General features: G+C 47.0%; 3 protein-coding genes and 1 pseudogene across 7 annotated transcripts; 3 read left to right on the top strand and 1 right to left on the bottom strand.

Moving 5' to 3' along the window:
• The first annotated feature begins 9,632 nt into the window (after positions 1-9,632).
• LOC129514248 (olfactory receptor 1D2-like) lies at positions 9,633-10,622 on the top strand. Its single transcript, XM_055332875.1, has one exon. It carries the CDS (start codon positions 9,660-9,662, stop codon positions 10,620-10,622), a length of 963 nt encoding a protein of 320 aa, XP_055188850.1. The 5' UTR covers positions 9,633-9,659.
• Positions 10,623-20,515: 9,893 nt separating this feature from the next.
• On the top strand, positions 20,516-21,461 carry LOC129507960 (olfactory receptor 1D5-like; annotated as a pseudogene).
• Positions 21,462-48,664: 27,203 nt separating this feature from the next.
• Positions 48,665-49,297, top strand: LOC129507966 (glutathione S-transferase P-like). Its single transcript, XM_055322822.1, has one exon. The coding sequence runs from the start codon at positions 48,665-48,667 to the stop codon at positions 49,295-49,297; it is 633 nt and encodes a 210-aa protein (XP_055178797.1).
• A 9,816-nt stretch (positions 49,298-59,113) lies between these two features.
• On the bottom strand, positions 59,114-278,711 carry RAP1GAP2 (RAP1 GTPase activating protein 2). Of its 5 annotated transcripts, XM_055322769.1 has the most exons (26): positions 278,662-278,711; positions 267,292-267,408; positions 240,109-240,144; positions 164,287-164,371; positions 119,632-119,667; positions 115,027-115,071; positions 114,268-114,300; positions 113,669-113,881; positions 112,387-112,490; positions 102,977-103,055; positions 102,145-102,198; positions 99,365-99,448; positions 91,109-91,209; positions 88,980-89,109; positions 86,743-86,898; positions 81,679-81,750; positions 81,100-81,186; positions 79,698-79,832; positions 72,316-72,453; positions 70,571-70,692; positions 68,252-68,365; positions 67,921-68,038; positions 67,342-67,468; positions 64,534-64,610; positions 64,092-64,130; positions 59,114-63,200 (listed from the first exon to the last, which is right to left on the bottom strand). In XM_055322769.1, exons 1-25 carry the CDS (start codon positions 278,709-278,711, stop codon positions 64,122-64,124), a joined length of 2,322 nt encoding a protein of 773 aa, XP_055178744.1. In that variant the 3' UTR covers positions 59,114-63,200; positions 64,092-64,121. The 5 variants fall into 5 exon arrangements, 4 of the variants coding, with proteins under 4 accessions (XP_055178744.1, XP_055178773.1, XP_055178761.1 ...); XM_055322798.1 differs by lacking the exons at positions 267,292-267,408; positions 278,662-278,711 and adding an exon at positions 262,182-262,286; XM_055322786.1 differs by lacking the exons at positions 267,292-267,408; positions 278,662-278,711 and adding an exon at positions 244,260-244,315.
• Positions 278,712-288,358: the final 9,647 nt, after the last annotated feature.

Here is a 288,358-nt window from a genome sequence, read left to right as displayed (position 1 = left end):
ATTCAGGTTCATCTCAACAAGCTGTCTTGGGATTGCCTCCCTAGTGTCTCTCCAAAACTGATAAATAAGCTCTGATATGGCTCCAGTTCAGTTCCTTTTTTCATAAACCTTATATCCAGGGTTCAGTTCTCAGATTCCCCAAGCTCATTGGAGTGTCCACAGACTTAAATTCTTCTCTTTTTGTGCAAGCACGGGCATCCAGGCATCAATTCCCATTCTATTCAGAAATAATGCCCTAAGGTACTTTGTGTCCTGATGGAATTTTCATCCTGAAAAGGAATCTGGAGGCAGTGTACTACCCAACTCTGAGAGCAGCACAGAGCGGTGGGTAAGGTCTTGACATCTCAGACATTCTCTGTTTCTCTGTGTGCATGTCTCTCTCAGTCTCTCTCTCTCTCTCACTCACACATACACACACACAACCAGTTTTCTCCATTTGCTCTCTCATGAACATACCCACATACTTTAAAATTTTTCATATAATCTAACTCCTTAGTATTTAAAAGGAATACCACAATCCCTCCCACCTCTTAGAACTCCATGGTTTTCAAAGCGCTGTCACATGCCATCACATGTGATTCTCAAGCCTGCAAAAAGGGCTTCATGGGTGAGATGCGGAGGCTCACAGCTCATGCAGATAGGGATAAAAAGACAGTTTTCTATGCTGACTTTGGAGCCCTTGCCCATACAGTCCCCCACTCCCTATTCTCTCCCCTCTCCATCCAGCCACACCACAGAAAGCCTTGTGTCCTAAGGCCAACTGACCACATTAGTGTTCAGAAACCACTGACTCTTACAGACTCAAACAGGATTTCCTAAAGTGCACCATCAGAAAAATCAGTGATTGCTAAAAAGGACTTGGTCCTCAAAACAGAAATAATATTTCAAGGAAGGGAGCCAGAAAATCGGCTTTTTGTTTTAAAGTATTACAAGTTACTCAGCCATTAGAAACGACAAATACCCACCATTTGCTTCAACGTGGATGGAACTGGAGGGTATTATGCTGAGTGAAGTAAGTCAATCGGAGAAGGACAAACAGTGTATGTTCTCATTCATTTGGGGAATATGAATAATAGTGAAGGGGAATATAAGGGAAGGGAGAAGAAATGTGTGGGAGATATCAGAAAGGGACACAGAACATAAAGACTTCTAACTCTGGGAAATGAACTAGGGATGGTGGAAGGGGAGGAGGGCGGGGGGTGGGGGTGAATGGGTGACGGGCACGGAGGGGGACACTTGACGGGATGAGCACTGGGTGTTATTCTGTATGTTGGTAAATTGAACACCAATAAAAATTAATTTATAAAAAAATAAATAAATAAAGTATTACAAGTGATTCTGATGCACACAAAAGACATTTGCCCTGAGGGCTAGAGAGGAAGCTATCATTCCCTCCAGGTGTCTTTTGACTTTCTCCAGCCTTCTTCCCTCCTTTCTTCCTCCCTCCTGTAAGAGGGACGTCCCAGAGAACGCTGAATTCAGGCAATAGGCTGCAGAAAGAAATAATCTGTTGAGATCTAAGGAGGTGGAAGATCTTTGTGTTCATGGCAGAAGCAGAAATGGTGGCCAGTGCTCAGAGCTGGGACCCTCAGGCCATTGCCATGGTGCTCTTTTTCATCCTCAGGTCACTCTGGAGGTCTTGGAGTGGCCTCTGGGATGAGCCCATCTGGTCCTATTTTCACTGAAACTCTTTGCTTTCCTGAGAGGCAAACAGTCTCTTCAACTTGAAGCTTAAAACACTCTGAGAAACAAAAGCGCTCAGTCTTAGTATAGAAACTTAGCAGAGCTATATGAGTAACAAATAGATGTGAGCCCACAAAAAAGCATGTCCTAAGGATCACCCCCATTTTAACTCAAATACCAAAGGACCAGCACATGATTATTCTGTAATTTGGAATCTTGGGGTAAAAGAGAAATTAACCATCATTTACCTCCACTAAATGCTTGAATCAACTCTGAAACGATCACTCAGCCTATATCACTATATCATGAGCCTGTCTGAAAGTCTCCCATGATGGGGAATCACTTCCCCCAGCCAGTTCCCTTGGCAGGCATGACACTTAAGTCATCTGGAAGATAGCCTAACTTGTCTTTCTGTGTCTCTTTTATTTGCTATCTCCTGACTTGACTAATCTACCTCATAATACATTCTCTCACGCTTCTTTCTTCCAGTAGAGAACACCAAGGGGCCAGCCACAAATAAGTGTCTCCTCAACATCCTGGGTCACTGCCTGTACACACAGGAAGGCTGAAGCTGCTCCTGTGTGAGTTGGGAAGAAGAACCATGTCCAGGATAGAGACAAAAATGGGGCTATCTATCCCTCTTGGTTCTAAGAGCAGGATTTCCTACTGTGGCAGGGATGTCAGGCAGTCAGAAACAGGGAAACGAATAAGAAGAGGACTCCATAGATGATAGATAGATAGATGATAGGAATGGTACTCAGCTATCAAAGAGAAGGAAATCTTGCCATTTGCAATGACGTGGATAGAACTAGAGGGATCGTGTTAAGTGAAATAAGTCAGTCGGGAAAGAGAATGACCGTGTGGTGTCATTCATAGGTGGAATTAAAGAAGCAAAGCAGATGGACATCTGTGAAGGGAAGGAAAAACAAATAAGATGAAAACAGAGGCAGGAAATACAGACTCTTAATCATAGGAAACAAACTGAGGGTCGCTGGAGGGGAGGGGAAGGGGGGGGAATAACAGGGGACTGGCATGAAGGAGGGCACGGGAAGTCATGAGCACTAGTGTTATCTCCAGCTGGTGAATCCCTGAATGCTTCCTCTGAAAGTATATACACTATACGTTAATTAATTGGGTTTAAATTAAATTAAGTTAAAAAAAAAGAAGAGGACTCCTTTTGAGATCCTCATACCAACACCTCCAATTTACACACAGCTTTAAGTTGAAGAAGTGCTTCCACATTCAGCATTTGAATGCTTCTCTAAACCCCCAGTGATTAGGCATCTTTACTCTTGTTTAATGTGGGTATAGCAGTTAAGGTGTGGACTAAGAGACAAAAGGAAAGTCAAATCCCAACTCCATCAGTTACTAGTTTTGAGGGAATTGGGAAATTCGTCAGCCTCCCAACTCTCAATCACCTCATCTATAAAACGGGATAATAGAAACAAGTAGTGCTATTGTGCACTACAGGAGGGGCAGCAGGAGAGATGTCAGTTAATATGTTGTCTCGCCAAATACTCAGTAAAGGGTAGTGGTTTGTTCAGAAAACACTTGTATGTGTTAAATTCAGGTTTGGACCTAAATATATGACTCAAACTTTCCTCCCACTATACTATGGACACCAAACATCTGGGAGTTAAATGCTTTCAGTGAGATAACAAATCTACACACAGGCTAAACTCCAGGCCTCCAGCGCCCTCCTCAACCACATACTGGAGCTCCAAAGTACTATAATCTCCTAGGGTACTCACAGTTCCCACATCTACATCTGCTCCTAAACTGAGATTGCTCAGAGGGACCTTAAGAGCTTATAACATGAAATGTCAAGTTTCCCTCTAGAAAAGTATAACTATTTATTTCATCAATATAAAATTGCCTGTTCATCCCATCTCTTTATGAGTAGTAAAGTAACATATATTTATTGACTTTGACCTCCGTCTTTTGTGAATTACACGTTCAAGTCTATTGCTATTTTCCAATGACAGTTTTATTATCAGCTTAAAGTAGTTCTCTATTAAGCATACAAAGCCTTCATCTATCACATACATGGCAAGTATTTTTCCTTCTTGCCATTTTTAATTTATCTGTATTTTTTGCTTTTTATTTATGATGTTTTGATGTGAGAGGTATTTTACTTTTATGAAAATGAAATATGGCATATTTTTTCATAAGTTTAATTTCATAATTTTCATAATTTTTCATTGTTTTCCCTTATCAATGACATTCTTGTGAATGTGGCATTTCTCTTGTATGTCTTTTTGGTGTCATATCTTAGAACCCTTCACTAAATCCAAGATCTCAAAATTTCCCTAGATTTTCTTCTAAGAGTTTTATAACTTTAGCTCTTACATTCAATTTCAAATTAGTCCATTTCAACTTAATTTTTTATTTAAATTTAATTAATTAACATACAATAATTATTGGTTTCACAAGTAGAGTTTAGTGATTCATCAGTTGCATGTAATACCCAGTGCTCATTACATCAAGTGCCCTCCCTAATGCCCATCACCCAGTTATCTCATCCTTCTACACACCTCCCCTCCAGCGACCCTCAGTTTTTTCCTATAGTTAAGAGTCTCTTATGCTTTGTGAAATTAATTTTTATATATGGTGTGTGATAAGAATCCAACTTTGCCATGTGGCTATCAATGCCAGCACTATTTGTTGAAAATATCTTTTCCCTGCTGTGTAATCTGCATACCCTTGTCAAAAATCAGTTGACCATAGATACATGGGCTTATTTCTGGACTCTCAATTCTATTCCATTGATCTGTATGTCTATCCTTGTGCCAATACCACATTATCTTCATTACTGTTGCTTTGTAGTACATTATGAAATTGGGGAAGTGAATTCTTCAAATTTGCTATTGTTTTTCAGGATTATTTTGGCTATTCTGAGTCCCTTTAAATTCCATATGAATTTTACAATTTCTGAAAAGAAGTCAGCTAGGATTCTAATATGATCACACTGAATCTGTAGATCTATTTGGGGACTATTACTATGTTAACCACATAAGGCTAGGTTATTGATTTGAGATCTTCTTTCTTTCCTAATATAGGTATTTATAATAAAACTATTCCTTCTAAATGCTGCTTTAGCTACATTCCATAAATTTGGTACGTTTTATCTTCATTTTCATTCATTTCAAAGTATTTTTTATTTTGTTTTTTATATTTTCTTTGACCCATTGGCTATTTTGGAGTGTGTCTTTAATTTAATTTCCACAAATATGTGAATGTTCTCAAGATTTTCCAGCTATTAATTTCTAATTTCATTCCATTGCACTTAAAGAACATATTTGGTGCTATTTTTACCCTTTTAAATTTATTGAGGTTTGTTTTATGGCCTAGCATATGGTCTATCCTGGAGAATGTTCTTTTCTAAAAGAACTTATTTATTTATTTATTTGACACAAAAAGAGAGAGCACAAGCAGTCAGAGGGAGAGGCAGACTCCCCACTGAGCAGAGCTCAATGCAGGGCTCAATTCCAGGACCCTGGGATCATGTCCTGAACTGAAGGCAGACACTTAACTGACTGAGCTATCCAGGTACTACTATCCTGGAGAATGGTCTAATGTCCCTTGAAAATAATCTTGTTCTGTTGTTGTTGGACAGAGTGTTCTATAGATATCTGTCAGGTATAGCTGATTTATAGTATTGCTCAAGGGATGCCTGGGTGGCTCAGTCAGTTGAGTGTCCTACTCTTGGTTTCAGCTCAGGTCATGATCTCAGGGTCATGAGATTGAGCCCTATGTCAGACTCTGTTTCAGATTCTCTCCCTCTCCCTCTGCTCTCGTCCCTGTTCTCTCTCTCTCTCAAATAAATAATAAATAAATCTTTAAAAATATATATATAATATATATATAGTATTTTCAAGTCCTCTTCTTCCTTGTTGATCTTCTGCTTAGTTGTTCAATCCACTACTGAAAGTATGATGTTGAAATCTCCACCTACTCATTTTAAATTATGTATTTCTCTTTTTATGTGTTTGTGTTTGCATTATATATTTTAGTGTATATGTATTTACAATCGTTATATCTTACTGATCAATTTACCCTTTTAAATGTCTCCCTTTGTTTCTAATAATCTTTTTAAATTAAAGCCTATTTTTATTTTTTATTTTTTTAAAGCCTATTTTTAATCTCTAAAATCTACTTTTATATTTAAAGGCTAATGTATAGCCACTCTAGTTATTCAGGGATTGCTGTTTTCTCATATTTTTATTTTCCATATTTCTTACTGAATTTTCAAAGATGTTCTTGAACACTTCTTCATTTGCTATTTGCCCTTAGGACCATTTCCATCAGTTTTAAAACCTTCTATTTTGATATTTTCACAAGTGTCATTGGGGAGTGGGTCAGTGGAGCTTCTCATATTGCCATGCTGAAAGTCAATTGCCTACCATTATATTTTTAAATTTCATGATCTTATTTTTCACCCAAAAGGAAATTTTCTTAATAGAGGGGCATTCTCTTTTGACAGATGCAATATCTACCTGCTATTGGTATCATTAATTAATTTTTTAAAGTTTTATTTTTTATATAAAGTCTTCTGTATAAAAGGATCATTCATCTGAATACTTGGAATGATACTCTTCTATTAGACTATTGAGTCTATTCAAAACACTACTTTAATTGGTCTATTCATCTTCAGAAATGCAGGTTGGCGTTTACTACAGGTTTTTTAGATGAGATGGAGTAGTGTTACCAAAATAAAATGTTAATTTATAGTTACTGTATATTTATAGTATAAATTCCCACAAATGTAACAGAAAAAAATAAGGAAAAAATGAAAGAAGATTTTCATAAAATGAAAGGAGACATAATTTTAAGGTTGATAAGGATATTGTAGGTCAGATAAATCAGTGGAGAAACACCCTTCATATCTCAAATAATAAAAACATCAAAATGTGAATAGCTATCTATCTCCACACAGTGGAATTCAGTGTAATTACTGAACAGAACTTAGTAAATTTTAATTTTAAGATTAAACAAAAAATCATGCAGGCAGCAATATAAAGTTACTCAGGAAGAAAATTATATGATAAGTCACAATATTGACTTGGAGAATTTACCCATCACATTGTCGAGTGCATAAGGTAACTGAAACAAAAAAGCTGAGAAAGTATGTTCACCAAAATGTTACAGTTGATTGCAAGGCAGAATTTGGGATGGTGTTTGCTTTCTTTCTATTTAAATTTAATTAAATTTAAATGCAAGTATGGTTCAATTATTACCAAAGCTATCAGTGTAATAGCACTGAAAAAGCATTTGATTAATAATGAAAATCCATAATTATCAAAACACTATTAGTAAAATACAAATAGAAGAACAGTTAATAAATATACCTTCTTCTGCTTAAGCTTTTTAAGGCTTTTTACTGTACTTAAAATAAAATTTTTAAATCCTAGCAAGGCTCTGCATGACCTGACCCCTGCTTACCTGCACCATCTCACATCTCACCACTTTTCCCTTCACCCCAACCATACTGACCCATATTTAACTCCTTATATACAATGAAGGCTCAGCTCACATGCCTTGCACATGTAATTCTCTGTAATGCTCTTTGATCCAGACTTCATAGCCTGGTCTTTTTCACCCTTCGCATCTCAAATAATACAAATGTTAAATAATACATTGTTATTTATCTCCACACAGTGAAATTCAATATAACTTATTTATATGTCCTCCTTTTTATTCTTTTTGCTGTTTTTAATATTTTTATTTCTTATATTTTAGATTTTTGAAAGGAAAAAAGACATGTTATTTTAATCTTTGGTATGCTTGAAATGTGTTTGGTAAAAAAACAAAATATGGATCTCATATTCCTCTAAAACAATGAGACAATTGTCTCAATGCCATTTATTGAATAATACAACAGTTTTTTTCCCAAAGTGCTACAGTAATAATACACTGAATCCTACATGTTCTTTGGTCTGTACTTGAACCTGTTTGGTTGATCTGTTCATTCCAGCACCAGTGCCACATAGTTTTATAACCCTTTATATTTGGCAGGGAAGTGTCCCCTGTTCTCTCTTTTTCAACATTTTTCTAGCTCATTTTCACAATTATTCTGAAGTTAAACATAGATGTTTTCTTAAAAACCCTATTCAAAGTTTTACTTCAGATAGTTCAAATTTTAGATTCATGCAGTAGAATAAAAACCTTGGGAATCTTGGTATGCTTTTCCACTTACTAAGCTTCCACTATATGCTTCTCTGAAGGATTAGGAGACCCCGACTGAATATCAACATTTTAATGCATAGATTTGTTTGTTGATGATGTAGATGGCATTGTTTCACATTATAATATCATAATATATAATTATAATATAAATATAACATATATAATTATAACATATAGCATAATCTATAATATATAATATGTATATGTAATTTTTTTAAGTAATCTCTACAACCAGTGAAGTTTTTCAACTCATGAACCCGAAATCAAGAGTCACATGTGCATCCTACAGAGCCAGCCAGGTATCCTTTCACATTATTTTTTAAACTTATTATTCTTGACTATTGCTTACATATAATAAAAATAAAAATAATAACAAAATAATAATAATAATAAATATTTCTTGAGTACTTACTGCAGACCAGTTTTTTATTACTTCATTCATTTCTTAAATACTTAAAGTAGGCCAGCTTTTTATTACTTCATTTTATTCTCACCATGATCCACTTTTCACAGAAAGAAATAGTCTTAAAAAAGCTCAGGCGGGGGGTGGGGGTGACTGGGTGACAGGCACTGAAGTGGGCACTTGACGGGATGAGCACTGGGTGTTATTCTATATGTTTGCAAATTGAACACCAATAAAAAATAAATTTATATATAAAAAAAGACGTGCACCCCGATGTTTATAGCAGCAATGTCCACAATAGCCAAACTGTGGAGGGAGCCTTGGTGTCCATCGAAGGATGAATGGATGAAGAAGATGTGATTTATGTATACAAGGAATATTACTCAGCCATTAGAAACAACAAATACCCACCATTTGCTTCGATGTGGTTGGAACTGGAGGGTATTATGCTGAGTGAAATAAGTCAATCGGGGAAGGACAAACATTATATGGTCTTATGCATTTGGGGAATATAAAAAATAGTGAAAGGGAATAAAGGGGAAAGGAGAAAAAATGAGTGGGAAATATCAGAAAGGGAGACAGAACATGAAAGACTCCTAACTCTGGGAAACGAACTAGGGGTGGTGGAAGGGGAGTTGGGCAGGGGGTGGGGGTGGCTGGGTGAGGGGCACTGAGGTGGGCACTTGACGTGATGAGCACTGGGTGTTATTCTATATGTTGCCAAATTGAACACCAATAAAAAATAAGTTTATAAATAAATAAAAAAAGAAGAAGATGTGCTATACAAAAAAAATTTTATATATATATATATATATATATATATATATATATATATATATATATATATAAAGCTCAGGTAACTAGCTGGGGGTTTAACAGAAAGTGTCAGAACTCAGATTTGAAGTGTTTTCAAATCCATTTTTATTTCTAATGACATTTCAGTGAATTGTTTTAGGTTTCCCAAATAGGTCATCCTCTCAGCAAATCATCATTTTTCCATTTCCTTTACAGTATCTTTCATCCAATTGTATAACACCAATTTCTTATACCACATACACCTGTTTTAAATATCACTTATATCTACACAATATCATAATATACCATCTAATCTTTAAGCACTTCAAGAAATTTGTAAGATGATATGATTTAAAATAAGATATGTGTATTATTCATACAGTATTGAGTATTGGCCAGATTAGAAGTTGCTGGAATAACTGAGTTGTATAAAAATTTCCCATGTTTTGCTTTTATATGCTATTGCATTGTCTAATATCAAAAAATTATAAAATTTAGCCTAAGATATTTTTAATGCTAAAAAAATAGTTGATTTTGCTTATTTGAAGTCCTTATTCAATTGAGAGCATTTAATAAACATTTGTTAGTGTTAATGTTGCAGACAGTAGGAAAAATGGATGAAAGCAACCAGACTATAGTCTCTGAGTTCCTGCTCCTGGGGCTCTCTGAGAGTCCTGAGCAGCAGCGGGTCCAGTTCTGGATGTTCCTGTCCATGTACCTGGTCACAGTGATAGGAAATGTGCTCATCATCCTGGCCATCAGCTTTGATCCCCGCCTGCACACTCCCATGTACTTCTTCCTGGCCAACCTCTCCTTCACTGATCTCTTCTTTGTCACCAATACAATACCCAAGATGCTGGTGAGCCTCCAGTCTCAGAACAAAGCCATCTCCTATGCAGGGTGTCTGACACAGCTTTACTTCCTGGTCTCCTTGGTGGCCCTGGACAACCTTATCCTGGCCACAATGGCATATGACCGCTATGTGGCCATCTGCCGCCCCCTCCACTACACCACAGCCATGAGCCCTGGACTCTGTATTTTGCTCCTCGCCTTGTGTTGGGCACTTTCTGCCCTCTATGGCCTCACCCACACCCTCCTCATGACCAGAGTGACATTCTGTGGATCCCGGAAGATCCACTACATCTTCTGTGAGATGTATGTCCTGCTGAGGCTTGCATGTTCCAACACTCAAGTAAATCACACAGTGCTGATTGCCACAGGATCTTTCATCTTCCTCGCCCCACTAGGGTTCATGATAATGTCCTATGTCTGGATTGTCAGAGCCATCCTCCAAATACCCTCAGCCTCTAGCAAGTACAAAGCCTTCTCCACCTGTGCCTCCCATTTGGCTGTAGTCTCTCTCTTTTATGGGACACTTTGTATGGTATATCTGCAGCCTCTCCACACCTACTCCATGAAGGACTCAGTAGCCACAGTGATGTATGCTGTGGTGACCCCCATGATGAACCCTTTCATCTACAGCCTGAGGAACAAGGACATGCATGGGGCTCTGGGAAGACTGTTCCTAGGGAAAGCCTTCCAGAGGTTGACATGAGGTAATTTTGGAAAGGCCATTTAAGTGGAGACTGGAAATTTCCTTCACCGTGTGCAAGGCATTATCCTATGGGGAATAGAGTACATAGTACATAGCACCAACTCAGAATGAGCTCATACAGCTGTGATGAAAAAAAGAAATGTGAATGTGGGCAGCCCGGGTGGCTCAGCGGTTTAGCACCGCCTTCGGCCCAGGGCATGATCCTGGAGACCCGGGATCGGGTCCCACATCAGACTCCCTTCATGGAGCCTGCTTCTCCCTCTGCCTGTGTCTCTGCCTCTCTCTCCCCCTCTCTGTGTGTCTGTCATGAATAAATAAATAACATCTTAAAAAATAAAAAGAAATGTGAATGTAACCCAATGTCCACCAAGCAACAGCAGCCTTGGCAATAAATAAGGCCACCAACACTAATACTGAAAGTCTGCAAAATCAAATCCTTCAACTTGTCTGACACAGGACCACAGCCCCAATATTACCCAGATATTCCCAGTTATGGCCTATTGGGATCTGTTATGTTCTCTAGCACACATCCACTCATAGTCTCTGACCTCTGAAATTCTCTAAAGATCTGGTTGCCTGCCAGAAGACAACTTGTACCAATCCACTGCTGATGTCCTGGATGAGGCCACCCCTACCTGATGCTCTGCTGGGCACAGTCCCCACTGCTTAGTTCTGACCCATTGTCCTTCTGGACACAACCACTGATGTTCAGGTATGGCAAGAAATGGCAAGAAATCCCTCTCTTTTGGTCTGGAGCAATTTTTGTCCTTTGGGCCTCAAAACAATACTACTTCTGTTGCCTTTTTCCTGCATTCCTTCTCTCTGAGAAAAGTCAGATTGTCATTGGAAAAGTCCATCTGGTCCTTTATTTCTGTAGTTCCTTATCTCTCGTCTCTTCTTCATTCCCTCAAAACAAAACTCTCAAGCATATCAACACATGTTCATGATAGGGGTGGTAGCAGAAGCAGCAAAAGGAAGAAGGTAATTGTGAGACCCAAAATCTACTTAGGTTATACAATTCTGACAGCAATTTTGATGTGTGTGTGTTTTCAACACCACCAGGCAGTGCTCTGATACCAGCTGGGTGTCCTTCAATTCAACTCATTTTCAACACTATCTACTTAGAGATAATACCAAATCTCACAGCTTAAGGGCTCAGTCCTATAAGACTTCCTTCCTCCCCATTTAGACACTAATTACAAGTCCAAGGCATTACCTGTGCTTCTGACCGACCAGCTATAGTTTGGAGTTCCAACAATCCCCTTCTTGGGATGGATTAATTTTCTCAGAATAGCTTATGGAACTCAGAGAAACATTTTACTTACTAGATCACTACTTATTCATGAAGAACCAGATGAAAGAGATGTATAGGGCAAGACATGTGGGAAGGGGCAGGGAGCTTATATGCCCTCTCTGCATACACCTCTCCCCAAATCTCCATGTGCCACCAACACAGAAGCTCTTCGAACTCTGTCCTATTGGGTTTCTATTGAAGCCTCATTACATAGGCATGATTGATTAAATCACTAGCCACTGATGATTTGATCTCCAACCCATTGCCCCTCTCCAGAGGTGGAGGGGTGTGTGTAAATATCCTGGATATTTACACTGAATGCAGCAGGGACTGGATAAGCATTTCAATAAATGGAACTGGACAAATCAGAAATCCACTTCAGGGTAAAAAAAAAATCTTTTTCAAAAATGATTTATTTATTTTTTTTAGAGAGAGAGCGTAAGCAAGGGTAGGGTCAAGAGAGAAGGAAAGAGAGATCTCAAGCAGACTCCTCACTAAGCCCATAGTCTGATGGGGGCTTGATCTCATGACCCTAAGACCATGATCTGAGCCAAAACCAAGAGTCAGGCATTCAAGTGACTGAGCCACCCAGGCACCCCTAGAAGAAAAAAAAATATCTTGATCTCTCCCTCATCTGATATAAAAATCAAGTCTAGGTTGACAGCAGATCTAAATAAATGTGAAAGATAAAAACATATATCCTTTAGAGGCAAACATAGGAGAATATTAGCAAAGATTTTGCAAAGATTCTTAAACAAGACACAACACTAACTATAAAATACAAAGTGACAAGTTGGAGTATTTTAAAATTAAAACCTCCTGTTTCTCAGACCCACCATAGCTAAATGAAAGACAACCACTAAATGGAAGATATTACTACATACATCTGACAAAGGACTCCTAAGCTAAACACATAAAGAACTCCCCCAAATCAACATAAAAGGGATAGGCAGCCCAATAGAAAAGTGGGCACAGGACTCGAACAAGAACAAGAACAAGAAAATTTACCTGTGGAGAATAACCACATGAAAAAGTGCTTAACTTTCTTAGTCAGCAGGGACATGCAACTTAAAGCTACAATAAGATACCACCATACACCCACCAAAAAGCTCCAATGTAAAGGATGGAAAACATCAACTTACGTTAAGAATGTGGAGCAACTGGAACTCTCACTGGCTGCTAAAGGAGCATACAATTACTCTATTACCAATAGTAGGGGGAGCTGTGGAGCACTGTCTTCTAAACTAAATTAACACCTGCCCTATCATCCAGACATTGCCCCTGTATTACAGATAGATGCCCAAGAGGAATGTGCAGCTGCATTATTCCTAACAGCCAAAAACTGGAAGCCACAAGTGCCCATCAATGGTAGAATGGATTTTAACGGCACAGTCACACAATAGAACTCTACACAGCAATGAAAATTAACAACCCACAACCATACATAACAATGTGGGTGAACCTCACATATAGACTGTTGAGTGAAAGAAGCAGACACACAGGAGTACCAGAGGGGTACTTCCACTTCAGTAAAGCACAAAGATGGGTGAACTAATTCGTGCTATTAGGAGTCAGGGTCTGTTGCCCTCACAGGAACAGTGAGTGACTAATAGAAAACAAGACAGCATTTCTGCAGGGCTAGTGATGTGGTTTTTTTTTTTTTTTTAAAATCTGACTGCCGATTATTCATGTTTGTTCAGTTTCTAAAAAGTCCTGCCAACATTTCAGATCACTTCTATATCCAAAACGTCACAAACATCATTATTTTTCATTCTGTGTCTGACTGTTCTATTACATGCCTTTCAGCTGTTGGCTCTTGCTTTCAGTCTCTTATTTCCTTGTGTGTCTGCCTGTCTTTGTGTCTGTGCTCAAAACTGTGCTTGAAAATATGATTAAGAAAAATAATTTGAAGTTGATATTATTTTCCTACAGATAAGATTTTTTAATTTTTCTTTTCCTGGGACGCCTGAGTGGCTCAGCGTTTGAACATCTGACTTCTGTTCAGGGTGTGATCCCAGTGTCCAGGAACAAGTCCCACATCGAGCTCCTTGAGGGGAGCCTGCTTATCCCTCTGCTTGTATCTCTGCCTCTCTCTCTATCTCTCATGAATAAATAAATAAAATCTTAAAAATTTTTTTTCTTTTACTTAGTACTTGGAGTCACTAGCAATCTGGGATTATCCAAATTCAGTGCTTTGAGATTCTCTGGACCTCTGATGACTCAAACCCAGGCTGTAGCATGTGTGTAGTTCTTTCTTTCTGGCCGAATCTAAGGCCATGTTTTAGGATTGCTGCCCAAGGTGGTATTTGTTTATTCTTTGTAAACAAGACTTATTTCCCAAGACCTTTGCATATAGATATTAATATTGGAGCAATTATCCAGGTTCATCTCAACAAGCTGTCTTGGGATTGCCTCCCCAGTGTCTCTCCAAAACTGATAAGTAGCTCTGATGTGGCTCCAGTTCAGTCCCTTCTTTTTTGAGCTTAGGACGAATTCTCAGTTCTCAGATCCTCCATCCTCATCAGGGCATCCATAGCTGTCATTCTGTCCCCTCTTTTGCATGGACTGCTTATCCAGAAGCCAATTCCTGTGCCTCTCACCTTTAGCCAAAAATACAAATCATCAAGTTCTATTCAGAAAGCAATGTCCTAGGATCTTTTATATTCTGGTTGGATCTTCATCTTATCTAGGAAGAAACTGAGAGCAGCACAGTAGTACAATGGGTAAGGTCTGCACATCACAGGCTCACATCTCTCTCCTTTTCCTCATTTCTTATCTTTTCTTTACCTTTTCTCTCTCAAACATACAAATTTTGATAGTCTTCATATAATCTAGTTCCTTAACAGCTGAAGGTAATTAGAAATATCTGTGATTTTTTAGCACTCTACAGTTTTCAAAGTGCTTTCAGATGTTCTGTCATACATGATTCTCAACCCTGCATGAAAGGTTTCATGAATGGGATGAGGAAGCTCAGGGAGGTTGCACGTCCTCCTCCAGGTCCTGCAGCTAGGGAGCAACACAGGAGGTACCAAAGGACAGCTTTCCAGCATCAGGGATGGAATACTTTTCCATACCACCCCTCCACTCCTCTCCTCACTGCAGAGGGGTTTGTGTCTCTAAGGCCGTCTGACTACACAAGTGTTCAGAACCCACTGAGTCTTACAGCTCGGAGCAGCATTTTCTGCACAATGGGAATCACCAGGTGACTGCTAAGAAGGACATGGTTCTCAAAACAGAATCAGTATTTCCGAGAAGGGAGCGAGAAAATCAGCTTTTGTTTTAAAGTATCACAGGTGATTCTGATAGACTTGCCTTGAGGGCTACAAAACAAAGATGTCATTCCCTCTTCATGTCCTCTGACTTTCTGCAGCCCTCTTCCATGCCTCCTTCGTTCCCCTTATCAGTTCCCTCAGGGGCCCTGAATCCAGGCAACAAGTTGTGGAAGGAAATAGTTTCTGATGAGGTCCAAGGAGGTGGAAGACCTCTGTCTCCATGGTAGAAACTGAGGTGGTAGCTGGTGTGCTCAGGGTTGGGGCCACTCAGTCACAGTGGTGTTCTTTTCCATTCTTAGGCCATTTAGAGTTGGGGAGGTCTTGGCGTGGTCTCTGGAACAAGTCCATCAGTTCTCATTCTCTGAAACTCTGCTTTCCTAAGAAGCAAGCAGCATCACCCGCCCCCCTTGCTAACTTCTTGTTTCCAGGTTTTCTACCTCCTCCCAGATCTAGGCTACCAAAGCAAACACCTGGCTTGGAACTCCTGGTCAAAGCCTCATCCTTGCCACAAAATCACTCCATGACCTTGGACGGATCTCTTCAGTTAAAACCTTTCCTTAAGTACCAGGAGAATAAATGATCTCATTCATGGTGTTGAACCATAGGTGAATTATACAGTAACAAAAGAGCAAATGTGGGAAGCTGTATATACAAAAAGTCTCTAGAGCTTCTACTAAGAATTACTGCCATTTTCACTCAAGTGCCAAAGAACTACCACTTAATTACTCTATTTTTTGGAATCTTAGAGTTCAAAGAGATCATAACTTCACCTACTCCACTAATTGCTTGCATCAGCTCTGAAATGACCACTTAGTCCACTACATCATGCAGCCGATTCAAATGCCTTCTGTGTTGGGGAATCACCTCCCCTGCCACCTCTCTTCATTGACACAACACTCAAGTCTTTTGGGAGACAGCCTGGATATCCATGTCTCTCTTTTATTTTCTAGCTCCTGACCTGACCAATCCATATCCCTTGTATGGGAAGTCCATAATCCTCCTTCTCTCTTCTCTCTCTCTCCTTTCTCCTCTCTCTCTCTGTCAACCATATAGATAGCACCAAAGGGCCAGCCACAGATGAATCTTCCCTAGAGCATCCTGGATCATTCCCTGCAGACACAGGTGGCCTGAGACTTCTCCTGTCTGTGTGGTAGGCAGAATGGAGGAGCAACTAGGCCCCTGATGTCTCTTTCTCCTGATAGTAGGGTTTCCTACTTTAGGGGGATTAAGAGATAATCATAAGCTTGGGAAAATGTTAAAGAATAAGACTCCCTTTGTAATGCCCATAACAGGTCATCCATTGACATATGGATTTAAGTTTGGAAAAGTGCTTCCTCCTCCAGCATTTGAGCTCTTCTCTAAACCCATAGTGAAGTAGACATCATTTACTCTTATATAATGTCTGGGGGAGCAGTTAAGGCATGGAGTAGAAAGGGGTAATCAAATCCCACCTCCACAAGTTACTGGTTGAGCAACATTGGGAAACTCATTAACCATTTACATCTTGGCCATCTCATCTATAAAAAGGAGAAATAGAAACTAATAGTGCTATTTGTGAAATAAATATAAGATCTATATATAAAGTACTCAAAATGTTGTCTTACAAAAGCTAATCTAAATTTCACTAGGCGGGATGAGCACTGGGTGTTATGCTGTTGGCAAATTGAACTCTAATAAAAAAATAAATAAAATTCCTGGGTAATATAAAAAAATAAAAATAAATAAATTTCATCTAAAAATAAGCATGATTTTCATTTAGCTTTTGCTTCTTAAAAACTTTGAATAGGTTGATAATAGAATTTTTACCTTTGTAATATTTCAGTTTTCCATTTGGAATCTGGTTTATCTATTGATTTATCAAATTTTTAAATATGCCTCTCTGGAGAATTCGAAGATCATGCCTGATTTTTTTTATTGGAGTTCAATTTGCCAATATGTAGCATAATACCCATTGCTCATCCCACCAAGTGCCCCCCTCAGTGCCTGTCACCCAGTCATCCCCCACCCACCCACCTCCCTTCCACTATCCCTTGTTCACTTCCCAAAGTTAGGAGTCTCTCATGTTCTGTCATCCTCGCTGATATTTTCACTCATTTTCTCTCCTTGCCCTTTCACTATTTTTTATATTCCCCAAATGAATGAGACCATATAATGTTTGTCCTTCTCTGATTGACTTATTTCACTCAGCATAATACCCTCCAATTCCATCCACCAACGTGGAAAGCAAATGGTGGGTATTTGTTGTTTCTAATGGCTGAGTAATATTCCATTGTATACATAAACCACATCTTCTTTATCCATTCATCTTTCAATGGACACCGAGGCTCCTTCCACAGTTTGGCTATTGTGGACATGGCTGCTAGAAACATCAGGGTGCAGGTGTATCAACGATTCATTGCATCTGAATCTTTGGGGTAAATCCCCAACAGTGCAATTGCTGGGTCGTAGGGCAGGTCTATTTTTAACTCTTTGAGGAATCTCCACACAGTTTTCCAGAGTGGCTGCACCAGTTCACATTCCCACCAACAGTGTAAGAGGGTTCCCCTTTCTCCACATCCTCTCCAACATTTGTTGTTTCCTGCCTTGTTAATGTTCCCCATTCTCACTGGTGTGAGGTGGTATCTCATTGTGGTTTTATTTTGTATTTCCCTGATGGCAAGTGATGCAGAGCATTTTCTCATGTGCATGTTGGCCATGTCTATGTCTTCCTCTGTGAGATTCCTGTTCATGCCTTTTGCCCCTTTCATGATTGGATTGTTTGTTTCTTTGGTGTTGAGTTTAAGAAGTTCTTTATAGGGATCCCTGGGTGGCGCAGCGGTTTGGCGCCTGCCTTTGGCCCAGGGCGCGATCCTGGAGACCCAGGATTGAATCCCACATCAGGCTCCTGGTGCACGGAGCCTGCTTCTCCCTCTGCCTATGTCTCTGCCTCTCTCTCTCTCTCTCTATCATAAAAAAAATTTTTTTAAAAATTTAAAAAAAAGAAGTTCTTTATAGATCTTGGAAACTAGCCCTTTATCTGATGCATCATTTGCAAATATCTTCTCCCATTCTGTAGGTTGTCTTTTAGTTTTGTTGACTGTATCCTTTGCTGTGCAAAAGCTTCTTATCTTGATGAAGTCCCAATAGTTCATTTTTGCTTTTGTTTCTTTTGCCTTCGTGGATGTATCTTGCAAGAAGTTACTGTGGCCAAGTTCAAAAGGGTGTTGCCTGTGTTCTCCTCTAGGATTTTGATGGAATCTTGTCTCACATTTAGATCTTTCATCCATTTTGAGTTTATCTTTGTGTATGGTGCAAGAGAGTGGTCTAGTTTCATTCTTCTGCATGTGGGTGTCCAATTTTCCCAGCACCATTTATTGAAGAGACTGTCTTTCTTCCAGTGGATAGTCTTTCCTCCTTTGTCGAATATTAGTTGACCATAAAGTTAACAGTCCGCTTCTGGGTTCTCTATTCTGTTCCATTGATCTATGTGTCTATTTTTGTGCCAGTACCACACTGTCTTGATGACCACAGCTTTGTAGTACAACCTGAAATCTGGCATTGTGATGCCCCCAGATATGGTTTTCTTTTTTAAAATTCCCCTGGATATTCGAGGTCTTTTCATTCCACACAAATCTTAAAATACTTTGTTCTAACTCTCTGAAGAAAGTCCATGGTATTTTGATAGGGATTGCATTAAACGTGTAAATTGCCCTGGGTAACATTGACATTTTCACAATATTAATTCTGCCAATCCATGAGCATGGAATATTTTTCCATCTCTTTGTGTCTTCCTCAATTTCTTTCAGAAGTGTTCTATAGTTTTTAGGGTATAGATCCTTTACCTTTTTGGTTAGGTTTATTCCTAGGTATCTTATGCTTTTGGGTGCAATTGTAAATGGGATTAACTCCTTAATTTCTCTTTCTTCAGTCTCATTGTTAGTGTATAGAAATGCCACTGATTTCTGGGCATTGATTTTTTATCCTGCCACAGTGCCGAATTGCTGTATGAGTTCTAGCAATCTTGGGGTGGTGTCTTTTGGGTTTTCTATGTAGAGTATCATGTCATCTGCAAAGAGGGAGACTTTGACTTCTTCTTTGCCAATTTGGATGCCTTTTATTTCTTTTTTGTTGCCTGATTGCTGAGGCTAGGACTTCTAGTACATTGTTCAATAGCAGTGGTGAGAGTGGACATCCTTGTCGTGTTCCTGATCTTAGGGGAAAAGCTCCCAGTGTTTCCCCATTGAAAATGACATTTTCATGCCTGATTTTTATTAACATATTAATACATAGATCAATTTATTGATAATGTAGATGGGATTGTTTCACATTAGATTTTAGCCTTATTATTTCTGATTACTGTATACATTAATAATAAGCAATATTTGTTGAGTGCTCACTGCATGCAAACTCTGTGTTAAGTGGTTTACTATTTAATTTTCTCCACTCCTGAACCATTTTTCAAATAAAGAAATGCAATCTTAAAGAGCTCAGCTAAATGTCCTGAGGTTTCACAGCTAGTAAGAGGCAGCACCCACGCTGAATTCTAGTGTCTGACTATATAGTCTTAATCACAGCAGTGTATACTTATGAGAGTACCACTAGCTTTGTGTCTATTCATATTGTGATTAGCCACTTTACTTAAATCTCTTTTTACTTCTAATGGCATTTTAATTGATTGTCTTAGGTTTCCCAGATAGATCATTCTATTAACAAATAATGATAATTTTTTCTTTTCACTTACAATGTTTGTCCTTCTCTCCCTCCTCTGTCCAGTTGTATAATATCTATTTCCTATAATGCTTATGCCTATTTTAAATATAATTTAAATCTATGCAATATCAAAACCATGACAAGCTAATCTTTAAGTATTTCAAGAATATTGTAAACCGATAGGATTTAAAGCAAGACATAGACATTACTTCTATAATACTGAGTATGTCAGATTAAAAGTTCCTGGGAAGACTACGTTGCATAAAGATTTTTCATGTTATGCTTTTCTTTGTTATTACTTCATTGTTCACATTTTAATTTTTTATAGATTTTTAAAATTTATTCATGAAAGACACACAGAGAGAGGCAGAGACACAGGCAGAGGGAGAAACAGGCTCCATGCAAGGAGCCCAACGTGGGACTTGATCTCAGGACCCCAGGATCATGCCCTGGGCCAAAGGCAGAGGCTCAGCCACTGAGCCACCCAGGCATCCCAATTTGTTCACATTTTTAAAATTATAAAATTTAGTCTAAGATATTTTTAATGTTAAGAAAATAGTTGATTTTACTTATCTGAATGTCCTTACTCAATACTCAATTAGTAAATGTTGGTACTAATCTTGCAGGCAATTGGGGAAATGCATGGAAGCAACCAGAGTGAGGCCACGGAGTTCCCACTCCTGGGGATCTCAGAGAGTCCTAAAGAGCAGCAGATCTTGTTCTGGATGCTCTTGTCCATGTACCTGGTCACAGTGGTGGGAAATGTGCTCATCATTCTGGCCATTGGCTCTGACTCTCCCACCTACACACTCCCATGTATTTATTCTTAGGCAGCCTCTCCTTCACAGACCTCTTCTTTGTCACCAATACAATACCCAAGACATTAGTGAGCCTCCAGTATCAGAACAAAGCCATCTCCTATGCAGGAGATGTCTGACATAGCTTTACTTCCTGGTCTCCTTGGTGACCCTGGACAACATCATCTTGGCCACAATGGCATATGACCGCTATGTAGCCATCTGCCGCCCCCTCCACTACACCACAGCCATGAGCCCTGGACTCTGTATTTTGCTCCTCGCCTTCTGCTGGACACTTTCTGCCCTCTGTGGCCTTTTCCTCACTCTCTTCATGACCAAGGTGACATTCTGTGGATCCCGGAAGATCCACTACATCTTCTGTGAGATGTATATCCTGCTGAGGCTTGCATGTTCCAACACCCAGATCATTCACACAGTGCAGATTACCACAGGCTGCTTCATCTTCTTCACCCCCCTAGGAATCAAGATCACGTCCTATGTCTGGATTGTCAGAGCCATCCTCCGAATACCCTCAGCCTCTAGCAAGTACAAAGCTTTCTCCACCTGTACCTCCCATTTGGCTGTAGTCTCCCTCTTCTATGGGACACTTTGTATGGTATATCTGCAGCCTCTCCACACCTACTCCATGAAGGACTCAGTAGCCACAGTGATGTATGCTGTGGTGACCCTCATGATGAACCCTTTCATCTACAGCCTGAGGAACAAGGACATGCATGGGGCTCTGGGAAGACTGTTCCTAGGGAAAGCTTTCCAGAGGTTGACATGAGGTAATTTGGGGAACTGAAGTGGAGACTGTATAACTTCATACCCCATAATCTTGCATTTGCCTCATCTCCACTTAAGTCAGTAAGGTAAAGCAATTTTAAGTGTGTTCCTCAAAAAAATCTCTAAATATATTATTTAAATATGATATAAATACAGGGAAAAAATTATAGGCTCATCATCATGAAAGGAAATCTTGGCAGGTCTTTCTTGACAATTGGTGGCTCAAGTGGACAGAAGAATGGTGAAAATATGGAAGACCTGAACAGCATGGTTGATGTGCTTGATCTGGACTTATATGGCATTTACATGCAGGGATTAGAAATAGAATATTTTTCTTAGGCATATATGGAACATTTGTGGCAATTATTAGGTACTAGGACATACACACACACACACACACACAAAGCCTCAACAAATACCAAGGAATAGAATCTGATCGTAATTTAGTTAATTTGGATGTTAATGACAAAAAGGCAAATAGAGAATCCCAAATTGTGGACATTGGGAGGCAAAATGCTAGCTAATTTAAGATTAGAAATGAAATCAAAATGAAAATTTGAAAATATTTAGCACTGTATAGAGACATGCATGTCAAAACTTTTAGGACATGGCAAACATGAAGTTTTGAGGGGAAAAATACTGTTTTAAGTGATTATATTGGGAAAAGAGAGTTTCATGTTTATGAGCTAAGTGTCCTTTTAGGATTCTGAAATAAATGAACAGAATGAATACAGGGAACATAAAAAGGATACAAACGGAGAGTAGAAATCAATAAAACAAAATACAATAGATGATCAAAAAAGTTTGGTTCTTGGGATGGCTGGGTAGCTTAGTGGCTGAGCTTCTGCCTTTGGCTCAGAGTATGATCCCGGAGTTCCAGGATCAAGTCTCACATTGGGCTTCCTGCATGGAGCCTGCTTCTCCCTCTGCTGTGTCGCTGCCCCTTTGACTCTGTGTCTCTCATGAACAAATAAATATTTTTTTTAAAGTTTGGTTCTTTTAAAAGAATAAAATGGACAAACTTGTAGGAGATTAGTTGAGGGAAAAAGATAAAACACAAATAAACACTACATTGAAAAAAGAGGGATAAAACTAAAGATAAAACTGAGATTAGAATGGTTAAGAGTATTATTGATATCTCTATGCCAACAATTTGGAACATTTGGACAAAATGAATCCCTGAAAATATATGACTTGCAGAGCTGACTCAGAGTAAATAGAAAAACAGAAAGTCCTATAACAGAATTGAAGCTGTGTTTAAAGATATCCCCACAAAGAAAATATCAAATCCCAGTGGTTTCATTAGGCAAGTTTTAGCAATTCCTGACTCAGCCAGTGTTTTTACATATTCCTCCAGAAAATAGAAAAAATAATAATAAAACTTCCCAACTCATTCTATCAAATCAGTATCACCTGATACCAAAGCCAGAAAAAAATGCCAGAAAAACTGCAGGGGTTAATTGCATTTGTGAATATAGATACAGGAATTCTAAACAAAATACTATTAAGTTGAATCCAACAGCATTTTTAAAATAATAATAATGATAATGACTGGTTTGGATTTATCACAGGTATGTAAAGATCATCTGATATTTTTTAAACCCATAAATGTTACTATGTTAACAGAGTGAAAAAATATGGCCACCAAAACAGATGCAGAAAAAGCATCAGATAAAATTCTAGACAGGAATGCCTGGGTGGCTCAGCGGTGAGCATCTGCCTTTGGCTCAGGGTGTGATCCTGGAGTCCCAGGATAGTCTTGTATCAGGCTTCCTGCATGGAGCCTGCTTCTTCCTCTATGTCTCTGCCTCTCTCTGTGTGTCTCTCATAAATAAATGAATAAAATCTTAAAAAAAAGATAAAACTCTAGACAAAAGAATATCTCTCCTGATAGGTATTAAAATTATTTTATTAAACCTCAAGCCTTGAGTATGTATCTTCTTAATATTCTGTTTAATGAAATGAGAAGTACACAATGAAGTACTTCTGTGTCCCAAAGTACAATGGTTGTCTTGAGAGGAAGTAACTGTGTGATTGTTTGAGTTTGATCTGAACAAGCCATCTCTGGGAACACCATTTTTATTTGACAGAATAAACTGAAAGAATAAATGGTTATTCAGACTTGGGTATTTGGCATATATTGCCTCAAAAACAAGTGAAATGAGCCTCTCCCTGTAAGAAAAATAATTGGTGGTGTACAGTATCAATAATAATATTTGAGATTTCAAGCAAATATATGAATTTTGGAAAATTTTATCTGTCATAGTAAGCTCCGCAGCTTCCCAATATGTTAAGACTTTTATGATGAGGCCAATGATGAGATAGATAGATGACTGATAGATAGATGATAGATAGATAGATAGATAGATACAGATAGACAAATACACAGACAGACAGAATAAGAATGTGTCAACAACATATAATGAAGTACCTGAATGTTTGTTAGATATACATAACTCAGATACCTTAGGGAGTTAATATTTTTCAAATAACCAACGCATTATGTGACAAAGTCACACTGGGGTAAAAGATCAATTCAAAATGCAAGATAAAATCAATGGGTTATGGGGGGTCATGGATTGGGGTAACTAACTGGGTGATGAACAATAAGAGGCACATGATGTGATGAGCACTGGGTGTTATATAAGACTGATGACAAATACCCACCATTTGCTTCGACGTGGATGGAACTGGAGGGTATAATGCTGAGTGAAATAAGTCAATCGGAGAAGGACAAACATTATATGGTCTCATTCATTTGGGGAATATAAAAAATAGTGAAAGGAAATAAATGGGAAAGGAGAAAAAATGAGTGGGAAATATCAGGGAGGGAGACAGAACATGAGAGACTCCTAATTCTGGGAAATGAACTAGGGGAGGTGAGTGGGGGGTGGGGGTGACTGGGTGATGGGCACTGAGGGGGGCACTTGATGGGATGAGCACTGGGTGTTATTCTATATATTGGCAAATTGAACACCAATAAAAAATAAATTTATAAAAATAAATAAATAAAAAATAAAAATTGTGGAAAGAAAAACCCAGTAAATAAATAAATATGAAAAAAGACTGATGAATCACTGACTTCTATCTCTGAAACCAATAATGCATATATAATTTTTTAAAACTCAATGGGTTTTAACGTCATAGAAGACAAAAAGTTCACTAATATGGTATCAGATTCCACATTGCCACTGATTTTTAAGAAACTGTCATTTATCAAGTTTTATATAGTACCAAAGAATAATATCCACAATTAACTGAAAAGACTATTAAAATACTCCTCTCTTTCCAGTTACATGTTTGTATAAGGCTGCTGGGTATTCTTCATATACTTCAAACAAGATAACATAAATGCAGAAGCAAATATGAGCTATCTTCTACTAAGCCAGATATGAAAAAACTGAAAACAAATGTAAAACAATGCCATTCTTCTCACTGATTTTTTGTTTTGAAAAATATATTACTTTCCTGGGCAACCCAGGTGGCTCAGCAATTTAGTGCCACCTTCAGCCCAGGGCCTGATCCTAGAGACCTGGGATCGAATCCCACATCGGGCTCCCTGCATGGAGCCTGTTTCTCCCTCTGCCTGTGTCTCTGCATCTCTCTCTGTGTGTGTCTCTCATGAATAAATAAAATCTTTTTTAAAAAGAAAAGAAAAATAAAAAAAAACATATATTACTTTTCATTTAAAATCCTACTTATGATACTGTGTCATGGGCATACTGCTTTTTTAAATGAATTAATATTTTCAAGTTCAGGAAAATAGTTCTTTGAAAAAGAGGACAGAATGGGGAAAAGGAATTGGGATAATGCTTCAGTGCCATTTATAACATTTTAAACATTCTTTGAGAAAGAAGTGATACAATAAGATAAATTAATATCATTTAACCTTTTTAAGGACTGCATCTCTAAAATTATTTCCTATATTTATTGTATTTTGAGATTTTCATAATTTTAATTTGTAAATAATCCAAAAGTTTGAATTTTCCATTGTGTTTGATCAGATGTGGGAAACACACTTCTTTCCCTCTGACTATGTGGAAAATCTCGATAATACACTTTGAATTTTAAAAATAGCCAAACTTGAAAGCCTAGAAGGAAAAATCACCAAATGGCAGAAGTGAAAAGCAGTAAAGAGTTGAATTAGTGGCCTCTGAGACTACCAAGAACTATAGGGGACAGGATTTTAACTCTTATGTGCCAGCAGTTGAAGTCAGAGGATTCATGTTGGTGGAATTTCAATGTGGACTTCCTGTATATGAAAAATAAAAGAGCTGAGAAAGCTCTGTCCCATTCACGAATAGAGCCTATAAAGTTTCCACTCTGACCCAGGGTCATAGCTGAAAGCGAGTCACCCACACTCAAACATTTCATATTGCTATTATCTCTCTATCCCTGTGTCATGTCTTAGGAAAAATCATCACTTAGATCTTTTCACCTCACTACTTTAATCTTCAGTTACATCTGCTCTCTACCTGGACAATTATTATTTTTTTTTATTTTAACAATAACATTTTTCATTTGCAAGATCGCTAATCAGTTTTTACATGACTGCTGTCCTTGTTTCATGGATATGCTGGTTCTAGGTAGTATTGCCATGAGGATCTTTGTTCCAAGCATTTTCATCACAAACATTTTCACTGCATGATTAATTGGCCATAAGACAATTTTGCCATAAGAGATAAAATCACAAGAAGTGAGGAATATCCATTTTAAAAGACATAAAACATGAAAAATTAATTACAGAATTAAAGAGATTTTAAAATAAAATACAAAATATTTGAATACATTTAAAATGTACAGCATAGATTCATGGCAATATTGAACATATAATTGATTTTATTTGGGGGATTGTATCTTGTCTCCAAAGTCTCTTGCTCATAATGTCATACATTCTTGTTGTTCATTCATCTCATTTGGCATTGCACACTTTCTTTTTTCACTAAAGTTTCTTCCTTCATTAAGAGAGAGATCAGTTTCCAAATACTAAGATACATATTTGTATTGCATTTTGAAAGCTTACTACACTGTTGTTTGTTCTTGGTATATTGTCACACATTCATTGATAGACATTGCAAAGTTCTATGGAAAATGTGAGTTCAAAACCCTTCACCACTGTATAGACCATTATGAGAACTAAAACTTATACAATATAAAAATGGAAGAACTAACTCAATGGAAAAATGAAGCCCAACTGTCAACCAGTTATTTATCTTTTATAGCAAAATTGCCCTATAGCCAATTAGTTATATGTCAAAAATGTTTGCAACAAAAGTGCTTGTGGCAGTTGTCTACAGCAAAAATACTACACAAGGGATGTCCTACCCAGCTGTATTTCTCTGAAGATATTATACTTATTTAAAAGTCCTGTACTTGTGCTCAATTAGGTCTATTTCCTTGGGTTTAAGTTCTTCCTTTCGTTTTTGTCTATTGTTTATCATTATATTTTCATGATGTGTGTGCTTTTGAAATGGCTGGTGATTCTTATGTATATACTTGTGTTTTTAGCTGAGACTCCCTATTTAACTGTCCTTTGCCCCTTTGTGTATCACCTGCTTGGGTAGGGGTGGAAGTTACAATGGAAGCTTGCATTCTGCAATGTTTTCACTAAGAGCTGGATCTAAATAAGAATTTAGCTGAGATAAGCGAACTCAGCAGCTGGTCTTCTGGGCATTGGTGTTCCATTTTCCCCAGATTTCACCAGCTACTCAGAGCACTTCTCTATCTCCAACCCAACCTCTATACTTTCTCTCTCCCACCTGTAGTCAAATAACCCATCACTGTTACCTGACTCAAGGGGGTTATACTGTTGCTGCCCCCAGTACAGTACCACAACTGATCATTGTGTCAGGTAGTCCTGGGTAGCCTTCATGCTCTAGAGTCCATCACTTCTTTAAAAAATAATAATAATAATTTTTTTAAAAAGGCAAAAAACACATTTAATTTTTTAATTTATTTTTTAAAGATTTTATTTATTTATTTGAGAGAGATAGTGAGAGAAAGAGAGCACAAGCTAGGGGAGGGGCAGAGGAAGAGGAAAAAGCAGACTCCCCACCAAGCAGGGAGCCAGACACAGGACTCCATCCCAGAATACTGGGATCATGACCTGAGCTTCATGTCTGAAGGAGAGCAGACACTTAACCGACTGAGCCACACAGGTATCATAGAGTCCATCACTTCTAAGTGAAAAATATACTTTGCAATGTACCCACAAAATACAGCAGTAGTCTGAAACACAGAGAAGTGAGAGAGCAGAAAAGCAAACCAAGCCAAGGAGGCAGGAGCCAGGGAGGAGACATCCCCTGAGGTGGGTCTGGGAGGACAGGAAGAAAGGAGTTATGGCCATAAAAATAAAGTAAAAAGAAAAATGAGGAAAAGGGTATGGCATAAACAAAAATACAGGACCTTTAAATAGCAGGGTACATGTAGAGTCATAAGCAGTTTGGAATAATTAGAGCATTGGGTGATAAAGCTATTAAGGCAATGTCACAAGTTGGGTTCTCCAAGTACCAAGATGGAGTTTGGCATGGAAGGTGCTTATTAGGGATCAACACCTGAGAAAGGACAAGGGAGGAAGCTTGACTGAGTAGATGAAGTCAAATCTGCAAGCAAGCCCAGCAAAGCATTAGTCAACCAACAGAGAAACCTGAAGTGAATACCCACCATCAGGGTTGTCCCATATCCCCAAAATAGACACTCTTTATATTCCCACCTGTCCTGGTCACCAGGTGTGGATTACCCTAGGAAAGATGTGTTCTCAGGCCAGGAGACTCTGTGTAACTGAGGCAAAGCCTCTAGGAGCCGATAGCTGGAGGCTCTCTGCTAACTGCTGCACTCCCCACAGCTGAACAGCAAGTCTATTCTTGAATGGGATCTGGGCAGTGCATCCCCATTTTTTCATAGACTTGTAGAGGCAATGTCATCCAGGGTACCCTAGAGCCACTTAGAGAGCTCAGATCTTATTCCATGGGCAATGAAGAGCCCATGCAGTGTCAGCATGGGAACGACTATGCTCAGCTTTGTGCTAAGTGACATTCTAAATAACAGAGGTGAAGAGTTAAAAGAGACCAGTTAGGAAGCTATCAAATTGTCCCAGGTGAAGGAAAGGATCTGCACAGGGCACTAAAAGAAGTATAAGGAGTAGATGGACTAGAGAATGTAAAAGTTAAAACTTGCCAAGACGGCGTACTTTCGGGAGGTAAATCAGAGTATCAAATATTCAAAAGCAGAACCTCTTGACCTTACCAGTTGGCCTTCAGCTGATTAAGGGCATCCATCTACTTTTTTTTACCAGCTTCCCCAGTAGGTAAAGCACTGCCTCCTACAGAGTAGATGCTTCATAAATATTTACTGAATGAATGCATAGATGTGTGAGGACCAAGACCCTATGTCAACTGACACAAGACATGGCTGCTACTTCCTGATCACGTGAGTCTTCAGAAATCTTATCAAATTGGAGTCTATGCATTCACACAACCATCCAAGGTGGAATTCAGGACGAGAGGGCTGACACAGTAGCACAACCTAGCTTTGGATTAACAGCAACTGAAAATTGAACAGACATGAACCCTCTCACGAAGCAGATCCGGTAGAATCAATAATCTTCACCATCAGTCATGCTACACACTTACCTCTGAGCCAAAATTATCTTTTCAACCTAAGAATCTCTCTCTCGCTCTTTCACACATTTCAGATTTCAGCTCTGAGAATGACTAGAATTGCATATTCTGAGCACCCTGAGCCAAATATCTAAGATGCCATTTTATTAGAAATTAGAAAGTATAACCCCATTCTGATTAATCCATGTTATGAATGAAGTCCCCATCGACTTAATTGGCTTGCTTGCAAAAACAAACAATGCAAATGTACAAAAGTTAAAAGGAATTTGTATTCATAAATACCTATTTACATAAACTTGTGAAGGATACTCAAGAAACCTAAGAGGGTCCCTCTGTGTATATGAACAGGGACACCAGAGTAGGAGAGACAGACTTTTCACTGATTACTTCCTTATGCAGCTTATATTTTTTTCCAGTATATATTACTTTTTAAAAATTGTCAAAATAAAAAAAAAATGTCTTCACCCTTCCGCCCCCTGTATCTGCTCTGAGTCTCAAAGTAACCCACTGTCAACAGTTTTGATGTGTATCCTTGCAGATACTCCTCCTTTCTTCCACAGATTCTCTGGCCCAACGGTGTGTCTATCTTCATATTATGGAATAAGACTCTACTTAAAATTACCTGGTCACTGTCCTAAGGCTGTATGTTCTTTGTCATCCAGAAATGGGTGACAGGGACGCCTGGGCGGCTCAGTGGTTGAGCGTCTGCCTTCAGCCCAGGACATGATCCTGGGATCCAGGGATCGAGTCCCACCATCGGGCTCCCTGCATGGAGCCTGCTTCTCCCTCTGCCAGGGCCTCTGCCTCTTTCTCTGTGACTCTCATGAATGAATGAATGAATGAATGAATGAATGAATGAATGAATATCTTTAAAAGAAAAGAAAAGAAAAGAAAGAAAAGAAAAAAGAAAAGAAAAGAAAAGAAATGGGTGACGGAACAGTGACCCAACCAGATAGCCAGTGATCCAGCCAGAGCAGTTTTTGCCAGGTTGCCAATGTGGCAGTGCCCGCTGCAACTAACCTCTTACCTCTCCGCACAAGCCATGTGTCTAGCCCGCCGCCTCTGTGCCCAGCCCCAGGCTGATTTATAGAGCATTTTCTACACAGTTTTGTTTTCTGGTTTTTTAAAGATTTTATTTATTTGTTCATGAGAAACACAGAGAGCGAGGCAGAGGCACAGGCAGAGGGAGAAGCAGGCTCCACACAGGGAGCCCGACGCGGGACTCGAACCCGGGTCCCGAGGATCACGCCCCGGGCTGCAGGCGGCGCTAAGCCGCTGGGCCACCTAGGGATCCCAGGTACCCTCCGTTTCACTGTTCAGCAAGGATCACCAGTTTCCGTTCCAGGGTGGGCTCCCTCACCCTTTCGTCTCTGCAGTACAGCACCCAGCTCTGGGGTCAGCAGACAGGCTGGGCCGGCTGCTCCTGGCACGCAGGTGAGCCCCGCCGGGCTCTCCGTGAATCAGGACCCAGCAAAACCTGCAGTGTGTTTAAGGGGGGCCGGGGAGCGCTACTGCCTACGCCCTTTCCGAGGACTGATAAAATACCGAGTGCTGGGGAAAAACCTATCACTTGCATCAAAGAACAAAACCTGCAAAATGACTGAGTATTTATCTCAATGTCTACAAAACCTAACACGTGCGCCTGTGGACAGCAACTCAAGCCTTGCACAGCCACCCACCAGCTAGGTTCCCCGTGGAGCGTGGTGCATTTTAACGTGTTTGGTTTACGAGCGGTGAGGCGTCCGGGACCCGGCGACCCCGGCTCCGCGGAAGAGGGCGGCCGCGGCCCGCAGCGTCTCCCCGGCAGCGTCTCCCCACCCCCCGCCCCGCCGCCGCCGCCCCCGCCCCGATCAGGACTGCACCCCAGACTCCCCTCGCCCAGGCAGATCACCCGGATCTCAGGTCCAACACGACCCCGCTCCCCACCCCCATTTTCTACTGGGTGCCCCCAACTCCACTCCAGGACCAGCCGCCTCCTGACGCTCTTCCGGCCCCGCCTGCCGCGGATCCAACCCGGACACCGGTACGGGAGGCTAAGAGCATCCCTCAGCGAGCCGGCTCCGCCACAGACGCCAGCGCGAGAGCTAAGGAGCACGAGCAGGGCCAGCAGCCAATGGGAAGTCCTGGGGGCGGACCTCCTGTTGGACTAACCAATGGGAGTGGAAGGCCTGGCCCAAACCGCGCACCCAAGCTGGCGCAGCCAATGGAGAGTCGGGAAAGGCGGGACTTCGGCTACTGAAAGGCACCGGGAAGCTGGTGCTCGATTAACCCTTCCCGGACCGCCGCAGAGCGTCGTCCTCCGGCTCCGCGGCCTGCGCGCGCCCTTCCCTGGCGGCCTGGCGGAGGTGGCGGGCGTCTCTAGGAGAAACAAGCCTTCCCGGCGTTCCCCAAGTTTTAAGAAAGATAATCCCGCCGACCCCTCCTCCCACCTGGAAGCAGAAGACCTTCCTGAAAACTAAGTAATTCTTAGCCACGACCACCGGGCGCTGGCTCCCACTGGGCAGGCACCCTTAAAGGAAAGCACTTGATGCTAGATTCTAATACAAGAGAATTAAGTCCAGGATTGCATTAAAAGAAATGCCCAATTACAGTGATTAATCAGATCTTCAGAAGAGCAATGGCATTGGATAAAATTTAACATCAATTACTAAGTTTAAAAACAAAAATGAGGGGATCCCTGGGTGGCGCAGCGGTTTGGCGCCTGCCTTTGGCCCAGGGCGCGATCCTGGAGACTCGGGATCAAATCCCATATCGGGCTCCCGGTGCGTGGAGCCTGCTTCTCCCTCTGCCTGTGTCTCTGCCTCTCTCTCTCTCTCTGTGACTATCATAAATAAATAAATTTTAAAAAAATTTAAAAAAAAAAAAAATAAATAAATAAAAACAAAAATGAGGGACTCCTGGGTGACTCAGTGGTTGAGTGTCTGCCTTTGGCTTAGGGCGTGATCCCGGGGTCCTGAGATCGAGTCCTGCATCGGGCCCCCTGCATGGGGCCTGCTTCTCCCTCTGCCTGTCTCTGCCTCTCTCTCTCTCTCTCATGAATAAATAAATAAATCTTTTTTTTTTTAATGAAATCCTCAGTAAACTGGGATTCAAGGGACCCTTAATGGACTCAAAACCACGGAGAATCTCAAACTGCGTGCAATTCCAGAAGCATTCCTATGAAAGTCAAGCTGAATACAAATACAGTCCTCCCCTTTTATCTAGAAGATACCTTTCAAGAAGCTCAGTGGATGTCTAAAACCAAGGATAATATGGAACCCTGTATATACTACCTTTCTTCCTATACCTACCTATGATAAAGTTTAATTTAGGAATTAGGCACAGTAAGAGATGAACAGTAACTAATAAATAATTATAAGAATATAGTGTAGTAAAAGTTATGTGAATGTGATCTCTGTCTCCCAAAATACCTTACTGTACTCACCCTTCTTCTTGTGGTGATAGATGATAAAACGCATAGGTGATGAAATGAAGGGAGGTGAATGATGCAAGGGTTATGGCACAGCATTAAATTTCCACTGATCTGCTGACCATAAATCAGAAGGAGAAACATCTGCTTCCAGATCAAGGCTCACCTCCAGAAACTGAAACTACAGAAAAGCGGAAACCCCAGGTAAGGGGACTATTGCAGTCCAATTCTCAACAACTTCATTAGATGTTTTGGAGAGGCTGACTGAGGGAGTGGAGAAGTTAAAATTAGAAAGGAGGAAAAGAAAAAATATCATTTCAAGTGAAATTATTTATACCTGAAAATCCAGAAAATCCACTAAAAACTGAGGAATTCAGAAAGGTGTCTGGAAGAAAGATATATTTGTGTGTACAATGTGTTGTGTGTGGGTATACAGAAAGAAAGAAGGAAAGCCGTAAAAGAAAAGAAGACTAAAAAAAAAAAAAAAAAAGAAAAGAAGACTACAGCTTTTCTGTGTGCTAATATCAAAGACTTATGCTCTGTGGAAGAAAAGAAGATCCCATTCATTGGAAGACAGGGGGCAAAAATTTGGTGTACAGAGATTATAGGATTGTATACTTGGAAATATAAAGAGACCCAATTAAAAACTATTAGTAACAATAAGAGAATGGCATAATTTGCCTGGGTACAAAATCAGTATATAAAAACTAAGTGTTTCCATATACAAAGAAAATATAAAAAGAGGTAGAAAATATAAAAGGTAGAAAATATAAAAGAAATAAAAATATCCCATACATAATAGCAGCAAAAAGGAAAAATAACTAAGAATAAACTTAACAAGAAATGTTTACTTTCTTCTACAGGCCACTGGGGTACATAAAAGAAAACTTAAAGTAAATCCCTGTTTGTGGATAGGAAGGCTCAATATAATAAAAATGACAAATCTCCTTAATTTAAATTATAAATTTAATGTAATTCTAATAGAAATTCCAAAGGTATTTGAGAACTAGAGAAGTTTATTTTTCTTCTTTTAAATTTTTATTTAAATTCTAGTTAGTTAACATATAGAGCAATATTGGTTTCATGAGTAGAATGCAGGAGCACCTGGATGGCTCACTCAGTTAAACATCCAATTCTTGGTTTTAGCTCAGGTCATGATCTTAGGGTCCTGGGATCGAGCCCAGCATTGGGCCCCGTACTCATCGGGAAGTCTGCTTGAGGATTCTCTTCCTCTCCCTCTGCCCCTCCTCCCACACACGTGCTCTCTCAAATATTTTCAAATCTTTTTTTTTTTTTTAAAAAAAGGAGTACAATTCAGTGATTTAGCGCTTACATACAATACCCAGTGCTCATCATAATGAGTGCAGTCCTTAATGCCCATCACCCATCTAGCCCATCTCCCACCCACCTCCTTCCATTAACCCTCAGTTTCTTCTCTATTTTTAAGAGTCTGTTATGGTTTGTTTCCCTCTCTTTTTTCTCTTTTGTTTCTTAAGTTCCCCATATGGCTGAAATCATATGGTATTTGTTTTCCTCTGACTTATTTCACTTAGCATAATGCATTCACATCCATCCACATTGTTGCAAATGGCAAGATTTTGTTCTTTGTATGACTGAGTAATATTCCATTGTGTGTGTGTGTGTATCACATCTTCTTCATCTATTCATCAGTCAATGGACATTTGGGCTCTCTCCATATTCCGTCTCTTGTTGATAATGCTCCTATAAACATTGGGGTGCATGTTCCCTTTCAAAACGTATTTTTGTATCCTTTGGGTAAATACCTAGTAGAGAAGTTACTGGATTGTAGATAGTTCCATTTTTAACTTCTTGAGGAAACTTCATACTGGTTTTCAGAGTGGCTGTGCCAGTTTGCATTCTCATCAGCAGTGCAAGAGGCTTCACCTTCCTCTACATCCTCACCAACCTCTGTTGTTTCTTGCATTGTTCATCTTAGCCATTCTGATTGCTGTGAGGTGGTATCTCACTGTAGCTTCTATTTGCATTTCCTTGATGATGAGTGATGTTGAGCATCTTATCATGTGTCTGTTAACCATCTGGAGGCCTTCTTTGGAAAAATGCCTATTCATGTCTTCTACCCATTCCTTAACTGGATAGTTTTTTGGGTATTCAGTTTGATAAGATCTTTATAGATCTTGGGTACTAACCTTTATCAGATATGTCATTTGCAGATATCTTCTCCCATTCTGTAGGTCACCTTTAGTTTTGTCGGCTGTTTCCTTTGCTGTGCAAAAGCTTTTTATCCTGATGAAGTCCCAATAATTCACTTTTGCTTTTGTTTCCCTTGCCTCCAGCCACATGTTGAGTAAGAAGTTGCTACGGACAATGTCAAAAAAGTTGCTGCCTGTGTTCACCTCTAGGATTTTGATGGATTCCTGTCTCACATTTAGGTTTTTCATCCATTTGAATTTATTTTGTGTATTTTGTAAGAAAGTGGTCCAGTTTCATTCTTCTGCATGTCACTGTCCAATTTTCCCAACACTATTTGTTGAAGAGACTGTCCTTTTTCCATTGGATATTATTTCCTGCTCTGTTGAAGACTAGTTGACCATAAAGTTGAAGGTCCTTTTCTGGGTTCTGTATTCTGTCCCATTGATCTTTGTCTGTTTTAGTGCCAGTACCATACTGTCTGTATGATTACAGCTTTGTAATACAGCTTGAAGTCTGGTATTATGGTGCCTCCCATTTTGCTTCCCTTTTTCAACATCACTTCGGCTATTTGGGGTCTTTTATGGTTCCATACAGATTTTAGGATTGTTTTTTCTAGCTCTGTAAAAAAATGCTGGTGTTATTTCTATACTGATTGCTTTGAATGTGCAGATTGCTTTGGATAGTACATTTTTTGTTTGTTTGTTCTTCTAATCCATGAGCATGGAATGTTTTTGCATTTCTTTGTGTTGTCTTCAATTTCTTTTTTAAATTTAAATTCAATTAATTAATATATAATGTATTATTAGTTTCAGAGGTAGAGGTGAGTGATTTATCAGTCTTATATAATACCCAGTGCTCATTACATCATGTGCCCTCCTTAATGTCTATCACCCAGTTTCCCCATCCCCCAACTCCCTCAGTTTTTTTCATAAGTGTCCTATAATTTTCAGGGTACAGATCTTTTACCTCTTTGGCCAGTCTTATTCCTAGGTACCTTATGAGTTTTGGTGCAATTGTAAATGGGATCAATTCCTTAATTTCTCTTTCTGCTTCTTCATTATGGGTGCATAGAAATGCAATAGATTTCTGTATGTTGATTTTATATCCTGTGACTTTGCTGAATTCATGAATCAGTTCTAGCAATTTTTTGATGGAGTCTTTCGTGTTTCCTACATAGAGTACCATGTTGGCTGCAAATAGTGAAAGTTAGACTTCTTCCCTGTCAGTGGAGATGCCTTTTATTTCTTTTTGTTATCTGATGCTGAGGCTAAGACTTCTAGTAATACATTAAATAGTAATGGTCAGAGTGGATATCCCTGTCTTGTTCTTGACCATAGAAGAAAAGCTCTCAGTTTTTTGCCATTGAGGATGATATTAGCTGTGGGTCTTTCATATATGGCCTTATGATGTTGAAATATGTTCCATCTACCCCTACTTTGTTGGGTTTTTTTTTTTTTATCAAGAATAGATGCTGTAGAGGCACCTGGGTGGCTCAGTTGATTAAACATCTGCCTTTGGCTCAGGTCATGATCTCATGGTCCTGGGATTGAGTCCTGTTTCAGGATCTGTCTGAGCTCAGAAAGGAGTCTGCTAAAGTTTCTCTCTTCTTCTGCCTCTGCCCCTCCCCATGCTTGCTCGTGCTCTCTCAAATAAATAAATAAATAAATAAATAAATAAATAAATAAATATTTTTAAAAATTAAAGTAACATGGAATTATAAACTTGCAATAAAATAAAAAGAAATAAAATATTTCCCTAACCTAATGGTCACAGATATCAAGTTGTAAAGTTCACTGAAAGTCCAAAACAATGAAAGCCATCTATTTAAAAACTCCTACCAAGACATATAGTCAAAAAATTTCAGATCAACTGTATATGCAAATCATAAATGCTTCCAGAAAAGAAATATAATCAACTATAAAAGGCTATTCTGGTTGCTAAAAGACAATGCCTTAAAAGAGCAATGCCTTAAAAATTCTCTGAAAATAAGTATTTTCAGCCCCAGAATTTCCAGCCAAACTAGTAATCTAATATACAGACAGAATAGAGACATTTTCAGATATGAAAGGACTCAAAAAGTTTGTTTCCCATTCCTTCTTAAGAAGCTACTGGGGACCAGACTCAGCAAAATCAGGGAGAAAATCAAAAGCAAAGAGTTCATGGGATTCAGAAAATCACAGATTTAACCCAGAAGAGCAGTGAAACAGAAGTCCCAGGATAATGGCCATGCAGTAGGCTTGGAAAGCAGTCAGGTCAGATGGAGCAAAAGACAAAGGACTCAGTGCCTGGAAAAAAAGAAACTCAGTAGGACTTCAGGAAAGAAATGAGACTATGCCTATGGGAAAATAGGCAAGGTGAAGTTGAGGTAACTATTGTTTCCGGGAGAAACAGAAAGCTTTATAAAAAAGAAAATATAATTCTATGTAACTTTATAGTGAGCAAGGGGTGCTTGGGTGGCATGGTCAGTGGGGCATCCATCTCTTGGTTTTGGCTAGAGTCATGCGATTGATCCCCGCATTGGGCTCCAGGCTCAGTGTGGAATATGCTTGAGTTTCTCTTTCCCTCTCCTTCTGCCCCCTCTTAAATAAATAAATAAATCTTTTTAAAAAACATTAACTTTATAGTGAGCAAAACCTGTATCATTATAATGACTAGTATACTTTGCTCACATAACTAAAAATACTGTTTTAGGGGTGCCTGGGTGGCTCAGCTGGTTAAGCATCTGCCTTCAGCTCAGGTCATAATCCCAGGGTCCTGGGATCAAGCCCTGCATCGAGCCACCTGCTCAGTGGGGATCCTGCTTCTCCATCTCCCTTTGCTGCCCCTCCTGTCCTCCTGTGCGCACTCTCTCTCTCTCTGTCAAATAAATAAAATCTTTTTTTTAAAAAAAAGGATAAATTCTTTACAAAAAATACAAATAAATAAAAATACTGTCTTATTTGGGGAAGATGAAAGAGGGTCAAAAGAACTAATTCTATATCTGTTCCAAGAGGAAGATAATAAATATGACTAAAATTGATTAGCCAATAAGTAGCAGTATAAGCATATACCAAACAAATATGGCAGTTAACAATGGGAGTGGAAGAGGAAAAGTTTATGGGGTTAAAAGTGACTCTATCTGGTTAACAAGACTGGGAGTGGGGAAGGGTGAAATCAGGTGAGGTGACTATTTTTTCATTATAAACCTACTTGTAGGCAGGAAACAACAAATGTTGGAGAGGATGTGGAGAAAGGGGAACCCTCTTGCACTGTTAGTGGGAATGTGAACTGGTGCAGCCGCTCTGGAAAACTGTGTGGAGGTTCCTCAAAGAGTTAAAAATAGATCTGCCCTTCGACCCAGCAATTGCACTGTTAGGGATTTACCCCAAAGATACAGATGCAGTGAAACGCCGGAACACCTGCACCCCGATGTTTATAGCAGCAATGTCCACAATAGCCAAACTGCAGAAGGAGCCTCGGTGTCCTTCGAAAGATGAATGGATAAAGAAGATGTGGTATATGCATACAATGGAATATTACTCAGCTGTTAGAAATGACAAATACCCACCATTTGCTTCAACGTGGATGGAACTGGAGGGTATTATGCTGAGTGAAATAAGTCAATCAGAGAAGGACAAACATTATATGGTCTCATTCATTCGGGGAACATAAAAAATAGTGAAAGGGATTAAAGAGGAAAGGAGAGAAAATGAATGGGAAATATCAGGGAGGGAGACAGAACATGAGAGACACCTAACTCTGGGAAACGAACAAGGGGTGGTGGAAGGGGAGGTGGGTGGGGAGTGGGGGTGACTGGGTGACGGGCACTGAGGGGGGACTTGATGGGATGAGCACTGGATGTTATGCTATATGTTGGCAAATTGAACTCCAATAAAAAAAAAAAGAAAGAAAACAAACTGAGGGTTGCTGGAGGGGAGGAGGGGTGGGGGATGGGTTAATAGGGTGATGGACATTAAGGAAGGCGTTAAATGGCATGAGCAATGGGTGTTGTATGCAGCTGATGAATCACTACATTCTACCTCTGAAACTAATAATACACTATATATTAACTAACTTGAATTTAAATTTTAAAAAGGCTTGAAAAAAAAAATAAAACCTACTTGTAGAACACCCGGGTGGTTCAACGGGTGGGCATCTGCCTTCACCTTGGGGTGTGACCCCAGGTCCTGGGATTGAGTCCACATCAGGCTCCCCACCAGTAGCCTGCTTCTCCCTCTGCCGATGTCTCTGCCTCTCTCTGTCTGTCATGAATAAATAAATAAAATCTTTTTAAAAATAAAATAAAACCTACTTGTATCTAAATTCTTTATGATTAATTTATTTTAATTTAAATAATTATATAACAATGAAAAAATCTGGAAAATCAGAGAAATGGAGAATCTAGATCTACCAGATATTTTTAAATAGCAGCAAGTTACAGTAAGTTAAATATTAAGAATAGCATAGCATAATGCAAGAGAGTACAGAGATGGACCTATCTCTGGAAATTAAATAAACAACAAAGATAACATTTCTAATCAATGAGGAAACATTGGGATATTCAATAAATCGTGCTGAGGAAGCTGGTTAGCCATCTAGAGAAAAACACATTACTCTTTATATCAAATCCCAAATGAAACTAAAGTTTAGGGAACTTGTGTGGCTCAGTGGTTGAGCTTCTGCCTTTGGGTCATGTCATGTTCCCGGGGTCCTGGGCTGAGTCCTGCATCAGGCTCCCCGCAGAGAACTTGCTTCTCCCTCTGCCTATGTCTCTGCCTCTCTGTGTCTCTCATGAATAAATAAATAAAATCTTAAAGAAAAAAAAGAAACAAAGGTTTCATTTCTTTAAAAAAAACAAAATCATAGAAGTTTAAAAACACATGAAAAAAAAGAACATTTTATAATCTTAGATTGAGGAAAGCCTCTGTAGGTTAGCTATTAAATCATGAAACTATTGAAAAAAGGAGTGATTTGGCAGATGTTACTTATCTCTCTCATATCCACAGTCCTCTTTTTCTTCACTAACAAGCCTTGATTTTGTTGGTGGGAAGGAATGAATAGGTGCCCAGAAATCATATTCTTCTTTCCAGATTCCCTTGTCCTCAGGGGTAGCCATGTGACACACTTCTCACCAATGAGATATAAGCAGAAACAGCAGTTTCTGGGAAAGTTTTCTTCCCTGGTACAAGCCCAGTGTTTCCCAATATCCTTCCCCCCCCCCTTTCACTCTGGAATGGAGTTGGGAGTACTGGAGGTACACCATCCAGCAACCATGTGGTGACCAACAGGGTGATAAAGACTGTGTGTGGGGATCCCTGGGTGGCTCAGTGGTTTAGTGCCTGCCTTCAGGCCAGGGTGTGATTCTGGAGTCCAGGGATCGAGTCCCATGTCAGGCTCCCTGCAAGGAGCCTGCTTCTCCCTCTGCCTGTGTCTCTGCCTCTTTGTGTCTCTCATGAATAAATAAATAAAATAAAAAAAGAAAGAAAGAAAGAAAGAAAGAAAGAAAGAAAGAAAGAAAGAAAGAAAGAAAGAAAGAAACCATGTAGCTGAAGTGATAAACCGTAGAGGAAGTATGGAAAAAGTTATAAACATTGGCTACGGACTTAATGAATAAATAAACAAAATCTTAAAAAAAAAGACTTGTGAAGGATAATGAAGCAGAAAAATGGAGAAAGCTTCATTGAGCCTCTTAACTGCGACCTCCACGCTTCATATTTCTTAAAAGATAATTTTTAAAATATAGTTAAATCGTGGCTCTCATATAGTATAAAAATGAACATGTGTTAAAGATTTTACTTAATGCATTAAAGAGGAGCAAAGAGGAATCCAAAGAACATATTTTTAGATCAGGAATACTGAAATAAGTGTACAAACAGAGGCAAACCAGTTTTTCCATAGTGTTAGGACAGGAGAGAGTTGTTCTTCTAGTGCACATCATTCATTTGCATGTCTATAGACTATAATTATTTTTCTTTGCTATCAATTATCTAAAACTTAGAATCAGATAATGCTGAAAGATGTGCTGTACAATGCAATTTTCCCTGCATGTTGCATGAAACAAATATTCCCCCATCTGCTCAAGCCATTGTTAGTTAGCTTTTTATTTCCTATAGCTGAATACAGTCCTGGTTGATACAACAGATAAATTTGACTACACATAAAAATTTAAAGGGTGCCTGCGTGGCTCAGCTCAGGTCATAGTCTAAGGATGGTGAGATGGAGCCCCAAATCAGGCTCAGTGCTCAGCAGGGAGACTGCTTGAGATTCTCTCCCTTTCCCTCCCCCTATGCCCTTCCCCCTGCTTGCTCTCTCTCTCTTTAAAACAAATAAATAAATCTTTTCTTAAAAAAAGAAAATTTTAAAACTTTACACAGCATAAAATAGTATAAAGAGAACCAAAAGACAACAAACTGAAGAAATGTTTCCAATATGAATGACAAAGGACTAATTTCCTTAATATCTAAAAACCAAACCAGTAAGAAAAAGACTAACAACCCAATAGAAAATGGCAGAAGGCATTAACAACTCACAGAAAATAAAATGCAAATTTAAACATAGGGAAGATTTCAGTTACCCTCATACATTTATTTAATAAATTAATTTTTATTGGTGTTCGATTTACCAAACATTTTTTTGAAAGGTAAAATAAGGGACGCTTGGGTGGCTCAGTGGTTGAGCAGACGCTCAACTTGCCTTGGGCTCAGGACATGATCCTGGAGTCCCGGGATCAAGTCCCGCATCGGGCTCCCTGCGTGGAGCCTGTCTCTACCTCTCTCTGTGTGTCTCTCATGAATAAATAAATAAATAAAATATTTTTAAAAATGTAAAATAAAACTACAATGAATAATCTATTTCACCTATCAAATAGGCAAGAATGTCAAGTTTACTGAGGGTGAGGGAAATAAGCTATTGTCATATATTCTTGTAGAGGGGTAAATTCATATAGCCTGTGTGAAGAACAGCTTGGCATTGTATCTGTACTTCCAGGTTCACTGAAGCCAAGATGTGGAAACAACCTAAATGTTCACCAACAGATGATTGGTTAAAGAGAATATGGCGTATATACAATGGAATATTATTAAGCCTTAAAAAGAAGGAAATCCTGTCATTTGCAACAACATGGATGAACCTAGAAGATATTCTAAGGGTAATAAGCCAGACACAGAAAACAAATACTACATGATCTCACTTATATGTGGAATCTAAAGTAGTCAAACTCATAGAAGCAGAGATAGAATGGTGGCTGCCAGACAGTAGCAGAGAGGGTTAATGGGGTAATATTGGTCAAAGGGTACAAAGTTTCATTTATGCAGGATGAATAAATTCTGGAGATCTTATGTATAGTATAGTCATATAGTAAACAATAGTGTATTGTATATTTGAAATTTGCCAAGAGAGTGGATCTTAAGTTTTCTCACCTGAGGGGGAGCAGAGTACAAGACTCCAAATATACCACTTGTCCTGTGGATTATTTTGAACTAGAGGTAATTTAAACCAAGCAGCCTCAAGAAAAACTTTTACCTCTCCCTTAACTACCTAAAAGAATTTAGATTGGGGGCCTGGCTCAGACAGCGAGCTGTTACCAGAGATAATGTTTTATCTGAAAGGCCTATCATTATGGCAGTACAAACATCAAACTATCACACATTTGCTCTTCTTATCAACCTGTGAATTATCCTCCTTCCCTTTGAAGCTCCAGGCCCATCATACTCTTTAGCTCAGGATGGCATATAAAGCCTCAACTGCCTGACTTGTCCTTGAGTCTTACAATTTGGGGCCCCATACATGTGAAATGATATTTGTTTTTCTCCTGTTAATCCATCTTATGTGAATTTAGTTATTAGACCACCCAAAGAACCTAGAAGGGAAGAAGGGGAAAATATTTGGCCCCTACACACCGAAAGGAAGAAGACAGAGAAGTAGGGGAGGAAGAGGAAATGCTAACAATGTGATGGGTATATTAATTAGCTTGATTGTGGTGATCATTTCACAACATATATTAAAATATCAAGTTGTACATCTTAAACATATACAATTTTTATTTGTCCAATATACTGTAATAAACCTTTTTTTTGGAGGGGGGGGAAGCACCTAGTAAGAAAAAGGCCAGTAAGAACATTTGCAATATTAATATCACTCCAGCATCATTGTTAATCTTTCCATGTTCATTCAGTGGTCAGGTATTTTAAGGTTATCAGCATATCCAGTGTTTCCACACAGCCCTTCTGTCTAATGAGAGGGTTCTATGGTAGACACCTACTGGTAACCTGCCCACAGGGTTATCTGTGGCAGCCACATACTCCCTGGCTGTAGCTGATCAGACTAAGAGACCTCATTAGGCCAATCAGACTCTCCCTTGTGAGACTCTGGCTAGAAGTAAACACTGGCCCTAGACTAACTCTTAAATCAGAGAGATTGGACTTGCATATTATGGAAAGGGTTTTTATCAAAGAAGTAGAGAAAGGTGGCCTGCATCTGGGTCCAATTAAGAAGAGACAAACTGCACTGTAACTTGAATAGGGAAGATTTAATAAAAAGAATCCTTAACTCTAACAGAAGATTGGCATAATGAAGGGTTGGCTACTAAGAAGCTACTAAGAACCTCTAAAGAACACAGGAATAGCAGGAATCGGGAGCAGCCTCTGCCACTAGGGCTGAGACATGCTGCCCAAGGAAGAGGCTAACCATAGGCCTGAGATCCAGCCTTGTTGGCCTGCGATCAATGGATGGAAAAGAAAAGAAGTGACTGTGTTTCCACGTCAGTGGAACTTGCTGGAAATCCATCTGTGTTCTTGTGGAGGTGTCTCACTGGAGGCACGTTGTAAGACCAGCTGGAGCCTGGGTGGGGGAGGGGGTGTCAGAGAAGGTCATCAAGAGGACATGACTGCCCTCTGATCCTCCAGCTGGGCCTGCGCAGAGGCTCCTCTCACACTCCATGTCCCTGAAATGTGCATTCCACCCGCCTTCTCCACAGGGAGCTTCGGGAGCTCTTGAGAGCAGGGTGTTGTTGAGGCCACCTGGACAGAGTATGGGCCTGAACCCAGGGAAGACATCCATATAACCTTTTAAGAGTCTGGCTAGTGGAGGTCTCCCAGCTGCCTTGCTTATCAAACCTGCTTGCTACCAGGCTAGACTGGTCTACCTCCTTCCTGGGTCTGTCCTCACCCCCCACCCCCACCCCGTGGGGGCCAGCTTCAGACCACACCCACGGGGTCCCTGAGCTCGCAAATTAACATCGGCAAGCCGACCAGGAGACCAAAGAGATGGGCCTTAGCAGAGACGCCGCTTTGGGAAAACCTGAGCTGGCCATCAGGCTGTGCGTGGGGAGGGTGACACGGTGGGCTCGGCCGCGGTGTGGGACCTGGGAACGTGCGCTGTTGGAGGAATCCACCAAGAGTGCACCACGGCTGCACAGGGCCAGCCACCTAGCCTGACTCTGACAGAGAGGAGGCTGGAGCTGGAAGGTTGGGAGAAGAGCTGCAAGGGTCCACTCTGCTACCTTCAGGGCTGATACAACAAGACAGTATGTTGGAGATCTGAGCTTTCCTGTTTGCAAAGCTGCCTCAGATTAAGGTTCCGGTGCGTGTGACAAAGCCTGATTAGGACACTAAGGCCTGGAATTCCTTGGGAGAGTGAGGAGAGCAAAGACGAGGATGTTGTGGTGACTGACAATGAAATGAATGACATCCCTTGCTACCGATCCCTAAAATAGAACAAACAAAAGCCCCGAGACAGCAACCCCAGCCAGTAGCGTGGCCCCAGTCTAGGAAGTTCTAGGGATGAAAGAATATACCCCGCTGAGCTTATTGATATAGCTACCCACCAAGTTCCACCAGAGGCGGGAGAAAATATCCAGGCATGGTTAATGTGGCTATGGGATACGGAGACCGTGCATTTCTCTGGACAGGAGGTAAAGAAAATGAGCAACATCACCATACGCACTGCCCTCCTGCAGCATCTGCATGGCACTCAGGGTGTTCAAGGCACTCACTCCCTTATAGACTGGATGAGGGGATCTCCCTGGTACAGGGGACCCTGCACATGTATATGGAGGTACAAATTATTAGGCAGCTGGAAAGAAGACAGGAAATCTATGCCCTTGTCTTTGAAAGGCCTGATTGGGGCACATTCACTACAGAAATGAAAACCAAGATACTCCATCTGTCCCCAACACCTGCTAATATCCGTGCTGAACCCAGTCAAGGGTCAAGACCTTTATAATGTCCGGGCAACCCTTTGCTGATCTGGGGAAAACTGGCAAATCTCAGAAACTGGTCTGGGCTTTGGGAAAGAGCTGAGAGAGAGGGAGCTCAGAATGCCAACAGGATATCTCAGTCAGCCGTGAAAAGTGTGGGAAAAAAAACCCAGAAAAAATGTGGTTTGACCTCCTTGCTGCCAGGACCCTGCCTAAAGAGATAGACTAGCAGCCCAGTGCTGTGTTGGTTGATCTATAGAAAACTTTAAAACCTGAACAATAGTCCAGGCCTGCCCTTCCTGCCCCTCTCATCCCTGATCCCCCTACCTGCTCCAGCAGAGACCTCAGAGATACAATCCTATTCGGAGCGGGTGCCTCCCATGTTCCACTGCCCCATGTATAAGCCAAGACTACCTCCAGGTGAGAGTCATTAGAGGCAATCAGAGGTCTCATGCTGGGCTCACTATTACTAGTCCCCCAGAAATAAACAAAAGATGATGGCTCTGGATGACATTGGAGCTGAGTATACTCTTACTCATGGCAACCCTCAGAAGTTTTCAGCCCCCCTCAGAGCCATCAATGTTAGGTCAAATAATTATGCTCAAGAAAGTCCTTTTGACACTGTAAATGAGGAGTTCTCCACCATGAGAATTAGTATCTCTTTGGTACCATAGAATATATTGGGCATATTCTACAAGGTCAAGCTCTGCAAACCTCCACTAGTGAATTCCACCTCTGGGTTAGAGTAATCAAACCCATACTGAAGGAAAATGCCAACTGGGAATAGTAAGTCTACCACCTGTGAGAAAAATGGTAATTGTCAAATAGTAGAAATTGCCTGGGAGCATAAGGAAATAGGAAAACTCCAAGAACTGCACCAAATGGGTATTACTTGCTTTCCATCATACTTCCAACAGCTCGGTGTGACCAATAAAAAAGCCAGATGGTTCATGGCCGATGACGATGGATGAACAAGATAATGCCACCCATCCGTGTGGCTGTGCCCAACACTGCTACCACCTTAGATACTTTGGCCATGGTCCTAGAGTCCACTGGATTTAGCAAATGCTTTTTTCAATATATCGCTCGCTACTGAGTCACAAGATCAATTTGCCTTCACATGGGAAGGGCAGCAATGGACCTTCCAAGTGCTTCTCCAGGGCTATCTCACAGCCCTCCAGTATGTCCTCTGGTGGTAACATGAGACCCAACCCTGTCCTCCTTCCCCACAACACTAACGTGGGCCCATTAATCAATCATGTAATGTTAATATGTGGAGACTCATCTCTGCTGTGGGACACCCTGAAGATTTTGCTGGAACATCTGCAAGGGAAAAGATGAATTCACAAAAAATTCAAGGCCCAGATACCACCATAAAGTTTTCGGGACTTGTTTGGTTAGGGAAGATGCATATTGTCCCAGAAGCTGTGATCAATAAGATACAAGGCAATCCAACCCCTGAGAACATAGAAGAAATGCAAATCTTTGTAGGGAATTGGGGGTTTTGGAGGACTTTTATTCCCCACCTGGCACAGTGCCTCCATCCTTTTGACAGAAAAAAAACAAACAAACAAACAGGTGATCAGAGCAGCAAGCCACCTTTGAGAAGGCAAAAATTCCAGTGAAATAGATTAAAGCTCTGGACATCTCCGAAGCAGGACTACCATTTGAATTAGATGTATCTGTGACTCTAGAATGTATGGGTTGGGCACTATTCAGGAGAAAACAGAAGGAGAAAATACCTCTAGGATTTTGGTCTTAGCTCTGAAAAGGGGAAAAAACTTGACATACCTCCACAGAGCAACAGCTCCTAGCAATATGCACAGTGCTCCTTCAGGTAGACTGTCTCAAGGAGAAAAAGTGTATCATGGGAAGAGTTTCCCTTTCCATCAAGGGGTGGGTTGAGAACATGTTCCATGGACCGACTTCTGCCATGGCTCAAACTCCTGCTCTTTTTTTTTAATTTTTTTTTATTGGAGTTCAATTTGCCAACATATAGCATAACACCCAGTGCTCATCCCACCAAGTGCCCCCCTCAGTGCCCATCACCCAGTCACCCAACCCCCCACGCACCTCCCTTTCCACTACCCCTTGTTCGTTTCCCAGAGTTAGGTGTCTCTCATGTTCTGTCTCCCTCCCTGATATTTTCACTCATTTTCTCTCCTTTCCCTTTATTCCCTTTCACTATTATTTATATTCCCCAAATGAATGAGAACATACACTGTTTGTCCTTCTCCGATTGACTTACTTCACTCAGCATAATACCCTCCAGTTCCATCCACATCGAAGCAAATGATGGGTATTTGTCGCTTCTAATGGCTGAGGAATATTCCATTGTATACATAGACCACATCTTCTTTATCCGTTCATCTTTCCATGGACACCAAGGCTCCTTCCACTGTCAAACTCCTGCTTTAAGTGACATGCCTATGTACAACAAAGGAGTACCCCACCCACCAACCCACTGTCTCCAGAAATGTGGTTGTTACTAGACCCTATGGAATACAGAGATCTTCCAAATGCCTTCACCCCAATTCCTGTGGCAGCCTCTGCAGTCTATAAAGAGGGAATGAGGAAAACTGTTGATGCCTGATGTACACATGGATCTAGTTGGGCAGCTCTCCCACAGAGAGTGTGGAGGCTCTTCAGCCCAACACTGACACCATCTGGAGGAAACAGAAATGAACCCCAGCAGCCACTGGGCTGAACTTCCCCTGGCCATCAGGAAACTGATGTTCTAGCTTGAGTAAAATGCCCTAGCAACGAATTCTGCAGTAGATACAAAAGATTGGAACATAGAGAGGCCACCATAATATCCAGATTAAATGGCATATTACCAAGGATGCCAGATTGCCCTTAAAATATGGTGGTTTGGTTAATGCAGTAATGCAGTAATAAAGCCTGTGCTTTATGAGGATTTTAAACAATCCTCAAGGCAACTGCCAAAGGAGCCTGTGACCATCCACTGGAGTTCCCAAATGGTGAAGGATTGGCAAATTGATTACATTTGCCTCCTCCCTCCAAGTGAGGATTCCAAATATGCCTTGGTTCACATGGATACTATATCTGGCTTCATCTGAGTTTTTCTCTATGCTATGAAAACCAGGCTTCCACCAACAGGGGCTTATAGAAGCTGAGCACCATGTACAGCTACTTTCATCAAATTGATGGTGATCAGGGATCACACTTCAAAGGCCATGATATATGAGGTGGACAAAAGACTATGATATTAAATAGAAGTCCCAGCTTCCCTATAACCTACAAGTGGCAGGATAGGAAGAAAAAAATATTAAAGCAGCAGATTAATTTACTAACAAGTAAAACCACCTGACCAAGTCGATTAAAGGACTATCCCAGGCATTTCCATCATCAGCCAGTAAGGCCTATTACCCAGTATGCCAAACTAGGAACCCTTCTGCCAAGGCACCAATACCTTGTGTAACGTATAAAAGTCAAGGGATGTTGGCAAATTGAACACCAATATGTTGGCAAATTGAACACCAATAAAAAATAAATTTATTATTTAAAAAAAAAAGTCAAGGGAGGGGTGCCTGGGTGGCTCAGTCGGTTAAGTGTCTACCTTTGGCTCAGGTAGATCTTTGGGTCCTGGGATCAAGCCCTGAGTTGGCTCCCTGTTCAGCGAGGAGCCTGCTTCTCCTGCTCCCTCTGCACGCCCCACGCCCCCACTCATGTTCTCTCTCACACACTTTCTCTCAAATAAATAAGTACAACTTTTTTTAATTAAAAAATAAAAGTTGAGGAGCTCTGCTGCCGCCGCCACTGCCACTACTACCGCCGCCGCCACCGCCACCGCCACCCGCGCTGCAATCATGCCACCCTACACCATCATCTACTTCCCTGTTCAAGGGCACTGTGAGGCCATGCACATGCTGCTGGCTGACCAGGGCCAGAGCTGGAAGGAGGAGGTGGTGACCATGGAGACCTGGATGAAGGGCTCACTCAAGGCCTCCTGTCTGTACGGGCAGCTCCCCAAGTTCCAGGACGGAGACATCACCCTGTACCAGTCCAATGCCATCCTGCGACACCTGGGCCGCTCCCTTGGGCTCTGCGGGAAGGACCAGCAGGAGGCGGCCTTGCTGGATGTAGTGAACAATGGTGTGGAGGATCTCCGCTGCAAATACGCCCTCCTCATCTACACTAACTATGAGGCAGGAAAGGAGGAGTATGTGAAGGCACTACCAGGTTACCTGAAGCCTTTTGAAACGCCGTTGTCCCAGAATAAGGGGGTCCAGGCCTTCATCGTGGGCAACCAGATCTCCTTCGCGGACTACAACCTGCTGGACTTGCTGCTGATTCACCGGGTCCTGGCCCCCAGCTGCCTGGACTCCTTCCCCCTGCTCTCAGCCTATGTGGCACGCCTCAGCACCAGACCCAAGCTCAAGGCATTCCTGTCATCCCCCGAGCATGTGAACCGCCCCATCAATGGCAACGGGAAGCAGTGAGAGCTTGTGGAACCCTGGGCGGGAAGCTGGGGGGCTGCCTGACTTCCTTTCTCCCTGACCAATAAAATTTTCAAGTGAGAAAAAAATAAATAAATAAATAAAAGTTGAGGAAGACAGCCATTTCCCGGAGTCTCACCATGCCATGCCACTGAGAACATCAAGCCCCATCATGACTGGGAAAGGCATTATGTACTGGAATTCTCAATAAGACATTCCACCAGCATAGATGAATTACTTCCCACCACTGAGTGAAAGGGAATGACCCAATCTCCAATGGAATCCTGTTGTCCTACTGCAAGCCAGACCTGCTGAAGTGCACTGTACCTATATAGAACATGCACCACTGTCTGTATAAACAATGGAATATTCCTCAGCCATTAGAAATGACAAATACCCACCATTTGCTTCAACGTGGATGGAACTGGAGGGTATTATGCTGAGTGAAGTAAGTCAATCGGAGAAGGACAAACATATGGGTTCATTCATTCAGGGAATATAAGAAATAGTGAAAGGGATTCAAGGGGAAAGGAGAGAAAATGAGTGGGAAAATCGGAGAGGTGATGGAACATGAGAGACTCCTAACTCTGGGAAGCAAACGGGGAGTAGTGGAGGGGAGGTGGGCGGGGGGATGGGGTGACGGGCACTGAGGGGGGCACTTGAGATGAGCACTGGTTGTTATACTATATGTTGGCAAATCGAACTCCAATAAAAAAATACAAAAAATAAAACAAAACACAAAACAAAACCATGCACTACTGAAAGAGGGGAGAGGGTGAGGGTCCTGGTCTGGTATCTCCCACCCCCAGTCCATCTCCTTATTCCTGCCTGCTGCACAGCCAAGTCAAATTTATTTTTATTTATTTATTTATTTTTAAAGATTGTATTTATTTATTCATGAGAGACAGAGAGAGAGGCAGAGACACAGAGGGAGAAGCAGGCTCCATGCAGGGAGCCGGATGCGGGACTAGATCCCGGGACCCCAGGATCACACCCCCGGCTGAAGGCAGGCACCAAACCGCTAAGCCTCCCAGGCATCCCTAGCCAGGTCAGATATCTAAAGCTACAGCCACACTGACATCTACGGATAATGCCACAAGTGTAATTCAGAAGACTTTCCCCACACAACTTCGTATTAATTGTCTTTTCAGCCTTAGACTTCTGCTACACCTATGGTGTCCAGTCATGAGACAGACTCCTAATATAAATATCTTTCTACAGTGGACCCACTTATATGCCCAACAAAAGAATTGCTCCAACTATTAGGTATATGAGCAAGCTGCCCCTTTCTAGCTCATCAGGATTATCACCATTCCAGGGAGTGAATTAAAAAGTCTGAAAGCAGTACATGAAAAAAGAACAAGCCAGGATTGGAGCTCTTAATTCATCAATATTCCCAGTATGACTCCAGAAGCCTAGCCTGTGGCTCACACTATCAGTAACGCCGGACATGGGTCTTCTTTTTCTGTGAATCAAACTACATAGGCAGCCCACCAAACTGCTGACCAAAAGGGCCCTAAAAAATGCTATTTGAGCCACAGTTGACTGTGATCAGAGTTGGAATATATTCATACCCAGATTTCACCCAGGAAACTCCCAAGGTTATGAACCAACAGGGTGCAAGAAGAGGTTGTTGCCAGAAGGCACCGGCCACCGGGTGCTGCTTGCTGTCCTGCACTGCGGGAGCTGGGCTCTGGAGAAGCCGTGTGCACGCCAGGGACCTGGTGCTGGGAGAGCTGCTCAGGCTGCAGGGCCCCCATTGGAAACCAAACAGGCGCCTGTGCTGCAATGATCTGCCAAGGGAGCCTCTAGAGCTGGCCAAACACAGGCTGCAGAACCAGAAGCAAAACCCTTCCTGCGGCTGTGCCTCTTGCGCCCTCTACTGATAAAGCTTCACAGCACGCCAGCGGGCAGAGGAAACCTTAAAAGGACCTAAATCCACTCCACAGTCTAAGCGGTGAATGGAAACCTTGGTGCTGAGACCAGCTCAGCTGGTCTTCAAGGAAAGAATAAAGCTAAACAAAAAACCATCACAAATACGTCAGGAAAAGACCTACAACCCTAGAACGATCAAAACAACAACAACAACAACAACACAGGCCTGCACAGAGGAAAGAAGGCGGCGAGAGACAGGTGAGAGGTCTGATGACCTTTGCTGTCCTTCCCGTGGCCCGGCTGCATCCCTGTCATTTGATTCTAGGGGACTCCTCTGTCTCTTTTTAATAAATGCCTCCTTTCTTGGTCAAGCTGCAAGTAGCTTGAGCTGGCTCCAGGCCCTGCAACAAAGTCATCCTAGTCAATACAGGCCAGCAATGAGAAGTCCCCGAATTAAAATCTTGAGTTAATAATAATTTTTATCATTGCCGGGTCGTTGAAATCAGTTACAGTTGTTTGTACCTGTGGCGATTTTACCCTGCCCGGTTTCCGGAAACACTCTTCCTTGGGGCGAATAAATAAACAAGTTAAAATCCTTTTCCTTTGGAGTCACTCCTGCACTCAGGCGGTGCAGCTGGATGTCATCTGGGCCCCGTTGTTCACTTTCCTTGGACATTTCCTCAGATTTCCTAGGGGTGTTGAGTTCTTGTAAAACCAAAGAATTGATGTTTTAGAGCAAGGCTATAAAGACTTCCTTGCCAGTCTTATACTTAATATTTTTTATGTGCTGTCGTGCAGGGGATTAGTACAAGCCATCGGATCTAATAATTTGGGCAGGTTTTCTACCATCTTTTGCATAAAGCACCACTCACTTGCATGACACAGTCTCACTCCTGTCTAATCATCATTCGTACAACACTTTGATGGGGGGCTGCTTATGCCACGGCGTGTTTTATTGGTCCTTATATGCGGGCTGCTTGGTGTAACTATTCCACCTGTTGGAGTCAGATCAGCAGCCACATTCTTCACCTACCGTAGTGTGGAGGCCGAGAAAAATTAAGGCCATCCCACCTCAAGTTTAGCATTAGCACAAGTACAGCCATCTTAGGCCCCTGTGAATAAGAGCTGAACTTTACGGGAAAAACTGCAGAATGTCCTCAATGTCCTTGGCAGGGAATCCCATATCAGAAAGACAACAGAGCCCACGCCCTGTGGTAGAAAGTCCCATATTAGAATGAGAACAGAGCTCAATGCCCTTGAAAGCCCCATATCAGAATGTAAACAGAACTTGAGAAATTCCTCCACCCCTTCTGAAAATCCCCTAGACCAGCCTATAAAAAACCCAGCTGTAACCCACTTCGAGGTCCAAGTCTCTGCTCCGCTGTGCCGGGTATACTTGGACCCAAGCTCGAGCTTGTAATAAACTCTCGTGCGCTTGCATCGGTGTTGGCTCCTCGGTGGTTTCTCGGATTCGCAATCTTGGTCACAACAGTAGTTACTAGATTACTTTGCCTTTAACATCATCTGCGGTAGGGAATATCCCACCCATGGGGCATACCTCCAGCAGCTTCCAGAAGCTCCACTTTGTTCCCGGGTTGCCATAAGGTTTCTAGGCTCTCAAGTCACATCTTTCATTTGTTTGGGTTTGAAGGAAGATGCTCTAGCTGTATTTTAATTTTTTATTTTAATTTAATTTTCAATTTTCTCAGCATCTGATTTTTCTTTCACCAAATTCCTCCTGCCTCCTGCATAAAGCTCATCTGATCTGGTGTTTCTCATTGTAGGACACCCTTGTTTATACGGTCACAATCCACGTTCATCGGAAAGTACTCCTTACAAGCTTCATGGTGTATGTGCACCCTCTGTTCTGTTCTGGCTGGTGATCCCCTTTCGTTGTCCTGCAAGATCCCATGTCTTGTGACAGACGTTTCTTCCACATTTGTGAAAATGACAATCTCCTTAGTTGTGGAACGGGCATCAGTCAACTCCCCCACCCTCGCTGTTCCTACCTCTTTCTCACTGGGCCTGAGGCCACCATAGTAGGGGAGAGACATCCACAGACTCTGCAGACTGGGTCAGTGGTTCCTGAAGCAAAACACTGCATCAGACTCATGGTACTCATTAAAAATGCAAGGTTGCTGGGCTCCACTCAGCCCACTTAGATTCTTTTTTTTTTCTTTTCCACTTGGATTCTTATCTTGGGAGTGGTGCCTACAATCTGCATTTTTTTAAAAAAATTTTTTATTGGAGTCAATTTGCCAACAAACAATCTGCATTTTAACAATCTCTCCAGGTGATTTTTATGCATCCTAAAGTTGAACTGCTAGAGAAGAAGGCTTCCCCAGATGGGAGCAGTATCCTGTTCCCAGAGCGGAAGGGGCTGGTCTGAAGTTAGGGGCAACCTTCCACAGAGTTCCTCGAGACCCTGATGTTTCCAGCAGGTATTACCTCTGCCTGCAGAAATAAAGACCAAAAGTTCCCTTCCAAGGATCTCTGCCCTTAGGTGTCATAGCCATTATTTCAGAGTTCAGCTCTGGAACTTAACCGTGGTTTCCAGAAACAGTGCCTACTGCTCGGGAGCAAGGATTCATGTCCCCTTCAAAGGTCCTTCTAGCCAGACTAAGAATCGAATTGACATGAGACACATTAATGGGAGAAAATCAAATTTAATAGTGTATGTAAGGGGGATCCACACAGGCATGGAAATTCCAAAGACAGTTAGGCAAAATGAGGTCTACATGTCATCCTGAGCTAAGGAGAAGGCCTGGGACTTCTGAGGAAAGGAATGCACTTCATGGGACAATGAGAAAACAAACAGATTTTTGGCCCGCTACACCAATAGGTCATTCAGATAAATTTATCTCAGCCAATAACCCTTATTCTGGGAGTTAACCCTTATTCTATGTAGTTAAGGGAGGGGCAAAAGTTTCTCTTAAGCCATAGGGTCTTGATTGCCTTGAGCTTACAATAATCTTTGTGCCAAAATGGTCTGTCTTGGGGCAGCCTACCCTTGGCCCCTACTCCACCATGGGAACACAAGGTGGAACATTAAAAGTTTGAAGGCACATGTTTGAATGGGCCATAGCAGTGGCCCACCAAATTCACATTTCAAATTCAGAGAACCACTGGAGTCACTGGAGCCAGCCAGGAAGCCTCACCAGCCTTGCAGAAAGCACCATTTCATGAGAACCAGCTATGAAACCCACACCCCACCTCATTCCTTCTAATCTAAGAGGAGGACTGGCTCCATGAAGGAGGGAGAGCATTTGACTTATCCATCTCTATTCCTCCAACACTGAGGGGCCTCCAACCTCATGCTCCAGCGGGTCATGGTGAGGTGATTGTCTTAACATTGCTAAGACCACAGGGGTCTGGAGAAGGGAAAAGGTAGATGCAGAGTGAAGATAAACAGTGCTAGGATGTGGCATAGAGCAGCAGACGTTGGTAGCTGCTGGCATTAGGAGGATAAGAAAACAGCCTGAGAATTGAGTGGAAACCAACTAGGTAGTAGGGCTTGAAGCTCTTGGATCATTAACTGAAGGCTGTAGGTAGATGTCTTCAAGCAGGGACTGAGGAAGGGGAGGAATGGGCCCAGCCTGAACCCCATCTCACATGACAGGGGACTTGTGACAAAACACCAGCATTTGGGGGCACATGGGTGGCTCAGTCAGTTGGGCATCAGACTCTTGATTTCAGCTCAGGTCATGATCTTGGAGTCATGAGATGGAGCTCCACGTCAGTCTCCACACTCAGCGTGGAGGCTGCTTGAGATTCTCTCTCCCTCTGCCCCTCCCCCGGCTTGGGCTCTCTCCCTTAAAATACATAAATATTTAAGAACAAAACAAAAAACCCAGCAGCGTTTGAATGCCTGAAAAGCAAAATAGCCAATGGAAGGTTGGTATTAAAGAATACCAAGAGGAGGTTCACGCTCCCCCTCCACTAATGTGGACCTACCCACAAATGATGATAAACTGTAACCAACCCAAACTAGGGCAAGTTCATGTGGCAGGTCTCCAATGGCCAGGGCATACTTGCCTGGTGGTCCTGGGTGCAACACTCTGAAATCCATCACTGTTCCATGGCTCACATCAAAGCCAGACTTCCCACAGGCCACTCCTGCCCCATGGCTGGGTGCAGCAAGGGTAGTAATTTGGGGCTCCTTCTTGTGATATGTGGGACTCCCCTGGTGGATGACCTTGGCTAGTGGACTCCCCAGTGGCCCTGCTGAACTTTTCTTAGAACTGGACTGATGCCAAAGATGCTGCCAACCGACCTCCCTCCCTCCCATCTCCTCCACTCGGGTCAGACCCGTGTTTGCAGTGGGGTCAGCTCTCCCGGCTGTCTGCACAGAGCTCCCCATTTTCTCTCATGGGCCTTTCCTGACTCTATTTTTCCTTCCTGTCTCAGGTCCGCTCTGCCGAGCACCCATGCTAACCACCATGAGTTACTCTTTCAGGGGCAGTCTCAAAGTAGGTCTCTCCCTCACCGCAGTGCTGGTGTGGAAGAGCAGAGGCGAATGGGTGGGGGACAGATGAGCCTCTTGTCAAAGAAAACTTGCACCAGAGTTCAACAGGTGAGGATGACTTTATGCAAGACTATTGCAACGGGGCAGAGATTGAACTCCACTTCAAACACGAAAGAGACAGCTGGGGACTTGCAGCCAATGAGCAGGGTGAGGAATTGGATGGAAAATTGCTAGGAAAAACCTGGTGGGGTAGCAAGGTGGGGTGGGGGTGGGGGGACAGCATAACTGGATACCAAGAGTGCAGAACTTCTCAAGAAGCCAGTTTAGCAGGATTCTTTGCTAAAACTGGGCTGGGCCTGCCAAACACAGGCTGAGGTTACCATCTCGGTGACCAGAGGGCTCAGAGGAGCCTGACTGAAGTTTGGTCAAGTGGGGCACCCTTGCCACACCCTGAGCCAAACTCCAGGCCCACTGGCCAGCCTCTTCTGGAGGGTCTGCGGGGCAGGGGGCTTTGAATTGAATGTGATTTGAAGTTTAAAACAGACATGACTGGGACGTGCGGATGGCTCAGTGGTTGAGCATCCGCCTTCGGCTCAGGGAGTGATCCCAGAGTGCCAGGATTGAGTCCCACACCGGGCTCCTCTCAAAGAGCCCGCTTCTCCCTCTGCTTCCCTCTCTCTCATGAATAAATAAATAAAAATAAATAAAATTGAGTGCAGGGGCACCTGGGTGGCTCAGTAGTTGAGCGTTTGCCTTTGGCTCAAGGCATGATCCCGGGTCCCGGGATGGAGTCCCACATCGGGCTCTCCACAGGGAGTCTGCTTCTCCCTCTGCCTACGTCTCTGCCTCTGTCTCTCATGAATAAATAAAATCTTAAAAAAAAAATTTTATTTCAATCAATCAGACAGGACTGAGTCTGAACTGAAATGGAATGGTTTTCATAGCTGATAGCTACAGCAAAGTTCTGGAATTGGACTGTGTGGGTTGTTACTAGAACCCATCCTTCAGCCCCAAGGGCAAAGACTGCCTGGTCAAAGCACAGCTGGTAGCACCACTGGACACAGCAGGCACTGGAAAGACGAGATTGAAAGAAAACCCGAGCATGTTCTGAGCAGGCTCCTTAGGAAAATGTTTCCTGTGCCCCGCATACATTCAATGACTGCCCCGGGCTGCTGGACGCCGAGGTGGGGGAAACAGGTTTCAGGCGTCCTGGGAACAAGCCTCCACCTGGACTGGGCCCCATCCGGGGCGGGGGGTGGGGGTGGTGGGACACATAAACCCAGGACCCCAAGGGCGAGCTTGCGGAGCCTGGGCAGGTCTGGAGGTTTGGAGGGACAGTAACTGGCCCACCTGAACACCGCTCGGGCCTCTGGCACTTCGCCCCACAGGTAGAAAGCGTCCCACCTCTGCGAGGGCCCTGGGGAGCTGGCGATCCCCCAGCTTCAAGGAAGAAGGCTGGAACCCCGGAAACAGCCAAATCCGGCGGGGCAGACGGTGTGGGGGGGTCCGTGTGAAAGATGCACCTTCACTGGCTGTCCTGGAGATTCAAGAGCCGGAACCAGAAATTCTGAGAAACGGGGCTCCCGTGAGGCAGCGCACAGCCAGGGTGCGGCGACCGCGGCCCAGGAGGCTGCAGACGTGGGCTGCACAAGAGCACCTCCAAGCCGGCAGGGCAACGGGAGACAGCTGGAGCACAGTGTCCTGGGCGCATCCTGCGGCATCTAGACCCCACAGTCCGAAGCTTACCTTCCTCTCGAAGGCAGCACGTCCAGGCAAATCTGCATCACATTTAGGTTCCAAATTGCAATCTCTGACTCTTTACGTGAAATAAAGACAGTAATAGCACCTGCCTCAATGGGGCACTTGGGTGCCTAGATGAGATAGTACAGTCCTCCTGCTCTAACACTTGTTTTGAAAATGGAAATCTGACCCAACGCAATCAATAGAGTAGGGGGGCATTGGAGGATTTTACAAACTGCACGTCTGATCATGTGATTCATCCACCAGAGGTACTAGGTGACCTCGGGAGACCACACCCAGCTGCACGGAGCTGCGTGGGAGCACACAGATCACCACCACACCCCCAGCACACCTTGCACTGTCTCACACAGCCACATCTGGGGATCCCACTGTCTGTCCGACTGCAGAGAACTCTCATTCCACCTCTTCCCAAGAACCTGCAAGCTGCAGTCCACAAACCTCAGGTCTGTTACAAAGTAAAAAGCTGTATTGATTGTAGTATTTATTTCTTAATCATTTAACATATGTAAAACCGTGCTATCATTTTCCATAATTTTTTTATTTTATTTATTTATTCATGAGAGACAGAGAGAGAGAGAGGCAGAGGGAGAAGCAGGCTCCATGCAGGAAGCCTGACATGGGACTCGATCCCGGGTCTCCAGGATCACGCCCTGGACTGAAGGCAGCGCTAAACCGCTGAGTCACCCGGGCTGCCCTTTCCATAACTTTTTCATTTGTATCACTGACAACACTTTTGAGTGTTGTATCCTCAGCCCTACTTCCCAAGAGGCCTGCACTTGCAATTTTGCTTGGTGTTGTGGTTTTTAGGCACTAGTACATCATGTTATGGAACTGAGTGCATGGTAAGCAAAACCCTCAGCTGCTGTTATTATAATAACAATTATTATTGAACCCCTGGTGCTTGACTAACACCTGATTCTTTTCAAAGTTCTTTCCCAACTATGAACCGACTTTATCCTCATGCTTTGCTTGTAGATTATTTTTCTGATTATACATAAAAGAAAATGCAAACCCAGAGAAGTACCTTGCTCAAGATCACACAACCAAGCCCCACAATTCAATCCCAAATTTGAATTTGTGTTCAAATTTCTTAAGGGGGAAAAATACAGAGATTATTTGCAAACCTACATCCAAACATTGTAAAGCAAAATGTACATAAGAACACAGCCATTTGGGAGTCAAAGGTGGGTAGGAGAGAGGGCATTTAATCATAGAAGAGTCCTTGAGAGGACTTGGGAATGCGGACAGAGAGTGGCCGGAAGACAGAAAGTTGACAGGATGGAGACAGATCAGTGGAGAACAGGGGCCTCAAACTCAGATGCCTACAGGGGCCAGCAAACAACAGGAATGAAGTGCTCCAGGTGTAAAGGACAGAGAAGGGTGGGGCCTGCAGTGGCTCAGAGGGGTAGCCTCTAGGCACCGTGGCCCAATCTGTGCCCCTCCCACAGAGTGGATCCACCATCTGATTTTTTAAGAGAAGCAGAAAATTCAGATTTTATAGGACATTTCTAGGTCGGGTTTTTGTTTTTTCATTTTAATTGTGCTCTAAATATCAACTGTTTTCTAAATACTGGCAACTAATTCAAGTATTTTAAAACACTCTTCAGGCCACAGTAACACATCTACGGGCAGCAGATACGGGGGCTGCCAGGATTCAACCTCTGATGAAAGATGCTGCTCAGGGCTTGGGGCCCTGAGCAAAGAAGTCTGAACAAGGATGGACACAAAATATGTTATTTATTGTCAATTTTTGCAAAGACACATTTAAGCAACAAAATATACATTTGTCGACCTTTTAGAATTTGTTTTATACATTAACAAATACAATGTGCTACCATAGCAATAAATTAAATGTACAGTATTTACATTACCTAGGCAGTCGGGGTTCTACAAATCACCTCCTCAAGAAGAGGAAAAAAAGAAAAGTCACCACACGGATCACCATTTCCAAGCTACACTCGCAGGTTCTATCACACAGAGGAACGTCTTCACACTGGAGCGTCAGGCCCCAGGGGGTGTGGAAGGGTGACGCCCATGACAGGGAAGAGCTGGCACACATGCTAAGGAGCGAGGAGGAACTGACGGTTCCAAGTAGAAATAGTACAAAATCAAAGATGATGGCATTTCAATTCCAGTCTTCCAGCTGAACACCCTTTCCCCAGGGCAGAGCGGTTGCCCCACAGCCTCTCACCAACCAGGGCTCTGCCGGCCTTGGCCCTAGTGTGGGGTCTCCGTCCCCCCAAAGGGCCAGGCGGCCCGGCTGAAAGGAGGGAGATGTGGGTTGGGGTGGGCAAGGGGCTCGTGGTAAAACACACAGTGGGCTTACAGAATGTTCCTTGGCAGCCTTGGCAAACCCCACTGACCCACTCTCACCTTGGAGAAAGCGAGCGAGAGGCTTGAGAAGCTGTGCATCCCAAGCAGGACCCAGCCACCCACCTGGCCCCTGGCTGTTCCCCAAAAACAGCCTGTCTCTGTTGACTCAGAATCAAATGAAGAAGGTAGTGTTTGCATTGGCACCCTGACCAATCAGGGTAAGAAAGTGACACTGGCTCTCGTCGCACTTCGGCACAGCAGCCTATACTTTTTGCTAACCACATTTGTTTAAGGACCGGGGAGAACAGGACAGTTTTCTGTTACCACTTTTCTTCTGAACTTAAGGAGAAACTGTGGGTTGGCTAACTCCTCTGCCCTGGCCTCCACCCCCATCGCAGATCAGAGCTGAGGAACTGCGGTTCTGAAATCTCCTTCCCTCCTCATTTGTTTTGCTCAAGCAGCACCCAAAACCCCAGGGACCTCATTGGGAATCTGAACCCATACCCCTCCTGATGAAGAGAGACTGAGGCCCTACCTTGCTGCGCACAGCTCCCAGCCGGTGCCCGGGCACCAGCTAACTTGGCTCCTCCAGAACCCAGGGACCCAGCAAATGCAGCCACCCGTTCAACCAACCGTGTAGTGGTGTAAAAGGAAGGGCCCTGGGCTGTGGGTTCCAATCCCAGCTTTACCACTTGTTGGCTGTGAGACCTCCCGCGAATTTTTTTCTCTCACAGAGGCTGAGGTTTCTCAGCTGGATGAGAATATGAATGGATTAGATGTCCGAAGGGTCCCAGAAAGCTTGGACATTGACATGATGTCGACAAGGCTGAACCACATATTTTTCACTCACTTTTCATTCATTCATCATTTTCCATTCACTAAAAACTCTAGCTCAGATCTTCTATCTCATCTGCTCTTAAGCACCAATGAGCAGAGGCACACAGTGCCCTACAGAGCCTGACATGTATAGTTTCTCCTCCCAGAGTGTCACAAGCAGAGTGTCTCAAATACCAGCATGAGCACCATCAGGATGAGTCTGGTCACAGGGACCAAGGAGACTCGAGCAAATCTTTGAGCCCCAAGATTGGGCGCAGCAATAAAAGGAAACTTTGGAACAGAGCAGATGCAAGAGAAAGTGGGGGAAGCAGCCTCCAGGGCTCCAAGCTGCCTGCCCCATGGTCCAGAGGGCTGAGAGGAGACTGCCCACTCCCTGTTCTCCTCCTCCCCCTCAGCCCTAGGAGTTGGTCATGTATACTCTAGAAGCCATAAGTGGGCTGGGCTTTCTAGAGACAGAAAGACAGGGCCCAGGGGGAGGGACATTTCAGACCGTGCCCAGTGTACCCCAGGTAGCACACAGAAGGCAGAGACCAGTTCTCAGGTCTGTTTTGTAGAGAACATGCCCTTACCTGAGCACACCCAGCATCCCTGGCCACTGGCTCAGAGGCAGAGGCAGAGCCCTCCCAGGAGGTGAGTGCTGCAGTAGGAGTAGCTGGGGCACTGGAGTTCCCAAGACGAACAGGGTGGGACAACCTGGAAACTCCAGACCCCAGACCCTAACCCAACATAGCACAATCACCAAGCAGCTGTAAATACTAGCTACCCAAGCAGCAAGCCAGAACCTGGAATAGTTGTGTTTTTTTTTGTTTGTTTGTTTGGGTTTTTTTTTTACTGCAGTTTGACCTTTCAAGGTCCTTCAGAAACCCGGCCAACAGAACGCTGCCAAAATCTGCAGACCTCATTCCAGCAGTGAGTGCTGCTACGGTGTTTAATAAAAGCTAAACAGACATTTGTTGACCTCACTGGAAGAAATTTTGCCAGACTAGTATTCTAGTAAACATATTTCTCAAATAGTGTGAGGGGAGAGGTCCCCCCAGCCTGCCAGTAGGGTCCCACGAGGTCCACGTGAGTGAGAGATGAAGGATCAAGGTTTTGTGCTGATGGCAAAAGCGGTGGGGAAATGATCACAATAATCAAAAACAAGTATAACATGGACATGAGACCACTCTGACTTCAGGATGGGCCCAGGTGCCAGTGCAAATAAAACATTTGGTAGAAATCCTTACCATCTTCTCACTGAGGCAGGAGCCCGGCCCGAGGCCCCCTGGCTATCCTGGGTCACAGAGGCCCCATGTGCACCCTAAGCTGCAACACTCCCAACACTCTGCTCTGCAGACTCTCGGTTTTACGTGGGGGGGACACCCGCCATAACCTCCACCAGGGCTAGTCCATACAAACAACTTTCTGCACTGCAGGCAAGGATGGATGACAAGCAGGCAAAGGGGGGTTGCTCTGGAGAGTGAGCTGGCTCTGGCCAAGGGGGCAGGTAGCAGGCAGCATCCAGCTAGGGCCCAGGTTGTAAAAATCCCACCAACTGACCATTGCCTACAGACTCACAGTCAAAGGGGACTAGGGGACCAAGTGCCAACAAGGCCAAAGGGCATAGCAGCTGGAAAGAGCCCCCAAGGAAGCACTGGGCCCTCTACAGATGCCAGGAGCAGAAGCCACAGAGGGATGTTGCTCCTTCCTCATGCCTACATTTGGCATCCACACATCGACCCAGGCAGACAGGTCATCCCCCCTCACCCCCCCAGCTCTGACTTCAGTGGTAGGCTGAAGTAACTCTTCCACGAGCCTTCATATGAGTGGGGACTTGCATCCCACCCCAGCCCGCCACCCAAAGGTCTTCCTCAGTCAAGGCCCCAGAGCACAGCTCACCAGCTTGCTCTTTCTGGATTCCTTCTTGCTGGAGGCTGCCTACCCCTTCTTGGGGCAAACATCCCTCCGAGGGGAGAGTCGGGCCCAGGGATCCTCCCACAGCAACACCACCAGGCTGCCGTGGAGGAAGAGTGCGGGGCCACGTCCACACACCGCAGCTGTCTTGGTCAGCTGCGGCACACACAACACACGGGCAGCAGGGCCTGAGGTGGGTGGATGGGCAAGAGGGAAGCTCCTAGAATGGAAGCACAATGTGGAGGCGACACCCTGATCTCTACCATGACATCTTGGAGGACAGCTACAAATCTTGGTTCCTGGAAAAGTGGTCCCTCAGCCCCCACCTACTATATTTGCTGGACCTGCCTCATCCAGGACAGACGGCTGCCCCTCCCCGGGTGTGGCATCCTGCCGACGGCCTCCACTCCCCACCTCACCAAACTCTCTGCCTCTCTAGGCCCAGACCAAATCCCCAAGACCTGGATCCTCCCCTTGCCCAACTCTCCTTTGCACACAAAATGAGATGACAAATGACCCAGACACACATCACATAGGGCGGTCAGAGCAGGGGCAGGCCGGTGTAACGAGGCCTTGGCCAGAGAAGAAGTGCTCGCAGAGTGTCTTGGCAAGGGGACAGGCGGGAGTGTGGCCAAACTGGGACACTGGGACAGTGGTGGGCAGGTGGCCAGTGGGGCAGCAGGCCTGTGATGGTCAGAGTAGTGGATGGCACCCCCAAACTGCTGGAATAGGAGCCTTCTCCCAGACAGAACCGGAACTTCCCTGGGGAGAGAAGGAGGGAGATAATGAGCACACGCTGGGTGAGGAGGGAAGGAGAACAGGTGGCCGCAGCTATACCTCCTGAAGGTGCTTGGGACAGGAGACACCAAGTACAAGCGTGCCAGACATGAGGCAGCATAAGAAGCTGGCCATAAATACTGACTTGGTGAGCAGAGGCATCTGAAGTGCGCAATGGGGGTGAAGGTGAGCGTCAGAATTCCCACAGTCTCTTCTGCTTTTTCACACATCAGGTTTATATGAAGTAGACAGAACTCTGGCCCTGTGTGGTTCCAGCTGTGACTCGTACCCCAGTGCCACAGGGCTCCACAGCAGGAGGTCCAGCCCCAGGGGTGGCTAACTGGACCCATGCCCCACTCTGATGAAAACTGGACACTCCCTCACCTGAGGCCAGGACCAGAAGTCCTCCCTCGGGTCATCCCACACAGTGTCCAGGGGGCTGGGGCATCTCTGAATGTGCAGGGAGGACATATTTCAGCCCAGAGCCCTGGCCAAAGACACAAGGAGGGAAAGGCTACCAAGGACAGGTTGGCAAGGGGACAGACTGAGGAACCCTCTGTGTGGGATGGGGGGGTGTGTGGCTCTGGGCTCCTGCCCCTCTGCCTGCTGAACCAGGCTCCTTCTAGGGCATGGAGACCAACTCAGTAAGCCTGGCCCAATCCTATTGGGCAACCTTTCCCATCCACGCCCCAGGCTGTCAGCAGTCTTCTTGTCCAGACCTGAGCCCCATCACAGAGGCTTCAGGGAAGAGGTGAGTGGCCCTCCCCAACTGTCAGGATCTCTCTGGCCATTCCCAGGTTATCAGGCCACTAGCACCCTGATCTTAAGCAGACACACCTTCCCTCATGGTCACAACAGGACAAACCCTTGACCCACCTTTGACAAGCGAAGGACTCCTCTTTCACATTAGTGACCCTGTTTCAAGAAAAACCCATAGAAGAGTGTTAACTAACTAGACAACATAATCTCCACTGGCTGCAGCCTCTGTGTGCTCAGCTCTCAACTCCTTGGTGAGCTAAGGAAGGGACCTGAGGCCCCAGGAGCCAGGAGTTCCCAGCTCACACCTGCACATGTCCAAAGCTGTGACTCCAACACAGCAGGTGTGGCACAGGTGGCTGGCATCCCCTAGGCTGATGCCTGTACCATATGGGGATTATAGCATCACCCCCAAATCTGACCAGAGTGGTCCTTCCCCCAGCAGGATGTGGGAAGTGCCCCCTTCCTTTGGCCCCCAAGAAGGACACCTGGCTCTTGGAGAAGGCTGGAATGTGGGATGCAAGAGGCTCCCCCCACCACCCTCTTGCCCCTAGATCCTTACCGCACTAGAGCTGGCATGGCTGAGCTTATCAAAGCGGAATTTCAGATTTGACCTCGGGGAGTTTCTGCTTTTGGCATCTAGGAAAAAGAGAAGTGTCCATGCAGAGGTCACCAGGGCTATGAGTTTGGGGTATGGGTGCTACAGGAGGGCAGAGGAAGGGGCCCCTCCTCCACTAGGCATTTCCAGCTGACCTGCAGCAATTTGTCAGAGCTAACTCCTAAACTTAGAAAATTTTAGAAATGTAAGCTGGTTGGTGAACCCAGGAACTTTTTAAAAAATTAAATTATAGAAGCTTACAATTCAATAAATCATATTCATCAAAGATCATAAATACTCAAAAGTCGTTGCTCCCCAATTATTTCACTGCATTTTGCTATGATCTATTCTCTTTGGGTTACTTATGTCTGTGGAGCCTGATGCCTCTTCCAGACTCCACAGCACGCTGCTGGCCTGAGCTCAGCTATGGTAGAGCATGTACACTTCAGAAATCAGCGGATGCTACAAACTCAGGACCTGACCTATAGTTTTGTTGTCTAGGCTTAAACTAATGAAGGAAACATTAAAAATACAGATGAAATTTGGGGTACCTGTGTGGCTCAATTGGTTAGGCATCTGCCTTCCGCTCAGGTCATGATCTCAGGGTCCTGGGATCAAGCCCTACATTAGGCTCCCTGCTCAGTGGAGAGTCTGCTTCTGCCCCTCCTCCCTGCTCCTGCCCTCTGCTCACTCTATCTACCAAATAAATAAAATCTTTAAAAAGAAAAGGAGAAATATATATGTCGATGAAATTTGAAAATGCATTCTAGTTGGAACTGGGAAGTTCCCATGAGACAGGAGGCTAGGAAGAGGAGGCTGGGAAGAGGAGGTGGCCCCAGGGCCAAGCCCTGTGTGCAGGGAAAGCAGGTAGAGAGAAGCACACGGTGTGGTGCCAGAAGCACCAAAGGGAGTCACCAGGCACGTTAAAGGTTCCCTTATGTCCTGGGTGATCTTCAGCAAGTGGCAGATGCTCTCTAGACCTCCTGCTACTCAAAATCTTATTTACTGGGACGCCTGGGTGGCTCAGTGGTTGAGCATCTGCCTTTGGCTCAGGGCATGATCCCGGAGTCCCGGATCAAGTCCTGCATCAGGCTCCCTGCATGGAGCCTGCTTCTCCCTCTGCCTATGTTTCTGCAGCCCCCCACCCCCCACCGTGTCTCTCATGAATAAATAAAATCTTTTCAAAATCTATATTTTTTAAACCTTATTTACTTTGGTATTTAATACCAAGTAGAGGCCAGGCTTGGTTACAGATTCTTTCATTCATTCCTTCAATACTGAATTAAACCTTATTTTTTAAATATTAGGGAATTTCCATTCCTACCCCACTTCACAGCTGAGGAGACTGAGGCTCTGGGAGGAGGCCCTGTCCATGCCACAGCCAGGATTAGAGCCCTCGCTGCAGCAGCCCAGAATGGGGCGCTGATGAAAGGAAGCATGGGAACTGCTCCCTCTGAGTTTCTATCACGTGACTAGAGTTTCTCAGCCTCAGCCTATTGGATGCCCCCTGATGGAGCACCATTAACTGCACTATTGTTCTATTCCTGTTATTTAACATTTAGGTTAACAGTTCTAAGTCTCTTACAACTCTAAGTTCATCTAACCTTCACACAACCAACCACGTGAGGTAGGAACTATTCCCCTCCCTCCAGTCTTTGCTCAGGGAAATAGAGGTACAGAAAGGCTCTGCCCAATGTAACCTGCCCAATGTCGCATCACCAGTCAGCGGCAGATCAAGGATATGAACCCAAGCCCCACAATCCTGCACTTGGTTCCACACTGGGCTGCACTCCTTGGGGGCCGGACTGCAAGGCTCTGATTTCTGGGTGCCAGTGTGCCCTGCCAGCGCCTGCTGTGTGCAGCCACTCAGATGGTGCTCCCCTCATGCCCCAAGCCTTCACCTCTCCCCAGAGCTGCCGCCACCTGCTCCACCTGACTGCAGTGGGCACAGAACCCCCGAAGGCCCAGACTCTGCCCTCCTGAGCCTTCATTATTGAGCCATGAATATTTTACTTCCGTGACATCTCTTGAATCTACATCCTTCTCTATTGCTCCAGGCACCCTCCCTGATCCACAGCCCAGCCACCCCTCACTGCCTACTGTGACCTCTCACTGATCTCCCTCCCTGTGTCTACTCCCCACCAATCCCGTGCACCCGGTCAGCCACGGCAACCAGAACAGTCTTTCTCTAGTACAGATAGCACTTCTCTCCCTAAGACCTTTCAGTGGCTCCTTTCACCAGCAGGGTAGCACCCAGCTTGCAGGGGTCTCCACGGCAGCCCCAGCCCAGTGCCCTCTCACACCTGTCCCCTCCACAAACTGTAGCCCAAGAAACCAGTGTGGTTCCCTCCCCCTGCAACATGCGTCCACTTTGTACCCTTGCACTGTCACAGCCATCCCTGCAGCAGAGGACCCAGCATCAAGGACGGTGTGCAGCAAATGAGCCTCTGCTTTCAAATCCCAACTCCTCCACCAGACCACTGAACTTCCAGAGCCTGGGTGTCCCCAGGAGTAAGGAGACCATAAGAACACAGGCATCTTAATGCCGGTGAATAGATGAAGAGAGCTAGTAGGGCCCAAGGGCTGGAGTGCAAGCTATGTGATTTCTGTGGGGGGGGGGGGCTCATGGGCCATGAGCAGAGATCAGGATACAGCCCCCATGCCCCCGCCCAGCCACAGGACGCACACGGGGCTCACAGGCCATGAGCAGTGGTCAGGATACAGCCCCCGCACCCCTCTCCACCAACAGGGCACACACTACACCCCACTGACCTGTAGGACTCCGGCTCATGATGATGGGGGTGGCAGCTGCCCCCAGGCCAGGGCTCTCGCTGCTCGGGGACGGGCTGTACACAAACACCTCCTGCTTGAAGGGCGAGGTCGTGGACGGCTGGCTGCTCTAGGGAGAGAGGCCGGGTGAGTGAGGCTGGCTCCATCCTCAGCAGCCCCACAGGGTCGCCTGTGCCATGGAAGGCCTGACCCAGGCCTCCTGCAAGCTCAGGGTAGTCATCGGCCCCCACTTCCCACCTGGACCTGCTCTTTCTGCTGCCTCCAATCCTGCCCCCAGAAGTGCCCCTGACCCTCTCCTCTCTGGCCAGGAAGGCTACGCCAGAGACCCCACTCAGTCTGGTCTCCAGCCCCCTGCTGCCATTCCCATGTCCCTCCCAGGGAGAGGAGACAAATGGCTGGCCCACCTTTTGTTCCCATACGTCCCCTTTCCCCCCTAGGGCCAAAGGGCCAGGATGGGGCTCTTCCCACAGCAGCTAGTTACTGCATCCAGCAGTTGTCTGGCTGGGCCCAGGTTGCCCTCCCCACTCCCAGGTCCCCAGGGTCGGATGGAGCCACACCTACCCCACTGTCACATTCTTCCATGGCCTCACCCTCCCCCGCTGTGCTGCTGAAGCTGCTGGTGCTAGAGGAGGAGCGGGAGATGTTGGCTCGGCCATTCTCCTTCAACTTGATGAAGGGCCTATGGGAACAGGAGAGGGGCAGGCCTGGTCACACCCTGGACCTCCTCCCCATGTAGGGCACACCTGGCAGAGGCTGAGCTTGCCCACCAACGACTCCCCATGCCCCTGCCTCCACAGAATTCTCAAAGCACAAATGCTGGCTCTCGGCAGAGAGTGTACCCCAGGGCTCCAAGTGGCTAAGGCCAGCCCTTCATCCACCCTCATTCTCTTACTTCTCCTTGTTGGGACAGATTTCTGGAGAGCTGGGATTGGAGGAGGCCTCAGACTTTATCTCTTGAGAAGGGTGTACACCATCCGGGGTCTTGGGGTTGCTGGATGCGCTATCACTAAGGGAACAGGAATAAAGAGGTGTGAGGCCATGAAGTCAGCCCCTCAGCCCCCATCCCACCCCCAGGCCTGAGATAAGCCTAATCAGCTCTCAGTACCACAGGGCCTGTGGGGTCACAGCACTCCTGCCAGGGAACAGCCACCAGGACCTCCATTCCCCTGAGCCCCACTCATGCCACAGTGCACAACAGGGTTTTCTGCTCCATCAGGGGCTCCTCTAGATTCCTGGGTGAGTCAAGAGTGAACAAGCAAGAGCCCTGGCTTTATGCCCGCAAGCCCAAGTCCACTTCCCCCCTTCGCTGGCCATCCCGCCTGGCAGAGCTCTAAGTCAAGAGCAGGCCACAGAGGGAATGGAGTGGGGTCTCTGACATCCACTCCCACAGCAGGGAAATAACCCAATGCTCATGGTCTCCTGGGTGGTGCTGGCAGGGTAACATGCATAACTCCAGGGACACCCTTCACACAGACCACAGTATGAGCTCCCTGGATCCATGTGATGAGGCAGTTGGGAAGGGCATCTTGGTAAATAGGCTATTCCTGGCCAAGGGCCCAAGGGCTTTCTACTGTGGTTTAACAAAGGCATGTACTGATGCCCACAATTTGTCCTATGTCCCCTCTTGGGGACAAGATAGCCTTGTCCTCAATGCAACTTTTATAGCAGCTTTACTGAGATACAATCCACATACAAGTCTCCCACTTAAAGTATATGATTCAATGGTTTTTAGTATATTCACAGTCTATTTTAGTATATTTAGTATATTCAAACCATGAACACTATCTAATTTTAGAACATCTTAGACCCTCTTAAAGAAACTCCAGACCCACTCATAACCATTCCCAGAGCTCCCCTCCCCCAGGACCTGGCAATCACGAGTCAACTTTCTGTCTGGATTTGTCCAGTCTAGACAGTTCACATAGATGAAGTCACACAACGTGCCATGGTCTTTTGTGACCGGCTTCTTTCACTTAGCACGGTCTTTTCAAAGTTCATCTAAGTTGTAGCATATATCAGTACTTTCCTCCTTTCCATTGCAAAAAAAAAATACCCCACTTTCCAGATATACCACATTTTATTTATCCCTTCACGGAGTGATGGACATTTGGATCATTTCCACTTTGGGCTATTATGAGTAATGCTGCTAGGAACATCTGTGTGCTAGTTTTTATGTCGACATATGTATTCCTTCTCTTGGGCATATACCAGGAGTGGAACTGCTGGGTCATATGGTAACTCCATGTTTAACTTTCTCAAGAACTGCCAGGCTGTTTTCCAAAGCAGGTGCATTCATTTACACTCCCACCAGCAATGCCTGAGGATTCGAATTTTTCTTGCCAACACTTGTTTTTTTGTGTCTTTTGATGACAACCATCCCAGAAGTGTGAGTCCATCAAGTGCACTTTTAAAGAGGCTGCTAATCCCCTCCTAATTGTCCACCCATGCAGGGGTATGGGCCATACTGCAAGGCTTCTCTGCACGTCTGACACTGTAGACCTTCCCTCCTGGAATCCCTCCCCACTCGGCTTTCTTCTCTCTCATCTTCCTTCTGTTTCTCCCCTTGCCCTGAAATACTGGTGTTCTCCAGGCACTTTCCACACTGCCTTGGGTGGTGGTATTTATTTGCTGATCTGCCTTAAACACCACCTGGGGACACCTGGGTGGCTCAGTGGTTGAGCACCTGCCTTTGATTCAGGACGTGATCCCCGGGGTCCTAGGATTTGAGTCTCGTATCAGGCTCCCCTCAGGAAACCTGCTTCTCCCTCTGCCTATGTCTCTGTCTCTCTCTCCCTGAGTCTCTCATGAATAAATAAAATCTTAAAGAGAGAGAGAGAGAGAGAAAGAGAGAGAAAACATTCTAGAAGCCCTAAGGAAAGTTCAATGAACTGTCTGGCAGAATCAGGGAAGGCTTCCATAAGAGCAAATATTTGAGTGAGCATTGGAAAAGGAGATAAAAAAAAAAAAAAAAAGAATCCAACCAACATTTCCAAATGTGACATGGACAATTCTAGAAAGTCCCGAACAGAGACTGATCAAATCTGCCTCAGTGGACAGAGCAGAGTGAGGGGCTGGGATGTGCGGGTGCCTAAAGTGCGGATCAAGGTTAGAAGGAAGCTATCTCCTGAGGCTGTGCAAAGCACTCCCCAAGGTTGGGCATCTGGCGGCTGCAGTGGTGGAAGGACCCACAAACCCCGCCCTGCATAGTTACCATCGAGTCCGGCTGTCGCCTTGGCCTTCAGAACCTGTGTGCAGACGGGGGAAGAGCCCCGACCGCCGCTTGATGGGGCTCCGTGACTGGTTCTTTGCCACTGCCGCTGCCACCACTGGAGGCTGCCAATGACAAAATGAGTGCTCACAGCCCATTCCAGACCCCAGTCTCCTTCTCTTCACCGCCCCCCACTTTCTGGTCTACAAATAGCTCCCGCACCCCTCAACTAGTCTGGAAGAGATCCCAGAAAATAGCAAGGCAGCTGGGAAAGCTAGATCCATGTAACAGGAGCTGAGACCCCCAGATTCCAGCCATTTGCAGCCTGTTTTCCTGTGTTCTTAAGTCAAACTTTGTGGCCCCATGTAATGGTCACCAAACACCAGAATTCTTAGAAGAACAAGGGGTCAGGGCCACCCTAAAGAGAGCTCAGCATATTGAAAAAGTCAGGATGGTTCAGGGGATCACAGCCTGAGAACCACAAAGCTAAGGGAGCCCTGAGGGTGACCTGGTCCAACCTCTCACCTTCCTGATGAGGAAGCTGAGGAGCCAAAGGGCGAGGGGATTGGGCTACAGTCATACAGCGAATCACTGGCAGGACAAGAACCCAGGGTTCGGACTCTCCATCCATTCCTCACAAATAATTGAGGTCCACACTGGGTGTCTCAATAACAAAACAGAATGAGCAGCAGAGCCAAGACCACATGCATCCACAGGCCAAGGCAACCCGCCAAGAATGTGGCTCTGTTTCTGCCACATACAGGGGCGATGAACATGAGATTGAGGGAGACTGCAGTCACTCTTTAGAGACTGCCTCTAAAGCAGGCTCCAACTTGTGCCATTTGTGTGCTGTGAAACCTGAGTAAGGAGCCCAAACTCTCTGGGCCCCCGTCTCACCTACAGAATGGGGATAACTGTCCTGTCTTGCTCATTTCACAGACCTTCTGTGTAGAACAAGACAGTAGTTATGAAAATAATTGGTAAGTTCAATGAAGTATGTAAGACCACTTATAATACTAATCCTTAGTATCAATATGGGTATATTCTATTTGAAAAAGAAAAAAAAATCCTAGATTATAGGAATCCAAAGTCATTTTGTTTTTTAAATGGACCAATTATGTGGTTCCCTTACCTGGCCATCCCTGGTGCAAGCAGGCCAGGCCCAAACCCACAGACATGCCAGGCTCTTTCCTTGGGAACTGCATACACAGTGATTCATGGCAAAGACTCCCAGTCAGGGAGACACGCACCCAGATCCCAGCTCTTCAGCTGAGCTAAGTGACCTGTGGCAGGTTACTAAACCTCTCTGCACCTCCTTTCCTCAAATTTGAAATGGAGAACACATCTGCTACAGGAATCAGATGAGATAATGTCTGTGAAATTACTTCGCTCCATCCCAGGTGCAGAGCAAGCCGGGGGTGGCTACTGTGATCATTAATAACAAAGCAAGGATACCCCTCACCTCACGGGTCCCAAGCCCCTGGGCACAGAAATCATTTTGCAGGGTGAACCGCAGGGAGGAAGCCCAGCCATCAAAGGAACTCAGAAAACAGGAAGGAGACAGGGAGGACTTCTCTTCTGGGCCAGCCCCAGCCGTACCGGTGATGGATGGAGGCTCCATTTCACAGGCAGGGCCCTGGGTCCTGCTCTGGTCCCCTGGCCCACACCTGGGTGTATGTACCCTCCTTGGCAAGCCTAGAGGGGGCCCCCTGGGAACCTGGGCACCCCCCGGGGCCTGCGGCGCTCACCGAGAAGGTGGTCTTGGTGACCTCCATGCTGTTGTGCGAGATGCCTCCACTGAGGCTGCCAGGGATGCCTCCACTGTGCTGCTTCTTCTGGCTGCTCACCATGGTCTCCATGGAGTGGCTGCGCACACGGATGGCCCTCTGAGGGGAGAAGTGACAGGGACGTGAGAGCTGCAGCCCAGTCCACTGGATGTCCCCACCCTCCTGGCAGGGTCTGTGGACATTGCCCTCGGCTCGTGCACACTCGTGCACACTCAGGCCACACAGGGCCCTGTGCCCATGTGGGGCCATCAGAGAGCAAAGGGCACACCAGCAAACAGTGAAGTGTCCAGGAGAGGGCACCCAAGGCAATCGGGGGCTTGTCACAGTGTGCATGGATAGGAACAGCTAAAATCAAGACTGCTGAGCCTCCAAGCAGAGAGGGGCCTGGGAGGTGACGACTGCTCCCTCCGACCACTGTGCAGGTCTCTGTTGTTCTGGAACCAGACCCAAGGACAGTGGCCATAGTGAGGACAGCTAGTTAACACAGAGGGAGTACTCCCACAGGCCTGGGTCTTTTAGCATTGTCCTAATTTTAGGAACGCATCTGGTTTCCCCAGCTGACGTGGATACTTCTTAGAGATACGGGTCAGGTCTGACACATCCCTGACTCCTCTCCTGCCATTGTCTCAGTTCCAGCACAGGGAGGGACACACAGGAAGCATGCCAAAAGAAGAGTAGCCACATTTATTGAGGACTTGTGATGTGCCAGGCTCTCTGTCAAGAGCTTGAGATGTATTCTCACAATAAGCCCACAGTGTGAATACCTCCATCCCATTTCACAGCTAAGGCTCAGAGAAGATAAGTGACCTGACCAGGGGCACACAGCTAATAGGGGGTAGAACAGAGGATCCAGATATAAATCCTAATGCATGCAAAGATACACAAATGGAGATATCATGAGTTGCTCACATAAAATGCCACCCCCACCATATTCCTTGGTGGCAGCACCACCGTCTTGTCCAATTTCCCCTCTTCCCCCACAGGACAATGATCAGTTTAAGGAGGTCACCTAACCTATTCCCCTGCCAGGGGGGCAGGGGCAGGAGAGGATGTCTTCTGGGAGCTGGGAGGAAAGGTGGTCTCAAGGATTGCCAAAAAAGATGTGACATTCTGTACCTGAACTGTAAGGAGCCACATTGGGACTGTGAGGGATCAAGCCGGTGGGACAGAGGTGACCAGCCAGGACTGCTGAGGGGACAAGGGAGAGAATCTGGATGCTGAGAGCCACCCTGAGCCATGAGTCACCCTGAGCCTCCTTGTTAGCTAGGCTCGCGGCTTTTCCTTACTGTGGGAGCCGGCTAAGGTTCTCAGAAACCAAGCTTCAGAAAACTGACTCAGAAGGACAAGTGTATGGATGCAGGAAGCCAGTTCAGGAAGGGGGGTCATTTGCAAAGATGACTGCCTTGGAGACTTGCTACTTTTCCAAGGAGGCACAGAGCCACCAACCTCCTGTCCCTGAAGTCATTGAGCCTCTCCTGTGTGAGTCAAAGACACCACTTGAAGGACATCATCTCTCCCCATCTCTAACCACAGAATGGCATCGCCTAGCAACAGTTTCCAGCCAGCACATTCTATTCATTCCATCACCCAGAGACAACATTAAGTCATACACCCTTTCAAAAACTGAGAGCAGGAACTGAACTGAGAGTGTGGCACCGCACTGAGGTGTCCCTGGATGAACAGCAAGGTTCCCTAGTGAGTCAAGTGCTCCATAAATCTCAGCATCATGACATTGTGCTGGTGCCCTTGTGGGGCCACCGCCACTACTGCTGTCATTAACAATGACGTGTCAGCTAATTGTGCATGTTCTGATGCATTCCTCATAGTCTCTTTCCAAGAAAGATGAGGTGTGGTATGATAGGCTCTGCTCTATCTATTATGAGCTTCATATATATGAACTTACTCCCAACAACCCTGAGATGCAGACAGGACAGGCACTAAGAGAAAAGGTCCCAAATGGCAAATGATTGCCCAACGTCACACCGTGGGTAGGAGGTGGACCCCAACTCAGGCCCTTGGGCTCTAGATGAAAGGGTCCCCAGTATCCCAAAAAGTGGTCCCAACTGAACATATAATTGAACTGGTTGGTAGATTAAAGGATGATTAGAAAGCAGAGGCCCCCAGCCTCTTCTCAAAAGGCTCCAAGGTTGGTGTGAGGGAGGATCTTGTGTCCTCAAATGCCCTTGCCGCTGTCTGAATCAGCAAGAAAAGTCTGAGGAGACAATGGGCTGGTTGGGGATTCCAGGGATATGCAGGGTGGTCATCTGCTGCCTGACACTTACAGGAAGAGGTCTGATTCCTGGTCTTCCCAACGCAACGTATGAACCTCTCTGACACTGAGCCTCCTCATGTGCACAATGTGGTGATGGTCCTGCATGAGGACAACAGGAGGCCGCGTGCACTGAATGCCTGGTGGAAAACCTGCTCACTCCAGGCCAGCTTTCTCCCCTGCTCTCAGGTGAGAGACGCGATGGTTGCCTCAAAACCTTAAAAGCTTGACTTGGACAAAATAACCCAGCAATATGGTCTAAAGGATTTTATATTTTAATCTGATGAAGAACTGAAAACACTAACCTCAAAGTGGGCAGAAGAGTCCAAGGAAGGGGGGAAGGGCAGAGAAAGGACAGTGTCCCCTCTGCTTGCATCTTCCCAGGGACAGGCTGCTCACTGCTTGCAAAACTGCCTGTTCAGGGGTGAACTGCCCAACCTTTGGAGAGGTCTCCCATGCACTGAGCTGAAGTCTTACCAGCTCTAGGCCTTGCAGTCTTAGGCCAGTCTATTCCTGTATTTCACCCAGCTGTCCTTGTACTGTCTGAGGACACAACTGTCCTGAGTCTGTGCTCCTCCCAGCTAACCACCTCTGCTTCCAGTGTCCTTCCTTGGCCCTGATGGTCGCCCAGCCCTCAGCTCAGCTCATGGCTAACCTCTGATCAGGCTCCCCTTTGGAGGGAGAGGGGTAAGAAAAAAGAGGGGGTATCACTTCATTCCAGCAGGGATTTGAGCTATCAGTTAGCATTATGTAGGGGACATGTCTCTCCTGGGCCAACCACAATCCTTGCTTCCTTATGAGTTTGTGCTCCCTTATGCTTCCAAATGGGTTCTGTGAATTATTTTGTGTGTGTGTGTGTGTTTTTTTTTAAGATTTTATTCATTCATTCAAGCAGAGACACAGGCAGAGGGAGAAGCAGGCTCCCTATGGGGAACCTGAACAGGACTTGATTCCAGGACTCTGGGATCACACCCTGAGCCAAAGGCAGGTACTCAACCACTGAGCCACCCAGGTGCCCCAAATTAAAAAAATGTATTTTTTAAAATTTATTTTTATTTATTTATTTGGGAGAGAAGGAGAGTACATGCTCACCCATGAACTGGGGGGAGGGACCGAGGGAGAGGAAGAATAGACTCCCAGCTGAGCAGGAAGCCCCGGATCACAACCTGAGCCCAAGGCAGACACTTAACTGACTGAGACCCCCCCCAGGTGCCCCTGTGAGTTGTTTCAGTTCAACAGACTTAAGGAGACAGAGCAAGGCACGAGTACTAAGGGGGGCATGCCTATCTGCACAGGCAGGCAGTAGAGAGAGGGCTGCCTGGGGAGAGGGATGCTAACTGCCTGCCTCCTGAGATCATTCCTCATCAGGAGGTGTCCTGAGGTACCCTGAGGACTGGAACTAGGCCTCTGTCCCCTTAGCAGGGCAAACAAAGGATGGAGGTTGATAGGAGAGGGAAATACCCTCCACATCTCCATAGACCAGGCTCCAACCATGAGCCACCCAGGCGGCCCTACTGGCAGGTACTTTGCCTGGTGCTCCTCTCCTGCCACTAGGGGTCACAGTACACCGGTGCATTAGCTGTCACCTCGCCTCAAAGTTCCGGGAGAAATTCACCTGCAGTTGTCCCTGCTGGCTGTGGTCCCCACTCTGCCACTGGGCTTTTTCCCCCTGGTCCTCCAATCCCCGTTCTGCATGAAGAGCTTCACGGAGGGCTGGGCTAGCTCCCTGTTTCTCAAAATGTGGCTCCCGTGTGCTTTGCATACATATCACAGAGCTATATCAAATGGTGTTACTTTTTCTTTTCATTTGATTACAGACCAATACAAATTTCATCAACAGCTGGTAGCAGCTGAGAACAGCATTTGAGAACAATCGTCTGGGGATCAATATTTTTCAAAGGTGAAAAATGCATAGCTCTTTTATAAAGGAAGATATTCTTGCAAGACCAAGAATACCTCCACAGACCCCCACAGCAGCAGGCGTAGCGACTGCATTTTCAAGATACCTACTTATTCCACAGAAATGCTTTTCATTGTGAGTTTCACTGCAAAAGTTTAGTCTCTATAATTGGAAATATGTATATTTTTAGATTATCATCTAAGTGAAAATGCAAAATTTTTAAGTGTTGGTAGAACTGGCAGATTTCTGAGACTATCTCTGAGCACTTGGTTTGAGAAGCAGGTCTGGACATCCATAAACCAACTGTTCTGTTTCTCACGGAAGGAAAGCTTAAATTACAGCCCGTGGAATCGAGGTAAGAAGGGAGAACTATCCTGTGCGGTGGGAGGTTCTGAGCAGCTCGCTCTAGGGCAGTGATGGGTCTGCTTCCTGGGAGAGGGAAGGACGGTTCCAAGGGGCAAGGGGATGGGCGGTGGAGACTGTGGTTAGCCCTGGGAATTCTCAACTGTTTCCATGTGAGATGAGACCTTTGACCAGAAGGGGATCAAACATGCAACATTTCTTTCTGGAATCATTTCATGCACCTCTTCTTTCAAGAGGAGTCCCACAGAGGTCTGGGTAAGGAGCTCCCTGAGGAATACTAGTAATTCTGACACCACAGCACCACCCTAGGGGGTGCATGAAGAAACATCAAAATGAGAGGTGGTTTCCTGAGCTGGATCAGACCATAGCCCTGGCCACAGGCACAGCCCAGACATCAGAAACCCCCGGGGCCACCGGGCTCCATGCTGCTGCACCTGGCCTTCCCCCAGCTTTGGCCTCCACAGCCTGGGACCCGAGAGGGTAATGGCGGGAGGGACAGGGCAAAAGTGCTGATGCTCCCGACTCAGTGAAGCTCACCATGACGAGGAGAGCTCTCAAGGTTACTGCTTACTGTGTGACCACCCTGACAGCCGCTCCCGCACTCCCAGAAGTGCTACCTCAGGGACAGGAGTGGAAGCAGAATGCACAAGCAGATCTGTCTTCAGCCCACAAAGACAGAAGGATTAAGGGCTGAAAAGAAAAAGGCTCTGGACTATTGGATCAAAGATGAGTCGCGATGAAGTCTTGAAGCCTCTCCTCTCTAGAAACCCCTTCAGTCAGAGCCACCGGAGTCAAAGGCAGATTGAGCGCTTTTCCTCCAGAGGCAGAGGGCCAGACAAAAGGCCTCAGGCCACCCTCCCTGCAAGCCCCACGGCCCGCATGAAGCTGCTGGGCTGTTTTCTCCCTGGGCACTATAGGCAGTGGCCACAGCCTACCGGCTTTCCCAGGTTCCAAAAAACAATTGAAATTTGGAAAAAAACAATGGTGAACTTCAAAATACAGAAACTTGCAAAAGTGGAAGCAACACACACTCCATTAAACTCTGCAAACTTTCACGTTATGTGAGCTGGTCCCCCACAGCTGACACTGTGGCTAGATAACATTTCCCGTGGCATACTGGAGCACTGGGATAGGCTTCATATGGCACAGGGGGGAGCCGCACAGCTTGTCCCCTTCCCGGGGCTAGCTGACCTGGTGCCCTCTATCCCCCCAGACCTTCTTCTCCCTCCGGCCCCTTCCCTCCCCACCTTCTCCCATTTCATCCTGGCGGTCGCTGTCCTGTGGACCTGAAACAGATGCCTGGAGTCTCCCAGCACCTGGGCCAGTGCCTCAGCTCCTCCCGCCTCCCCTGCCTCCTTGAGGAATCCCAGTGGCTGCCCTGCCTGGGGCCAGCAGAGCCAGGCCCTGACCGCTGTGGTCTACCCCGGTGGCCAGGGACAGACCCCAGGCTTGCCCAGGCCAGGCTAGCATGGGTGGAATCTTCACTGAGGCAGGAACCAGAGGCAGGATTGGATAGAACACAGGCTCTGCAGCCCAGCGGATTCGGAGCCAATTTTTGTCTCTTTGAGCCTCAATTTCCTCACATGTAAAATGATACCCATAATTCATAAAGTCAGGAATGAATTATTATCCCCATCATAACAGCCTCCTTCACAGGGCACAGAGGGTGCGGTGTGGCCTGAGATGGGACAGTGCGTGTGGGGCACCCTACCCACCCTACCCACCACCAACAGCTGCCGCTCTCACTGAGCATTTACTGTATTCCAGGCAGTGTGCACATTACTAAGCATCAGGTATTATTTTGGTGAACTCCTTCAGCAACTCCAGAGGTCCAATTTATCATCCCTGTGTTGTTGAGGAAAACACTGTAGCTCAGAAACGTTACTGTGCCCAGGATCGCACCAAGCTGCGAGCGCAGCACGGACAGGGCTAACCCTGACCCCACACACACTGTCTGCTTACCGATCATTCTGCAGCAGGCAGTCCGGCAGAATGTTAACCTAAGAACCAGAAAACCTAAGTTTGTTTCTCTAAGTAGGTGTAAGGTTCTGAACAGTGCTGAGGCCTCCCTGGGCCTGTCCCTTTGTGTGTGAGTGGGAATAACAAGAGCCGCCCGGCTGACTGCACAGAACAGCTGCACAGAACAGCACCTGCACAAATCAAGCTAGATGCTGGACATCAGCACTGTGGGGACCACAGAACACTCAGCAAGTGCGTGAGAATAAACCTCTTGCAACTCAAGCCGGCTCAGTGGCTGTCCAAGCTCTACTTGAATACTTCTAAGAACACAGAGCTCACTACTTCTTTTAGCAGTTGTTATGGTTAGAAAGTTTTTCCTTTTGCAAGGTCTACAGGGAGTTACTTGCCTGTTACTAGCCCACTGGCCCTGGCCAGGTCCTCCAATGCCCTGCCAGTTGGAAAAACTCACTGCAGTATCACACGCTGGCTGCTAAAGACCCCAAAAGCTGTGTCCCCACTCTTGTTTTCCGGCCCTGAGTTCCTCATCCTGACACAGAAGGAAGCATTTGGTCTGTACTGGCTCCCCTCCTGCTCCCAGCCCTCTCCCCATCCCTGCTTCTCAGACTCCTGGGCCAGGAGGAGATGATCTGAATCAAGGAAGGATGTGGAGGATGCCAGAGATGCTGCTGGCTGCTCCGACCACTCATGCTTCCTGAGGTCCCCATCCTCTGCCAACCCTGCCATACTGGCACCTAGGCTCTGAGGGCAGGACCACATGCACCTTGTAGCTCTTACCTTGCATCCTGCCTCCCCCCCATCATGCGCCATGCCAGCCCACTCCTGGGCCTATACCTTAAACGACTCCAGGAATCCTCCATGGCCTCCATTCTCAAACTTGTCCTCTTCAGGGCCCAGTCCCAGCATAGCCTGCGTGTGGGTGTGAAGCTCATCATGGAGGTTGTCCAGCAGGGCGGCCCGCGTCCGGTCCTGAAAGAAAAGAGGGTAGGGATTACGGAGCTGGCACAGAGGACAGAGATGTGCCCTCTCCCGGGGGGCTCCCAACACCTAACCAATAGCATCCCTGTGACAGTGTGGACCTGAGGCCTCACTGGGTTCCGTGCTCACAAATACTGCGGTTAGCAATAAAGCTCTGTGGCCTCTGCTCTCTTCCCCTACCCCTTCTCCTTGGGCCATCCCACGGCTCTACCCTGACTCCCAGCTCAGATCTCCACCTCAAGCTCCACAACCCTACACCCAGCTCTTCTCCATCCAGACGGTGGGCCAGGGCCATGCATACAATGTCCAGGGGGCACCATTCACACACTCCAGCACTAGCCCTGCAGCAGCCCTTGCAGGCCCCTCCAGGTCAGCAGATCCTAACAGACTTCCTTTCCCAATGGCCCCCATGCCAGTGAAGAGTCATCCCTTACAAGCAAGCTGTTATCATCTGCCCTAGACTCTTGTAAAAGCTTCCAGCCTGCCACCTTTCCTGCCCTCCTCCATAGGGATCTGTCCTTCTCATCAACACCAGAGTAATCTAACATACAAAGCAAACCACCACTCTCCTAAGTACTTTATTAGCACCTTATCACCTCTTGAGTTCAAAGCCCTTCCTGACCTGCCCCCAACCACACCTCCAGCGAGTCTCCACCCACCCCCCACGTGAGTCCTTCTCTCAGGCCATGTCAAAACCCTCTGGGGCTCCCTCAAAAGTCATGCTCTGATCTGCCTGGCTATGCCTATGCTGTTTTCCATGCCTGGAATAACCCTCCCCAATCTTTCCTCCTGGCAAAAGGCTCATCAAATATCTAATCTAGATTCAGCAGCCCAAGGGCCACCTCCTCAGAGAAGCCCTTTCTGAGCACACTCCTGTTCTACATGGGCAGAAGTGGTCATAGCCCCCATGCTGGCCTCCATTGTGGCCAAGTGCCCACACTGTGCCATGTTTGTCTCTTAAGTAATGGCTCCTCCCCAGCAGTCCAAAACCTCTGGAAGACAGAAACTGTGTCTCCACACACAGCAGGTGCTCAATAAATGACCGGCAAATGGTCAGCCAGGCCTAAAGTTTGGCTGGAGTTTCCACAAGAAGAAAGAGTTCCTCTATCAACACAGGGCTGAAGAAAGCTCAGAGGGGTGGGCAAAGATAGTGCTCCTCCCCCAAAGAAGCCCCCAGGAACAGACTGGATAACAGGAGAGGCTGGATAACAAGCAGCCGGGAAGGTAGCAGGAAGACTTCCAAAAACAGAACTCTCACCTCCAGCTTCGCAAACTTGTCTGACTTGCAGCAGGCATTCTCTGCGTTGGTGAGCTTGGTGAGCAGGAACTCCCTGAACTCTGGGCCCTAGAACAGACGAGAAGCTCTGGGATGCTCCCAGCCCAGCTGTCGCCAAATGGGCTTTCAGCCACAGTAACAGGAAAGCAGAACGGGGCGCCTGGGGAGGGCCCCTACAAGGTCCCCTTCTGACTTTTGGTCACTTTCTAGCCCAGACCAGGACCACCTGGTAGGATGCTTCTGGTGGAAACCGGCTGTCCCGTTGCTGGGAAGTCAACCCCCCCACACACCGTTTCTGTGACAGGAGGCAATTCTTATCTGAGGCTCCTCAGATGGAGGCATAAGTACAAAACTCTCTTCTAGCAGAAAGACAACCCCAGAGGCAAATGCTCTGACAGAGGGTGCTGTACTGGGCCGGACGGGCAGCACGAAGAGGTGGAGAAGACCCCGGGTAAGGAGATTCTCCCAAGCTGACCAAGGTGCTTCTCGCCCACTCCAGCCACTTCACTCAGACACTGAAACCTGGAGTCTTCTGTAAGAATGGAAAGGAGAATTTCTTACCTTCTGGAAAACAGGAGGGCTGGGCAGAGGTGGGCCAAAGGCGGGTACATCTTCCCGTGCAGTGACTGAGACCTGAAACAGGGTCTTGGTGTGGGCCAAGGTAGGGGGAGGGGTCCAAGCTGGGGATAACGCACCCCAAGCCCAGGCCCAAGCAATGCCCACCGCTCACAGCAGATCTCTACCCCTCCCCAGAATGTAAATACGACGCTCCCGTGAGCCATTACCACCAGCAGGGCCACCTTGCTGGAAGTGGGGCTACACCGCACAAAGCTATCTACTGCTCTCTGCTGCATTCCTGGAAGCCAGAAATCAGTGTGGCAAGATGACTGGACCTAGGGCCCGACTTCTTACTGCTATGCAAGTGCCCAGGGGGCCTCATGTGACTGGATATTCAGACCATGGAGAAGGCCAAGTGAGCATTGTAAGCCCTGTTTTACTGATGAGGAAACACGTGCCCAGAGACTGAGAGCCATCTCCCCACAAGCACACAGGTGATTAGCCACAGAGATGGTCAGAGAATCCAGACCTCCTGACCCTGCCCTGGGGTTTGTTTCCTACAACACTGACTCCCAAATGTGGCCACACATCAGAATCACTTCAAGGGTTTCAAAAATAAATCCCGACTGCATGGGCTCTACCCCAAACCTACTGAATCATAAGCTCTGAGGTGGAGCCCAGGAATCTGCAACTGTTAAATGCTCCTCAGAGCTTTTGTGTGGTTGGTGGACTCGTGTTCAGGAGCCCTGGCCCCAAGCATAGGCTCAGACCGTCCAGGTGAAGCTTGAACTAACAGAGCACCAGAGCCCAGGCTGAGAACTGTGGGTGAGAGGACATGAAGCTGCTTTGCACAGGGCGACCCAGGCTCCAGGTGGCTGTACACGGCTGGCCAGCCTGGGAAAGCACAAGCTAACAGAGTGAGAGCACCCAGGTGCTCTGTGTGGGAGCCTCCCAGGCTCAGGACAGACCCCACAAGTCCGGCTGCTATCCCCGTGTGGAGGTGCCCTGGTTTCACCTGTTCTCAACCCACGAGACCACAGACCTCTCTGGAGACTGTGCCCTCTCCCTTCCCTAGACGGCCACTGACGTGAGCCTGGCCCTGGCCTGCTGCCAGCCTCCCTGGCCTGTGAAGTAGGGCAGATGCAGACAGTCTGCCAGACCGGGCAAGCAGGCAGCTTGGAGCCAGGCCAAGGGAAGGTCCTGCCAGGGTCTGGGAGGAAACAGTGGGAGAGAGCTGGTCAGTGCGGCTTTCTCTCCCCAAGCTCAAGGCTGTCTACATGCCCAGAATTAGGAAATGGTATGTGTTCAGCTGACAAGATTTCTGGCTGGTTCTAGCTGCCAAACAGCCCCACCACCACCACCCACTGCACACAGGAATCTGGGGAGGGCTGGTAGGAAGGAACCTGGGAGGAGGCCAGAGCTCAGGCCTCTGCCCTCTTGCCAGCCCAGTGGCCCTCCTTCTCCGGCTTGCACTACAGCGGTCCGTGCTAACCAGGTAAGGAGCTTCAGACATGCCCTCCCACCCACTGAGTCTCCCAACCAGATAAGCCCACCACAGAGGCCATGTCAGGAAAGCAGAGGACAGGATCCTTCCGGTGACAGTCATGTATCATCTATTCCCACAGTGTTCCCTCTCCTGACCCCTTTCCAACGCAGTGCCAGTTCTTCGCAGCTCCCTCCTCTCGAGGACAAGTGGGTTGCCGGGCCAGCAGCAGAAGATGCCAGAACACAACCCCACCTCCCAGTTTTCTAAGTTCACTGCAGGCCTCCCAGCAGGGGGCAGGGCAGGGCTGAGGAAGAGGCCTGAACACAGGAGCAGGCTTGAGGCTTGGGGCAAGAGAGTAAAAGGATATGCCAGGGAGGTGGGGAGCCTCCAAACACTCCAAACCTGAGATGCCACAGCCAAGTATGGCCTAGAAGCCTTAGAGAACTGAGCCAGGTGCTCAAGCACCAGATCAGCAGTGAGGGGAAGGGGCCTCCCCAGTGCTGTGTGCTTCACACTGGGTTCCCAACACCTCTGCAGAATTTCAGAAATCAGGGGCAGGGTGGCCTCAGACAGGAAGAGGAGGGGCTCTGGGTGATGGTTCAGCTGGAGTTCCCTTCCAATCTGGCAGGGGACAAAATTCATGTCTGAAAAATAACCCGATGTAACATTTTATGTACACCTGAATTTTAGAGCCAAGTTCCCACCTGCTGGGACGGCTCAGTGATGCTGACCACAGGTGGACCTGGACAGAGATTCTGGCTCCACCCCTTCTGGGCTCTGTGGCCTGGGGCCTTAAGTAACTTAAGCTCTGAGCCTCAATTTCCTTCCTATAAAATACGGCTAACAAGAGACCCTGCCTGACCAGGGTCTAGGGAAGACTCAAGAAGACTATATGCTTCTAAGGGCCCAGCACAGTGCCTGGTAGGGAGCCAATACCTGAAGAGGGGTAACCTACTACCTGGCGCTTTGGGTTTTTTACTTTCCCTGCTGACCTGCCTGATAAAGGACACCTAAACTATTACAGAGTTCCTCTAAATCACTTCCTAATCTCTCCCTCACACACATACACACACATCGCTCCCCTCTTCCTCAATACCCCTGCCCCAGCTCCGCTTTCCCACCTGCAGTACGTCAGGGCTGGAAGAACCCAGAGACTGTCAAGTCCAACTTCCTCATTTCACACAAATGGAAGCTGAGGTCCAGAGAAGGAAGAAACTGGCCCAAGGCCACACAGCAGTCAGAGGCAGGGCCAGGACCAGAACCCCCAGCTCCTGAGCCTCTTGGTCTGGGGGCCTTTCCTGCACATTCCTGCCCTGTCCTCCCGCCCTTTCTTCTTCTTTCCTGTTTCTCCTCCCCGGTGGGGGCTCCTGGGCATATCTCAGTCTCTTCTGCCACAGCCTCTGAGTCTGTAGAGGTCAGTGAAGGTCTCATTTCACCCTGAATCCTCTGAGGAACTGGATCAGGTCCTCCTCTGTCTTCTCAGCACCTGTGGTGCTGCTGGGAACGTGAAAGGACAGAGCTTAAGGGAGTGCCTTGAAAGGCCAGCCTCCCTGCACTCTGCACCCCTGGCCCCCACTCGCAGATCTTGCCTTTTTGGCCTGGCGGTTTGCCCGGCAGGTGGACCACACAGTCCCACAGCCTTGGGACAGTCTGGCTCTTCCTGTGGGCCCTGCTTCTCTGCTATTGCCATCCTCTCTGAGAACAGTGCTTTGCCCCGGACCATGGGCTAGGGCTGGAAAGACTTGGTAAAGACTACTAGCATCAAAGCTTGAGGTGAGGTGCTGCTTTTTTGGGACTTCTGTATTTCTCACTCTACAAAGCTCTTGGGAGAGTAGAGAAGCCAGTTAGCTGAGGTCCATTTCCTATTGGGATAGAAAAACCAATACTACACGTCAGGAGGCCCCAATCTGCCTCAGAGGCCCAGCAGACAAGCCGCACGTTCGCACATGACTGCCTGCCAGGGTCCTCCCACCACACAGCTTTACCTCAAAGTTCCCACTCAGTGGCTCTCAGCCTCGACCAGCTGTGAAAACAGCCAGTGGGCTGTCTGAGTGGTCCAACAGCTAAACCACTCAATGGTCCTCTCTCCCTCCTCGGAGGCTGGTTCTCTATGTCACCTCCACAGGCCCCACCCCTCACACATTGCCTGGCATACAGGAGGCACTGAAAAAATAAACTTGCTTCCATCGACAACTCAAGCAGCTGTTTTAAGTGAGTGCCCATTTTGGTCTAGGAAGGTGGGTCATCAAGGAAATGCCCAAGCCATGGCTCTTCCAACTTTTTGGCTGAAATTGCTCAGTGACAGAGGAGCATGAATGTGACTGTCCGAATATGAAAGAATCAGCTTGCCTCACAGCAGAGAGTGTGGGGTTTTGTTTGTAGTCTCATATTTAATTTTAAAGTTGACGTGAATTAGGCATTTAAAATGTGTGGATTTCTACTGATATGACGATTACATGCATCATTTTCTCTTCCTAAATCTTCAAGCAAAGTTGATACTTCAGGAAGCATTAGGGCTTCAGGAGTCCTTAGAACCAGCACTGGCCCAAGTTATGACATTTTCAGGTCTCCCAATTTCTCATTAGCAATGACAGGCTCATTTCCCTGTTAGACTGGTGGTTCCTAACACTGTGAGGAGCAGAGGGGCCCTCTGAGAATTTGAGCTTCGGTTTCTCTCCCCCTAAAACACAAAGTATCACATAAACTCACCATTTTACGCATAAACAAGTTTGCATATCAACATTTTGCATATATCCACAAGGGATTTAAAGACTAACCCACCTAAAAGACCCTGCCTCAGTCTATCTCCCTTGGATCACACACCCCCCAAAACCACTGAGAGAGGGAGAAGCTGTTGTGCAAGAGGTCAGAACTGTTTCCTACAGAGAAGAGAAAGAAAAGGCTGATGGTACCACCATCAGGAACGGGCCAGGTGAGAGCTGCTGGGGTTTTTCTGCATTAGGGAGGACACTGAGCCATTCTGGAAGACCACTTACTGATCTGGAGGCTTGGACTCAGCTGCTTGCAACCCCACCTCTGTGGGAGTCTTCAAATAAAGATCTATCATTTCTTCCAGAACAGCTAAACCAGCAGGACGCACTCCAGGCCAAGGCCTACCGGGCCCCCTGCCCTCCACAGTTCTCACCACCAACATTTCTTTTACATTTTTTTCCCTTTGTTACCACCCTTCTTCCTCTCGCTGTCCTAGCAGTCCCCACCGCCACCCACCCCCTTCTCTTCTTTTATTGCTCTCCCCTGGCTCTGCCTTAGTCCAGCCAATGGCATCACCAGATTCCAAACAGAGGCACCAGGAGTTTCTCAATCCTTGAGTCAGATGCTGCTGAACCTGGAGGCAGCCAGAAAGATGAGATGACTTCAGAAGGTACCTTCCAACAAGAGTCCAGCTCCCAAATCCCAGAACGTGGGCCTTCAGAACATTGGTCACACCAACACTAGGAGCACCATCTTGGAGAATGACCTGAGGAGCCACCGAGCACTAGTGGTCCCTGACATTACTAAATCCAGAATGTATGGAGAAATGCCTGGGCCTACCACCTCCCCCACTGAATCGTTTTCCTCACCTTGTAGGACGGGGTCTCTGTGCCTGAGTTCTCGACCTGCACAACGATGTAGGCATGTAAGAAGTTGGAAGCAATCATATCAGGGACGAATGGTGTGTTTTCTTCTTGGAAGATGATGGCCACAATGTCATTCCCAATGTGTCTCTTTCTCTGGAGCTAAACAGAAAGCGGGCCATTGTTATAAGCCAGCTAGGAACATCCTCAAAACAGAATAGATCTGTGCAGGAAATTTCTCATAATTCTATCTTTATTCTATCCTGAAACTCTGAGACCTAGCCCTTCAAGGGAGTTTTCCTCAGGCTTTAGAAACCATCAAAAAGAAAAACATGGGGAAGACACTTAATATGTTAGGTAGAGGCTAGCAAGCACGTTACCAAGCTCTATAGCATGCAGAGCCCTGACTCAGGACTCAGGGAGAATAGTTAAAAGGTGAGGGACAGGTTTTGCCCTGGTAAAGCCAGTAATGGATCCAGAAGAGACACAAACACAGGTGAAGCTACCTAAGAACAGAAAGAAAGGCACCAGCCAGCATGTGCTAAATCAGCTGCCCCACACGAAGTGTCTGGCCCTCTGGGGCAGAGAGGAGAGTAAAATCAGAGGCCTGGTGCTAATCTGAGAAGGCTTCCTGGAAAAGGAGATGGGAGTAGGGGGTGGGCAGAGCTTGATGGAAATGTGGATAAGCCAGATGACCTGGCAGATGATTCTACACCAGAGCAAAGGAGAGCCACACTCAGAGAAGGAGGGCAACTTGGCTTGGCAGAGGTCACAGGAGAGAAACCCAAGCCTGATTCTGTGCCCCAAACTGGGCCAGGTGCTTTCACAGGTGATCTGGATCACCAAGCACCTACCATGGTGCGTCAGGACCCATGCTGTGCTGTATTCACACACAGGACTTCCAATCCTGGGGCCCTCTTGTACATGGAGCTCTGGCTGGGTGCTCAGCTTCAGATTTGTTCCTTTATTAGGCACCTAAGGCATGCAGGCCCTATGTTTCACATCAGTCCTATTTCCAGAGCACTGCTATACAGATTGAGCCCCATGCTGGGTGCTTTTACACAAACTGTAAAAGTTATCCCCCACTTCCTCCCCTTTCTTGGGAGGAGAAAATTAATATTTATTCAGTCTTTTGCAGAGAGCCAAGCCCTGTGTACTTCCCACTGAATACAAGGGAGACTGAAAGAAAGCCCCAGGCTGGGGCATAGGGCAAGGAGGCTATGAGGGATAGAGACGAAAGTGAGATGTGGAGAGAAAACCTACTTTAGATTCAAAAGGAATCCTGCTCCCATTTGTTTCTGGAACATTCAGTGGTTATTTTAGAGCCAAATCACAGTCTCATTTGCCAATTTCCTTTTTCCCTAAGAAGCCAGGCACTATGTTTACAGTATTACATCTGTGCTCCCTCCTCAGATCTCTGCTCAGAGAGGAATGGGTCAGAGTCTGGTGGAGAGTCTACCTTCCTTTCTGAGTTTCCTAGAGACTGAAACAGCACAAAGAGTGGGAGGGGGCAGATGGTGCAACAGCCAGGCCTCTGCTGCTGGTCTCAGGGCTCACGGAGAGAAGAGCCAGGTCGCCCTGGGGACACGCCACTCTCAGAAGCAGCAAATGAGGGAGGGCAGAAAATGCTGGATGCAGAGGTCTCACCCTGCTTGTGATAAAGGCCAAATTCCTGCCCATGAGCAGGTGTGATGAGAGATGAGGCCAAGCAAACTAGAAAGGCTAGGAGGCGGGGCTATGTCTGGGGCAATGATCACTGTCGGGGGGCCTGCCACCTATTGCTGAGGCAGGAGAGAAGCCTGCCACCAACCAGCCACTGTCCTGAGCCCTACAGTCAGAACCTTCTGTGATGCCTACAACAATCCTCTGACTCATGAGGAACATGAGGCCACAGGGTTAACCAGCTTGTCGGGGGTCACATATCCTTGAGAGCAGAGCTGGCATCAAGCTGCTCTCTGCAAATTCCATCATGTCCCCCTCACCACCACCCTACATGAGCACTGCTGGAGCTTGAGTGTGCTCCAGCAGGGCACTTGGACTCTGCTCCCAGCTCTGCCCCTAATCAACCGGGACACAGTCTTCTAACCACACTGAGCCACCTGGGTGAGATAACTTAATGGAACAGACTGGCCTCCGGATCATGAAAAGATGGAGGGGGCTGCAGCCCCTCAACTACCTAAGACCAGAAGCAGGCTTTCACCTCACATGCCCCACACACCCAAAGCCCTCCTGAGCCAGGTTACCTGCTGGGCGTCTCCCTCGGTGAACGGCAGCTTTGTGGAGACATGAAACATGATCTCCCTGTCCCGGAATACCGTGTACACGGATTCCACCCCCGTCTGTCCGTGGGTCACGTCCAGGCCTCCTCGGAAACTGTCAGTAAAACAGGGCAAGAGCAGGAGGGAGAGACTGTGAGAAGAAATGGGCTACATGGCGCAACCTTCCGAGGATACAAGGGCAGGAGAAGGAATGAGAAGACACGGAAGAGCCAGACACAGAGATAATGATGTATGTGACGCAGGCAGGTCTGTGCTTCAGCACACACAAGCTCCAGAGTCCTGCCCATTAGTCTATTATTTAAGAGACAGAAGCAGGACATCCAAAGGGTCAGTGGGAAGGGAAGTCACCCACCTACAATCCCAGACAAATGCTGTCCCAGGTGCCCGTGGTCTCCATGGCTGGGCATAAACCTTTTCTCCCTGCAAGGCCATGTCTAAGTCCTCAGCCCAGAACCAGGGCAACCAGCCATCCTGTCGGGAGCATCCAAAGTCAGCCTGAACAGGTGACAAATGCTCGATTTCCACCCAGCCAGTCCCGGATATGGAGACCCTACCAGAGCAGCACCCAATCTAGAGGTATCCAAGGAGCCCCTCTCCAGTTATATCCTCGAAGGCAGGAAAGAAAAGTACTAAGAAACTGGGTGGGCTTCCAGGAGCCACCCCTTCTTCCTTAATAAACATGTGGCTCCTGGCCATGGATCACATTCTTCAGCAGGGGGAGGAAGTTGCAGGTTCCTTTAAGAAAATGAAATAAAGCAGACCATGGATGTCAGTCCCCACATATGCTGTAATACAAACCAGAATATGTGCTCAGGCAGGCATGGCGGGAAGTTCACTGGGCCAGGGGTCAGGCAATCCAGGAGACCTTGGGCATGTGACTTAATCTGCCTAGGCCCCAGTATCCCTTCAATAAAGGGCTAGAAGCCCATGATCTCTGGGGTCTTCCTGGTTTGAAGAGGCTTTATTTCATCTATTCTAAGGCACACCTTTTCTCACATCTTAACATCTCTGAAATCAGGATGCACCTCTGAGTCGATAGAAGGTGGCATAGGAAAAACAGTAATGCAAGGATCACTGTGCTCACTCCGCATGGGGCACCAGCACGGCTGCTTTGCACGTGTGATCTACATCATTCTCTTAACAACTTGGCAGCATCAGAAGTATTTTTCCCTCCCTTTTACAGCTGAGGAAACTGGGGCTTTCAGAGGTGAAGTCACCGTTCAAAATCATGGAGCCAGTAAGTGGTGGAGGTGGGATTTGTAGCCATGTGTGATTGACTCCAGATGGCAGTGGTGACCTTGTTGGGGGAGGAAGACAGAGGAAGAGGTGGGTAAAGAAAAGAAAGGAAAGGGAAGAGAGTGGAGGAAGAAAGTAATCACTGAGCACCTACTACCCCACCCCAGGCCCAGAGCTGGGTGCTTTCGCACATGATAGGAGATCCTGCTAATCTGGATGCTGTAGAGGGGGATTCTCGGAGCTCAGCTGTGAGCCAGACATGAAGACCAGAGCAGGCTGGCCAGGTCTGAAGGCCCTGCTTAAATGCTGCCTTTGTCAAGGAAAAGCACAGGCCATAGTTTTCCAAGCTATGACCCCAATATTCTTTCTTTCCACTTAGAGAACCAGAGACTACTACATAGATTCCTGCCAGAAGGAGGGAAAAAAGATTCCTGCCAGGGAGATTACTATATTTCCGTCAACTCTTAATTACCCATTCTTTTTGGGTATTACCCAAAATGGGCCACTTCCCCCCCAAACTGCACAGGGTCCTCCTTCCTGAAGGCTTGGCAGGTGAGTGACAGAGGAAGGAGGATTCATTTCACTCTTGGTCTGAGTCAAACCTGGGATGGAGCAGTTTTATCATGCATCAGATGGCCAAATCAGTGCTGTTCGCATAACCTGCCATTCTGGATCATCCCCCATCTCACCTGCTTCCTTAAGAATGCATTTAGATGTGGATCCCTTGCTGAAAAATCCCATGTGTCTTTTGTGTTTTTTTACCTCTCACATATGCCTGACACTCAGCTGCTCCCCAGATCCCTTACTCCGGGCTTTCATCAATGAGGCTGGAGTCATCTCTCTTTGCTGATACCCACCCTTTGAAGTCCTGCAGGGTGATCGTGTCTCCCAACAGGTCTAAGAACTCCTTGAAAGCTGGGCTCTCCTCATTGTTCCCAAACAGCTCTTCCTCCAGGGTCTGAAAGAGAAACAGAACCAGGGGTAAGAATTAGAAAAGCCTTCTTGATGCCAATGGAAGGAATATGGTTGACCAGCTACCTGATCATTTCCTTCCTTTCTCCCTACCCCTCAGCACATTTGTGAGCCAGTGTCTCTGGTTGACTGAAGAAGAACAAAAAGAAGCTCACTCAGCAGAGCTGGAATTTCAGGGCTTGTTAATGAGGACTTTCTATCTCAACAAAGCCTGCTGGTCAGTACAAAAGACAAAGCTGAAGCAAGAGTTCTTAGACTTGATACCAAAAACCAATCCATAAGTGAAAAATTAGTTGGACTTCTGGCAAAGGACTAGTATCTAGAATATATAAAGAACTCCCAAACTCAGTAGTAATCAAAATCATAATGAGATACCACTTCACCCCCCTGGGGCGGCTATAATCAAAAAGAAAGACAAGAACTGATAGTAAGGAGCACCTGGGTGGCTCAGTCAGTTGAGCATTTGACTCTTCATTTCAGCTCAGGTCATGATCTCAGGGTCCTGAGATAGAACACTGCTCAGTGGAGAGTCTACTTGAGGATTTCTCTCCCTCTGCCCCTCCCCCCACTTGCTCACGCTCTCTCTCACTCTCTTAAAAAAAAAATACATCTTTAAAAAAAAAGAACTGATGGTGAGGATACAGAAAAGTCAGAAGCCTCATACACTACTGGTGAGAATGTAAAATGGTGCTGTCTCTTTGGAAAACAGTCTGGCAGTTCTTCAAAAGGCTAAGCATAGAGTTACCATATGGCTCAGCAATTCCACTCCTAAGAATATATACAAGAAAAATGAAAACATAAGTCCACAAAAAAACTTGCACATGAATGTTAATAGCAGCATTATTCATAAGCCCAAAAGTGGAAACACCAGAATGTCCATCAACTGAAAAGTGGATAAACGAGATGTGGTATGTCCATACAATATATAATTCTGCCATCAGAAGAATGTAGGCCTGACTCATGCTACAACATGGACGAACCTTGAAAACCTGCTAAGCAAAAGAAACTAGACATAGAAGACCACATATTATGATTGCATTTATATGAAGTATCCAGAACAGCCAAATCTGTACAGACAGAAAGTAGATTTATGATGACAGGAGCTGGAGATAATGGTGAAAGAGTGACTGCTAATGGGTATGGAGTTTCTTTTGAGATTGATGAAAATTTTAAGTTAAGATCGTGGTGATGGTTTCATAGCTCTGTGAATATACTTCAAACCACTGAACTGTACACTTTATTGAGATATAATTCTCAAACTGTTATGAGTAGTATTATATGTGAGTTTCACCTCAATAAAGCTGTTATAAAAGTGTTTGAACAATTAAAAAAAAACAATTAGAAATGGTCAAGAGAGTCAGTGGAACATGTGACTCTTGATCTCAGGGTTGTAAGTTTGAGTCCTATATTGGGTATAGAAATTACTTAAAAATAAAATCTTAAAAAGAAGAAAGAGAAAATGGTTAAAGGCTATAAGCAGTCATTCCACCCAAAGAGATATATACAGATGGCAAATAAGCACGTGAAAAGATGTTCAACATCATGAGCCACCATTAGAAAAATGCAAATTAGAGGGAGGGGCAAAATGGCGGAAGAGCAGGGTCCCCAAATCACCTGTCCCCACCAAGTTACCTAGATAACCTTCAAACCATCCTGAAAATCTACGAATTCAGCCTGAGATGTAAAGAGAGACCAGCTGGAATGCTACAGTGAGAAGAGTTTGCGCTTCTATCAAGGTAGGAAGACGGGGGAAAAAGAGATAAAGGAACAAAAGGCCTCCGAGGGGGAGGGGCCCCGCGAGGAGCCGGGCTGAGGCCGGGGCGAGTGTCCCCAGGACGGGAGAGCCCCGTCCCGGAGGAGCAGGAGCTGCACCAACCTTCCCGGGCGGGCGGAAAGGGGCTCGCAGGGAGTTGGAGCAGGACCCAGGAGGGCGGGGATGCCCTCGGGCTCCCGGGGACACTAACAGACACCTGCGAGCGCAGGAGAGTGCTCCGAGCTCCCTAAGGGCTGCAGCGCGCACGGAGGGACCGACCGGAGCAGCTCGGAGGGGCTCGGGAGCGGCTCCAGGGAGGGAGCTGCAGGGCGGGAGCGCGAATCCACCAGCGCAGGCCCCGGAGCACAGGGCGCCAGGACACAGCCCAGGATCCGGCCTCCCCCGGGACAGGCAGAGGCCGGGAGGGCCCAGGACAGCAAGGACGCTCCTGCCCCGAGCTGAGCAGATCAGCGGCCCCGCCCCGGAGCCTCCAGGCCCTGCGGACAGAGAACCGAGAGCCCCGAGCCCCGTAGTTCCTGCGGAGGCTGAATCCAGGCTTCCAGAGTTGCCATAGCAACTGCGGCTGTTCCTCCTGGGGCCTGACCGGGTAAACAACCCCCGCTGAGCCCTGCAGCAGGCAGGGGCAGAGCAGCTCCCCCAAGTGCTGACACCTGAAAATCAGCACAGCAGGCCCCTCCCCCAGAAGACCAGCTAGACGGACCAGTGATACTCCCCCGTGTTCCAATACAACTTGTTTTTGGCCACTCTGCACTGAGCAAAATGACTAGAAGGAAAACCTCACCTCAAAAGAAAGAATCAGAAACAGCCCTCTCTCCCACAGAGTTACAAAATCTGGATTACACTTCAATGTCAGAAAGCCAATTCAGAAGCACTATTCTACAGCTACTGGTGGCTCTAGAAAAAAGCATTAAGGCCTCACGAGACTTCATGACTGCAGAATTTAGATCCAATCAGGCAGAAATTAAAAATCAATTGAATGAGATGCAATCCAAACTAGAAGTCCTAACGACGAGGGTTAACGTGGTGGAAGAACGAGTGAGTGACATAGAAGACAAGTTGATGGCAAAGAGGGAAACTGAGGAAAAAAGAGACAGACAATTAAGGGACCATGAAGACAGATTAAGGCAAATAAATGACAGTCTGAGGAAGAAAAACCTACGTTTAATTGGGGTTCCCGAGGGCGCCGAAAGGGACAGAGGGCCAGAATATGTATTTGAACAAATCCTAGCTGAAAACTTTCCCAATCTGGGAAGGGAAACAGGCATTCAGATCCAGGAAATAGAGAGATCCCCCCCTAAAATCAATAAAAACCGTTCAACACCTCGACATCTAATAGTGAAGCTTGCAAATTCCAAAGATAAAGAGAAGATCCTTAAAGCAGCAAGAGACAAGAAGTCCCTGACTTTCATGGGGAGGAATATTAGGGTAACAGCAGACCTCTCCACAGAGACATGGCAGGCCAGAAAGGGCTGGCAGGATATATTCAGGGTCCTAAATGAGAAGAACATGCAACCAAGAATACTTTATCCAGCAAGGCTCTCATTCAAAATGGAAGGAGAGATAAAGAGCTTCCAAGACAGGCAGGAACTGAAAGAATATGTGACCTCCAAACCAGCTCTGCAAGAAATTTTAAGGGGGACTCTTAAAACTCCCCTTTAAGAAGAAGTTCAAGTAACTCTGAACGTGAATGGGCTTAATGACCCCATCAAAAGGCGCAGAGTTTCAGACTGGATAAAAAAACAGGACCCATCTATTTGCTGTCTACAAGAGACTCATTTTAGACAGAAGGACACCTACAACCTGAAAATAAAAGGTTGGAGAACCATTTACCATTCAAATGGTTCTCAAAATATACCCTAAAAACTACAGAACACTTCTGAAAGAAATTGAGGAAGACACAAAGAGATGGAAAAATATTCCATGCTCATGGATTGGCAGAATTAATATTGTGAAAATGTCAATGTTACCCAGGGCAATTTACACGTATAATGCAATCCCTATCAAAATACCATGGACTTTCTTCAGAGACTTAGAACAAATTATTTTAAGATTTGTGTGGAATCAGAAAAGACCCCAAACAGCCAGGGGAATTTTAAAAAAAGAAAACCATATCTGGGGGCATCACAATGCCAGATTTCAGGTTGTACTACAAAGCTGTGTTCATCAAGACAGTGTGGTACTGGCACAAAAACAGACATATAGATCAATGGAACAGAACAGAGAACCCAGAAGTGGACCCTGAACTTTATGCTCAACTAATATACAATAAAGGTGGAAAGACGATCCACTAGAAGAAAGACAGTCTCTTCAATAAATGGTGCTGGGAAAATTGGACATCCACATGCAGAAGAATGAAACTGGACCACTCTCATGCACCATACACAAAGATAAACTCAAAATGGATGAAAGATCTAAATGTGAGACAAGATTCCATCAAAATCCCAGAGAAGAACTCAGGCAACACCCTTTTTGAACTTGGCCACAGTAACCGGAGAAGGACAAACAGTGTATGTTCTCATTCATTTGGGGAATATGAATAATAGCGAAAGGGAATATAAGGGAAGGGAGAAGAAATGTGTGAGAAATATCAGAAAGGGAGACAGAACATAAAGACTTCTAACTCTGGGAAATGAACTAGGGGTGGTGGAGGGGGAGGAGGGTGGGGGGTGGGGGTGAATGGGTGACGGGCACTGAGGGGTACACTTGACGGGATGAGCACTGGGTGTTATTCTGTATGTTGTTAAATTGAACACCAATAAAAATTAATTTATAAAAAAAAAAAAAAGAAAAATGCAAATTAAAACCATACTGAAAAAAAATAAAAATTAAAAATAAAACCATACTGAGACATTACCATACATCTATCACAATGGTTAAAATTAAAAAATAGTAACACCACCAAATGCTGGTAAGGATGTAGAAGAAATGGATTACATATACATTGTTGGTAGGAATGCAAAATGGAACAACCACTCTAAAAAACAGTTCAGCAGCTTTTTACAAAACTGAACATGTAATCACCATATAACCCAGCATATGCTCCTCGGCATTTACCCCAGAGAAATGAAAACTTATGTTCACACAAAAACCTATATACAAATGTTCATAACAGCTTTATTCATAATAGCCCCAAACTAGAAACCATCCAGATATCCCTCAAAGGGTAACTACTAAAACAGATATTTATACCATGGACTACTACACAGCCATGAAAATAAACGAATCCTACTGATATACTTAAGAAGTTGGATGAACCTCCCTGAATGGGGAAAAGAGCCAATACCCGAAGGTTATAAAGTATATGATTCCATTTATTAAATGACAGAATTTTAAAAAGTGGAGAATACATTAGTGATTGCCAGGACTCAGGGACTGGAGGTGGAAGGGATGATAGAGGCAAGAGGAAAGGCTGGCACAGTTATGGAAGGGCCACACAAGGGATTCTTGTCTTGCTGGACATCTTCTGTATTTTGACTGTGAAGTTTACACATGTAATAAAATTATATACAATAAAGCACACACACACACACGCACACACAGTCACATGTGAAACTGGGAAAGTCTGAATAAGATCTGAGGACTGTATCAGTGTCAATCAATATCCTGGCTGTAATACTGCACTATAGTTTTATAAGACATTACCTTTGGGGAAAATTGGGTAAAGAGTACACAAGACCTCTCTGTATTACTTCTTATAACTGCAATGCCAATCTACAAATATCTAGAAATTAAAAGTTTAATAATTAAAAAAAAAGTAGAAAGCAAAGCTGGAAACAGTAGTAAACTCTACACTTATGACAAGCTTGAAACACTGTGGGGCCTTGTCCAATCTGCAGGCTCTGCCCACTGTGGCAGGACCAGCAAACAGTGATGACTCTGCAGACATCCACAGATGGCACTCAGCAGCTGCATATGACACAGGACATACCCCAGTATACACAATCACTTCAAGGAGAAAGTCTTTAATAGGTGACTCTCTAGTATCTTCCCAATACCTGCCTTATAACAAAAAGAGCAGATCCCAGGTTCTATGCCTTCAACAGGGAACAGAATCTAGCTAGGCTTCAATAACTTTACCCTTTTTTATAGTATTACTGTTTAGAATTACCTGCATTTCATGTAAGGGATACTAATTTTCTAATTAGAGTAGTGATACAAAATTTCCTTTAAACAATGAAGACTTTTTAAAGAAAATGTTAGGTGGTTAATAATAGTATAGATGTGATAAAAAGTAACAGAGGCATATGGTAGAAAATATGATCTTGGATGTCATTTGTGACTGACTGAAGTTTAGGAGACACAGCTCCCTAGCAGGGGTCAGCAAATTATGGCCCATGGGCCACATCCAGCCTGCTGCTTTATAAATAAAGTTTTACTGGAACACAGCCAAGACAATTCATTTAGTTTTGTCTTTGGCTGCTTTTGCACTCCAAAGACAGGCTTGGGTAGTTACAACAGAGACAGTATGGCTCATGACATCTAAAATAGTAACTATCCAGCCCTTTACAGAAAGTGTGCTGATCCCTAATGTATAGCGTGCCACAAAGGCATGACAACTCTGGCCCACCAGGCTGTTTACCCCAGGTCATGAGGCTAGAGTGTGGAAGAACAGCTGCTTCTGGGTAATGTGCATCTTCCACTGGGAAACCAATTCAGCTTACTCACTGGGGTGTGCCTCTCTCTAGGATTTACACCCAGCCAGGTATTAGCCTGGCTTGCCTTAATTTTTACACTGGCCACGAGTTTGACCACACACTCAGGAAGGGAGTCTTAATCATCACTGTAACTCCTGCAGTGTTTAGCACAGTGCCTGAGAAACAGGAGAATTAGATGGGACTTACTTATATCCTAAAAACAGCACAGAGCTTTCATGTAACAAATGTTCATATTAATTGCCCCATGGATATAAGTTTGCAAAACAACAACTTTTTAAGAAGTTTTAAAAAAAAAATACTTATCTCCCTGTGTACCTCCACCCTGGCTCAGTAGCATTAGGTAAATAAACAATACACAGACCTCTTCTCAGAGATGGATGGTTAACGTTCAGTAATTATAATTTTGCTGGAACACTGGATTGTAATCACCTTATGAGATCTGCTATGGTAAATTTCACAAGCAAAAACTTTAATTAGGAGGCTTATATTAGCAGAGCTGTACAAAATAAATATGCAATATATAAAAATAATTAGAGCAGCTACCTGAATAATCTCCCTTCAATTACAAGATTCATCTGTGTTAGCCTCTCAGCTCCTAAACTCTTCACTTAATTAGAATGTTTTTAAGCAAACACATGTCTCCTGTGGTCTAATAATTTCAGACAAGGAAGTCAGCTATCATCTAGCCAAGAAACACACCATCATGCAAAAAAAAAAAACCCACAGATAATATTGAAAGATATTATCAACCTACCATAAAAGCATCAAACTTTATCCATTAATTCACACAGCAAAAAGTTGTGAGTATATTTCTATAAAACCACCATGCTCTTGGTTGATACCAAGATGAAATTGGTGTGAACCATTCTACTTGAAGAAACATGGGTGTGTTTAGCAAACCACTTTTCAGGATGTTAATAAATGTCCATAGTAGGCAAGATAGGAAGTTTGTGGTCAAATAAGTAGGGGAAACATTGAGTTCAACATAATTATATGAGCTCTTTACCTTAGGTTCTTAGAGCTTTTAAAATGTTCTCACACAACCGCCCCCACCCAGAGTCCTTTGTTCACAGAGTACCTACCAGACTAGTGTCTCATGGAACACACTTTGAGAAACATTATTCTGACCAACTAACCCCAAAGCAAAGTATAAGTGCTACAAGAGACAGAGAAGAGTGAGCAGTAGCATACTGATAAATTTTTTAACAGCCAGCTTTCCAAAGAGGAAAAACAGAAGCCCTGGGTTGCAAATTTCCATGGTGTAAATACTTCCACCATGGCTGATTTCAAGCAACCAGCATGACACTGCTGAACTCAGAGCTGGGAAGAGATGCATGCAATGCTCCAGCAATCTAAGGAAGTTCTGGGAAAAAAGCTAATTCCCAGCTGGGAGGAGGGCAGGCTAGGAGAAAGCAGTTTGTGCTAACCCATTCCCTCTACTCAGTCTGATTTTTCTTGCAACAACAGCCCATAGTTAAATATAAGCTGAGGTGGCCAGGAAGAATTAGAATTAACTCTATGAAAAACTACATTGCTGTTTAAAGGATCTGCAGGCCTTCTTGTGAGGAGTACTCCACTTTGAAGACTGTCACCTCCAGCCTAATTCATGTGTGAAATGTGACGGTTGTGTTCACATATTGGGGGAGGCGAAGAGGGAGTCCCCAGTGAGAGACCACAGGGCTCGGTGACCAGTATGGATTCGTGGCACTTACCTGCCTTGCTTTTTGATAAATAACCCCAAATTTGAATGTGTTGTTGACATCGTGCTCATCATAGGACACAATCATTTGTGAGGCCTGGAAAAATGTGGAGAGAAAAAAAAATCAGATTATTAACTTCAGAGACAAATGAGGAAGGAAATGGAAGGGAAAACAGCCACTCTGGTGGAGAATATGTCCCCCCGGTCTAAGACGTCCACACATGTGCAGGGAGGCAAAAAGATAAGCCAGAGATCTCAGCTAGTTCCCGACCTGGGCTCCCCCATGGTGGCTACATCTCTGGATCACCATTCCATTCCCATCCAGATATGCCAGCCATGGCCTGGGCACACAGGGAGTCCAGCAGGACTAAAGGAATGGACTTAGCCCAGTGCTTTATCTGTGATGTAAAAAGTGAAGGACTGGGGCACCTGGGTGGCTCAGTGGTTGAGCATCTGCCTTTGGCTCAGGTTGTGATTTGGGGTCCAGGGATCGAGTCCTGCATCAGGCTCCTTGAGGGAGGCCTGCTTCTCCTTCTGCCTATGTCTCTGCCTCTCTTTGTGTCTCTTGTGAATAAATAAAATATTTTTCAAAATAAATAAATTAAAACAAAATAAAAAGTGAAGGACCCCAAAACTGGGCAGAGAGGATGACATTGGCTCTAATTACACCTCTGATCAGCCGTATGATTTTGAGCAAGGCACTGCTCATACCGACTTCAATCCCCCTTTATCCGCAAAGTAAGATGTCTCTAAGGAGGAACATACTGCCCTAAAACAATATATAAGGAGGGGGTTAAAAAGAATCCTGACCATTGATTCTGTTTAGTTTTCTATTGTGCCTCAGTGTTGGTGTCCAGTGCTCAGAAACACTAGACTCTGTATCTTGAATCTGCTGCTTTTACCTAGATAGCTTTGAGTGTACCACTTTACTTCTCTGGGCCTCAGTTTTTCTCATCCATTAAATGGAAATGTGTGGGTGTGAACATTCAGTAAGACCAGGCACATAAAGTGCTGAACACAGAGCAGCTACTGCCATCATCATCACCATCTATATAACTCTCCAAAAATATCAGAGCCAAGCCAGCTTGTTAGGAAAGAGGAGACTTGGTTGTTATTGGGATAGTCTCTGCAGTAAAAAGGAGGGATCTGACCATGTGTTACACAATAGGAAGAACAAACAAGGCATGACTGATTGGTCAGGATATGTGACCCAGGAGAGGCTCTCAGCTGCCCAAGGAAATGGATGCTTCTCAGCTCCCCGCCCCCCAATGAATAGCACTGCTGCCCAGCCCCAAAGGGAGACCCCACACCCACATGGAACCGTGAGAGGTGCAGAGCAGCTGCTATGCCAGCGAAGAGGCATCCAGCCATGGAGACCTTCCAAAGAACATTCCAAACTCTGTGAATTTTAAAAACACAAACACATACACACACATACACGCACACCTCAGCCAGATTAACACCCAGCCGGACTAAGCAGTCCTCCAAATATAGAAAACATGAAAATACAGCTGCTCTTCCACTATTACCAGAGCCGGAGACTTTCCAAGTTACACAGAGAACTGTGCAAATGAGCGTCACCGGGTTCTCTCAGTGCATAGGATCTGATGACAAAAACTGCCAAATTTGTAGTCAAGTTAGGCCTTTATGATGGGGTTTTCATGTTTGGTTAAACCTCACTAATTCAGCTTTAATTACAAAGGGAAGGGCAGCCTTCCTGAATGAAAGCCTATTACCAGTAAGTGCCTACAGATGCTCAGAGGGCGTCTCAGAGAAGGGCTCTGGCACATTCTCTGTACAGGAGAGAACCCTGCCATCAGCTTAGCCACCGAACATGAATAAACAGTGTCAAGCACAATCATCAACATCCAAGGCATTTGTTCCAGGAGCTTCTGGATGTCTCAGCCAGGGCAGGGCCTCCCTTCTCCACCAACCATTTCACCTCACTGTCCCTAAGCTGCCAGAAGTAGGATGCAGGGAACAGACTGAACCAGCCCCAGCAGGCCTCCGCTGCCACAGTGCTGGAACTCAGTGCAAGCTCAGAAGCGCAGCTCTGCTTCCACTCTGGTCTCTCCAGGCCCTGCAGGCTCATAAAGAGACAGTCTGTGTGCACTGGCTCTCTTCCTGTGGCAAATTTAAAGCAATTCACTGTGCGTGAGTGATTTAAGTCCTGTCACACTATAATTGTTCTTGAGTGGGTTTGTTGGTTTGTTTTGTTATTATTGCTCCTCTGCCCACCCACACTCCCACACCACGACTGGGGTCAGGTTTAGGCCAATCCTAAGGAAACCAGTAACAGAGAACCAACCCGTTTATTAACTAGGTCTGTGCACGGGCTCGTCAGGGCTCAGAGCTGCAGTAACCCCGGCCATGGGGAGCCACGATCTGGCCTTTTATTTCTCAGTGGGGTTCCGCCATCTGCCCCCCTTGCACCTCCATGATGACAGACCAGATCTGCGCTAACTCTCCAGCTACTGGTAGAATAACTCTCCACCCCAGGCTGACATACTCAGGGAAGTATGACCCTGAGTCAAAGGGGAGAAGGCACAACACTGCAACCCCTGTCACCCCCACAAGAGACGGGAACCAGTTCAGGTGGGCCTCTACCCAGGCATTGCCAAGGATAGGCTCCCAGTGGACCAATTTGCAAAGGGAGGGTGGGAGACACAGAGGTTTATTGGGGGCCCCACAAAACCCCATAAGATGCAGAGAACATCACACAGAGCCCCCAAGTATACAAATCCATGCCAAGCTAGAGAGCCCTGGGTAAGGGGACGAGGTGAAGGTCCTCACCTTGGGGTACAGGACAGGGTTGAATTTCAGCCCCACAGCATCATCACAGAAAGCCTAAGCAGGAAGAGAGAGACAAATAGTTCAGGGGCTATTTCCACTGGAAACATCGGGCTCCCCTGCCCACCAGAAGAAAGAGCCCAAGAGGGCAGGACTTGTAGGGTCAGAGGCCTAGGGCTGAATCATGGCTCTGCTGCTCACTAACAAGTGACCAGGAAAGTTAACTAATCTTCCTAGGGCTTACTGATAAAATGAGGCCACAGAAGGCATTAGGCACAGTTCTGCTTGGCATTCCCACTCCCAACATGTGGGGCCAACCCAACCAACCATCCTTCTCCCCGCCAACTTGGGTAACTCAGGTCTCAAGTTCCCAGTACCCCAGAGCAGTGACACGGGCTGATGGACACCAGCTGATGGACAGTTCCTCATTCAAGGGGGGGTCCTCTGTCTAGGCCAACAGCCTGGCCATCCTCCAGCCCATCTCTCCTCTGCTGTGCAGGCTCCCTAGCCACCCCACCTCTGCCTCCTCTCAAGTCCTATAGCACTCTCCACAGCCAGCCCTGTCTTTCCATTTCTCTGGTCCCCTGAACCAGCTGTGAACTTGAGGGTAGAGACCAGGAGCAGCCTCAGCTGTGAGGATGAGATGGGGAGGTCATAGGAAAGATGAGGGCATCTGCCAGTAGTCCTCCTCCACCCCATCCACACAGTCAAGGGCCAAAGAGTACAGTGGCCTTCCCCCTCCAAGGGCAGAGCCCTCTCAGAACAAGCCTGTTATCCCCACCCTAGCCCCAGGCTAAAAAGAGGAAGGCACCTTATCACAGGGGGTGGTTCTTACCTTTGCAATCTGAGGGACGCTGGGCAATTTGCTCAGTCCAGCCAAGGGGATCCGCTCATGCACTGTCTTCACTTTGGACCTGTGCACATGAATGAGGGTGAGTAAAGGGCATCCATGAGAAAGGGAGTCCATTAGGAAAGGGGCTGAGATCATGCCAGACCATGAGGCACACTCGCTTCGTGTCTTCCGGGGTCAGATCTGCCATCTTTCACCCAACCCGTGAGTTGGGCATGACACTCAAAAGGTAGGAAAGTGGAATCTTGCAATGATCCCGGAGGAGGAAGATAGGTAAGAACCTGCCTGGTAGAGCCGTCTGCAACTGAAATGTGGGACAGGCGGAGAGTCACCCTCAAATTCACCATGACTTTCTGGGTTGTTGTGGGGTGGTTTTTGTGTGTTCTCCCAAAGAACTGGGCACAGCTTCTGGAGAGATGTGTGTTCTTACATGCAATTATGCCTTTATGAAAAGAAATTCTAATGCTTGAAAATCTGGATTTAGTCACAATATAAATGGGATGAAAGTTGCTTTATAAGAGGATTCACCGTAAGAAAGACTCTAAATTTAGCCCCCCCCCCCATTCATTTAGCACATTATGAAAGTGTTGAATTTTACTGAATGCTTTTCTGCATCTGCTGAGATAGTCATATGGTTTTTAATCTGTTAACCTGGTAGATTACATTTCTGTTGAGCTATCTTTTCCTTCCAATGGGTGAAACTCACTTGCTTATAATGTATTATTCTTTCATATCCTGCTGATTTTGTAAATATTTTATTGAGAATTTCACATCAATTACAACACTGACTTTTTGTTTTCTCGTTCTTCCCTTGTCAGGTTTTGATATCAAGTTGTTATCCCAGCCTCACAAAATTGCTAAGGAGCTTCTGATCCTCTGAATTAGTTTGTATACACCACAGGGATTTACTGGTCCTTAAAGGTTTGCTAAAATTCATCTGTGAAATCTCTGTTTGCTGGTTTTTTGTTTTTCATTTTTTGTTTTTTGTTTTTTTGAGGGGGGATATCTTTGGCTACCAATTCAGTTTATTTAATGGTGAATATTTAGGTTTTCTATTCCTTATTGAGTCAATTTTGGTAATTTATGTTTTTCTATATAATTATCCACCAGTGCACTGACATAGAGTGGGTTTTGGTATTCTCTTGGGACTTAATCTGTACTCATATCCCCACCCCTCCCTTCACTGTCGAAACATGATCTGTTGTATGTTTTCTCTGTTTTCCATAATCAGCCCTTGATGGAGGTGCACCTACTTTGTTAATCTTTCCAAAGATATAACTTTTGGTTTTGTCATCTCCATTCCTTTATTGTTGCTTTCTAGTTCACTAGCCTTGTTCTCTCTTTTTTTTTTTAAGATTTTATTTATTTATTCATGAGAGACACACACACACAGAGAGAGAGAGAGAGAGAGAGCGAGAGAGAGAGAGGCAGAGACACAGAGAGAGGAGAAGCAGGCTCCATGCAGGAAGCCCGATGTGGGACTCGATCCCGGGACTCCAGGATCACACCCTGGGCTGAAGGCAGGCGTCAAACCGCTGAGCCACCCAGGGATCCCCACTAGCCTTGTTCTTTGTCTTTTTTATTTCCTTCGTATTACTTTTGGGGCTTTTTTCCTACTGTTCTTTTTATAACTTCCTGACCTGCATGCTTACATAGTTAATCCTTCTTCTTTTTCACAAATGCATTTAAAACTATACATCTTTCTTTAAGTACCACTTGAATTGCATCCCACATATTGATAGGTAGTATTTTCACTGTCATTCAGTTCAAAATATTTTGTCAGTTCTTTTGTCCTCCTTAGTCCACGAGTTATTTAAAGGGTCGTCTTCTTTTTTTAACTAAGTCTATGATCTCTTCCTTTAGCAACTGATTTTTTTTCTTTTAAGATTTTATTTACCTGTTTCAGAAAGAGAGAGAGAATGAGCAATGGGGAGGGGCAGAGGAGAAAGAGAAAAGCAGACTCCCTGCTGAACAGACAGCCTGATGCAGGGCTCGAATCCAGGACCTGGAGATCATGACCTGAGCTGAAGGCAGATGCCTAACCAACTGAGCCACCCAGGTGCCCTAGTAATTGTTGACTTCAAACTTAATTTTCCTATATTCAGAAAACATAATCTGTTATTTTAAATTTGTTAACTTAATGCACAGACTTTTTAATGTTCCATGAGGGCTTTAAAAAATGTATTTTTTTTTCTCTTGTTGAGTTCAGGAATGTATATTACAAGATCAGATTTGTTAACTGTATTGTTCATACCTTGTTCATATCTAAATTGTCTGCTTGGTCTACTAGTGTCGGAAAGATGTTACTAAAATCTCCTGTTATAACGGAAGATTTGTCTATTTCTTATATTCCTATCTGTTTTGGCCTTTCTAAATTCAAGATTATACTATTAATTATAACTCCATGACTGTTAGATCTTGTTTATCATCATGGGGACTGAGCCCTCTATGGGTCCAGTAAAGGGTATTTTTCTCTGCCCAGGTATTGAACAGATTCAGAAACAAAATTAAGAGTAAGACGGCTGGAATTCAAAGTAAGTCCTTTGTTACTCATAAAAAACCCAGTTTAGTGTAAAGATGAAATAGGTCTTCTAATTCAACCCCAGGATTGTCCAAAGGTGGTGCTGGGCAAGAGGCCAGCCTCCTCTGGAGGAGTCTGCTCAGGTGGGACTTACAGTACAGGGGAGCAAATGGCACACCCTGAAGGCAGCCAGCTCCAAGAGGGAAGAAGGAAAGATGAGGGCTTCCCATGTCAAGTTCTTGCTCCCTAACTCATCAGAGTAGACAGAGAGCCAAAGGGGTTACACAGAAGTGTTCCTTCCATACAGCAGGAAACATCAGGACCCAGGAGACTAATTTCCAACTTACAAAGGAGTACACTCTCTTTATCCCTACTAATGCTTTTTTCCCTGAAATTCTGTTTTGTCTGATATTAATGTTGCTATACCTCCTGTTAGCATTGGTTAGTTTTTTCCCAGAATACCTTTTTTCAATTTCTTTATTTGAAATCTTTCAACACTGTTTTTCTTTGGGTATGTCTTTAAAAGAAGAATGTCTTTGAGTATGTCTTTTCTTTGGGTATGTCTTTAAAACCAGAATCACATTACTGGTGTATTTACCCAAAAAATACAAAAACACTAATTCAAAGGGATGCACCCCTGGGATCCCTGGGTGGCACAGCAGTTTAGCGCCTGCCTTTGGCCGGGGGCAAGATCCTGGAGACCCAGGATCGAATCCCACATCGGGCTCCCGGTGCATGGAGCCTGCTTCTCCCTCTGCCTCTCTCTCTGTGTGACTATCATAAATAAATTAATTAATTAATTAAAAAACAAAACAAAACAAAAAAAAAAAAAACAAAGGGATGCACCCCTATGTGTATTGCAGCATTATTTACAAAAGACAAATTACGGAATCAGCTTAAGTGTCCAGCCCAAGTGTAAATGAATGGATAAAAAAATCTGTGCTGTGGTATGTGTATACACACACACACACACACACACACACACACACACACCAGGATACTATTCAGACATAAAAAAGAGTGAAATTTTTTGTCATTTACAATGACAAGGATGGAATGAGAATATACTGCTAAGTGCAATAAGTCAGAGAAAGACAAATACCATATGATTTCACTCATATGTGGAATTTAAGAACAAAACAAACGAGCAAAGGGGAAAAAAAGAGTGAGAGAGATAAACCAAGAAACATACACTCAACTCTAGAGAACAAACTCATGGTGACCAGAGAGGAGTTGAGTGGGTGGGTGGGGGGAAATAGGTGATGGGTATTAAGTAGGGCACTTGTAATGAGCACTGAGTAATGTACAGAATTGCTGACTCACTATATTATACACTTGAAACTAACATAACACTATATGTTAATAATACTGGAATTAAAACAAACTTAATTTTAAAAAAGAATGGCAAAGAGGGAAAAAAAAGAATATAGCTATATTTTTAGCCCAATCTGATTGTCTGGTTTATTCATATGACAACTTATATTTATATTTATTGTGGTTACTAATGTATTTGAAATTATTTCTATTATTCTGTGTTTTAATATACCCCGTGCTTTCTTTCCTTTTTAAAATTCCTTTCCTACCTTTAACTTAATAAAAATAAAAATTTTAATTCTCTTTATCTCTCTGCTAGTTTGAGCTATAGATTGCAGGTCTAATAACTTCCAATACACATACGTATACATTTTTCCAACAAACTCTAAACTTACTTGCTATGTCTCTGCTGAGGAGGGAAAAGGAAACAGTAACTTAGTAATCTCTTCTGTCCTTTCTACTTCTGTTTAGGTCAAGCCTCTTTTTAAACACACAAAAATTATTTCTTTATTCCCCCATCAGTAATTTGTCAAAATAATTTACCTATTTCTTGCCACTTTATTATTATTTTTTTTAAGATTCATTTATTTTGAGAGAGAGAGCACAAGCATGAGCAGGAGGAACAGAGAGAGAGGGAAAGAGAATTCCCAAACAGATTCTACACTGAGTGCAGAGTCCAACGCAGGACTTGATCCCACAACCCTGGCTGACATCATGACCTGAGCCAAAACCAAGAGTTGGAGGCTCAATTGACTGCACCACTCAAGCACCCCTTGCCGCTTTTTAATTGCATCTTTTCTTTTAATTTCTCTTTTCTTCTGGCTGAAGTACATCCTTTAGTAATTCTTTCAGGGAGAGTCCATGAGTAGTACACTCATCATTTTTTTTGTCTGAAAAGAGTTTTATTATTGTCTTTGTAGATAGCTTCTCTGGATATAGAATTTTAGGTTAACGGATTCTTTCCTTCTTTATTTCCTCCAACATTTTAAAGATACTGTCCTTTTGTCTTGTGGCTGATAAGAAATCTGTTCTCAGCCTGGTTGACATCACTGAATAGATGAGTGACTTTATCCTTAGGCAGCTTTAAAATGCTCTCTTTCTCTTTGGTGTTCTAATGCTTCACTTCAATGTGTCCAGTAGTATTGTTTTGTTTTAAAATCATGCCTCAGCACCACAGTGTGTGCTTTCTTCAGTTCTGAAATATTCTCAGCCATTGTTTCTTTGGCTAGCTCTTCTCCACTGGCCTCTCTCCTCTAAAACTCTAAGACAAACACTGGGACCTATTAGTCTGTTATCCACACATTTTCCTTTTTTTTCATGTATTTCGTCACTACATCTGTGCCATGCTCTGGATGAATTCTTTGAGACTATCTTCTATGCACAGATTCATGCTTTGATTCTGAACAGATTATATTAGACTAGATTTTATCCTGTTGTTGAGGTTTCCTTACTTCCACTGTTTTATTTCCAGTAATTCCAATTTCTTTCATTTTGTACCCATGTATATCCACTCTTGATTCATTTCCATTCATTCACTGTATCATAATTTGTTATCCCTTTTATAGATGATATTCATTCTTTGTCTTCTTCAGATGTTAAATATACTTGAGTCATTTTGAAAGAGTACCATTATTTGCATTTCATCAACAGTAAAACCAGCTCTCATTTCTTAATGTTTTCAGCTGTCCTTCTTAATGTTTTGGAACTTTCCATCCATTTTTCTCTATCCTCAGTGTAAGGCACCTTGGTGCAGCTCCCATCAAGGTTGTTGGTTTGCACAGTTCTGGGGGCAGAATTCACCTTATGCAGCCTGGTGGCCTAATCACATGATAACAGCTGACCCATCACAGTAGCCTATCACTCATCTTCCTGCTTCTGGCCTTGCCTTCCCTCCAAGACATTCTCCTTTCTCTAGCCAGTCATCATTCTACAGTGCAAATCATATCATGATATTCCCCTTTCAGGAGCTCTCCTCTGGCTCACAGAAGAAAATCCAAATTCCTGGACACAGTCCCTACATGATTTTGCTTTTCCTTACCTCTCAGCATGACCTCTCAACCCTACCCTCACACATATACACATGCAGACACACACTCCAGATTCAAGCTCTTAGAAACTTCTTCCAGTTCTCCCATACCATCTATCTTTGGATCTCCGTCACTGCCTAAAATAACCCATGTCCATAAGAAGATGAGTGAGAATGAGAACAGGAATAAGAATACCTAATATATACTGAATATTTTCTGTAGCCAAGTAACAAGAGATGACCTTATTCCTTACATTAGCCCCACCTCTGGACAAAGTCTGGCACATATTAAGCCCTGTCTGAACAAAGCTTTATCTTTTATGCATAGACAATAGTCCTGTCACATTGATTGCTTTTTTTTGCCTCAAATTCTGCTTTTCCATATTAACACTGCCAACTGAGCTACCTTTCTGTATTTGATTGCTATAACTATTTCTCAACACTTTTCTTTTTAAATATACTGAGTTACTTTCTTCAATAAAATACAGATACATTAATTGAGTGGTGGAGAGTTAGAGGGATGACTCAAACTGAGAATCTTTGTTATTTAATAGTGGAATTTAACTCATTTATAGTTTTAACATCACATGTACTTACACATCTATTTATTTATATTTCTTTACTTCCTATCTTTTCCTATACTTTAATGTTTTCTTTATCTTCCTTTATTTTGGAATATTTTCATGCTACCAGTGATTTTATGTCTATAGAGTACTACATTTTCATCAAACTATGTCCAGCAATTAGTTTCCTTTCACTGATTTTATCGCTATTGGGTGAGTCATTTTGATCCGCAGAGTTGTATCTTCAATCAGCTTAAAAACATTAATTATCCTCATGTTTAATTCCTCCTCACTATCCTCCATATTCATTATAATTTTGCTCATCATTTTAGAGTTGTTTTGTTTTCCTTTGAATTATGTGAAAACCTCTTAAGCTTGCTCTCAATATTACAAACTGGGTTTTCCATAAAGTAGACTCTGCTCTTTACTGCTTTTTTTTTTTTTTTTAATATTTTTTCTTTATTTATTTATGATAGAGAGAGAGAGAGAGAGAGAGAGAGAGAGAGAGAGGCAGAGGGAGAAGCAGGCTCCACCCACCGGGTCTCCAGGATCGCGCCCTGGGCCAAAGGCAGGCGCCAAACCGCTGCGCCACCCAGGGATCCCTCTTTACTGCTTTTAATACCATTTAAAATTCTTCTTGGTCATTTTTAGTTTTTTTTTTTTATATTCCTTCCTTAATTAGCAACTTTTTCATCTCATTCTGTTGTCCTATTTTATCTTTTGTTTTTTCTTTCAATTTTTTTTTCTGCAAGTTTGCTGAAAATACACAGTTAATAGATAATCTAAATTCTACTTGGCTTTCTGTAGTAAATCCTTTCTAAAATGTAGTCATTTCCCTACCTTCTAAATGCTAAGGGTAATATTTTTTTAGATGCAGAATCTTTTCTTTCACTGACCTGTGAGGGTTTTTTTTCCCCTACTTCTTTATATTCAAACTTGAAAAGAAGAAATCTACTTGGGCCTGTTATTCATTATGCAGTAGTGGACAGACTCTCCTCTTGGCTACTCTCATAGCACACACACGAGGCTGTCAGAATATTCTTCTCAGATTTTAAGCTGGAGAGTTGGCTGTTTTAAGACATCAGTTAAATAATCCAGAAGCCTACAGGGAACAAGGAAGATGCTGTGATAGGATTCACTGTCAGCAGGGGAGTTTCACCTCTGCATAATTTCTTCTTTGTGTCTGGTAAAGCTTCTAAAGCTGTGGAGCCAATTTTCTTACGTCCGGTTTTCAATTTGGCCTGGTCATCACCCTAAGTACATGATGTGATTGCCCAACTTCCTAGCTGGTATAGAGCTTCTCCCTGCCACCCCACTCACTGGGTTTCGATTTAGGAGAGCCACATTTGAGCTTGCCCTTGGACTCCCCAGAAGATTGATTTCAAATGCTGTCAACCCAAAACAAAAAAAGTGGTTCCATATGGAAAGACTCCTGACTATTCCAGGGCTCCCACTCACTTCTAAAGAGTACAGGACTCCCCCAGAATCTCCAATTTCATATATTCCCTTGCTACACTGCTGTCTAAAGAAGGTGAGCTAGATTTCAACTCTCAGTATCATCTACATTATAGTCCTAACTGCCCTGCAGATGATTTTTAAAAATGTTCAAAGTGTGTGTTGTGTTCCTGACACCTTTCTCCAGTCTGCAGTTCTAAAGCAGCATTTCAGATAGGATATACTATTAGAAAAAGGGAGTTAGATCCTCGTGTTCAACTGTCATCTTACACAGAAATCCTACCCAATCTAAGTCTGATTTTTACTAAGAAAGGAAATAATTTTCTTTACAGAGATACACCTCGCTCAAAATCCTATTTGGAGTTGGGAATCCACAGATCACTCTCTCAAAAAATTTGCTCTAGCAATTTAGTTAACTTCTCCTTGCCTTGCAAATGTGATTTCTAGCCAAGTGAACCTCAGTAAAAAAAAAAAAAAAAAAAAAAAAAAAAAAAAGTGCTTCCTTTCTTAAAAAAAAAACAAGATTGGATGGGTGCTGACAACTTCCTTCTACCACCCATACACACACCCACCTTCTCCCATAGCACGGCTATGTGCCCCTGCTCCCTCCTGTATTTATCTCAAAATTTGGGCAGAGAAAATTATGTTATTACTTTTTTCTAAATACAATCAAGGACTTCCAGTTCCAACAACTATAAACTGGGAGCCTGACAGGTTCATAGCACTCCGCTAAGCACTAACTCTTAGCCTTCCGGGCTTCTCCACCAACCCATCAGGGACACAGATAAATAAGGCACAGACTCTCTGTGCTCCCACAGCATCCTGTACATATCACTAAAACAATACCTGTGACATATACTAAAATCCTCTGGTTTTTTCTTCCTACTAGACCATAAGCCTTTAGAAAACAGATCACCACTCAGTCATCATTGCATCCCCGGCACCTATTACACTTCCTGGTAAAAGGGAGGTTTTACAAAACATGTTAGTCGAACAAAACAGAAACCAGTTCCAGCTCCTGCCCTTGAGGAGAAAGAGGTTCCCTGGCTTAGCTGTATATTAGTGCTCTTGTTGTGACCACCTTTCCATCTCAGGGAATCCAGCATGCACACAGATGCTTTGGGATCTATCTTCCCAGCTGAATGCACAACACAGACAATGTTCTGGCAAACCTTCTCCCAGGACAATATGGAGTTGTAGCTCAGCAGAATAAGCCATCTCTAGTTGTTCTTCCCAAATTCTTCAGAGCACAGTCCTCACAGGACAGAAAGGTAGGTGGGAGTATGGCCTTGGTGACCTTGAGACTAGGATACCACTCTGACTCCCACAATCCACCAGCTGACATAAATACCTGGTCTCTTGGCCTGGCAACTAGAACTTAGCCTCAGGATTCCAGCCAGTCTGACCGTGCCTGGGCCCGCCCCCGCCCCCACCCCCCCAGCACACACAGACCAGACTGGTCAGACTGGTATTTCTGGGGCCACTAGAGGTGTGGCCTCCAACTGTGCAGCCCTACCTGAGAATGATCCGAAGGTACTCCATGCCCTCTGCCTCCTCACACTTGATGGACAGGAGCAAGTTCCCCAAACTGCTGCCAGTACAGTAAAAGTTTAGGTGATCCTAGAAAGAGAAATCAGGTATTAACAGGGAGGAGGGGACCTTCCAAATCATTTGCTCGCCCGCAAATCACTTCCTTCCCCAGGAGCAAGAAGCCCCACATAAAGGAGGAGGAAAGATAAGGATGCTACTACTGCTGTAGCTACTGTTGACGATGAGAAGGAGGATGTAGGAGGAGGAGGGGAAAGAGCAAGATCACAGGAATAGACTCCAATGGCCCAGTCATTGGGATGTGCCAGGCAATGGACTAAGACTTAACACACAGACTCCTTCACTCTTTACACAATTTTATGGAGGAGATGACATCACCCCCATTTCACAGGTAAGAGAACTGATGTCCAGGGAGATTAAGTAAACTGCCCAGGGTTACACAACTAGTGACAGATCCAACATTCAAGCCTACCTTGAATGCTGATGTTCAAGTTCTCCCCCAAAGAGCCCCCACATCTAGCTCCTTGCTCCCTGGGGACAGCCCTTGCTGATTCACACTATGTGAGGAAATAAAGCTAGAAGGCCCCTGATTCCCCCACCCAGGGGGAGGTCTCTCTCAGGCTCAGGAGCTCCCACCCAGACCTCCCATATCAGCAGGGGGGGGGCCTGGAATCTGCATTTGAACAAGTTAGGATGGGAGGGGGGAGGTTCTGATGCAGTTCCTCCCTATGAGACTCTGCAAACTGCCTTAGGCTAGAGACTTCTGGAACCTACCCTTGTGACTTCCAAACCAGGCAAGTCTGAAGAACAGAATATATTTAAAGAAATGTAACTTTGTCACTTTTAAGCAATCAAAGGCTCATAGCACATCTGGTACAAGTGCCCTGGGGACCTGCTGGTGTGAGGACAGGAGAGATTTGACTACTTAGATGGAGACAAAGACTTCCAAGGTGTTAGAACATATTTTTCTCCTTTACCCACCTTCACCCTCAACAATACCCATCCCATTACCTCCGAGAACATCTGCTAGGGGTGGTGCCCCCAAGGACCCATCACACCAAGCCTTCCTGACTTCCGCAACTCCCCCAAAAGCAGAGCTAGTAGACTTCCCCACCCAGGACAGCAAGCCCTAGGGAGGGGGCAGGCCCGGGAAGGAGAAGAAATGGAGACAGGGGTGCTGGAGGAAGCCGGGGCAGGTGCACGTCTCTGTCCGGCCCACAGCTGCTTTTATGCTGGACCCTCAGCCTCACCTTCCCTAGGAAGTGCCTGCGGTAGGCCCTGGCTTCACTCTTGCACTCGAGCTTATAGCCAAATGTGCTGGGGCTGAGGCTGTCTTCTTCTTCTTCCTCACAGATGCTGCTACCAAGGGAGGTCGGCGTCCCCACGTTCTCTGGGTCCTCAATCCAATAGCCCCCAAACTGAGGCAGGACAATCAGGGGATACGGGCCTCCTTTCTCCACAACCTAGAGGCAGAGAGAAGGTCTTGCAGTGCGGCCAGCCCTGGCTCTACAGGGAAAGGGGAAGGCAGGGGTGCCAGTGGTGGTATCCCCCACCTCTGAACTGCTCCAAGGTAGAGACTGCTGTATTTGAGGCCAAATACCATAACACAAACTTAAGCCCAACAACATCTTCCAGCTTCACCAACCCTGGAGCAACCAGAATTGCAAGGCTTTGATCAGCACCCCAGTCTAAACATGGCAAAACTGAGGCCACAATGGTAAAAAAAAATCCCAGGCCTGCGGTTCTCCCCACTTGGTGTAGAGCAGGGGCCATCAACACATCAGCTCCTCCAGCCCCACCCCAGACACGAGACCCAGAGCAGACTGTGGTATGGTCAGGGGGCTCCTACCTCATCAATGCTGGGATACGGGATATAGTCGTCCTGCAAGACAAACCAGACAAGACTACCATTAGGCCCGGCAGCACCCATGAGGTGTGATGGTTGCTTCCATTCCCCTCTCCCAGGTCGGGGAGGCTGGGGTCCTGGCAGGCTGCACCCGAGCTTTGAGGGCATCAAAGAGAAGGACATCAGATGAAGAAGAGCAGAGAGGCAGCTCTGGAATCTGGCTTCCCTTCAGTGCTTCCTCAAACTGACAGAACAAGAACACAAACCTGGCTCGTGGTACAAAGGCTCTGAACTTCAGGCCTTTAACGGCATTAGCTTCACCCCTTGGGAAGCTGTAACAGGAAGACGACCCCTGATCCCACCCAGTCGGGCCTTCAGGCAAGGGAGCTGACTGACCTCCAAGTAATGAGCTATACCCCTGGGCCTTGGGAAAGGAAACTGAAGCGGAGAGCTGAGGATCACTGGAGCCCGGAGCCTAATTCCTCTAAATGCTGTGTGCGGTTCATTTGCAGAAGCAGATACAGAAGAGCTAGACCAAGCCAGGAGCCTTAGGTCTCACCCGAGGCTTCCACCCCAGCCCACACTCAGGCTGCCCTAAGGCATCAAGCCAGGGCCCTCTTACTGCCCACCAGGTACCAGTCAACACAGGCACATCCACTTAAGTAGCTCCTGGTGAAGGGTAGATCGAAGACAGCAGACCCCAGCACACCGGCCGTCCCCCCCGTCGGGCCCACTGGGCTGCACCTCACCCACACACCCCACCTTGTTCTTCTGGGGTCCTGGCTTTTGCTCTTCAAGCTTGATTCCCTGCGGAAACAAGGAAAAGAGGATTTGTGGAAAAGAAAAGGTCATAAAATAGAGGCCAAATGGAGGGTTCCCTTGGGATTCTCAAGCACCTGCCTTCATAGGGTTGGTAAGAACAGCAACAGCTAATGGGTGCCGGGTCCTTACACATCACACACCTTGTCACACTCAGTCCTCAGCTCCAAGTAAGGCAAGAGGATAGGCAGACAAGAGCACAGACTTGAGCCAGATCCCCAGGGCTCAAATCTCCACACTACCACTTAGGAGCTTGGGCAAGTCACAAAACGTCTGTGGCTCACTGTTCCCATCTGCAAAAGGGGAACAGTAATAGCAGCTACTATCCTGGTAAAGGTTAAATGCTGATGATATGTTAAGCCTTTGAAGGGGGGGCTAGTTTTGCCATAGGTCATTATTACCAAGAAGTATTACCAACCTAACACCGAAATCTCTCTGCCAGGCCCCAAGAACCAGTAGGTAAGGGGCAAGGATGGGAACACCTGAATGGTGTCAAACCCAGTACTGTGGACCTGGTGCCCCAGAGCTCCCCTCCCTCCTTGGGGCACAGACCCACAGGTGACAGGCAGGGGGTTTGGGGTTCATTCACTTCTGGGAAGCAGTTCCTTGTCCCATGGTTCTATGGTCAAGATCTGACTGGACAGGTTTTTTCAAGAAGGGAGCACATGATTGAATAAATAACTAAATAGTCGTAGGAGATGGTAGGACAACTGGGAGATAAGACCATGCTATCATAACATAACACAACACATGAGGATTTAAGCTTCCTCAGCACCCTCCCACTGTGGTCTCCTAGGAAACCCTCAGCACCTTTATACCAAATGAAACTGAGGCACAAGGAGCACAGCTAGAGTAGCAGGGCCAGATCTGAAGCCAGGCTGTCCATCCAAGTGCACGATCATATCCCACAGCCCTGAGTCCACAGCTCCTGCTCACTGGCTGGATTTAGACTCCAGCTTCTCCAGACTTCTTGGGGCTGAGTCACCCCACAGCACTGCTCAGGAGGGCGTGGGAGGACCCCTCCCACTGGACAGGTGTCCTCTCCCCACACAGGAAGAAAACCACCTGGGTGGCCCTGTAGACCCTTGTCCAGGGAAGCAAACTGGGCGGGTGGGGAGGGGGGTGATGTCAGGAGTTTGTTTTGTTTGTCCTGCATTAGTCACCCCTGCCTGGGAACAGCCTCTGGGCAGGAAAGTAACCTCCTCCCTTTCTCTCCCCTCCTCTCCCTGAGGACAGAGCCTCCACCTAGCTCTGGGCCCTCTCCCCTCTGTGTGCCTGCCTTTGCAAAAGGCATGATCGTTATCCCCCCTCTTCCCTACCATGAAGAAATGGAGACTCAAAGAGGCAGAGCGACTGGACCAAGGACACTCATCTAGGCAGTATCAGGGGTAAAATTTTGAACCCAGGACCAAATGGGCCCAGTGCTTGTGTACTTAGTCCACATTGCTTCACAGGGATTGTGCCCTTCTTCCAGTTCCTCCATACTCAGGTGCGAGGTCAGGAACCCTGGATCCTGTTCAGGTCTCCACAGCTCAAAGAGTACACTGGGCACTGGACGGCTCTGAGACTCAGTGTCCACAGCCAAAGCCTGAGAAGGGGCGGCACCCACACCCCGGGACAGGATCTGGCCATACCATGCCACCTGCTTCGCTCCCACTATTGACCCATATGTGAGTTTTGTATAATCAGAGGAGCTGGAAACTGCAGGCCTCTTGGAGGCTGGGGCCTGGCATGGCACACAACAGGGACCTAAAGCCTGAGAAGTTTGATTCCAGCCCCTGACCATCTCAACTGAGATGGAATAGGTAGACCCTTGGACAGCTGCTGCCCCAAACACACAGAGGGAGTGTAAAAACCAGACCCCTGCCCTCAAGAGGGTCCCAATCTAGTTGAGAAGTCCAGCAGTCTGGAAACAGAAATGACAGACAGGAGGCCAGTTAAGTGAGGCTGAATTCTGCACTCAGAGAGCCCTTTGTGGGGGAAGCAGGGGTCTCTAGCTGGGGGTGAGGGACTGGTGGATTGTGGGAGCAAATGAAGAGAAGGCAGGGTGAGCCACATATCCCCTATCAGCTTCCCTAAGAGGTGGGATTTCATGAGCTTGGGGTGAGAATTGGAGCTCTACCCCAGGCAGTTGAGCACATAATTACACACTATCTCTCACTGCTCACCGTCAAAGTGCAAGCCAATCCTGTTTCCACAACTTAACTAAGTTCCCTAAATAACATACTCTGCAGTCCCCATACTGCTGGGCACAGAGGAGAATCTTAGTAACTTGTTCCTTGAGAGTTCAGGAGACCTGGCTTCCCTGCAAGCACCTCAGCAGCCCCACCTGTATCTCAGGACTGCAGGGGCACCCTATCTGCTTTTCCCCTAGAGTTTCCAGACCATGACCACAGAATCTTCCTTCCTTGACAAGTCAGCAGCATCTACTTAGGGTATAAAGGACATGACATAAGTGCTTTAAGTAAGATCTCTGTACCTCAGTTTTCTCACCTATAAAGAGGGGACAATGATAATAATATAGCTGCTTCCGGTGGGCGTTACCAGAAAGAAATGAGCTAATACTCCTTAATGTCTGAGCTGAGAAAAGTGCTGAAAATACATGTGCTGTTGGGACACATATCAGTTAGGCATCCAACTCATGATCTCAGGGTGGTGGGATCGAGCCCTGCATTGGGCTCCACATTGGGCTCCACACTTAGTGCAGAGTCTGCTTGGGATTCGCTCTCTCCCTCTCCCTTTCCCTCTGCACCTCCCACCTCCTCCACTAGCACTCTCTAAATAAATAAATAAAATCTTTAAAAAAAAGTACATGTGCTATTGTCAGCATCTTCCTTCCATCCTTTCCACCTGTATCAGTTAAGCCTTCTGGACTCCTCATATTCCCCAGGGCAGCAGTTCTTACCTGTAAGCCCTAGCCCTTGGTGAAGAGCAATGAGAAAGGCCCCCCCAAATCCATTCTGAACACTGATTTTCGGCAGTGCCTAGTATTTACATATAAGTATTTACATATATTATCTCATTTCATCCAAATAACTATGTAAGTAGCTATTTTCATTATTATTTATGGGGGCTGTGGCATAACTCGTAATAATAAATATTGGGGGGCAGCCCTGGTGGCTCAGCAGTTTAGCACCGCCTTCGGCCCAGGGTGTGATCCTGGGGGCCCGGGATTGAGTCCCACATCAGGCTCCCTGCATGGCCTGCTTCTCCCTCTGCCTGTGTCTCTGCCTCTCTCTCTGTATCTCTCATGAATAAACAAATATAATTAATAAATAAATAAATAAATAAATAAATAAATAAATAAATAAATATTGGGGGTTTTACCCCATTCTTGGCACAGAACTTCTAAAACGTGTTGAACTTCCTAAGTAATGAGAGCAACAGGAGCATTTTGGAGCATCTTTTGTTATAATACTTCATCTTTTGTCCTTGGTTCCTGAAGAAAGCTCTAGAGCCATAAAAGTGAAAGCCATAAAATTATTCATAAGTTTGTTAATGAGATGACTCTGGGGACACTCCTAAGGATGGAGCTGGATGCCAGGGGAACCAACCACTATTTGAGGGTTCTGGGAGGGAGAGGGCTGGAGGGTAAATCTCCTAAGGACAATCGTTTAATCAATCTCGGCTCAGTTAAAACAAAACAAAACAAATGATGGCTTCAGAGAGCTTCCAGGTTGGTGAGTACATGGCAGTGCTGGGGGAGTGATGCATCCAGAGGACGTGGAAGCTCTTCCCCACCTTCCCACATACCTTGCCCCCTGCAATTCTCCCATTTGTCTGTTTCTGAATTATATCCCTCATAATAAACTGATAATCTAGTAAGTAAACTGTTCTGAATTCTGTGAGCCCCTCTAGCAAATTAATGGAACCTGAGCAGGGGGTCCTGGGAACTTCCAATCTATAGCTTGGTTAGAAGCACAGGTGACAGCACACTTGTGCCTAGCATCCTAAGTGGGTCGCAGGCAGTCTCATGGGGCAGAGCCCTTACAATGCAGGATGTGACACTGTCTCTGGGTAGAGAGTGTCAGAATGGAGCTGAACTGTAGGACACCCAGCTGGTGTCACAGAATTGCTCAGTAGGGGAAAAACAACCACACATTTGGTGTTGGAGGGAGGTGAAAATAGTGCTGTGAAAGGATAGAAAACAGGAGCCAGAGGCTCAGAAAAGGGAAGGGACTCATGCAAGTGAGTGTCAGGTGCAGGGTTTGACCCCTCCCTCAGCTCTGTCTCCCAGACACAAGATGACCTCCTCTAGGAAAGGGCTTCCTTTTCCAGACTTTCTTTCCAGCCCACTGTAGGAACAATGGACCCTTTCAAGCCCTCCACACATCTGCTCTGCTGGAGGGGTTCTGCTTTCTGTCTTCTCCCCTTCTTCAGGCCAGGACCTCCCCAAAGTCCTCAGTGCCACGCAATATGGAATGGCCTAGGAGTCAGGCTGAGTCTTCTCTTCTCTGCCCCTCCCCCCAGGGCTCCCAAGCTCTGCCCAAGTTCCCTGCAGCAGGCCCCCCACCCTCGGCTCAGCTTCCCCACCACAGGGATGCTCACCTGCATTTTCTCCAGCATCTCGAAGAACTCTGCCGACTGAAAGACACAAAGAAGATGCATCAGCCAGGAGGTCTGTGAGAAAGTCTCCTCACCTATGGCCTGCAAGCCTAGCCCAGGACTTCCTCTGACACAAGAGTCATTTGGATCAAGACAGATGGGAATGAGGGGGGCACTTGACAGGATGAGCACTGGGTGTTACACTGTATGTTGGCAAATCGAACTCCAATAAAAATATATATATATACACACACACACACACACACACACCAAAAAAAAAGGGGGGGGGATTTGATTTTGCCCTCGCAGGGCTGGAAGGCCAGAACACCCCACACAACAAAAGGAAAAACCAAGCACACCCAGGCTGGCAAACGGCTCTGGGGGGAGCGGCTGCCGGTCTCTGTCAAGAGAGAGGAGCCAAGTTCCCTAAAACACCTGTAGGCCCCAGGATTCAGCCTCCAGAAGGAGTCCTGTTCGGGATGTTTCTGGCCCAACAGCAAGGCCGAACTGTCCAATACAAGTACTTTCCCAACTTTTGTGGCAACACAGTCCTCCTGTCTCCCATTTCTAGATGAAACTCCAACACATAAAATTTATGCAGTAAGAGCAGAGCCACTCTGGCCAAGGCAGCCGTGGCGGCTTGAGCTCATGATGTGCCTGCCCCTGCCCCCCGCCCCCTGTCCCCAAAGCAGCTCCTTGGGACCCTAGAGCTTGTAAGCAAAGCCTGAAAACCACTGAATTGGAGTCTCCAGGGACCTGGAGAGATTATTCAAAAAATCTCGAACTATGTAAGTCCAAACATTGAACCAGCTTTAGTGGCCCCCTTGGAAATTTCAGGTAAAGGCGACAAGGAGAAGGAGGAAGTGGAATGGAGGGGTGATGGGCTAGAAGCTCTACCCCTCCTCACAGAACACTCGTGGAGATCTCTCAGCAGTTTCCCCAATTCCCCTTCCATAAAAATAGCTACGCTTTCTTATCAAAACATCACTGCCCACATCTGGGCCCTGACAAGGCATGACTTAATGAGCACCCAGAACACAGTCCTCAGAAGAACAGGAAAGGAAAGACAGCAGTGATAATGGAAAACAAGGATGTCCTTGTCAATTTTTCGTGCAGAGGTAGTAGAGTGTGCCTCCCTTCCCCTGCAGGCACCAGTGAGCCAGAATTACCGAGCCCCACCCCAGCCCTCAGGATTCCCAGAGAGAACCACCATGGAAGGTGGACTTTGTGGAGTCACCTGGCTTACAAGGAGCTCCCCCAGGCCACAGCTGGCCTGTCAGAGGCAACAGTCCCTGACCCACGAGCCATTCAGGTTCCAGGGTCTGGAAACCCCACATGTGAACATACAGTGTGGAAGACATGCTTCAGGCACCCACATCGAGCACCCCTGAGCAGAAGCAGCCATGAAACACATGACTCCCAAACCTATCCTTCCCACTGGCTCTGTGCATCCGTACCAACTCCAATCTCCAGGAAACCGAGATTCCTAAACAGCAAGAATTTACGCAAATCAATAAGGCTAGAAAGATGAGCAGGAAGAGGATAAGCGGGAAGAAACAACCAACATTTACACGCACAGACGTCTGACCCAGGGATTCCTCTTCTAGGGATCTGTGCTATAAACACACTTCCATGTGAGCACAAGGATGGATGTTCCCTGCAGCACTGTTTGGCTGCAATGAGCTATGTTCCAATAGTATGAGCAACTGTGTGCCAATAAATTAATTTGGATGACAAGGACAACTCCTAGCAACACACAAACTACCAAAACTGGCCCTAAGAAAATGGAAAATCTAAAAAGATCTATAATAAAGAAACCGAAATAGTAATCAAAAAGCTACACAAAAAGCCCAGGTCCAGATGGCTTCAGCTGTGCATTCTGCCATTAAAAAGAATTAATACTAATTCCTCAGAAACTCTTAAAATAGGAGACGGGACACTTCCCAACTTATTCTAAGAGACTAGGATTACCCCGACAACAAACCCAAAGACATTGCAAGAAAACTACAGACCAATACAGCCTATAAATATAGACACAAAAATTCTCAAAACTACTAGCAAACTGGGAACCCTGGGTGGCGCAGCGGTTTAGCACCTGCCTTTGGCCCGGGGCGCGATCCTGGAGACCCGGGATCAAATCCCACGTCAGGCTCCCGGTGCATGGAGCCTGCTTCTCCCTTTGCCTATGTCTCTGCCTCTCTCTCTCTCTCTATCATAAATAAATAAAAATTTAAAAATTTAAAAAAAAATACTAGCAAACCAAATCCAGCAACTTATAAGAAGAATTATGTATCATGACCCAGTGGGATTTATTACAGTAGTATAAAGTTGGTTTAACATCCAAAAATCAATGCCTATAATATACCAGAGGAATAGTATAAAAACAAAAACCATGTTACCAACTCAATAAAGAAGGCATTTGACAAAATTCCAAAGCCTTTCTTGATTAAAAATTAGAAAAAAAAAAACAATGAACTAGATAGAAGGGAAGTTCCTCAACATGAAAAAAGAGCAGCTACAAAAAAACTCACAGGTAAAAATATTCTTAGTAATGAAAAATAGAGCCACTTGGGTGGCTCAGTCAGTTAAGCATCTATCTTCGGCTCAGGTCATGACCTCAGCTCCTGGGAGCCCACATTGGGCTCTCTGCTCAGTGGGGAGCCTGCTTCTCCCTCTCCCTCTGCCTGCCAGTCCCCCTGTTGTACTGTTGTATTTTCTCTCTCTCTCTCTCCCCCCCATAAATAAATAAATAATAAATAATGGAAAACTAGATACTTTGCCCATAAAACATGGAAAAAGACTAACCACTATCGTCATTTCTATTTATCGTTGTGCTGGATGTTCTAGCCAGAACAGTTAGGGAAAAGAAAAATAAAAAGAAACTATAAATGGCATCCAAACTGGGAAGAAAGAAGTGAAACTATCTCTATTCACAGATTATAGGATCTTGTATATAGAAAATACTAAGGGGGTGCCTGGGTAGCTCAGTGGGTTAAGTGTCTCACTCTTGATTTCAGCTTAGGTCATGATCTCAGGGTTGGGGGATCAAGTCCTGCATAGGGCTCCACACTCAGCACAGACTCTCCTTGGGATTCTTTCCCCTACCCACTGCCCCTCCCCTCATTTGCACTCTCTAGATAAATAAAATCTTTTTTAAAAATACTAAGGAATTCACTAAAAATAACTATTAAAACTAATAAATGAGTTCAGTAAGGACCCAAGACACATGATCAAAATACAAAAATAAATTGTATTGCTATGCACTATTTATGGACAATCAAAATAAAGAAAATAATTCCAATTACAATAGCATGGAAGAGACCAAAATAGTTAGATATAAATTTAACAAAAGAAATGAAAAACTTATACTCTGAAAAGCACAAAACATTGATGAAAGAAACTTTTAAAGCTCTAAATAAATGGAAAGAAATCCCATGATCACAACTGGAAGGTATGATTCAGATATCTATACCCTCCAAGCTGATCTACAGATTCAATGCAATCTCTTAACAAAATGTTAGCTGAATCCTTTGCAGAAGTTAAAAAGTGATCCTAAAATTGACATTGAAACTCAAGAAGCCCAGAATAGCCAAAAGAACAAAGTCAGAATACTCACACTGTCCAATTTCAAAACTTACTGCAGAGTAAAAATAATCAAGATAGTGTGGCACTGACACAAGGACAGACCCATAGATCAATGGAATAAAAATGAGAGTCCAGAAATAAACCCACTTATCTATGGCAACTGGTTTTTAACAAGGGTGCCAAGACTAATCAATGAGGTCTTTTCAACAAATTGTGCTGGGTAAACTGGATAGCCACATGCAAAAGAATGAGGTTGGACCCTTATACTATACAATATACAAAAATTATCTGAAAAGGAATCAACAACCTAAATGTAAGAGCTAAAATTACAAAACTCTTAGAAGAAAACATAGGAGTCTTTGTGACATTGTATTTGGCAACAGATGCTTAGATAGGACACTCAAAGCATAAACAATAACAAAAAAAAACAATAAATTAGACTTCACCAAAATTAAAAACTTTTGTGCTTCAATGGACACTATCAAGTAACTGAAAAGACCACCTCACAGAATAGGAGAAATATTTGCAAATTATATATAAGGAACTTGTATCTAGAATAAAGAATTCTTACAACTCAGTAATAAAAAGATAAAATTTTTAAGATTTATTTATTTGAGAGAAGAGAGAGTGAACGAGTGGGGGGAGGGGCAGAGGAAGAGGGAGAGGGAAAGCGGACTCTATGCTGAGCAGGGAACCCAACACGGGGTTCTAGATCAAGACCTGAGTGGAAATCAAGAATCGGAGACTTACCAACTGAGATATCCAGGTGCCCCAATAAGAAGATAATTTTAAAATGAGCAAAGGATTTGAAAAGGCATTTTTCCAAAGAAGATACACAAATGAACAATAAGCAAATGCAAAGATGCTCCACATTATTAGTCATTGGGAAATGTCAATCAAAACCTCAATGAGAAATACTTTCCACCCATGAGAATGGCTATAACCCAAAAGAAATAAGAGCAAGTGCTGGAGAGAATGTGGAGAAATTGGAGCCCTCACATACCACTAGTGAGAACACAAAATGGTACAGCCACTGTGGAAATAAGGTTGGCAGTTCCTCAAAAAGTTCACCACAGAGTTACCATTTGACCCAGCAATTCCACTCCAAGGTATATAACCGAAGAGAAATGAAAACATGCCCACAAAAAAACTTCCACAGCAATATTTATAACATTCAAAAGGCAGAAACAACCTAAACATCCATCAACTCATGAACAAATTATGGCATATCCACACAATGGAACAGTATTCAGCCACAAAAAAGGATGAAGTATTCATTTCATGGTACATACTACATGGATAAATCTTAAAAACATTATGCTAAGTGCAAGAACCCCAGAATACAAAAGGCCACATATTGTGATTCCATCTACATGAAACGTCCAAAAAAGGCAAATATACATAGATAGAAAGTAGATCTAAAGGAAATGGGAGATTTGGAGGATGATGGCTAAAGGGTAGCGGGTTTCTTTTTTGTAATTTATTTTTTATTTTATTCTATTTCTTTAATACCAGTATAGTTAATATACAATGTTATATTAGTTTCAGGTGTACCAAGGTTTCCTTCTGAGGGGACGAAAATGTTCTAAATTCAATTGTTGTGATGCTTGTACAATTCTGTGAATATACAAAAAAACCACTGAATTATCTGCTTTAAATTGATGACCTTGTTACATAAATTATATCTCAATAACGCTGTTTCAAACAAACTATGCAGCCATTCAAAAAAAAAAAAAAGCAACAGAGTTACTGCTTATGTGAAATACTCTTCCAAGATACATTAAGTGTGGAGAGGTAGGCGGGGAGCAAATTGGAGAATAATAGAATATGATCCCATTTTTACAAAAACAAAACCAAAGGTTGCCTATATGTATATAAATTCCTAGAAAATAATATGAAAGAATTTGCCCCACTGTCAAAAAGCAATTATATTGAGAAGAGGGAGTAGTCAAGGGGGTTTTTGCTTTACATACAGCCTACTTCACAAGCATGCAGACCTACATGACTTGAATAATTAAAATTTCAAATAAATACATTTTGTAAGGGAAACAAAAAAATGTGCAAAAGATGTGAACACTTTGCTAAAGGAGAAAAATAAAATGAACAGAAAACACATGGCACATGCCCAACCTCCCTAGTTATTAAAAAAATTAAAATAAGATACATCTTTCATCTGTCAGATTGGCCAAGACTAAAAAGAAAACCCAAGGTTGGCAAGGTTATGGTATTAGGGATACAGGGACTGTAGGTAAGCGTACTCCTGGTATAATCCTTCTGAAGGGCAATTTGGTGCTCTGCGTCCAAAGCTTTTAAAATGTTCACGTATTTTGGTATAAAAACCCACTCTAGGAAATTTACCCTAACACAATATTTGGGCAACTATACAATGGTATTTGTTGTGATATTGTTTAAATGCAAAAAAAGGAGAAACATCCAGGGGCCCCTGAGGGACTCAGCTGGTTGCCTTCTGCTCAGCAGGGAGTCTGCTTCTCCCTTGCCCTCTGCCCCTCCCCCCAGTTCATGAGCATACAAGTGCACGTGGACGCTCAAGCTCTCTCTCCCATCAAATAAATAAATAAAATCTTTAAGGGAAAAAAAAGTAGAAACAACCAAATTACCTGGCAGTGAGGCAAAGAGTAAATAAGATTATGCCCCTACAATAAAATACTATGAGGAGACCTATGCTAATTATGCAAAACAAAGATTCACAAGGCACTGACCACTAAGTGAGAAAAATGGAGTTTAGGTGATCCTGATTTGTTTGTTTGTTTTTCCAATTATGTATAAAAATTGTGTTTGTGTGTGTATCTCCTATGTAATATGTACAGATATAGAATATATATATATAGCTGTACATAGGTATGGATACAGAAATATAGATCTGCATGTATGTATACATATCACTCATCCGGAAAAAAAAATAACTTGAAGGATAAATGCCAAAATAAGTTATAGGTTAAGGATAATTTTTGTTTCCTTTTTGCTTTTCAGTATTTTTTACATTTTCTGTAACAACTGTAAATTATTTTTTGGAGTAACTAGTTACCCAGCTATAGTTTTTAAGACTTCAACACATAAATGAAAGCTCTGGAACTCTTTTCTTTGCTTCTCTCAACTCCTGCTTCAGGCCCTTCCTCCCATCTTCATTACAGGATGCCCAGGCATACAAGTACAGAAAGCCTCTAGATTCAGGCCAATTCATTTCCAGGTCTAGCCTCAGCTCTGTGTATTATAGGCTGAGGCTTCCCTGAGTCACCCCCATACCTAACTTACTCTTTGTTATCCATGCAAACTGTCAATCAGAAAAATCTTCTGTATGAAAAAAAATCTGTGTGTTCTTAGACAATGCCCTTGTACTGTTTAATCAGTTAACCCCTAATGATTAAGCACCTACAAGGCATGGACTAGACACTGGACGTACTAGGCAAGGACCCAGTTTCCAGGGTACTTGATCTTAATGAGGAAACAAAGGTGTCCAGGGTTCTGTTACAGATGACCAGCACCACAGTGGTTCAGAGGAGGCATGATGCACTTCTGGCTGGAACTAACATATGTTAGTTCTTCTCTATTGCTGTGTAACAAATGACTCCAAAACTCAGTGACAAAATTTCTTTGGTTCAGGAATTGAGAAGTAGCTTAGTCGGATGGTTCTAACGCAGAGTTTCTCAGGTGGTTGCTGTCAGGATATGAGCAAGGGCTGCACCATCTGAAGACTTAATTGGGGCTGGGGCATCTGCTTCTAACAAGGGACACTAACTCACAAGGCTGCTGGCAGGAGGCCCCCATTCCTCATCACATGGTCCACAGTCTGCTCAAATATCCTCAAAATACTGCAGGTAACCCCCCACCCTCAGAGTGAGTGATTCAAGACACAAAGCTATAGTACCTTTTATGACCTAGTCTGTGAAATTGCACACCATCATTTCCCCTTTGTTCTCTTCATTAGAAGCCAGTGTCCACAATCAGCCCCCACACAAGGGGAGGGGGATTAGTTCCCACCTCTTGAGCAGGGAAGTATCAAAAAAACGTGTGGAGGGCAGCCTGGGTAGCTCAGTGGTTTAGCGCCACCTTTAGCTCAGGGTGTGATTCTGGGGACCCAGGATCAAGTCCCACATCGGGCTCCCTGCATGGTGCCTGCTTCTTCCTCTGCCTGTGCCTCTGCCTCTCTCTCGACTAAATAAATAAATTTTTTGAAAAAATGTGTGGACACATTTTAACACCACCACATCAAGGAAGGCTTCTTGCAAGAGGTGGGATCCCACCTTACCTTAAAGGAGAAGTTTGTTTTTTGTGTGTTTTTAAAAGATTTTATTTATTTGACAGAAAGATAAAGAACGCCAGAGAACACAAGCAGGAGGACTGGCAGAGGAAGAGTGAGAAGCGGAATCCCCACTGAGCAGGGAGCCCAGTGTGGGACTCGATTCCAGGACCCCAGGATCACGACCTGAGTCAAAGACAGACACTTTAACCGACTGAGCCACCCAAGCACCCCCAGAAATCACTTTGATAGAGAGGGGGAAGAGGCCATTAGAGGCAATGGTCACTGTGTGGACAAAGTGGAAAGATGGAGAAGCATGATGTGTGTTCAACAAACAGTGAGTGAGGGAATCAAACTGACAGGCCTCTGGGTCAACATCCTGAAGATCAGACAGGGAAGGGGCCCTGAGTTCTGAGCCTGAGAGACTCCATATACCAGGAATCCAGGCTTAATCTGGAAGGCCACAGAGAGCTACAGATGTTTGTGTGCAGCAGAAAGATGTATGCAGGAGGCAACAGAATCCAGTGGTCAGAGCCAGGTCTAGGAAGTGGCCAGCCTGTTCCTGCCCAGCTGCGTGGCATGAGGCACGTTACTCCAACTCTCCTAATTCCCTCACGTGAAAGCAGAATCAGCCCTGCCTTTCAGGACTCACATGAGGAAGAAGTGAGAACATGGACAAGAAGTACCTTGCCAGTGCCTTCTGGTAGTTGCTATTTGCTATTAGAAAGCACATTCTGCAAGTAAGCTTCGTCCTGAGGGAGATGGTCCGGAAGCTTTAGGATAGTTCCTGATTTAGTAGACAGCTTTCTTGAAACTATCTTCCCAGAGGCAGTGTGTTTAGACTACTGTTGAAAACAGGTGTGTGTTTCCTAAGTGAAGATGCTGGAGCTTACTAACACAGGTTGGGAGCTGAAAGGGCTGAGATCCAGCCTCAGCTCTAAGTAATGCGCTGGGTGGACAGCACTCAGGAGCAAAGAACAGTGGCAACTTGGCCTCGGCGGTGCCGGCCCCACTTCTCAGTGACTCATCGAACTTTCCAACAGGACAGTTCCAGCCTTGGCAAAGAGCAAGTCTCTTTTTCCACCCAGAAGCAGGGTGACTCAGGCCAACCTGGAACAGCAGCTGCGGCCACTCAGACCTACCCTCATTCACACCCCCCTGTGATTGTGTCACTCGGCTAAGGGCACACAGAACACATTCAATAAATGCTCACTGACTCACCAGCACCATCCCAGAGGCCCCAGGCCAGAATGAAGTCCTATCTGTGGCATCCTTAGGAAGGGAATCCCCCTCTGTCAGGAAGCCAGGCACTGGATTTTCACAAAGAAAGGTAATTCAGCCTCCTCATCAATAGCAGTGTCCGCTCAGCTATCCAATTTATTATTAGCAACAACTGCTGCCACCCAAATCTGAGCCACAGCCAGCATTTCCCCTTGGGCTCCACTTTAACAGCCACTCAAGTAGGCTGAGATAATCACCAAGAGCCAGTGCTCAGTCAAGGAAATCACAGGCTGGGCCCCAGTGTTTTGTTTGGGTTCAAAGCTGTCCTCTCCACTTCCCAATATAGAAACCATCTGATCTTCCTTCAGAAGGGCAAAGCGAGTCCTTGTGGGTAGAATGCAGGAGGTCCAAAGAAGGAGGAACAGAACAGAAGTGAATGGGACAGGACCTGCAAAGCCAGTCTCCAGAAATTGCCCTGAAGCCCCTACCTATGCGCTCTGGTGCCAGGCCCCTGCCCAGGCGACAAAGCAGCAGCCAGGAAAGAACACAGTGTTCGAGTGTAGGGGGGCCCCCGCCACCCATCTCACCATCCCTACCTCCCTCTGGTCCACAGCAGCTCTGCACATGGACATGGCCTTTCCCTGCAGACAAGCAGCCATCTGTTTTTTCCCTCCAGTTACATCTCAGCTTGAGAGACCCCCATGAGCATTGGCCCCTCTCCCTCCTCCTCTTTCCTGACCCTAATTGGAGAGGGACCTCCACTGCCAGCCACCTGCTGCCCACAGGTCTCTGCTAGGCAACCTGCCCTAGGTACGAGCTCCTTTCCTCCCCTCCTGGAGACGGGGTGTGTTTACATATGAACAGCCTTTCTATCCGCCCTGCCCATGAGATACCTCACAACCACTGCTCACAGCACAGGACAGTACTGTCCGAGCATCTGCGCCTTAGAGTGGGGCTGTGGTGGGGTAACATGAGCCAGTTTGCAGAGCCTGGCACAGCACCCAACACAGAACATGCTCATGTGCAGTACCAAATGCCTATCTGAATCTAGGACCCAACAACGGGGTGGGAGGGGAGGTATATGTCAACAGCAACAAGAAACACTAAAACAAGACAAGGACAGAGGATAAGATATCTTCCACCCTGCACAGGCCCCAGGAAAATGCAATGGAGGTGGGGGCTGGGCAGCACTAGGTGAGGAGGAAAACAGGGCAAGTTTCTTGTCCCGATAGGCAAGGAAGAGACCACAAAAGTTTTGTGAAGAGATTTTTGGAGAGTTGGGAGAGCTAGGAATCCCGAGCACATACTCGATTGAGAGCCAGACCAATGTGTCCCATGGCCACCTCACCACAGCGCAAGCTGCATTGCCCTAACCCTGCTGCTGGCCTGGAGGTCCCCATCCACCGTGCAGGCAGGATGAGGGGGCCGGCTGGCCACCAGCCTGGCTGCTGAGAACTGCGGAAAACACTGGGACTGTTCCCCACAAGAAGGAAATAATAGTTAACTAGAACAAAAGGTCCTCACAGGCAGGCTCTTTAATTTGTTCACTGCTATGTCCTTGGGCCTAGAATTGCCTGGCACATAGAAGATGCTCAAGAAACACCTGCTGAATGACTGACTGATTTCTCTGCCAAGCAAGCTGAGAATGAAACAGGAGTAGAGGCGGAGTCTTAGGCTTGGGAGTCTAGGCTGCACAGGCTAATGTTTCTGCTAGTAAGCACTGTCTGCTCCTTGGCCACAGACCGCACCCCCTCACCCGGATAGCCAACCCCAACCCCAACAGGTGCCTCCAGGAGGTTGCATCCAGATACACAGACGGTTTGTTCCAAGCAAGCCTCCTTCCCCTCTTCTCCCATCCCACCTCCTTGCTCCTCTCTCCCTTCTGTGGTCCCAATCCCACTAACTCACACTGGACACAGTCCCTCTGCCACCAGCATCTGGAGGAACTGCTTCAACTGCTATGTCAACTTGGGCCAGGAGCCCACAGGGCTCTTTATTTTCTAATGGCAATGATGATTCAGCAGAACCACCTGGAGGGCTTGTTGAAAAACAGGTTTCTAGCCACCTCCCACCCTAAGTTTCTGATTCTTAGCCAGAGAATCTCCATTTCTAACAAATTCGCAGGCGATACCATACTCCTGGTATAGGGACCACACTGAAAACTTTACTAACCTGTAGAATTAACCGTATTTAAGACAGGTGCTGCCAGAAAGGGGTCAACCTGGCCAGAGCAGAGATGGAACAGAGCAGAGTGTCAGGAGTAATGGGAAGATGGACAGGCTTTTATAGGACGTCTTAAAAATTAGGCAGAATTCCATTTAAATCTCTAACAGGATTCAAAAATGCAAATGACTACAGATATCAGTCAAGTAACACAAGAGTGAAGCGATAAATAGAGATTGACTCAATAATCAAAAACCAACAAAGAAAAGTCCAATGTCAGAAGGCATCATGGTAAATTCTGCATAAAGCATTTCAAGAATTACCATTGATCCTTCATAAACTCTTTCAGGATACAGAAGGGGAGGGAACACTTCCCAGCTCATTCTATAAGGCCAGCATTATCAAAACCACACACACACACAAAAAAAAAAAAAAAAATGAGGGAAGAAATCTATAGACCAATGTCTTTGAGGGATACAGAAGCAAAAATCCTCAACAAAATAACTAGCAAACCAAACTGAACAGCAAGCCATAAGCCATGACCACGTAGAATTTATCCCAGGGGTGTATGGTTGCTTCAACATAAAAAAATCAATGTAATACTTCACATTAATAGAATGAAGGGAAAAAAAAAACAGATGATCATCTTAACTAATTGAGAAAAAGCACTTAACAGAATCCAACAATAAAAACACACAGAAAACTAAACATAGAAAGGAACTTCCTCAATATGATAAAGGGCTTTTTCTTTTTTAAACCCAAATCATGCTCAATGACACTGAAAGCATACTGAAAATGATCAGGAACCAAACAATGACACCCATTCCCACCACTACTGTTCAATGTGCTGAAAATTCTAGCCAAAGCAATTATGAAAGAGAAAGAAATAAAAGATATCCAAATTGGAAAGGAAGAAATAAAATTCTCTCTAAATGTAGATGACATGATCCAATATAGGAAAACCCAGGGGTGGCCTGGATGGTTCAGTAGGTTAAGCACCTGACTCTTGATTTCAACTCAGGTCATAATAGCAGGGTCATTAGATGGAGCTCCATGTTGGGCTCTGTGCTCAGCATGGAGTCTGCTTGGGATTCTCTCTCTCCCTCTGCCTCTGCCCCTACCCTGCTTGTGCACTCGCACTCTCTTGCTCTCTAATAAATAAACAAAATATTCTTTAAAAAGGAAAGAAAAAGGAAAACCCAAAGGATACACACACACATACAACTAAAGCTTATAAAGGATGTCAGTAAAACTGCAGACTATAAGATCAACAAACAAATATCAGTTGTTTCTATATATGAATGAAAAATCTAAAAAGAAAATTAAGAAAGCCATTTCATTTGCAATGGCATTTTAGAAAATCTAGTATAATTTAACCAAGGAGGTAAAACACTTGTATACTGAAATCTACAAAACAGTGATAAAAGAAATTAAAGAAGATGTAAAAAAATAGCATGACATCCCTTGTTCACAGGTTGGGACACATAGAATTCTTAAGATGGCAATACTCCCCACAAAGCAATCTGGAATGTAACCCCTATTAGAATCCCAGTTGGATTCTTTGTAGAAACTGAAAAGCTGATCCTAAAGTTGATCTGGAAACTCAAGGGAAAACATTCAGCCAAAACAATCTTTCTTTCTTTTTTTCTTTAATTTCAGTATAGTTAACACACCAATGTTACATTAGTTCCAAGTGTACAACAGTGATTTGACTATACATCTCGCTACACTCACAAGTGTCGCTACCATCTGTCCCAATACATCACTATTACAATGTCACTGACTCTATTCCTTACTCTGTGCCTTTTATTCCCATGAGTTACTCATTCCATAACTGGAAGCCTCTATCTCTCATTCCCCTTCACTCATTTTGACCAATCCTCCAACTCCTTCCCCAAACTGAAAGCAACCATCAGTTTGCTCTATGAATTCATAAGTCTGATTCTGCTCTTTGTTTATTCATTTGGGTTTTTTTTTAAGATTTTATTTGAGAGAAAGCATGCAGATGGGGAGAGAAGCAGGTTCCCCACTAAGTGGAGAGCCTGATGCTGACTGGGGAGCCCGACTCAGGACTTGATCCAATGATCCTAGGATCATGACCTGAACTGAAGGCAGATGCTTAACCGACTGAGCCACCCAGATGCCCCTCATTTGGGTTTTTTAAGAGTCCATCTATGGGTAAAATCATATGGTATTTGTCATTCTCAGTCTGACTTATTTCACTTAGCATAATACCCTCTAAGTCCCACCTTGTAGCCTCAAATGGCACAAATCATCCTTTTTATGGCTACATAATATTCCATTGTATATATATACAACACATCTTCCTTATCCATTTGTCTATTAATAACACCCTGCTTCCATATCTTGGCCACTGTAAATAATGCTGCAATAAACCTAGGAGTGTATATATCTTTTCAAATTAGTGTTTTTATATTCTTTGGGTAAATGCCTAGTAGTAGAATTACTGGATATGATAAATCTATTTTTAATGTTTTGAGGAACTTCCACACTGTTTTCCACAGTGAATACACCAATTTCACACACCAACAGTATACAAGGATTCCTTTTTCCTTCATCCTTACAACTCTTGTTAGTTGTGTTTTTTATTTTAGCCATTCTGCTGACAGGTGTGAAGTGACATTTCATTGTCATTGTCATTTCATTGTTTTAATTTGTATTTCCCTGATGATGAGTGATGTTGAGCATCTTTTCACGTATCTGTTGGCCATCTGTATGTCTTCTTTGGAGAAGTGTCTATTCAGGTCCTCTGCCCATTTTTTAATCAGACTGTTCATTTGGGGTGGGTTTTGTTTTTATTTGCTTGCTTGTTTTTGGTGTTGAGTTGCATAAGTTCTTTTGGATATTAACTCCTTATCAGACACATCATTTGCAAATATCTTCTCCCATTCAGTAAACTTTGTTTTGTTGATGATTTCCTCTGCTGTGCAAAAGTTTTTTTATTTCAATATAGTCCCAACAGTTTATTTTTGCTTTTGTTCTCTTGTCTTAGGAGATTTATCTTTTTTTAAAAAAATGTTGCTATGGCTGATATCAGAGAAATTACTGTCTCTGTCCTCCTCTAGGATTTTTATGAACTCAGGTCTCACATTTAGGTCTTTCATCCATTTTGAGTTTATTATTGTATGTGGTGTAAGGAAGTGATCCAATTTCATTCTTTTACATGTAGCTGTCTAGTTTTCCTAACATTACTTACTGAAGAGACTGTCTTTTCTCCATTGTATATTCTTGCCTTCTTTGTCATAGATTAATTGACCATATAACTGTGGGTTTATTTTGGGGCTCTCTACTCTGTTCCATTGAGCTAAGTGTCTATGTTTGTGACAGTACCATATTGTTTTGATTACCACAGCTCTATAGTATATCTTGAAATCTGTTTTGTTCTTCCTTTTCAAGATTGCTTTGGCTATTTGGGGTCTTTAGTGGTTCCATACAAGTTTTAGCATTATTTGTTCTAGTTTTGTGAAAATGTTATTTGGTATTTTGATAGGGACTGCATTGAATCTGCAGATTGCTTTGGGTACTATGTACGTTTTAATAATACTGGTTCTTCCAATCCATGAGCATAGAATATCTTTCCATTTGTTTGTGTCACCTTTAATAATATTTAAAATAATAAAATAGTTAAAACTTAAAATATTAGCTTTCAGAGCACAGGTCTTTCACCTTCTTGGTTAAGTTTTTTCCCAGGTATTTCATTATTTTGATTCAGTTGTAAACAGAATTGTTTTCTTAATTTCCCTTTCTGCTACTTTGTTATTAGTATATAGAAATGCTACCAATTTCTGAGTATTAACTTTTTATCCCATGACTTTACTGCATTCATTCATTACTTCTTGTAGTCTTCTGGCAGACTCTAGGATTTTCTATGTATAATACCACGTCATCTGCAAATAGTGGTAGTCTAATTTATTCTTCACCAGTTTGGATACCTCTTATTTCTTTCTCTTTTCTGATTACTATGGCTCAAACTTCCAGCACAATGCTGAGTAAAAATGTCAAGAGTGGACATCATTGTCTTATTCCTAACCATACAGGAAAAGCTCTTAATTTTTCACCATAAAGCATGATGTCAGCTGTGGATTTTTCGTATTTCTTTACTATTTTGAGGTATGGTCTCTCTAACCCCCACTTTTGAGAGTTTTTTTTTATCATGAATGGATGTTGAATTTTGTAAAATATTTTTCCTTATTTATTGAAATAATTTATGATTTGTATACTTTTGTTGAAGTGGCATATCACATTAGTTTGTGAATACTGAACTATCCTTGCATCTCCAGATTAAATCCCACTTGATTGTGGTTAATGATCCTTTTAATGTATTGTTGTGTGTGGTTTGCTAATATTTTGTTGAGAATTTTTGTATCTGTTTTCATTAGGGATATTGGCTTACGGTTTTCCTGTGGTGTCTTTGGCTGGTTTTGGCATCAGGGTAATACTGGTCTTCTAGAATGTATTGGGAGCTTTCCTTCCTCTTCTATTTTTATTTTTTTGAATAGTTTGAGGAGAATAAGTATTAACTCTTCTTTAAGTATTTTGTAAAATTCACCTGTAAATCCATCTCACCCTGGACTTTTATTTTTAGATAGTTTTTTGATTACTAATTCAATTTCATTACTTGTAATTGGTCTGTTCAGATTTTCCATTTTTCCTGCTTCAGTTTTGGAAGATTGTATATTTTAGGAATTTATTCGTATCTTCTAGGTTGTCCAGTTTATTGACATATTTTTTTAAGATTTTGTTTATTTAAGGGACACCTGGGTGGCTCTATCTTAAGCATCTGCCTTTGGCTCAGGTCATGATCCCAGGGTCCTGGGATGGAGCCCCATTTCAGGCTCCCTGCTCAGCAGGGAGTCCGCTTCTCCCTCTCCCCCACCATGCTAATGAGTTGGGGCAGGAGGGAAGGGCAGAAGGAGGAGAAGCAGACTTCACTCTGAGTGTGAAGCCCCATGTGGGGTTCAATCTCACAACCCTGAGACCATGACCTGAGCAAAAAACAAAAGTCAGAGGCTTAACCAACTGAGCCACCCAGGCACCCCTGACATAATTTTTTGCAGTATGCTCTTAAAATTATTTCTATTTCTGTGCTGTTAGTTATTATTTCTCCTCTCTCGTTTCTTATTTATTTGGGTCCTTTTTCTATTTTTCTTGATGAGCATCAGCCAGAATATTCCTGAAAAGAACTAACACTTCCCAATCTCAAAACTTACTACAAAGTTACAGTGATCAAAGCAGTGTGGCACTGATATAGGATAGCCACATAGAGCAGTGGAATAGAATTATAGTCCAGAGATAAACCCATACATTTATGGTCAACTGACTTTGAACAAGGGTGCCAAGATCACTCAATGGGGAAAGAATAGTCTTTTCAACAAATGATACTGGAAACACTGGATACCCACATACAAAAGAATAAAGTTGGACTTTACACTTCATAACATATACAAAAATTAACTCAAAGCAACATCATAAAAGTCAAAAGACATCAACAGAATGGGAGAAAATATTTGCAAATCATACATCTAATAAGAGCCTAGTATCCAGAATATGTATTAAAAAAAAAAAAAACAACTCGTAACTTAAAAAGACAAATAACCCAATTTAACAACAGGTAAAGAACTTGAATTGACATTTCTCCAAAGAGGATATACAATGGACAATTATCACATGAAAAGATGCTCAACATCACTGGGAAATGCAGATCAAAACCACTGTGAGATACCACTTCCCACCTACTTGGGAGACTATCATGAAAAAATATAGAGAGAAATTAACAGGTGTTGGTGAGTATGAAAAGAAACTGGAATGCTCATGCACTGCTGGGAGTAATGTAAAATGATGCAACCGCTGTAGAAAACAATTTGGTGATTCCTCCAAAGGTTAAACATAGGGGCACCTGGGTGGCTCAGTCAGTTAAGTGTCTGACTTTGGCTCAGGTCACAGTCTCAGGGTCCTGGCTTTCAGGGGACTCTGCTTATCCCTCTGCCCTTCCCCCTGATCGTGCTCACTCACGTTCTCTCTCAAATAGATAAATAAAGTCTTAAAAAAAAAAAAAAAAGCTAAACATAGTGGTGTTACCTCATGGCCCAGAAGTTCTACCCCAGGTATAGACCAAAAAGGACTGAAAACAGGTAACTGACATATACTTCTACACAAAAGTTGCTCACTTGTACAGTGAACAGCAGCAACACCATTCACACAGGCCAAAAGCTGAAAACAATCCCAATGCCCACCAACAGATGGATGAGCAGATAAGCATTTCCATAGGGTGGAGTATCATTCAGTCACAAAAAGGAATGAAGCACTGCTACAATGCAAACAAACCTCGAAAACATTGATGATAAGTGAAAGATGCCAGATACAAAAGGCCACATACTGTATGGTTCCATGTCTCTCAAATATCCAGAATTGATAAATCCAGAGAGACAGAAAGCAACCTCATTTTTTCCAGGGGCTGGAGGGAGAGGAAATGGAGAGTAACTGCATAAGGGGGTTTCATCTGGGAGTAATGAAAATACTGTAAAACTAAACAGGCAGTGCTTGCACAACAACAAGAACATACTAAATGCACTGGATTGTTCACTTTAAAATGATTACCTTTATGTTCTATAAATTTCATCTCAACAACATCAACAAAGTAAAACAATGTTGAGCTGCAGAGCATGTGCCTCTGCGGCTGGTGTCTAGCCAGGCTACCAGCAGAAATCCAAACTCGGTGTTACAAGAGTTTTCAATTTTTTAAGATAAGCCGGAAATCCAAATTTGCATATGAACTCTCCCAATTTTACACACTGATAACCAACTCAAAGTTTTAGAAATCTCTATGTGGACCAAACAAAACACATCTATGAACCAAATCAGCCCATACTATGCCCTGGACAGTAGGAAGTCCATGAATGTCCCTGAGCTGGAAAACGAGATGACATAAGCAAAGTTTTAGAAAGCCCCAAAGTATCCTCTGTTGGCACCCGTGATGCACCAGGCAATGAATCAGGCACTTCGCAAATGCCACAACATAAGCCTCACAAGTGTCCAGGGAGGGGGTGAGTGGGTGGGGGAACTGAGTGGTTAAGCAGCCCACCCAGAGTAAACACACTCAGTAAAGGCAGAACCCTGATGGAAGTCCAGATATATCTGAGTTAGCCAACTCCACATCTCACACGCATGTCTGATGGGCATCTCAGACTTCACAAGGCCAAAAGAACTCTTATTAATGTTTTTCCTCAAAAACCTGTACCCATCCTAATGCTCAGGACAAAGCTCCAGAGTCGTCATCATTGGATTCTTTATCCCTCATTCCCCACCCCCAATCCTGTAGGGTCCACTGTCAAAACATATCCCAAGTCTGAGCACTTCTCAGAAGCTGCCCTGCCTCCACTGTATCTCACTGTCCCTCATCAGGACCATGCAGCAGCCTCCTCACCAGGCTCTTGGCCTCCATACTGCACCTCCCTCATCAGCTACCCATATGACAGCCACATGGTCTTTCTGAAAGGTGAAGCAAATGACATCAGTACCCAACTTAAAACTCTCCAACATACCACTCCACACTCCTGCCAAGGTCCAGGGCAAGGGTCAGGCCATTTTGGTTTAGTAACAGGGTCACCAGACTCACCCTGTGTCCTGAAGCAGCGCAGCCTAAGATTTGGGGGACTCCTTACCCCATCCCCAAGTAAGTGTCCTACCACTGCCCACACTCATCCCTAAACTGTCACCCTCAACTCCCCTAGAGAAAGGAGGCCAAGCCAAGGAGATGGAAGAAACCAAAGAACAGTTTGGTTCTGTTCAACCTCAGCCTACAGCAGACACGTCTGTGAGTGACAAGGGGTCCAGCAGTCCCAACCTCTCCCAGTCAACCTAGATTCCCCCCCCCCACCATGTTCCCTAGGAGGGGACAAAGGGCCTGGCACAGCTGAACTAGGGGATCCACAGAGCCTCCAAGAATAATCTGGCTTGGCAGGAAAGGACCCTGACTCTCCTGGCTAGCCTGGAATATCCCACACACACTGCTCTCAAGTACACACTAACCGCACAGCTCTGAGGCTCTGTGACAGGAGCAGAGCCCCTGCCAGGGCCATTCGGGGCACCACCCCACAAGGGGGAGAGAGGGCTGGCCCTCCAAGGCAGGCTTGGCCAGCTCCATGTGTCCACGGCCAGGCAGAAGCCCAGCTACAGAGTCCCTCCACCCTCCCTCCACCCTCCCTCCCGCGCCCTGCAACACGGCCTGTGGCTGGCTGCGGAGCCCCTCCAGCTCCCGCACAGGGCCAAAAAGCCTTGTCTGTTATGACCTCCGCCTGGCCCTATACCTGACCCTGTCCCAGATCTCCAGGCCACGGAGGAAAGGCTCTTGTCCCCAACTCTGCCCCATGACCTCCCACAATCCCCTCCACACACATAGCCCCTACCCCCACCCCGGTCCCTGAGTGATAGGTGGCTCCTCTGCCCCACAGTAGGTCCAGAGCCACAGGAGCTCCCTGGCAGGCCACAGGGGAAGAGGCTCTGGCTCCTCCCCACCCACCCACAGGTGGGACAGCAGGGCCTGGACACTCCTCCACGGCCCAGGGACACTCACCAAAAGGTTCTTTAAAAAATCCATCATCTTCCACCAGTGCCCTCCCCTGCAGGTCAGGGGGCAGGAGGGCTCTGCCTCCCTGAGGACCACTGTAGCTGTTGCTGCTACCACCACAGCTGCTGGGCTGCTGCTGACGTTGGACAACTTCCTTAAGATCAAACAAGGAACTGCAGGATTTGGGTGTCCGCCCGGAGCTGTTATTCCACATTGACTAGCCCTGACCTTTGACCCCCTCCTTCGCCAGTGCTGTTGTCCTAGGAGCCCAGGGCTGGTGGTCATGTGTCATAAGGGCAAGGTGTCCCCTCTCCCAGGGTAGAGGCACCATGCCAGCAGGGTGTATGAGGAGACCCACTTGGGGGCATAGGAAAGTCAGGGTGCAGGAAGCATCCCCGTCTTCCATCCTTACATGAGCTCTTAATGCTGCTGGCCTGCCATGTGGGATGGAAGGCAGGACCTCGTGTGCTGGGGGCCTCAATGTTCCCATCTGTGAACTGGAAAGCTCTATATATAAGGAGAATAAGAACAAAACAAGTAAACAGGTGCCCGCATCTTTAAAGGCATTCACATGGACCTCACAGATCCTCAAGAGTCCTACTCAAAGGTTTGAAGTAACACCTGAAAGAGTGGCAAGTGGCTCCTTTCCAAGTGGGGCTTATAGGAGGGCAGAAGCATAGCGAACTGCTTTCTTTCAGTAACAGCTTGGTTTTTTTAAGAATCATTACATGTATTACATTGGTTTTTAAAAAAATTTGTTTAAAAATGCTTAAATGCTTTTAAAGAGAATAGTCCTCTTGTCTTATGGCTATCCCATAAGAAAAATTAAAAATAAATAAAGCAAATGGCTTGGAGAGACAAACGTGACCTCCACAACTCAGGGTCCAGAGGCACCAGAGTGCTATGCCATCAACAAGAGTGCAAGTGTGGGGAGTAAGGAGCCAGGTCCCCAAGCTCAGCCCAGGGCTCACTTGGGTCTCAGAGTCTCTTTCCAACACTAATAAATACAACACATTCACCATCCATCTACAACCGTCGATCCCATTCCAGCTCTGGGCAGAAAAGGGAGGAGGCTCAGAAGAAAAGGACTGAGTACACCAGAAGGCAGTATGGTGTGATGGAAAGAGTCCCACACTTAATAGTAGACAAGGTTTTAACTCGTGGCTCTAATGCTTACAAGGTGTATGATCTGGTTCCTCGGCCTCTGGGCCTTAGTTTCTGCTGTCTGTAAAATGGAGACATGACCCACTTTGCGAGGTGTTTTAGAACAGGATATGGTGTATATACTGTGTCCAGTGGAGACTCTCAGCCTTTTAGTTGGTGGCATGAAAAGTACCCCACCACCTACTCAGCCTCACCAAGAAGCCAACCTTGTCTCTGCCTTCCATCCTCTGATCCCGCCCACCACCAGGCACATGGCCCAACAACTCTCCTCAGCCCAGCCCCATCGTGCTACTGCTTGAGCTCCAGAGTACCCAACAGCATCCATGGGTGGACAAAGGCCAGGAAATGTCCCCAGGGGCTGAAGGAAGGCACAGCTCAATTGAGGTTAGAGAGGCCTTGGCATGGGTCCATCTCTGGGGGCTGGAAATGACACTGGAAGTCATAAAGATGGAGGGAGAAGGGCAGAGCTCTAGGTTGTAAACTGTGCCACTGCACACAGTTGTAAGAGCCATGTGCTAGGGGGATCCCTGGCTGCAGAGAAGGCGGGACAATGTCCCTCCTGACTCTTAAAATTCTAACAGAAAGCCAGCCTCCCTGTCCCTGGGGAAAGGTACTCAGAGTAAGGCTCCTGTGTCCTCAATTATCTTCCCTGTTCCCTCCCACCCCTGCTTCTGGCTCATCTGCATTCCTGCTCAGAGCCAATCAGTCATTTAGCTGAGCCCCAACTCTGCCAAGCTCCCTCCTGCAGGCAGCACATCCAAAATACTTCTGCAACGCCCCTGCCATGGCACCTCAGGGCCCAGGAAGCCCTGTGGCCCAACCCCCTGCCTCTGCACAGGAATGCATTCAGAGGCAACTACAGCTAGGAAGGAGACAGGCAACTGACTGACACCCTCTGGCTTGAGCCCCAGTCCCTCTCATACCCACTTCCCTTTATTTGGTTGATTCCTACTTGCTCTTTAGGCCTTAGCTTACACATCACCTCCTCTAAGAAGCCTTTCAGGCCTCCACCCCGCACCCTCACCCCCCATGATGCTGCCACAGCATCTTGCGCATGCCCTATGGAATTGTTCTCTCTCTCTGTATTATGATTTCTTTTTTGCTCCCTCCACTTCATCTGTAACCTCAGCACCTGGCACATAGGTGTTCAATACTTGCTGAATGAATAACTGAATAAAGGAACTGACTTCCATCTAGTGACTAAGACAACCACATAGGTAAATAATTACAACTCGAAAAGAGAAGCAAGCAGTAATGGGGATAAGCCAGTGCCTGCATGGATGCACAGAGGAGAGTGGGCAATGGCTATGCTACAAAGGAAAGACTTTCCAAAAAGGGGTTACTGTCCCCATGTTGCAGGTAAGGCCACAGAGCTACAAGAAAATCGAGTCCAGCATCTAAGGATCCACGTTGGTAGAACAGGAGCCAATCTCCAGGCCTAGGATTCATTCCCACTACCTCCCATTTGACCCTTATGATAATTCAGTTGGGGAGGAGATGGGAAACAAAGTCCAGAGAGGCTAACTGACCTGCTTAGGGTCCCACAGCCTGTTAGGAACAGAGCCAAGTGTTACCGGTGAAAGAGGGGATGAGGTGGAGAAAATGGAGAGCAAGAAGGGGCAAAGCACGGGAAAAAGAGCAGTGTATCAGCCTTTGGTAAATTCTAGAGGGCAGGAAGGAGGCTCTGGGGAATGAGGCTCACAGCCCCTGGCAGAGTCCTGAGCAACTGTGGCAACAGGACCATACCCTGGCACTGGCAGCCTCTCCAAAGTGGGCAGGCCAGGTGGGCCCACAGGCCGAGATCATCAGTCCTGAGGCCAGCCACGCACAGAAGAAGGAATGAGGGCCAGGGAGTCGAACAGCCATTCTGGTGGACAAAACTGCCCACTGACCACCACGAGTGGTCAAATCTCCTCTCTGTCAAATTAGCCTCCTGTGCCTCGGAAATGAGATCTCTCTTCCTTCTATACCAGAAAGCCCACGATTAAGGATGCCCAACGGTAATAATTTGATTATAAAACATCCTGCCTGTAGCAAGTTCACCTGGATCTGCAGGGTTTCCTTCTCTACTGGAATTTCTCACCAGCAGCTGTGGTCCAGTAAAAAGAACACCAAGTGGGAGTCAGGCAGACCAGCATCCAACTCCCAGCTCAGCCACCAGCCAGCTGTGTGACCTTGGACCCCATTTTCTCCACCTGTAAAACTGGAAGAGCAATCCCCCCCTCCACCATCCTGGGTGTATCTGAGGATGAAATGAGATGACAAATGTGTGTGTGTGCCTAACACAAAGATAGCAACTGTCTCTCAACTCTAAATCGGTCAGATTTACGACTAATTTCATGATGGGAGCAGCTGACATTTATTGAGTTCCCATTATATGTGCCAGGCCCTTGACTCTGATCTTCATGACCACCTATGAGGCAGTTACTATTTTTAATCCCACTCTACATTTGTGGAAACTGAGGCTGACAGATTCAAAACGAGGTCCACAGGACAGCACTGGCAAGACAAATACAGCCTTCAGAGTCCAAGTTGGGAAACGCCACACTAAGAGAGCCTGGGAGCATTGTCTGGATCAGCTGGTGGGCACACAAGAAGCAGGCTGCTTGGCTCCAAATCCCACCTGTCCTTCCTTAAAATCTTTCTGAAACCCTGCAGCCAGAATTTCCAGGGCACTTGACTTGATTTGGGTACATACCATATTCTGTTTCCTCTTAATGGCGAGGACTATCTGATCTTTCCTCTAGATTAAAAATTCCAGGGATATCTGGGTGGCTCAACTGGTTAAGCCTCATGGCTCACATCATGATCTTGAGGTACTGGGATCAAGCCCCAAATCAGGCTCCCTACTCAGCAGGCAGCCTGCTTCTCTGTTTCTGATCCTCCTCCTTCATCATGCTCATGGTCTCTCACTCGCTCCCTCAAATGAATAAATAAAAAACCTTTTTAAAAATTTTAATTTAGGGATACTTGGATGGCTCAGCAGTTGAGCATCTACTTTTAGCTCAGGGCATGATCCCAGGGGTCAGGGATCAAGTCCCACATCGGGCTTCTTGCAGGGAGTCTGCTTCTCCCTCTGCCTATGTTTCTGCCTCTCTCTGTGTCTCTCATGAACAAATAAATGTTTAAAGAATTAATTTTAATTTTAATTAAATAAATAGATTAATAAAAACTCCTGGCAGGCAGAAGCTATGTCTACACACACCAGATTTCATCAAATCTAGAACTACCTCCACACAAGATACATATTATTTTATATATCACATTATAACAAAGCAAAAACACCACCAGTGACAAACCGGGGCATGTATTCCTAATGAGATGTAGCCCTTCAAAGATGTTAAATGAGAGGGGAAAATGTGTATCTTAGAAGCAATGAAATACAGTAATAGCTACTCGGTAATTATTCGTACTCAGTAATTATTTCTTGGGGTAGTAGAAAGAATACTGAACTTGAAATCACAAGCCTCAAGTCTGTGTCTTACCAGCTGGCTAAAGGGAGTGCTACACATACCTCCCTAAGATTCAATTTTCTTATCTATAAAGTGGAGGAGAGAACTCTTCCCTTCCAGCGTAGTTGTGAGAACAAGAAGCACTCAAGAAAATGCTTCATAAGCTGTAAAGCACTGTCCCAACTAAACTATGAACATGAAATGAATGGTGGAAGACGAATGCTATGAGGGACTATGACCAAGGCCAGGAGACCCTGTGGGTAGTTTGCAACAGGCACTGCCTTGAGGCAGTCCAGCCCCGTTTTCTAGGAAACAACTGAGGTTCCCACTTCCAAGACGTCCCTACCTTGAAACAAGGGTGTGACACTTGTTCCCAGCCCAAGACTGATGAAGGAACCATGGAGTCTACCCAGTAGAGGCTCTCCAAGCCAGGCTTTGGGGTGCCCTGCTGCAGAGCTTCTGGATCCCACCCAGTCTGTGCCTGAAACTTCCAGGCTTACAGAGAAACAGCTCAGTAACCCTCATGGGGTTATCAGCTCAGAGGCCTGCAGGAGGGTGCTGGGCAGCAATGCAACAAAAACTCGCAGTCAGTAAAGTATGAGGGTAGCCTGGCTCTGGGTCTCACCAGTGGCCATACTGTGGCCCTCTGCTGGTGTCTATGCTAAGAACAGGAAGTAAAGCAACACGGAGGCTGGGAGCATAGGAGCAAAGGGCAGTGCTGGCCTCCAAGAAAATCTCTGCTTCCCCTCCAGCCTTCTTGTCCCTGAAATGCAAAGTGTCCCATGTCGAAAGTCATACTCTCATCTAATTGGCATTGGTGGGGCAGGGGCGGGGGGGGGGCGCTAGCTGAGTGTCAGAGGCATGGCTCTCCCTCCTTCCATCACTCCTTGGTGATCTTCATTCCCCAGGCAAGCTGCCTGCGTAAACCAGGGCACCCTCCAACTCCCCCTCTCCCATTCTGCTTCCTTCTCTCTGCCCCTGTCTCCCCTCTCCCTCCTGCCCACTGTCCTTGCTCTGTGAGAGTGGAAACTGCAGCCATGCCGTCACTTGGACTCTGGGTTTACAGTGAGCACAGCCAAAGCCTTCTGTACCCTGCCTCTCCCCCTCGTCTTCCAACAAGTAAGTTTTAAGAAACAGGCACTACTGATCCTGCTGTCAACTAGCTGCTTCTCCCAGTCCTGGCCTTGACCCCCTGCCTGGGGGAGAAAAGAGGCTGAAGAAGTTGCTGCTGGTTTGCCTGGTCAGAAAGAACCCAGCCCAGCCCAGACATGGGACCGGCACCCTCCCCAGCAGACCCTGCTCCTCTTCCTTTATCTCAGGAGCTGTCCCCTGCCCTCCCCTGGGAGTGTCACTGCCCTACTAGCAGTCTAGACTACCTCAGGGAGCCATGAACATACCCAGCTACCACCAGGAAGGGGGGTCCTCATCCTGCTGATCACTTGGCTATGAGTGACCAGAGCTCAGTTCACTCTTCTCCAAAACAAAGATTACTTCTATTCTCACTGCCCAACTCACTTCAAAGGCTTTAGGCAAGACTGAGTAGAAGGACACAGCCTCACAACATTTCTAAAGTAGGAGGCAGCACAAACCAAGACATAACTACAGGTCAACCAACCTTCTCAACAGACCTCTCCTAGCTCTGTGCCTCGGCTCCCATACTCATTCAGAGCAGACAGGGGCCACTCTCCCCTCCTCTCCATCAGGACCATGCTCCCAATGTGCCTGAGAGATGCCATCAGAGTCATCACACCTCAGCCCTGGCGGCCCCTAGAGAACCCAAAAGTCCCCTCCCCAGAGGGAGAAGGCAGTAGGAAGGCTGGGGGGATGCCAGCCCCCACCTCTCTGCGTGCTGAAGGTTTTACCAGTGGCTAACCTGCAGGAAGGGGACATCTGCAAATTGCATGTTCTTTCCCTTCCCCATCTTCCAGTTAATGATTACCTAAATAAATGCTTCGTCCCGAGTGATTCTAACAGGCCTGGAGCTCCAACAGCCTAATTACACATGTACAACCACATGGGGACGTTGACACTGAACAGCTCTTTCCCATAAACCATATGTCAAGTTGCATGGTTGCCCCGCCCACTTTTGCCAGCTGAGGCTGATGAATGGGAGTGCAGGGGCAAACACAGGTCCTCATGAGACTTGGAGTGGTCCTGCTGGGCTGCCCGGCCCAGGACCCACTGTCCTGGTCGGGGACAGCATTCAACTATTAATACATACCCCCTGCGGAGTCCTGCAGCACCCACCCCCAAAGACACCCCTCACAAGGGAACTTCAACAAAAAACAACCTAAACATTCACACCTACATACACACACACACACACACACACCGCCCTCTGGCAGGTTTGCAGTCCCTCAGAGTGAGGACCATCCCCAGCTGCACATGCCCTCCTACAATAAACAGTTGTTTCTCCTGCTGTTTCTAATTTGCCTGCCCAGCGGTCCGGTCTCTTCCTCAAAAACAGGCAGATAACAAAGGAGGTGTGCATCCAGGGGATGTGTCGGAAGTGGTATGGACGCCTGGCTCAGAGGGCTTGTGCCCACCTTCCAGACCTCACACTGAGGCTATAGGCAGGGCAGGCTTGACAGAGCTCATGAGTATGCCATGCGGGAAACATGGGACCCAGCAGCAGATGCATTCATTCTAAGGACCCTGCCACGGCCCCCACTGAGGCCTGATCTCCCCTATGGATGTCTCCAGGAGTACCTGAGTGGTGAAGCAGACAGTGGACATAGTGGTGGGGACCCAGACTCCCTGGGTCTGCCTAGATGACTTTGCAGTTGATGCGCTGGTCACAGAGCCCCAGACCCCTGCAACCCTGGCCCCAGGTGACAAGCTGGTGTTGATGGTACGGGTCACAAGGGAGCCTGGGAGCCCTATGGAGAGTCCACACCCACAGCTGCACTCCAAGTCACTCCCTGTGATGCAGATACACAAGATGGAGACAGGTGACTGACAAAAATCTATCTAAAGAGAGCTCTGTCTGGCCTTTTACACACCCAGACACACTTTCGGGACCCTTCCAGATCCCATAAGGCAAGTGATATGCCCTAACCCCAAGGCACAGCCCCATTTTCACTAAATTGGGAGTTCCTTTGGCCACATGACTGTCCAGAGGGAGGGGTAAACTGGAGCCCTGGGAGTGACCAGTCTGAAAGGGCTGCCAAGAGGTGAAATCATGACCCTGTTCTCCCAGGCCTAAAGGACAGGACATTTCTCCTGAAGAAGGAAGGTCCATTTGTGACGTTGGCTGAACATGTGAGGCTTGGCTTGGGCAGTCACCCTTTGAGCCATCCTCTCACAGCACCGCTAGGCAGCCTGGATCTGTTCTGCCCTGGGAGACAAGCCGCCCTGATTGCAAAAGGAGCCCTCTACTTTCTTGGGGCAGGACAGTGATGGGGTTCCAGCTACCAGGACAGTCTGACCATACACATAAGACACCCCACCTCCAGCTGCACTTGGCCACTCTGGTCAGCTCTGTGGCATTCTCTACACCACAAGTGATACAGTCTTCCTGTCTCCGTTGCTAATCAATCTAGCCCCATAATTCCCCCTGAAACTACTCTTTGCAAGGTCACCAATGACCTCCATGTTGCCAAACCCAAGAACTTTTGCTCTACCTCATCTCTCAGCACCACTCCCCACTTCAACATTACCCTCCCTGGGCTTCCTAGGAGTGTTGCTCTCCTGGTGTTCCCTCAGCCCTCCCTCACAGGCTCCTCCTCACAGATTCCTCCTCCTCTGGAAACCTCCTCTGTGGACATCTTCAAGGCTCATCCTGGGCCCTTTACTCATCTCTATCTCTGCTGTCTTCCCAAGCTTCCTATCTGTCCCCCTGGATTTAATGCCATCTCTAGGTTGACTCCTCACATAAATGTCTCCAACCTAGAATTCTCCTTGAACCTCCAAATTACCACTTCCAAATGCATATGTGGTTTTTCTGCTTTGCTGCCTCATGAATATCTCAAACTCAGCATGTCCAACACAGAACCTGTGATCTTCATCCCAGAACCTTTCCAAGCCTTTTCCATCTCAGAAAAGTGGGACCAAAGTCCACCCATTGCTTAAATCTCATCTAGGACAATTAGATATCTAGATGCCTTCCCTGTCCAGTCTAATAACATATCCTATTGTTTCAACCTCTTCAACGTAACTCAAATCCACCCATTTCTCTCCATCTCCACTGCCATGCCACCTCCAGTTTCAAGCCCCTTCCAACTTTCTGCCCAGACTAAAGCAAAAGGCCCCAATATGATCTGTCTCCTTCCACTTCTGTGGACCCACAGTCCAAAGGGGTCCTCCCCCACCATAGTGATCTCTCTGTAGTCCAAGGCAGAATCTGGACCCATGGCCCCAGAGCCCTGAGCTTGGCAGGGCTGAAGCCAGATGCTCCGGAATGGATAAGACTAGTTCCTCTCCTTGAAGCCCCATCCTGCTGAGGAGTCCAGGCTTGCCCTAGGGTCTCTCAGGAATCTAGCCCAGTTGACCAGGGTGATAGTCCTCACAGGGCTGAGGTTGATGTCACCCACCCCCTCCCTGTCCCTCACAATAGCTGATAGGTAATTCCCAGGAAAGACCATCTGGGTCTTGGTGCAGAGCATCCCCCACACTCATGCATCAAGGAGATTTAGAGATTATCAATGAGCTGGAAGGCCCTGCCAGGGTGTTTGCACACCCAGTGATATTGAGTTTTAAACATGTGTGCCTGTTTACTCTCCCCGCCAGAGCTTTGCTGGCTGCCCCGTAGCTAGGCAACGCTATCTGACCCGGGGAGACCACGATGGGGGGTACTTTCTGTGCCAGGCAGGTCACCTGGGAAGGGTTATCTAAGTGCAGCCAGTCTCAACATAATGAAGCTCCTCTCTTCCCTCCCTCACCCCCAAATGATCCCAGGCCCACAGGCTGCACAGCAGACCACTCTGATGGGAGGAAGTAGGTTAAACGGGAGGAAGAGGACAATGTGTGTCTGGAGGCAGGCAATGGTTGTTACCTCCTTTCATGAAACACTGGAAAACCCCAAGTCAGGGCTGGGGAAGCCTACATATGTCACTTTTTTTGCCTTTGACAAAGGGTAATACTTCCACCTGGGTGGGGGATCAGCAAGTTGCTGACCTAAGGTAACAGAATCAAGGTCACACCTCAGCTCTAGACTGACAATGTGCATGTTGTGTGGCCTTCTTTTCTCTGTGGAAAAGGTTAGGGACATACAACATGCCTACCCTTTAAAACCCATGGTCTGGGGAAGACATTTGAAATTATATAATTGGTCATGCACTTACAAAGCAATGAAATCAGGCAGACAAAGAATCAGCCACAGGACCATGGAACCCCATAAGAGGAAGACTTAATGGGGTGGGGAGGAGGCAGTTTCTAGAGTTTCCTTAGGAATGGATAAAAATCCTCCATCTTACAGATGAGACACTCAAGTCTAACAAAGCCCAGTGTCTCCCACTGAACCATAAAGGTGGCCTAACCTTGCCACAGGCTGAATAATGTGCCCCTCCAAAAGATGCTCTTATCTTAATCCTCAGAATCTGTGAATCTGTGAAGTTACATGGCAGCAAAGGGGAATTAGGTTGCAGATAAAATTAAAGTTGCTAAATTAGCTGGTCCTCAATTTTATAGGTTTAATCAAGAGTCCTTATAACAAGGAAGCCAAAGAGAGAGAAGCAGAAACAGCCACGTGAGAAGGACTTGGCCAATGCTGCTGCCCTTGAAGAGGAAGGAGTACAGCCCTGTTGACACCTGGATTTTAGCCAATGAGACCCAATGAGACTTCTTACCTCCAAAATTATGATAAATCTGTGTTGTCTGAAGCCACCAAATTTGTGGTCATTTGTTTCAGCAGCCATAAGAAACTAATACAGACCTCTTGACAGGAACAGGAGAAGCTCTAACACTCTAGCACCATGCCTCTGGCAGGATAACCTCTCCCTGCTCCACAAAACTGAACTGCTCTGTGGCGTATATTCACAACCTAAACTTTTATTTTGATACTTTGCTACCGGCTCCCCAGATGGTTCCTAACCTACTTTCTGCTTCACTATGTTGGTGTTTGAAGGATTCACTCTGGGGCTCCCAGACACCAGGATCCATTCCCTCATGGGGAAGTGACCGAGAGAGAATCATGCCGGGATTTAATGCTTTTGTGAGCTTATTCAGGCTGTCTTTGTCTCTATGCCCAAGCAGGGACCACTGGACTCTAGTGGAGGATATGTCCCATCCTGGGTCACTCTCGGAGGTAGTTTCTGGGGTTTTTGTCTCATTGCAGCCATCATACCCTCAAAGAGTGGAGATCGTCTCTTCCCAGTTCAATAAGGGTTCACCAAGCATGAGGAGACCGATAAATAAGCTGCAGCTCCTGCTTCCTATTTTACATGACCTAATTCTCCTGACCACAGAATCACTACCCCAAAGGGACACTCAAAATGCTGCCCCAAACTCCATCTGGACAGGCAACCATAGGTGGATTCATAGAATCCAGCTAGATTCTCAGAATCATCCTGATCCCCACCACAACTCTGAGGTGAGATGCAATTCAGGTCTCCTCTGAGCCCAGGCCACCCGCTAGGACCAGCCCATGGGAAGAGAATGCTCTAGAAACAACAGCATGGTGTCTGGCACAGGTCTTAAGCCCAGTCTTCAGGAGCCAGGGGGATATGAGGAAAACAGTCATTGGAGAGAGCACATCCCTCCCAATAACACTGAAATGAATCTTTTAACATCATGTTGTTCAAAAGAAGCCTAAGTGAGGGCAACCTGGGGCCAGGCCCACAATGGAAAAACCCAGCCCCTTCACCTCACCTCTCCCATCCCTCCCAGCCCTTCTCCAGCTTCTCACCTCCTGCTCTCTCCTTGCCTCTTCTCCCCTCCCTACACATCCTTTGTCCTTTCTCCTTCATCCCCCTCTCTTCCTCTTCCACAGCAGATGACGCCACCCAGCCACCCACCCCTCACTCCTGGCTCTCCAGTTAGAGTCAGCCAGCTATCATGTTAACATCTGACATTTCAGAAACTTCTCCATCCTACTGCCAAATCAAATCAGCTCAGCCCACATCATTTGCTAACAAACCCAATTCCCTCCTGAAACGGGCTCAATTTCAATGTGTAACTCAGCCAGGGGGTTCCGAGGGCTCTCTCTGTGAAGAAGACCCTGCCAACCCAGCCTCCTGCTTAAGGCATGGCCTGGCAGTTCCCTTCCAAAGGACTGTGTCATGCCTGCTCAGGGGCCGAGTTCATAGGCCACACCACTCCCCTCTAAGGAGCTAACCACTATGTTATTAAGTTGAAATAATTTAGCAAAATAATAACAATGGTTCTACTCTCAAAGGTTTGTCATTTTTTTAAATCTTTTGCCTCTTTAGAGGACTCTTCTAGAAATTAATATCTTTTACAGAGAGGAAACATTTACCTAAACTTTAGCAATTCCTTCTGAGCTGCTTGGGTTTTTTTTCCCTCACTGGTTAAATTCAAGTAAAATCAAATTTAACTCTTTTTATTACAAAGAGTGAGATCCCATATATTTATGTCTCTGTATGATGCTAAGATGACTGGATGCTTTGCAAATGCTAAGAAGGAATATGTCTGGATGGTACAATTATTATTAGGGCTTTTTTCCCTAATTTCTCTGTACTTTACAATTGCTCAATTTTTTTATAATAAGCGTGTATCATTTTATTAAAAGTAGTTGGCTTTTTGTTGCCTATTTACTTGCAGAAAGCTCTTATGAAAATTCTCCAAGAAAATGCTAGGCTTTTTTTGCTCAATGCCACATTCTCAAGGCTAGATTAATCACTGAAGATTCATCGTCACCTATTACAGATATTTATTAAGCACTGACCACTAAGTATTTATAAAGCACCTCCTCTGGGCCCCTGCTGCACCAGGCCCCATGGCAGCAAGAATAGGAAGAGCACACCCTGCTCCCTCAGGACAAGCTACACTGAACCAGTCTCTCCTAGCCCTGCACCTGTAACACCCTGCCCCTTGCACGCACGCACACACACACACACACACACACACACACACACACCCCTACAACCACACTTGAATGACATCCAAGTATGGAAGGATAAGCAGGTGCTGGCAGAGCTTCCGGACCTCACTAAGCTGCCATCAGGAGCTCCCGGGGGAGGGCAACCCACACCCTATAGCAGGTTAAATGGTAGCCCCCCCCCAAAAAAAAAAATATGTCCACATCCAGGAGCTTGCGAAAGTTACCTGACTTGGAAAATAGGTCTTTGCACATACAATTACCTTAGGATCGCAAGATGAAATCACCCTAGATTACCACCCAGGTGGGCCCTAAATCCAATGATGAGTGTCCCTATAAAAGACCCACAGAGTGTAGAGTTAAGACAAAATGGAGTCATGTGGCCCCAAGTCAAAGGAACGTCTGGAACTACCAGAAGCTGGAAGCAACAAGGAACCTCCACACTTGTGCCTCTGGAGGGAGCACAGACCTACTAACCCTTGATTTCAGACTTCTGGCCTCCAGAACTGTGAAGAATCAATTTCTGTTGTTTTAAGCCACCATAATTGTGGCATTTTGTTACAGCAGCCCCAAGTAAGGAATATATACATCAAGGCCTGAAACTGCATCTCCACACTCAGCTAGGAGCAGAGACTCTGCCAGGGGTCCAGTGAGGGAAGGCAAGAGGAGAGGCATGCTTGGAATCTGGCAGGAGGGGGTCCTGTGAGAGGTCCTCCCACCCTCTATGAGGAAGGACCTATGGCAGCTACAGGAAAGGAAGAGTGGGATTATCAAGGAGACCTGCCCCTCCCACCCCACACACAAGCATTTAGCTCAATGTCCACAATAATTACCACCAGTATCTACTGTGTACCAATATATATAACATGTACATGTACTTTATGAAGCCCTCGCTCACCCACTTCCTTCTGTAATCCTCACAGCAACCCAAAGGGATGGGCTCAGTCTACAAATAATGGAACTGAGGTTCACGGATCACTGAACTGCACAATGTCACACAGTTACTAAATTCCAGGCCAGGCCCAGGACTCTGTCCCACACATTCACATCAGAGGAGGCAGGACCCAAAAAGTAGGGATGTCACAGAAGCAGGTGCTAACAATAGCCTAACTGTAGAAGGAGCCTCGGTGTCCATCGAAAGATGAATGGATAAAGAAGATGTGGTTTACGTATACACTGGAATATTACTCAGCCATTAGAAACGACAAATACCCACCATTTGCTTCAACGTGGATGGAACTGGAGGGTATTATGCTGAGTGAAGTAAGTCAATCGGAGAAGGACAAACAGTGTATGTTCTCATTCATTTGGGGAATATGAATAATAGTGAAAGGGAATATAAGGGAAGGGAGAAGAAATGTGTGGGAAATATCAGAAAGGGAGACAGAACATAAAGACTCCTAACTCTGGGAAACGAACTAGGGGTGGTGGAAGGGGAGGAGGGCGGGAGGTGGGGGTGAATGGGTGACGGGCACTGAGGGGGACACTTGACGGGATGAGCACTGGGTGTTATTCTGTATGTTGGTAAATTGAACACCAATAAAAATTAATCTATTAAAAAAAAAGAAAGAAAGAAACGACAAATACCCACCATCTGCTTCGACGTAGATGGAACTGGAGGGTATTATGCTGAGTAAAATAAGTCAATCGGAGAAGGACAAACATTATATGGTCTCACTCATTTGGGGAATATAAAAAATAGTGAAAGGGAATAAAGGGGAAAGGGGAAAGGAGAAAAAATGAGTGGGAAATACCAGAAAGGGAGACAGAACATGACAGACTCCTAACTCTGGGAAACAAACAAGGAGTGGTAGAAAGGGAGGTGGGCGGGGGATGGGGATGACTGGGTAATGGGCACTGAGGGGGGCACCTGATGGGATGAGCACTGGGTGTTATGCTATATGTTGGCAAACTGAACTCCAATAATCAATCAATCAGAAGCAGGTGCTAAGCTGGGGGCAGGAGAGCTGGTCAAGCCCTCAAAGGCAGGTGGCATGATTCGGGCTGGAGCAGTAAAGGAAGCGTCCCCAGGGAGATTCTGGAATGCCAACTGCTCTATCAAGGCACAAGACCTGTCTAGAAGTATAGGCTCATGTTAATATTAACTTTAGGCAAAGGAGTTAGGGAGGACACTCCTGACAGAGGCAAACAAGCCATGAAGTGCATTCCAAAGCCAACCCTGGACTCTCCAAGACCCTAACCTACCCAGGCCTACCCTTAGTCCAGTCCCCAAATCCTTCATGCAGATGCTGGCCTTGCAGGCCCTTTGTGCCACCATGGGAACCAGCTTCACCTGTGACCCCTGACCAGCTCTGGGCAGCCCAACTACAAGAGATGGGAACATGATCCAAAAGGATGCTCCCTCCCTGAAGGCCCCTTCCCCAGGGGAGGACCCTTAGTTTGGGGCTTTTTCTAATACCCTCACTGTCTGAGACACGGGGCTTAGGTAGGGCCAATCACACAAAATGCAATTTCAGTTTTGTTCATTGGACATGAAGAGACACCTCAACCATGGGCACCAGGCAGGGCAAGAAATCAGAAGAAACTACACTAACAACAGAGAGATCGGTGTATTTCCTTTTAGACTTTCTCTGTAAGCATGGCTGCCATATAGAGGAATCATAACGACTATCTATTTGCAGCGCATGCTACACACCTCTGTTCTAAGCAATAAATATACACCATCTCAATCTCCCTTAAAGCCACATGAGGCAGGTTCTCTTACATCTCTATCCTACCAAATTAGGAAACTAAGGCAAAAAGAAGTTACATAGCTAGGAAGTGGTAAAACCGTAAGCCCAGGGAAACTGGCTCCTGAAACTGTGTTATTAACTGCAACTCAGTATTGTTTCACATATTTGAGAAAGAGCATCAAAGGGGTCCAAGTCCAGGTCAAAGGAGTGGGATTAGCCTCCACAATGGAGGAGACCATTGTGGCCTGTCAGAATGAAAGGGGGAATGGGCTAGAGAATCAAAGAGGAAGGGAAGAGGGTTCCCAGAGAAAACACTCTGGAAGCCTAGCTATTCCCCCTATATAAGGGATGAGAGGAACAAGGCCAAGTGGCCCACACGGCTAGACCAAGGCATTAGCAATGTCTAGGAAGCAGGGTTCCCTTCTGATGCTTCCAGCTCAGAATGCAAGGGTCCCAAGGCTACATGGGAGCAGGCCAGCGACTCTCATATGCTGGTGGCTCCCAGGTCCCTAGAGAGAAGCCCTTACTACATGTTTCTGAAGGGCAAGAACAACATCATCATCATCATCATTATTATCATAATCATCATCAAAATTATCAGTATCAGGGGTGCCTGGCTGCCTTAGTCAGTGGAGTGCAAGACTCATAATCTCAGGATGGTGTGTTTGAGCCCCACACTGGGTATAAAGATTATTTAAAAATAAAATCTTAAAAAAAATGACCTAAAAAAATGACCTATTATCACAACCAATTATTGACCACCTACTGTGCGTTAGCTGCTTCACGGACTACCTCATTACTCCTCACACCCCCTCTTCCAGGTCACGTGGCTGTTGTGCTTATATTACAGGTGAATAAATTAGAGGTCAGGGAGATTAAGTAACACTCTAAAACAATTCACACACAAGAGTATGGAGTAGTGTTTAAGACAGCACAGGCTCCGGAGTCACCCAGACAGACTTTGAGTCCAAATCCTGGCTCTGCACTCACCAGCTGTGGGACCGTGAGCAAATAACTTAACCTCTTCTGACAATTTCAATCAGAGATGCCAGAAATAATTCATCTCAAATGTCAACTGCAAATGACTGGCAGTGGCTGCCTGCAGTGCTTTGGTGGAGAGGGTTCTTTTTTTTTTTTTTTAAGAGAGATTTTGCCTTTTGTTTGTTCATTTGTTTTTTTTATTTTTATTTATTTATGATAGTCACACACAGAGAGAGAGAGAGAGAGAGAGAGAGGCAGAGACACAGGCAGAGGGAGAAGCAGGCTCCATGCACCGGGAGCCCGACGTGGGACTCGATCCCGGGTCTCCAGGATCGCGCCCTGGGCCAAAGGCCAGCGCCAAACTGCTGCGCCACCCAGGGATCCCGGTGGAGAGGGTTCTGAGACCACATCTGAATTCATGGGCAAGTGTGCTGTGATCAATTACTGACATTTGCCATGGGGCAGTGGGGTGGGGCAGGGGTGTAGGGGGAGGTGGTGACAGCACAAGTGTCACATATCTGCCATCCCACATTTAGAGAAACACCACGGCTTATAGAAATGACTATACAAGAGCACTAGCACGGCCAGTGGACTTTTGACTAAAGCACCAAAGCAACTCAAAAGTATTTTCAGCAACTGGATATCTATATATGGACCTAGATCCCTGTATTATGCCATATGCAATTAAACTGAGATGGATCAGGGGCACCTGGGTGGCTCAGCAGTTGAGTGTCTGCCTTTGGCTAAGGGTGTGATCCCAGGGTCCAGGACCAAGTCCCGCATCAGGCTCCTTGTATACAGCCTGCTTCTCCCTCTGCCAATGTCTCTGCCTCTCTCTGTGTGTCTGTCACAAATAAATAAATAAAATATTTATAAATAAATAAAAATAAAATAAACTGAGATGGATCTACAGCTAAAACTAGAAAGCTTCTAGAAGAAAATATGGAAGAAGTCTTTGTGATATGGAGTGAGCATGGACTCCATATCGAGCAGGGAGCCCGATGTGGGATTTGATCCCGAGACTCCCAGATCACGCCCTGAGCTGAAGGCAGACATCCAACCACTGAGCCACTCAGGCATCCCAAGATAGCAATTTTAAAGGGGAAGGAGGGGCAAAAGGAACCATAAAATGGTCAACAACTATGTAAAAACCTGTTCAACATCATTTGTCACCAGAAAAATGCAAATTAAAACCACCATGAAATGCCCCTAAACGCCTACTCAAGTGGCTAAAATGAAGCAGACTGCCAAGGGCAAATGTTGGCAAGGATGTGGAGCAATCAACCGCCTCACACCACCGCCAAGCAGCAATGTGAAATGGTGCAGTCATCTGGCAATCGGAGGTTTTGTATAAAGTTAAAATTCATCTACCCACTGACCCAGAGATTTCACTCTAAATATTTACCTAAGAGAAATGAAAACCGTTCCAAAAAACAAAAACCACAGCACAAAGCAAATCAAAATGTTCATAGCCAGAGCACCTTGGTGGCTCAGCAGTTGAGCATCTGCCTTTGGCTCAGGGCGTGATCCCAGGGTCCCAGGATGGAGTTCCACATCAAAGACAACATACATACGTGCAGCTATGCACCCGTGAGAGGTAGCTGCATGCAGATGGTGCACACAGAGACATCTCAATGTCCTCAAAGCATCTGAGGCATACCCCCGCAGACACAGATGCAGGCAAGCCCTTCCTCATGTCTGCACTGTCCCTGAACTCCTGAGAAGGAGCTTCTGAGGGGATGACATATGGACATAAATGGGGGGTCTGTGTGGAGACCAGAGACGGCTCTCCCAGGGCCCGCAGTGTCACCAAGAAAAGCTCTGCAACGGTGGGAATGGGGGTACAAATATTTGTCCTAACTCTCATGTCCCCCTCCAAGGCTCTCTCAAGGAGAGGGAAACCAAACCTTCCTGCTCTGTCCTTGAGCCCTTCCTGCCCCAAGAAGGTCCCCTTCCACCCTTCTCACAATTGTGTCATTACTTCATCCATACAAAATTGGTAGACCTCACAGGGGCCTACACCCCCTTGCTCAACCCTGATGGAAGGGGGCAGTCTCCCTTCTCGGCATGGACAGAAGAGAGGAGGCAGGAGCCATGAACAAACTGAAAAGCTGACATCGGGCCTCAGGCTCAAGCTACAAGCTGAAAAGGAAAGCCCAGCCCCGCCCCAGGGGGAGAGAGCAGCTGATGGGCAACAGTGAGCCTGGAGGTTCGTGAAAGGGGACCTGCATGGCTCCACCCAAAGGAAATGAAGACAGTGCAGAGGAGAAGCTCCTCAGACTCCATTTCCCTCCAGTTTCTTCCCAGGAGACTTCTGCTATCTGACTTACCCCAAGGGTTTCAAGGGCATTAGTGAATCATGGAGTGCAGAGTACCAAAGAGACACTATAGGAACAAGACTTCTGCTCCTCTCCACAGCAAGAACCCCAGGCCCCCATTACCTTCTTCTGGAAAAGATAAGATCTGAGAGGGACTGCCCTTGGACTCTCACAAAGTGGCATGGAGAAGGTCTGAGGGAAGCGGCCCTTAAACTCTCACAAGGGAAGATCACACGCATAGACTAAGCTAGGGTTGCCTCCCAGCTGATCAGGCCACTATAGGCCTGGTGGGGGATCCAAAGGCAACTATGACAGTTCAAGGTCAGAACAAATGCCAGCATTGTCACCCAATGAAATGCCCTGCACATTCACTGTGAGCTGGGAGAGAACAGGAAGGGTCAACCCCCTCAACTCATGAAACCCAGAAAGGCTGATGTCTCTAATCAGTCCCAGAGGGGTAAGCCCAAACCTGCGCCTGCCATCAGGGCCCTTCTGCCCACCCTACCCCTCCTCCCCAAGAAGCCATCCTCACTCCTCTCCACCCCGAGAAGCCACATGACACATTTGAGCTTGTCACATGCTGAGCCATATGGTTTCTTCTGCTCAGTGAAGGCTCCCTGTAGACAGCAGGTTCTTTGAGGGGTAAGGACTGCGGCCTCAGTTTGACCCCACAGGGCCCAGCGCAATGCTGGGCACACACAGTTGGCCCTCTCTAAATGCCTATTGACCCATTTGGGCATGAAAACCAGATCATAAAAAATGTGGACCTAGAAACAATCCACAGCATTCCCAGGGACACAGCCCCAAATCCTCTCCCAGCCCACCCTGTACCATCCACAGTGTGAGTTCTGGCTGAAACTGGGCTCTCATTCAGCCCATCTGCTTAGCATCTCTTTGGTTGCTTTTTCTCAGTTTCATATTAGAAAAAAAAAAAAAATCCCCCTGAAAAACACAAACCGCAAAGGGGCAGGGGAAGGGGAGGAAAGACCAGTTGCATCAGATGCTCGGTGGGGGCAGGAGGTTAAGGAGGTTCTCAGGGGCTACAGGCTCCCTCTGCTCCAACAGTCCCTTCCTCTTGGGAGAAGCAACCAGAGGAGGGGCTGTCCTAGCTATGAGGGGTGGGATGAGAGGAACACTTTACCAAAACTGGTTTGGGTCTGAGAATTTAACTTATACTGACCATCGAGGAGACAATACCATCCTCAGGGGAACCTTGGGTGAGTCCAAGTCCCCATCCAGTTTATCTATAAAAGAAATGAATCACCCATCCCTGACATTCTGTGACTCCCATGCCAAGCCTGCCCTACTGAGGGAACTAGGTGAGCCCTGCCCACCCCACCCAGATGCTAGGGGTAGGCCGGGGGCCATGCCACAAGACCCCCAAGGCCAGAGACCCTGGAGAGAGGCTACCTTCCACCCTGGATGTCTCAGACGTCAGTGTACAATAAATACCTGGGGAGCTCAGGAGATACCAGCAAAGCAGAGGCCTGATCCCACCCTGGAGATGGACATCATGAGTGGATCCTGGGTCAGCGCAGGTAGAGACCCCACCTAAGACTGATGGGCAATGAGGGAGCTGCAGTCCGCATCTTAAAGGACATCTAGGGGCTTAATTTACAAGAGTTTTAAACCTGGAGATAGAGGGTCTGCTGGGATATAAGATTCCAGCAAAACCAGAGTAGTAGAATATCAAGCACAGGCTCCTCCCACCTGGATGCCCCAGCAGTCAACACACCATCAATATCCACCAAGCACCCACCCACACCATAGAACAGGAGAGTCACTGCCCTCAAGGAACTCAGTGCAGGAAGTGCCAGATGACCAGCAACAGGACTTGGTAAGTGCAATGACAAAAGGGACACTCCCTCTGTGAGGAACAGGCTGGCCTGAGGACTGTGGTGTTAACCATATGAGTCAGTTTGCTTTGCCAAAGGACAAAAAATGTCCTAGCCACAGACTGTCTCCTAACCACGGCCACAGGCTAAGTCTTTGCCACAGAACAAGCCCGAATAACAGTCATAAAGGCCAGGTATACCACACACACACTGACCTCCCACACCCACCATCAGAGGGTCCCAACCCCAGTGTGAGCTTCAGGGTGACACGAGTGCTCAGCTCTGACCTTGGCCTCAGAGCTGAGGACAGAAAACCCATCCCATAGGCTGCTGCTCTGCTCTGAGCCAGCCTGGAGTTCCCCCATCAGGCCAGCCTTACCTGCGACAGCCTGTTGGGCCCTGTGCTGGCCACAACAGAGCAGGAGCAGGGATCCAGTGGACAGCCGTGGTTTTTTGAATAAATAACTATGTTAACTAATCTCTTACTTGTGCTCCAGATTCCTGATCAGTACCCCTCCCTCCTGTATCCACACACCCTCCTGGCTCCCTCCTGTCAACATTTCCACTCACTCTTCAACACAGCCCAGTCGGCTGTCCACTCCTCCCTCCCCCGAACCATTCTGAGGCATAACAGCAGCGCCACCAGGCCTCTGTGTGCCCCAGAGCATACTTGGCCTCTCTGCAACAGCCAACACAGCTGCCCATTCTTCCTTTGCAAACCGCTCCTCCCACCCAGTCTCAGCCTCCTCCAAATCAGCCTCTGACCAGGGGGCGCCCTCATGGCACCACCCCAGGAACGTCTCCTCTTCTCACTTCACCCTCTCCCTGAAGCACTCACTGCCCCTTACCCACCCCTCCATCCCAAGCTTTAATTCCCACCTCTACAAGAATGGCTCCCTCTTCTGAGTCTCAGCAGCTCACTAAAAACCCCATTTGTGTCTCAAGCATGTGGAACACAACACTTAGAACCAAAGCCTCATCCTCCCTCCCTTCTCAGAGAACAGCTGTACCATTTATCCATTGTTCGCAACCTGTGGCCACTCTTGCCTCCTATCTCTCCCCAAATCTTCCTATCTCATCAATCTACCTCCTAGAAAATCAGAGATCTGACTACTTCCAAATAACCCCACAGACCCCTCAGAGTCAGACCACCATCACCCCTCCTATCCCTGCACTGGATGCACTCAGTGACCTCGCAACCCCTCCCTGACTTTCCACTCTGCTCCTCTGACAAATCCTCCACCCAAAAGCCAGGGTGATTTTCCAAAAAGTCCCGTCATGGGGCTACTGCTCTGACTAAAATCTTCAATGACATCAATGCCCAAAATTTAGTTAAGGATAAGGCCCAAAATCAAGGCACCCGGGTGTCTCAGTGGTTGAGTGTCTGCCTTTGGCTCAGGTCGTGACCCCAGGATCCAGGACGGGGTTCCTGCATCGGGCTCCCCACAGGGAGCCTGCTTCTCCCTCTGCCTATGTCTCTGCCTCTCTCTGGGTGTCTCTCATGAATAAATAAATAAAACCTTAAAAAAAAAAAAGGCCCAAAATCTTTAACAAAACTTCTAAGGGTCTCGGTAGACGGGACAGGCAGAGTGGGTGAAGGAGGGTAGGAGGTGTGGGCTTCCAGCTATGGAACAAATCAGTCATGGGGATGAAAGGCACAGCCCAGGGAATAGTCAGTCAGTGGTGGTGTGATCGTGTCGTGTGGTGACCGACGGCAGCTATGCTTGTGATGAGCAGAGCATAACGTATAGACTTGTCCCATCGTTATGCTGTACACCTGAGTTCATGTAACATTGTGTGTCAACTATAATTTAACATAAAAAAGAAATGTTTTCAGATTATATTTTTAAAAATTGAAAAATAAAATAAAACTTCCAAGGTTGTGCCTCTTCCTCCCTCACTGTGGATGCTCTGACCGCTCTGGCTTCCCAGTCTGCCAGTGTGGCCTCCTCCCTCCTGCCCCAGGGGCCTAGGGAGCCTGCAGCAGTCAGTACTTCTGCCCACCAATTCTGAGATTCTGCACCCCTAAGAAGCTCCCAAAGAATGCAGGTACTGCTGGTCCCTTGGCCTCGAGTAGCAAGCATCTAGAACACTCTCCTCCACTCTGACTGCACCTTTGCCTAACAAGGTCCTACTCAGCTCCCAGGGCTCAGCTTCAACATCATCTCCTACGAAGTCCTACCTGACCCTCTCCAAGGTCAGGTTCGATTCCTACACACCCACCCTTTATACTGTTCCTGAGCTATACTGCCCTTCTCCTTTGGAACATTCGTCACACCTCATTGTCCCATCCTTTCTCTTAAAGTTGGTTTTTCAACTTTCACCTCCCTACTAGATGACCAACTCCAGGAGGGTGGGGACTACGATGGCTTGTTCCCTACTAATACCCTAGCACTCAGCACCAGGCCTGGCATGTGGTCAGCACTTGCGGTAGAAAGCTATTTGGTCTTGCTTGCCTTGCATCCATCTCCCCAACTTCTCCTAATGACACCTCAACTTTCCTTTGAGGAACCACCTCTCCCCCACTCTTGGTTCTTTAGGCTTAGAGAGTGGGCATGAGACCCAGGTCTGGCCAGTCAGAGCCTCCTCCTCTCCGGCCACAATGACTGGTTTAGACATAGACAGGTGACCTAAGCCAGGCCCTCAAACTTCTTCCCTGAGACTTTTGTTAGAAGTACTAGGGGAAAGATACTCTTCTTTCCACTGAAATTTACTTACAGGTAGGAGCTACTGTTACTATCCTGCCACCACAGAGACCGAGTTTGACAAAGAATGAAACCAACAGAGAGATGGAAAGAGACAGATCTCATAGATGTAGCCAGGCCTAGAGTCTACACTTGCATTACAAAGCAATAAATTCTGTTTTATGCTTACACCAAAGTGAGTTATGTTTCTGTCACTTGTAACCAAGAGCCTTGACTAATACAACATTCAAGCAAGTACTGGGTGTTGAATGAATTAAGTGAGCAAGTAAGTAAGGGGAGCCTGCCAAGAGAACTCAGCGACTCCTCCTAGGAGACTTTCAGGGTTCTCACTGCAACCTCCCACCACCCATGAGCACAGTGACAAGCACCCTACATCCAACTTTGCAGACTAAGGGGCTGAAACTCAGAATGGTGACGTGCTTCTCAGCAATCCCGTGTGTAAACAAACCACCCGGCACCTGGCTCAGACACCTGCACTGGGATCAAGCTGACAAAGGTAGTCTGGCTCTCAGTGCCCCTAAGCACCCCACCAGGAGGAAAGCAGAGCTGTCCTCAGGTCAGCCCTGTGCCCCGTGCCCCACCCACTCTCGAACTCCTAATCCAACCAGGGCAGGCTCTGACTGTCATTCCATGAGATTCTCCCTCGAGGATGCATACCACACAGCTCTCTGCATGGTGGGCATTCAATATGGGGTGATAACAGAAAGGTGGCGTTTATCTACTTCCTTCGGGGGTGGGTATCACTTTGCAACAGATTAAGTTAGGGGAGCAGGGATATGACAGAGAACAAGAGGGGAGAGATGCTTAATGATTTCCCTGTGAGTCATCCAGCAGAGCCCAAGGACAGAGATACAGGGTGGCCCAGACATCCTCTCAGATGACTCAGGAAGCAGTGACTTCTTCAGGGCTAGTCCTCACCTGGCAAACTGTGAGTGGGAAGGAGGGAAGGAGTGTCGTCACTGCTGCCTAGGCAGGAATATGGGCTGAGCCAAAGTCCTCCCTGAGAGCCAGCTCAGGCCTGTGACCAACCTGCCAGCAGGCATTTCTAGATATAGGGAGGAGGACATGGTCAGGGGAGGCGACAGCTGCTTCAGCTCCCTTCCAGGAATGAGCAGTAGGGGCCTGGGATTCTGGGAGGTGGTCTCCCAGGAAAGAGACTCATGAATGAAGTACTTCTAGGAAAGAATTACTGAACCCAGAAGCTCCAGAGCAACTCTCCCACAGAGACTGGGGTGACAGGGCCAGCCCAGGAGGGCCAGTCTGAGGCAGACAGACCAGCATGCAAGTGCCACTTTGGTCCCAAGAGGGCCCCCCCCACCCCGCCCTGGGACCCTGCCTTCCCCAGGCAGCTCTCCTGGGCAATAGCCCCTTAAGATACCAGGCTGCCATTGTTTCTCAGCCCTTCAGCTAAGACCAGCTAAAGACACCAGGCCACACTCCAAGTCTCCTCACTCACTCCTGCCTGGGCCCCTGATGCTGTACCCCACTGTTCCACAAGGCCCCATCCAGCCCCCATTATCTCCTCACCACCCGACACCCCCAAGTCTCAGTCACACTTCCCTCCTGCACTGGTGAGCTCCAGTGGATGCTGCCTCCTGAGGTGTCAGGGCACCCTATGGTACCCACCGGACGGAAGCAGCTGGCTGGGATCTCAGGGACAGCCACCTCCCCTCCCCACTTACCAATACCAAGCCTCTTACCTTCATGGTGGGAGGTGCAGTGAGAGGAGGGGACAGGGGCTGGTCTGGGAAGGTCACATCTGAGCTGTTGGCCAGCTCCTGCTTCCTGCAAAGAGAATGCAGAACAGAGGTGAGTGATGGCCTGCCTGAGCCATTCCCTCTCTCTGTCAAGAGCAGCTGGGCATGGGGACCTGGGCTAATGCACACCATCCCAAACTAGAGTGGAGCGCACTCTCTGCTGCACTGCCCTAGACCTTAAAGTGGGGCTCTTTCGCATGTGGTTCCTGCAGCAGCCACAAAGGCATCACCTGGGAACTTGTGACAAATGCAAATTCTCAGGGGCACACCAGCATCTCCAGCAATGGAGCCAAGGATTCCAGGTTTTACAACCCATCCAGATGATTCTGATGTACACTGGAGTTTGAGAACCACTGCTCTAAAGACTTGGAGGACCCACAACACCTACAGGCCTCAGAGGCATGGACAAATGTTTAAAGGCATCAAAATAAACATAACCGTTTTTACCAAAATAGCAAAGTTTGATAGGGTGGAAGATAATCAGACCCTGAAACTCTGGCAGTTACCATTCACCTTCAAGTATTTTCATTTGTCAAAACTACAGTGGTTAATAAAATATATCTATACATTTGGTAGATGTATTTCCAAACACATTTGAATTCAGGACCCCCCAAAAAAGAGAGAGACAAAAGAGGAATGAATATAAATGTTTGTGAGTCATTCTTCCTGGGTACCCTTTGCCCCCAAACACACACACACACACACACACACACACACACACACACACACACACACCATGGCCAGAGAGCTGACCTTGGGAGGATGGGGCTGCCTGCTGTGTAAGCTGCAGGTAGAACTTATTTTAGTCCATGTGGGCTAGGACCATGGAGAAGCAGCTAAACAGAGTTGTGTCACCATGACAACATGACTGCAACAAGTTCACTGCTCTCACATACTCCCCACTTTCCATCTGGCCCTCACTGGTGACCAAGGAGTGCTAGTTTGCAGTCCGATTACCAGGCAGATTGTTGGCAGTGAGATGAGCCTTTGGAGCAATGGTTATGCAACAGGGCCTGCTGGGCAGAACATGGAGGAGCCCCAGATGAGGGGCTCTGGGGTCCTGGACGTACCCTGGATATCTCCTGGGACAACAGGGAGAGGCAGGGATAACAGCATTAAGAGCCCAAGACCAGACTGAGCCATCAAGACTCCCAACTTTGAGACCCTTTCCTTCTCCAGAACCCCACCCTGAAGCAGCCGAGTCAGTATGTACCTGGGTCACACTTCAATGACCAAAAGGACCCCCACTGCACCTCAAGAGAATGCTTCTGTACTCTCCAGCCCACATCTTGCCAACAGGGATGACAGCTTTAACAGGGCTCCTTCATGAGAAAAGCCCACCCTCCCTACAGAACCCAGCCCCCTGCCTTTCCAGAAGAAGCCTTTGCTCTGTGAGCCAGACGCCACCCCAGCCTGGCTCCCCTTAGCCCACAGAGCAGGCCCAACCCAAAAGGAATCAGGCCAGGTGCTGTGAGGCCATGTCCACCCTGGCATGACTCTTGCCTATCCCTGCAACGGGCCATGCCTCACTGTCCTCTAGGCAACCAGGTAAGGAGGCTGTGTGAACATCTGGCTTGGTACAGGATCCACATGACCCCTATTAACCTCAACCTGCCAATCCCCCTTTCTTTCTTTTTTTTTTTTTATTTATTTATGATAGTCACACAGAGAGAGAGAGAGAGGCAGAGACATAGGCAGAGGGAGAAGCAGGCTCCATGCACCGGGAGCCCGACGTGGGACTCGATCCCGGGTCTCCAGGATTGCGCCCTGGGCCAAAGGCAGGCGCTAAACCGCTGCGCCACCCAGGGATCCCCAATCCCCCTTTCTGATCCTCCATTTGCCTTCCTCCTCATATCTTCCTGGACCTAGGTCTCAATCTGAGGGGGGCGGGGGGTGCCTCTCTCCAGGTCCAGACTATAACTGGCACAGTTATAATATATATATACTGGAATCAGCAGGGCCACGACTCAGCCCGTGTATATGTACACACACAAAGGGATGAACAAGAGGTTCTTCTACCTCTTAGTCAAGAACCACCACCTCCCCTTCCTTCTATGGGCTTGATTGAGGAACCTATGGCTGAACGAGGGCAGCTCCCCCCGTGGGAGTTGGGAGCCAAGGAGGAAGTGGCATGCAGGGAGGGGACAGAAGGCAAGCCCCATGCCCAAAGTCTATAGGACTGTTCAGGGGTTAGCTTAGGACCCCTGGACCACTCCTCTGGAGGAGGTGGTGACACACTTGCCTAACAGCAATCCTGGCTCTCCAGTAACACAAATCCTAGAGGAAGGCAACACTGGCAGGTTTTTACTATCACTGGTCAAGAGAGACTCATATACATAGTCACACTGTACTTCTCTCTATAAGATGCAAGGTGTCCACTCCCATGGGACCAAAGTAGATGCAATTATTACCCAAGGCCCCTGAGTCTCAGGCAAAGGGCCACCACACTCAAACCTTCCTGGGCTGAGCCCCACTTCCTTGCACCAGCTTGTTTTCCCTGGATGCTGGCATAAGATACTTGGACCAGTCTCCAGGGAGGAGTGAGGACAGTTCAGTGGGAGCATAACGTGTCTTCCAAGGCAAAAGGAGTCCCTGAATGGTGTCTGGAGCCTGGAAAGTGCTGAACAAGAATGTGGCTAGCAGCCTCATCCTTGTTCTAGGGCTCTATCCAAGACTCCGGATGGGATGCTAGGGTAGACAGAAGGCAAGAATGCTGCCCTCAAAAAGAGAACTGAGTACACACAGGCCCGTCACAAATCTATCCCACCCTGGTACACAGATGGCTTTGAGTGGCACCTGTAGGAGAAGATGGGACACACTGCTCCATCCTCATTCTCACCTCCTAGAAGCCAAAGGTACTTAATTAAGAGCCAACTGCCTGTTATGGGTTGAATCGTGTCCCCAAAATAAGATATGTTTTGTTTTGTTTTTTAAAGATTTTATTTATTTATTCATGAGAGACACAGAGAGGCAGAGACACAGGCAGAGGGAGAAGCAGGCTCCCTATGGGGAGGCCGATGCGGGACTTGATCGAGGACCCCGGGATCATGTGCTGAGCTGAAGGCAGACGCTCAACCACTGAGCCACTCAGGCATCCCCCCAAATAAGATATGTTGAAATCCTAACCCCCAGAACCCGTGAATATGTCCTTATTTGGAGATGTAATTAGAGTGGCCCCTTAATTCAATTTGCCTGGTGTCCTTGTGAGAGGCAAAGTGAGCTGTGTGAAGACACAGAAACGCAGGGAGAATGCCATGCAGCAGCAGAGGCACAGATAGGAGTGACACAGCTGGAAATCAAGGGTGGCCAGCCACCGCTGGGAGCTACAAGACACAAGGAAGGGTTCTACCCCAGGGCCTCCAGGACAAGCAGGCCCTGTTGCCACCTTGGTTTTGGACTTCTAGCTAGAACGGAGGCCACAAATGTCTGCTGATTTAAGCTGCCAGTGTGGTGGCAGACCTCAGAAGCAAGTGCCCTGCCCAAGTCCCAGGCTCTAGCCTTGCCTTTGTCAGCAGAGGGCCCAAAACAAAGACAATGACATCCTTGCTTCTGCCCTACCACCCCTGCCACTGCCAGCTGGGCTCAATCTCACCCTGTCCCGACCCTCACAACCCTTGACATTGGTGGGTGGGAGCCACCTTCCCAGGGACAGCTGGCCAGGCCACCAGCAGCTGGCCAGGCCACTCTGCTGGCGCTAAGCAGAGTAAGAATGTGGGTGCTCAATGTCATTCCAGCCCCTTCTCAGACAGACAAATCACACGTGAGGAGGTGAAAGTGACATGATTATCCCAAGAAATAACCTTGGAGCTGCTCTTATTTATTATAAGCAAAAGGTAAATTATTAGCAGAGGTGGCACCCTTAGTATTATCTATAACAACTTTCTTGAGACCCATAGCAATCTTTAAACAGTCATGGCACTGAGTCTGAAACTGCCTCCCCAGCCAAATCTCATACACAGCTCTCAGGACTGGGGTCCCAGACCCACACAGGGACCCATAAGATGAGGGGAGAGGGGAGCAGAGAGAAGGTAGAGGAGGAAAGAGGAAGATCATACACTCTGCTATAAGAAAAAGGTAGTAAGAACAGGCATGGATGGGCAGGTCAGGGGCCTCCTCCAGCCTCTGGGTGTCATAGGTGTGTGACCCCCTCAGCATCCCTCTGCCCCAGAACCACCTAGCACTGAGGTTCTCTGCTCTGGGATTCCTTCTCCAGAAACATGGACAAACCTGGGGCAGCTGGGAAAGGGCCCAGCTGGCTTTAACCAAATGCAAATCTCAAGAAGAAATGATTGAGGAACCCATGGTGAAAGCTGAGAAAGCCAGGGGATGGTTCACCCAGATGGAACTATTCATAGTGCACTGGATAGACCCCAGTGAGGGCCCTACTTACAGCACCCAGGCCTCCAGCTCCTCTCCTCCAGCCTCAGATTTTTCTGCCCTAGACCATCTGTGGTCATCTCCCCCATGCTTTTATGAAAGTGCCCAACGCTAGAAGGGGTTCCAGTCTGGTTCTGCCTGCTACCCTCACTGCGTGTCCTTGGGTAAGTTACCTCACCTCTCTGCGTCCCACTTCCTTCATCTTCAAAGATGGGGGTGATGATGTTCTGAGGAATTATATGTAATGGCTGTTAAATAAAATATAAAGTCCCATACAAATAGAGATCATTATGATCATTATCATCTTCATTGTTACTATAACTCCTAAAATGGTGCTCAAATCTCCAAGTGGATGGAAGAAAGACAGTCTCTTCAATAAATGGTGCTGGGAAAATTGGTCATCCACATGCAGAAGAATGAAACTAGACCACTCTCTTGCACCATACACAAAGATAAACTCAAAATGGATGAAAGATTTAAATGTGAGACAAGACTCCATCCAAATCCTAGAGGAGAACACAGGCAACACCCTTTTTGAACTTGGCCACAGTAACTTCTTGCAAGATACATCCACGAAAACAAAAGAAACAAAAGCAAAAATGAACTATTGGGACTTCATCAAGATAAGAAGCTTTTGCACAGCAAAGGATACAGTCAACAAAACTAAAAGACAACCTACAGAATGGGAGAAGATATTTGCAAATAACATATCAGATAAAGGGCTAGTTTCCAAAATCTATAAAGAACTTCTTAAACTCAACACCAAAGAAACAAACAATCCAATCATGAAATGGGCAAAAGACATGAAGAGAAATCTCACAGAGGAAGACATAGACATGGCCAACATGCACATGAGAAAATGCTCTGCGTCACTTGCCATCAGGGAAATACAAATCAAAACCACAATGAGATACCACCTCACACCAGTGAGAATGGGGAAAATTAATAAGGCAGGAAACAACAAATGTTGGAGAGGATGCGGAGAAAAGGGAACACTCTTACACTGTTGGTGGGAATGTGAACTGGTGCAGCCACTCTGGAAAACTGTGTGGAGGTTCCTCAAAGAATTAAAAATAGACCTGCCCTACGACCCAGCAATTGCACTGTTAGGGATTTACCCCGAAGATTCAGATGCAATGAAACGCCGGGGCACCTGCACCCCGATGTTTCTAGCAGCCATGTCCACAATAGCCAAACTGTGGAAGGAGCCTCGGTGCCCATCGAAAGATGAATGGATAAAGAAGATGTGGTTTGTGTATACAATGGAATATTACTCAGCCATTAGAAACGACAAATACCCACCATTTGCTTCAACGTGGATGGAACTGGAGGGTATTATGCTGAGTGAAGTAAGTCAATCGGAGAAGGACAAACAGTGTATGTTCTCACTCATTTGGGGAATATGAATAATAGTGAAGGGGAATATAAGGGAAGGGAGAAGAAATGTGTGGGAGATATCAGAAAGGGACACAGAACATAAAGACTTCTAACTCTGGGAAATGAACTAGGGGTGGTGGAAGGGGAGGAGGGCGGGGGGTGGGGGTGAATGGGTGACGGGCACGGAGGGGGACACTTGACGGGATGAGCACTGGGTGTTATTCTGTATGTTGGTAAATTGAACACCAATAAAAATTAATTTATATAAAAAAAAAGAACAAAATTGGCAACATGAATACTAACATATTAGTTACCTATATCAAGGTAACTAACTAGTATATAGGTACACTTCAAACCTTTCGAGGATATTGGCTAATAGTGGCCACAGGATACTGGAAATATTCTATATCTTTTTCTATGTTTTATGTTTTACCTCAATTTTAAAATAGAATAAAATTGGTTATTAGGAAGTCTCTAAAAAAAAAAAAAAAAAAAAAAAAACAAATCTCCAAGTGGAGACAGAGAAACAAGGAAGGATCCAGGACTCTTTAATGTCTTTGAAAGTATATCTGGCATTTCAAATAAGTACCCCTAGCCCCAGGGATCCACTCTCAGGATCATAACCATCAGTTAATAATCAACAACAGGAAAAATACTCACCTATCGGCAGATGGCTCTGGGGCCAGCTCTAAGCCCTCCTCCTGGCAGAGTTCTCCCAAACCTACAAACTCTGTCTGTCTGCATCTCTCACCCTACTAGGTCCCCAGCCACCCAGCCATGTCTGGCTCTGCTTTCTCTTGCTTTCCAAAGAGCCAAGCTAGAGGAATGCAGACAGTTGGCCTGTGAAGAGCTTCCCAGGAAAACCAAACCAAAAGGAATGAGACATACCATTCACAACAGCCAAAGGTGGAAATAACCCAGGGTTGGTCAAGCAATGAATAGATAAACAAAATGTGGTCTCTCCACAGGATGAAATATTATTGAGCCATAAAAAGGAACAAAGTGCTGATATATGCATGCTACAAGGTGGAAGAACCTGGAAAATATTATGCTACACCAAAGGAGCCAGACACAAAAGGCCTCATATGATGTGATCGTATTTACAAGCAATGTCAGAACAGGCAAATCCAGAGGCAGAAAGCAGATTAGGGCTGGCAGGGAGTGGGGAGTGGCTGCTAATGGGCTCAGGGTTTCTTTCCAAGGTGCTAAAAATGTTCTGGAACCACATAGTGGTGATGGTTGCACAAATTTCATAAATACACTAAAAAGCACTGAATCACACACTTTAAATGGGTGAATTTTATGGCATGTAAATTATAACTTTGTTTTTTTAAAGGAATAAGACAGAAAGGGCTGAATGGCTCTATCTCTGTTATCTCTGCTGCTTATTTTCTTCTCTGGCTGCCTTTTGGTGCCCCCAGGACCCCGGGCTGTGTACAAGCTTTGGCTTTGTGGCAACACTTCAAATGCTGACCAGAGTTCCCTTACTACTTGCACCTGTTGAAAGCAACGCCTTTTGTCTCCACTCCAGTGCTCAGAAGCACCTGCATTGCCATTTATTTGAAGAGAGCTTTTGAGTTCTAACTCTTCATAGTTCCCCATCCTATGTAACTAACTACACCATAAACAATGGGAAAGAACATTAAAAGCTTCATGAAATCACCATAAGAAACACACAAAATGAGAAGAAAGAGGAAGACAAGACAAGCTCTAGGCCTGATGAGCTGTACCTCAAAGTCTCAGTCTCTCTGCTTTCTCATCTGCAAAATGGGCCAAAGGGACAGACACAGAGGTGAGGGGATCAACATCTATCTTGTGCTGGGGCGGATGTGGAAGGGGAAAAAAACAGGGCTCCACAGAGCTGGTGGGGCAGCTGAGGGATAGAAGAGGGCACAGGATTTGGCCATGAGAGGTTCCAGCAGGTGGAGGAAGCGAGTCCCAATGCCTCCGTTGAAGAGCCCCTTAGGAAGGAGCAAGTACTGCTCACCTGGCAGCACCTGGCAGGGTCAACTTTGGTGTCATGTCCCATTCGTATGCACGCTCTAATTGGTTCCTGGAAATTCAGGGCTCAACTCTGGACCACGGATGACCCAAAACTCCCGAGGGGTACAAAATGGCAACCCTCACTCCTACCACACCCACCCAATCCTGGGGTTCGTGGGCATAGACCACTCTATGGTCTAGGAGAAATCATTAGAAGCCATTCAATAGCCTATCACACAGACAAGGACACCAAGGCCTGGAGAGGCAAGGGGAGATGCCCGAATCCCATAGCCAGCCTCTCTCCTGGTCTCTGGAGAGCACTGTTCTCAAATCACCTCAGCACGAATATGTGAAAAGTTAGCAGGTCACATCTCAGGAAGAACCTGTGAGGAACTACAGCTGGTTTATGGACACACATTTATAAAGCATGAGTGTGGGGGCGGCTGGCTGGCTCAGTCAGTAAGCATGTGACTCCTGTTCTCAGGGTTGTGAGTTCAAGCCCCATGTTGAGCACAGAGCTTATTTAAAAAAAAAAAAAAGGCATGAGTGTCAGGGGTCCACAGGGTCTATGGGTCCCCCATAAGGAATGAACTGACAGCAGAAGCCAAGGCCACACAGGAGATAAACAGACCACATCCTGGACAATGAGATGGGAATACATGTGGGACCACAAAGAGGTCTGGGCAACACTACAAGCCTATAGTCTTAAAGATCATGCTGGCTTCCCTCTGCATGTGCTGGCTGAGGATGGCCCTTCCTTGGAGGACCCTGAATCCCTAAACTGGGCCAGGGGTAGGAGAAAGGACAGGTACTGAGAGGAGGCTTACCCAGCCCTGGAGACCCAGGAGGCCACAGCCCCTGGTCTGGAACAACTGAGCCTCCTCCCATATTACATCTCAGAGCTAATGGGCCAGCCTACACACACAGGCACATCCCCTCACTCCTGGGGAAAGCTGTACCGAACATGCAACTTTTAGAACTGACTGATGCCATACAGCTCACATATGAGTAAGAGCAGACTCTGAGGGGTGTGATGTGGGCCTGAGAGTCCCAGAGTCAGAAATTTGAGCATTGGACCTCAACTCCCCAGACCCCCCACCCCAGCCCCAATCCCCTTTCCTGCCACAATGAGAAAGCAGCTCCACCTGTACCGAGTGCCACAGCAGAGCTGAGAGGACACTAGCCAGCACCTGCTCATGTCCTTAAAGCCTGAATTCTTAGAAGTCCAGGTGGGCTGTGTTAGTTACCACAAGCAGTAACATCCAGACTATTTACAAGCATCTGAGAAGACAGTCCAGACAGGAGAAGTGAAAATGCAGAAGCCATCCTGAAGGCACAGCACACCCATGTGGAAGACCCACTTGTCACACATTAGTTGTGGATTATATAGAATAAAGCACCATGGGACACCAAGGGAAGGCCAGGACTCCCTGGGAAACAAGCTCAGGTGTCACAAAAGAGGTGACAGCTGAGCTATGCCTCGAGGACAAGACCAACACCTACCTGGGAGAGAACTCCGGGAATGACAAAACAGCAAAAGCATGGAGGAGTAAAAGCAAAGAGCACCATGCTCAGACCATCCAGTGTCAACAACGTGGAGAAAACACCTCCCTGGCATTTAGTAGGCCCTCGAGAGGAAAAGTGAAAACCCAGGAGTCCCCAGACTTACCATGTACGAGTCCCCAGGCTTACCATGTACAAGGGCTGTGGGAAGCCTATTACACTTAAGACTGACTATAATCCTTTGCACCAAATATTATTAACCCCACTTTACAGAAGGGGAAACTGAGACTCAGAGTGGTCTCACTCTGAGAGAGTAAGCATGGCTGGAGAGCAGCAGAGCAAAGCCTGGATCGGGCAATTCAGCTCCACAGCATGCTGATGGTGGGCAAGAAGTGGGGTTCCCTTGACAAGAGCATCCAGGGTCAGGTGTACACATCCCAGTTGGTACATCAGGTGATCGCTGTGCTCTTTCCTGTAACGGTTATTTACCGGCCTTTTACAGGTGTCCTCTATTTATGGCAAGCTATTCTGAGTATCCTTTCATGGTGACATGGCATTATCTTCTAAAGTGAGTTCATTCTAGGGGCGCCTGGGTGGTTCAGCCGTTTAAGTGTCCAACTCTTAGTTTTCCTGAGGTCACAATCTCAGGGTCAAGGGACTGAGCCCCACATTGGGCTCTGTGCTCAGGATGGAATCTGCTTAAGATTCTGTCCCCCTTTCCTTCTGCCCCTCCCTCTCACTCACTCTCACTCTCTCTAAAATCAAATAAATAAAATCTTTAAAAAATGAAACAAGTTCATTCAAGTTTTAGAAACTGAGCAACTAAAGGAAACTATTAAAGACCTACTACGGGGGGGCACCCAGATGGGGCAGAAACAGCAAAGGTGGTCTTCAGACAGCTGCAGTTTGGGAAATATGCACCAAACAATCTGAACATAGCCTCAGGAGTCATGAGGAGCAGCAGGGCAGAAGACAGAGGAAGGAGGGGAACGGGAGGCCCCTGCTGCACTTACCGCTACAGAAACAAAACCAGGGAGTCAGGCCCACAAGGCATCTTGGAGGCAAAAATAAGATTGGTGATAGGAGAAGCTAAAATGCTGGTTTCAGAAACCAAGTGATGGGTGCTTCGATCACAACAGAGACAGAGGAGGAGGAGAAGTAGCTCTGCAGGAGGCAGAGGATAAAGGGTTCACTCTGGACACACTACCAGTCATGGGGCCATGGGAAATCCAGGTGGGCTCAGAAAAGTCCCAAAGCCTTAGCAGAGAGACAGGAATAAGTGGAAGGGGGGTGCAGGTGCATGTATCACCGAGCCTGAGTACACGGCATCGACCAGAAACTGCCAAGCAAGTAGCTTCGCTCACATGGTCAGCTGTTCTCCGTGGCAACTGCCTGGCCTTGGCCAAAGGAGCGACGTCATGGGCAGGGCAAAGACGGCCAGCTCATAGCTCACAAGGTCATGGCCTCAGACAGCTTCAGACCCAAAATCACAAAGCCATGGAGCCACAGAAGCACAGACTATCAGCATCTTCCCAGCCTGTCAGTATTTCTTGACCTAGATGGCAAGTACGTGGGTGCTTCCTGCATAATTCAGTTTGGATGTATGACATATATCACAATAAAAAAATAATTTTTAAGTAGTTCTCTCTCACTTCCTTTAGGGGAAATAGATATAAATGCAGAAACGGATACAGACAGAGAGGTGGAGACAGACATCGTCTTCAGACTGTTGAGACTTCCACGATGAACATATCAGACTGATTACCTGCATTTATTTTGCTTCTTCTGAAGGCCTTTAAAATAATAGTTTTTTGGGTTTTTTTTTTAAAGTGTGAACTGACAAGAGGAAATGCAATAGAAAAGGAAAATTCAGCCTACAAGAGATCACTGTTGCCTGGAAGATGGGCCAAGGATGGATGACCCCAGGGAAGTGTTTGATACTTGCAACATGGAGAGCCCTCAACCCATCCTTCCTCGACAGCTAGATGACCTTCCCAATGCCCACCACCATAAGAAACTGAGCAACGATAGAACAGTGATTCCTGTGGAAAGATATCTGGGCTCCTCCAATGAAAGAGCAGCTTGCTACCCAATCATCACCTTGCATGGAAGCTCACAGGTGGAACGCCAGCCAAAGCACACACAGCTCCAAACCCACTTGGCTCAATCTTGGCTACAGACACACAGCCAGGGACAACTACACATTTGGGGAAAGCCTCCAACATAGGGGAGAGATCTCAAAATAATCAAGAGGAACCTGAAGGTAACAGACAATACAAGGAACCGATGGAGACCTCCACGAAATACTATAAAGGAATATCCTCAGAGAGATAAGACAAGGTTTTTGTATCTACGACACAAGGAGAGAATGCCAAAAAAAAAAAAAAAAGAGAGAGAGAGAGAGAGAGAGAGAGAGATGACCAGGAAAAAAAAAAAGATCTTGGAAAATAAAAACATGATGGGAAGACAAACTTTGAGAAGTCTCCCAAGTAGAAGAAAAAGACAAAGATGTGAAAAATGAAAAAGATTAAAAAAAAAAAAAGACAAAAACATCAGAGGATCCAACATCTGCCCAAAAATGGTTCCAGAAAGAAGTAGCAGGAAAAAAAGAGAAGAAATGTGGCAGCTAGTCTCCAAAGTTTGCTTCCCGATTTGTGTATCTCTTGGTACTAATGCCCCCATACCTCCCCTTGCCTTGAACCTGCCTGGCCGTGTAACACACTTTGGACCAACAGAATGGGACAGAAATAACATGACTTAAGTTCCAAGGCTGAGTCACAGGAACCCTCAAAGCTTCCACCTAGATCTCTAGGAACATGTACTCCAGGGAAAACAGCCAGCATGTAAGAAATACAGCTATCCTGAGACTACCCTCCTACAGCTAGCCACATGGAGACTGATGCAGATACCAGCCAGCTTCCAGACATTCCAGACATCCATCCCAGACCACCCGAGTGAAGAAACTACCTTGGACATTTCAGCCCCAGCAGATGAGACAAGAGAAGGATCTAGGAATCAAGCCAGAACCAAGGCCCCAGACTTATGGCCCCAGCTGAGCATGCCAGCCATCTCCAGCCATATGAACCATCCAGGATGAGGTCTCAGGCACTGGGAATCAGAGATGAGCCATCCATCTCTACTTTACCTGGAATCCTAACCCACAGAATGTGCAAATAATAAAATGGTCATCGTTTTACCATAACAGGAGCAGTAAGGGATAGATGGCTCTGGAAGTGAGGTCTCCTGATGAAAAGAATGGAACTGACAGGACATCTAATAGGTGCAAACTCTTGGTAGAAAAAAAAATTATTCAAGGAATTATGATAGAATAAATAGAAATGGTAAAATAGAAAAAGTACTATGGCTAATGGGGAAACATGAGTTAATTATTAACTCCATGAAAAATAAGAACTTCTGCAAGAAAGGAAACAGGGGTGCCTGAGTGGTTCAGTCAGTTAAACATCTGACTCTTGATTTCAGCTCAGGTTGTGAGATGGAACCCCACATAGGGCTCCATGCTGGGTGTGGAGTCTGTTTGGCATTCTCTCTTTCTCCCATTCCTTCCCTCCTTCTCTTAGGGAAAAAAAAGGAAACGTAATTATAGTGCCCTCCCTGGCTTAACAATAAGTGATTCTTAAACAGTTACAGTGAGTAAATGTTGACTACTGAATTGAACCAAAAAAACGATGCTAATATAAGGATACACTGCTAACTAAGTGGTCCCAAGTCTTGGCAGAATTCCTAGTAAACCCTGGAGAGAAGGAGCCACCTTGTCATACCCAGCACAGGCGTGTGTTAAACTATCCATGCTAAGGAACCACCCAACTATCTGCTGACTTTGGGGTCACTCCACCTATCACAGAGGGGACCGTCACTCCACTCCACTCCCAGACTCTGCCTCTTAACTGTTGACTCTTCTGAATATGTTATTAGTAACATCATTGGTTCATTCAAACTACTGAGTCTCAGTGGAGACAGACCACAGAATTTCAGCATATGTATGGTCTTTTCAACTAATAATGTTATTACCAATCTCTGAAAGCTTCATTCACTAGAAAGACAAATGCTTGGAACTGTTTCCCAATGCAGAGCACCTGACCCATCCTCATTCTTGTCCTTCTTGTTTGTGACCATGGTACATGATTGAGGGATGAACATCTAGGGTAAGGGGGTCCACCAACGGCCAAGCAACCAAGCATGGCTGACTCAGCCCTGAGGGACCAAGGCTGCAAGCTCATCTCAACCACATGCTCCAACCCAACCTACAGAACCCAATGCCAATGAACCAAACCAGTGACATCAGACCCTTTGCCTCCTCCTAGCATCCACTTCTTTCTCAGGGACATTAGGAAAAGGAGGATAGGATAACTGTACATGCCTCCAGGGACACAATGGAAAATACCCTTGCAGTCAGTATTCCATGGCTGGATGGTTCAGAAAAAGGACTTGGCAACCTGGAGCACCACTGGATAACCAAGATCTCCAAGTGATGAGCAGAAACTCACTTCCCTAGCCAGGCCCACTGCCTAACTCAGTAAGAATAGAGGGCCTAGATGAGCCACCCCTGTCCAGGCCCCTTCTCTGGCCTCCAGCATACACCCTGCCTGCCGGGCCAGCCCCCAGCACTGTGACTGGCACTGAATGAACTGAACAATGAATAATCAAATGGGGGCTCACAGACCCTCAGAGCTAGAGGGCTAACTTAGAGCAGCATCGGACAGGCCAGTGTTCCCTCCACTGCAATTTGGTCTAATCACTGTTGTGGTTATGACTCACTTCAACTCCCTGCTCAAGGGGCAGAGGCAGAGTCAGCCCACTCCCCAAGAGTTCGATCCAAGTTCATGTCATTCCCTTGATCTTGGATTACTCCTCTGGACACGGATGGTAGAGACAATAAAAAAAGTATCCTTCGTCATCAGCCTCATTTTCATCATAATAGTAGCTAATATTGATTTAGTGCAAATGCCAAGCTCTTGACGTGCATTATTTCAACTTTTCTACAACCCTATGAGGTAGGTACAAAATTACACTCCCAAATTACAAATAAAGAAACGGAGGCTCAGAGAGGTTAGGTGACTTGTGGAAGGTCCTACAGCAATTAAGTGGCAAAGCAAGGAATCTAAGGGACCCTGGGTGGCAAGTTCTAAATGGCTATCCCCCACCGCAGCCCTGGCCTCTGACTGCTGGCAGCTCATGCAGTAGGATCAGTCGTTAAACTCTCTGCTGGAGAAACGGTAGGTAGTTCGAGATCCTTGAAGGCTCTCTCCTAGATCAACCTGGTGTTCAAAAGCTATGCTGCTTGGGAAAAGGGCCTGACATGAGTTATTTTGGTTTTTGGTTTTTTAAGAGAAATTTATCTTTCATTGGCTAAATCACTACAGAAATATTGTTTAAATACAAATAACCTCTTCTGGATTGTTTCAAAGGACATCATTGAGTGAGACCATCATTCTATGTCTGAATTTTACATTTTTATTATAAATATCAATACATACTCACTGGGAGGAAAAATTCAAAGAATCCAGAGGCATCTAATGAAGTGTACTGGGTGTGGGGAAGGGCCTGCCGCACCTGCTTCCTGCAACCCATCAAATAAGGGCACACAAGGCCTTAGGGAGCAGACCCAGCACCTGCCAGAGAGAAGTGGGACTGAGAAAAGGCTGCTGTTCTGGCCCTCCTGCTGCATCATTTCCAGCTGCCCTGGTCACTTAAGTGACAAGATGATGCATCAACATCAATAACGCTGTAAGGGTCTGTCCAGGAAATGGCATTATTCCCCCAAGGAGGCATGAAGTCAGCCTCGACAGGCAGCTGGGGCCACCGAGAATTAAGGGTCCCTGCCCAGGCCTCTGTCACCCCCTCCCAGATCTACTCCCTGCCCCAGCCGACCAGACCAAACAGCGAAAAGAAGAGGCCACACCTAGGCCAGCCACAAAGATCATCCAGTGAATAAGCACTGCTGAAACCCCTGGACTCAGAACTTCCGAGCATGTGGTTGGATGCAGAGGACACCGAGCCTCCTTCCACTAGAGGAGCAGGGCACAGCTTCAACGTGGATGGAACTGGAGGGTATTATGCTGAGTGAAGTAAGTCAATCGGAGAAGGACAAACAGTGTATGTTCTCATTCATTTGGGGAATATGAATAATAGTGAAAGGGAATATAAGGGAAGGGAGAAGAAATGTGTGGGAAATATCAGAAAGGGAGACAGACCATAAAGACTCCTAACTCTGGGAAACGAACTAGTGGTGGTGAACGGGGAGGAGGGCGGGGGGTGGGGGTGAGTGGGTGACGGGCACTGAGGGGGACACTTGACGGGATGAGCACTGGGTGTTATTCTGTATGTTGGTAAATTGAACACCAATAAAAATTAATTTATAAAAAAAAAAAAAGACTCGGTGGGCACCTGGGCCCTGGCTGGCCCTCAGCCTGCACCTATGCATCGCCTGGCACCTGTGACCACTCAGTAATGATCCTTTGAATGAACTGCAGAGTTTGAGGGCAGTTAGGTCAGCGCCCCATGAGAAAACACGATGAGACCCTTCCAGCCAGATCCTCCATGGAATGTGTCTAGTTGCAAACCAGGCTGTGTGCTCAGAGGGCAGGAGCCAGGTCAGCCACCTCTGAATAGCCCATGGGGCCCAGGGCCACGCAGTCCTTCACTGAAGCCTTAAAATCTGTCAATACTAAGACCTTCCATTTGAATAACAATTGGCGCTGCCAAGACTTCTCACTTCCTCTGCCAAGCACAATTCTGTGAAGATGAGCAGGACTAGGAGCGACATCTTCATCTATGTAGATGAGTAGGCTGACTGATGCTCAGGGAAACACAGCTAGCTCCTGGAGGGACCAGAACTCAGTGCAAGCATGGTTGACTGCACAGTCTGTGGCCCAAGCCATCTTGTCTGTGCATGGAGTGAACAATCAAGTGGACAAAGGGAAGAATGATTACAAAGGGAGCTGCAGTCCCTCTGCCCCCTGCCCCCCAGCCTTCTACCCCTTGCTACCTCTTTCTTCTGCTCCCCCTGCTCCCTGCCCCTGCCCCCTCTACCTTCTGACCCCATCCCCTGCCCTCCCGATGCCCCCTGCCCCCAGCCCTGGCCCCCTGCCCCCTCTGCCCCCTACCTCCTACCCTCCTCCCCTCTGCCCGCCCCCTGCCCCTACCCCTTGCCCCCTCTGCCCTCTACTCCACCTGCCCCCTACGCCCCTGCCCTGCCAGCTCCCTACCCCCTGCCCCCTCTGCCTTCTGCTCCCCCTGTCCCCTGCACCCTCTGCCCTCTGCTCCCCATGCCCCCTGACTCCTACCCCCCTGCCCTCCAGCTTCCTACCCCCTGTCCCCTCTGCCTTCTGCTCCCTCTGCCCCCTGCTCCCTGCTCCCCCTGCCCCCTCTGCCTTCCTGCAACAAAGCCTGGCACTTGCTGACCTGCATCCTCCCTGCTCAGTCAGGGACCTGCCATGTGAGCAGGGTACTCACTCATGAGCAGGGTACTCACTCCTACTGCAAACTCCAAGCTTCTGAGGACAACGCTCTGTGTTCCTTCCATCCCCCCGTGCCCCTGTGCTTGTTGCAGTAGCACCTAGTGCTGCTGCCAGGTTCACCTGGGTCCGCTTAAGCCGAAAACACAACAAGCCATTGGGCAGAAGTGGCCCCCAGCAAATCCTTCCTTGAGTCCCCATGCTCCCCTGGAGGGAGGACGACCAGAGGCCCAGTCTGCCACAGAGCCCATAGTCCACACAGCCAGGGCTGACTGCGAGAGCCTGTCCAGCTTTGCTACTGCTCAAAGGCTAGCTCCGGTCTCCAGTCCCCTGCCTGTCCTTCCTGGGTCCCTCTCTGGACCAGAAGGTGAGCAAAGGGCCACTCACCTATCTATCTGGGTCAGAGCCTCAGGTCCAGCTGACAAGGCCCCAGGCCACATGGCAATGCCCTGGGATTCTTGGCCACTGGCGCAGGCCGCAAAAACAGAGCTGACTACTGCCCAAAGTGCAAAAGCTAATTCCCAAGGGACACTTTCTCCTGCTCAAGCTGCAGATGGAACAGATGAATGAGATTTTTTTTAATGTGTTTGTTTTACAGATTTACAGAACAGGGATGGTAGGGAAGGGCAGGAGAACCGGGCAGGGGAGAAAAGAGAAAAAAAAGGGTAGACGGAGAAGAGAGGAAATGGAAGCTTTGCAAGCTTTCCAATCGAAAGAGGCTTCCCTCCCCATCTAGGCCAAAATCCATCGGTTAAAATGCCACAGTGCTGAAGAAGCCCTAGCAGGTCAGACGGCACCCAGAGCCATGGCCTGTGGCAGGAACAGCAACAAGGACCATAGAAAGGGTCAGGCCAGGTCCCTCTGAGTCGTCCGGAACCCTGATGGAAGTGTCATGGATGGAGGAAACCTCTGGGCTCTCCCTGGGCACCCCTGGAAGGGCAGCAGGACATTTTGGAGGCATGACCCATAAGCAGGAAGTGCTTTTACCCCCAGGCTGGGGACCTCAGAGAAGGCTCACTGTTGTCAGAGCTGCAGGCCAGCCCTCGGCTGCCCCCACAGGCTCAGACCCTCACCCAGAGGGAGGGCCATCCCCCCCAGCTCCCCAGTTTCCCACCCCCCCCTCCACACACACACACACATACAGGATCTCCTGAGGCAGGAGACCTTCAAATGAAGAGAGGATGGAGGTGGGCCAGAGCAGGGGGCTCAGTAACCCCGGGCATCCCTAGGAAAAGGGGCTGCTGAGGCCTCCCCCTCAGACACCAGGGGCACTATCAGGGAACAGTCATGGGAAAGGCCCTCAGTAGGAGCACAAATTGCTTCAGGCACCTGGGTGGCTCAGGCTTGAGTGTCTGCCTTCAACTCAGATCGTGATCCCGGGGTCCTAGGATCAAGCCCCTCTCCACAGAGAGCCTGCTTCTCCCTCTGCCTATGTCTCTCTCTCTCTCTCTCTCTCTCTCTCTCTCTCTCTCTCTCTCCTCTCTCTCAAATAAATAAATAAATAAATAAATAAATAAATAAATAAATTCCTTTAAAAATTAAAAAAAAGAAAGAAAGAAAGAGCACAAAGAGCTTCACAGGTCCCATTTCTCTTCTTTGGAAATCTGGTGTTCAGTGAGTATTTACAAAGCATCCACTATGTGCCAGCACAATGCCAGCCTCCAGAGCTATGATGGGAATAAGTCATGCTTGAGCCCTCTCTCCCCCACCCAAGGCCTCAAGTGCATCACTATGTCCTGACCTGGTTCTGTGTCCTCCACCCACAGACTCCCCATCACCTATCAATCTGTCACCTGGACAACAGCACCCCCATCATAACCCATCTCCACCCATACACCCCTCAATCTATTCTCCAGGGAACAGACAGAGGGATCTTTCTGAAATGAAAAGCTGATCACACCCACCAGAATAACCATGATTTTTTTTTAAAGTGCAGTCTCTTTGGAAAACAACTGGCAGCATATCCTCCACAACTTAAAAGAATTACCACACAAGCCAGCAATTCCACTCCTAGGAATATACCCAAAGGAACTGAAAACACATGTTCAAACAAAAACTTGTACATGAATGCTCATAGCAACATTATTTACAATAGCCAAAAGGTGGAAATAACCCAAATGTCCACCAACAGATGAACACATTAATAAAAAATGGGACGTCCACACAAATATTATTTAGCCTTTAAAAGGAATGATATACTGACACATGCTATAACATGGATGAACTTTGAAAACATTGCAGCAAGTGAAAGAAGAAGCCAGTCACAAAAGACCACATATTATATGATTCCATTTAAATAAAATGTCCAGACAGGCAAATCCAAAGACAGAAAGCAGACTGGTGGTTGATTAGGGCAGTGAAGGGGAATGGGAGAGACTGCTGCTAGGAACAGACTTACTGTCTGGTGATGAGAGACCTTTGGAGAAGAACCGTGGTGCTGGTTGCACAACACCATGAATGTAATTAATGCCACCGAACTGTACATATTAAAATGGTTAAGTCTCATGTGTACCTACCACAATAACAAAAAATGAAAGTGAAAAATCAGTGCAAAGTAATGATGGCACCTTCCTTTCAACGGCTTCGACCAGTAGGACCAAACCCAACACTTTACCATGCCCTCAAGGGCACCTTGCCTTAGACCCCTCCAACTTCATCTCCTCCCTCTCACTTCCTCTCCTCACCTGCACCCCCCAATCCACAAAGCCCATCAGCTCATCCACTGAGATCAAAGCCCTCTGTCCAGACTTTCTCCTTGCCCAGACCTCCTCTACAGACTTTCTCCACCTGGGTCCCATTCATCCCCTGAGTCCCTGCCAGAATGTCCCTTCCTCGAGATAGCATACCCATCCTGGGTCAGAGCCCCTGTGCTCTCCACTGCCACAGCACACCATCCTGTGTCACAGCACCCAGCCCCTCTGCTGCAGTGACCTGTTGGATGCCCATCTTCCCCAATGGACTAAGCTCCATAAGGGCAAGGATCAGGCCTGCCTCATTCCCACTGGATCCTTAGCACCTACCTACAAGGACCAAAGTGCGATGGTGGACATGGTCGGACAGATGGACAATACCCCAGGAAGTTTACAGTCAGGCTCAGAAGGGAAAAGTGAATGGCTGAAGAGACCAGCGTGAGTGCATGGGCACCAGCAGGGGTATGATTCAGAGCAAGAGAGATCGTGGGAACTCATCTAAAACTGGGGGGCAGTGGGAGGACTCAAGCCAAGGAGAGGGATGGAGGAGGAAGCAAGACCATCAATATGAGAAGTGTGTGGATGTGGGGCCAAGCCAGGCACTTGCAGAGGGAGTGCGCAAGGCCAGTGCACACCCTCTGGAGAGAATTATTACAACCTCTAGCCTCTGAGATCAGCATGTTATATACAACATCTCACTGACCCTCACAACCACCACTATTATTACTTCATCACTCAGATGAGAAAACCAAGGTCCAGAGAGATAAAGCGCCTTGTCCAAGTTCACCCACCAAAGTGGGATCTGAGACTGGGTTCCCCTGAGTCCACAATGGGGCTCCAAGGCAGGAGAACACCCAAATGTTCCAGGATAGGCGGAATTAGAGAATGTCCTGCTTCTGCCCTGAGAACCAGAGCTGTGTGGCTTCCCTCACGTGCCCTAGGCTGGCCACTGCCTTCAGGAAAAAGGCTCCTACTCACATTTTCTTTGTGAAGCTATTAAACCCTCAAGGTCAGAACAGTACTTAATTAATCTAAGGAAGAAAACATCTGCCCCGTGTCCCATTAGGTATCTTAACCAATGCCCTTGCCTTGGCAGCCAATCTTTCATGGTAGTAATACAACTTGCAGAGAGTAGAGGGGTCCCCACAGCTCTGACCACCCTTAATGGAGCCTCTCTCCACTCACACCAGGGCTGCATTTCCACTCCTATGAGGACCCTCCATCATCTGTCTCCTGCTCAGACCTCTCCTCTGAGCTTCAGAACCCACTGCCAGCTGAATGTCTCCACTGGGGATCTCACAGTATCTCAAAATCAACATGCCCAGAAGTGACGTCACATCACCCCCAACCAGTGCAGAGTCCCCAGAAGGCTCCCAAGTTCTGTCTCCCAAATAAAGGCACTGAGCACTCCTGACTCTTCCTCCTGCCTTCTGCCTGAAGGCATCCCCTACTACATCCATCCCCTACTACTCAAGTGTGTCAGGGACCAGCAGCAGGGGCATCACCTGGAAGTCGGTCTAAATACAGTTTCTCAAACCCACCTCAGACCTGCCAGTGGGAATCCGCATTTTGTCAAGACGTCCAGGAGACCCGCACACACAGCAAAGTTTGAGAAGTGCAGCTCTAACAAGCAAAGAACCTTTCATTCTGCCTCCTACATTTCTCTGGGGCTCATCAATGTCCCTCCAGCCCCTCTACCATCACCTCAAAGCCACTGGTTAGCACATCTTCCTAACCAATCTCCACAATCCCACTCTTGTCCCACCTGGAGGATAACTTCTCCCGGGAGCTCAAGTGATCCTTCAAAATGCAAATCTGAAAAAAAAAATGCAAATCTGACCACAGTAGCCCACTATATAAAGCCTTGAAATGTAATCCTATTAGCCTCACTATGAAAACCAAATTTCTTTCATTCATTCACTACATTCTTATTGAGCATCTTCTATGTACCAAGCACTGTTCTAAGCAATGGAGAGAGAACAGTGAACAAAAGAGGCAAAAATCTGCCCTCATGGAGCTCATATTCAAACAGAAGAAAGAGATAATAAACACCTAATAATGTAAAAAGTTTAAATAAGAGGCATATTGAGTGATGACAAATGCTAAGAAGAAAAATAAAGCACAGAACAGTTTGCCAATTCAAAAGGAGTCATGAGAGAAGACCTCGATGAGAAGACAACACCTGAGAAGACCTGATGGAGGTGAGGAAGTGGTGAGCGTGTCTTGGGAAAAGCATCCCAGGTAGAAGGAAGAGCAAAGCCCAAAGGTCCTGAAGCGAAAGCCTACCTTAGTTGGTCAAGGAGCAGCAAAGGGGCCTGTGTAGCCAGCACGGAGAGAACAGAGTAAGGAACAGGAGCTAAGGGCAGAAAAATCACAGGGAACAGACTACAGGGCCTATGACCATGGGGAGAACCCGTGCTTCCACCGTGAGTAAACAGGAGGCAGAGCTGTAAGCAGAACACAGAGGGGACCTGACTTACAGATTTAAAGTATCACTCCAGCTGCAGCACTGAGAACTGGAAGGAGGCCCAGAGGGGCAGTAGGGAGGCCAGTTAAAAAGTTGCCTCAATGCCCCAGGGAGAGAGCTACTGATGGGATGAATGGCACTTTGGGTTAGGAGAGGATGGGAAGTGTCCCGGCCCTGGGCAAGCATGAAGATACAGCCACAGGGTTTGCTGACAGATTGGATGTGGGCACTAAGTGCAATACAGAGGCATCAAGGGTGACTCTGAAAATGTGGTCTAAGCAAGTAAGACGGAGAGGGTTATAGCAGGTATGAAGAGGGGTTGGAGAGAGAGGAGGAATTTCACTATGGACCTGCCACATCTGGGATGCCTTTCAGACACTCCGGGGGATGCCACGGAGGGAGCAGAGAAGAGGAAGCAGCCTGAGCACAGCGGGCAGAGGCAGACTGGCCAGGAGATATGGGGAGAGCTGGGGGGCCCGTGAGCTTTCACCAGCAAAATGGAGAAAGAAGAGGGAGGCTGGGGCAGCCCCAGTGGCGCAGCGGTTTAGCGCCGCCTGCAGCCCAGGGCGTGATCCTGGAGACCCTGGCTCGAGTCCCGTGTTGGACTCTCTGCATGGAGCCTGCTTCTCCCTCTGCCTGTGTCTCTGCCTCTCATTCTCTCTCTGTGTCTCTATGATAAATAAAATCTTAAAAAAAGAAGAAGAAAGAAGAAAGAAGAAAGAAGAAGAAGAAGAAGAGGAGGGAGGCTGAAGCTCTATCAAATGACTAAACAGGGGCAGAAAGGCAGCCATGAGGCATGGCAGGGAGCAAAGCCAGAGGCGCTCTGGAAGCTCTGCCGTACAGGAGAACAGCAGAGCAGGAGCTGGAGGCACACACTGAGGCTGTCGGGTCTCCTTGGTTTGCAGTGGCTACTGATGTGGGAAACAAAGGCAGATGTCCTTACTCCCTGCAGCCCATTGACAAGTCCTTGATATAGGCACAGTGACCTTTCAGGGACTCAATGCCTCCATGTTCATACTTTGCTAAGGCAGAAGGCAATCTCAGCCCAACCCCACGACCCTATAAGTCTCCTTTAGCATATAAAAATTCCTTTAGAAACTTCTTTTATAAAAAAAAAAAAGAAAGAAACTTCTTTTATCTCTAAACTCCCAAGATACATGTTGGCAATCATCCCCCAAGCATATGACCCACCGATATTGATCTGAAGGGTCTCATGACTAAGGTTTTATTAGACGGTAATAAATTACCTTTTCCCAACAATAGCTACCCCATCAAGGTCCTGGGAACCTTGTTTCCAAAATGCCTTAGACTTATGCTATTCCTAATCCCTTCCCAACTTGATGGAGTATGTAATGGGCCACTCCTCATGACCCCAATGCAGTTCTTTCTGCCCACAGGTCCTGTCCCCCTGCTCTAATAAAACCACCTTTTAGGGGCACCTGGGTGGCTCAGTGGTAGAGCGTCTGCCTTCAGCTCAAGGCGTGATCCCAGGGTCCCAGGATTGAATCCCACATCAGAGTCTCCGCAGGGAGGCTGCTTCTCCCTCTGCATGTCTCTGCCTCTCTCTCTCTGCATCTCTCATGAGTAAAAAAATAAAATCTTTTTTTAAAATCACCTTTTTTGCACCAAAGACATCTTAAGAATTATTTTGTGGCCGTCAGCTTCGAACCCTAATGTCTTTCCTACATCAGCTACCTCATTTTCTCCAGTTTCTAACTTTCAGGCTTGGACTTCTCAGCTAATTCAGGCTCTGTAATCTTGGGTTTGATTCTGGACTATCCTTTCTCACCCCCTTTCCCCAGGCAGGTCATTTGCTCTCCAGCTTCCAACTCAACCACCTGGGGCCACCAGGAGGACAAGGTGAAAGTTAAACTCTCCCAGGAAATGAAAAGACTTCATTTTCCCCACACAGGAGCTATAAATTTTTCTGAAATTCCAACCATTCCTCCCTTTGAGTCTAGAATGTTTTCAGTCTTCAAGAGTCTCCATTAAAATGCAAATGTCCCAGCCAGCGAGAGGGGAGGTGGTAATGGTCTTGTGGTCATCCTCCTCTTCCTCCTCTAACTCACAGGGAGGCCCTAGATTCCCAGGAACCAAACTTAATCCTTCACCTCTCATTCAACCCTCAGAATACAGATTCTTTTATTATCCATACTTAGCCAATGACTAAACTGATCCTGAGAAATTAAGCAGTTTATCCACAGTCCCAGAGCTACAAAATAGCAAAGGCAGGATTTGAACCCAGAACTCACTGACTCCAGAGCTCACACTCTGTGAGGTTTTTCTTGTTTTGTTTTGTTTTGTTTTGTTTTGTTTTGTTTTGTTTTGTTTTGTTGTTTTTCCACTTCTTTTTGGTCTGTTGACTTTTTCTTACTCTTAAAATTGTGGTAAAACAAAAAATTCACTATCTTGACCATCTTAAAGTACACAATTCGGCAACTTGAAGTACAACAATTACCACAACAGAGGTCCTGGTTCCAGAACTTGTTGATAAACAAGTTCCCCCAAAAGCAAACTGATCTGTTGATTTTTGAATAATACATTAATGTAGTTCAAAAGCCAAAATTTATCAGAAGGCATATGGTGAAAGGCGTTATGTTATGCTTGTCCCAAACTATGCAGCTCCCCACCGCCCCCCAATGAACTGGTTTCTACACATCCTTCTGTAGTTTTCTTACACAAATATAATACAAAGATGGGAGTTCTATTTCTTCCCATTTTTATACAAAAAATATTATGTTGTACATTCCATTCTGCATCTTGCTTTACTCCAAATATCTTGGGAGAACTTTATCTTGGTCCAAAGAAAGCCTCACTATTCCTTTTTAAGTCCAGGACACGAATGTGAAATAATCTAAGTGCCCAGTTCTCCATCAAGAGGCATTTGGTTGTTTCCAATGTTTTTCTACTTCAAATACTATTGCAATGAATGACTCTGTACTATATTGTTCCACACGTGTGGAAATATAGGCACTGGATAAATTCGCAAAGGTGGATCTCTGGGTCAAAAGGGATATATGCTTGCATAATGGTGATGGTGGTGCAAACTGTATTGCTCATAGGAGGTATCTTCTTTCATCAAAGTGGCACAAAAATGAGGGTCCACGTGCCCACTCAAAACACTGTGTTAGCCCCCCATGGCCAGAACCAGTGCCAATGCAACTTCTGTCTCTGGTTTCTGCCTGCCCAACTCACTTCTACCCCTTTATCTGATAATGAAACTTTCCACCTTAACTTGAGAGATCTGTTCCTCTCCCGTTAGAAAGAATGCTAATAGTCACAATACCCACACAAGCATGAGCCACAGGAATGAGCCCCGGACTTAGACTGGGCCAATCATAAATCCTCACCCTCACCCACATACATGGATTAATGCAGAGATGGGCATGAGATCCAAGCCAATCAGAACTCCTTGGGGTTTGTCTAACTGGAGTTGGTAGAAAGGAGGTTTTTTTTCCCTCTTTAGAGGAAAAAGAGTTAAAATGTTAAGCCCAGAGTGGTCTGTAACCATGGTTTCAACATCATAGGTAGAGATGGCCCAAGAGAATGAAGCCCACACAGAGAGAGACACAGACACAAGAGACAGAGAGGAAGAGAGACTGCTTAAGGTCCTGGATCTAGCTGTACCTGAAGCCCAGCCCTCTCTATAGATAGCTTATGATAGCTAATAAATCCCCTTAGTTTGTTTGATTAATTCAACCTGGGCCTCTGTCACTTGCCCAAGAGTCCTAATACACTGTATCTAAAGTATAATCCCAATTTTATTATAATATAGAGAAACAGATGTAGATGCAGATGTAAATACACTGTGTAGGAGGGCATATGTTTAGAGGGGATAAAAGACCAGAAGAAAATATATTAAATGTTAATAGTGGTTATCTCTGCAATTCCCCATCTGGGATTACAGATGATTTTTATTTTAGTCTTTGTACTTTTCTGTGTTTTCCAAATTTTCTGCAAGGAACATGGATTTTAAAAATATAATAAACATTTCTTTAAAAAAAAAATCAGATTGGCAAGAAGCAGCCCAGAAAATGCTCTGAGGAAGGTTCTAAGCCCTTCCAATGGTCAGGGACAAGCAGAGAGGTCTACCCCAAGACCTGCTTGGCATGGACAGCATTTGCTGGAGTGGCTACTGCCCATCTCAGAGCTGGTAAGCAGGTCACCAAAGGCATCTGTGTTGTGGGCACTAAACCCAAGTCTTCCATCTTGTGGCCACAAGCTCTGGTCTGTGCCCAAAGGTCAGCTGAGAGTCAAGACTCTTCTCTCCAAACCCCTACTGGAACCCAAGCTGAGCCCCCAGGAGTTCCCAAAAGCATCTCAGTTTTATGGAGACCAGACTAGAGCTACTCCCACCTGCCTACCCCAACTTTAACCAGGGAAGCACTCTCTTTTATCTTCTTTACATATTAGGGTCTGAATAAGATGTTTTTCTTTTACCATTTAGCCATTTTTAAGTGTGCAATTCAGTGGCATTCGGTATAATGCCATCATCATGGCTCTCCACTTCCAGAATCCTTTCATCATCCCCAAAAGAAATTCTGATCCACTGAACAAGTACTCTTCCTCACCACCTCCTCAAACTCTGTTAACTCTATTCTACTTTCTGTCTCTATGCTTTCACCTACTCTAAGTACCTCATACAAGCAAAATCAAGCAAGTCCTCTCTTCCTGTGTCTGGGCTTAGTCACTTAGCATAATGTTTTCCAGGCTCATCCACGTTATATTGGAATTCCATTCCACTGTGTGGCTAAATAATACTTTGTATGGATATACCACATTTTGTTTATCATCCAGTCACCTGCGGAAGGACACTTGAGTTGCTTCCATTTTTGGCTATTCTGAATAATATTACTATAAACATAGGTGTGCAGATATGTTTGAGTCTCTGCTTTTGGTTCTTTTGGGTACATGTACCTAGGAGTAGAATTGCTGATGAGGGTTCTGTTTCCACAAATAAGTCCAACGAGTGAAATAATTCATTAGCCTAGTCCCATTTCACAGACAGGGAAACTGAAGGCCAGAGTCTGAACACCATGCACATTCAGGATCATATGGAGTGCTACTTCCCCTGGGCTTTTCTGTGAGGCCTCAGGCTGCCCCTCCACCATGCTATAGTCATTTCCTTGTTCTCTAGAGGTCCCTACCTCTCATACCCCTGAGATCTCTGCTGGGCCTGAGCCTCCGGCAAGGAGATAGATCATAGAGAGTCTGCCCCACTCTCGACCAGGACCTTGGGACCAAGAACAGCCACTGGCTAGATGGCCAGAGGAAGTGGCAACCTAAATGGAAGAAATCCAGACTTTCTGGGGTTGAGGGGCAAATGAGCCCCACAGAGCATCAGCAAAAGAGGACGGGGAAGTGTCATTCTATACCAAAGCGGAAGGCCAACCCTGAGCAAGGTCAGGCCGTTCTCCCAGACAAGGTTGCACTCAGTGAAATGTTCTCAATGTGACTGCCTCGATGTTCAGAATGGACTCTGGGAAGTGTGTTTAATAAGGTTGGGGATCCAACAGGGCTGCATCAGAGAAGAGACAACACCTCACTCAGCAGAGGCAGAAGGGGGCATCCCTGCATCTGGGAGAATACCAGCAACTGCAGCCACCAACGAAGTAGACAAGACTGAGGAGAGACCAATACCAACTAAACTCCAAGGCCAGCAGAGAGGGCAGCTGCTATTTTATCCTGTCCAGTTTCCATTCCCTGGTCTACTCATATTAACACACCAGATTTCCCAAGGTGACCTCCCTCACATTTCCTTAGTCCAGGTTACTCCATCCCTGGAACCGGGGAGTCGGAGGGGGGCACAACCCCTAGACTCGACTCATCAGTGTATCCCATTCCTCTGACCAAAGTTCAGGGATGGGCACGTGACCCACTGTGTCCAGGGTAGGTCATCTTTGGGACTCATCAAAATTACTAGGAAACAGATTTGCTCTTCCCATTGGTGTCACCAAACTGATAGAATGTAAGTCTGGAGCAGCCATTATCTTCCTTTGTGGATTATCTGAGGATGAACTCAACCCAAAAGAAAGCATAGCTTAGGGACGGGGAGAGAGAACAGTGTCCAAGGACACCATTCAAGTCCTGGATCCAGTCATACTTGAATCTGTCCCCCACGAACATTCCAATCACCAGTAAATTTTTCTTTTCCTTGAAGTTCTATCATGTGCAACCAAAAGATTCCCAACTCATTTAGTTAAATTGCCAATCAGAAGAGTCATTTTGGGGGTACCACCCACCACTCCACCAACACAAAGACCCTCTAGCCCCAAACCCTTGATAAACAGAATTATGACAAAAACTATAGAACTCTATTTCAACTATAATCCTAATTCTGTTTTTCTATGCTAACTAGGGTACCAAACTGCCATAGTTTAGGGGAGGCAGGGAACAGAGAAGTCTAACATGCCCTTCACTCCTTGGCATTTAACACCAACCACAAAGTGGCCTCAGGTGATCCTGACAGCCTCGTTTCCCTCTATTGCCCAGTATGAATAATCCACACCACAGTCCAACTGAGTTCTGAACATGTCCTCTGCTCTCCCTACCTCCATTCCTTTGCTTACCCTGTCCCATTTAACTGGAATGTACTTCCCCACTTGAGCTCCCCCTTCAGAAATTTTGTCCAGTCTCCATGGCCCACCTCAAATGCCGCCAACTCCACGAAGTCTTCCTTGGGTGCTCCCTCTTTCTTTTGACTTCCAAAGAGCTTACACCTCTTCTCCCACACCCCCATCTTCTGTATGGGGTTCACACTAAATGTGCAGCTTTAGGTAGGTCTTATTCTCCTCCTGGACCCCATTGTCCAGCACCTGGTCCATATCTGGCACTCCACAAACATTGATGGGAAGTGACTTGAAACTGCACAAATAAACGTTTGGAACACAACCCACTTATAAGCAGGACTGCTGCCTGTGCTTGCAATCACGGAGGAGGAAAGAGGGATAGGAGCGCTTTCTAGAAAAGGGGGAGAGGCAGACAGAGGAACTAAGACATGGAGGCCAGGTGTCCCCTGTCCCCCTAAGCTGCACCACAGGCTGTGTCCTGCCTCCACGTGGCCATGCCCTTGGGGGACCTTCTCAGCTATCAGTGACTGGCTTTTGTTGATGTCACACTCAAAAGCCCTTCTTGGCACATCTGAAGATCTCGTTTTCAGACAGCCTGTTTCAGTCACCTCTTGATTTACACACTGTTTTTGTCTTTGCATCTCAGATTAAATCTTATTAAAATAAATGTTCTATTAAAATACAGATGGCACAGGTAACCCGGGCTCCAGCCCAGACCTTCCCGTTCTCATAGAGAATCAGCAATTTCTGTTCTAATTAGTGAGGACAGCAGCCAGGAGCCCTTTCAGTTTATCTAGAGCCTGGGAAATCAGACTTTCCCCCACTCTGGGCTCCACTGCCCCCTCCCTTGCCTGAGATCAGGCCTAGTAGTCAAAAGAAGCCCAGCTGCCCCAGAAACCAGTCCAGTCTCTTTCTTAAAAAATAATGTGTTAAGGTGCCACGGTTCTTAATGTTCTGAAGCATTTCACACACCTGGTATGCATTTCATTTCATACACCTGAGCTGCATCACCACCCACTTCATAGAGGCAAGAGAGGGCATTACCCTCAAGGGCAGAGAGGTCAAGTAATTCAGCTGGGGTCACCATGAAATTGGCGATGGAGGAAAAGCCACAGCGTTTGGCATCAGGCAGATTTGGGATGGAATCCCAGTTCTGCTGTACAAGCTGAATGACACTGGAAATGTCACCCCTTTTGAACATCAGCTTTCTCCTCTATGAAATGGAGATGGTGACAGTAAGCAAGGTGCAGAGAATGAGACAAATGAGGTGACAGCCTGGTGCCATGCATACAGCGGGGCCAATGCAAGCTCCCAGCCCAGTCCCTTCTCTTAGGATTCCTGGCTTTTATACTGTAATGCATAGCCTCCCATAATTTTTATTTTACTGAGGAGCAATTAGGGAGGGAAAGGTAGGAGGAACATCTAAAGCCAAATTAACGTGGCCATTCCGCAGCCCATCTCCTGCAGGGAACCCTCATTTCCAATCACAATGGACCTACCCAAATCAAGGAAGCCCAACAGGTAGGCAGGGCAGGGACCTGGCCCGTAGCCTCCACCATTCAGTTAGTACCAATATGCAGCCCCCCACCCCTGAGTCTCCTGCTTCACACACTGTACATCCAATGCCTCAGTGGTGGGGGAGATGGCCATGCGTGGCCAGGTGTGGGTGCAATGGTGAGCAGAAAGGGACCAGTCCTATACTAAGCAGGCTCCTGGCAGCTTAGATGTGATGCAGGAAGGCAGGCCCAGCCAATGTTGCCAAAAGCTTCTGCTTTCTCAGGAGAAGACTGAAAAAAAAAAAACATTTGTAACATGGAACCTTCCAAGTTTAAAATATCAGCTTAAAAGGAAAAAACACATGTAAGCCTAATAAAAGCCCCTCAAGAATGCACAGGGCTTTGCACCTATGTTGTTCCCTGCTGTATTCCCAGCACCTAGAACCGTATCTGGCCCAGAACAGAGGCTTTGTGAAGACCTGAGGAATCTGCAGGGGCCATTTCTAACCAGGCAGATTCCCAGGTGCCAGGGTGCTGCTGTCTCACTCTCTGCAGCCGAGACAATGCGGTGGTGTAGCATGTGACTGTGACAAGCGAGGGGAGTCCTGCCTCCACCCTTCTAGGGATCTGTCTGATCAACCTGGTGAACCTGGTGAGCTCTGTGCCTTGCTTGCGGGCTGTTTCTTTTTTTTTTTTTTAATTTTTATTTTTATTTTATGATAGGCACACAGTGAGAGAGAGAGAGGCAGAGACACAGGCAGAGGGAGAAGCAGGCTCCATGCACCGGGAGCCCGACGTGGGATTCGATCCCGGGTCTCCAGGATCGCGCCCTGGGCCAAAGGCAGGCGCCAAACCACTGCGCCACCCAGGGATCCCTTGCGGGCTGTTTCAAGTTGTATCTCAAGAGTAAGGGCTCATGACGACAAAAGGCCCCAGCACAGCCTCCTTACTCTGCCATACAGATTCAGTGGTTGGCATAGATCTTTACGGTAAACACACAGAAAAGGGGGGAGGGGGGCTCTAATCAACATGCCTGCTCCCTCCTGCCTTTGGAGAAGTGGGCTAACCCTGAGGCCTGGCAGGGTCAGCCCACCCCTCAGAGGGCTCCAGGCACTTGGCTAGAGTTCCAGCCTTCATGAAACAGTGTGTTCACAACCGATAGGCTTAAAAAGCAAGTGACAATTTTTCAACCCACCCTTGCTCCGAGGGCAGTGAATAAACACAGCATCAGCTCCGCGGTCCCACTGAGTGTGTCTAGAAGGAGAGGGAAAGGTAAAACCAAGCTCATTCGCCCCTAGAAATCAGTGTGGATTCTTTGACATCTTCTTCAGCGATGAACTAGGACTCCCCAGTTAGCAATCCCAACGCACAGGGATGCCTGAGGTGGCTCAAGTGGTTAAGGGTCTGATTTGTGATCTCTGTCGGTTCAGATCTTAGTCTCAGGGTTGTGAGTTCAAATCTCCAATCGGGCTCCACATTGGGCACAGAGCCTACTTTAAATTTAAAAAAAAAAAAAAGAAAGAAAGAAATTCCAACTCATGAAACCCCAAATATATTCTTTCCTTTATTATGGGTGTCAAGGCTACCCCAGGTGTCCCACATACATGGCAAAGGGCTTGACTCCACATTAATCATAACTGGACTGTGGGAAGGCACAAAGGAGCCTGCTAGGGGGCAGGTAAGTTCTGTCTTGATGTGGATGCCATCTCCACAGATGGATACATACGTGGAAGTTCACTGAACTGTGCCCTAAGACTGGACACTTACTGTAGAAGTGTGCTGCACTTCCGTGCATTCATGACAACAGTGGCAAATACATGTATTAGGCACTTCTCAGAAGCCAGGCACTGCATAAGTGCTTACCCTGGGTTCCAAATAAAGTATCAGTTAAGAGCACAGCCTCTGGACCTGAACAAATCAGGATTAAAATCCGTTTGTCCACCCCTCCACCTCTGATTCTGCACCACCCCTCCCCCCACCTCATCTCCTAAAACTCCGAGCCTCTGTCCCTCTACTGGAAAACGAAGACAATAACTGGTAGAATTAACACAGGTATGTAAGCCTACAAACAGTAAGCCTCAGGAGATGTTGGCTGATTACAACCATTCACCTTCAGCAACCCCAGCACCTGGTGTTTGGAGCCCATCTGAATATACAAGAAAGGTGCCCCCTCCTTCTAAACTGCAGACATCTCCACATCATCATCTCAAGTTTTTCCCAAATCTATGTGCCACCTGACTATTACTTTTCTTAACACTTTTCTTTAAATTGATCGCAATTTTTTTTACTTAAATTTACTTTTTAAAGATGTTATGTAACCATCATACATGGAAAACCAGTACCAGTTGCCAGAATTCATGTTTTTAAATAGCAATTAAAATAAACAGCATGTGTCCACCTGAAATCATCTTGCCTACCTCATTTACTCTTTATGGATTCAGGAGGCAAAGGCACTCAGTGTGTGGGGCGGGTATGGGTGGGGGGGGGCAAGAGGGCCTCATCTGCTTAAAAATACTGAGAAATTTTCTGAGCCATCCAGCAGCCCCCACCCACACAGAAGTGATTTTCGTTGGTTTAACCAAATGGGCTTGGCAGGCCCTCTATTTGGCAACATCCTGGTACCCGGCCATCTGTGTACCAGGCGGACTCCAAAGAGATAAAACTGTATTTTAGAAAAAACATATATTCACTAATGGCGATTGTTCACCCATCCAGACACGCACTGGCCCCTCTTTGGCATGAATGAAGGGAGCCCGCCTCTGCCTAGCAGACAGCAGCTCCAGGACCGGAGATCTAGGAACTCAGTGTCAGGGCAGCCCTGGCACCCAGCTCCAGATTTAGGACTGAGCCTGCACCCTCACATCTACAAGTCCCCTAACCACACAGGAGCAGGAAAGGAGTCAGAAAGAGTCATAATGGCACTCCACATGTGCACATCATTAGTTGTATTTCTCTCCAAATCTTTCCCATAGGGGAATGCAAGAGAGAAGGGGAGAATCTCCAACCCCACACAAGGAAAGGACATCTTGAAATCTATGACAGAGGGCACAGGGCACTGCAGTATTAAGAGGACCTCGGGGAACAGGCAGTGCACATATTTTTTCTGGGGAGTCAGTGAGCCTCGTGTGCACCCATTCATTCACACAGCAAATATTTACTGAGCACCTCCTATTCTGGGAAATGGGGACCCAAGAGTGAAAAAGGCAAAGTCCTCACTCTTAGAGAGCTCACTTTCTAGGGGTGGGAACCGTCAGTAAACTGTTTATTACATAAGCCAGATAGTAACAGTTAATGATAAGTACCGTGAAAGAAATAAATCAGGGTAAAGTAATAATGACTGGAGTGAACTGCTCAGATTGCAGGGGAGTCCTTTTAGATGAGATAACATTTGAGCTGACATCCAACAAAGAGGAAACACCACTCAATTAAGTCACCATGAACAGCACATGTAAAGGGCCTGGGGCAGGAACAAACATGGCATGTTCTAGAAACAGAAAGGCCTTTGAAGCAGAAATACAGTGACCACAATGAGTGAGAGGCAAAGTGGAAGTAAGGTCCACCTTCAGAGTTTGGATTTCATTTAAATATAATGGAAAGCCCATTGAGAGATTTCTACAGTGGGAAGACTTGATTTTACTTGAATTTTTATTTTTATTTTTTTTTTATTTATTTATGATAGTCACACAGAGAGAGAGAGAGAGAGAGAGGCAGAGACATAGGCAGAGGGAGAAGCAGGCTCCATGCACCGGGAGCCCAATGCGGGATTCGATCCCGGGTCTCCAGGATCGCGCCCTGGGCCAAAGGCAGGCGCCAAACCGCTGCACCACCCAGGGATCCCCTTACTTGAATTTTTAAAACTCCACTCTGGCTGCCATAAGAAGAATGGATAAGGAGGACGAGAAGCAGGGACACCAAACAAGAGATTAAAACAGTGGCTCCAATGAAGGAAAAAAAAAAAATACCTCATTTCTGCCTCAAATTCTGTCCCTGAACTCTATGAGTCTAACTTCTCAGGCACTCAGTGAGGCTTAAAATGAGAAGCTGGCTAAAGGGAGATGTTTGTTCTTTAAAGCAACGACAGCAAACCGGGTGGCATTCAAACATCAGACAAGAAAGGGCAACTAACAGGCCCTTCCACAAAGGGCAGGACCCAGTCACTTCCAAAGAAGAGAACAAGTAGCCATCTGTTCTGGGGCCAGGGAATAGATCAGCTCCTACTGGGTGCCCCTTCCAGCCTTGGGACTCTGGGACTCCAAGGCCAGCACTCCTGCACACTCCACAGGCTTAGGCCCCAAATCCAGCCAGCTTGTAGGCCTGCCACATGCTCTCCCATGGCAGAATGCAAGTATCCTCCATGACACGAGCCTTCAAACTCCACGGACAAGTCAATCAACTGCCAACGTCACCAAAACAGACAATCTGATAAGCTCCAATGCGAGGTCTTGCCCAAAAAACAAACAAATCCAAATATGATAGAGCCTCTAAAACTAAATACCATCTTACAGTATCATAGGGGACAGCAGAACATGTTAAATGACACCAGGAGATATCATCCGTAAAACCCTGACTGTGGGAAACTCCCCCAAGATAATCAAGTTTCTCCAATAAAGAGATTATAAGGAAAACGAAAGTTGGAGGAGAAAACTCATAAAGTGACATATCACCAGTTATAGTGGATTTTTTTTAATACTGTCTCAAAAAAAAAATTTGAGGAGCACCTGGGTGGCTCAGCTGGTCAGGAGTCTGCCTTTGGCTCAGTTCGTGATCTCAGGGTCCTGGGATCAAGCCCCCTCAGCCCTGCACTGGGCCCCCTACTCAGCAAGGAGTCTACTTCTCCCTCTGTCCCTCCTCACCTTGCTTGCATGCCGTATGTTCTCTTTCAAATAAATAAGGAAAATCTTTGAAAAATTTTTTGAAAAACTTATGAGACAATTAAGGGAATTTGAACACTAATTAAATATACATATATATATTTTACTAATTAAACATATTAAGAAATTACTGCTAACTTAGGGAGTATGATAATAGTGATATGTTTTCATAGAAAAATTCTCATCTTTAAGATACATACTGAAATATTTATGAATGAAATGATATCATGACTGGGATTTACTTCAAAATAATCTTGTGGGGGAGTGGGTTGGTAATTAAATGAAACAAGATTGGCCATGAGTTGATAATGGCTCAAACTGGGTATCATATTACACTATCCTCTCTACTTTTGTGCATGTGTGAAAATTTCCACAATAAAAAGTTAAAAAAAAAAAAAGCTAGGATGAACTTTTTCTGATAATCTACACAGGAATAACCTACTGGCCATCATTATACCCCACAACGGAGGGATCAGAGAGAGATCAGATTAGTTAGATTCACTGTTCTGCTCCACCACCACTCCCCCAGGGCCTACCATGAGTGGTTTACTGAATAATGAGTAGATTCATACTATTATCCTCATGAACCCCATGGTGGGAGTTGTCTCAAAAAACTACCCCCAATAAGATGTCTTTTCATTTACACTAAGTGACCTCTCTCCAGAATGTCACTCTCAAGGCTATACAGCTTCATCTATGCTTTTTGGAACATACATATTTTGATTGTTTCTCTGCCTCAATCCTCCCCACCAGAAGTACCCATTTGCCACCTCAGAGGAAAGCACTCCCCCACCTCCCACACCTGTCCACTTCTATCATGGTCAGAGTGATGCTCTGCATCTTACCCCAATCTGCCACAACTACAAGAAAGCAGGATCTGAAAATCAAAGCACTTTAAAGGAGCTTTCCACTAAAGTGGTCTGCAAAATGCCATCTGCAAGGAAGGCTTCATTCAGGTGCCTCCTTGGAACCATGCTCAAATTAGTCCCCCCTCACAAATACACCACTGCTTCTGCAGGAGCCCAGGTGATGGGAGTCCCTGGAAGACGGTCATAAAGAGGCAGAACCTCCAGGTTACCCCACAATTCTCATGCAGAATTGTCAAGTCAAGGCTGATGAGCACAATAGCCACTTCTCCAAGAGGCAAACAGAGACTGAAGCTTTCAGCATGGTTCTCAGGACCTACCACAAGTGACCTGGGGTCACCTGGTTCTGGGCACATTTGGGACACCTGTGTCATTACCATCTTCCCTGGCACACCTGCCTCCTTCAATATGCAATATATTTCTAAGTTGCCTGGGAAGCACAGGAAGATGACACGAACCACAGGGCCATCACTGCAAAGCCACACAAGACCACTTCATCCCTTACAGCCAACAGCCAGGAGTGCTATCTGCATAAACCTGTCAATTAAAGGTGCTGGGAAGATCGATGGATGGATCAAGCCTTCTGGGAGGGATGAAGAAGAGATCTGAGTCTGATCCGTGAATGAGGGTGGGGAGGAAGCAGAGACTCCGCAAAGTGAACATCCAGCCTGGCTGGAGTCTGGGGAGCAACGTAAGACAGGCTGACAGCTGCGGCCTGCTCCAGCACACCCCATATTCACCCCACCCCCAACCCCCATGGCTGATGCCCATAGAGCGAGGGTCAGTAGTGAGCACTGCATTTCAGATCCTTAAAGACAAAGAAACCCCAGAGTATAGCAACAGAAGCAAAGGTCATTTAGCACCAAGATGAAATCAACCCCTCTCCTCGGGTAAGTCAAGTCTGTGGCCAAAGCAATCAGGATGACAGAAGCAACAGCAGAACAGGATGAAGGCAGGGGCTGGGAGGGCCCCAATGCCTGCTGCATAGCAGGGAAGGGCATAATACATCCAGGACAAAGGACAAGATGCCATGAGCCTAGGGCATCTTCACCCTGGCCAACCCCTTCCTGTCCTCTGTCCAATCCTTCCCTGTACCTCACTGCACCTGCCTCCTGAACCCATGCATGGCTGTCATCCATCACCAGACATGGTACCTTGGTCTCTCTCCAAGGGCACAAGCCCAGAAAGAGATGAATAGGAACAGTTCTGTTCAAACCCCTTCATCCTCACATGACACTTCACATCTCTCAGGTGCGTCTTCACCCACATTATCTCACTCAAGCCTTTTGTATGTACACAGAAACAGGCTCAGGGAGATTATACCTATACTATCATGTCACAGTCAATGGCTAAGCCAGGACTGCACAGGCAGTCTTCCACCCCAACATACACTCTATACTCAGAAACAGGAACTGGTCTGATGAAGCTTGCCTGTCAATCAAGCACATCATCCTTCTCATTCCTCAAAACAGGTGCTGGTTATCTCAAAACAGTCATCCCCTCTCCCTCTGACTTAGAGGATTGACTTATTCATCCCCCCCCCCCTCTATTGAAGGACAGGGAATGAAAGGAAATCAAAGTCTAGGGGGAAATGGGGCTCAGACCTGGAGCACTGGGCTCTAGAGTCCTGCTGGTAGCTTTTACTGCTAGACAGGTTTGTCCCCAGCATCAGCCATTCCCCACATCACTTGCAAGGTTTCTGCCACATTCTATAACATTTGTGTCATTACTAACTTTTTCTGTGAGATGGACTCATACTTGTGACTTAATACATTTAATTTAAAGTGATGCTTTATATCACCACCACAAAGAGGAAAATCAGTACCACTGACCATACCTAGGAGAGAAACCTAAAAATAAATAGCACAAAAACAACCTAAATTGTAGGCAGGCACTGTTCCCCACTTTAAAGGCCTGGAGCCAGAGGTCTGCTTTCTCTTTGTTATGAAAGAGATCAGCAAGTGTTAAAAAGGTGTTAAAGGCAGACTAGCACCAACCTGAAACTTTCTCTTTGAAGAAATCACATGCATTGGTAGAGAACTGAAAAGGGAAGAACCTTCTCACTAGGTGACTCAATGTTATTTCATGCTTAACCACCTGAAGTCATTTCACTGGCTAGTCACCTCACACTGTGGGGAAATATCAGGGAAACATAAAATTGGACTGCATCTTAGGAAGGGGGACAAGAGGGATGGGGGACTCCCACACCAGAGGCAACCCATGCCAGCTTCTCAAAGTCTCCAGTCCACTGCCGGGCCCCCCATCCCCTCAGGCACATCCAGCTTCTGGGCAAGCCCAGGGGTCACCTGTCACCATCCAAGTGTCTGGCTCCACTGCCCTTGTCTTAGCCCTTGTCTTAGCCCTTTTCTAATGCAGAGCACAGAACTAACGACTCCAACTCCTCTGCAAATTAGAATCCAGCAGAGCCACTGGAGTCACCCCAAATCCTCACAACATCTCTGGGGACAGTCAAGTCTGATGACCCCCAGTTGCTGGGAAGCTTTGGGCTCCTGTGTACCCTGGCAGAGGAGTGACTGTGTGCCAGCCTTTGTGAACGGCTCCCTTGGGTCTTGCGGACATCAAGCCTGCAGCAAGGGACCGGAGCCCAGGAAGCTGCCCCAGAAGCTCCTTTGCCTGCCCCAAACCCCAACCTCTTACCCTGTAAGTCATCCAGAGCATCTCTGAAATAGCTCAAGAGAATGATCCCCAACATCCCCGAACAAACAATCAGTAGAGTAAATCCAAGAAAGGTGAAGATGCAAAGAGAAAAATAAATCCAAAGAGGGGGAGAGGGGACTGTCAAGCAACCTCCAAACTTGCTCTTGCCAGCCGGCGCTGCGCCAGGGAGGCAGATCACGGCCTGGCAGGCACCTCACGAGCTCAGTCAAGTTACAAAGAAGCAAAGGGCATCTCCGGCGCATTGGGGCACTCGGGCTGAGCCAGGGGCTGTCACCGGGTCGGATCAATGCTACCCGTGCTGCAGGCTTCAGGAAGGGCACCTCATGGGCAAATGGAAATGGGGACGAAACACTTGGGGCCCCTCTGTTGATGATGGAGCCCGAAGGGCTCTCCCAGCCGTCCCCCACCCCCCACCCCCGACCCAGCCAGTATCCAGCCTCGGCTTTCTCCCAACAGCCGGTGTCGGGGGTGAGGCTCCGGAGTCACTGCCCCGAAGGCGCACAGAGCAGAGGTTTTTCCCAACAAACTCGGAGCCAAAGGTCCTTTTAGAAAACTCCACCCCAAAGAAAACGGGGGTTTAGGATGAGAGCGGAGGAAGGGGGGGGTGGGGGCAGGCGGCGCTGCCAGGCTTTACCTTTTCTCTTTATTCTGTTTTCGGGATTTGTGCAGAAGTCCGATGAGCACCACCGCGGCGCGGATCCCTGCCTTTCGGCAATGCATCCTCCCCGCGGGCTGGGACATGGCGAGGCCCCCGGCGGTGCCCAGCCGCGCCCTCGCCCGCCCGCAGCGCGCCCCCGTCGGCCCGGCTCCGCGAGCTCCGCGCCGCCCGCTCCCGGCCCCTGCGCCCCGGGCCCCCGCCGCCCGCCGCTCATGGGCCCCGCCCCGCCTAGGTGCGCCCCGGGGGTCAGGTGACCGGGCGCTCACTTCCCGGCGACCTTCAGCGTCTCCCCGGAGCCCGCCGGGCGGCCGGCGCCCGCTGCCCTGGCGCAGGCATTTCCGAGGCTCGCTGCGGGCGCGGTCCGGACGGGCGGCTCCGGGGCTCCGGCTCCGGCTCCCGCTCCCGCTCCCGCTCCCGCTCCCGCTCCGACGCGCCGCCCGCGCTGGGACCCCGCCCCGGCCCCGCCTTCCGCGCCCCGGCCCGGACACCCCGGCTGCGGGCGGTTCCGGCAGCTCGCGCCCGGCGCTCGCCCTCCGCGCCCTCCGCTCCGCTCCCGGCGGGCAGCGCCCCCCCCCCCCCCCGGCTCTCGCCGCTCCCTCTCGGTCCCCCCTCCCCTCCCCCTCCCCTCCCCCCTCCCCGCCCCCGCTGGCGGGCCCCGGGCTTCCTCCCCAGGCGAAGCCGGCTGACGCGCTCTCCGGCCCGGCCCGCCGGGATACTTCCCCAATGCTGTCACTGTCTTTAAAACACAAGAGAGAAAAAAACATGCACCGAGACGAAACGCGCGTCCTTAGTCCGTGGGAAACTGCCTTGGCCCGCCCGGGGCCAGGCGCGTAGAGAGGGTGCCCCGCGCCCCGCGCCCCGCGCCCCGCGCCCCGCGCCCGCCCTCCCCGGCCGGGGCCGGCGGTTAGACTCGGCGGGATGCTACCTCTCCTTTCCCGGAGTCCGGAGTGCGGGAGGGACTGTCCTGCGAGGCCAGAGGGGGCTACTCCAGCATCAACCCCTCCCTGGGCTGCGGTCAGTCCCCAGGGGGACCAGTGTATCCCCCTGCGCTGGAAGGTGGACACAACACTGGGGTCAGGGATCAATTTCACCTAGGCTACACTTGGGCCTCCTGCCCCTGTTGCCAGGGAAACGAAGGGGCGCCCCACCCCACCAGCACCTAGCACCCCATTGCCACAGACACCCCGTGTCAGTTCTTCCCTTTCTCCTGCACTCCCCATGCAAGCCTCCTCTTCACTTCAGAACTGAAAGACAGAAGGTCACTGGCCAGCTCCTGGGCAAAGGCCATGGCCCAGTCCCTGCCACTCACTCACTTCCATCTGCTACAGGAAGCCTAGCCCCTTCACCACCATCACCACCACCCTCATGTCCACACTGGCTTTGCTGCTTCTTCCCCCTAGAGAAGGGACTTGGGCAGAGTGCTGGAGGGAATTAAATAAGGCAATTAGTCCATCCTCTGGGAACAGCCCTGTTGGGGCCATAGAGGTCCCTGAGGCAACTTGCCTTATCGTGGGTTTTGTTGTTTTGTTTTTGTTTTTAATACAGTCTGGTGTTCATATAAGCACAGGGTATCAGGGAGGGAAGGGGGTTTGCTGAAGAGGGAGAGAGCTGGAAATGAATTCCAGGGCCTGAGGCCTCAACCCCACCTCTGCAGTGGGCACAGTTTCTTGCTGGCACTGGAGTTGAGGTGGAGAGGAGGGAACACCAGGGTGGTGCCAAAATGTGCCTGGTTTATTTATGAAGCATCCATTAGCAATGGCCCAGGCCCTCCTGGGATTGCCTGGGCAGTGGGGGATCACAGAGATAGCCACAGACATCTATTTATAGCCAGAGAGTGAGTGACCAAGGCCCCACCCTGGGATTGCAGCTAGGCCTGCTGTACAGAGTGCACAGGTATGGACCTGAGAATCAGTCTGGAAAAAGAATGGGGAAATGAGTGCCCTCAGTGGGAGAGAGGGCAGAGCAGAGCACAAGCAGCTCAGGGCTTTTGCCTCTGACAGAACACAAAACAGACAAGTTAGCTGATGGACTATTTCAGCTACAGGACAGAGAGGGTGATGGGGGCAGTGGCCATGGGTCTAGCCCAGCATGGAGTGTACTCTATACAGAAGAAGGCTTCGTCTCAGTGCTAGGCCTAACCCCTTCCCAGGCAAGTTGAGTATGGGTGGCTCTAGCCCATCCCCCACTGCCTGGGAGGTATTTCAGGCCAAGGGCATCAGTGGTCAACAGGGCACTGGAATGAAGGCAAAAAATCTTTCCACCAAGCAGGTTATCCTTCTTGTTCTAGGGTTCTGGGCACTCTCAGTTCCTCTACAACCACAATGTTTCCAGCCCCAGTGTGGCTGAAAACACAAGGTTGTCCCTAAAAGACCAAAATGTGATCTGATACCTAAGGCACTAGAGGTAGAAGTTTGCTGAGGGTGATAGGGCCCTTCCTTCTGCCCACACCCCATACCAAAACACCAAAGCATAAGGAGCTGGCCAGTGACCTTCTCTCTTTCGGTTCTGAAGTGAAGAGGAGGCTTGGATGGGGTATGTAGGAGAAAGGGAGGAATTGACGTGGAGTGTGGGCTGCAGTGGGGCACCTGGTGCTGGTGGGGTGGGGGCACCACCTTCCTGGCATAAGTCAGGGAAGGCAGTGGCCATCTATGTTAGACTTTGCCATTCAATCGACGTTTATTACTTTGTGCAGAGAGACTAGGGTAAGTGAGCAATGGAAGACCATCTTTGCCCAAAACAATCAGGGCTAACACACATGAAACCACAAAAGAATCCCATTCCCAGCTACCTTGGGCAGTGTGACCCAGCCACCGCTCCCCAAAATTAGGCCATTCACACACACCCTTTACCATTTCTTGTCTCAACAGCATTTACCCTGTTATTTATTATTTTCCTTTAATTAAATCAATTCACTTTTTTACTTAATTTTAAAAGAAGACATTACCACTCTAAATGCAAATCTATTATTGCTTGTCATTCATACCATGACAACAAACACAAACTTACTAAATTCTAGCTCAATACTATCGCTTGACAAAGGCTCCGAGCTTAAAACACCTTCGTTAAAAGAGAAAAATAGGCAAGGGTTAGCTGTTAGCCACACACTTGCACCAAACAAAGACATGGCCCTTAAAGAAATCACAAAAGTTTGAAAGGGAATCGAAAGGGAACAATTTTCACGTTAGTGACTCAACAGAGAAGGCTGGACACATCCAGACTAGAGCGAGGGAGGTCAGTGAGGTCTGCAGAGAAGGGATCTCCCTCATCTCCACCACCAGCAATTTATCCCCAGCAGTGACCCCACTCACAGGACCTCAAAGGTCTGCTCCAGCCCACCCCCAAGCCCACAGTCCCCGAGAATAAATGCTAAGCAGCTGCCACCCTGGGTCTCTGCCCGAGTTGGGAGGGGGGGACCCAAAGGCTGAGGGGGCCTGGGTGGGAGTGGAGGGAGGGCACGATGGGAAGTTAATCACAAACACAGGGCAGACAGCTGCACAGCCTGTTCCTAAGGGGCCAGTGGGGTGAGACAGGCACGCATGCTTGGGCCTAAAGAAAAGAGCCTTCTGTGCCTGGGAACCCGCTCCAGGAGACACATCCGTGTGAAAATGGGAATCAGCCCTGCTGCCAGCACCCAGGTCTCAGAGAGAGCGCAGAGCAGGTGCTCCCTCCCAGTCCCACCCGACTGGACTCGACTCCACCGCCAGCTCCAGTACCTCTGGTGCCTCCGTGGCTCTGCAAAATGACTGCAACCCTACTCAGCTAGGATGGCTAGGATTCAGAAGAGATATGCAGCAAAGAGGGGTTTTGAAGCCAGCGGGGGGGGGGGGGGGGGGGCTTTTATGAAAATCAGACTTTCAGATGCCTTGCCCCTCCCCTCCTGCTGGGGACAGCATCCCAGCCACCCTATGGCTCACACAGCCTTAGACCTGCTCAGGACACGCCAACACCTGCCACTCTTGTATGCCTTGAGGGCACACCCTTATATACAGCAGCTTGGAGAAATCACTCCAAAGCCTCTCTCACTCTCACTTCTATGGAGCACTCACACCTGTGCTCCGTAAGCAACGGGGTGTCATGCATTCTTGGCAGGTGCATCAGCGCCCCCTGCTGGGCCTTGTTACACATGCGTCTCTGGGATACTACCTAGGAAGAAAAGAAAAAATTGGAAAGGTGGGGGGGTCGGTAAGGAAAAAGAGGGAGGGAGAGAGGCAGGAAAGGTTGGGAAGGTTTGAGGTGTGGAAGTCATTTACACTCTGTTTGGGTTTGTGTTGTTTTTAAGTAAGCACCATGCCCAGCATGGAGCCCAACATGAGGCTTGAACTCACAACCCTGAGATCAAGACCTGAGCTGCAATTGAGCATCAGATGCATAACCGGCTGAGTTCCCCAGGGCCCCAACATTTCTACTTTGAAAAGATAGGTGCAGGAGAGATCTTTGACAACACCCAATGCATTGACTCTCCTCCCAGCTCCTAACGTCCCCTCTCAGAGACCACGAGCATAAGACCCCATCCCACTACAACAGGGTCCTTCAGTGACAGCAACAGGTCATGCCATGGCCAGCCTGGGAGGCCTCAAAGACAAACCTTGGGAGCCCTGGCACAGCCATACTTTCCTGGAGCCACATATTTCATACTAAATAGAGGATCTGCCTAGAAACTGGCTCAGATTTTGGAAACGGATCTTGGTGGCTTGTGTGGCATTTCCGAGCTTCAGGGAAAGGAAACCATGGCTGAGGAAACCCACAAATCCCACTCAGTGGCAGGGATCCAGCCCCCAGGCTGCACATCATTTGGTACCCATGCATGATGTCAATCAGAACTTTGCTGATTTTTTGCTCAGGGGTTATAAAAAGCGGGGTAGGAGGAGGAAGAAAGGATTTCTTTATCTATTCCTTGGTTACTGGAGGTATTTAAAATACTTCTGGTTCATTTATGGAATGTGAATCCATGAATCTAAGTAGCATGAGTATAATTTTTCCCACAGTAGAAAAGTTCAAAAGGATTCTTCTGTGTGTGATATTTCTGATGAATATGAAACAGCACATTTTGCATGGAGGCCCCCCAGGGGCCAATCCAGAGAATTAGGAGCAAAAAAGGATGAGGACTGGGTGGCCCGAGGCACACTCCTCTCACACCGGGGTCCCTGGTGCCCACCTCACAGATTAGCAAACCTCCCCAGCTGTGGCTACCACTTGAAGCCACTTCCACTCTAGGGTTTTTGGGGCTGAGTGGAAAAGTGAGGAGGAAAGCTGTCTTTCCATAATATTAGCAACATTGCTTAGCAACATCTTTCCAAGCAAGAACCAGCAGACTATCCAAAAACCTATTCTGTTTGGATCTACAAAGAACAGAATGGTTTCTTATACATGTATTATTTATATACTATTTTATATACCCAGTCACGCCTTCTGTCTCTGGCTTCCTTGAGAAATGACGTATTACACCTAACTGAGATTTCCAGACAACTAGAGCTTTGAGTACCAAACTTTTTGTTTGCTGGCTTGCTTTTATTGTAATAAACTTGGCTGAAAATTTCTCTGAAAAGTGTTTCACGTTTTCATTTTTTTTTAATTTTATTTATTTATTTATTTATGATAGTCACAGAGAGAGAGACAGAGAGAGAGAGAGAGGCAGAGACACAGGCAGAGGGAGAAGCAGGCTCCATGCACCGGGAGCCCGACGCAGGACTCGATCCCAGGTCTCCAGGATCGCGCCCCGGGCCAAAGGCAGGCGCCAAACCGCTGCGCCACCCAGGGATCCCCATTTTCATTCTTTTTAAAGGCAGGTTTTCTTGGTGACTCAAAGCTATTACTACCAATACTAACCATTGTATTGCACTAACTGATACTGTACTAACTGATACATAACAGTTATGAACAGGCTGCTGAGAAGCCATTTGTCCCTATAATTAATGACACCAAACAGCTGTAGCACAAAGATAACCACAGGGAGGGAAAAAAAAAAGACAAACCTGGGTTAGAATCCCATCTCCACCTTTTACTATCTGTGTGGCTTTGGGCTAGATTTTTAACCTCTATGAGCCTCAAGTTTTCTCATCTGTAAAAAGTGGATAACAACAGCATCACCCTCTGAAGGTCCCTGCAAGAATTAAATGAGCATAGCTGGTCCACACAAAGACTTGTATGAAAATGTTCATAGTGGCTTTACTCAAAATGGACAGTCCAGGGACGCCTGGCTGGGGCCAGGTGGGTGATGCCAGTCAGAAGAGTATGTGACTCTTGATGTTGTGCGTCTGAGTCCCACACCAGGTGCAGAGATTACTTAAAAATAAATAAACAAACCTCAAAATGGACAGCCCATAAACGAACTGTGGAACATCCATACCGTGGAATACCACTGAGTACTAAAAAGGAACAAAATACCAAAACATGCAACAACATGGATGATTTTCTAAAACATTATGCTGAGTGAAAAAAGCTAGATACAAAAAAAAAATTTGATTCTATTTATATGAAGTTCTAAAGACAGACAACCTACTGTGCAAAAATTAGGGCAGTAGTTGCCTCTGGGGGTAAGGCAGTTTCTGGAGAGACAGAAATGTTCTATATCAGGATAGGATGGTGGAATCCATTTGTCCAAATGTATAATTAAGATTTGTGCATTTCAATGTATGTAAATTTTACCCCCAAAAAACTGAAATTAATAGTAACAGCAGTAAGAGTAGAGTGGCGGAGTGGGCCGAGTGGAGATCTAGCTGACCCAAGAATGGCACAGCATCGCTAACTGCTGGGGGCACAATTCTATTTACAGTGCAAGTACTTGATATCCACGGTAAGAAAAAGTAAAAGAAAATGTTCACAGTGGGGGGGGGGGTATTAACAGGGATTATATCTGGAAGTAAATGATGAACTTAATTGTTACATTTGTATTTTTCTACTATATACAAATTTATAAGGACTATGTTTTAAATTCACTAAGAGATAGATATTGTCGAACATTTCAAATGAGAATGCCTATGACAGTCCCTGACAAAGACTCTTTGAGTGGCCTTTCTCGCTGTGGGGTTTGGAATCCTTGCTCAGTGACTGTTCACTGGGAAACCAAATAACTGAGCCTGACAAAAATTACAGTGAGCACCAGAGGGGTATTGTGAGCCTTACTCTAGAACTTCTCTTTGGTTCCCCTTTTTGCTCCTGACTTGTATATATCTGCCAGACGCAAGAGTCTTTAGAAAGACCGAGGTACTGCTATGTACACAGGAATTTAACTGATACACAATCTAGGGTTTAGGTGCTCACAGCAGTATGCCTGGGGCCCCTACACATACATTCCACCAGGGGTGTGTATATGTCGGCGTGTGTCAGTGTGTCTGTGTATGTGCTCGTGTCTATATGTGGGGGCCAGGATGGGATGCCAAGCAGAGTGTGCTAGCTAGCACCTGGCCAGGCAAGAGCACTAACTTCACCTTTGAATCAACACCAGGAGGATCACTGTGTGGGCTGCAGACAGCTCATGAGCCTGGTCAACCAGAAAATTCATAGGTTAGGGCTTCATCTACCTGATTCCTGATAAATCTTAATTGTTTTTTTTCTGTTGTCTAAACTAATCTCTTGCTCCTCTGGGATGGATACTCCTTCCTAGAGGAAATTGCCCCTACTGGTGGGTGTAATCAAAGCTTTTCTGCCCCACGGAAAGGTGTTTCCTTCACAACGGACTCTGGACTGGAACTCACTGATGTGTTAATAGCTCTTTCCCATTTTGACCCTCCTTCGCCTCAAAGGCAAACACAGGGCTTTATCTTCAGTGTTGACACAGACTCCCCTGGCTTGGAGCTTCGCCCCACCGGGCCCAGCCCTGAGAATCCTGCTGAACAGCTGTGTCCGAGCTTTGCAAGCTTTCTACCAGGCAGGCTTTCTGGGCCCATCGCTCCTTCCCCAGCAAAGTCCCTCCAGCTGTCTAGCCTGTGTCACTCCGGTTGTAATCTAAGCTCTTTTGGTAAGCCACTCCCCTCCACCCTCAGGGGGAGCCTCATTTAGTTGCCCCCATCTTGGCCTCCCCCAAGTCCCAGAGCTGTGCATGGTCTGTATGCCTCTCATCCAAGGCTCCAAACTCTTTGCTCCTATCCATTTTCTTCCCTGTCCAGGCCCCCTCACTCAGTCACAGGGCAGGATAAGGGGCTGCATAGGTCACAGATAATGGGTCACAGCTGGTAACTAAAGGACTAAAGTCTCCCAGTTCTTCCCTTCTTCTTAATAGACTACAGAGGTTTCAAGTGGGGGTTACAGGGAGCCAGGCTCAGGAGCCAGCTCTGTGTGAACACCATCAGTCAACCTGTCACGGCAGGGGACATGTAGGGAAGGGTGTCCTAAGACAGTCTCCAGGCAAAGCCAGCAGTGACTTTCACGTGGCCCCGTGGCAGTGATGAGAATAGCTCTCTTCAGGATACTGGGAAAGCAGGGTCTGGAGCAGAAACAGCTGCAACCCACTGCACCCCACAAAGAGTAGAGTGCACTAGAATAAGTATAGGTGGGACAATTAACTGAGAGTGTAACATAACCCATAATCCAATGGGGAAATTAACTGAGCTGCTATCTCAGCTGTTGAGCTCTCCCAAAAGAATGCCCCCGCCCCAGAGAGACCTTCTTTGAGCACTTACCTAGAGTACATGGTTACTCTGGTTACTGGGCACCTTGTTCGCTTTGTTTTGTTTTGATTGATTTGTCTGTTCACCTGTTGTTGGGTCTTTCTGTCCTCGTGGCTCATAAAGCCCATAGAGGCAGAAACTATTCATCTCAGACATCACATTTCCTTCCACCCCACCCTATACCCAGAATGGCATCTGACACACTCCAACACTCAGTAAACATTACTGGAAGGGAGGAAAGAGGGAAGAACAGGCAAAAGAAGTTAGAAGGAGGAAGTAAGGAATGTTACCCCTCCAGGAGGATCCTGTGTCCTAGAATCTGAGCTTCCCTGACCCCAGAAGAATCTGTGGGCTTTTGACTTGACAGCCCTTGTTTGGCTGTAGGGAAAGGCAGAGCACTGAGGTCCCGGGGATGGAAATCACAGGTGGAAACACTCATATGGGGTGGCTAAAAAGACACCTTCTTAGGGCCCTGCTTCAAGCTGGTGCAGCCTGGTGAGTCTAGCAACTGTGAAGCAGCCACTCCAACTCCAAGGCTTCTTTAGGAGTGCCTGAAAGCCACTCCAGCTTTTAGACAACCCTAGGGAGGACTCCAAAAGTACCATATTTCCTGCCAAGCTGAGAGGCATTTTTTCTAAGTATTTTCAGAAAAATAAGAGTGTGGCTGCAGTGAAGGTGTAACTGTCTTAGGTGGTCCCAAATCCGGGCTCATCCCACACCAGCCACCTCCACCATGTCGCCTAAATTCAAGCCCAGTGAGATCAAAGTCATATACATCTGTTATACCGATGGGGAAGTCGTGCCACCTCTGTCTGCCCTGGCCCCAAAGATCGGCAGCCTGGGCTGTCTCCATAAAAGTTGGTGATGACATACATCAAGGCAGCTGGTGATTGGAAGGGTCTGAGGATCACAGTGAAACTGACCATTCAGAACAGCAGGCCCAAATTGAAGAGGAACCTTCTGTCTCTGCCCTGCTTAGCAAAGGAACTGCCATGACATAGAAAGAAGTGGAAAACATTAAACACAGTGGAAATACCACTTTTGACAAGATTGTCTACACTGCCCAAAAGACAGGGCACCAATCTTTAGCCAAAGAACTCTCTGGAACCATTGAAGAGATCCTGGGGACTGCGCAGCCTATGGGCTGCAATGCTGATGTTGCCACCCTCATGACATCACAGACAACATCAATAGTGGGACCGTGGAATGCCCACTAGTTAAGAACTACAAAGGAAAATATTTCAATAATAATAATATTTCAATAATATTTCATTTGACACCCTGCCCAAAAAAAGTAAATATGATGAAAATCAAACAATGTTATCACATTTCAGCTAGCTGGACACTGTTGCCTGCCCAAGGCCCTGAGTCTAGACCTGCTATCTCTATTAATAAGGAAGATTAGCAACTGTTACAGAGGTACTAAAGACATGTTAGCATCTGATATTTTCTCCTTGAGGTTGTGAGGAACACCGTGAGAGAACCCAAAGGGGAATGGCTTTCTCTCAAGGGACCAATGTCAGGGAAGGCTGTGTCCTTGTACCACCTAATGTCACTTTTCCCAGTTCCAACTTTGGAATCACTGGGCCAGCCCATTCATTTCCACCTTCTTCCTCTCCTCATCTGGAGCTTGGAGGATGAGCGAAGGGCTCAGATGGTCTCCGTGTGGGACAGTTCTATGGTCCCCCATGGAGAAATCACCCCACCCATCCTGAGGTGTCCATGGCCTGGTGTCAGTCACCATCCCAGCTGTCCAAGAGCAGTTCTGAGGGCAGGAAAACACCTCATAGGGTAATGAACACCATCCCAAGACGCAGGCATTTGCACACCTATTATTCCATTGAATACTCACAGCTCTATAAGGAAAGGATATTAGTATCCTCCCCATCTGGGGGGTGCCTGGGTGGCTCAGTCAGTTAAGCATCTGCCTTCAGCTCAGGTCATGATCTTAGGGTCCTGGGATCGAGCCCCTCCTGGTCAGTGGGGAGTCTGCTTCTCCTACCCTCTGCCCCTACTCATGCTCACTCTCTCTCTCTCTCTCTCTCTCTCAAATAAATAAATAAAATCTTTAAAACAATATCCTCCCCATTTGCTAGATGAGTAAACTAAGACCCAGAGAGGTTAATGCTTCTATCCAGGATCACACAGCTACTAAGAAGCAGAGCCGGGACCCAGCCACAAATGATCCCCATAGATATTGACCTCCAAAAAATCCAAAATGAAGGGTAGTAGAGACCCAAGGAGAGGAGGTGTTGACTGGGCCAGAGGCTCCTCCAGCCTCTCACCAGATCTCTGCTGCTCAGCACTTAGGCCCTTTCTTCTTCTGGCTGATGGACCTTGATATTCTCTCTCTCTCTCTCTCTCTCTCTCTCTCTCTCTCTCTCTCTCTTTAGAAAGAGATTTTATTTATTTATTCATGAGACACAGAGAGAGAGAGAAAGAGAGGCAGAGACATAGGCAGAGGGAGAAGCAGGCTTCATGCAGGGAGCCTGACGTGGGACTCGATCCAGGGTCTCCAGGATCACACCCTGGGCTGAAGGCAGGCACTAAACCGCTGAGCCACCCGGGCTGCCCGGACCTTGATTCTCCCTTGAGAAGCACTCTGACACCACTGTTGTTGTTGTGATTCAGGTGGGGCTGTCCTCTCAACCTACCCGTCCTGAACTCTAAAGTGGGTCCCATGGGCCTGACCAATCCATGTACTCCATTCACTAGGCCACAGTGATGGCTTCAGGAAGGGGCACATAAACCTGGTTGCTCCAGAGTGAAACACCTGATTTTTGCTGGCACCACAGGAAGAAGCAGCTCACTAACCCCTGGGGTTTCCAAAGTTGCTGGCTATGTTATGAGAGGAGAGTTGCCTGTGAACAAAGTGAATGTGGAGGAAACCAGAGCTAAGAGATAGGGACAGATTGTCTAATATTTTCTGACCCACCTAGATCCAGCCATTCCTGAAGCCAATTTTCATAAGGGTATCTATTACAAGAGCTTTTCTGAATTTCCTTTTCCTTTTGATGTCTTCTTTTTTTCTTAAGCCAATCTGAATAACCTAGCTAGTTAACATAAATCTCTACCCAATGGTTAAGGAAATACACAAGGGGGAAAAATAACACACAAGGGGGTTCTTGGCAGGTAAGAAGGCCATATCACTCCCTCACCCCAGAGGAGCATCCCCCAAGGGGGCCCATGGAGAAGCCTTCCCAGGAAGAATTCCTAGAACTGCTTCTCCAACAAAAACAGCCTAGATGCACCAACCCACCCAATAAGCAACAGACCTGAGCACAGTTCATGGAGAATCCTCTTGACCCTACCACGGGGAAAGCAGACACCACAATTCTGACTTTGAGGATAAAATAAGAATTTCTCTCTTCCTCTTTGATGTCAGCATGCAGGTCACTCATTTCATCTTCCTTCAATAAAATCAAGGACTATTCAAGGAAAATGTTTAAAAAAACCAGCAGGGGCAGGAGAGGCATTCAAACAAATCCAAAATATGGAACATTCTATAAAACAATTTTGCCGGGTCTGCTGTCCTATATTTAAAGAGACTAAAGAGGTGTGACAATCAAGTACAATAAGTGATCACTAATAATAAGTCAATAATATAACCTGACACACAGTCCATATTCAAACTTGGAACAACTGGAAACATTTAGATACAGACTATATATTAAACTATATTTTTAAATTAATATTAATTTAATTGCTTACATGTGATAATAGTATTGTGGTTACATCAGAAAATGCCTTTATTTCAGGGAGTTTTTGGTGAATGTTTAGATGGAATAGGTCATGATGTCTGCAACTTGTCTCTACCTTACCATCATTATACAGAGAAAAAGAGAGAGAACAATCGGCAAGTATTAATAAGTAGAGAACCTGGGATCCCTGGGTGGCACAGCGATTTAGCGCCTGCCTTTGGCCCAGGGCGCGATCCTGGAGACCCGGGATCGAATCCCACGTCGGGCTCCTGGTGCATGGAGCCTGCTTCTCCCTCTGCCTATGTCTCTGCCTCTCTCTCTCTCTCTCTCTCTCTGTGTGTGTGTGTGTGTGTGTGTGACTATCATAAATAAATAAAAATTTAAAAAAAAAGTAGAGAACCAAGGTGAATACAAATGCTCATGGAACTACTCTTCTGATTTTTGCAGAGATTGGTAAATTTCAAAACAAAATGTTGAAAAAACCCCACATTACCCTTGCCCATGCCCACCCACAAATCTGCAACATACATATGTGTGCATATGCAGCAACACCTTATGTTCTGCAACACAGCCAACTGGTGTGCAAAGAGTACTGGGCCAGAGTCATAGGCAGAGGTAGAACCGGCTTCTAGACCAGATATGTCCTCTCATCATCTGTGGACCCCTTCCCTAGTCTGTTTGCTCAGCTATAAGATGAGGGCCGAAGGGGCACCTGGGTGGTTCAGTCAGTTAAGCATCTGCCTTCAGCTCAGGTCATGATCCCGGGATCCTTTGATCAAGCCCCCGCCGAGCAGACAGCCTGATTCTCCCTCTTCCCCTTGCCATTCATGCTTTGTCTCTTTCTCTCTCTCAAATAAATAAAAATCTTTCATTAAAAAAAAAAAAGACTAGGGCAGTCCCAGTGGCTCAGCGGTTTAGCGCCGCCTTCAGCCTGGGGAGTGATCCTAGAGACCAGGGATCGAGTCCCGCGTCAGGCTCCCTGCATGGAGCCTGCTTCTCCCTCTGCCTGTGTCTCTGACTCTCTCTCTCTCTCTGTCTGTCATGAATAAATAAATAAAATCTAAAAAAAAAAAAAGATGAGGGCTGAAACTTCTGTATACGGCCATGAGATGCTGTAGGGGCATTTCCACAGATGGAGCAGTACAGTGAAGGCATTAAGAAGTGAAGACAGAGGCTAAGAAGAGATCTTCCTTTCTAAGGTATGGATGACAGGACCTGTCTCCTAGGTCACCCCCTTCCTCCCCAGTTGCCCCAGTTCTAGGTCTCCCAGGGGAGCCTGTCCTGAGAACTTGACCTTAAGATGAGCAGACAACAGCCTGGAGTAGCCCAGTAAGAAATGGCCTCTCAGTTTTATCAGCAAAGGAAATGCAGCTGGGCTCCAAGCTGTGGCCTCCCAAAGGAACCTACAGGGCAGGACAGGCACTTTGTAACCATGAAGGGGTGAAAAGCCACAGCCAGCCCTTCTGAAGGTCACTGCATTCAGCTTCATATCAACTTGCTGTCCATCTCTCTTGTCAATAAAGCTCTCTGGACTCCTAGAACTTCTGGAAAGGAGAGGTAGAGGACATTCTCCGCAAAAGACCTTCCTGCAAAGATCCCAGACAGGCACTTCAGAGGGCAACAGTACACTGACCTAAAGAAGGCTCTGCTGCTCTGGGTGGAAAGTGTGGGGGGCAGTACACAACTGGGGAGACTCCACAGGATGAGACATCAGGGAGATGCCATCATGACAAATAGGACACTTCCCTCAACAGATTGGTGAAATGTCCACACTGACCAGTGGTGAGTATAGAAGCTGTATGGTTAAAATAAGTCATCTACCCTATCCCCCAGCAATACCACCTCTAAGACACCTCTATTACCTCTAGAGAGACATTCTCACTTGTGTACAGAGACAAGTACAGGAATGTCCACCGGAGCACTTTCCATAAAAGTAAAAAAAAATACCAGATACAATGGTTTAGGAGGAAAACAGATGAGTAGACTCCATCCCAGGGCCCCAGGATCATGACCTGAGCCAGAGGCAGGTGCTTGGCCAAGTGAGCTATCCAGACTCCCTTCTCTTACTTCTTTTATTCTTCATTTATTTTTTAAGTAGGCTCCATACCCAACGTGGGGCTTGAACTCACGACTTTGAAATTAAGAGTTGCACGCTTTACCAAATGACCCAGCCAGACACCCCTTCTCATGTTTTCCTTAACATTGTGGTATGTTATCTTTCCAGTAAATACACAGGACCACACATATGGATAATGATTTTAGTATATAAGCACAAACATGGGAAGGTAAGGTCTTCTGGAAGTGAACATTTCAGTCTTGTTTTCTAGGCAGACCAGAAAGCTCTATATATTATACTAATAATACATTACCTTCTATGGCTGGGTTTTTCTAAGATTTGATTTATTTATTTATTTGAGAGAGAGAGTGCACAGCAGTGGAGAGACAGAAGCAGACTCCCCCTAAGCAGGGAGCCAATACAGGGCTCGAGTTCAGGACCCTGGGATCACCACCACCTGAGCCAAAGGCAGCCGCTCAACTGATTGAGCCACCCAGGCACCCCTCTATGGCTATTATTATATTAATATCAATTAATTACTAATGTATTACAAATACAAACATTAATCATTAACAAATACTATACCAAGCAATTTCATTGCATTTACCATGTGTACTGTTGTAGCATTTTATACTCGTTGACTCAATCCTCATGACAGCCTGTATAGTATTACTACAATACTCCCATTTTACAGATATAGAAGCTAAGAGACAGAAAGGTAAGCAATTTGCCCAGGATGCCCAGATAAGGTACAGACATGGGCTTCCCACTGGGCAGGAGGCTTTAAGAAACCAAGCTCTTAAGCACTGTTGTGCTCACCCAACAGCTGTAATCCTGGCAGAGGAACCAGGAGGCCACCACCAAGCTGTGGGCCAGATCTCACTGAGAAATCACTCAGAGGGCATGTCCTAAAGGGGGGGGGGCGGGGGGGATGCTTTAACTCCATCGGCTAAAATGACCTTTTCCTAATAGTCTCAACGGTAAGCTCTTCTGGGGTTTCATGCCACCTGCTCTGCTGTCCAGTACTCCCTTCCTGGGTCCAGCTCAGGTCCCCACCGCCAGGAGTGACATGAGGCCAGTGCTGCTCACAGGAGGTGCTACAGGTGAGGTGGGCAGGTACCAGGACATGGACCCAAGTGGTCCTGGAAGGAGGGGTCACCTGAAACATTCTCTGCAGATGGGGGTCACTACCCAAGCTCTGGTCTTTCCTTTCATGGAGAACTGAAGTCTGGAAAAAGAAGGGTAGGCACAGAGATGTGAAAAAAAAAAAAAAACAAAAACAAAACAAGGTACCTTCCCTGACCCTAACTCACCCTGCCCTCCATCTAAGCTACATCGGGAAAGCAAGTAATTAATCTCTGAGACAGGAACCAGCTGCACCAGGGAGCAATGCGAGAGGGGAGGGGCAGAAACAGAGAGGGGAGGACAAAGGAGCAAAGAGAAATGGAAAAGACATAGACACCCAGAAATGGGGAGGGAACAGTCACCAACAGAGAAAATGAGCAAAGAAACAATGAAAATGACACAGCAGAAGGAGCACAACAGAAATCATCACCCGCTCTTCTGGCCCTGGCCAAGGCTCCCTCGTGCGTTGACCTCACCCCCCAGAGAGCAAGAGCACACACATCCCAAGTTATCAACAGCCCGAGGCACCTGTTCTCCCATCTGCCCCGCTGGCCACCCGGGAGCGGCCGTCTGTGCTACCAGCGCCACCTGCTGGCACAAGGGAGAACTGTGTCCCCAGCCTGCCCACCAGGCCAGGAAGAGGACAGGCCGACAGTCTGAACCCATTCCCCAACCCCTTCTGCATCTTCACACCTGCCAAGCCTGCCCCCACCTTAATTTCCTTCCTTTGGGACTCCACTCAAATGTCAATTCTATGGAGGGGCTACTTCTGCCCACCCAAATTACCCCATGTGTGCCCCTTCTCACCTCACTTGTATATCCTTCACAGGACTGGGCATTCTCTGAAACCACCTGGGTTCTTTGTTATGTTCTTGTCTGCCTCCCACATTAGAAAGTACTACAAGGCCAGTCTGGATCTTAACAATCTACTTTTGTCTGACTTGGTTCCATGTTCACTCAGCTGATCTAAGAACCCCACTTTAAACTCCACAGGGACGACCCACAGGCTCCTCAAACTCACCCTAAGACCAAGATCATCATCTTCCCCTGCAAACTGGGTTTCCCTCCTGCACTCTCAGTTCAGTGACCCCCATGACAACTTTGCAAATCCTCCAGGCACAAAACCCCAGTTTTTATGGGATGACTCCTCTCACAAGGACCCCATGTGGACCAGACACCTCCTCTGAGGGTTCCCCTACGCATTGCCCTAGCCAACTCCCTCCCCTCCAGCCCCATTCCCTGCCTCCAGGTTCCTCTTGAGGAAGTGTCCTCACCTCCCAGATCCATCCTAGGACTGCCAAAGTTACCTTCCAAGGGGCTCCTCTCCCACTCACCCAGGGTGCCCATCACCTTCTCAGCACCACACTGAAGACCTTCCCTGAGCACACCCTGCCTCAGTACCCGACTGTTTCCTAAACAGCTCCACACATTTGCCCATCCTATGCCTTTGCCCTTGTGCCCTAAAATGCTCCCCACAACTCTCTCCTCTTGAAGGATTCCTTTTCAACTTTCACATGCTGCCTCCTTCAGAAAGCATTCTCTGATTCCACAAGGAAGAATGCACTGCTCCTCCCATATCTCTACTGGCATTTGCAGTTGAGTGTTAAATGTCTGTCACTGGGCAGCCCCGGTGGCACAGCGGTTTAGTGCCACCTGCAGACTGGGGTGTGATCCTGGAGACCCGGGATTGAGTCCCGTGTCAGGCTCCCTGCATGGAGCTTGCTTCTCCCTCTGCCTGTGTCTCTGCCTCTCTCTGTGTGTCTCTCATGAGTAAATAAATAAAATCTTTAAAAAATAATAAAATAAAAATAAATGTCTGTCACCCCACACACTGAGCTCCTGGGACACAGACCAGGCCCCTGAATCACCTAACCACGCTCCGTGTTTTCTTTTTAAGATTCTATTTATTTATTCATGAGAAACACGGGGGGGGGGGAGGTGCAGAGACATAGGCAGAGGGAGAAGCAGGCTCCATGCAGGGAGCCCGATGTGGGACTCGATCCTGGGTCTCGATCCTGGATCTCCAGGATCACACCCTGGGCTGAAGGCAGGCGCTAAATCGCGGAGCCACCCAGGAATCCCTCTCCGTGTTTTCAATAACAGCCATGGTCATGAGCAGTTAGGACTGTGCTAAGCACTTTTCATGGGGATTCATTTAACCCTCGAATACCTCTATGAGGTAGGGACTCTCATTATCTTCACTTTCCAGGTGGGAAAACAGAAGCTCAGAGAGGCTCAGGGGTTTATCCAAAGAACTTCATTAGTGACAGAACCAGGATCCCCAGCACCCAAATTAGCACCTGGCACAAAGTAGGTGCCCAAAGTGTATCCACCAGCTAAACAAACAGCTTTTTCTCCTGCATCAGACCTCAGTGCTGTTCACAGTTCAAAGGCTTGAGCACCCCATGTTCTTGCTTTCTCTGTGCCAATCCTGACCCAGTTATATCAGCCGACTTTCTCCTCTTCTCTCCCTCTCCCCCCTCCTGTTCAAACTGTGAGCCAAAAATGACCCTGTCACATCAGGTGAGAGGAATGCTAGTGATGAGCCTATGTGTAAAGGGCAAGATAAGAGGTGCCTGGAGGGCTCAGTCAGTTGAACGTCTTTGGTTCAGGTCATGGTCTCAGGGTCCTGGGATGGAGTCCTGTCTTGTGCTCTCTGCTCCTCAGGGAGCCTGCTTCTCCCTCTCCCTATCCTCCTCCCCCTGCTTGTGCTCTCTCTTACTCCCTCCATCCCTCTCTAATAAATAAATTATTTTATTTTAAAAAAACAAAGAGCAAGGTAAGTTTGTAGATGTAATGAGGCACTATACAGCGGCAGCCCTCAAAGCTTCCAGGTGTTCCCTTTAGACCACCACAGGCATCTATAGCTACCTCTTCTTTCTCTTCTTGAGCTGAGCCTCCTTACTTCTGCTCAAGTATACAGAATTTGCAGACCAAACACTATTTCCCATTCAATTGTCTTGTTTGTCCATCCACTTTAACCAGTAAGGCAGAGTTGTCTTACATACACTTTCTGAACACAGCCCTCCTAGACCAACAAGACCGGAAACTACCTTGGTCCCAAGGGAAAGAGGAGTACATCCAATCCCCTGGTCAGTGCAGCTTCCACAACAGTACCTACAAGTCCTGGGTTCATGTGTGAACAGAGAAAGTGCCAGAGGTCAGGTACCAGGTATCGATCCCCATCCTTCTTCCCCATAACACCAAAACACTCTGGAGCCAGGCACATCACCCCCGTTTACTGCACTTCACACTCTACCAAGAGTTTTTCTACACACCTGTACCCTGTCCCCCTGGGAGGCAGCAACCAACATCCCTCTCCAACTGAATTCCTCCGTTCCTCCACGTGCCCCTCGAGCCTCAGTGGGACCAGCAGCATCAACATATGTCTGAGTGAGTGTGGAGCACCATCCTATCCTTCCATGCCTGAACCTGTGTCTGAGCATGGCGCTGGGTCTGCCTTTGGGCCTGTGCTCAGAATTAAGTATGATCAAGAGAGCAGGGGCCCCTGAGTGGCTCAGTCGGGGAAGCATCTGACTCTTGATCTTGGCTCAGGTCTTGATTTCAGGGTCGTGAGTTTGAGCCCCAGGTTAGGCTCCATGCTGGGAGACAGAACAGAATGACAAAGCCCACGGAGTCAGACAAGCCTGGCTGAACGTTCACCCCTCCATGTCGTACCACCTGTATGACTGGGGCAGGTCGGTGTACCACCCCAAGCCTTGGCTTCTTCCATTCTAAACTGGAAACAGGGGATTCCTGGGTGGCTCAGTGGTTTGGCGCCTGCCTTTGGCACAGGGCATGATCCTGGAGTCCCGGGATCGAGTTCCACGTCGGACTCCCGGCACGGAGCCTGATTCTCCCTCTGCCTGTCTCTCTCTCTCTCTCTCTCTCTCTCTCTCTATGTCTATCATAAATGAATAAATAAAAAATCTTTTAAATAAATAAATAAACTGGAAACAGAAGGGGCCACTTCATAGGACAGTGGTGAGGAGGGAATGAGGTAAGAGAGCTGGTGCTCTGGAACTGGCAACTATTTTCATTGCTGTTTTATAGCGGAATGTGGCATCAAATGTACTTATGCTTTTTAGGGACTATGCTTCTGAGAGTAGATGTTACTGTGTGTGTGACCCAAGTAAGCTCCTGTCTGAACACATGTACCTGTGTGTGTGTGTCTAAGTACGAATGCAGGGGAAGCTAGGGCCCATGGCCTATTACACTGAGCTTACTGAAATGGACATCACCTAGTTCTCTCCACTTCTATTCCTAGGCCTAGCTCTGTGTGTACTCCCTGCTGCCCAAGATACCTGCTCATGGCCACCCCTGGGTGCCACCTGGTGGCACTGGAGGGTCCAGGAACATCTCTGCAACATGAGACCCGTCACAGAGTGTAGAATCTCTGGGCTTGTGCAGCCATTGAAAAATCTCCAACAGTCTGGCCTTCCACCTTCACCAGTACTATCCAACAGAACTTTCTGTGATGATGCCTATGTTCTGTGCCTATGCTATACAATACAGTAGCCAATAGCTACATATGCCTATTGAGCACTGGAAATGTAGCTAGTGCAAATGGGGAACTGAATTTTTAATTAATTAATTAATTTTTAAATAATTAAATTAATTTAAATCAATTTAAATTTAAATTATCACACACAACTATACAGGAGGATGGTACTAGTCTAAAGGCCTGTTTGACCCCTGGGACCCAGCTGTGCCCAAACCAGACAGACCAACTCCCAGGTCCTCCTAGCCACAAGAACCAAGGCACTTCCTTTTCACACTGGCTGGTTTGACCCTGACCATGTCCACAGAGTCCTGACCAATCAGATGATGACCAACTGACCAATCGGATCCTCTCCTAAGGCATATGAATACACTCAGAGAAGGCAGCAAGAAGTGACAGCACCTGCTACTAAAAGATAAGAGGGACCAGGCCTCTAGAGTTGCTAGTGGGTCCCAAGCAGTACACTAGGCTTCTAGGACGGTGCACACCCCAATCCCCTGGAAGAGGTGGGGTCCCATGTGACTGAAGAACCACCTAAATGCAAATACAAGCATGGATTCGGAGGCAGATAAACCTGGTTCTGTGTCCAGATTGCCAGTTGTGTGACCTTAAGCAAGTCACAACCTCTTTGAGGTTCTAATTTTCCTCACCTGTGAAATAGGACTCTGAATACATATCTCATAAGGATAAAGATAAGGCATATAAAAGCATCTCAGTGCAGTTGCACAGAATACGCATGCAATGCTAGCTAAGTTGCTATTTGTTCTACATATAGCTTTGTATCAAACCATCATCATGTAAGTTTTTACACACTGAAAAAAAAAACAACCTGATTATCTGAGTCACACGGATCCCATGCCAGGACATATTCCTTAGCTCCTCTTTCCCTCCAACCCAAGTTCAGCTAGCCTCCACATCTTGCAGACTGTACCCCATAGCATCTCGCAGCCATCTGTCTATTCCCACAGCAGATTTGATGCTGCCTTCATCTTTCTCTTGACTCATTGCTGGTCTGTGTCCATCAGCTTCCAACAAAGTCCCACAGGATCTCCCCTGGCAGCCATGGTGACCTTCCTATAAGGCTCTGTGCCTCCGCTCAGAGCCTCCAACAATCTCCCTGTTGCTCAACTAACTGAATGCACACTCTGAAGTCTGACCCTCAAAGGCTCACCTCTACCAACCAGGCCCTCCACCTCCACCCCTTTGGCCGGATTCCTCACTCTTCCAATACTCCAGCCTCACCTGTTACTTGAGCAAAACTTGCTCTTTTTCATGTTTGAGCCAGAATAAGAGTCAACAGACAGGTCAAGGAAATCAAACAGAAACCCAGAAAGGTATCTTTGTACACAAGAATTTAGTAATGGAAGTGCAAAACTAAAATCTAGTGCTGGAAAAAATAAAATAAAATAAAATAATAAAATAGTAAAATAAAATAAAATAAAATCTAGTGCTGGAATGACTATTTGGAAAAATAAAACTCTAATTTCATCTCTCATCTTACCCCAAACTAAATTCCAAATGGATTAAAGAGTTAAATGTGGGCAGCCCCGGTGGCTCAGCGGTTTAGCGCCACCTTCGGCCCAGGGCATGGTCCTGGAGACCCAGGATCAAGTCCCACGTCAGGCTCCCTGCATGGAGCCTGCTCCTCCCTCTGCCTGTGTCTCTGCCTCTCTCTGTGTGTGTCTCTCATGAATAAATAAATAAAATCTTTTTTAAAAATTAAAAAAGTAAAATTATATACATAAAATACATATATGCACTGTTTTATTGCAGTATAGTTGGTCTACAATATTACATTACTTTCAGCTGTATGACATAGTGATTGGAAAAGTCTGCACATGATGCTATGCTCACAAGTGTGGCTACCATCTGTCATACAACACTACTAATTGTCTATATTCCTATGCTGTACGTTTTATGCCCGTGACTTACTGATTGCATAACTGGGAGCCTGTACCTTCCAACCTCTGCCCCCTCACAACTATCAGTTTGTTCTGTGTATTAATGGGTCTGTCTCTGCTTTTTGTTTCATAGATTCCACATATAAGTAAAATCATAAAACATTTTTTACTTTAAATTACAGTATAGTTAACCTACTATGTTATATCAAAATTAAAAACTTCTGCACAGTGAAGGAAACAATCAACAAAACTAAAAGATAACCTACCAAATGGGAGAAGAAATTTGCAAATGACATATCCATTAAAGTGTAGTATCCAAAATCTATAAAGAATTTATCGGAGTGCCTAGCTGGCTTAGTCAGTAGAGCATGTGACTCTTAATCTCAGGGTTGTGAGTTCAAGCACCACATTGGGGATGGAGCCTACTTAAAATAAAAAACATATGAAAAAATTAAGAACTTATACAACTCAACACCCAAAAAACAAATAATCCGACTAAAAATGGACAGAAGAAAATATAAAACCTCTCTTGAGGGTAATCTGGCTACATGTGGAAGAGCTGCAACCTAACAGCCCCAGCTGCAGGTATACCCACAAGCCTCTCACACAAATGCACGGAGGGAAAAAAAAATTCAAAAAATAAATAAATAAAAAAGAAAACAAATGCACGGAGGGTCACACAAGGACATAGTCATTACAGCATTAATTGCAACATAAGAAAATGGGGGTACTTGGGGGCACAGTCAGTTGAGCATCTGACTCTAGGTTTCAGCTCAGGTCACGATCTCAGGATCTCAGGGTCCTGGGATGGAGCCTCGCGTCAGGCTCTACTCAGGGCAGAGTCGGCCTGAGACTCCCTCTCCATCTGCCCCTCCCCCACCCCATGTGCTCTCTCACGCGCACGTGCGCGCTCTCTCTCTCTCAAACAAATCTAAAAAAAATAAAATAGAAATGACACAAAAGCCCATCAAAAGGACATATAAGGGAGAAACAAACAATATGACATGTGTGTACACCTAACCACCAAAAGGCAGTGAACAAGAAGGAATTAGATGCCTGACACCATAGATAGATTCCAAAATCCACACAGAGGGGCACAAATGCAGAACTGCAGTGGTAACAGTGAACACTCTTCTAAGCACATGACATATGCAGGCTTATGTAATCCCCAAAATAATCCTGGCAAGAAGGTTTTAGGTGTTACTATTATTCCCATTTTACAGATGACTAAACTGAGGCACAGAGAAATTACATAACCTGCCCGAAGTCTCATAAGCTGGTACATGGCAGAGCCAAGACCTGAACCCCAGCAGCCTGGTGCCAGAACATGACCGTGATATGCACACAGACATAAAAGGACATCATGCATATGGATTCCTAACACAAAGAAAAAATTTTATAATGTTTCTAGATGCCTCCTTATGGATGTGACAGTATTAAAAACACACACTGAGGAAGAACACGTCACATTCCCGACAGTATTGCTCTCTGGATGGGGGAGACAGGGCAACAGGGCCAAGAAGGAGTGATTAAAGGGATTTAACTTGATGATGCCATTGCTTTTATTTGAAAAAAAAAGTTTAATCCAAAATTATCATATGATCTGGCATTTCAGTTTCTGGATATATGCCTGAAAGAACTGAAAGCAGGGACACAAACAGGTATTTGTAGATTCATGCTCATGGCAGCAGTATTCATATCAGCCAGAAGGCGCAAGTGTCCTCAGCAGACAAGTGGATAAACAAAATTGGGATAAATAAAATACAGCTACAAGAGAATTCAACCTTAAAAAGGCAGGAAATTCTAGACACATGCTACAGCACGGATAAACCTGGAAGACACTATGCCCAAGTGAAACAAGCCAGACACGAAGAGGCAAATACTATACAAACCCACTTCTCTGAGGTTGCTCAGGGTGGCCAAACTCAGAGACAGCCCTGCTTAGCAGGGACTGAGGGAGGGAGGAACGGGGAGTTAGTGTTTGACAGGTACAGAGTTTTAGCCTGGGAGGATGAAAGTTCTTGAAATGATCAGTGGCGATGATTGTACAACGTTATAAATATACTTAATGCCACTGAACGGTGCACTTAAAGATGCTTAAAATAATAAACCTTATATTAGGTAATTTTTACCATAATTTTTAAAAAGGTTTGGTGAAAAGGCAACAAAATGTTCACAACTGTCAGGTTTGGGTCATCAGTACTCCAAGGTGGTCATGTCACTATTGTAAAAAATCAAACAAACAAGGACATCTGGGTGGCTTGGCGTTTGAGCTTCTGCCTTCAGTTCACGGTGTGATCCTCAATCTGAGGATTGAGTCCTGCATCGGGCTCCCTGCAGGTACCCTGCTTCTCCCTCTGCCTGTGTCTCTGCCTCCCTCTCTCTATGTCTCTCAAGAATAAATAATTTTTTTGAATCTTAAAATAAAATAAAATAAAATAAAATAAAATAAAATAAAATAAAATAAAATAAAAATAAAACAAACAAAACAAGAGCCTCTGGATGGCGGAGGGTGTGGAAGCAAGGCCCGCAGCCTATGCAGGCAGGACGCCCTCACGACCACGACCAGCTCAGGCTTTCCCATCCCTCCCTCTCCCTCCTATTCCTAGTGCATTGTGGTTGCTATAGAAACAGGGCACCTTGGTCTCCTGAAGCTCAGCCCAGGAATAATGTCAGAGTGTAAATACAACAAAAGCCAGCTCATCTGGGCCTCAGTATACACAAACACACACACACACGCGCGCGCACACACACGTCTGCCTGCCTGGTAGGTTTACTAAGTGAGGGCATGTCCATGCAGGTGTCCACAGTGACACCACCTGCCTTTACCTGTCAGCCACAGGCCTGGGTCTGGGTGCACATGGGTCCAGTTTGCCCTGGGTGCATGCCTGCATGCATGTGGCCATGTTATGTACATACTTGTGTCCACACAGTGCAGGACTATCACTACTAACATCAGAAATCCTGAGGCAGGTAACATTTACCAAGCACTATGTACCAGCTGTGGTACTCCACACCTCAGCTAGATTATCTCCTTGAAACCTTACAACAATAGCATCTACATTTATTATCCCCAAATAAAGAAACTGAGGCACAGAGAGGCTGTGTAGCTTGCAGAGTCACCCAGAGCATTTGAACCTAACCATTGAATCTAGATCGTGGGAAGAGAGGTTTAAATGTCACTAGTTCCCAAACAACCGCAAACCAGCTGCCTCAAAAGTATCACCTGTGGCCCTGATAACACTCAGGTCTCCTGGGCCCCACCCAGGCCTGAGGAAGCAGACTCCTTAGGGGGGGTCTGCACAGCAGCCAGGGTGGGCACCCCTAGTCCAGCCTCAGGTGAACTGGCAGAGGGTCTAGGCAGGGTGTGGTAAGGTGAAATCCCTTCAAGTCCTCCTTCTGAGCCCAGAAATGGGCCTGGGAAAGTTTGCAGCCCAAAGGTCTCCAATTCCAGATGGTGTCTGCTTGTAAAACGTAACCAAGAAAGTGGCAATGCCTGCCATTTCTGTGTCTCTCGTTCTCTCTCCTACAAACCACACACACACACACACATACACACACACACACCCCTCAGGGCAGGGCTCTAGAAGTCAGCTGTGTGGCTTGCGGCCTGCCAGGACGGATTTCCGCCCACTCCACCCTCTAAGAATGAGTAGGGCCTGAGGTGGAGGATGACACAGTGGTAAACTGCTGGTTCACAGCTCAGCCTGAGGCAGGGAGGGGTCAGCCACCTCACCTGAACAACAAACCGTGGCAGAGTCAGGCTGGGCACCCTGGGAGGTTCCCACAGTCCCAGACTTCAAGGCCAGAAGGAACATAGGCAGAAACCGCAGGGCATTTCCTGCTAAGGGAACAACATGAGCAAAGACAACAGCACTAAAAAGTGCCAGAAAACAGCAAGTCACACCATCTGGCTAGAGCCAAAGATCAAGAGATATAAGAAAAGGGGAAGGAAAAAAAAAAAAAAAAACCAAACCCTAGAAATGTGTACAAAGGCACAGAGAGGTTAAATAACTTGCCCAAGGTCATCCAGATGGCAGAGACAAGATTTAAAACACAGGCTGCCTGACACAAAAGCCCACACATTAACCCCTAAGATGAGGTTCACTGGTTGGCAACCTTTTCTTTTGTGCATATTCTGGAATGCTGTGAAGGTGAGCCTGGCTAGGCCCAGAGCAGGGCTTCTCTGTAGGATGGGAGAGCTTCTATATCCCCTACCCTGAAAATTCAGCAATGTCTGGAGACATTTTTGATTGTCACTGCTGGAGAGTAGGTTGCTGGTATCGTGTAAGCAAAGGCCAGAGATGCTGCTCAGTATCTGCACTGCACAGGACAGCCCCTACTAAAAGATTGATCCAGACCCAAATGTCAATAGAAGCCTTGACCTATAGTGACTCAGCCACGTTAAGCCCATTTTAACATCCAACCTGACCCGAACCATTGACTATCATCACACTTGCTCATCCACTGGAACGGGGGTTCCCAAATTTTGCTGCATATTAGAATCACCTGGAAATCTTAAAAAAGAAAAAACACTGATACTAGGTTCTACCCCAGACACTCTGAATTCCAATTCTGGAACGGGGTGCAACCTGGGCATGAGAGTTTCTTTTCCTTTTTTTTGAGAATTTATTTGAAAGAGAAAGAGAGAAAACAAAACAAGCAGAAGGGAGGCAGAGGCAGAGAGAAGCGGACTCACCACTGAGCAGGGAACCCAACACAGGACTTGAACCCATGACCCCAAGATCATGATCTGAGCAAAAGGCAGACACCCAACTGACTGAACCACCCAGGCACCCCAGCATGAGAATTTCCTAAAGCCTCCCAGGTGATAGCAAAGTGCAAAAAGTCTGGGAACTACTGCCTTGTCAGGGAGGGGAGGATCAAACTCCCTGCTATGAACCAAAGACCATTAGTGGATGCTAACACCGGAAAGAGAAGTCACCAGAAAGTCAACACAACCAAAGACTGCTCAGGTCCCCCACCAACAGGGGCAGGGGCTGGGGTCCAGGAACAGGCCTGGATGGAGCCAGCACCAACAAAGCCTGCCATAGGCACAGGGAGGGCAGAGCTAGAGATGGCTTCTGGGGTGATGGATTAGTCAGAACTAGCAGAGGCCTGAGGAGGAGGTTCATTAGAAAGCCTTTGTCACTGTCTGGGCAGGAGATAATGGGCCTGAACTGCGAGGAGGGCAGGAGACGACTCCATGACTCAGGCCCTTCACAACCCAGTGACAGAGAAAGAACTGGATTGGAAGACAGAAAAGGTTAATTGAGAGTGAGCGCAGCCTGGGTATAGAACAGGAAATGATCAGTCAGCGGCCAAAGGTGGGGGTGAGAGCACTAGGGAGCGGTGATCTGGGAGAGGGTCTAAGGAATCAGCCATGGAGAACCAGGAACTGGGACCTGAGAGGGATGACAGCCCCAGAACAAAGGTGGCCCACTGATGAGCCCCTGTGCTGAATCTGGCCTGGGGCAGGCCACACACGGCTTGAGTTAACTGTCAAGATTTTTCCTACAAGTCCAGATTTCCAGCTTCTCTTGGACAGAAAAGATCTGGTGAGGACAGCCCAGGTGGCTCAGCTGTTTAGCACCGCCTTCAGCCCAGGGCGTGATCCTGGAGACCCGGGATTGAGTCCCGTGTCGGACTGAGTCCCACGTCGGGCTCCCTGTGTAGAGCCTGCTTCTCCCTCTGCCTGTGTCTCTGCCTCTCTCTCTCTCTCTCTCTCTCTCTGTATCTTTCATGAATAAATAAATAAAATCTTTAAAATAAAAAAAAAAGATCTGGTGAGACAGACGGCATCCTGGTGGAGTGCTGATGTGTGTCCCCAGACCCCTCCCTGTGGCTGGCTCTGGCCCTGCCAGATTCCTGCAGCCACAAGGCCTCTCTTAGAGAGAGGAGACAAGGCCCATGCTAGGTCAGAACGCAGTGACAATGGAGGGGTTGCTGGGAAAGAAGGAAAGGAGCCAGGCACTGCACAGTGCCACACTGCTGACCTCTCATCCTGGTCCTGCATCCCCCACCTCTGTGCTGTGCCATCTCCAATTAGGAACATCCCCTCTTGGAGTCTCACGTACTGATCTGTAAACAAGGAGGCCCATGCCCTCTAGTTGTCCATCCTCATGTCCACTGGGCTCCTGCAAGCTGCCCAGGTCAAGCCCTCTGGCCAGGCTTTGAGATGAAGCCTGGAAACCTGATTCTTTCCAGCAAAGAGTAGCCCAGGCAGTGAGAAATCCCAAATACAGCTGAAGGAGCCAGGGACAACCAGCTAGGGAGAAGAAAAGACACAAGGAACAAGAACCACCTGCCAAAATCTGATGGGGTCTCAGGAGAAGGAGGGATTAGCCTTGTTTGGGGAGGGATAGTGGACAAAGAAATGGCAGTCAGAGAGACTCCAGATTAAAAGAATGGTCAGCTTTGAACATTCAGAGCTGTATTGTAATAGAATAGGTAGCCTTACAAAGTAATGAGCTCCCTGTAACTGGAGGTAACCAAGCTCAGGTTCAGTGACTAGTTTCACGGGTACAAATAATTCACATAGTGGCTAATTTGATTTTTTTAAATTTCAAGTTCTATGATTCTGGAGATCTCTTGTAAGGGCTCCCCACTCCTCCCAATGTCCCTAAGGAAAACTGTTGGGGATGAAGCTCCGGACTCTGCCTTCTAGAAAGGGTGGTGCCTAGATGGTCTGGAAAAAGCACAGAATGTCTACTTCCTTGCTCCCCTTGACCTTCAGCAAGACCTCAACCCCACAGCCAGATCCGGCAACCCCTGCTGCACGGCCCCCGTCCTAGGAGAGCCTCACCAGGGACCCCTCCAAGGCAGAGAGAACAGCATAGATGGCCCTCCCAGCACAAGCCAGAGGGGCCATCTATATCCCCTCCCAACATTCCCAAGCCCACTGCCTGCTCCCAGCCCCAGAGGGGCCAGCAGGAAGAAGGAAACAGAAGCAAGCACCACCCACACTCCCAGGCACCTCAGAGTACTGTCTGGGTCCCTGTCCAGTAGGAGCCTCTCTGAGGGCATTGGGGGTCCTGACATGCCCAGGGGTCCATAGTGTACACGGGATATACAGTGTGGGGGTGAGGGGGGTTGTCAGAGCTCTCTCCAAAAACCATGGGAGCAATTCTTCCCCAGCCCTGGCCAAATCGAGGTCCTGGTGAACCAAGCAGAGCCCTCCGGACTCCTCTTCACAAGACCCTCAGTCTTCTCACCAGATCAGACCAGCAGGCCTCTAGGCCTCCGAAGACCTGTGAAGAAGCTCAAGCACATGGCCAGGGACTTAGGGATCGAAGGATCTTTTCAGGGAGCTGAATGGAGTGAGGGTGCTACCCCAAGGATAGCTGGACCCAGGCTGGTGGGCCACAGGCTGCCATCTGCATCCTGCTCTCCTGCTTCCCTGCCCTTGTCTCCCATAGTCACACACTCAGCCCTGTCCCATGGGATCAATAAGGACCATTCAGCTCACCAGCCACATGGCAAACACCCTTACAGGGCCCTAGGAATAAGGAGAACCCCTCCTGCCCATAGCCCCATACCCATCTCAATAGAGCCCAATGCTCAGTGCCCACCAGCCAGAGCTGCCAGCCAGCACCCTGCTCGCCCATCAGCAGATACCCACCCAGACCTGGTCAAGACCCAGGGAGCTGCTTGTCCACCAAGAAATCAGAACAGGGACTCACCAGGGCTTCCTAGGCATGGCAGGGACCAGCCGGGATGAGGGCCAGGAACACACAAATCCCTGGAATTTGCAGACCTTGCTGCCTGGCAAATGGCACCTCCAGGTGCATCCCTGGTGCCTGGCAATGAAATCAGGCCACAGCCCAATTGCCAGCTAAGCACCCGCCCGCCTTGCTTCTTCCTGTAGCCACTCACGCCCTGAGACTCCAGATCCCAAAAGAGACATGTTCGTGGTTACCATAGGAACTCGCTAAAGCCAAAAAAGGCACCACACAGTCACCCACATGGGCCCTCGAAGCTCATGTCCACCTGCACAAGCAAGTGTACACACACGCCTACACATGCCTACGCATGCCAGCACTATTCTCAGACTCAGAGCCTACAGGGTGTCCGAAAGCGGGTTCCCTGCAGGCATGTCCAGCCAGGTATGGTTACAGGACGCCAGCGCCAGCCAGTGCTTACCTGGAGCTCACCTGCCAGAGGCTTCCTAGGAACTGAGCAAGGTAGGGGTCAGAGCCCAGGACCACCACCAGGTCTGCCTGCAAGGTCAGGGAGAAGGCACTGACTGCCTAGCCTGTTTCCTGGCAACAGACCAACTCTTAGAACCCTCCACATGCTACTCCTCTCCTCTGTCCCCTCCATGAGGGGGTAGGTACGAGGGTCAGGATCTAAACCAGCCACGCAAAAAGGGAAAAGGAGGGAGCAGAGATTCTGTATTCTGAGCCTTACTCCCTCATTTCCAGAATTGGGACCAAGATAAACCCAAGGGCTCAACAGGAAACTCGGAAGTCTTCACCTTGACACCTCCCTTGCCCTCATCTCCCACATCCAAACCAATCTAGCCTGGGGGAACCACCTCCTCAATACCTCTCCAAACTGTCCACTCTCCCTAACCCCAAAGCTCCCATCCTAGCCTCCAACCTCTGCAATGAGTCAGCAGAGGGCAGCCAGGGGGGCCCTCAGACTCAAATCTGATTTCCTCTCCCCTTAAAACCCTTCAATGGCTCCCACTCACCCAGAGAAGTCAGCTCAGCCCTCTGTACAGCTGTCCCATACTCCCACAGGCAGCCCCGCCTGCCCCCAAAACCCCACCCCAGTATTCCATCTGTAGTAGTAACTGCCCCACATCCCTCCCACCCCCTGCATTCCCAACCTCACTGGGTATGCACTGTTGCTGTTACCCAGAATGCCTCTCTCTTTAGCAGGCTGACCTTACTCACCCTTGGAGATGGCTCAGGCATCACCAAGTCTGTAGGAAACCCCTTCCATCCTCTCAAAGGGTATCTCTGCTAGCCCTCATCACATTCCACTGCAACTGTCTGTCCAAATGTATGCCTGCAGAGCAGGGCTGTAAGCTTTCACCAACAAAGATGTGTCTGTTTCATATTTGTTTCCCCACCAATCCCAGGGCCTGGCTTTGGGCTTAAAACGTAAGTGCTGGGATCCCTGGGTGGCGCAGCGGTTTAGCGCCTGCCTTTGGCCCAGGGCGCGATCCTGGAGACCCAGGATCGAATCCCACGTCGGGCTCCCTGCATGGAGCCTGCTTCTCCCTCTGCCTGTGTCTCTGCCTCTCTCTCTCTCTCTCTCTCTCTCTCTCTCTCTCTCCCTGATGACTATCATAAATAAAATTTTTTAAAAAATTTAAAAAAAAAAAATAACGTAAGTGCCTAGTAATTGTGAGCTGAACTGATGCGGTGTTCTAATCCCCTACAACAGCAAGCTCCCCCATCCTGACAACCCAGCAAACTCTCAGCACCTGCTCTGGGTGTAGAAGAGGAATTGACTAGGGAGCAGACCCAGAAGGTTCTAGAACATTTTGGTGGTACCTAAAGGATTCTTGTGCACTGCCACCACCCCCTTCCAGTGTTCCCATGTGTTCCATGCCCCCTGCACTGCTTGCCTGTGAGAGGCTGCATCATTCAGGCACCAGAGATGCCACCGAACCCTGCCTCCAGCAAGGGCATGTGCTTTGAAGGCAGAGGTGCATGCTGTGGCTAAGGGCCACAGACTATGTACATACCTCCAAGCATATGAGGGGGAACAAGAGTGGGAAAGCAGGGAGTAGGGGAGGTGCTGAGAACTACTCCGCTCCAGCCTAGACTACACCAGCCATGAAGTACAGACCTGCACTCAAACCCCAGCTCCATGATCTTAGCCAGGTGTCCTAACCTCTCTGAGCCTCCATTTTAACATGTAGAGTAGTGGCAACCGCTTCAGAAGGTGGCTGTGAAACCTCAGGGAAACTGTGCAACAGGTGACAAGTTAGCACACATAAGTGCTCCAACAGTGCCAGGGCCAGAACCCCCATCTTCAGAGCTGTGTGGCCTCCAGGAGGTAGGTGGCTGATTGTGTGGAGAGTACCAAGTCCCTGGAGAAGGAGCCAAAGCAACTGGGAGCATAGGCCACTGCCCAGAGGGGGTTTGGTGCTCTGTGAGGCCAATGGGCTACCCTAGTAGACAAAAAGGTATCTTACCTAGCAGAGGCAGATGGAGGTGGCATGTTGGTGCCTAGGAGAGCTGTAGCCTGTGTAGCTGGCTGCCTAATGGACACATCAGTGTGCAGAGCCGCATCCTGGACATCCAGGCAGAGCCCCGTATTAGGTACCACCAGTGGGGGGAGGAAGAAGGATGGAAGAATGGGTACATTCTTTGAGCTCATTTTAGGGGTACTTGGGTGGCTCAGTTGGTTAAACATCTGTCTTTGGCTCAAGTCATGATCCCAGGGTCCTGGGATGGAGCCCCAAGTCAAGCTCCCTACTCAGCAGGGAGTCTGCTTCTCCCTCAACCTCTGCCACTCCCCCTGCTTGTACTCTCTCTGTCAAATAAATAAAATCTTTAATAAAAAAAAAAAAACTCCCTTTTAGTGCCAAGGGCAGTGGGGGCAGCTAGATAAAACCTCTTATGGTGTTTGCCCAGCCCACAATCCACCCTTCCTCTCTGAGAACGAACTCCTCTCACATAGAGTGATGACCACAGCAGCCATATATTATCCATAAAACCCCATCCCTCCAGAGAAACTGACTGGTCCAGGGTTACACAATGATCCGAGCTGGGCCAGTAAGATTCTTTCTCTTTTTTAGGTTGCACTGAGATGTAATTTATATATCATATGATTCACCATTTTAAAGTATACAATCCAATGGTTTTTAATATATTCACAAAGTTGTGCCACCAGCACCACTATCTAGCCCCAGGATATTTACACCATCTCACAGAGAGGCTTCTTTAGCAAGCACTCTCCCTTTATTCTCCCCAACAACCTCCCCAGCCCTAGGAAACCATGAGTCTATTTTCTATCTCTATGAATTTGCTTGTTCTAGACACTCAGTATAAATGGAATCATACAGTATGTGGTGTTTTGTGGCTTTCACTTAGCATGATGTTTTCAAAGTTCATCTATGTTGTAACATGTATCAATATCTGATTTCTTTTGATGGCCAAATAACATGCCATGGAATTGATATGTCACATTTTGTTTACCCATCCATCTGCTGATGAACTTTTGGGTTGTTTCCACGTTGGGTTATTATTAATAATGCTATAAACATTCATGTTACAAGTTTCTATACAAACATATATTTTTATTTCTCTTGGGTATATATCTCAGAAAGGAACTGCTGGTCATTTGGTAACTCTATGTTTAACTTTTTTTTATTTTTTAGATTTTATTTATTTACTTGAGAGAAAGAGAGCAAGAGAGAGCACAAGCAGTGGGGAGAAGCAGGCAGAGTGGGAGAAGCAGGTTCTCTGCTGAGCAGGGGCATAATGTGGGGCTCAATCCCAGGACCCCAGGACCACAACCTGAGCTGAAGGCAGACACAACCGACTGAACCACCCAGGCGCCTGATGTTTAACCTTTTAAGAAACTGCCAGAGTGTTTCCCAAAGCAGCTTCACGAGTTTACGTTCCCAGTAGCAGCATATATAAGGGCATGCAGATTCCAGTTTCTCCCCATCCTCACCAATGCTTGTCATCATCTTCTTTTTGATTATAGTCATCCTAGAGGCTATAAAGGAGTAGCTCACCATGGCTTTGATATGCATCTCCCTGTGGCTGATGATGCTGAACATCTTTTCATGTACTTACTGTCCATTCATATACTTTCTTTGGAGAAATGTCTATTCAAATCCTTTGCCCATGTTTTAAGTGTGTTGTCTTTGTATTATTGAATTGAAATGGTTCTTTATATATCTTAGATATGAGTCCCTTATCAGATACGTGATTTGCAAATATTTTCTCCCACCCTGTGGTTGCCTTTTTACTTTTTTGATGGTGTCCTTTGTTACACAAAAGTTTTTCATTTTGATGAAGTCCAATTTATCAACGTGCTGTTCCTGTTGTCATTGCTATGCTTTTGGTGTCACTGTTAAGAAATCATTGCCTTATTCAAAGTCACAAAAATGTTCATCCATGATTTCTTCTAAGTGTTGTATAGTTTTAGTTCTTACATTTAGATATTTGATCCATTTTAAGTTAATTTTCATATATGGTATGAGAGAGGGTCTCAATTTCATTCTTTTGTATGTGGGTAGAGTTGTCCCAGCACCCATTTGTTGAAAAGCTATGTTTCTTCATTGAATGGTCACGACACACTTGTTGGAAATCCACTGACCGCAAATGTGAGGGTTTATTTCTGGACTCTAAATTCTATTTCATTGATCTATACAGCTATCCTCACGCCAGTACCAAACTGTCTTGATTGCTATAGACTTGTAGTAAGTTTCAAAATCAGGAAGTACAGTCCACGAACTTTGTTATTCTTTTTCAAGATTACCCTTAAATTTCCGTATGAATTTTAGGATCAGTTTAGCAATTACTGCAAAGAAACCAGCTGGGATTTTGAGGGTTTTGGAGGGTTTCCAGGTCCTGTTCAAGCCTTCCTGAACTCTAGCTCCACCTCCTCCCCTGGGTTCCCTGAGATACCCTGGGATCTTTTCTGTAATTTTTTGTTTAACCAGATCACACTGAGTTTTTTTCTTTCTTGCAATCAGAAGACTCTTAACCAAGCACAAGTAAGAACACAGTCCTACATACTGTCCCAAACAACCATCTCAACACCACCTCCCCAGGACTAAAGCACTCAAAGTGTACCCCAGATACCCACCGGGGTCCCAATCTCAAAATTTGCCAGTTCCCTCAGCCACCTTGTAACTAGCTCCCTTCCAGGTTTTACATACACCATCTTTTTTTTTTCTTAAGATTTTATTTATTCATGAGAGACAAAGAGAGAGAGGCAAAGACACAGGCAGAGGGAAAAGCAAGTTCCCTGTGGAGAGCCCGATGCGAGACTTGATCCCAGGACCCTGGGATCACGACCTGAGCCAAAGGCAGATGCTCAATCACTGAACCACCCAGGTGCCCCTACCTACATTATCTTTACCAGTTAAATAGGCCCTCAATAAATGCTTGTGAAACTGAACTAGGAACCCAAAATAACACCAAAAGAAACAGTCCTACCACTCTGCATCCCTTAGTAACCCTCTCTCATGCCTAAACCTCAATCTGTAGATAAGAAGCTCTAGGAAGGGATCCCTGGGTGGCGCAGCGGTTTGGCGCCTGCCTTTGGCCCAGGGCGTGATCCTGGAGACCCCGGATCGAATCCCACGTCGGGCTCCCGGTGCATGGAGCCTGCTTCTCCCTCTGCCTATGTCTCTGCCTCTCTCTCTCTCTCTCTGTGTGTGACTATCATAAATAAATAAAAAAATTAAAAAAAAAAAGAAGCTCTAGGAAAATCCAACATCATTTTGCCCACTGGACAAATGATACAAAAACTGAAGTCTGGAGAAGTTAAATATCTTGCCCAGGAGTGACTTGCCCTGAACACTGAGCTGTACTATTACACACACACCCTCATGCCAACCATCATAGGCACAGGTGTACCCATTGTCCCATCCCATCTTCAAGAACTGCTATAGAAGTTACCTCGTCCTGGCAGTCTTCCAAGACTGCTCCCACTGCACCTCTGGCACCAAGTCTACAGAGAGACAAAAAGCTCTCAGAATGCAGGGACTGTTTGTCATACATCCCTTCCCTGCTAACTGTTCACCCTTACCCTTCTGAGTAAAAGATTATAGTGGGAAGCCTCACCCTCTATATTCCAATCCTCAAGACTGGCTGTGCTTTGCCCAGTGACCTGTATCCAGGGCATACACAGCCAGTGCTAGCAACTAAATGGCATGGCAGAGGGAGGCCGGCCTGGAAAACCTTTCAGCTGAGATGGAATGCTGCCAGTGGGAAAAGCTGCCTCTGAAGAAGAACACTCATTGGAGAAATTTTTCATGCACAAGCTAATTCACATATGGCAGAATAATATTGTGGGCTAGTGACCAATGCTACTTTTTCCTCCTAGAATTTCCCTCCTTTTCAAGTCACTCAATTGGAGCAGATGGTTGGTCAGTACTCACTGTCCAGGGAAGGAATGAAGATAAAAGCTGATTTTTTTTAGTCTGTAGGAAGAAAGGGGATCAGGATGCAAACAAAATGGTTTGGCCAGAAACACACATGGAAAAGGAGCAAAGATGGTGATGGAAGAGGAGTTGGAGGTTCTAGGAGAGATATGTCTACTCAGAGCTTCCCATACAGACAAGCAGACATAAAGCCAAGCGCAGCAGGCAATTCCCAGACCCCAAATCTGGTGTTGAAGCCTCAGAGAGCCCCAGGGCTGGGCTCTCAGGATGACGTTTGTCTGGTGACATATGACTCAATGCCCAACTGACCACACATATGTGCCCAAGCACAGGCACATGCATACACACATACACACACGCACACACAGGCACGCACACACTGGGGTATTTTATGAGGTTCTAGAATTATGTGGCACAATTTTCCAGGTAGGTAGAAATTTCAGAAAGCTTGATGGACTGGAGGCTTCATGTAATAACCACAGTGATAGGAAATATAATTATCTTCCTTACACCAAGTTACAACCTAAAACATACACACATTACCATCGACCTGGCACCTGCTGCTTCCATTCCAGCATCTGCCTTTCTCCAGATGTCTTAGGAATCAAGAGCCTGGTCCAACCTCTCCAATCCTAAACCCCTAAGACTGAGATGGAGAATCTGACAAATCCAACAGCCCCGTGCATGTTTCCCACAGTCCAGGGGGACATAAGGGCCCCAGAGGTGCTCTGGACTACCATCATCTCTGATTGGCACACAATGGGAAATGGCTACTTACTTGACCTTTAGGCTCGCCAGCATGGTCTTGTCGATCCTGCCGAGAGAAAAACAAAGTCTGCGGTCAGTGCTGAGGCTGAAGGCTCCCCCACCCCATCTGCAGGGGAGGTCCCTGGGCCAGTCCAGATTACCAAACCAACAGGATCCTGCAGGGGACAGTCCCTACATAGGGGAGCTCTCCTCCAGCCCAGAAAGGGAGGGAGCCACACATAACCCCATGAGCCAGGTACTGTTATTCTTCCCATTTTAGAGATATGGATAACATGACTGGCCCAGCCAGAATCCAGGTTCTGACTGCACACCCAGAAATCCCAAGCACTGTGTATATAGCATCTCCTTTCATTACCCCCACTCCTCAAGAGAACTCTGCAAACCAGCTTCATCAGTCATTAGCAGTTAAACATTCAACACATTGATATTTCCTAGGCTTCTGCTTTAGAAAGATGCCAGCACCAGGGACCCTCCTATCCTGGAAGCTGCCAGTCCATGCGAGGCGACAGACCCCACTCCTGAGACAGAACCCAAAAGCAGACTCCATGGTGCATGGGCAAGTGGGATCTGTCATGCATGCAGCTCAGAGCAAGGAAGATCACATTTACGGCAGACTGTCCTGGCAGCCAGCTCCTCCACCCCAGCCTGCACCCACCCTTGCTGGAAGACAAGGCAGTGCTGCTAAGCTTCTATTTTTACCCTCTGCATATGTCAGCCCTTATGGCTGGTAAAAGAGGCCCCTTCCTCTCTCGAGAGACAGAAAGGTGGGCTAGATTCCCACTTGTCAGTGTCTCCTCTTATTTAGGGGTCATAACCACCAATGTCACGATCACCACCATGTCATCAACACCACTGCTGTCACAATCACCATCAGTGTCACCACACCCCATGTCACCATCACCGTCATCAGTGTCCCACCACTCAGTGTCCCCACCGCCTGTGTCACCACCACCACCTGTGTCACCATCACCTTCACTGTCACCACCACCGCGATGTCAACACTATTGTCACCATCACCATCAGTGTCACCACACCCCATGTCACCACCATCATCAGTACCCCCACCACCCCCCTGTGTCACCACCACCTTCAGTGTCACCACCACCACGTCATCATGACCATGAGTACAAAATCCAGGATGCTTGAAACCCTGGAAAGATCGTTCAGCCACCCCATGCAGTCAGCCAGCTTAGCCACAAGCTTCCTATCCAGGCGACTACTAGGGCAGCACAGGGACAGGAGCAGTGTCAGGGGCTACATAGGAAGGACACAGAGCTGCCCCAGTAATCGCAGGTCAGCACCAAGCCCTTGAGCTGGGAGGTGGGATCCTTTTGCTCTGAGTAAACTCTCAGCACCTCTAATACCAGTTCCCAGCAGCAAAACAAGCCATACCCTAGGGCTCCCGCCCCAGGTCCCTCCCAGCTTCTTCCCCACTGCATCCTAGGCCCCTTTCCATGGAGCCTCCACAACCTGTCCTCAAAGGTCTCATAGGACCCCTGATCCCTCTGGCATGCAGGTGGTACTCCTCTCCCATTCAGCCCCCAAATGGGGGGTAGGGTGAATCCAGGAGGGAGATCTCCACATTCTATTATAATATTTGTAGCCGAAAACTACCTAATTGTAACTCCTAACAATAAGCTCTTACATTTTACATCTTCTCAAGGAATCTCTTTTATTTCTTTTTTTTTTTTTTTTTTTTTTAATTTTTATTTATTTATGATAGTCACACAGAATGAGAGAGAGAGGCAGAGACACAGGCAGAGGGAGAGGGAGAAGCAGGCTCCATGCACCGGGAGCCCGACGCGGGACCCGATCCCGGGTCTCCAGGATCGCGCCCTGGGCCAAAGGCAGGCGCCAAACCGCTGCGCCACTCAGGGATCCCCTCTTTTATTTCTTACAACATCCTTACGTTGTGTATAAGGTGGAAATCCCCTACATGGGGAAACTGAGAGCCAGAGAGGGGAAGTATCCTGTCTGAGTTCCTCAATGAGTCAAGGTGGAGTCAGTACTAGAACCGGGCCCTCTGGTATGGCACCCTCTCAACCCAACCAGCACACCACGCGGTGGCGCTGTGGGTCACAGCAACCCCTGGCCCAGCACCCACATCCACACCTACCTAACGCTCTGTCCACAGGGTTTCCACGCTGGGGTGTGGCCCTGGGAGGCCAGGGCTGCTGGCCTCAGCTACATTGACACAAGACACAGAGCAGAGCCTGCAACACTGGGCTTTTCTCTTTTTAGAAAGCCAAACCCCCTAGGTTCTCTGGGCCCCTTCCGACTCCCCACCACCCACCTGCCCCATGCCATTCCCTCTCCTCACCTTGTCTACCCCAGATGCTACTGGTCATCCACCCTGGCATCCAATGGAGCTCCTAGAACACCAGCCCTCAAGACGCTGTCCCCCACCTGGAGTGGACCAGGGCTCTAGCTATCTGCACGTCAGTCTCCGGTCGTCTCCAGACAATGCCTACTCTAACCCTCCAACCCCACCAGGAAGCCCTGCTGTCTCCTCAAACTCAATGAGCCCCTAACCAAATGCCTGTCCTGGACAAAACGTCACTCAGTCATCCTAGAAGCACGTATTACGCATGTGCAATGCACCATACACAGTTCCTCGGTCTGTTCCATGCCTCCTGAGAAGCATGGCTCTCAGTGGAAACTCTCTCATGGCCTGGACCTTGCCCTGTAGCGATCCCAGTCAGCCTGACTGGGAAGCAGACAAGGTATTTCGAACCGAGAGCCCACACTCAGGACAGCAACTCCTTGACCCGGGCGTCAGAGAGGGTCTGTGAGCAGGCACCAGGCCACACTGTGCCAGCTCTAGCACGATCTCCTCCTCACTCTCCCCATCTGCCAAGCATGGAGCACCCACAATCCTTCCTGCCGCAGGATGGGTGGCCAAGTGCCTTCAGGGAGAAGGGAAGGGCAGTCAGACACTGCACCCACACAGAAGCATAACCGGTCAGAGGGGCAGAGCCCGCCCACTCCATCCCCCAGCCCCTGTGCGACCCCCAGTCAGCCACCAGCCTCCACACCAGGGCACCCCCTGCAGCAGTGGGAACCTCTTTCTTCTTTGACAACACCCCAGATCCAGAAGCTAAAAGGAAACCGATAATGAAAACCACTAGACCCCGTTCCCCAACAGAGGAGAAGCTGCCAGCAGCTGGGAGCCAGAGACAAGTCTTTGACCTCAGTCTCCCCATTTTCTGGCCCCCTGGGGAGAAAGAGCCTCTCCCTTGTCCCACACAGAAGCTCAGTGGCGGGCAGCCCCGGTGGCGCAGTGGTTTAGCGCCGCCTGCAGCCTGGGGGTGTGATCCTGGAGACCCGGGATCGAGTCCCGCGTCGGGCTCCCTGTACGGAGCCTGCTTCTCCCTCCGCCTGTGTCTCTGCCTCTCTCTTCGCTCTCTCTGAATGAATAAATAAAATCTTAAAAAAAAAAAAAAAAAGCTCAGTGGCAAAAAGTGGCCCCAAGGGCCAGGCAAGAGACGAGCACAAAGCCAACTATGCAGGCTTGGACAGAGCTGGGATTGGCTGCCGGGTGGGGCGGGGGGAGGGACCTCAGGAGACAGGTCTGCCCCTCCCCTCACAGGTCACCCCCACAGAGGAGGCAGCCCAAAGGTGCAGTGGGCCACAGAAGCCCCCAAAGTCACATACAGAGACGACACAGACAGGAGCATGGCACACATGCAAAGACAAGAGAGCCCACAAAGCTACAAAAGAACAGAGCTGCAGCCTACCTTCTTGGAAATCCAGAGTACACACATGCTCACATCCATAACACATCCATAACACACCTACCCGGCCAGGCACACACTTCATACACGGCCGCACAGACTGGCAGCTGCAGACAAGCCACACACACACCCACAATCATCACAGAGGCACCTCACATACATGGGAACATGACACAGACACACACATTCAACCACAGCCATGCAGTCTTGCGCACACCTAGATCGTACTCCAGGGACAGTGAGAAGAAACTTAGTGTCTGATACCCCACCATCTCCATCCAGCCCTGGCATCTGAAATGCCACCCTACCCACCCAGGCACAACCCGAGCCTGCCACTCTTGCGCTCCCACGGGCAGTCACAGTAGATCCAAGACTTCCCAGAGAGATTCACTCCCATCCCTTCAACTGCCCCCCCTCTGTTACCTACCATCCAAAGCCCCCAAAGGAGACGCTGCGTTTCCTGCCAAACATGGTTGTGGCCGCGGGGCCCCACGTCCTAGTGATGTCTCAGGAGCTGTTGACAAAAGGGCTGTGGTGCAGCTGGGTCAGTGGGGCCACAGGCTTAGGGCGGGACGCCCAGTGTAGCACCTCCCCCATTGCTTGTCCCCCAACCCCAGCACTTCCTGTGGGTGAGGCCGCAGGGTTGGGGGTGTGCCCTGCCCTCCAGGAGGCAAGGAGACAACAGGGGAGTCTGTAGAGGGCAGTTTCCCCACGCCCAGAGGAACCCACAGCTCCGGAAGGCGTTCGGGTAGCAGATTGCACCATAGCCCGAGTTGGCAGCTGGGTCGCACAGAGCCCTGGCTTCCCAGAACCCAAAGGAAGGTGGAGGATTCTCACAAGAGTGCCTGTGAGGAAGAGAAAGAGCCTGCTGGAAGGCTCAGGAGGCTTGCACACAAGCCCTTCATACTCACTCCCTAGGGCTGCCTTCCTGCCCCACCTTGGCTCAGCACACACCAGCTAAATCAGCCCCACTCCTAGACACTTGCAGACATAAGTCCACACACACTCCCAGCAGCATGGAAGCACACACATGTGTGCATATATATACATGCACAGGACCCACAGATGCACACAGGTATGTTCATATAAGTGTCCTTAGACACCCACATACACACGCATGCAAACACTGCACATTAATATGCTAGGTGATACAGACCTCGATGGAGACACCTGCACACAGACCTCGTGTCCACGTAACTCCCCAGAAGACAGGCTCGTGCATGGATGCAGACCCATGTGCACACACCCAGGCACAAGCTTAGACTGTACACATGCCCACAAGGTGCATTCACACATACACAAGCACAAGCACAGATCCCAGGTCAGCAATGTCACACTTCTCGCTGGCAGGAGTGGAGGTAGGAGAGCAGCACGTGTGTGGAAGTATGTTTCTTTCCTGCTGGAACTCAAGGCTAGCCCTTGTCTCTACATGAACCCATGCGGACCATCCCAGATATACAGTAGGTGCTCACTAATGACAGCCCAAGGACAGGCATGGCACATGTGCTAGCAGGGCACCAGGCCCATACCCTGCCCCAAGCAGTGAAGAAAGGGAAACAGGGCTACCATGGCCCTTCTCAATGGCCCACCCTCCCCACGGTTTCCTGTTTGGGGCCCAATGCCACTCTGAGCATCAGACATGTGCTGTGGTACCAGAGGGCCACCCCAGGTCATGGACAAAGGGCACAGGCATTTCTATTTTCTTGACTCCTCCATAGCAGGGAAGGCTATGGGCCACAGGTACAGCTTCATGGCCTGACCCAGTTCTGATCTGTGAGTGGCAAGTGTGAGGTCTTTTTCTCTAAGGCAGCTGGCCTCTCAGCAGGAGCATGGTGGTCCTTGGTTCAGCCACATCCTCCACCCCACCTTCACCAGGAAAGGAAGGATGGTGTGGCCCACCCTCTGGGGTTGCGTCAGACCACTAGCTTCCCACTAGATGTCCCCTCCACACCCAGACGTCTTCCCACACTGCACCCACCCGACATCCAGGGGAGGCTCAGCAAACAGCATGGATGCCTTGGGTCCTGCCTGCCCTGCATCTGTTTGGTCTCCCTCTGAGTAAAACAGCTCTGTGCTCCATCCACCCCCAGAGGGAGCATCTTGCCAGCCTGGCTGACCAGGGCACCCACCCTGCTGGCCACAGTGACTAGCTCAGGAGTGAGCAGGAGAACTCAGCAGACCTCACTCCCAGAGCTAAGGGCCAGAAATATATCCCATTATTCCTAAATCCAACATGAGTTGGATTTATCCCACTCTCCATTGAGGAAGTCTAAGATAAAGAGCTTGGTGGGTGTAAGAGTACAGTGGAGAAAAGCCCACTCAGCCTGCTCCGTCATCACACCAACTCCAATTCCAGGCCAAGCACTGTACTAAGTACAGACAGCACCAGGTGAGAGCCCAGGCCTGGGTGCCATGTAGGTTACTAATAACACAATTCTTATTGCAAATTACTTACTTTTTTATCAATTAGAGAGAGTTCATAGTGAACCCATCACTGGAGCACATCATCTGACATTCTTTCATGTGGGAGAGTATGAAGTGGGGTTATACCAACAAGCTTGGGCACTTCCAACCACCCATCATCTAGTCTTATCTGTACACACACACAACCATGCTTTCATGAGATCCAACATCTTATTCCAGGGTAAGAGGCAGCTGAGAGCTGCTCTCATGCAGGCCCTCATAGTCTACAGACACACTCAGGTGAATACCGAGGGAAGAGGCCACAACCCAGTAAGGATGCAGGCCCAGGCCCAGCCCCAAGCATCTGAAGGTCAGCAGGGTGGCCCAGAGACCAGATAGGCAGGAGTTTCAGGTCCTTAATTTCCCTGTCTGTAAAACGGACAGAAAGGAGCATTTCAAGGCTCCAGCTGCTGCCACCTGGAGGCTGGATTCTCCCACCAGGGGTTCTGTTCTCTTGCATGGTAACCACAAAAGATGGAGTAATGGATTCAGACCCCTGGCCAAGGGGTAGAAATTGCCTGGCGGCATCAGCAGGAAGAGACATGGAACCCACAGCATCCTGAACATCCTTGAAGCAACTAAGATCCAGGAACCTTGGAGAGTCCAGATGGACCCACGCCCTTCTTAGTCCTCAGAGTAAGGGCCCACAGAGACAGAAGGGAAGTTCCCAGATGACTTATATTTTACTCTCTGAGCTCTAGAGGGATGTGAGAACCATTTAGAGCACCTTCCACTCTCCCTTCCACAGCTCCAGGCTCCCGAGTTTTAGAGCCGTGTGACCCCCAGCAAGTAACCTGACCTGAGGCCTCAGTTTCCCCCTCTGTAATATGGTGGCTGCCACCACACTCACAAGATTGCAAATGAATTTGAATACTCAGGACAGGCTCCATGCCATAATGGAAGTCGTTCTAACTATCACCTGCTACAATCCCATCCCCTCTGGGGTCCCACTCAGCTCCCCATCGCCCCTGCTCTGACCCCTCAGTTCCTCTTCTACGAGGGGTCCACGCACTCTCTGGGAAAGACTGTGAGTCAGAGAAAAGAGAACCACTTTGTAAGCTAGGCCCAGCCCTCCCACCCCCACCAAGCACAGCCCAGCTTCCTCCCAGACCTCCGCTGACTCAGATGGCCAGGCAGTCAGAATGGAGACAAAACAAGCCATGGGGACAGGGGAGCCAAGGGCAGTGCCTCTATCTGGGAGTTTACGATGGGTGGCACTGACCTAACCACTTCGCTTCTTTCACTGTCACATCACCTCTGAGATGGTACCACTGTTACCCTCATTTTACAGATGAGGACACTGAGGCACAGAGAGGTCAAGGAACTTGACAAAATTTGCCCAGCACAATGGTGGCAGAATTAGGTTGGATTCCAGAAACCAAGTTATCAGTCATTGTTCTATATGATAATCTGCACTGACAAATGCCCATCACCAGATCAAACCTGCCCCACTAACTCTGGAACCTATACAAAGGCCCAATTCATGCAGTGCCCATTTAACAGACAGGGAAACTAAGGACCTGAAAGCACAGCACAGCTCAACAGCTAAGAGAAACCAAGGATGAAGTCAGAAAGAGCCTCCAGGGCATTCCTGGGTGGCTCAGCGGTTCAGCGCCTGCCTTCAGCCCAGGGCATGATCCTGGAGACCTGGGATCGAGTCCCACGTCGGGCTCTCTGCATGGAGCCTGCTTCTCCCTCTGCCTGTGTCTCTGCCTCTCTCTCTCTCTCTCTCTCTCTCTCACTCTCTCTCTATGTCTATCATAAATAAATTTTAAAAAAATCTTAAAAAAAAAAAAAAAGAAAGAAAGAAAGAAAGAGCCTCCACCAGGCAAGACAGACTCCTCCTCTCCTGACATTGCTCCTTCCTCTTCCATGGAGCCAACTTGGGGTCACCAGGTCTCAAGGCTCTGGTTTCCCTGGGGGAGGCCTGTGGGTGTTTCTGGTCCAGCTGAGGGACAAGTTCCCACCAGAACTTGGAACTAGGGGACAGAGCTCCAGGGGACCCACCCAGCTCCCCAGGCTTTAGATAAATGTGGAGCTGAGAACACCGGCTAGAACCAGAGGAGGAAGAAGCTCAAGCCCCTGCCAACAGCCCCTGCACTGTGTCTATAGGCCCCTGGGGGCAGGAGGAAGGGAACAGCAATGTGGTTTCCCCTACTTCGATAGCTCTGTCTTCACAGCCACTAGTGGGAGCTGAAGGAGGAGACAAGCATGGGGAGGAGCTGCTATGGGAAGCTCAGAAAACAGATGCCCCTGGAGAAACAGACACTAGATCATTTGGCCTAGATCCTCCCCTGCTCCACACAGCAGGAGCTGGCACCAGTAGGGACCAGGTGAGGCTCAGCTCTCCTCCCACCTTGACCACTTGAACCACCCTCAGCAGGCCACATACTCTTTTGGGACTTCAGCTGACCTTTCCCAAAGGGGAGGCTATATTCACCCCTGCTTCCTTCATAAGCCAAGTGCGGACACAAGACAGTGGCAGAGAAGGACACTCTGATCTTCAGGAAAACAGGGTGCAATGGCATTCAGAGCCAGCAAACACTCATCAGTTAGAAATCCACACCTTGAGATGGAGACAAAATGAGGTCTAACACCTGCACTGTGATTTACTGTGCACTGATCACTTCCCCACACACACTATCTCAAGGGCCAGACTGAATTTCCCATTGCACAAGTTCTGAAAAGCAAGACGATGACAAAAGATTGCAAGAGCAGTGCTAGTGCAAAGCAGACTCCCAAGAGTAGGCCCCTGAGTCAAGACAGTTGGGTTTATTCTGATCGGCTCAGTATTGCCAGGCTACCAAAAGAACTGCTAGCAACGCGTGGCTACAGACTAAAAAGCTATCAAATTGGGACACCTGGGTGGCGCAGTGGTTAAGTGTCTGCCTTTGGCTCCAGTCGTGATCCCAGCGTCCTGGGATCAAGTCCCAGATCAGACTCCCAAAGGGGAGTCTGCTTCTCCCTCTGCCTATGTCTCTGCTTCTCTCTGTGTGTCTCTCATGAATAAATAATCTTTAAAAAGAAACAAACAAACCTGGACAATGGTACAAGGATAGAAGGAAACAGGACTCCCATCGTTAAGGTAGCTATTTGGCAACATCTATCAAAATTTTAAGTGCAAGGGCAGCCCTGGTGGCCCAGCGGTTTAGTGTCGCCTTCAGCCTGGAGTGTGATCCTGGAGACCCAGGATCGAGTCCTACGTCAGGCTTCCTGCATGGAGCCTGCTTCTCCCTCTGTCTGTGTCTCTGCCTCTCTCTCTCTCTCTCTCTGTGTGTGTGTGTGTCTGTCACAAATAAATAAATAAAATCTTAAAAAAAATTTTTAAGTGCACATACCCTTTGTGCCAGAGTTTTGTCTTTAGAGATTTATTCCACATGTAAACTCATACATAGACAAGATCTATGCATATGCATGCTAATTACACCGTTATTTGAAACAGCAAATACAAATAAACAAATAAAATATATAAAATAAAAAAATAAAGCCGTTCTCATTTAAAAAATAAAGTTTTTTTTACTTATTTATTCGTAGAGACACACAGAGAGAGAGAGGCAGAGACACAGGCAGAAGGAGAAGCAGGCCCCATGCAGGGAGCCCGACGTGGACTCCTGGGTCTCCAGGATCACACCCTGGGCCGCAGGCAGTGCCAAACTGCTGTGCCACTGGGGCTGCCCACAGAGAAAGAATCTTAAGCAGAGTCCACGCCAGCATGAGCTTGATCTCACCACTTTAAAGTCGACCTGAGCCGAAATCAGGAGTCAGGTGCTCAACTGACTGAGCCCCCCAGGCGCCCCTTAAATAAATAAATAAATTCTTATACGTGCCTCAACAATTTCTGGAATGGAACATAAGCAATGGTCCAAGCAAGACTAGTTACCTCGGAAGAATAGGGCTAGAATTGAAATTTGGAGGGAAGGGACTTTTCATTTTAAGTCCTTTTGTACTGCTTGATTGATTGATTGATTGATTTTTTTATTTTTATTTTTTTTGCCACGAACATGTTATAAGCTAAAGAAAAAAAATGTTAAGTATATGAATGGAGGGCAGCCCGGGTGGCTCAGCAGTTTAACGTAGCCTTCAGACCAGGGTGTGGTCCTGGAGACTGGGGATCGAGTCCCATGTTGGGATCCCTGCATGGAGCCTGCTTCTCCCTCTGCCTGTGTCTCTGCCTCTCTCTCTCTCTGTGTGTGTCTCTCATGAATAAATAAATAAAATCTTTAAAAAAAGTATATGAATGGAAAAACAAAACAAGCAAGAGCTGAAACAGTATCAACTACAAAGGCTCATTTCTTTAAAAACTTCTTAAGCTACTTGGAGCTCAAACAGTGCTCCCAGTCCTGGGACACCTCTTCTACTCTGAAGCGAAGTTGGTCTCTTTCCAGAAAGGGCAGGCAGCCCAGGATCTCTCTTTCACTGCCTGACTCCAAATGGTCCTTCTATCCACTCTTCTTTTAAGCAAAGAGCTTGTGCTTTAATCTTAAAACTCAAAGGTGGGGCACCTGGGTGGCACAGCGGTTAAGCGTCTTCCTTTGGCTCAAGGTGTGATCCCGGAATCCCGGGATTGAGCCTCACATAGGGCTTCCTACATGGAGCCTGCTTCTCTCTCTGCCTATGTCTCTGCCTTTCTCTCTCTGTGCCTCTCATGAATAAATGAATAAAATCTTTAAAAAGAAAAAAAAAAAGAAAACTCAAAAGAAACCAATATATAGCTTTGCTGGAGGAAATTTGACAACAGAAATTAGAATCCTTGGGCAGCCCCGGTGGCTCAGTGGCTTAGCGCCACCTTCAGTCCCGGATGTGGTCCTGGTGACCCAGGATTGAGTCCCACTTCTGGCTCCCTGCATGGAATGGAGCCTGCTTCTCCCTCTGCCTGTGTCTGTGCCTCTCTGTCTCAAATAAATAAATTAATTAATTAATTAATTAATTAATTAAAAAAAAACAAATTAGAATCCTTATGTGCATGTCAAGGTGGCTTCTGGAGTAAACTTCAAGGCCTGTTTTTGGATCTGGGTGTTGGTTTTACATGGGTGTGTCAACTTTTTGAAATTCACCCATACACTTAAAATCTGTGCACTTTTCTGTATGTATATTATGCTTTCATAAAGAGGTTTGTTTTTTCATATGTATGCTTTTGACCTAGCAATTCTGTTCCCAATTCCACACCATCCCAAGAAGAAAAGAATCAGGGCTGTGTGTCAAGTTGTACTTTTGAGGGTCTCCAGTACAGTGTTGTCATAACTGTGAAACTATGAGAATGACCTAAATTAGACAAGTTAAGTTCAAGAAAGATTGTGGCTCCTAACAACCGAGTATATTCCAGCCAATATAAAGTAGTTGTAGAAGTACGTGTAATGACACGGGAAAACAGTTGCAGTATATTTCTGAATGGAATAAAACAAGCTAAATATTATATTCCATGCCATATCATTCAAGGGGTGAGACTAAGGATCATGATTTTTTTTCTTCTTTATGCTTTTTTGAATTTTCTCTTTTCTGAAATAAGCATGCATACTTCTATAATTAGAAAAAGCAAAAAAAAAAAGAAAAGAAAAAGCACAATAAAGGGGCACCTGGGTGGCTCAGTCAGCTAGGCGTCTGCCTTCAGCTCAGCTCAGTGTCCTAGGATCAAGCCCCACATCAGGCTTGCTTAGCGGGGACCCTTCTTCTCCCTCTCCCTCTGCCTTTGCCTGCCACTCCCCCTGCTTATGCTCTGTCAAATAAATAAATAATATCTTAAAAAAAAAAAAGGAAAGAAAAAGAAAAGCACAATAAACCCTACTTAAAATAATGACAAATAAATTTTGCTAAAGGAGACCAGAAAGGGGACAGGCCCAGGTTTGCAAAGGCGCTGGGCATGAGAGTCACCTGGGGCTTAAAATAACCTGGGTTCAAACCCCAGCCCTGCTGCTTACTAGCAGTGTGACCCAGGGCAAGTCCCTCAACTTCTCTGTATCTCAGACCAGACTCCCCATCTATAAAATGGAGACAATAAGAGTACCCACCTCAGAGGACTGCTGGGAGGGGTAAATGAGCTACTATGCATGAAGCCTTCAGAGAAGTGCCCGGCAGAGACCTACAGATGTGTCAGCCAGTGGTACTGCTCAAGTTCTGATTCCATCATTCTAAAGTGGGAATCTGCACACTTAACAAACTCCCCTGGTGACTCTGGGCCAGTGAGAAATCCATGACAACAGTCCTGTTATCTTTGGTGGCCCTGGAACTATCTGAAGGAGATCTCAGTAAAGGAGATCACAGGGCCAGCTCTTCATGATCCCTCTGTCCAGTGGGGTCACTCCCAACCCTCCCCTACACCAGCAGAGCCTCTCCTGAATGGGCTGGAATGTGGGCATCAGCACCCTCTGCAGGCAATTTTGGGTAGTGCAAAGGAAGAAAAAGGGGTGGCTGGCTTGCATTTCTAGGATGGCAGCCTACTGCCCCCTGGCATGAGGGACTGGGGGCTGCGGGAATCCTAGGTCCTGCAGGAGATAAGCCACAACTATCTCCTGGTGTCAGAACACATGGGTTCCAGTCCTGGTCTCACATCAAATATAGCTGAGGGGAAACCTACTCCAATGCCCTCTGCCTCCGTTTTCTTCATCTGTAAAGAATAACTGCACTCATTTCTCGAGAATCTCCCATGAACCAGTTATGTCATACCGCTTACTTTACTTAAGCCTTGCCACAACCATGTCCTCTCTCCTGGTGAGGAAATAGAGCCATAGAGAAATTAAGGAGCTTGCCCAAGGTCATAGCGCTGGCAGGTGCAAGGGGCAGAATTCAAACCCACAGGCCCTGCTTTTAATGAGCCTGCTGTTCCTATAGAGCATGAGGGAGGGACCAGATGGGAACTAAGGCTAGGCTGGGTTCCGGCAAACCAAGAGTCTTCCTGGGCCCCTGCCAGTGCCAAGTGAGGAGCAGCCCCAACCTGGGCCAAGAAAGCACACCCTGAGATACCTCCTCAGGGCCTGGCAAACTGGGCTGGGGAGAGATCCTTCTGTCAGATGAATAGTGACTCAGGTGGAAGCAGGTGGAGGATGAAGGAAAGGCATGGAGCACCCCCAAACACTTTTAAAAAGCCCCACAGCTCAAACACAGCATGCTCAAGATGCACTTATCACGATTCCCCTGAATAAAAATGGGGGTCCTAGTGGGGTTTGCCCTCACAGGCCCAGAGGAATGCTGCTGGAGTCCCAGCCTTGGGACATCTCCGTAAATGCTTGTCCCTTGCCTCTGTGAAGGGAACAGCGCTAACTCAAGAAGGACACAACAAATAGAGACAGAAAAGGCCCTTTCCACTCAAGGCCCCCCTCTTCCCCACCCTTAAGCAGCCTCCAAACACTGAGGGTCCTCCTGTTATCACAAGCAGACACGGGGGAGAAATCAGGGCTGGATCCTGCAGCATGGTGAAAACCTGGACCAACACCTCACTTGGGGATAGGGGACCTGTAGGTGAACTACAGTCACCGCTAAAGAAATAACCCAGTGCGGGTAGCTGGGTGGCTCAGTCAGTGAAGCATCTGCCTTTGGCTTAGGTCATGACCCTGGGGTCCTGGGATCCAGCCTCGCATCAGCAAGCAGTCTACTCCTCCTTCTCCCTCTGCTGTTCCCCTGCTTGTGTGTGTGTGTGCACTCTCTCTCTCTGTCAAATAAATAAAATCTTAAAAAGGCAGGGGGAGGGGGGCTCAGTCGGTTAAGCATCTGCCTTTGGCTCAGGTCATGATCTCGGGGTCCTGGGATACAGCCCCAGGACAGGCTCCCTGCTCAGCGGGCAGTCTGCTTCCCTCTTTCCCTCTGCACACCACTCTCCCTGCTTGTACTCTCTCTCTCTCTGTCAAATAAATAAATGAATGAAATGAAATGGAAAGAAGAAAGAAGAAAGAAGAAAGAAAGAAAGAAAGAAAGAAAGAAAGAAAGAAAGAAAGAAGAAAGAAAGAAAGAAAGAAAGACAGCCCTGGTGGCACAGTGGTTTAGCGCCGCCTACAGCTCGGAGTGTGATCCTGGGGACCCTGGATGGAGTCCCATGTCGGGTTCCCTGCATGGAGCCTGCTTCTCCCTCTGCCTGTGCCTCTGCCCCCCTCTCTCTCTGTGTCTCTATGAATAAATAAATAAAATCTTGAAAGAAAGAAAGAAAGAAAGAAAGAAAGAAAGAAAGAAAGAAAGAAAGAAAGAAAGAAAGAAAGAAAGAAAGAAAGCTAATGTTGTCCCCATTTTACAGATGGAAAAATTGGGGCACAAAGAGACTAAGTAATTTGTTCAAGGTCACATTCTTAGGAAGTAACTGTGGCAGGTTGACTGTATTTTCCAAAGACAGCAAAAAAAAAAAAAAAAAAAAAAAAGACAGCCACACCATCCCACAATACATCCCCCATCCCACATGCTCATATTACCATGTGACACTGACACCCCTCTCCACTAAGAGGTGGAATCTCTCTTCCCTCCTCCTAGATCTGTATGAACCTGTGACTGTGGCAGGAACAATGCTGCACCATCTCCAAGGATAAGTAAGAAAAACTAAAAAAAAAAAAGAAAAAAGAAAAACTAAAATAGCTTCTGCTGGCTCTTTCTTGGGATTCTTGCCCCTTCACCCAGCCCCAATGCTGTGAGGAAGCCCAAAGTAGCACACAGGGATGTGACAAGAAGACAGAGCACACGGAGAGGCCCATGTAGTAAGGAACTGAGTCCTCAAGCCAGCAGCCAGCATTAAATGCCAGACACGAGCAACTTAGCCTTCAGGCCAGCCCCACTTTGAGCCACCCTGGATGATGACTGCTCTGCCCAAAGTACAGATTCCTGAGCAAAACAAATATCACCATTGTTTTAAGCCATAAGCTTCTGGGCAGTTTATTATGCAGAATAAAATAATCAGAACAGGGGCACCTGGGTGGCTCAGCTGGCTATGCATCTGCCTAGAGCTCAGGTCATGATGCCAGGGCCCTGCTCAGTGGGGAGTCTGCCTCTCCCTCTCCCTCTGCCCATCGTCCCATTTGTAATTTCTTTCTCTCACTCTCTCCTCTCTCTCAAATAAGTAATAAATAAAATTTTTTCAAAATAAAATAAAATAACCAGAACAGCAATGGAGCCAGAACTAGAACCCAGCACGCTGGCTCCAGAGCCTGTGCCCCTGGCCATCCTACGATGGTCTCTGCTGTGTGAGAGAGCACAGAGGAGGATTTTAGAGCTAGGGCCTTGAGTCACACATATCTGCATATATTCATTCATTATTCATTCATTTAATAAGTGCCTATTTACTGCATCCTGGGATATTGTGATTTATAAGAAATGTGTATTTGGCCTCTGTCTACAATTCCCAGCTCATAGCTCCCCAAACTCTTGGAATTTCACAAGTGCTGAGAGTGATAAAGGTGTCTCATTATGTGAACAAGGTGATTTTTTTTTAAAGATTGTATTTATTTATTCATGAGAGACAGAGAGAGGCAGAGACACAGGCAGAGGGAGAAGCAGGCTCCCCATGGGGAGCCTGATGCGGACTGACCCCCAAGATCACATGCCCAGAGCCAAAGGCAGGCACTCAACCACTGAGCTACCCAGGCGCCCTGCCCCACAAAGGTGACTTTTTTTTCTTTTATTTTAAAGATTTATTTATTTATTCATTCAGAGAGAGAGAGGCAGAAACACAGGCAGAGGGAGAAGCAGGCTCCATGCAGGAAGCCTGACATGGGACTCGATCCCGGGTCTCCAGGATCACAACCTGGGCTGCAGGCGGCGCCAAACCGCTGTGCCACCAGGGCTGCCCCAAAGGTGACTTTTTAAAGCACTAAGGGTAAAAAAAAAATAAAAAAATAAAAAAAATTAAAAAAAAGCACTAAGGGTTAGAGGCTGGTTGCCAAGAGAACCAATCACGTGATTAGAGGGCTAGCACTTTTAGTCCTATCCCCTAACCCCCAAAGAGGGTAGGGGGTTGGAGGGTGATTCAATAGCCAATGGCTGATGACTAGACCAATGACTATGTAATGAAGCCTCCGTAAAAAGGCACAAGGACAGGGCTGGGAGCACTTCCATGCTGGTTGACCTGTGGAGGATGGTGAGAGTGGTGCTCTTGGAGACAGCATGGGCCTCACCCTGTCCCACACACTGCCCCCACACACCTCTTTCATCTGCCTGCTCCTGATTTACTTCCTTTCATAATAAATGGGTAATTTAGTAAGAAAAATGTTTCTTGGAGTTCTGTGAGCTGTTCCAGCAAATTGCCCCAACCTGAAGAGGAGGTCCTGAGAAGCTCTGATTTATAGCCAGTTGGTAAGAAGCACATGTGACAGCTTGGGCTTGACTAGCATCTGTTGGACTGAACCCTTTAACTGTGGAATACGATGCTATCTCTGGGTAGATTGTGTCAGGATTGAGTTGAATGCTCAGACACCCCGTTGGTGTCCAAAAGTCGTTTTGTAACATATATGGGGAAACCTACACATCCATACACATACACACACACACACACACACACACACACACACACACACACACTGGAATTGGTCTCAGACCATCCCTACTGTGTTCCAGGCTCTGCTAGTGCTGAGGATACAATGGTGAACAAAATGGATTCCTGCCCCCCCCTGGGGGGGTAGGGGATGAAAGATTAAAGAGGGATAACTTTATACCCATATTTACAACACGTTGATAGGATCCAAAAGGGCCTGGGTGGGTGGGGAGCTCTGTTTGGAGAGGATGATCTGGGACAGCCACTCTCAAGGGGAGACTGCAAGAATGAGATGGTCCAGCTTTGTGAAGAGTGAACAGAACAGCAGCAAAAGTCAAGAACAGAGCTGGGTTACATCCCAGCTCAACTACTTACTAGCTGTGTGATCCTGTAGCACTGACTCAGCCTCTCTTAGCCTCCACTTCCTCATTAAATGGAGATGCTTTCAGAACCCACTTCATAGTATCGCTCTCAGGAGCCAATGAGCTAATACCTGCACAGTCCAGGATCTGGTGCAGGAAGAGCTCCATAAATGTAAATGATTGTGGCAACAGGAATTACTTGGGGCCAAGGGCCCCAGTGCAATGCCCAGAGCTCCAGAGACCACTCTGCTCCCTGCCAGAAACTGGGCTGGCCACAGCTACCCAGGAAGAGGACATGGATGGGAGGGATCAGAGCGGGGGGGGGGGGGGGGGGGGTGGTGGCTTCCCACAGCTACACTGATACTCAGGCCTCTGAGGGAGGCAGGGATCAAGTGTATGGGGTGCACACATACTTCCCTGAAGCATGCTGACACATACAGCCAAGCTTCTGCCCACCTCCTGCAGCCATGCCTGACTCATCTCCTCAATCTAGGGCTCACCCATCTGCCACCCTAGGTTCAGATCTCAAAGCATGGGGCTGGAAGTTGCACTGGTTATCCTTCCTAGGCCCTGCCCCAAAGGTAATGCGCACCCACACAGCCAATGGGGAAGAAGCAACTTCCTCAAAACAGAAGGAGGTCCAGGGACAGGAAACTTGGGAGAGGCAGCAGAGCAGGGAAGGGCAGAAGACTAAGAAGCCCCAGGGCTGAGGAAATCCTGCTGGGGTCAGGTATCACCTGCCAGGAGACAGACACACCCTTGAGGACTCTGGAGAGTGCCCAGTGTATCAACAACACACATACCAGAGGAAAGAACACAAACACACAAGAATGCACACAGCAATGCACATGGGGACATACTCAGAGGACCCACACATACAAAGATGTGCAGCTACATGCCCACCACAGACACTTGTGCACATTCCACTGTGCCTGACTGCCCGTCACTCCTCTCCTGCTCTTGCTCACTGCCAGTTATCTAATCAGCAAGGTCCCCAGGTGCCCATGCCTGCTGCCATCTGCTGACCCAGACCTGGCAGGGCCCAGCCAGCCTACCCAGCATAATCCAGGAAGGAGACTGCCAGCCCTGGATCTGAACTAGGGAGGTGGTGGGAAACCAGGCGGCCCTGAGACCTTAGTGTGGGCACAGCCAAGGGCTCAGCACACTCTGGTTTCAGGCCAAGTCCCCCAGAGCACATGACTCGTCTTGATGTCCCATCTGCTGTGAGAGCCCCTATGGCTGCTTTACATCTTGAGCAGGTGGAAAGGAATCCTCTCATAACTATACAGAAGCCCTGAAGGATTGTGGCAAACAGAAAAAAAAAAAAAAACTATAGCATGGCAGGCTAAGATCAGAATGAAGCAGAACTTCACACTAGAGAAGCACCAAAGCATTGAAAGAGAGGTATGGGCAAGACACCGTCATCTGGCTCCATAAAGAAGTCCTCTTTGGGGCACCTGGGTGGTCCAGTGGTTGAGCGTCTGCCTTCAGCTCAGATGGTGATCCCGGGGTCCTGGGACTGAGTCCTGCATCCGGCTCCCCATAGGGAGCCTGCTTCTCCCTCTGCCCGTGTCTCTGCCTCTCTCTGTGTCTCTCAATGAATAAATAAATAAAATCTTTTAAAAATAAATAAAGAAAACATACACAGGGCCAACAAGCACATGCTGAGAAAATGCTCTGCATCACTTGCCATCAGGGAAATACAAATCAAAAGCACAATGAGATACTACCTCACACCAGTGGGAATGGTGAAAATTAACAAGACAGGAAACCACAAATGTTGGAGAGGATGTGGAGAAAGGGGAACCCTCTTGCACTGTTGGTGGGAATGTGAACTGGTACAGCCACTCTGGAAAACAGTGTGGAGGTTCCTCAAAGAGTTAAAAATAGAGCTAGCCTATGACCCAGCAATTGCACTAAGATACTGATGCAGTGAAAGACTGAGACACCTGCACCCCAATGTTTATAGCAGCAATGTCCACAATAGCCAAACTGTGGAAGGAGCCTCGGTATCCATCATCCGATGAATGGATAAAGAAGATGTGGTCTCAAAAAAAAAAAAAAAAAAAAAAAGAAGAAGAAGATGTGGTCTCTATATACAATGGAATATTACTCAGCCATCAGAGAGGATGAATACCCACCGTTTGCTCTGATGTGTATGGAACTGGAGGGTATGATGCTGAGTGAAGTAGGTCAATCGGAGAAGGACAATCATACGGTTTCACTCATACGGGGAATATAAAAATAGTGAAAGGTGGGATCCCTGGGTGGCGCAGCGGTTTAGCGCCTGCCTTTGGCCCAGGGCGCGATCCTGGAGACCCGGGATCGAGTCCCACGTCGGGCTCCCGGTGCATGGAGCCTGCTTCTCCCTCTCCCTCTGCCTATGTCTCTGCCTCTCTCTCTCTCTCTCTCTCTCTCTCTCTCTCTCACTGTGTGCTTATCATAAAAAAAAAATAGTGAAAGGGATTATAGGGGAAAGGAGAGAAAATGAGTGGGAAAAATTAGAGAGGGTGACAAAGCATGAGAGACTCCTAACTCTGGGAAACGAACAAGGGGTAGTAGAAGGAGAGGTGGGCAGAGGGATGGGGTGACTAGGTGATGGGCACTGAGGGCGGCAGTTGACGGGATGAGCACTTGGTGTTATACTAGATGTTGGAAAATTAAACTCCAATAAAAAAAAATAATACAGGGGAGCCCTGGTGGCTCAGCAGTTTAGCGCTGCCTACAGCCTAGGGCGTGATCCTGGAGACCTAGGATCGAGTCCCACGTCGGGCTCCCTGCATGGAGCCTGCTTCTCCCTCTGCCTGTGTCTCTGCCTCTCTCTCTCTCTCTCTCTCTCTCTCTGTGTGTGTGTCTCTCATGAATAAATAAAAATCTTTAAATAATAATAATACCAAATAAATAAATAAATAAATAAATAAATAAATAAATAAATAAATAAATAAATAAATCTTTAAAACATGTATCCTTGGGGCGCCTGAGCGGCTCAGTTGGTTAGGCATCTGCCTTACGCTCAGGTCATGATTCTAGGGTCCTGGGATTGAGCCCCACATCAGGCTCCCCAGGGGAAGCCTGCTTCTGTCTCTGCGTAAATCTCTGCCTCTCTGTCTCTCATGAATGAACAAATAATAATAAAATAATAAAAATGCATCCTCATTCTGCTTTCCTCTTTCCTAATTTTTTTAAATAAGCTATATACCCACCATGGAGCTTGAACTCACAATCCTGAGATCAAGAGTCCCATGCTTCATGGACTAAGTCAGCCAGCCACCTCATGCTTTCCCCTTTCCCCTTCATGCCCTTTGCTGCACCCTTGTTTCCCAAGATCACCTCCCAAATAAACCATCACACACAAGCCTTTCTCTCAGCTTCTGATTGTGGGAACACAGGTGGAGACACAGTGAAATGGCAGTGGGGCTGAGATACAAACTCAGGTCTGAGTAACAACAGAGCCCTTATGCTTAACCAGCTGCTGCCACCATCATCCATGCGGGGTCCCTTTTCTTCAAGGGTCAAGTCATTCTGAACCATGGTGGTTCAACCACACTTGCTCCAGACAGAAACAGGGAGAAGAGGGTATTAGGGTGCCTGCAGCAGGAGCGTCATCTCTCTGGAAATTAAGCCACCTCCACCAAATTGCTTCAACACCCTGGGCTGAGCAGGAGTCCCAGCTAGATGTGCCCAGGCCCTACCCATGTTTGGCATCTGACTCTATCCAGAAACTTCTGTGCCCTTCAGCTCCAGTCCCCCATTGCAGCCCCAAACAGGCCCCCCAAGGCCCCCCAAGGGCATCCCCACTCTTCAACATCTCGGAAAAGACAGGGGACCTCAGGTAGCTTCTTGAAGCCTGAACAGCCAGAGCTAGCAGACACCCACACTGCCCCACCCCTGGACTCAGAAAACCCAACACACCTGCCTGGAGATGAGGACAGAGCCTCTCCCAACTCCTGCCCAAGTCGCAAAGATGTGATGAGACTTCCCTGGGGGAATCACTCCTGGGACCTCACAGCCCTGAGTCACTCCCAGCCTCCCCACACAACCCCACTCCTACCATCCCCCACCCCCTCCACTGTTTGAATCCTCCTTAACCCACAGCAAAGGGTGGGGGTTCTTCCGTCTGCTTGGGGAACTGAGGCCTGTGGGGCTTAAGGTAAAGCCACAGGGTCACAGAGCAGGAAAAGAACCCAAGAGCTCTGGCACCCAGCCCAGAACAACCCTATTATTCCCCAGGGAGGCTGCTCTGAAGGGGGCCACTCACCAGAGGCAGCATTCAGAGCCCAAACCCCACTTGCATATAAATGCCCTTCAGTTTGTTAAGAAGGGTATATAAAGAGCTACAGGAAACAGATGAGGAAGAAGGATGCCCCCCCCCCCACCAGCTTCCTGGTCCAGACACGCAGCATCTGGTGTGGACTCTACAGGGTCCTGAGGTCTCCTGAACACAGATCTGCCCTCGACACCCACCCGAGACTGGCTCTCCCACACTCACTCACCCAGGGCCTCCAGCAGTGAGCACCAGGCTGGTGGCTGGCCCTGCCCCTGCGGTCCACTAAGGCCTCTCTGCCAGCACCCCGCCATCCTAGCTCCCCTCTCCGCAACGGGCACAGGTTGGAACGACGGTGGGGTGGGGTTTATGCCCTTTGGGGAAAAAAAAACACTAACCCAGACGAGCCACACAGTCCTCCTGGGGTTCCCGGCTGTTTTCTTCTGCCACCACCTGTAAACACCGCACCTCTGACCTCCACCTCTGTCAGCTTCTCTAGCCAAAGACTTTGGCAGGGGCTGAGCAACGTCTCACTCAGGCACACGCACCCGCATACGCGGCGTGTGTGCGCAATGCCCCACCCGCATGGATTGCTAAGGACAGTCACCCCATCTCCCAAACAGAACCCATTACGCGTAAGTGCCCTGTGGAATCGCAGCTCGGAGCTCAGAGCTCACACACGTACGGGGCTGCATTTCTCTTTGCAAACACACGCATTTACACTCACAACACACACCCCGACTCCACGTTCAGTCCCACCCAGGATTCGCGCCCTGGTCCAGGCTGTTGATGGCATCACCGCCCGGCCCCGGACCCACTGACCTTCTCCGACGCGCGGCGCCCAGAGCTCACTCCTCGACGTGGACAGACTGTCAACAGTCAGCGGCGGCAGCTCCCCCCGCCCGTGCGCCCGCAGCTGCGGCGTCCTCGCGTCTCCATCCGGACCGAGCCCCCTCCCGGCGGCGGGCTTCCCCCGCTGCCCGCCCAGCCGCGTGCGCCGTCACTGGGGCGCGCACAGGCGCACGGCCGGCCCGCGGCCGCGAACGCACAAAGCTGCGCTCTCCGCCCCCCGCGGCCGCCGCGCACCTGGCGGGCGCGCCCCCGCCCCCGCCCCCGCCCCCGCCCCCGCGCCGAGCCGCCCCCGCGCCGAGCCGCCCCCAGCCGCCCCCGAGCCGAGCCCCCCGCCCGCGCCGCCCCGCCCCGCCCCCGCCCCCGCCCCCGCCCGCTCGCACGGCCCTGGTCCCCGCGGTGTCCGGCCGGGCTCGCCCAGCGCCGCCGCCGCGCAGCTGCCCGAGGGGGTGGGAGGGGGTGGGGGGAGCGCGGCGGGGCCCCAGCGCCGAGCCCCCAGCTGGGAAGCGCTCGTCGCCGGCGCTGGGAAACTGCCCGAGGCGGCTCCTCGGGAACAAAGGCGCGAGGCGGGGCAGGCGCGCGCCCAAGGGACCCGGGGGAGAGGAGGGAACAGCCCACCGGCCCACAGAAGTTTCTGGAGGATGGGGCCCCGGGCAGTGGGGAAGGAGGTGCGGAAAGATCCCGGGGTTCCTGGTCTATTGAGGCGGACGCTCCGGGGCTCTCCCCAGCTCTGCGTGGGGTGGGCCTAGGGAGGAGGTGCGGTGGTGAGGAGGAGGCCTCTAGCACTGCCAAACCCCCGAAACTGCCCCCACTTTGTACCTAGCAGCCTGGAGCTCCCTTCGTCCACTCCGCGGGCTTCCTCCCAGCTTCCGCCAAGCCAAGGATGCTCCTGAATTTGAAGGGGCCCCCTGGCAGCCTTTGGGATGCCTAGTCTTTTCCTTGGTAACATGCTCTCCAGGCGGCCTCCGGGATGTGGCTGGTATACCTCAGGGATGAGAAGCTCACTCCCTCAGGGGGCAGCACATGCCGTCCTCGGGCAAATCTAAGTGCTAAAAAGCCATTGCTTGGCTTCATGGAAATCTGCCTCGCGTCTCTGTTGACCACAATATCACTCTGCTCTGGCCACAATGGCTTTCTGCTTCTAAATGCACTTAGGGCCTTGTCCTTGCTGGTCCCGGCCCCGCTCTTCTTTTCCATCCCATCTCCTGTGTCCCCTTACCCCTTCCACCACCAGCAGCTTCTCCATATGCCTGCCCCCTTGTGTCCTTCAGGACTCACCTCAAATGTCCCCTTCTCAGAGAGGCCTTCCACCTCATCCAAAGTCCTCTTCCCCACCCCCACCCCACCCCCACCCCCCCACACACATACGTCACCCTTTCTCCATGCCCTGTTTTAGCACCTTAGGCACACTGATGGTCCTAGGAACTTCTCTTGTCTGTGTGTCTATGGTCCTTCTTTCCTGGTAGAGTATGTGCCCCACGGAAGCAGAATCCTTGTCTGCCTACAATGAGACCCTGCAACAGCAAGGCCTGACCCAGGGTGAAAGGAAGAAAGGAAGGCAGAGGTGGCCAGCCCATGGTCTGAGTCCCTTCAGCAGCTTTATCAATCATCCTGAAATGCACCCTGCTCAGCCCTTCCAGGGTAATACCTGGCACAGTGTTAGCAGAAGAAAGGTATTCAGTCCCTGTCCACCAGGCAAAGAACAAATGAAGGAACCTTCGTCTTAGGGTCTGAGACTAAGACCTTCCCTCCCCTGCCCTCAGACTCTGCCCTGAGCTCTTGCATCCCCAAGATGCAAGCATTTTCTTAAAACCTAAATCATGGGGCCATACCCAAGCTTCTAGTCAATCAGAACCCCTCAGACAGCTGATTCCCTTGTCTCTCTCCCAGGTATAGGCAGGACTGGAGACCAGAATAGATTTCTCCATCCCTGTTAAACCGTACCTACTAGATTTGGGTCCCGAATCTGCCATCTTGCCTGTTGGGCTGGTGCCCAGGTTCCTACCATCAGCACTGTCACCAGCTCACCAGATCCTTCTTCAACAACCCACTCATAAACACGTGGAGCAGGATTCAGCAGCCAATGGAAGCCTGCTCATCAAACTCAGAACCATAGTCTTCTGCTCCACCACCTCCAACCTACTTTCTAGTCTAGAAAACAAATCAGAAAAGCGAATAAGCTTCCCCCAGCAGGATGGGTTCTCAGGGAATTTGCTTGCTGCTGATGATTATCCACCTCTTCCTTCTCCAAACTGTCTTTTTAAAAATAAACTCTTGGGCAGCCCAGGTGGCTCAGCGGTTTAGCACTGCCTTCGGCCCAGGACGTGATCCCGGACATCTGGGATGGAGTCCCACGTCGGGCTCCCTGCATGGAGCCTGCTTCTCTGCCTGTGTCTCTGCCTCTCTGTGTGTTTGTGTCTCTCATGAATGAATGAATAAATAAAATCTTTAAAAAATAAAATAAAATAAGTGGACAGAGAGTTGGGGTGACTGGGTGATGGGCAATGAGGGGGCACTTGGCGGGAGGAGCACTGGGTGTTATGCTATATGTTGGCAAATTGAACTCCAATAAAAAAAAATTTTAATAAAATAAAAATGAACCCTGAAATGTTCATTCAGGACGAATCCTGAGTTCCTTATTTATGCTTTCTGGACTTATTTCCTCTTTGTAAAAATAGATATTATCTCAGCTACCTCCTGCCTATGGGTAAATGCCTTATTCTCTGAGAGGCAGTGTGCATGGTGATTATATGCACTGCAACTTACTCACTGTGCCTCAGTTTGGTCATCTGAAAAATGGGGAGAACAATAGTACTTACATCAGAGCATTGTTATGAAGATTAGATCAATTTATTCTTTTTTTTAAAGATTTTATTCCTTTTATTTTTTTTAACTTTTTTTTTATTTATTCATGACAGTCACACACACAGAGAGAGAGAGGCAGAGACACAGGCAGAGGGAGAAGCAGGCTCCATGCAGGGAGCAGACGTGGGACACGATCCCGGGTCTCCAGGATCGCGCCCCGGGCCAAAGGCAGGCGCCAAACCGCTGCGCCACCCAGGGATCCCAGATCAATTTATTCTTATAAAGTATTTACACATGACACATAATAAGCACTCAGAAAATTAGCTGTTAATATTGTCACAAAAATTAGTACAGTCACAGAGTATGGCAGCCTCCCCTTCAAGTTCCTTGGGATATAGCTTTCCCAAGTATGAAAGCTGATTTTATTTCAAATAGCTCCATCCTGTCTCATGATTGCTTCCCTCCTCCAAGAACTCAGCTGTACTCCTGTGACTCTCAAACACATTTGCATTCTTTGGCTCAGAACGCAGAGCAACTTTGTTAGCTTCAGGCCACCTGCATGGGCAGGAGGTCCCATCTCCTCTTCTTCCCTGGTCGTTACCTTGAGCAGGTAGAGCTGGCCAACCTGTCTTGGAGTCTGAGAGGCTAGCCTCTCTCCCAGCCTTCCTAGAGGTGAGCCTGCATTGTGTTCATTTGTCGTTCCCCCCAATACTTCTTTAATCAACTCCTTCTCTGAAACATGACCTTAGGATGTAGCAGAGAGCAAGCTGAAAAGGGCACTGCTCTCATAAAGCTTACATTTGGAGGTGGGGGGTGGAGGGGGTGTTGTCAGGGACAATGAACAAATGGACAAGATAATGTCCAATAATGGCAAGAGTTTTGAAGAAGAAAAGGTGAGGGAGAAGCTACTTTATTATGTCAGATGGCAAATGGCATACAATAGGGTTTTGCATGTTGCCTGCAACTAAACCCGACCATGTGCCCTTCGTGTCCATATGTCACTAGCATGCTCCCAGGGCAGCCACAGCAGCCTCTTTCTTTTTCCCTGCAAGCATTCACCACTATAAACCCAGAATTTCATTTTGGCACCCTTCCCAATAGTCTTGCCTCAAGCTCTAGGGAAATTTCTGTCTTTTCTCTACACTATTTGAAATCCATCCTGTGGAGTCCAGGGCGCTTGTCTGACTACCCATTCCCTGACTACCAAGAGTTCCCAGGTGGCCTGAGTCACCTTTCCCAGAGTTTTTGATACTTCTACAACATCATCTAATAAATTCTTCCTCCAGAGTATCAGATCTACAGCGAGAGTACCCAGCCACCTCACTGTTTCCTGTACCTTCTGAAATCTTGTTGAGACAAGAGGGAGCAGATGCACTGCTCTTAGCTAAACTGGATTCCTGGCAGATATCTAGGAGATGAAGTCACCCACTGACTTCCAAATCTTATTCCTAGGGTCAGCTGGGGAGCAGCAGTAGAATATCACCTCTGTACTCTTGTTGGCCAGCCCATGATATAGCCCCCCAAATGATACCACCTCCACTCTTCTTTCATTTAAACCACTCCGGGGAGGTGAGGCCTGCTCATTCTTGGCTGTGAGGGTCCTGCTAATTTAGGAGCTGGTGCAAAGAGGTCTTGAGGGCGAACATGGAAGTAAGGTTCAGGATCAGGTCTAACAGAAGCCTTGGGAAGGGGTGAGACCACAGCAAGTTTGCCCAGGATCTCTGTGGAGACTGCTAATGCTTGTCATATCTGTCCAGTGTGGTGGAAGAGTGGACAGGAGCCTAGGAGCAGGAATCTGGGCCAGGAAGATCCCTCCTCTCTCACCCCTCAGTCAGACTCCAAGCTGAATACCACAACAGAGGGCAGGAGGAGATGAGGAAGGCAGGGCTGGCTCCCTCCACCTACATCAAGGATAGGTGAGGAGGCTGCCCAGCAAATCTGCCAGCCACTCTCCCTCTTAAAGAGGAACCAACTGACCCCTAGGCTTTTAGATTCTCTGCAGCCCTCATTTCACTTGAGACTCATGATCTTCCTGATAGAAGGCAGGGAATATATAATTATACCCATTTCACAGAGAAGAAAGCAGAGGTAGTGAGCTGCCTCAAATCACTTGGTGCCTTCTAGGCTGAAGAAGTACCCAGGCTGACACACTCTTTCCAGAACCCTGGGAGGTTCCTCTAACTCTAAAGGCAGTGGTTCCCACTGCAGATTTACAACCAGTATGAAGCTGGCTGCATAAGTATTGCCTTTGGAGAGTAATGGCTGGGGGTCCCTTTACCTGGAGGGAGATTCTAGGTCAGCGCGGCTCAGGATGCGATGCTGCTGTGGGTTGTAGAGCCACTGGAAGGCTGTCAGTGTCCTCTCCTCAATTCGGAACCGTCCTTCCTGCACGTACCTGCGGACAGGACAGGAGAGAGTGAGGGGATGGACAGGCAGGGCTCTGCCAAGCTTCTTTGGGAATTTGACTCTACTTGCTGGAAAAAGATAGATGAGGGGTACCTGTCCTCGAATCTCCCCCACTGCTCATCTGCCAGAAAGCCCGTTTCCAGAAGGCCACAGTTAGAATATCCTGAAGAGGAGGTAGCTACAAGGTTTCAATTCAATGATGGAAAAACTTTCTAAAAGTTATTGTCTGAAGTTGAAAGGAGTCACTTGGAAGGGGTGAGTTCCCTGTTCCTGGCAGTATGTAAGCAGAGGTTGGGCTAGGGATTCAAGCATTAGATAGGGGTTCATTTTCCAAGCTCCTTATGGGACTGAGACCCTGGACTTCTTGATTTCACAGCAGGAAAAGGGCTGCCCTGGAGTGGGGGCCATGAATCAGATGTCAGGATTAGGTTCTTCCAGAACTTCTCACAGGGTCTCAGCCACTGTCTGGATGAACAGTAACCGTACAGTAAGAATAGAGGAGGCTGGGCTCGGCAAGGTGAAGACAAAAGGATCCCTCCCACTCCAGCCATCCCTTCCTGGTAGAAGTGTGAACCCATTCATTAATTCAACATTCATTATCTATGATGATGAGCAAGAGAGACTTAATTTCAGGAGTTTACAACCTTCTGGAGAGAGAAACCACCAAATAGTCACATGAACAAATATATCATCACAGACAGGCCCTTTCATACATTACCAGCAGGAGTGTCAGTTGGTATAACTCCTCTGCAGGACAATCTGACACCACTTGTCTAAATTACAAGTGCAGGGATGCCTGGCTGGCTCAGTGTGTAGGGCATGTGACTCATGATCTCAGGGTTGTAAATTCAAGCCCCACATTGGGTACAGAGATTGCTTAAAAATAAAATCTTTTGGGGATCCCTGGGTGGCACAGTGGTTTGGTGCCTGCCTTTGGCCCAGGGCGCGATCCTGGAGACCCGGGATCCCACGTCGGGCTCCCGGTGCATGGAGCCTGCTTCTCCCTCTGCCTGTGTCTCTGCCTCCCTCTCTCTCTCTCTCTCTCTCTCTCTCTCTCTCTCTCTCTCTCTCACTGTATGACTATCATAAATAAATAAATAATTAAAAAATAAATAAAATCTTTTTAGGGGACGCCCGGGTGGCTCAATCATGCAGCTTCTGTGATTCTGCCCAACGGGCCAGGCTCCCTGCTGGGTGAAAGCCTCAGGAGAGCAGAGAGGCAGAGTCGCTCCTGGGACCTCCCACATCAGAGCACCCATCTCCTTTCACTCTTCTCAGCGTGATCCAAGGGGCACCTAGGGGAGATCTTCCAGGCTTCTGTGTGAGAAGTGGCAGGGCTGCCAGGCAAGATGCTCTTGCGGAGGTCCAGAAGGGACCGTGCAGTCTGGACAGTGCTGGAGATGGAATGAGCTAAGGAGGCAGCACTGGCTAGGTCTGGTGAGGGGGAACCAGGCAGCTAAGTTGTTCCCCAGTTTCTAGTTTGTGCAGCTGACCACAGTGCCATTCACACCAGACGGGTTTGGGAGGGAAGATGGTAACTTCAGTTTGGGACATGACCCTCCTCTGTAATATGTTTCCTGTCCCAAGATGATTCCCCTCCTGTAAAAACTTCCTCCAGGAAGCCCACCCTGATTACTTCCATCCTAGTCTGATAACAAGTTTCTTTTTTTTTTTTTTTTTTTAATTTTTTTTTTTTTTTTTTTTTATTTATGACAGTCACAGAGAGAGAAGGAGAGAGAGGCAGAGACACAGGCAGATGGAGAAGCAGGCTCCATGCACCGGGAGCCCGACGCGGGACTCGATCCCGGGTCTCCAGGATCGCGCCCTGGGCCAAAGGCAGGCGCCAAACCGCTGCGCCACCCAGGGATCCCTGATAACAAGTTTCTATGTCTTTCCCCATCCTTGGACTTCTTGGGACTCAGTACTGAATGACAATGTTGCCATCTCTGTGGGAGAAACTGGTAACACAGTCACCTCCAAGAAGGGGAACTGAGCGGAGCACTGGAACTGCTTTAGTGCTTTATGAATCTGAACCATAGGAGTATACTATGTTTTCAAAAAGTAAATATCTTTTTTTTTTTTTTTTTGAGAACTCTGTTGATCTTGAAGTCTTAGGTCATTAGGACCAGGAAGACCTCAACAGGTCACTCATCTGCTCCAACATCTTTATTTTACAGATGAGGACACGGGGCCCAGAGCTGACACAGGGCTTACCCAAAGATGCTGGCAGAGCCCAAACCTGATAGTATGTCCCCTCCCTTCCTGGCTGCTAGACCACAATAGGGCCCTGTGGACCCCACCAAGCACACACAGGCCCCCACTCAGGAACCATCCCCACCTAAGTGCCTGCCACACCCCCATGGCGCCTGTGTGGAATGCAAACCACCTGGGCTACGAGCACCACCTCCACCTCCTTGTCCCTCCCTGCACTCCAGTGAGGCAGGTGGAAGGGACTGTCTTCCACTCTGCAGGCATCATGGCCTGGATTCCACTTACCAACTGTAGGTGATTGAGTTTTCCACTGTGAGTCCCAGAATCCTTATCTCCTTACTCCTCATAAAACGGGAGTAACCATAACACCCACTTTGAAGGGTTGGTGCAAGGATTACAAAATGTGAGGGAAGCCCTTGCCACATGGTCTTTAGCTCCTTCCCTCCTCACCATCCCCATAGGCCTTCACCAAGTCACAGGCCTTCCGTTCTTTACCTAAGACAGACAAACCCACACCTCTAAACCTCCCATCAGACCCCTTAGATTGGGTCAATCCCATTTTAGAGATGAGGAAAAAGAGCCCAGGGGAGGGAAGGGAACTTGTCTGAGGTCACACATGCAGGAAGCAGCAGAGGCTGTCAGCTCCTGGCATCAAGTGTCCTCCTAACCAGCCTCCTCCACACACACACTCACACACACACACACCCTCTCCCTCCCCTGTACCAGCCCCCACTTCCCAACCGAGACCTTATTAGCTTCTCCCCTGCCCCAAAATGTCAGTGTCTTCCCACTGCATATCAAGTATCCTCCCAACTGCACACCTGAGAGTCCAATCTCTGCCACTCTGTTCCCTTCCATCCAGTCTTTCACACTCTATCATGCCACCCCCTCCACATCGACACGTATGGGCCCCTGTGTGTCTCACCTGTTTGTCCTTCTCTAAGCATGCCCTGCCTGTTCTTACCTCGGAGCCTTTGCTCAGGCTGTGCTCTGACCTAAACTGCCCTCCCTCCATCTCTGCCCCAAATCTGCCCACCTCTCCTCAACTCCTCAAACCACACTGCCTCTAAGAATCTGTCCCCAATCCTCTAACTAGAATGGAAGATCCGGGGCTCCAGGGAAGCTTTGCTTAACCTTGATCACAGCGTTGCCTGTACGTGAGTTATTTATGTGCCTGTCTCCTGCTAAGTGTAAAGACTGTCTGATCACCTCTGAAACCCCTGCAACATCCTCATGCAGCCCTCTTGCCAAAACCCAGCCTGCCAAAGTCACAACAACAGTGATCAATTCATCACATCCTTGGGAAACTTCCTTCACAGAATGCTCTGACACAGATTATCTCTATTAATGAATCCAATTTATTTAGCATATTTGCTATCTTGGACCACATTGAATGAATGCCACCCATACCCATGTATACCCCCCATTAACCTGCCATGTATCTGATATTGTATTGAACTCTACCCTGGGGGAGAATAAACACTGCAGAGGCTCACCCTGTAAGCCACTATCAACCATTAAAACCTAAGCAAGGAGGGACGCCTGCGTGGCTCAGCGGTTGAGCGTCTGCTCAGGAAGTGATGCCAATCTCGGGATTGAGTCCCGCATCAGACTCCCCTCAGGCAGCCTGCTTCTCCCTCTTCCTATGTCTGCCTCTCTCTCTGGGTCTCTCATGAATAAATAAATAAAAAAATTTTAAAGAGATGTTCATAGAGGAAACTGAGTATAGGGTATATGGGAATTCTCTGTATTATCATCTCAATTTTTATGTAAATCTAAAACTGTCCTAAAATATAAAACTCAGGACATCTGGGTGGCTTAGCGGATAGGCATCTGCCTTCAGCTCAGAGTGTGATCCCAGGGTCTGGGATCAAGTCCTACATTGGGCTCCTTGTGGAGGGCCTGCTTTTCCCTCGGCCTATGTCTCTGCCTCTGTGTGTGTCTCTCATGAATAAATAAATGAAATCTTTAAAAAAATAAAAAATAAAAAAATAAAATAAAAATAAAATCTTTTTAAAAAATTGAATTAAATTAAAAACTTACCAAAAACTAAAGAAAGACTAATCTCCATGATAAAGAGCTTTTACAGATAATCTCCATGATAAAGAGCTTTTACTTTACAAAAGTAGAAACACAAAAGGCCAATAAACATGAAAAATGCAACTTTTCTTAAAGAAATGAAAATTACAAGAACAATGAGAGAATATTTTTTCACTGGTGAGACTGGCCAAGTTTTAAAAGTTTGTTAATTCCAAAAAAAAAAAGAAAAAAAAAACGTTTGTTAATTCCCAGGGTGAGCAGAGTTGTGGAGAAAGTGGCATCTCACACATCACTGGGAATAATATAAAATGGTACAATTTCTTTGGAGGTCAGGTTTGCAATATCTTTCACAACATGCACCATTACTTTTGCACGTTTGCATGGAATAGGTTTAAAGATGTTCATCACAGCAATGGGCTTAATATCAAAATATCCTAAAAGGTCATCAATAGAGGCTGCGTAGAGAATCATGGTCTGATTTATAGTGGCATACCCTGCAGCCAGTAAAAAGAACATTGCCAGAGCACACTGCTCTGCTTCTCAACGACTTACACAGCCTTCACCTTGAGCCTCCTTAGCTCCTTGCAAATTCTTAGGCTCCACCATCAGAACCTGGGCAGGGCCCAGCACAGGCTCTCCAAAATGACAGGAATGCTGAAAACTGGACATTTTTAACCTGTGCTGATGAACCCAATCAAATTCTAATTTAGTTTTGGGTACTTTATGGAGAATTTGGAGGAGAGTCCAATGGAAGAGGGCAATTTTGAAAAGTGAGTGGATATTAGGATTCTTTTTTACATATATCCATTTATAATAACATGGAGCATATGTTCACTGCTCTAAAAACCCTCTGGCTCTGTCTACTCACCTCCCCCCACCCCCATGCACAAATACAAAGCCCCAACAACCACCCATCTTTGTACTGCATCCTCAGGTTTGCCTTTTCCAGAAAGTCATTTGGTTGGAACCATAGAGTACACAGCCTCTTTCACCTACTCATGGATATTTAAGGTTCCTCCATGTCTTTCCATGGCTCGATGGCTGATTTTTTTTAAGATTTTATTTATTTATTCATGAGAAACACAGAGAGAGAGAGAGGCAGAGACACAAGCAGAGGGAGAAGCAGGCTCCATGCAGGGAGCCCGATGCGGGACTCCATCCCGGGACTCCAGGATCACGCCCTGAGCCAATGTCAGGCGCTAAACTGCTGAGCCACCCAGGGATCCCCTCGATGGCTGATTTCTTTTTAGTACTGAATGATATTCCATTGTCTGGTTGTGCCGGTTTATTTACCCATTCACCTACTAAAGAACATCTTAGTTGAGTCCAGGTTTTAGCAGTTATGAATAAAGGTGATATAAACATCCACGTGCAGGTACTTGTTTGGACGTGAGTTTTCAGCGCCTTAAGGTAAATACCAAGGTGATTGCTCGATGATATGTTTAGTTTTATAAGAAACCACCAAACTATCTTCCAAAGTAGCCATCCCATTTTGCATTCCCACCAGCAGTTTTTGAGATTCCCTGTTGCTCCTCATCCTCGCCAGCATTTGGTACTGCCGGTGTTCCAGAATTTGGCCATTCTAACAGGTAGGGGGCAATATCTCATTGTTGTTTTAAGCCACTACTTCCTTTAAAAGCATACACTTCAAAACACTATGGTTTTTTTAAATATCCTAATTCTCAAAAGATCCTAATTCTCCCACAAATCTGAACATGGCAAATAACTACAATTAAGCCTTACACAGTGGTTCTTCCATGGGTTTTCACTTTTAAAATGTGCTTGAAGCATTTTATTTTATGAGAGAACCAGTAAAGTCTCACTCCATATTATGTGGCTATTTAGGTGTGTCTATGCTCTTATGTAGGTGAGCACATTAAAAGGGTAGCCAATCTGAACAGCTGAAAAACTACTTTTGTTACCAAGGAGTTTAACAGCTCAACAGGAGCATTCATTTTCTGCAGAACTGTTACAAACCATACCAATAGCTTAGGGTATGAATTCAGTCAGACCTCTTTTTTTCCCAACTAATTAGTCGCTTGAATCCTCCTTCTGCTTCAACCTCTGTTATTATAAAGTTTAATATCTTGCTTTTGGGGATCCCTGGGTGGCTCAGCGGCTTAGCACCTGCCTTCAGCCTAGGGCGTGATCCTGGAGTCCCGGGATCGAGTCCCACATCAGGCTCCCTGCATGGAGGCTGCTTCTCCCTCTGCCTGTGTCTCTGCCTCTCTCTGTGTGTGTCTCTCATGAATAAATAGATTTTTTTAAAATCTTGATTTTAGAATGCTCCAAAAACCCCAGAGCCTCAGTTCTGCTTCTGAAATAGCAGATCTAGAGAGAACTGTAGTCTGCAGCCCTCTGGTGCTCCTGCTCTCTATACCACAAGGTGGCAATGTTGAATGCCAGTCCTGCATAGCCCGGGGGACAGGTAAACCGCCATAGGGGGCGGGGGGGGGGGGGGAGTCCTTGTTCTTCTGCATCTGCTGTTTCTGCTGTGGTGTCCCACTCTTGGGCTCCAAAGTTGGCTCCCTTGGTTCATGTTCAGACAGTATTCCCCCAATGAGACCCTAAGCAGCATCCAACAACTTCCAGGTGTTGAGCCTAAATCACTTACCACTTAGACTCCCAAGTTTTTCTGGGTAAGTATTATGGACTGTTTGTATCTTCATCCCCATCCCCTCACCCCCACCTCAAATTCATGTATTGAGGCTCTACTCCCCCAATACAACTATATTGTGGCCTTTGTGGAACTAAGGTTATATAAGGCCCTGATCCAATAGAATTCAAGTCCTTATTAAGAAGAGACACCAGGGGGCCCCTGGATGGCTCAGAGGTTGAACGTCTGCTTTTGGCTCAGGGCATGATTCCTGGAGTCCTGAGATCGAGTCCCACATCAGGCTCCTGAGAGGGAGCCTACTTCTGCCTATGTCTCTGCCTCTCTCTGTATCTTTCATGAATAAATAAATAAGGGACACCTGGGTGGCTCACCGTTGAGCATCTGCCTTCAGCTCAGGTCGTGATCCCGGGGTCCTGGGATTGAGTCCCATATCTGGGCTCCCTGCAGGGAGCCTGCTTCTCCCTCTTCCTGTGTTTCTGACTCTTTCTGTGTGTATCTCATGAATAAATAAATATTTATAAATAAATAAAATCTTTAAAAAAAAAAAGGAAGAAGAGATACCAAAAGAGCTTATGTGCTTTCTCACTATATTGAAGACACAGTGAGAAGGCAGCCATCTATAAGCCAGGAGGAGGGCTCTCATCAGAACCTGACCATGCTGGCACCCTGATCTTGGACTTCCAGCCTCCAGAACCGTGAAAAAAATAGATGTTTGTTGTTTATGCCACCCAGTCAGTGGTGGTTTTGTTCTTTTCTTGTTTTCTCTTTAAATTTATTTATTTATTTAAAGATTTATTTATTTATTTTAGAGAGTACACAAGCATGAGTAGAGGGAGGGGCAGAGAGAGAAGCAAACTCCCCACTGATTGTGGAGCCTGACCCAGGGCTCCACAAGGCACTTGATCTCATGACCCTGAGATCATGACCTGAGCTAAAATCAAGAGTCAGCTGCTTAACTGACCAAGCCATCCAGGCACCCTTTAAACTTATTTATAAGAGCACTTCTTGGGATGCCTGGGTGGTTCAGCAGTTGAGCGTCTGCCTTTGGCCCAGGGCATGATCCTGAGGTCCTGGAATCGAGTCCCATGTCGGGCTCCCTGCATGGAGCCTTCTTCTCCTTCTGCCTGTGTCTCTGCCTCTCTCTGTGTTTCTCATGAATAAATAAATAAAAATCTTAAAAAAAAAAAGAGCACTTCTTACATTTAGCAAATTGGCAGTGAGCCTAATTTGTGTCTATATTGTTATCCAGTTTCTAGTTTGCCTTTTAACTTTATTGTGAGTTTCCATGTGTTTTTGTTACCCAATAACTTACCATTCAAAATCCTGTAGTTGGGGTAGAACTGACCACAACCCTCAGCTCCCTAAGCCTGCACATGACCCAACCTGGCCAAACTGTGGAGCCCACAGTGGTTAGCTCAAGGAATGTCATGTGACCCAAGCAAGGCCAATGGGATGACATCCTGGGACTACTGAACTAGGAAAGCTCTCCCCATGAAGGTCACTAACCTGGAGAACTGCCTACAGCTGCTGATAGCCAACTTGCCTCCACGAGGAAATAAAAGCAAAACAGAGGAAAGTAGAGGGACATAAAGCATTATTTGGTGACATTTGAGCACCTGAGAGCAGTTGTGCCTGAAACATGAAAAGTCCCTGGAGAGGATCCCTGGGTGGCTCAGCAGTTTAGGGCCTGCCTTCTGCTCAGGGCATGATCCTGGGTCCGGGGATCAAGTCTCACATCAGGCTCCCCGCATGAAGCCTGCTTCTCCCTCTGCCTGTGTCTCTACCTCTCTCTGTGTCTCTCATGAATAAATGAATGAATGAATAAATAAATAAACAAACAAACAAAACAAATAAATAAAATCTAAAAAAAACAAAGAAAAGTCCCTGGAGTTCTCAGTTCTGTCAGCCAATAAATCCCTTTTCTCTTGAGCCAGTTTGAGTGGAGTAAATTGACTCAATGTGAAATTCTGGAAATTCTGGGGCCAAGGCTGACATGTTGGGAGCACACCATGAGAATCGGAGGGTATCTTGCCCTCAAGCTCCCTGCCAAGCTGCCTAACCACTTAAGCCACATCTTCAGGACCTTCTCCCGGTAATGGACTTTTATCCGGGGGGTGAAAGGTAACCCAAAACCTAACTAGGGCACTAACAATAGTTCATGCATCATCCACTTCAGCCCAAGATCCAATCCAGCCAGGCAGTACCAGGGCAGAGAGAGATTCAGAGCAGGAATCCAAGCTCTCTGCCTTTATTTATTTATTTTTAAGATTTTATTTATTCATGAGAGACACAGAGAGGGAGGCAGAGACACAGGCATAGGGAGAAGCAGGCTCCACACAGGAAGCCCGATGTGGGACTCGATCCCGGGACTCCAGGATCACACCCTGGGCCAAAGGCAGGCACTAAACCTCTGAGCCACCCAGGGATTCCCCCGCTCTCTGCCTTTAAAACTTCCTAGTTCCTCCTCTTCTGTGAGACAGGTAAGGAATTAAACCAAGCAAACTGATCTAGGAGGTCCTGGACTCCCGGGGTAGTGCCTCCTTACCAGGGAGAGGGCACTAAGTAACTGCCAGCTTGGGCAGCCGGGGTGGCTCAGCGGTTTAGCAGCGCCTTCAGCCCAGGGCCTGATCCTGGGATAGAGTCCCTCATTGGGCTCCCTGCATGGAGCCTGCTTCTCCCCCTGCCTGTGTCTCTGCCTCTCTCTCTGTCTCTCATGAATAAATAAATAAAATCTTAAAAAAAAAAAAAAGTAACTGCCAGCTCTCCACCAACTCTTCAAACAGATTAACTCTATGTTTATCTGATTTATGTACTGGGGGTTTAATTTGAAAATAATTTTGATTATTTGGATTTTGATTTTTAGACCCCTCCCAGAGCAGAGGTGGGCTGAGCAGGCTGGAAACCCAATGACCCCTCCTGCTCTGACATGCTAGGATTTTCTGACAATGTGAACTTGGCTATATGGGCAGGCGGAATGGGATGGTCCTGGAGATAAGCAAAACAGAGGAGCAGTTAACCCCCTGGGCAAGACATGGGCTTAAACCCTGATTCAGCCACTTGTTTGCTGGGTGGCCTTGACTAACCACCTTCCTTCTGTAAGCTTCCGATTCCTCATCTCTAAAATGGAGGCGCTAAAACCTTCCCCTGAGGATCACTATGAAGAGTAGTGCAACACCTGGACCCCAGAGCCAGTAAGAAGCGTGCAGGAAGCCCAGCTTGTTATTATTGATGATATTATTCTCTCTCTCTTTTTTTTTTAAAGATTTTATTTATTTATTTGACAGGGAGAGAGAGCATGAGCATAAACAGGGAGAGCTGCAGGCAGAGGGAGAGAGAGAAGCAGACTCCCAGAGGAGTTGTGAGCCCGATATGGGGCTTGATTCCTGGACCCTAGAATCATGACCTGAGCCAAAGGCAGGCGCCTAACCTACGAAGCCACCCAGGGGCCCCTGATGATATTATTTGTATTCATTTTCCAGCTACAGAATATACCTAGGGAGATGAGTCCAGAATGTTACCACAGAGATGCCCCTTGGTCCAATGTGGGTTGGATGATGTGGGACAGGGAGTGGTCCCAGCCAGACATCTCCTTTGATTCTTGGAGTCCTCCCAAAGCAGGCTACCTTGCAGTCTAAATCCTGCCAAGCAGAGGTCAGGCCTCTGGCTGAAGCAGCCCTCAACATTCGTTCGGACACTGGAGACAAAGGCCCAAGCCAGGTGACTCCCTGCTGCGTCTGAAACCCGCTCAGCCTGCAGTCAGGTAACCTGATACCCGAGGCCTAGGTAGGGCCGCGGTGGGGGTGGGGGCAACCACCCACCAACACAGGGACCTCGTCCCTCACCTCCGAGGCCCCTAACTCTAAGCCCACAACCCCAAAGTGCCTACCCCCAGAAGTCCCTGTGTAGACAGACGGGGCATCCCCCTTGGACAGGGTCGCTGAAGGCTGTGGGTTGTGCGCCCTGGGGCCCAATTCCGTGGCCGGACCAAAGCAGCACAAGGCATGGAGGTAGGCGGGGGACCCCCAGAGCACAAATCAGACCGCTGAGCTGGGGGTGGGGGGAGGGCAGGGGGGAAACCCTGCCAACAGCCTGTGAGAGAAAGGCCTGGAGTCCCTCCAAACCTTGACGTCAGGGACAGGGTCCCGGTCCCAGTCCCAGTGCCCACCTCTCCGGAGAACCGCAAAGACCCCGCGCGGGGATGGCTAGGACCCGGCAGTCCCGCGGCTCCGCGTACATCCCGCCCCGCAACCTCAGCTCGAGAAGAAACTTTGGGCCAGCGCCGCGCTCCTTCCGCGCCCGGCCGGACCTCGGGGTGCAGGGCGCGCGGGTGAGCGCCCGCACCAGGCCCCGCGCCCCACCCCGGTGCCCACTCACCAGCGCACCAGCTGCCAGCGCTTCTCCCCCGGCGCCCGGCGGCCCGCCATGCCTCGCCCGGCCGCTCGCTCCCGGCCCGCCGCGGGCCACTGGGCGGAGGAGGGCCGGCTGCCGCAGGCCGGTGCCGAGGGCGCGCTAGCGGGCGCGGGGCCCGGCGTGGGGCCCGGCGGGCGGGGAGGGCACGACGCGACTCCGCTTGCGGCCCGGGCGCTGCGGCCCGGGCGCTCACCCCCGAGCGGCCACGGCCCCGCCCCCGGAGCTGGGGGAGCTGCGGCCCCGCCCGGCTGGGGCTGCGCGCTCCTACGCGGCAGCCGCGGAGGCCACGGCCCGTCCGCTCGCTGCCCCGCGGCGCAGGAAAGCCAAAGCCGGATTTTTTTTGTAGCCCTAGGTGAGGGGTCAGGCTCTCAGAGTTCTACTGCAAGGCAAACTGGACTTGCTGAGTGAGGAGGCCTTTCCGCCCTAGACACCTGCTCTATCTACCTAGAAAGTTAGGCATAAAAAATTAAATTACTCTCAATACCTAAAATGAAAACTGGTGTGCCCTACAAATTATTAAAATATTTTAAAGTGACAGTAGTTAAAACAGTATGACACTGACCAGGCATGCCGGCCGACCCTAGGACCAGCTCCATCCAGGCTTCAAGCTACTTCGGCCGCAGGATCACTTACACTCCTGGAGTTGAGCAGAGACCAGGGGGAGCCCACAGCATCATAAGAGCGTGCTGCCCAAGCCTAGTTTGAAGCAGTGGAGTTTTAGAACTGTTTATGAATATAAAGGTTGCCTGCATATTGCACAGTGCCTTCCTTTTTTTAAATATTTTGTTTATTTATTCGTGAAAGACACACAGAGAGAAAAAGGCAGAGACACAGGCAGAGGGAGAAGCAGGCTCCATGTAGGGAGCCCGATGTGGGACTTGATTCTGGGTCTCGAAGGCAGGAGCTAAACCACTGAGCTACCCAGGGATCCCCCACTGCCTTCCTAATTCACCTGCCTCCCACACCACAACCCATCACATCCTTGCAGAGAAAAACCTGGAGTCCAGTATGACGATCCTGGCAGCTTGCCTACCTTTTAGGGACTGTTGACCATACCCAGAAGTGTTGAAAAAGTTTGCAGGGAAATCCAAAATCCACTGACATTTGCTATTATATCTATAGGTGCCTTCTCTAGTGTTCAGTGAAAATCAAGATTGCATATATCCTAAGAATCCTCACCAAAGCTTTCCAAGAAGTCTAAAGAAGTGACAGGAAACAACAGAGGACAAAATATAATCAACACAGAGGCATCACATTTAAAAAAAAAAAAAAAAAGGAAGGAAATACAGATAAGGTAGGTTGGCAGCTTGCCTTTGACCTTCAAGTATATCATGAGACTATCATTGCCTTTGAGCATCCTTTTTTTTGGGGGGGGGGGGGTCAGAGAGAGAGAGAAAGGATTTAAAGAGGCTCCACACCCAGTGGGGAGCCTGTCACGGGGCTGAATCTCATAACCCTGAGATCATGACCTGAGCCAAAATTAAGATGTGGACACTTAACCGAGTCACCTAGGCACCTCTGAGCATCCTTTCTTTAAGTTTTCCCAACTTAATTAACACAGAAACTAAGGAAACAAACAGGAAGTCCAGAAACATCCCCAAAGATGTGTGTGTGAGACATGTATTTCAAATTGTGGTGGGGCACCTCAGTGGCTTAGAGGTTTAGCGCCTGCCTTTGGCCCAGGGCATGATCCTAGAGTCCCAGGATCGAGTCCCACCTTGGGCTCCCTGCATGGATCCTGCTTCTCCCTCTGCCTATGTCTCTGCCTCTCTGTCTCTGTGTCTCTCACGAATTTAAAAAAAAAAAAATCTTAAAAAAAAATTGCTGGAGGAAATGGTGATGAGATGATTAGTTAACCATTTATGGGGGTGGGCAAAGTCTCTATTTGGTGTCACAAATTATAGTTCAAGTGAATTATAAATATAAGTGTATAAATATATATAAAAGACTAGAAAAAATATATAGTATTATGTATTAAAATGGGGGTGGATTTTTTTTAAGATTTTATTTATTTATTCATGAGACATAGAGAGGCAGAGACACAGGCAGAGGGAGAAGCAGGCCCCATGCAGGGAGCCCGACGTGGGACTCGATCCAGGGTCTCCAGGATCACGCCCTGGGCTGAAGGCGGCGCTAAACCACTGAGCCACCCGGGCTGCCTTTTTTTTTTTTTTTTAAGATTCCGGGGGTGGATTTTTTAAAGCTTGATATCATGTCAGATGCCATAAAGGAAGAAATCAATGGTTTTAACTAAAATAAAAATATTTAACCTTAGCAAGTGAGAAATATGATGAGCAAAATTAAAAGGCAAATGTCGAACTTAAATGTTTTTAAGTTTTTGATAGTCTGTGACTATCATTAAAAAAAAAAAAAAAAAGAAAAGAAAAAAAACGATTTGTTTTCTCACTTACCTTGTTTTTTTTGTGTGTTTTTTTTTAAGATTTTATTTATTTATTCATTAAAGACACACAGAGGCAGAGACATAGGCAGAGGGAGAAGCAGGCTCCCTAAGGGAAGCCCAATGCGGGATTTGATTCCAAGACCCTGCAATCATGACCTGAGCCAAAGGTAGACGCTCAATCACTACGCCACCCAGGTGCCCCCATCACTTACCTTGTTTAAAAGAAGAATGTGGCCATTACATTACCTTTTGGTTCTGACATGGGATTGGGAATGGCCAACTCCAACTGTCAGCATGATTTCAACACTCCATATCTTCTACATTGAAAATATTTCAAAGAGCAGGAGCAGTGACCTCAACCTGAGAACATCCTGGTGAAAGGAAAAGAGAAATCATGCTTATACCCCAGGAATATCTAAGTGCCTTGGAGTAAGTCAACATTCTTCTCTAACAATGTTATCAATAGGCTTTAAACTCCAGTGCACTGTTTATATATTTGAAATGAAGTCTGTTTCTTGTTTTGTAATTTCTGTATGGAAATCACAAGGTGTTCTTAAATTAATTAAAAATAAGCAGTATAAATGCCAAATGTTAGAAGTTATGACTGGTCGATATAAATGGGTAATTTTGTTTTCACATATTTACTTGTCTAGAATTCCTAATTTTTCTACAGTGAATAATGAAAAAAATAATTTTTAAAAATACACAGGCATTGGGGTACCTGGGGGGGGGGCTCAGTCATTTAAGTGTCTGCTTTTGGGTCAGGTCATGATCTGAGAGTCCTGGGATGGGGTTCCTCATCAGGCTCCCTGCTCAGCAGAGAGTCCGCTTCTCCCCCTCCATCTGCCTCTCCCTCCACCTCATGCTTTCTCCTGCTCACTTGCTTTCTCTCTCAACTAAATAAAACCTTTAAAAAATACATAGGCATTGATTAGCAAATTGAAGCATTTACTGATCTTTAGGAGATCTCTAAAACGTAAGTTAAAAAAGCACAATGCAGAACAGGTTATGGTACTGTATGATTATCTCAGTCTTAAAAATATAACAAACTGTGTGTGTGTGTGTGTGTGTGTGTACACAAAACTTGTTAATAATGGAAAACTTTGGCAGAGAAGTTGAAGATGGACAATGAGGAGGTTTTTTACTTTTTTAAACATCAACATGTCCTATTTTTTAAAGAGCTTTTGAGAATTGTCTGGATAGTATATATATAATATATAATTCTGTATTACCTGGATGGTGAGATTATAGGTTCTTTTTTTTTTATTAGAAATTTTTAAAATTATTTAAAAATTATTTTAAATAGGCTCCACACCCAATGTGGGGCTTGAATTCCTGACACTGAGATTAAGAGTCACATGCTCTATAGACTAAACCTGCCAAGTGTCCCTAAAAATCATTTTATTTTATTTTTATTTTATTTTATTTTAAAGGATTTCTTTTTTTTTAATTTTTATTTATTTATGATAGTCACAGAGAGAGAGAGAGAGAGAGAGAGGCAGAGACATAGGCAGAGGGAGAAGCAGGCTCCATGCACTGGGAGCCCGACGTGGGATTTGATCCCGGGTCTCCAGGATCGTGCCCTGGGCCAAAGGCAGGCGCCAAACCACTGCGCCACCCAGGGATCCCTAAACAATCATTTTAAAGTAAAAATTTATTTCCTTTTCGTAAAGGTTTTATTTATTTATTTGGGAGGAAGAGGGAGCAAGAGCAAGGGGAGGGGCAGAGGGAGAAGCAGACTCCTGGCTGAGCAGAGAGCCTGATGTTGGGAGGCTCCATCCCAGCCCCCTGGGATTGCTACCTGAGCAGAAGGCAGACGTTTAACCCACTGAGCCATCCAGGTGACCCAAGTAATAATTTATTTCTAACAAATAAAAGGCAAAAACTAACTACAAATAGCCAATTACCTTTAAGAGGTTGCAAAACTATAAAGACTACACAGAAATATGAAAAAAGGGATCCCTGGGTGGCTCAGCAGTTTCGCACCTGCCTTCGGCCGGGGTGTGATCCTGGAGTCCCGGGATCGAGTCCCACGTCAGGCTCCCTACATGGCGCCTGCTTCTCCCTCTGCCTGTGTCTGCCTCTCTCTCTCTCTCTCTCACTCTCTCTCTCATGAATAAATAAATAAAATATTTTAAAATATTTTAAAAGAAATATGAAAAAAAGTTATGATCCAATGTGGTAAAAAAAATCAGATAGTTATAGCATGGAAACAACCAGGTGAATCATCATGCGTATGATATGAAAATACTACAAGATAATTCACAAAAATGATACTAGTTGCATTAGGACAGTAGGATTACAGGCCATTTTTGTTCCTGCATCCATTTCCCAATCTTTCTGACATGTAATTCTAATTCTTATCTAATAAAACGTATTGAAAAGAACTGGCTATAGAAAAGTACCTAAAATGGTACTTTTAAGGCAAAATGAAGAGCATAATGTGTGTTAAAGTTCATATAAATCATGAGGTGCCTGGGTGGCCCAGTTGGTTAAGCGGCTGCCTTCAATTCAGGTCGTGATCTTGGGGTCCTGGGATTGAGCCCCAAGCTGGGCTTCCCCACTCAGCAGGGAGCCTACTTCTCCATCTCCCTCTGCCCCTCCCCCCATTCATATTCTCTCTAGCACTCTCAAATAAATAAATAAAATCTTTTAAAAAAAAGCTAATATAAAGCTAGGGAAAAATAAAGGAAAGAGGGAGCTACAGCTACACTAGATCACCAAAGAATTTGGGAGCTAGTTGCCCAAAATCATGGAATGTGATCTAAAATGATGGATTTGAGACACAGGTAGGAGAACCCCTGAGGTTCCCTTCAATGATACCTGTTGGATGAGCTCCTGATCTCTCTACCTTAGATGGAGGATAATGTAGGCAAGGTTGAGGCAGACAGGACTTGTCTGAGGCCAAATTGTGATCCAAGATAGACACACACACACACACACACACACACACACACACACGGCTCATTCCTGTTGCCATGCTAGTAGTTTAGGAATGATTGAAGACTTAATTCAGGGCTGAGACTTTAGGGACCATTTTGTCCAAATCAGGCATTTTACCACTGGGGAGAGGGCAGCCTTGCTCCTGTTTGATCTTTCTTTGGAAGGTGAGCTGTCTAAGAGGCTTACCCACATGACCTCTGGCCAGCTTTCCCATCCAGAATCCCCTACACACCATCTTTGTAGCTGCAGAATCCTAAGGGACCCAGGTTTGGTAGTATTTGGGGCTCCAAGCTCTTAACATCAAGGATAGTATGGCCAGGGTCTTTGAAGAAAAGAGTCTGCCCTGTAACACAGTCACCTACCTCCCTGTTGGACGGAGAGGTGGTGTTGTTTCCCACCAATGCTAGGGTATTCAATGGGCAGTGGCCTGGCAGAGAACAGGAAATGAGACCCAAGCTGATAAGGAACGTTGTGCCAGATAATTCATCCCTCCAGAACCTTTCCCCATCTTTTTCCACCCTGCTTGTTCCCTGGGGAGTCTACATGTATAGACAATGTCAGTGGCCTCCCTTAACTTCTGGCTGCTAATTGAGATTGACTCGAAAAGGCACCAGCAGGGTGTTGGGAGGCAGGAGGAGAGTGAGGTCAGTCTACATATTCCTCAGCTCCCTACCCACCAGGTCACCATGGGTCAGCTGATTCTGTTTAAGGAAAGCTACAGCTCCTCCTAGGCAGTTCTCTCCCCATACGCATCCTTCCTGAGTTCCCCTAACTGCCTTCTCTTGTCTCTCCAGTCCTAGGGATGATAACAGCTCTACCTATATCTTGTCCCCTAAACTCCATCCACAGCTTTGTAAGTATGCCCTTAACTGTTTTCAAATGATCCATTTTAAATATGCCCTCTGTCCCCTGCCAGGACACGGACCCATATATACAGAGCTGTTACCCAAACAGAACTCAGAAAGACAGTATCCTAAGATGTCACAAAGAGATGAAGGGAACTTCTAGGCTTCTCTGTTGCCCAGACCTCATTCTTTTAGCTGGTATGCAGCTTCTCCTAAAGCTCATGAACACTGTAGGTGCCTTCCTCCAGAGCTGGATTCATGCTCTCACTGAGAAGCCTAACAAAGTTACTTCTGGCCTTGACTGGGCTTGGGTTTGAATCCTGGCTTCACTGCTTACCATCTGGGTGGTGTTAAATTTAACCTCTCTTGAGTCTCATTTTCTCTACCTACAAATGGGATTACATCTTTCCAATAAGATTTCTCTACAGTTTAAATGAGATTATGTGGATAAAGTGCCCTAGCTCTGTCTTCACGTGGTGCTCTCTCAGCTCTGCTGGCCCATCACTTTCAGTTGTTTGATGGGTGCTTTGTGCACATCTTTTGTTGTTTCACATGTTGCCAAAGATGTTGCAAGTGCCCTAAGGACAGTCCTCACCTTTCGTGCCCAGGTGATTGCTTAGCCCACTACAGGACTCTGCAAGAAGTGCTCCTTAGAGCAAGGCTAGCACTTCCCATGAGAAAGGGCTACCCCTCAGACAAATATCCAGGGCAGGACTGTTTATTTTAGTTGGTGAAAAGCCAAAGTCCTAGGATCTGTCTTGATACAGATCAAGGAGAAAAACGTCTAGGACGTGGTCATAACAACCCCATCTCTACGCCCTTCACAAAATACTTTCACTCCCACAATGATCCTGTTTGCAAAGTTGATGTTACTTTCCCCATTTTACAAGAAGCTGGAACTCAGAGAGGTTGAGATTTGTCCAGAATTATGAGTAAGTAAGTAAGCAAATAGTAACTAGTAAATAACAGAGCTGGCATGAAAGCCCAGGTTTTCAGGCTCCTTCACACCACACATTTTTGGGGAATACCAAATATATTTTTTATCCTTCTTGCCAATATATTATGAAGTTGAGGGTTTATTTCCTCAGAACTGATGGTTAGTCAAAATCATTGATTAACTGATGGTTCATCAGAAGCCATGGCCCTGCTGGAGACACACATAGTATACCGTCCAGGAATACTGCCCTTGCAGAGATAGCAAGGCATTAAGAAGCAGCACTGGACTGGCCTCTCTGCTCCTCTCTCAAGGGTTTCCTCAGGGCAGACAAGATGAAATGGGACCACCCAAAGCACAGCTAGAAGAACTCCTACAGAGTGGAATTTGAGATGCCTTTGAACAAAATAGGAATTCCATTTGTCAAGATACCTAAGAGCGAGTCATTTCTTCAACCCTTTTAAGGGTTATAATTTTCTGGGAGCAACGAAAGCTTTTCTTTATTGACACCCAAGTCCAGTTAAGGCTTAAAAGTTGACTGAGAAGGGCAGGGAGGGCAGAGAAGGCAGGGTGCTCTTGAGGCCAATGAGTTGCCAAAACATTCTCCAAAGCCCACGTGCCAGAGCCTTCCAGTTCTGGAGACAAAGATGGAGGACTTCTCTGTATATTTGGACCAAAAGTTCAGGGGATGGGGTATTTGGTTGGCAATGGTGTGAGAAAAGTCAGATCTGCCCTTTAATCTGAATTTCCTCAGACCCTTCCTCTGTCCCCTAAGGGTAGTGATGGAAATGACTTACCCAGAGCTGAGACACCTACCTCTCACACATTGCTACCTAACCCTTGCCATCATGAGCATGAATGCCAAATGAGCATGCAGCACTGTTTTAAGCACTTTACAGATATTAATTTATTTCATCCTCACAACAACTCAAAGACTTACGGATTGCATAGACATCATTATCCTATTTCACAGATCAGGAGACCAAGGTCCAGGGAAGAGAAAGGTATTGGTAGAGCCAGACTTAGATGCCAAGAAGCCCAACCCCAGAAGTCACCCATGTGCAGTGAAAACGTATCAATACCAATGTTCTGGACTTCCGAGTTTATAAAGGACAGTCTCTTGGTTCTTGGGACCCTCACAGGAAAGATGATGTCTTATCAACTAGGACCCAGAGAGGTGATGTGACTCACTCAAGGTCACACAGCTAGTGAGAGGTCCGGGGTGGCTTCACTGCCAACTAGCACAGAATAAGTTTCCTGACCCCGGGTCAGCTCTCCCAGCAACCCTTCCCTGGGCGGGTGGGGGCACGGCTCTGGTTGCTACGCCAGTGGGTGGGCGGAGGGGCGGAGCGGACCGCGGCCTGCCGGCCTGGGCTCTGTCCGCGGTGCTGATCCGCCCGCCGCGCCCTTGCTCGCCAAGTAGCTGGCGGCTTCCGCGGGTTTCCCTTCCAGCTCCCAGGCAAAGCCAGCTCCCCGAGCTGGGCTGCCCGCCGGGGTCCTCAGGCCTGGCTCCCTGGGCTTCTGGGGTTCCCCTTCCCCCGACTGCGCGCCGCCGGCCTCCCCTCCCCCCGCCCCGCCCACGGCCCCTCCCCGCCAGTCCCAGGTCCCTCCCCTCCCCCTCCCCCCTTATCTCTCCCGCCCCCCCCACCGCTCCCCCTACGGCTCGTTCGCCAGTTCCGGTCACGTTGCTGGGTGTTTACGCCTGGAGCCCGCCCCGGACCCCCCTCGGCGCCCCGGAGCCCCCCGGAGCCCCGGCCCGACCGCTCTGCAGCCTCGCAGCAGCTGATGGCGCCGCAGCCGGAGCGGGTGCTGCGGAACCCCGGGCGCAGCTAGCGCGGGGAAGAAGAGCGCCTTCCCCCACCCGGCCTGGCCCGGACCCAGGGCCCCGCCGACCCGTCGCTCCCTCAGGTCCCGAAGGTGAGGAGGCCGGTGGGCGTGGGGGTGAACAGCCGGGTGGCCCTGGGCGGGGAGCAGCGAGGCCCAAGCTCCAGCTCCCCTGGGAGGGAGGCGGACAGGACCCGCGGGCTGCTGGCAGAAGTTGTCCTCCGCCGCCCGGACTTAGATCCTTACCGGTCCTGGCGAAGAGTCCAGAGCGGCCTGAGGTCGAGCCGCCGCCACCTCCTGCCACCTCCCATCACACACATCTTTCTGCCTTCTTTCCCTGTCCTCCCTGGTACCCCTCTTCCCCATCGTCCTTAGTCTCCATCTCCCCATCGGCTTTCTCTGGGAGTCATATTGGAGGCATAATCAAGCAGTACACCAGACTGAAGGGAATGGGTGCTCCAGTTTCTTCATACATCCCACTTCCGTGTCTCTGGATCCTCAGCTTTGCTGAGGTTGGCTGTCCTGAGATCTTCAATGGAGAGGAGAAGCCATAGCCTAGGGGTAACAGGGGGAGAGGGGTTATGGAGTGGGGAGGACCACAAGACCCTTCTAGAAGGTGGCTCCACCACTGCCCAGGTGAGCCCACCTTGCAGAGTCCCGGACATTTGTCAAAAGCTGACTTCTTGTTCCCAAGACAAGTCTCCAGGAGAGCCA

This window comes from Nyctereutes procyonoides, unplaced genomic scaffold (genome assembly GCF_905146905.1).
Source record: "Nyctereutes procyonoides isolate TBG_1078 unplaced genomic scaffold, NYPRO_anot_genome, whole genome shotgun sequence".
NCBI classification, from domain to species: domain Eukaryota; kingdom Metazoa; phylum Chordata; class Mammalia; order Carnivora; family Canidae; genus Nyctereutes; species Nyctereutes procyonoides.
The sequence above is the reverse complement of the archived record's forward strand: the minus strand, read 5'-3'. Positions and strand labels throughout refer to the sequence as shown.

Coding starts and splice junctions, on each gene's coding strand:
- LOC129507966 (XM_055322822.1), top strand. CDS start 48,665: ATGCCACCCTACACCATCATCTACTTCCCTGTTCAAGGGCACTGTGAG.
- LOC129514248 (XM_055332875.1), top strand. CDS start 9,660: ATGTTGCAGACAGTAGGAAAAATGGATGAAAGCAACCAGACTATAGTC.
- RAP1GAP2 (XM_055322769.1), bottom strand. CDS start 278,711: ATGGCGGGCCGCCGGGCGCCGGGGGAGAAGCGCTGGCAGCTGGTGCGC. Junction 91,210..99,364: donor TTTATCAAAAAGCAAGGCAG/GTAAGTGCCACG, acceptor TTTCTCTTTCAG/ACCCTGGAGGAAGAGCTGTT. Junction 86,899..88,979: donor CCGAGGGAGACGCCCAGCAG/GTAACCTGGCTC, acceptor CTTTCTGTTTAG/CTCCAGAGAAAGAGACACAT.